This window comes from Canis lupus, chromosome 15, assembly GCF_048164855.1.
Source record: "Canis lupus baileyi chromosome 15, mCanLup2.hap1, whole genome shotgun sequence".
Lineage (NCBI taxonomy): Eukaryota > Metazoa > Chordata > Mammalia > Carnivora > Canidae > Canis > Canis lupus.
Window position 1 is genome coordinate 54035442 of NC_132852.1, and position 273965 is coordinate 54309406.

At 42.6% G+C, this 273965-nt stretch overlaps 7 protein-coding genes, 2 long non-coding RNA genes and 2 pseudogenes across 32 annotated transcripts; 7 read left to right on the plus strand and 4 right to left on the minus strand.

Annotated features, from left to right (window-relative positions):
* The first annotated feature begins 32082 nt into the window (after nucleotides 1-32082).
* Nucleotides 32083-112800, plus strand: AGK (acylglycerol kinase). 7 transcript variants are annotated; one of them, XR_012007955.1, is made up of 18 exons: nucleotides 32083-32199; nucleotides 34970-35087; nucleotides 57620-57659; nucleotides 60732-60811; nucleotides 65967-66042; nucleotides 71462-71554; nucleotides 73240-73272; nucleotides 74388-74482; nucleotides 82789-82858; nucleotides 89618-89697; nucleotides 92458-92515; nucleotides 96848-96995; nucleotides 97437-97534; nucleotides 103957-104027; nucleotides 106000-106084; nucleotides 107179-107414; nucleotides 108741-108848; nucleotides 109676-112800. XR_012007955.1 is itself a non-coding variant. In XM_072777464.1 (17 exons), exons 3-17 carry the CDS (start codon nucleotides 34987-34989, stop codon nucleotides 107314-107316), a joined length of 1266 nt encoding a protein of 421 aa, XP_072633565.1. In that variant the 5' UTR covers nucleotides 32093-32199; nucleotides 32684-32872; nucleotides 34970-34986; the 3' UTR covers nucleotides 107317-108147. The 7 variants fall into 7 exon arrangements, 4 of the variants coding, with proteins under 4 accessions (XP_072633564.1, XP_072633565.1, XP_072633566.1 ...); XR_012007954.1 differs by lacking the exons at nucleotides 108741-108848; nucleotides 109676-112800 and adding an exon at nucleotides 107502-108147 and having other exon boundaries at nucleotides 107179-107418; XR_012007956.1 differs by lacking the exons at nucleotides 108741-108848; nucleotides 109676-112800 and adding an exon at nucleotides 107502-108147.
* Nucleotides 63376-63539, plus strand: LOC140605553 (U4 spliceosomal RNA; annotated as a pseudogene).
* On the minus strand, nucleotides 110066-156487 carry DENND11 (DENN domain containing 11). 3 transcript variants are annotated; one of them, XM_072777460.1, is made up of 10 exons: nucleotides 156220-156487; nucleotides 137911-138010; nucleotides 136792-136950; nucleotides 127672-127825; nucleotides 120449-120587; nucleotides 119176-119307; nucleotides 118932-119082; nucleotides 117642-117710; nucleotides 115818-116032; nucleotides 110066-115680 (listed from the first exon to the last, which is right to left on the minus strand). In XM_072777460.1, exons 1-9 carry the CDS (start codon nucleotides 156485-156487, stop codon nucleotides 115837-115839), a joined length of 1368 nt encoding a protein of 455 aa, XP_072633561.1. In that variant the 3' UTR covers nucleotides 110066-115680; nucleotides 115818-115836. The 3 variants fall into 3 exon arrangements, with proteins under 3 accessions (XP_072633561.1, XP_072633560.1, XP_072633563.1); XM_072777459.1 differs by having other exon boundaries at nucleotides 110066-116032; XM_072777462.1 differs by lacking the exon at nucleotides 156220-156487 and adding an exon at nucleotides 149465-149653 and having other exon boundaries at nucleotides 110066-116032.
* Nucleotides 156488-163635: 7148 nt separating this feature from the next.
* On the minus strand, nucleotides 163636-166269 carry LOC140604437 (uncharacterized). Its single transcript, XR_012007327.1, has 2 exons — nucleotides 166165-166269; nucleotides 163636-165698 (listed from the first exon to the last, which is right to left on the minus strand). It is a non-coding gene; the product is annotated as an uncharacterized lncRNA (long non-coding RNA).
* Nucleotides 166270-169759: 3490 nt separating this feature from the next.
* Nucleotides 169760-202142, plus strand: WEE2 (WEE2 oocyte meiosis inhibiting kinase). The gene is made up of 11 exons (XM_072777468.1): nucleotides 169760-170104; nucleotides 183731-183927; nucleotides 185683-185734; nucleotides 187682-187854; nucleotides 189210-189331; nucleotides 194329-194475; nucleotides 195126-195233; nucleotides 195362-195447; nucleotides 196577-196747; nucleotides 198421-198563; nucleotides 201123-202142. The coding sequence occupies exons 1-11, from the start codon at nucleotides 169760-169762 to the stop codon at nucleotides 201277-201279; spliced, it is 1701 nt and encodes a 566-aa protein (XP_072633569.1). The 3' UTR covers nucleotides 201280-202142.
* Nucleotides 202143-207332: 5190 nt separating this feature from the next.
* Nucleotides 207333-223464, plus strand: SSBP1 (single stranded DNA binding protein 1). 14 transcript variants are annotated; one of them, XR_012007957.1, is made up of 9 exons: nucleotides 207343-207501; nucleotides 208121-208187; nucleotides 210372-210432; nucleotides 211041-211181; nucleotides 211378-211465; nucleotides 213399-213487; nucleotides 216757-216830; nucleotides 217214-217357; nucleotides 223156-223464. XR_012007957.1 is itself a non-coding variant. In XM_072777480.1 (8 exons), exons 2-7 carry the CDS (start codon nucleotides 208164-208166, stop codon nucleotides 216798-216800), a joined length of 447 nt encoding a protein of 148 aa, XP_072633581.1. In that variant the 5' UTR covers nucleotides 207343-207501; nucleotides 208121-208163; the 3' UTR covers nucleotides 216801-216830; nucleotides 223156-223464. The 14 variants fall into 14 exon arrangements, 12 of the variants coding, with proteins under 12 accessions (XP_072633585.1, XP_072633581.1, XP_072633578.1 ...); XR_012007958.1 differs by having other exon boundaries at nucleotides 207353-207437; XM_072777480.1 differs by lacking the exon at nucleotides 217214-217357.
* On the minus strand, nucleotides 214632-224134 carry LOC140605251 (uncharacterized). 3 transcript variants are annotated; one of them, XR_012007961.1, is made up of 5 exons: nucleotides 223996-224134; nucleotides 223271-223424; nucleotides 221535-221686; nucleotides 220864-220938; nucleotides 214632-214908 (listed from the first exon to the last, which is right to left on the minus strand). It is a non-coding gene; the product is annotated as an uncharacterized lncRNA (long non-coding RNA). The 3 variants fall into 3 exon arrangements; XR_012007960.1 differs by lacking the exon at nucleotides 214632-214908 and adding an exon at nucleotides 217213-220780; XR_012007959.1 differs by lacking the exon at nucleotides 214632-214908 and having other exon boundaries at nucleotides 217213-220938.
* A 5064-nt stretch (nucleotides 224135-229198) lies between these two features.
* Nucleotides 229199-235484, plus strand: TAS2R3 (taste 2 receptor member 3). Its single transcript, XM_072777467.1, has one exon. It carries the CDS (start codon nucleotides 232661-232663, stop codon nucleotides 233609-233611), a length of 951 nt encoding a protein of 316 aa, XP_072633568.1. The 5' UTR covers nucleotides 229199-232660; the 3' UTR covers nucleotides 233612-235484.
* An 8171-nt stretch (nucleotides 235485-243655) lies between these two features.
* Nucleotides 243656-244685, plus strand: TAS2R4 (taste 2 receptor member 4). Its single transcript, XM_072775709.1, has one exon. The coding sequence runs from the start codon at nucleotides 243656-243658 to the stop codon at nucleotides 244553-244555; it is 900 nt and encodes a 299-aa protein (XP_072631810.1). The 3' UTR covers nucleotides 244556-244685.
* Nucleotides 244686-260964: 16279 nt separating this feature from the next.
* On the plus strand, nucleotides 260965-261852 carry TAS2R5 (taste 2 receptor member 5). The gene has a single exon (XM_072775710.1). It carries the CDS (start codon nucleotides 260965-260967, stop codon nucleotides 261850-261852), a length of 888 nt encoding a protein of 295 aa, XP_072631811.1.
* Nucleotides 261853-266216: 4364 nt separating this feature from the next.
* Nucleotides 266217-266301, minus strand: LOC140605571 (U6 spliceosomal RNA; annotated as a pseudogene).
* Nucleotides 266302-273965: the final 7664 nt, after the last annotated feature.

The following is a 273965-nucleotide window of genomic DNA, read 5'->3' on the forward strand; positions in this document are numbered from 1 at the left end:
TCTGGGATGGCCTCGGGGATATCCTATTAGGGTGCCCTGCAGACTCAGTCGCTTCCGGAGAAGTCTCAGGTGCGGCCCAGAGTGAGGAAGAACAGGGGAGAAGAAACGCAAAAGACACAACCAGAGGAAGAGAGGCGGACAAAGTGGAGGCTGCCTTGATGGAGTTGAAGGGTGAAGGCCCTGGAGGCTGGAGGCCATCAGGATGCTGGGGGGGGGGGCGGCTGCACCAAGGGAGTTACTGTGAGCACTGCCCGCCCCACCTGTGCCAGGACTCGTCCACGCACCCCCCCCAGAGGCTTCCCCTGAGTGCTTCTATCCCCCCCACCTGCTCCGCCTGCTAAGGGCCGCCAACCTGAGAGGCGCTGCCGAGCACTCAGAGGAAAGCGGGAAGAGGGTTTGGTCTTTTGTGGCTGATTCTGTGCCCCGTGCTGCTCCCCAGCAGCCCTCCCCGCGCCCCAATCACAGCCCTGCGCCCTCCGCCCCACCGCGCGCCCCTTGGTCTCCTCCTTCCCAGTGCAGGGATGTTCTGGGCCAGCGAGACCCTGCGGGGGAGGGAAGGGCTGTGGCCAGGTAAGCTCAGGTGTGTGTGTGGGGGGGGGCTGTGGCCAGGTAAACCCAGGTGTGCTCAGGTGCACCTCCTCTCAGGTCTCTGCCTCCTGGGTTTGGGGGCAGGGAGGGGGGTTGCAGTCAGGTAAGCCCAGGTGTGCTCAGGTGCACCTCCTCTCAGGTCTCCACATCCTGGGTTTGGGAGCATGAGGGCAGGGAAGGGGTGCAGTCAGGTAAGCCCAGGTGTGCTCAGGTGCACCTTGTCTCAGGTCTCTGCCGGCACAGTGGGGGCTGCTGCAGCCAGGTAAGCCCAAGTAGGCTCAAGTGCACCTCCTTTCAGGTCTCTGCCTCCTGGGTTTGGGGCAGAGCAGCTGCCCGGGAAGGGGGACCAGGGGGCAAGTGTGCCTCTCATGAAGGGAGACTGAAAAGTGGGAGCTCGGTTCAGGGGACCAAAGCCTCACGTGCCAAGGGGCTCACCTGTTCTTTCCCCGGCAGTTGGCTCTGCCCTATAGGGGTCTCCGCTTTCCCTCCTTCTGCTCCCATCACCTCCCTTCTCTGTCCCCACTCCCCGTGGGAGACCATGGGGGGGGTCCTGCTCCCCCAGGGGGTGAGCTCGGGCTCCCGGTGCCCAAGGAGGGCTCCTTTCCCCAGGCTGCTGCCCAGATGGGGTGGGGGGCTCTTAAAGGCACCCTGCCCCCTTTCTGCACAGCCCTCCCCCCCCCCTTGTCAGCTCTCACCCTCTGCTATTTGGCTCCCCCACCCCTTTCCTCCTCCGTGATTTTCACCTTTAGTTTCTCTTCTCTCTCACATTCACAGGCTTTGCTTGCTTTTCCCTCTCCTTATTTTCCTTCTTTCCTCTTTATTTATTCATGAGAGACAGAGACACAGGCAGAGGGAGAAGCGGGCTCCATGCAGGGAGCCTGACATGGGACTCGATCCCGGGTCCCCAGGATCACACCCTGGGCCGAAGGCGGCGCTAAACCGCTGAGCCACCGAGGCCGCCCTCCTTTCTCGAATCACTTCCTCGGCTACCTCCCATGCCAAGGGTAAGCGTGTGAGAGCAGTGAAACCGGGCTTAGCTGGGGAGTTAGGATGAGATCCTAGAAATAAGTAAATTTAGGACACACTTCATTGGCATATTAAACAGAGCACAGTAATGGGCCTGGGCCCTTCCTGATGCCTCAGGTGAGCAGCGTTCCAAACGCAGGAGGTGTGGTTGGAGGAATTTCCAGGGTTGACCGCACTTTGCCATCAGCATGGTTTGGTCCTGCGCTTTGCAGATTCAGAAACTTCTAGGTTCGCTGGGAGCAGCCTCTCATTGCAGGGCGGGCTTACACTACACCGTTCACAAGAGGAGGAGGAGGATGTATTAATTTATGGGCAGGGATATGCCTTTTGTGTCAGGAGTGGGCTAGATGCTGGCCAATCCTGAAACTTCTCCCTGGGCAGGTAGGGACAGGTGGAAGCGTCTGACGGAGGTCTAGGCAACGGAACGCGGGCGGAAGGGATATATATGTCGCTTCCAGACCTGGCCATAAAAATGTCCTGACTGCTGGGAGTGAAGGGCTGTGCAACTGAGGACTCACAATGGAAGGACCGCCAGGAGGGATGCCTGACCCAGCTGCATGGTCTGTGATGTGGGCAAGGAAACTTTTACCATGTTAAGACACTGAGGTTTAAAGATTGTGTATTTCTTAAAAAAAAAAAAAAAAAAAAGTGTGTATTTCTTATGATAGTATCAGTGGATCTTTCTGGGGGAAAATAACTTGTTTCCAGTGTTCAAAACACTCCCTACCCCTACAAGGTACTGGTATAGAAACATATACGTGAGAAACCTTGTTCTCAGAGCCTTACTGGGTGGGTCAGAAGTGGACCAAAGCCCTGAGAGGTATTGATTTAATTTATAATATAATAAATTTATTTATTTATAAACACAAGCTATGGTGCGTTTTTGCCTCAGCTCAGAAGATACTAGAAACTAGTGGAAGGATGGTGGATGAAGGCACTGAAATGGTCATTCTTCAAGCATAAGCTATTTCCTAGTCACCTGTTCAGCTTTTGATTCAGGAGGTGGGACAGGAGTATGAGAACCAAGAAGAAAAAAATGGTACTAACTCGGAAGTGTGGGGAGAGGATGGAAGTGCCCAGATTTAAGGACATCATGCAGTTTCAGGCCAACATAGAGAAGACTCTGGGCTGGCCAGGAGGGAATTGGCCCACATTGTGGGTCAGGGAGGCGTGAGTTAAGTTCCAGGTACACGTGTCCCACTGCCTAACCCACATCTCCACTTGGATGTCTTCCACTTGGAGGCATTCCAAATAGAGCATGTCCAAATTCCCTAAGCCCACCCCCATCTCAGTCAGCGTCTGTTCTGTTTTCCTCATTTCTCAGGCCAGAAACCAGTCTTAACTCTTCTCTCTCTCTCATGCTCCACTTTTAATCCATTAGCAAGTTCTCTTTGCTCTACCTTCAAGATTCATGGAGAAATGAGCAGCTGCCTCTTACCAGCAGGCTGTACCACCCTGTATCCAGCTGCCGTCATGTCTTACCTGCATTATTGCAAAGGCCTTCCAGCTGTCCTTACTCCCCTCGTGTCTGTTCTTCCTACAGTATTCATAGTTTTTATTTAAAAATGGAAATCAGATCATGCTGCTTGAACTCTCCAAATGCTTGCCATACTTGCTGCAGATAAAATGGAAAGTCCTTATGGTGGTCTCCCAGACTGACATGATTTGGGCTCCCACCTCCTCTCTGGTCTCATCTTGGCCATTCCCTCGGGCAGTGACTGCCTGTGCTCCGGCCATCTCCCCACGGGTGCCCAGAGGCTACTGCAGACACTGCCCTATGCTCCGGTGGCCTTCCTGCATCTGCCTGGAGGTATTCTATGGCTGCAGAGCAGGTTCCAGAAGCTATCTTCATCAGTGAGATGGGAACTGGATACGTACCCAGCTTCCTGTCTGCTCACAGGGTGATTCTTTTTTTTTTTTTTTTTTTTAAAGATTTTATTTATTTATTCATGAGAGCCACAGAGAGAGAGAGTCAGAGACACAGGCAGAGGGAGAAGCAGGCTCCATGCAGGGAGCCTGACATGGGACTCGATCCTGGGACTCCAGGATCATGCCCTGGGCCGAAGGCAGGCGCTCAACCGCTGAGCCACCCAGGCGTCTCACAGGGTGATTCTGAGGCCTATTCCATATGATCTCAGAGGTCTCTAGCAGGGGTGAACCTCAGGAGCCCACAGTGGTAACCCACTCATCCATGTCCCACTTTTTCAATTACCTTCCTTCCCTCATGCACTTCCCTCATTTCCTCTTAGTGCTTCGTAAGATCACCCCCAGGATAAACCACTTGCATCCAGATTTTTGTCTCAGGGAGTTGGCAAACTAAGGTACCGCTCAGTCTGCTCCAGCAGCCCCAGCATCCTATTTCTAGAACACGTCAAACACCGCACCACCTCAGACCCTTTGCATCGTCTGTTCCCTCTGCCTGAAACACTCCTCCCCTCCTGTCCTTCAAGTCTCTGCCCGAATATCCCCTTCACCTATGTATAATGTAGGAACCCTGATCCCCAGGAATGACTCTGGCCCCTTTCTCTGCTTTATTTCTCCTCTTTGTCACCTAAGGCCAGCAAACCCATTGTGTGCTGATTTGTTTATTGACTGTCTCACCCAGGCAAAAGATAAGCTTCATAAGAGGGACTCAGGCTGTTTTGCTTTGTTCCGTTCTGTTCCCTGACAGGGTCAGGAGTGGTGTCTGGCATAAAACAGACATTCAGTAAATATTTGCTGCATGAATAGGCATAGAGACAGAGAATAAGGAGAAAGGAAAGAACGTTTGTGACATGCCACGTGGCTTTAGTGACCTTTGTTGGTAAAAGTTACAGACCTGCAGCGTGGCTTTAATTACCTTTGTTGGTAAAAAGCTCAAAGTCTACAAGATGGGAAGCTTACCACCCTATAAGAAAGAGGGCATACCCTTTTCCTATTTTCTATAAAAGAATTTAAGGCTTTCTCCCAATGCAAATGAAGAAAAGAGTTAATTTCCCAAGTATCTCTGCTTTCTGACTTTTGTTATAAGAAATCTTTTAGATCCTAATTATAGCGTCGTTCACAAATTTTTTTTAATTTAGAGAAGTTCACTTTTTTTTTTTTTTTTTTTTTTTTACGAAAAATAGCAGACTTAAACAGATTGATGCTAATGAGTACGCATGACAGAAAATGTGCGAGGTGGCTCCCAAATCTGTTCTGTCGGGTTTGAGGAGCCGACCTGAGCTCTTTTCCTCCTCATCTCTTGTTTTCCTTGGCACACTGTTCCTGTGGGTGTGATCTGGGTCTCGCCTCCATGTCATCCTTCAGGTTCCCCCCTTAAATGTCACCTCCCACAGAAACCTTCCCTGACTCTATAGTTAGAAGCCACCTGCCGGGTGATTCTCTCTCCTGGTGTGCTTTTCCTTTGTGGCCCTTTGCATCATCTGTTTTCCCATCATATTTATTTCTTGCCACTTCCTTAATTATTGCCTTCCTAGAGTGCAAGCTCTCTGAGGCCAGGCCCGTGGCCGCTTTGTCACAACCGCATACAGAGCGCCTGGCACACAGTAGACTCTCTAAAGATTCAATGGCTGCAGGAAAGAAAGAGCACACAAAGGCAGGTTGGGACCCAGGACCTGGGCAGCGACATGCTCAGGTGGGACCCCAGCCCAGTGCAGGACCCAGGCCTCCCAACTCCCCCTCGGAGCCCTCCCTCCAGTCCCTACTTCTCTGTGATTTCCCAAAGCTGTTCATCACCTTGCTGACAGGCAGGGTCCTCTAAGAAAGTAGAAAGAGGAAAAGAAAAATGAGGCATGGGAGGGTAGAGCGGAGAATCTAGGCTCTTTTCGCAGCCACTATTCCTTATTTCTTGCTAGAGTATTGGCACCTTTAAAAGCCTTGGCTGTCCTCCCCAACCTCCCCACTCAATCACAAACCACAGGGCCTAGAGAAAATAAAGGGGGAAAAAATCAATGTGCTAAATCTTCACTGGGCTCAGTAGCATCTCCCCCTGTGGCTTCCCTCTGCTGGCCATACAGCTAAACTCCCAAGTTCAGACATGTGCGGGGAAGGGGGAAACTTGCATGTTAAAAATGTGTAAAAATCGTTATCTGAGTTGCAGGTGGTTGAGTTGAGAACAGAATCACACTTTGAGAACACTAAAAATGACTTCTTTTCATTTCTCCGTTAAGTCTAATTACTCTCAGCTCTACCCCCAGCCCCAAGTCTGAGGGAGTTTACTGCCCCAGGGAGGGAGACGGTGGGTAGAAAGAAGGGGTGACTAACCTTTGGGTATCAAATCTCTCTTAATCAAGAGCTTGGACTGGAAAGTTAGGTGTTGCGGAAAGAGAGCAGGGATTTCTAAATTCCCAGACTCCTCCACGGACATATCGAGAGCCCTGCCTAGTTGGTAGATGAGTGGGTTTTAGAAAAGGGAGTTTCACATCTGAGAGAAGACCTACCCCACTGGGTGCTAGAAAGGCAGGTATGAAGGGCAAAGGGAGACTGAGCTAGGACCTGAGGTCATATAGGTTCCTGTCACCTCTCCTGGGGTCAGACCCTGATGTGCACGTGTGTGTGTGTGTGTGTGTGTGTGTGTGTGTGTGTAGGTGGAGGACAGGGGAGAGAAACACTAGAGGAAACAGGTAGTGATGGGGGAAACCGAGAATATTGAAGTGGAGGGCTTCGTCACCCTGGGCTTCTGGCCCGTGTATCTGAACACATCTCAGAAGAGCTGCCAGTTCCCAGCTGAAGTCCCACCTGTGCAGGATGACAAAGGAGCAGGTGCCAGGTGGCTGCTGAGGCCGCGGCTGGATGAAGGGGCCAGATGGCCAGCTCAGGGAGCAGAGCATCCAGAGTTCTCTCCCACCTGGCCCAAAGAGAAAATGGAGAGTGCTGGCGGGAGACAGGAGCTTGGGGTTGGTTGGCCAAAGACACAGCCATGGGCAGGACATTGAGACCAGGCAAGTGGCTCAACCTGGACTCTTTCTCAGTCCCCTTACAGATTCCTCTTGACCTCTACACTCTGGAATTCTTTCCGTTCTCAGCTCCCACAGTGATACCACCTGGGGTCACGGCCCTAAGCATTCTGTACACTCTAGACCTCAATGGTGTGTGTCCAGTCCTAGCTCTTCCTTGAGCCTTGGGGAAATCTTGCCACTGTCACCATCCTGCACCCCAGCGCCTCATTTCTCACCAGGGGTCCTGTAGTCACCTCCTAACTCACCCCCTTCAACCCACTCTTGCTTTCCCGTCTTCTGTTTTGTACATGGCAGCTGCGGGCACGACTCTAAACATGTAAGCTGCTTCTCTGTTCCAAATCCTCCAGAGGCTTCTCATCTCACTCAGGATAAGAGAAAACTTACTACCATCCACCAGACACACCATGATCTGGCTACACACGCATCCAGTCCAGACATCCGGGACACCCTGCGCCCCTCCAACACATCACGCCCCCTCTTCCCTCCCCAGATCAGTCCCTCACTTTCTCCAGGACTCAGCTTCAAAGGTTGCCTTTGTCTTATTAATAAGGCCTTCCCTGTGTGGAATAACCCCGGGCCCACCTGCATGGTTTCCCTCCGCCTGCCTCTCCATCCCCTGCATCCCTCATCTCCTCCGACATAGCACATACTATGTCCATTTATTATCTGCCCAACGTCCAGCAGAACGTAAGATCCACAAGGCCAGTGGGCAAAGGCTTTCTTTTGCCCATTACTATATATATCCAGCACCAGGAGCACTACCTGATACATAGTAGGTGCTTGATCAATATTTTCTGAGTTAAATGATTCAATGAAGGTTCTAGGTTCCCCCCCCAACCCCCATCTCTGCTACCATAAGGCCTTGAATACTGTCTACCTTCCCACATGTGGAAGTTCCCGAACATCTGAGCTTTGTGCTACAAAGAGGCTGGGTGATCTATTTTAAAACAACATTTATAGCAAAGCAGTTTGTTAAATACACACTGATTAAGTTTTAATTTTGTTTCTCTTAGTAGGTACCCACTGGGATGAGGGGCTGGTAACATAGAGCAGATCAGTTATGGGGGAAAAAAGCACATCTGAGTGAATTGTAGAAACAAACAGTGCTTCCATACATATGTTCCGCTATGGCTCCTCATGAGTTCAAGGGTGTGTGTGACCAACCTGCCATGGTGTGTGATGCTACAGAGGATGCATGAGGCAAAATGCCCATCTAAAAGCTAGCCAACCAGTTGAGGTGCAATAGTCTGTACTAGGTAGCTGGAGACATCCTTGTGAAAGCATGTGGCTGGATCCAATGGCACATATCCACAAAATCTTTGAACAAGTTGGCCTGGAGGTTGTTGCCCATCCCTCCATGATGGGTTGTAGGGGGTGTGGCTAAGAAGACATGGCAGCCAATGGCAGATCTCAGTTGCTCGACCAAGTCAGCCAGGCCTGGAGCAGGCGAGGGGAAGGTAACTTCCCAGAACTCACTTGTGTCCCTCACTTAGGAGGCATTCCTCAAGACAACTGCTCCAAGGAAGGATTCAGTGACGGTCGTAGGGGTTGCATAGGGAAACATTGGTTGTTGTAGGAAAAGAAGAGTTCATTTGAAGTTTCACAGGAAAGGAATCCATGCCCTGGCAGGCATATCTGGATTCTGTAGGAATCTTAGCCAATCGAAGCTTTATCTCTGCTACCCGTGTTCATGACATGATGTCCAGATATGGCTGTTGTGACACACTGTGACTGTTTTGTCTTCTTTTGTAACTAGGGTATTGTTGCTCTTTGACTGACAAATGTGGATCACACCCTAAACATGTCCCTAACGCCCCGTGACAGGGAACTCCCTTCAAGGAGCTGACTTTCCAATCAGCACAGCCCTTGCTTCCATGAAGGTATGTGAACTATACAAGCCCAACCTCTCCCACGGATCTCTGCTAATGGGGAGCACTTCTGCATGGCTCCTGTATTGATGATCTATTGCTGAGTAACCAATTATCCTGAAAATTTGGTGATTGAAAAGAGCAAACATTTAGTATTTCACAATACCTGCAGGTGGGGAATCTGGGAGTGGTTTAGCTGGTGCCTCTGGCAAATGTCTCCTGCAGGCTGTAGTCTTGCTTAGAAGTTTAGAGGGCCATTTTGCAACTCACTGGTGTGGCTATTTCTAGGCATTATAGATCACACGCTTCTAAACTCCACCATATGGGCCTCTCCACAGGGCTGCCCCACAACAGGTGAGAGCAGTGGGTAAAAAAATGTTTAATAAGGAGTGGAACCACAAGCATGTCATTTTGTTAAACCATCTTACTAAAGCATACACAGATGTGAAAAGCATACAAATCTTGCCTGTACAGCTCAATAAATATTCATAAAGTAGACACACTCACGTAACCGCCCAGGGCAAGAATTAGAGCATGACCTACAAGCATCCAGAAGTATCCAGAAGCATCCAGAAGGCCTAGCCTTTCTCTTGGTCATTGCCTTTCTTTTTCTTCCCTAAATCTAGCCACTTCCTGGACTCCTAGCGCCATGTTTGTCTATGGTTGTTGGGGTTTTTTTTCCAGCTCTATTGAGATATAATTGGTAGGTTTGCCTGTTTTTAAACTTTACATAAATGGAATCCTGCCATATGTTTTATTTTGTGCTGGCCCCTTGTTTAACATTATGTGAGGTCCATTTACGCTGTAGCGTGAAGTTGTGATTTAAAAGATGCTGTTTTATAAACATACCACTATATATATATATATATATATATATATATATATATATATATATATATATATATATAAATCTATTCTATCATTGATGTACAATTGGGTTATTTCCAGCTTTTGGGCAATAAAGACAATACTTCTCTAAACATTCTTATACATGTCTTTTGGTGCATACGTGCTTACATTGCCATTGGCCATTGTGGTAGGCTGAATAACAGTCCCCCAAAGATGTCTACATCCTAATCTCCAGAACTTATGAATGTGTTACATTTCATGGCAAAGGGGAATTAAGGTAGCAAATGAAAGTAAACTTGCTAATCAGCTAACTGTAAGATAGGAAGATTAGCCTAGAAGATCTGGCTGGGCCCAACGTAATCACAAGAGTTTACATGTGGAAGAAGGGACGGAAGAGAAGGTCAGAGTGATGCACTGTGAGAATTCATCCACCGTTGCCGGATTTGGGACCATTAACCAAGGTCTGTGAGCAGATTTTAGAAGCTGAAATGACAGGATTTTCCCCTCAATCTAGAGGGAAGAAACTAGAGTCTCCAGAAGAAGAAACATAGCCTTGCTAACACCTTGATTTTAGCCCAAGAGAACCATCTGAACTCCTGAACTGTAGAACTGTATGATAATAAAAAATGTTTAAAGTACTTAGAGATTTAACTCTTTAAAAATAATACAACATAAGAATTCAAAGCCTTAGTTAGGGATAGCAATAAAGACCACTCCTCTCCTCCACCACCCCACCCCCGGGTAGGGGAAATAGAGACCTAGAAAGGACACCACATATCTGGAAATTTGCACCTGATCCTTCAGAGAGATGTCAGATGTGATCCACAGGAAAATGTCTTTCTGAATATCATTTTCTTAAGTTCCCCTTTGAGACCCATTTTTTGTGGCCTTTGTCATGGCCAGTGGCAGATATAGGCGTAATAGTAATTTTTGATGTACTTATTCACTCAGGAGATTTTCTATGACAGCGAAATTTTCTTTGAAGTTCGTAAGATGGTAAATTTGTTGTTTTAAGCCACTGAGTTCATGGTAATTTGTCATGGCAGCAAAGAAAATTAATATAATGATTTTCCTACCAGTAGAAACACTGGGTATGCCTGTGTTCTTCTTTTATAGATATTTCAAACTGTGTTCTAATGTGGTTGTACCAGGTATGTGGGAGTGTTCCCTTTGCTTCTGGTCTTCATCATGGCCTGGGATCATCAGTCTTTTTAACTACAGCCATTCTGTCATGGTATCTCGTTTTTATTTCAATATGTGCATGTCTCTGATTACTAAGGAGGTCAAGTAACTTTTCATATGATCATTGGCCATTTGCTCTCCTCTTTGTAAAGTTCCTGATCAACTCTCTAGCCACGTGATTCCTTTTTGCTGTTGTGAAAGGAGAAGTGGAATTTAGAACATAACCTTCTAGTTGTATTCATAAAACCATTTTGCATTCTCAAGTCACAAAATTGAGATTTTCTTTAATGTTCTATAGGACTTTTTTTTCCTTTTTGCATTCTTCTATAAAAATAAGAAAGAGGGGCACCTGTGGGGCTCAATCCGTTAAGCATTAGACTCTTGATTTTGGCTCAGGTCATGAGCTCAGGATCCTGGGGTGGAGCCCTGCATCAGGCTCCGCACTAAACTCTCTCCCTCTGCCCCGCCCCCTGCTCATCCTCACTCTCTTTCTCAAATAAATAAATAGAATCTTTTAAAAAAATTAAAAAGAAGCAGCTTCTAGCCTGCGTATCACAGCATGGTGGTTTTACTAAGCTTGCAACGCCACACGCACACAGAGTTATGAACACGTATAGGTATCGGGCAGCGCAAAGAAATAGGCGGCAAGTATGAAAGTCCTCAGCAAGTATTTTTAAAAATGGTAGTCGTAAACACCAACAGATTATTGGGATGTTATTTATAGGTTAATAATCTCTGCATGAGGCTATTTCACTCAGAGGCTCTGTGATGAGTGTATTAGGCCTGGTTGTTGAATGTTAAGATCAAAATATGTTTTTCTTGAGCTGATATAACTTCCCAAATAAATCATTCATACAGTCGGTGACTCATACAATCCATTCCAGTGTGCTCTGCTAGTTGTTAGGAGATTTTTATTTAATTTAAGTGTTTTCATTATTGCGGATTTTTATTGTGCACTGTTCAGTTCTGAGTCTTGGGCAATTGTTATAATAAGGTTACTAGTCGGAGGCTGCAGATAAAGAGCAGCAATTCGATAATTAAAAGGCAACCAAGAGTACAATCTGTCAAATAGAAAAAGAAAAAAAGAGTAGATCTGAAAGTGCATGAAGATGAGCTGAAAGCCAAAACTATTAATGCAAAATATGATTATTTCCAGTGGTGAACCAATATGTGTTGCGGCTCCTGTGTTACAGAGGGGATTTTGTAAGATGATCAAACCAGTAGTGTTGGCAGGATGGTCCCGATTTCCATCTTCTTCCAAATCTTAGATGATCTCCTCGCAGAATCCCCCCCCCTTTTTTGACATTTCCAGCGTTTTATTAGATCAGGTTCTACTTCTTCCTCGTCCTATTTATTCCTGTTCTTACCTACCACCACTCCTATCCTTCCCCTTGGCTTTCCATGCTCAGCAAGAGTGAGGTTTTTGAGAGTAAGGATCCAGTTGTTTTCTTTTTTGCTCCTCTTTCTAAATATCTTTTGGAATTACCTGCTTACCTCGGGTCCCATCACCCTAGTTCAAGCCGTAACATCCTACTTTGCCTCCTGTGGACTTCTGGTCTCTCCACATCCATCCTTGCCCCACCCCACCCCACCCCACACTCTCCATACAGCAGCCAGAGGAATCTTGTTGGCACAAAAGATGTTCTCATCATTCCTGCACTTAAAATGGATTGCCCTTACTTCAAACTCCTCGACAAGTGGCCTGAAAGGCTCCACGTATTAAGGCTCTGGCCCACCTCATCTAGAACCACTCTCCCTCTTCTCTCTGTGCTGCGTTTCAAATCCAAAACCACACTGTGCTTCTTACCACCTCAGGGCCTTTGCACATGCTATTCCTTCCGAGTGTGGAAAGCTTTCTACAGGCTTCTAACCCCTTCTGCCTGGTCAATGGCCACCATTCCTTCAGGCCTCAACCTATCACTTCTTCAGACCAGCCCTCCACGTTGTCCCAGGGTAGGTCAGGTCATGTTACTGTTTGTTCTCAGCAACCTTTATTTACCCTCCCTGGGACTTAGCACAATTGTGTATGTTTAATTGCATAATTCATTTCTCCCTTCAAGTTTATTGAGTGCCCACTATCTGCCTATGTGAGATTATCAGGGCTGCCGTAACAAAATATCACAGACTGGGAGCTTCTACAACAGAAATGATCTTCTCACAGTTCTGGAAGCTGGGAGTCAGAAAGTAAGGTGCTGGCAGCTTTGATTACTTCTGAGGCCTCTCTCCTTGGTTTGTAGATAACCACCTTCTCTCTCTGTCCCTACGTGGTCTTTCCTCTTTTGTTTTTCTAATGTATTGCTCAAGTGTCTAAATGCTTACCTAGCTGAAAGCAGATGCCTCTTTTGGCAATTTTAACTCCCCTCTTCCATCACACCAAGGACTTCTGGAGGAGGTTTGCACAGTCTCCAGAGGAATCAGTATGGTCTCCATACCCAAGGGAGCAAATGAGGGTCTCATCTGTCTTCTGCTAGTAATTCTCACTACCATAAGGTATCACTGTTGAAAACTTGCTCTCTGCAGTCTGACCATTGCTATTGATTTGCTCTGGGATCATGATGCCTCCCAGAAGGCTCACCTCCCATCCCAAGCAGCTGTGGCTCTTTCAGGAGACCGATCCCATATCGTCAGTGTTATATTGTATAAGAATACCCTCAGCTTCTTTTAGCTCGTCTCTGCTTTTATTCTTGTTCTAATGGATTATCCCAAAAGTGGTGAGGAAGCAAAGACTTCAAAAGACACTGGAGGAAAGGATTGGTAGGAAAGAAGTTAAAGATGCTGTTTTACACATGAAATCCTTGTATTACATCGTGTCAGATAGCCAGAGACTGAAATCTGGAACTGTAATTTACAGTGTGTATCTCTACTGAATCGAATTCCAAAACCCTGGGAGAAGGAAGAATAATCACTCAAGAGTGCAGAGGAGTGATAACAGTTCCATGCTTGTAAGTACTTAGAGAAAAGCACTCTGGATCTGGAACAAGATGACATGGGTTCACGTCCTTTCCTGGCTGTTTCATTAGCTGCGTGAACTTGAGAAGACACTTGATTCCCTTGCCCTTCATCCATATCCGTAAACGTGGGACAATACCGGTCCTTTATATCTTACAATGTTCTCCTGAGAATCAAGTGGATTGATCTGAAAACTGTAAAGCCCTATATAAATATGAGGGCTTTCCAAACAGACTGTAAAAAAATAATAGACTGGGGTTTTTTTGAGCAGTTTTAGGCTGACAGCAAAATTGCACAGAAAGTACAAGGATCCCCTATAATCCCCTCTGCCGTTTCCCCCACTGCTAACAGTTAGTTGCAATTGATAGGTCAATACTGATGTATTACTAGTAACTAAAGGCTGTAGCTTACATTAAGGTTTATTCTTTGTGTTGTAATATGGGTTTTGACAAATGTGTTATGGCACATACCCACTGTTAGGGTATCATACAGAGTAGTTCCACGGCCCTAAAAATGCCCTCTGCTCCACCTGTGCATCTCTTACTCCTCCTCCTCCAACCTCTGATAACCACTGAGTTTTGTACTGTCTTTTCCAGATGTCATATGGTTGGAATCCTATAATATGTAACCTTTTCAGATTGTCTTGTTTCCCTTATAATATGCATGTAAAATTCTTTCATGTCTTTTCATTGATCGCTTGACAGCTCATTTCTATTTATTGCTGAATACTATTCCATTATAAGTGAATTCCCCATAGACTTTTAAAAAAGGACTTTAGTTTTTTAGAGAAGTTTTATTAGGTTTGCAACAAAACTGAGAGGAAGGTACAGAGATTTTCAATATACTCCCTGCCCCTACACATGCAGAGCCTCCACTGTTATCAATACCACTCACTGGAATGGTACCTTTGTTACAATGGATAGACCTACATTGATACATTATAATCACCCTAAGTCATAGTTTACATTAGGATTCACATATGGCGTATATCCTATGGGTTTGCATAAATGTATAATGACGTATTTCCACCATTCATCTATCATATGGAGTATTTTAACTTCCCTAGACTTTTTACTTTAAAAAAAGACTGCATTGTAATAGAGTTAAAATAAATATCAATAGCTCCATTAAAAGGAAAAAGAAGATGCTTAAGGTCCGCTTCAATGGGGGTAGATTGGCAGAGAAGCTACTTTGGCTTCCTGCAGATAGTGTGTGCTGGAGGAGGGAGGTGTTAGGGGCTGGTTGTAAATACAAGCACCACAATATTTCCCCCTCTGCTCCCTCCTGGAAACACAGCACAGCTGCCAGCAACTAGGTCCCCTCGGGCACCTGGGCCATCACCCCAATGCACGATACCTGGGTTTGGTGCTGATGGCAGACTAAGAAAAAAAATGCTAATGTCCTGGATCTCTCAAACCACATCACTCCTGGCTGTATGCCTGACACATAAGAGCATGCAATAAATGCTTGAATGGATGAGTGGCTGAAGAAACAGGATAGGCCTCATCTCTGGGAACTGAGGGAAGGTTCTGGGAGGAGACAGAAAGATCTGGTCATTAATGGTTTTGTGATAAACTCTTGGAGATACTATTGCCAAGCCCAAGAACCCCTTTACCGACTGCTGAGCGCTGCAGAGGGACTGTTTGCATTAGGTTCAAGCCAAGGCATCCCCAGGATCCCTGACAATAAAGGAAATAGCAGCCTGGTGCCAGCCAGGAGATCCAGAGGAAATGAACGCTGGTGTGGATTTATCCCTACCACCTTCTGCAGCCGGATCTTCAGTGCCACCTTGTGGTGCTCCCTCCAGGCTCGCTGCACGGCCCAAGAGCCCAACAGGGCTTCGTGCCCTGGTTTAAAGCTGGGAGGATTAAAGCCTTCCTCTTAAGGTTTAAGATAAGAGACTATGTGGAAATAAGGAATACATTGAGAGCTTTAGAATTAATGTCAGAGAATTTTAAGTCACAGAACTTAATCTCAGCAATTACATACACAATTAGTAGCAAGATTTTGTATTCGTGCTTATCATTTTACAGTTTTGGGAGACTGAGCAATTTTTGGACAATGAGGCCAAGATCAAAGGTTAAAGTTGTGCAAAGGAAATGCAGAACTGAGAAATGGAAAAGAGAATCTGATCCAGCCCCTGACTCCAGACAGGAGACGTGTCATTGCCATTTCACAATTAAGGCAGAAAGGCTTCGTTAAATGCCCAAGGTCAAATACCCAATAAATGCGGCAAGAGCCCTGATTGGGTGGAGTGTCCTTTCTTCTTTTGCTCGGCTGCTTCAAAGTGCCCTCTTTCTTTTGATATTTTCCTGTTTTGCTACAATTGCTCTGATAATCTCCTACAAACAGGTCAGTCTTTATTCTATTTTATACTCGCAAACTGTTCTCCTAAAGGCTGGGGTTACTCTGTCCCCATGCAGGAACTAGAATGCCTGACAATTTTTATAATGTGGATGGCAGTTTATTACATCTGTCATGTACATTAAATATCTGATGTATAATGTCAACCCATATCCTCTTTATCAGTTATAAAATCTTAGGTTCATCACGATACGTAACATTTTAAATTTAATTAATGCAATTCACAATGGATTTTAAAATTTGCATTTTCTTTAAGAGCATGTGGCTTGGAATTGAAAGAACACACATATATTTGGCACGAATACTGAGTGGGTGATAGCACATTCAGTAACCATTTGATCTTCATGACTAGCCCTCCAGATGAGTTAGAGAATTACCTTTGTGTTGACAAAGAAACAGAAATGCAGACATTTTAAGTAAGCACCACCATGATACAACAACTGGACAGAAGGGCGGGACCTTGAACCTGAATTTCCTGTCTTGAAGTCTAGTAATATTTCTGCCACACCACTTCACTCTACCAGAAGAAACCAAGAAGTGAAGTTTTATTCCCAACTTAAATAACACATAAAGCACCATCTACTCACCCTTGGGAAATTTGCATGCTCATCTGTATGTCAGAGGTTCTATCGAATTCTTTTTTTTTTTTTTTTTTTTATCGAATTCTTAATATAAAGACACATGGTTAGCCTAAATGATTCCCAAGCTCATGGCATTATTGTTTTGTTGTTGTTTGGTACATGTGATTAACTGTTAACTTCCTTCTGAAATAGTACTCTACCAGCTTAAAGCATAATTGTATTTTAAAATTCTTGTTTGTGGGATCCCTGGGTGGCTCAGCGGTTTGGGGCCTGCCTTGGGCCCAGGGCGTGATCCTGGAGTCCCGGGATAGAGTCCCACGTCGGGCTCCCTGCATGGAGCCTGCTTCTCCCTCTGCCTGTGTCTCTGCCTCTCTCTCTTTGTGTGTCTCTCATGAATAAATAAATAAAATCTTTAAAAAAAAATTCTTGTTTGTGACTCCCTCGTTCAAGAAAGAATGTAGGAAAGCAGGACTTTGGTGGCATGGTGATGATCTCTATGGTTCTCTATGAAAATGTAAAAGTATCTATGCTGTGGTATCACCTCAGTTCCTTTCTGTGGCATCTATGACATCTCTTCCCTTTTCTTGGAGCACCCCTCCAGTGGCCTCTCTTAACCTGCCCACCTCCATGTCCACCAGGCTTCAAAGTTATCTCTGATACCCATTCTCCTTTCCTCAGTATTTTGCCAGTTTAACGTTAGGGGAAAAATCTAATCAAATTCGTGTTGATTATATTCTGTCCTTAGCGCTTCTGGAGTATTTGCAACTGGAATAAATAAATCTCTAACTGGAAAATTTTAATTAGCTTTGGAGAGATTTAGGGAAAAGAGTTTTAAAGATTATCTGTCTCTCTAACCCTAAACTTTCCTATTCTATTTTTCCATGTCATTCAGCACCTGCCAGGGGATTCAGGGCTGTCCAAACTAGGACTCTCATCCCAGTCCTAAATCTAGGACAGGAGGCACAGATAAATAGATGCAGAAAAAGCATTTGAAAAAAATAATGCAACAACTATTCATGATGAAAATTCTCATAAAACTGGGAAGTTCAGGGAATGCCTTAAGACTGATGAAGGGCATCTATGGTCAACTTATAGCTATGATATTTCTTTTTTTTTAACTTTAAAAAATTTTTTAAGTAAGGTCTACTCACAACATGAGGCTCAAACTTAATGGCCCCAAGATCAAGAGTCATATGCTCTACTGACTGAGCCAGCCAGGCCACCCTATGATCATTCTTAATGTTGAAATTCTGAATAATTTTCTCCTTAGATCAAGAATTAGATGAGAATGCCCATTCTTACAAATCCTATCTTTTAATATTGCTTTATTAAGTAGTAAAATAAGGAAATAAAAAAGAAAATACATTCCGATAAAAAGGAAGTAAAACTGCCTTTATTCACAGCTGACATGATTGTACACATAGAAAACCCTAAGGCCTCTACAAAAAAGAGAAAAAGAATACCATAATTAATAATGGAGTTTAGTAAAGTTGGAGGATCCAAACTGTATTTTTACATTCTAGAAACAAACCATTGGATATTGAAAGTTAAATAGTACCATTTACAATAATACTAAAAACATGAAAAACATCGGGATATATTAAACAAAATGTATGCAAGACACATACACAAAATTTAAGAAACATTACTGATATAAAGACACCTGAGTAAATGGAGAGAGATACTGTGTTCATCGATTGAAATATTCAGTATTGTAAAAAGGTTGTTTCCTCCCCATCAAAATCACGGTAGCCTTTTTTTTTGGTAGAAATTGACAACCTGACTTTAAACTCCATATAGAAATTCAAAGAACATAGAATAGCCAAAGTATTTTGAAAAAGAAAAACAAAATTGGAAGATGTACACTACCTAATTTCAAGGCTTCTTACAAAGCCTTATTAGTCAAGATTGTATTGGCATAAGGATAGACACATAGACCAACAGAACAGAGTCCATAAATAGATCCACGGATCTGTGGTCAAGTGATTTGCAGAAGTATTTCAGTGGGAGAAAAGATAATCATAAAGAAAAAAAAAAAACCTCAACCCTTACATCATGCCATGCACAAAAATTAACTTAAAATAGATCATAGACCTAAATATAAAAGTGAAAACTATAGAACTTCTAAAAGGAAACACAGGAGAAAATCTTAATGATCTTTGGTTAAGCAAAAATTTCTTAAAAAGGCCACATAAAAATGAAGCATAATAGAAAAAAATCAATAAATGGTACTTTACCAAAATCTAAATCCTTTGTTCATCAAAGACACTTATGAAAATGAAAAGGCAAAGCATATATCATGAGAAAATATTTGCAAAACATACCTGAAAAAGGAGTTGTATCTAAAATATATAAAGAACTCTTAAAATTCAATAAGACTAATCACCTAATTTTTCAAAATCTGCAAAATATTTAAATAGATGCCTTGCCAAAGAAGATATATAATAAACAATTAGATCCATTAGGATGTCTACAATTTAAAAACTGACATACTAAGTGTTGGTAAGGACGTGGAATCACAAGATCTCTCATAGACTGCTGGTGGGAATGTGAAATGTACAACCGCTCTGGAAAATAGTTTGATAGGTTTTTGTTTTTTTTTTTTTTTTTAAGATTTTATTTATCTGTTTGGGCAGTCCCGGTGGCTCAGCGGTTTAGTGCCGCCTTCAGCCCAGGGCGTGATCCTGGAGACCCGGGATCGAGTCCCATGTCAGGCTCCCTGCATGGGGCCTGCTTCTCCCTCTGCCTGTGTCTCTGCCTCTCTCTCTCTCTCTCTCTCTCTCTCTCTCTTTCTGTCTGTCTGTCTGTCTTCATGATTAAATAAATAAAATCTTACAAAAAAAGATTTTCTTTATCTATTCATGAGAAGAGAGGCAGAGACATAGGCAGAGGGAGAAGCAGGCTCTCTGCGGAAAGCCTGATGCAGGACTCAATTCCGGGACTCCAGGATCACGACCTGAGCCAAAGGCAGACACGCATCCACTGAACCACCCAGGACCCCCAGTTTGATAGTTTCTTAAAAAGCCAAATATATACTTATCATATAACTCAGCCATTACATTTCTATGCATTCACCCTTAAGAAATGAAAACATAAACAATAGCACAGAGACTTGAATACAAATATTAAATGCAGCTTTATTTATAATAGCCCAAACTTTAAAATGACCTAAACATCTGTCAGTGGGTGAGGGGATAAACAAATTGCAATAGACTCTGAGTGTAGTCTACTACTGGCAGAAAGAAGAACAAACTGCTCATACACCCAACAATGTGGATGACTCTTACAGACAGTATGTTGAGAGAAAGAAACCAGGGACAAAAGGCAACTACTGGGTAAATCCATTTATATGAAACTCTAAAAGAGAGAGATGTAATTTAGAGTGGAAGAAAGTAGAGTCGTGGCCACTTGCTGCGGGGGCACACCGGGGTCATGAGAAAGTTGGCTAGGAAGAGAGAGAAGACACCAGGCCAGTGATGGAAATGTTCTGTATCTCCACTGTGGCCATTATAGGAATATGTACATCCATCAAAAGTCACCAATCTGTACACTTAAAAAGGTGCATTTTGTCATAGGTAAATTATATGTAGCAGGGAATTGCAAGATCAGAAGTGGTAGGTTTTGGTATATTTTTATGTTGAAGTAGATGGGTTTTGAGTAGGTTTATATACTAAGAGGGAAGGACAGTGGAGATGGAGGGAAAAAATACTGTGGGGAGATTACTGATGAGACAGTTTTCTCAGGAAGAAGGGGTGCTGTGCAAAGCACAGGTGGGTGCATGAGCCTTGGGTAGGAGGAGGGAACATTCTCTCCCAGAGCTTATGGTGGAGGAAGGTGATATGTGGTATTGAGTAAATATGCATGTAATTTAGTATGTGGGAGGTCAGAAAGTGGAGGAAGTTCATGGTTCATTCAATCCTTAATATTTATTTTATGCCAGGTACTATATATATCTATATCTGTATCTGTATCTATATCTGTATCTGTATACGGATGTGGGTACTCTGCAGGAAAAAAAGAACGTTGTCACTGCCCTTACAGAATTTAGAACAGTTCGGTGGGAAGAGGGAACAGGCATTAAATAGCCACACAACTGAATATATAATCGCAGATTATTATGAATTCCATAAAGGACATAGGAGCTATGGAAGAGTGTAGCAGGAGAAACCTGATTTAGACAGAGGATGCAGGGGAGGTCCTTTGGGTGGAATAACCATTAGGCTGGGGGGAGGAGAATGAGTCAGAGCAGGGTGATGAGGGGCTGCAGTAGAGGCTTAAAGTTGGAAAGATTTTGGTACATTTTGGTACAGAAACATAGTTATGGGTGAATTTCTTTCATTTTATAAGAAAATGAAACCATGGAATATAAATGTGTATGTAAATTTCTAATCATTAGAGAGCTCTTTATGGCTAAGATTCATTCCACATAAAATTCAAGGTTTTTTGTTTTGTTTTTCACGTAAGACATACCATAAACCAAGTAAAAGGCAAATAATCCAAGAAGATGTTTGCAGCAAACAAATCACAGGATTATCATCCTAAATCTGTAAAGAGCATGTATCAAATTGATGAGAAAAGCATTAAAATTTCAGTAGAATCCAGTTACTATAATCTTTCTAAAATGTGGTATTTTGATAATTTAGATGCACTTAGAAAATTTTAAAATAAGCATAGAAGGCATGTTGGGAAAATATAAAAATATAAGTTAAAGACAGAGCAAATATTTTTTAGAAGAGAAAATTAAAATGCTTTGATGGATTAAAAAGTATTTTTACTCATAAACAAAGAAATGTACATTGAAAAAAATGAAATGCCATTTTCCTGACAAATAAGTAGAAATTGGGGAAAAACATTAATGGTGTTGGTTGGTGGTGAAGGTGCTATCCCAAACAGATAATGGGAATATAAATTGGTTATAAGTTTTTATTTTATTTTAAAGATTTTGTCTACTTATTTGTTTTAGAGAGAGAGCAAGCGAGCAAGCTCAGTGAGGGGAAGGACGGGGGGTGAGGGAAAGAGAGAATCTCAAGCAGACTCACCACTGAGTGTGGAGCCTGATGCAGGGTTCAATCTCACACCCTGAGATCATGACCTGAACTGAAATCGAGTCAGACACTTAACTGACTAAGCCATCCAGGCACCCTGGTTATAAGTTTTGGGAATATGCATCTGGATCCTCCAATATATTTCCTCTGATTCCAGCTGTAAAAATTAACCCTAGGAATGCAATCATAAATGACTCAGAAGATCTTCATTTGTTTTTTAGTTAAAACCTTAAAGCCCTATCTTTTAACAATGAAGGGATGTTAAACAGTGATATATCCAAATGTTGCAATATCATACATTAATTAAAAAAGGATTTTAAAAATATTGTGATCTGGGGCACCTGGGTGGCTCAGTGGTTGAGCGTCTGCCTTTGGCTCAGGTCGTGATCCCGGGGTCCTGGGATTGAGTCCTGAATCAGGCTCCCTGTAGGGAGCCTGCTTCTCCCTCTGCCTGTGTCTCTGCCTCTCTCTGTCTCTCATGAATAAATAAATAAAATCTTTCAAAATTTTGTGACCTATGGCCACCTAGAACTATGCTATGCCACCACTGAGGGCAAGAGACATTGCCTACTACTCTACCCCAAAGACCTCAAATTGGCTGGTGCACTCCATTAATCCCATCACAGTGAAGGAAGGGCACTGGGCACTGTACCCTCCACCACAAGAAGGCACATATTTTTGAGACAATAAATAAGAGATTTGTGTGTGCTGGCAGGGGATCACTTTACGGGTGAATGAAAAGTTTGAATGTATTCAGAGCGTGAGAAGCCTCCTTTGCTGCTGATCAACAGCAGCAACTGTGTCCTTCAGCTCTTAAGACCTAGCAGATCTAGTGCTCCTGGTGCCTGGGGCAGATCAGGATGTTGAATGGAGCTCACAGCAAGACCCCTGTGAAGGATTCACAGATTTGCTTTTCTTTTCCCCTGCCTGTCATGCCTTGCCAGAACCACTGTCTGGGGACATATCAGAGGCCTTAAAAATGGTCATGGTATCTTGCACAACATTGCTTCTAACCAAGGAATCCAAGTTAGATAATGGGTTATAGCCCATGAGAATCACTGGTCTTATCATGCACCCAATACCCAGAAGCAGCTGGTCTTATAGAATAGTGGAATGCTCTATTAAAATGCACTCGTGCCTCCAGCTGGTTAAATAAGCACCTTCAATAAGAAGTGCTGCCTGCAAGATTGAGAATATTCTTTGAAGCAGCACCATATACAATGCTCTTCTTCCTTTAGCCAGAATACATGAGTCAGGGAATCAAGTAGTAGAATTGGGAGTAGCACAACTCACAAATACCCAGTGACCTCCTTCTAAAATGTTTACTTCATGTCCTCATGGTATAAAAAACTTAATATCCAAAATAGAAATGCTGGTACCAAGAGGGTAATATTTTTATGGGACTTGAAGCTTAGACTACAGACTGGGTATTATATCTCATGAGGTCACTGGATAAACAGGCAAAAATCAGGGTTATGCTGTAAGCCAGTGTATCTGACACATCTTATCCACCAGTTCATGTCTTTTGATCCCATCTGTCTACTGTTCCAGCTGCCACTGTGGCAACCAGCTTTGTGTGTGCTCTGACCGACTTTGGAGAGGCACAGCCAGACTGCACCCATCTTGAGTGCACGTGCTTGAGCGATGGAAATATCCCTGGCTTCCTTGTTGATACTGCTGTGAGAGCCTGCTCACCACCCATACCTGCACTTTTCCACACCCTGTGGGAAGTTAACAGCCTGACCGTGCAAGGCCAGAGCTGACGGATAGATCCTTCCCCTACTTCTCCTTCACAGGCTGACTCTGAGACTTAGTTGATGTGGATTTTTGGAGGACAGTCCTATTGGGTGAAGCAACTGGTCACATTTAAAAGTGGCCAGCGTTTGCTGCCTCACCCCTTGTTCCTCCTCATCTTCCTCCTCCCTAGGAGTGCATATTTTAAAGGGTAACAGCACATTAGCTCTCAGCCTCAGCCTCTGCTTTTGTAGAACCCAGCCTAAGATAACTAGCAACGCGCAAGGGGGCATGGATGAGCACGTACATGCATGTACACACACGGGCAAACACACACTGCCTCATACAAATACCATTGAATGTGTAGAGGAAGGTTTTTGGAGAAAAACTTACAGCAGCAGCAAAAGAAGAAGGGAAGAGAAGGAAAAGAGTATTCATGATATGATTCCACAAACTCTCATTATTCCATTTTGAGATGTGCTTAGATGAGGCACAGCTGGACATACCATGGGAAGTCCTCCAATACTGAAATACTATCCCTCTACTTTCCATATTTCTAGGGAAATTGGGAGAGGGACAGGAACATCTGGTCTACTATGTGACAAAGGGAACATCTTACTAGGGAAATAACTAGGATCTGGAGCTCAGCTGGGAGAGTCTACACCTGATGCCGGATCCAGCATTCTTTGTTGAGCTGGCTGAGTCCCACTGACTCAGCTTGTAGCCAAGCCTGCATAAAGTAGAGATGGGAAAGAGTCACCAGGGACCTTAAGCAAGAGATCTGTCTCTCCTGGTGAGGGACTTTTGCCCAGTTTTCAAGGACAAAGTTTGTCACTATACAATGAGAGCGGGGAGTTATATGCATGAGTCCCGGGGGATCCCCAAGCATCCCCAAGCACTCCTTTATATTGCCATGCCTAAGGACAAATATAATGAGGGACTACTGACTCTCTATCCAGGCAGGACCTTGAACTCAATGCCCCCGGAATGAAGATTTGATCTCTCTCCTCAAATTTTAATCAGCTTGTCCTAAGGTAAGAAAGTGTGGAATTGGTAGCAGAGGGGCAGGTTATAGTCACTGCTGCAGGTCAGACGCTAGTGGCAGAACAAAGACTGCAACCTCCACCCATGTTTATAGATTTTCATTTAATTTCCTTCGCTTTCCTCTTCCTTTGGGTGTTTTAGGATTTTGCCTTTAGTGTTCTGCAGTTTCAGTCTGTCTGCTATATCTGCCAGTAATTTGAATACTGCTTTTTCCTATTCTCTATTCTCTCCTTCTAGAGATACCACTAGATGGTTATGGGATCTTCTCATGGTCTCTTGCATACCTGTTAACTCTCTTTTATATTTTGCCTCTCTGGTGAATGAAATAAAAGGAGAGATGTTCCATGTTCATGGATAGAAAGATTGAATATTCTCAAGATATTGGTTCCTCCGAATTTTATCCATAGGTTCATTATAATCCCAATCAGAGTCTCAACAAGTTGATTTGTGGATATTGGCAAAATGATTCTAAAGTTTAAATAGAGAGGCAAATGACCCCAAAATAGCCAATATGATATTAAAGGAGAAGAACAAAGTTGGGGGACAGATGCTACCCAACTTCAAGACTTACTATAAAGCTACAGTAATCGGGATCCCTGGGTGGCGCAGCGGTTTGGTGCCTGCCTTTGGCCCAGGTCGCGATCCTGGAGACCCGGGATCGAATCCCACGTCGGGCTCCCGGTGCATGGAGCCTGCCTCTCCCTCTGCCTGTGTCTCTCTCTCTCTCTCTCTCTCTCCTCTCTCTCTCTGTGACTATCATAAATAAATAAAAATTAAAAAAAAAAAGCTACAGTAATCAAGACATTGTGGTATTGGGGAAAATAGATCAATGGAACAAATTAGTCCAGAAATAGAGCCACATGAATAAAATGAACTGATTGGAAAAGGAACAAAGGAAGTATAGTGAAGAACAGTTGTCTCTTCAACAACTGGGCACGCACATGCAAAAAATAAAAAATAAAAAAAGACTCTAGACACAGACCTTATACTTTTCACAGAGATTACCTTAAAATGCATCATAGGCCTAAATGTAAGATACAAAACTATAAAACTTCTAGAAGGTAACACAGGAGAACACCTAGATGACCATGGGTTTGGTGATGCCTTTTCAGATGGAACACTAAACATGATCCCTGAAGGGAGAAGTTAATAAGCTGGTCTTTATTAAAATGAAAAAAGTATTTTGTGCAAGAGGCAGTGTCCAGAGAATTAGAACACAAACCACAAACCGGGAGAAGACATCTGCAAAAGACACATCTGGTAATGGACAGCTATTCAAAATACACAATGCACTGTTAAAACTCAACATTAAGAAAACAACTTGATTTTAAAAATCGGCCAGAACCTTTACAGACACCTCATCAAAAAAATATATAGATGGCAAACAAGTCCATGAGAGATGCTCCACATCACGTGTCAGCAGGGAAATGCAAAATAAAACAACAGTGAGATACCACTACACACCTATTGCAATGGCCCAGCTCTGGAGCACTGGATACACCAAGTGTGGAGCAACAGCAGCACGCACATTGCCGACAGGAATGCAAAATAGTATGTCCACTTTGGAAGACCGCTTGGTAGTTTCTAAACTTATTCTTACCATACAAGCCAGCAATCACACTTCTTGATATTTACTCAAAGAAGTTGAAGACTTATATCCACACAAAACCCTGCACACAAATGTTTATAGCAGATTCATTCATAGCTGCCCCAACTTGGAAGCAAACAAGATGTCCTTTAGGAGGTGAATAGATAAAGAAACTGTGGTCCATGCAGACAATGGAGTATTATTTGGTGCTAAAAAGGAATGAGCTCTCAAGCCATGAAAAGACATGGAGGAACTTTCAATGCATATTGCAAGGTGAAAGAAGCCTATTTGAAAAGGCTACATAATGTATGACTCCAATTATATGCCATTCTGGAAAAAGTAAAACTATGAATACAAAACAGTCAGTGGTTGCCAGGGTGGGAGTGGGGCGAGATAAAGGGGCACAACACAAAGGATTTTTTAGGGCAGTGGAATTACTCTGTACAATATTATAATGATGGAAATATGTCATCATACTTTCTTTAAACTCACAAGATGTACAGCACCAGGAGTGAACTGTAGGGTAAACTGTGACTTCAGGTGATTATGATGTGTCAAAATAGGTTCATCAATTGTAACAAATTATAACTACCACTCTGGTGAGAGATGTTGATATTGTAGGAGGCTGGGCAAGTGTAGGGGCAGGGACAGAGATGGAGAATCTAACTTCCTCCCAGTTTAAACTTAAAACTGCTCTCAAAAGAAAAAAGTCAAAAAAATTGACTCAAAACTCATTATGGATACAATTACGCCCTTTTTGCTCCAGAATACTTAGAATGGAGTTATCCTGGGAGACTGGGTTTTGCAAAATAAAATTAGAGACCTCGTTTGATACAATCAGTGGGGACCCCACCTTTGTTGCTTTTTCACTCCTGTATTAAACACACAGCCAGAAAGTGCCAGCTAGGGCCAGATGTCACCAGGAGGAGTAGGTGGGAAAGGATGACAAAGAGATACATTAATAAGAGAAGTCCCATTCAGAAAAAGGCAGGGCCCATACAGATCACAGGCGAGAATGGGCATTACAGAGAAGGTCTTATGAAATCTTGTATTACATTGTGGAAGATATCCTCTCTCCTAGGAACCTGCTGGTTCCTTAAAAGGCCTCATTTACATGTCTCCAATCTGGCTGTAGTAATTGCAATGGATAGTAAAGGTCACAAAAAGGAAGAGATTTTAAGCATAAATACCACAAGAACATCATTTTACACTTTTTCTTAGGGGAAATGAAGTAGTCTAAAGAGGAATTTGTATGCATAGAATAAGTAAACAGACCAAAAATGAATGTTGAAAGAATTCATACAAAATTTTCTATGAGAGAAGTTCTGACTGGGGACCACTTAGTCCCACAGGCAGGTTTCATCTGAGATGCTACATATAAGGCTTTTGTGGTGATGAGCATTATCACCTTTAACTCTTTTAGTGAGTCTATGGACAGCAAGCATGGCACAGGTCCAGGGGAATGGCTGAAGAGTGATTTTAGGAATAAAAGGTTAGGCATACCGTTGATATCAGTAGTCTCTGCCATTTACTTTCACTTGTATTCCTCATAAAAACCTAGCATCTTTTTAGAAACACTGTCCTGGGGCACCTGAGTGGCTCAGTTGGTTAAGCATCTGCCTTCAGCTCAGGTCATGATCCCAGTGTCCTGGGATCGAGCCCCATATCTGGCTCTCCACACAGTGGGAAGCCTCCTTCTCCGTCTCTCTGCCTGTCTCTCCCCCTGCTTGTGTCTCTTTCTCTCTGTCAAATAAATAAATAAAATCTTTGAAAAAACCCAAAATGAAACAATGTCCTTACTATGTCTTCTACCCACCAATAACCTGTGGCTTGTAGTTTATCAGTTTAGTGCTCTTGGCTTCAAGAAACAGAAAACCCTGACTCTAACAGGCTTATACAATAAGAGAATTTATTATTTCATGTAATAGGATGTCCAGAGTTTGAGCAAGCTCCAGGCACGGTACAACCATGTCGCTCAATGATGTCATCGAGGATCCAGGTTCTTTCTGTTTTTTTCCCTTCCATCCTCTGTGAGTTGGCATGGGCCCAAACTGGTTCCCTTCACGGCTGACCGGGAGTTGTGGCGGTGATGCAGGTAGGCTGGGTCCGAGCACTCAGAAGAGGGTCCCGCAGGACCAGCCAAGGTAGGCCTTGGCTCATGCAGGACAGAAATCAAATGCAAGCCAGAGAAAGTGAAAACTGAGATTATTGAGTAGTGTGAGTGACCGGTAAAGAATAACAGACGTAGTGTCTGGGAGACTCAGAAAGCAAAGGACAATGAGTCTTGTCATCGCTTGGGGTTAGGGGTTTATATTGCAAAAGGCATCTAGTGTACATGTTCCTTTAGAAATCCAGGGTAGAGTCTGATCAAAGGCAGGTGACAGGTGAATAATAGGTGTTATAAATTCCTGAAGGTAGGGGTATTGATGCCAGCGCCAGTCAAGGTTTGACTGAATTTAATGTCCTAGAACACGTTCCAGATCTGGCTCTTCTTAGGTGCTATTAGGTGTTTGGGGCTTAGGGCATAACTTGAGAATGGTTAACTTTCTTGTTTCCTCCTTGAAGTGGGAACATAGTTTCTTTGGCTTATTCAGAGGCAAAATATAGAACATGAGTAAATGGGGCTTAGCAGAAAAATAGCAGAGATGGAGCCTTTCTGTCTTTTCTTTTTTTCTTTTTTACAAGAGGGAGAGAGTGTGCAAGTGGGGGGAGGGGCCGAGGGGGAGAGAAAGAGAGAATCTTAAGCGAGCTCCACATCCAGCACCGAGCCCAATGTGGGGCTCAGTCCCACAACCCCTGAGATCAAGACCTGAGCTGAAATCAAGAGTCAGACACCAACTGAGCCACCCAGGTGCCCCTGGACAGAGCCTTTCTAAGACGGAGTCCCTTCAGCTTCTCCACTTCAGCAATTTCAGGTATTATGTACATGTACGGTCTTACCTGAGGGAAAAAGTAAGACCTTCTCTTTAATTCTCATTGCAGCTGTATCGAGATAGAGATCCTACACCACGCAATGGTCCCCTTATTGTACTCCTAGAGTCGTGCAGCCACCACTACAACCAACCCTAGCACACTTCATCACCCCAAAAAGAAGTCTTTCCATTGGCATTTTCCACTTCTTTCCAACCACCCGGACCCCAGCCCTGGGCAACCTCCACTCTCCATGTCTAAGTACGTGCTAATTCTGGATGTTTCGTGCAAACAGAATCCCATGGTATGTGGTCTTTTGTGACTGGTTTATTTCACCAATCATAGAGCATAACCTTTGTAGGGCTCATCACCATCACTTTCTTGAATTCCCCACCCCCTTCAACAAGATTGAAACCTTTCCTGAGATCTTTCAGCAGATTGGCCCTTAAGACTCTGGTCTACGTAGAGCTACATGCTCAATTTTTCATCCAAGCACTGGCAGTGGAGGAGGAATTACTTTCTGTATCTTAAACTGATATAAACCCCCTCCTTGCAGTATACTCTTCACCCAGATTTCCCAAACATTATCCATAACTTATAAATTATTTACCATTTTCACATCTACTGCTTGCTTCTCTGATTTCTGGTCTCTTTCTTATAAAGACCTTTGTGATTACATTGGACCCACCTGGATAATCCAAGATAATCTTCCCATCTCAAGAGCCTTAACTTAATCACCCCTGCAAAGTATTACTAGATTCTAGGGGTTAAGGATATCTTTAGGAGGTCATTGGTCTCTCTACCCCAGTGTTTAGTGTTCAGTGCCAACACTCTGAAGACGGGAGAGGAGGACACAAGATTGGGCCGAGGGAGAAGCTGAACTGGGTTGTGTCCGACAGCCTCGGTTGACCCTGTGAGGAGCTGTGGGGCTCTCAGAGGTGATTTGCTTTAGCCCAAATGACCAAGCGTTTGAACTCCCTTCTAGATCAGTCACTGGATGTGGGCCACCTCCAGAAGGGTGTGACATTGGTGAAGATGGCTCACTGCATTGGGTGCTGTCCCCAAGGGGGCTGACAGCTGAAGGTCTGACCACCCCCAGCAGCTGGGACAACAGGTGGTGCATCACCATGTCCAACACTCAGCGCTGGTAAGGATGTCTGAAAAGAGCATTTGAAAAGTTTCTGTGTTTTAGCGTCATTTGTGTCCTTACACATTTATAAACTACATGTTTAAGATTTGGCTTTCACTATAATCCCACATAGAGTGGGAGTGAGGGGGTGGGAGATTAAGTTCTACAAAGCATGGACAATCCTTAGTTAACTTGTTTATCACTGTGTCCCTCTGGAAATGATTCAAGGGGACAGTTGTTAGCTTAACCAAAGGGCCAACAATAGCCTTACTACAGGGAAAATATTAATGGCATGAGTCATAAAACTAAATGGGATACTAGGGCAACACATTAAAATGTCAGTAAATACGTGTCATGTAATGGGTACAGTTAACTCCTTGAAGATGAATTTATGACTAATTTATGACTTAGTCCTATTTTGATGCAGATATTTCCCATTTGCAGGTGACATATCTGAGTCATAGTTCCCCCGTTTCTATCTATACAAGCATGCGATTTAAGGAGAGAACACAAGGTCTCTTTCAGAGACCTGCCATGCCCTCCCCGCCTTTTGCACATGTAATTCTGAAGTTTTTATTCTGTGGAGATGTCTCATCTTTTCTAGTTTCATAGTCCAGGTAGAAACTTGGGAGTTGTTTCCAGATTTTTCTCCTGGGAACACAACAGGCTGACATCAACGTCCCCATTCACCACAGTGAATTAAAGGCTTCATGATAAAGAAAGAATGTAAGCTAATGGATATTCCCATGGCCCCCTGAGCACTTTTCAATGAGGGATGGTCCTGAGTGAGGCCTGCTATGCTATGCAGCTCTGTGTTCTCCCTCCCATGGAGGGGCTGCCTCTCTCCTGGGGTGTCGTTTTCTCCCAGGTGGATTGACCTGCTGCCCTTCTTCACAGGCCTTCTGGGCACCTGCTTTGTGATGCCTGATGTTTCCAACTGTCCATGGCTCCAACTCAAATAAAATCAAGTTCTCCTCTCCTAAGTTTTAAGAGAAAACTTTTGGGCAGCCTGGGCGGCTCAGTGGTTTAGCGCCTGCCTTCAGCCCAGGGCCTGATCCTGGAGACCCGGGATGGAGTCCACGTCAGGCCCCCTGCATGGAGCCTGCTTCCCCCTCTGCCTGTGTCTGTGTCTCTGCCTCTCTCTGTCTCTCATGAATAAATAAATAAAATAAAATAAAATAAAAAGAGAGAGAGAGAGAGAAAATTTCTCTTTAGATTTTCTGGTTGGGAAGTTATGGTACGTTCGTTCATCCGAAGAGAACGTTTCTCATTTTTGGAAACCACTGTTTTGCGGAAGCCCTAAAGCTTAGTCTGCCCATTGGGCCATCCGGCGCGAAGTCTTCAGATTTTTCTAGCCTTACAGGGATGCAGTTCGGCAACTCATTTTCAAGAGCACATGTCCTAAATAGCTGGGAGAAGAGAAGTGGCAAGAACTGTCTCCCATACCTTTAGTATCACAACATTTTATAGCTAGAAGATGTGTTTTACGATGATCTTCTTAGCGCCTACTTTACAGACAGAGGAGAGAGGGCTGCAAGTTCCCATGACCTAGGGTGGCGCAGTGAGGATTGGAACCTGGTAGGGTAGGGTGGGCCCTACCGCACTATACCCGCTGGATGTTGCGGTGCTTCCTAAGACAAGCATGTAGGGGAAGCCAGGGAGGACGCACGTTTACCTGGAGCAAACGGGGAAGGCAGGAACCACGCGGGGTTCCACGCGGCAGCGCCCCGCACTCATCAAAGTTGTTTGGAGGAATGATGGGGAAGGAGGGAGGTAGGAAGGAGGTAGGAGGGCAGCCTGGACGGGCTGGCGTGGTGCCAACGCTAACGCGGGGGTGCGGGACTCGAACTGCCGTCGGCCCCGGCTCCTCCGCGCGGCGGGAGAGCGATGCTGGCAAGTACGGCAGGTGCCGTCACCCCCGGGCTCCCCCCGCACGCGCCCCGGGCCGCTCGGTGTCCCGTGCAGGCCGCCCTCCGCCCTCCGCCGCCCGGGGCGCACCTGCCCGCGCGGCACCTGCTCCCCCTCCCATCAGCCCCCCCCCCCCCCCCCCCGGCGGGGCCAACGCGGGCGCCCGCTGTCCGACAGCTCGGGGCGGGGGGCGGGGGGCGGGTTGTGTTTTGTTCTGTCGTTTCCTCCTGCACGTGCCCGGCTCCTTGGTTTTCCGACACCGCCGGGTCCCGAGACACCGCCCTCCCCGAAACTCCGCGGGCGCCGGGCGGGGCGGCGGGCGGCGGGCGCCGGAGAAGGGGCGGCCCCCGGCGGGCTCCCGCGCAGCACGGTCCGCGGGCGGGCGGGCGGGCGCAGCGGAACCCGAGGGCGGCGGCGCCGCGGTTTCCCTTAAAGGCGCGGGGGAAGCGTGAGGGAGCACACAGGAAGCCGGGGCGGCGAGCGGGAGCGGCCGGGTGAGCGGCGCGGGGCCGGGGCCGGGGCCGGGGCGGGGGCCGGGGCGGGCAGCGGGGCCCGCGGGAGGCCTCTGGGGGGTGGGGCGGAGCGGCGGGGGCGCCCCCGGGGCCGGAGGATGGGGGCGGGGCGGCGGGGGGCCTCCCCCGGGGCCGGGGGTGCGGCCGGGGCTGCCTCAGAGCGGGGGGCGGGGCGGAGCGGAGCGGCGGGAGCCGCCCCTGGGGTCGGGGTGGGGGCGGGGCCGGGGTCCCGGGGGTCCCCCTGGGAGTCAGCTGGCCTGGGAGCTGGGCCCCGAGCCGTCGCTGCCCTGGGCGACTCCCCCGCCCCCTGTCCCCTCTGGGCCTTTCCGGGCGGTTTGGTGGATGGGTCGGTTCATTCATTCCTGGTGCTTTACCTGGTTGTGTTTGCTGGAGGCGCCTGCCCACCAGAAATTGGGAGGGTTTTTTTTTTTTTTAAATATTTTGTTTATTTATTCATGAGAGGCAGAGAGGCAGAGACCCAGGCAGAGGGCGAAGCAGGCTCCACGCAAGGAGCCCGACGCGGGACTCGATCCCGGGTCCCCAGGGTCACGCCCTGGGCCGAAGGCACGTGCTCGACCCCTGAGCCACCCGGAGGCCCCAGACGCGAGATGTTCATTTGAACGCATCACATTCAGATCTTACCCGAGATTGAGGAGTAAGAATACTGCTGGGTACTTAGAGGAAGTATGCACCGCTGGTTAATAGAGTGCACATTGCCGTGACAACTTAGATACAGATGAGATCTTTTTATCCAGATCACTTAATCAGAGCAGGTGTTGCATCCTCATTTTACTAACGAGTAACGTGGGTTCACAGCCCCAGCAGGTGTGATTTTTGCAGCCAGCTGAGTTGATCAGAGCAGATGCCGTCTTCCCATTTTACGAACAGGGAAAGGGAGGTGGAGGCCGAATGACTTACCCAGGTTCTCACCGCCTGGAAGTGAGAGAGCTGCCCTGGCATCTAGGCCTCAGGATCCTCGCACCGCTGCTCATTCCGCTATACTCGCTTGCCTGCGAAAAAAGTGTTTCCACATTTTTGTGAATGAAGCACTGTTCTGTAACAAAAAAGGAGTTCCATTGGCTCGTGGATGGCCTGTAAACAGACTTTTTTTTTTTTTTATCAACTCTCAGGTTGTTCTCTAACAGTATTGGCATACCCCCCCCCCCCCCATCCTTGCCTCCGGTGGTTTTTGGACCTCCTCCACACGGACAAGGCCCAGATCTCTATCTCCCACCCAATTTCTCCTAGCTTCAAACTGCTAAATCCAGACTGGTCATTTGGATAGCCACTTGGGTATCCTGCAGGCATCTCAAATCCACCATCTTCTCAACTGCACACACTACCCTTCTCCACAAACCCGCGGTCCAAATCTAATGATTGAAATCCTCGCCCAAGTGCAAACCTGGCTGGTTTCCCCTCTCACCTCCTACAAGTGAGGAAGTGAGGTTTATAGTCAAGGAACAGGGTAGTGATCAGTGGATAGAAAATTAAGTTTGATGAAGAGTGGACAGTCATGGAGGAATATGCTAGGTTGAGTATGAGGAAAACGGGAAACCTAGCAAGGCCTGTTAGGATTCTTCTTGGCATCCCCGTGTCTCCAGAGATGATGATCCCTTCTGGGTTTAAGGAGGGCAACCTCATAAGTGAGGGTTTTAGGACTTATTTCAGGAAAGAAGGGTCAGGTGGGGAGGTCAGAGTGACCTTTCATTGGTCACTCTGACCATTGTCACTCATTGACAATGAGTCAATGATTGGTGGTCACTCATTGTCTCAGACTCCTTTAGCTTAAAATATTCAATATGCAAAAAAAATTAAATTAAAAAAATAAAATATTCAGTATGCTAAGTTGCCATATTTTGGGGTGGTGTGTCCTGAACCCCATGACATTCAGCAGTTAGCACTGAATGGGTTGTGGGAGCTAGATCTTATTTTAGGAATGGGGATACAGCAGTGACCAGAACAAAGTCCTTACTCTTGTGGAGTTTACAGTCCTAGTGGGATAAGCTAATAAATGAGCAAATAAGGATCATCAAATGGTAAAAGCTGTGAAGAAAACAAACAGAATAAGGATATATATTGTCACTTGGTTTTTTAATAAAGTTGTGTGAACTTCCTTTGCTTACAGCAGTGCATGAGTGTGTCTATCTCATTTTGTCATCAGTGAATATGATCATTTAAAAAATTTTGGTTTTAGAGGTGAACAGTGCTAATTCTTTGTGATTTGCATGTCTTTGATTACCTAGAAAGTTGAACATTTTCACACAGTTGTATTCGCCCTTTGAATTTCCTGTGCGTGTTCTCCGCTTATTTTCCTATTTTGGGGCTAGTGTCTTCCTCTATTTTGAATAAGCCTTCTATGGTACTTATTTATTGTTGAGGCCTTTGTATATAGTAGACAAATACTCTTAAAACAGTGGTAGAGTGACTAGGGAGGGAGAAAATGCAGGAAGCCTGGAATTCCCTTCTCTGCTCTTCTCCGCTTGCTTCTGATACAGTGAGACACAGGTGAGCAGAGAGGCAAGAAGTGAGTTTAGGTAGAAAGAAGTGAAGAAAGAAGAAAGGCAGGTGGGCAGTGAGAAGATGAAGTTGATGAGCCTACAAGGGAGCAGACGGGAAGAGGCCGGAGGTGTGGTAAGGAGGAACAGACGTGAGGGAAGGAGAGCAGAGAGGATGGGCGGATGGAAGGCACTCGGCGCTCTACACGGTGAGCTTAGGTACTTACCTTTTTCTTTTTCTGCCTCTGTGAACCTAGCAAATCTTTAGGAGAAGATGACGGTGTTCTTTAAAACACTTAGAAATCACTGGAAGAAAACGACAGCTGGGATCTGCCTGCTGACATGGGGAGGCCATTGGCTGTATGGAAAACACTGGTAAATACATAATATTCCCCACCCCGCCTTCACCTCCAACACCAAAACCACCTAAAGGGGCCTGAGGTCAAATCTTGCTCGACTGAGCTCTTTCTTCTCTGTAAAACATCATGGCGTAAAAGATAAATATATGTTAAAAGCACAAAGACAAAGGCTTCTTGTTGTAACCAGTCCTGGAAAATTGTACTAGCAGAGCCATCAACTCTGGATGATAGTAGTGAGATCGGAAGCTGAAGAAAGGGAGAGAAGTCAACTCCCAAGTTTTGAGTAGAAGGGTTTGAACTCCCCTGTCTCCTTGGGATTTTATAAAATTCCTTCAGTTTCTTAACTATGATCTGTTATCACTGTTGTGTTAGACCCTGACTGATTCTGCTAGCTCCAGCCCCTGTGACTTTCCACATTTATCCCATTAGCCTGGGTGAATTTAAATGAGACTAAGACATTCACACCTTTTGTTTGAATACGGAATTCAGCAGTCCTGGGTTTTATTAGTCTCCAGGCCTGAGAGCAGAAGAAAGTGCCCGAGCTCCCCTCTGGTTTAACATGGTAATAAGATTTAAAGAAAATTTTTGTATAAAAAATTATATAAATAATAGAGCCAATTAAATTGTCGTCTTTTGGGGATTAAGGGTTACAGCTTAAGTATTTAAGGACACTGCAGTCCAGGTGCCTTAAATGACTGCTTTGTTAAGCAGAAGACAGCTTTTGTAAAGGTAGTCAGTAGAAAGGAAATTCATATTGATATTTTTGTAAACTGTCTCCATTTGCCTTTGCCTCAGTCAGGATAATCTTAGGATGCAACATGGTGTCTAGTTTTTTGTAGCTGTAGATTAAAGGTAACATATCCCTCCTTTCCCCCTAAGTATTCTCAAGGCTCAGTGCTTGAATTCCATTAGCTGGCATGTAAAGAACAGACCTGAGAAGCTTAAAATTTGTATTATATTAAAAAAAAAAAGATGGAGGAAATGTTTTGACAAATGCAATATGAAACATATAACGTGTGCCCTTTGTCCCTCTTCTAACTACCCTAGAGTCCTTACACCTCCTGCCACGATGGGAACTAGGATTCCCTCTGCAGGAACACCCAGTCCAGGCCCCCGCTAATGCAAGCAGGAGGACCCTCCCACACCCTGAGAGTCAGTGCTGTTTCTGCTACTAGGCGAAGATTTGAGGAAATAACCATGTACCCTGTTCAGGATGTCTCGTGCATACCCTCATAATTTCTTGCCAGTGTCGTCTTGAGACTTGAAAAACAGCCCACTCGTTCTGAATTAGATCTGAGAGATCTTGAACAGAAATGCAGTAAGCCTGGAGGCCTCATTTTGCTCTCTCTCCACCCTTAATGTTCAAGGGTGCATTCACAATGCAAACTCTTATTGTCCTGTTGCTCTTCCTTTTCTCAAACTTTTCTCCTGTATTCTGTAGTACCGTATGGCCTTTTTGTTTTAAAATCATAGTGGAAAACACATAACATAAAATTTGTCACCTTAGCCATTTTTAAGTGTACAGCCAGTATGTTAAGCGTATTCACGTTGTTGTGCAGCAGAGCTCTAGGATTTTTTCATCTTACAAAACTGAAACTCTATACCCATTAAACATAACTCCCCATTTCCTCTCCCCGCCCCCAGCCACCACCATTCTACTTTTTGTTTCTGTTGGTTTCACTACGTTGGGTACCTCGGATAAGTGGCATCATGCAGTATTTTGTCTTCTGTGACTGGCTTATTTCATTTAGCATGATCTTAAAGATCATTAATGGTGTAGCACATGGCAGGATTTCCTTCTTTTTAAAGGCTGAATACTAATCTGATATATGCATGTATATAACCACATTTTCTCTATCCATTCATTGTCAATGAACATTTGGGTTGCTTCCACCTCTTGGCTCTTGTGAATAATGCTACTACAGTGAATTTAGGTGTGCGGATATATCTTCTAGATCCTGTTTTCAGTTCTTTTGGGTATATATCCAGAAGTGGGATTATCTGGGTCTAGGGTAGTTCTAATTTTCTGAGGAAGCACTATACTGTTTTCCATAGCAGCTGCATCATTTTACAATCCCACCAACTGCGTGAGGCTTCCCATTTCTCCACATCCTCACCAATGCTTGTTATTTTGTTTTTGTTTCATTTTGACCATGGCCATCCTAATGGGTATGATACAGCATCTTCTGGTTTTGATTTGTATGTCCCTACTGATTAGTGACGTTGAGCATCTTTTCAAATGCTGTTCGGTCATTTGTTTATCTTTGGAGAAAGATCTGTTCAAATCCTTTGCCCATTTTAAAAATCAAGTTCCTTGGTTCTTTTGTTGAGTGGTAGGTTTTCTTTTATGAGATACATAATTTGCAAATATTTTCTCCCATTCCACAGGTTGCTTTTTCACTCTGTTGATGGTGTCCTTTGATGCTGAGAAGCTTTAAGTTTGATATAATCCTGTTTGTCTATTTCTATTTTTGTTGCTTCTGTTTTCGGTGTCCTATCTAAAATAACACGGCCAAGTTCAGTGTTCTGAAGCTTTCCCTCTGTGTTTTCATCTAGGAGTTTTATAGTTTTAGATCTTATATTTAGATCTTTAATCCATTTTGAGCCCTTTCCACATTATATGATCTTGGCGTCTTTGTTTAACATTAGCTGGTCATATATGTAGGGTTTTTTTTTTTTTTTTTTTATTTCTGGGCTCTCTGTTCTGTTCTATTGATCTGCATGTTCATGCCAACACCACCAGCTTTAGTAGCTTTATAATAGGTTTTGAAATTAGGAAGTGTGAGGCCTCCAGCTTTGTTCTTTTTCAAGATTCTTTTGTCTATCTGGGGTCCATTGTGTTCTGTGTGAATTTAGGATTTTTTTTTTCTATTTTTGCAAAAAATGCCCCTGAAATTTTGAGAGGGATTGGATTGAACCTATAACGCATTTGGGGTAGTATGGACATTTTTACGATACTAAGTCTTCCAGTCCATGAGCATGGGTTTATTGGTGTGTCTCATTTCTTTTTTTTTTTTTTTTTTTATTTATGATAGTCATACAGAGAGAGAGAGAGAGAGGCAGAGACATAGGCAGAGGGAGAAGCAGGCTCCATGCACCGGGAGCCTGACGTGGGATTCGATCCTGGGTCTCCAGGATCGCGCCCTGGGCCAAAGGCAGGCGCCAAACCTCTGTGCCACCCAGGGATCCCGGTGTGTCTCATTTCTTTCAGCAGTATTTTGTAGTTAGTGTACAAGTCTTTCACCATCTTGGGTTAAGTTTATTTCAAAATATTTTGTTCTTTTTCGGTGCTATTGTAAATGGGATTATTTTCTTAATTTCCTTTTTGGATTGTTCATTGTTAGTGTATAAAAACAGTGGATTTTTATGTGCTGATTTTGTGTTCAACTTTGCTAAATTTGTTCTAACAGTTTGTTTTTGTATGGAATCTTTAGGGTTTTCTACATGTCCTCTGCAAACAGATAATTTTTCTTCCTCTCCTGTTTGGATGCCTTTTATTTCTTTTTCTTGCTCATTTGCTCTGGCTAAGACTTCCAATACCATGTCGAATAGAAGTGGCAGGATCTTTGCATTGTTATTGATTTGTGAGGAAAAGCTTTCAGTTTCTCGCTGTTGAGTATGGTGTCGGCTCAGCTGTGGGCTTTCCATATGTAGCTGTTGGTAATGTTCAAATGATTTCTTTTTATTGTCTTCTTTTCTTTTATCTATATACTCCCACCTTTTCACAGAGTAGTCTTCACATTCTTTCTTTATATTGATCTAGTTTCTTCGCTGAGAAAATCTAACTGTGGCTCTCTTGAATAGGAGCTGCCTTGCCCCTTCAAATGGTTTGTAAGGTGGGGCTGATGTTCTCTTAGCACCTCAGTACTTACTCCAAACCATTAATCTTCTGTCGTCTTATAAAAATCTCTTTTCCAAGGCACCTGGGGGGCTCAGTGGTGAGCACCTGCCTTTGGCTGAGGTCGTGATCCTGGGGTCCTGGAATCGAGTCCCACATCGGGCTCCCTACAGGGAGCCTGTTTCTCCCTCTGTCTCTCTCTGTCTCTGTGTTTCTCATGAATAAATAAAATCTTTTTTAAAAATCTCTTTTCCTTTGAGGCTCGTACCTGGGTGTATGATAAAACTGTGAACCTCCCAGCTTTCTGGGATCTTATCTACTTTAGGCTTAGGCTTCGGTGCCTGGCCTACCAGTTTTTTCCCTCTCTTGCAGCTCCATCCACTCTTGGGGGGCTGAGAACCTTATCATCACTTGCCCCTGTTCCACTGGAAATCTGGAGCCCTGGTGTCCCAGCCTCTCATTTCCGTCTGCCATTATTCCAGTTTCCTAACCTTATTTCTATCCAAGACTTCTTATCCCCTGGGCCCTCCAGTTTCTTCCAAATCCATCACTCTTTCCTGCTTTCTTGACTTTTCTCCTCTCCTAGATTTCTCGATCCAATACCTCACACACTTCTCAGCTGCACCTTCACACGTCCTCCCTGTCTTTTCCATCTCTCACTCCTCCTCCTCTGCACAGTTAAGTCATTTGAATAGGTTTTGTCTGCTTCCCGACCTCCTACTCATTCTCTAGCCTATCCAATCTTTGTTAGAATTATTCTCACCAGATTTATTTCTCATTCTTTCTGACAGCTCGGCTTTAGACACAGTAGACTGTCCTTGAAATGCTTTTTTTCACTGGCTCCTGTCTTTCTTCCTCTGAGTTTGGCTGTTGGTCCCTCTCATCATTGGCTCTTCCCCTCCACTCAGGCCTGAGGAAAGCAGTTCTTTAGGACTCTGCCACAGGTCCTCTTCTCACATAGTATCCTCTCCCTGTGTAATGTCTTCTACTCATAGTGCCTGCAATTTCCACCTGTTCATAGACAAATCCCAGGTTTGTTTCCATGAAGACCTCTCTGGGGCTCCAGACCTATATATGCATGCAACTGCTTACTTAACGTGTCTACTTGCCTGCCTCCCCAATGCCTCAAGCTTAGCGACTGAAAATCACAAGCTTTCTTGCCACACCTGCCCTTCTCAGCGGTTGGTACCATTCACCATCAATCTGACTTCCCCCACTAGAAATGTGAACGTCATCCCTCGTTTGTCGTTCATCCTTTCCTGCATTCAGATTATGCATTCTAAGTGAATTTTGCTTCTTCTAAATCTCTGAATGTGTTTGATTTCTTTTGCCTGCTCCTCTGTCACCACCACAGTTCCGTCATCTCTTGCCTAGATTCTTATTCAGTGTATCCTAACTGTTCTCTCCTTGCCAAACTCTTGTCTTACTTCCCCACGACTGCCAGAGTGATCTTTTAAAAAGTACAGGTTGGTATTGCTTTTATTTTTTATTAAACAATTTTTTAAAAAAGATTTATTTATTCATGAGAGACACGGAGAGGCAAAGACATAGGCAGAGGGAGAAGCAGGCTTCCTTTGGGGAGCCCGGTATAGGACTTGATCCCAGGACCCTGGGATCGATCACACCCTGAGCCAAAGGCAGACACGCTCAACCACTGAGCAACCCAGGCATTTCTACTATTGTTTTCAGACCCAACTCTATGAGTTGTGTATACATCTTCAGCATCGCCACATCTGCACTTTAGCCTATAGAATTTTCAAGTCCCTTTGGAAGAAGTTCACTTTCCATGAAGTTCTGTTTCGGGATTCCTTGGAGGGCTTTTGCCCTCCTGGAACACTCTTCCTTTCTCTTCTTCCCCAGCCAACTACCTTTCCTCCAGGTCTCAAACATTATTCCTTCCCCACCCTCTGCACACATATTTATATTCTTCCTTTCTGCCTCATTGGGTGAAGTCACTCTCCTCCTGCCCAAGGCCAGTCACTCCAATGCTGATCTAAGTCCTATTTCTCATTGCTTATCCTCTCCCTCACTTCATCTTTAATCTCACTCTTCCTACTTTTCCTTCCTACGTGTCAAACTCCTTGTGGCTTGAACATGTTCTCTTTCAACTTTGTATTTCCATTTATTTACTGCCCTGTCTCTCTTCTTCCATTTATGCTATTCTTGAAAGCATATCCCACATCTGCAGTCTCTGCCTTCACTTAAGAAAAAAACTTAGTAAAATTTGATTTCTATTTCATCATTTGATTGAACCTGCTCTTGACAAGGACATTAATAGTCTCTTAGTTGTCAAGTTTAGTGGATACTTTTCAATCCATATCTGTCACATCTGATTCTCTTTATATCTTTTTTCATTACCTCTGGGGTGTCTTCTTGCTCTGCTCATCCCTTTGATAGTGGACTCTCCTAGGTTCCTTTCCATACACTACTTAGGTGATCATAACCATACTACTGTTTTCAAGTATGGTATATCGATTTTGGAGTCATAATATTCTACTCCTTATCTCCCTTCTCTTGACATTGTCTGCGAATAGTGGTCCTGGAGTAATATCATGCAATCAGAAATCAGAATATTATTTCCAAAAGAGAACTTAGATCATCTCCTTCCTCTGTAGTCGACCTGTAAATGGCTCTCCAGTGCCCAGGGGACAAAGGCCCAATTCTTCAGTTTGGCACAGAAGGCCTTTGTGATTCTGCCCTCGTCTTCCTCTCTAGTTTTCTTCTGGTCTCTTCCCGTCCCATCTCCATTGCCTGTCAACTTGACCTGTGTTCCAGAGGGACATGTGTCCTTTCAGCCCCCACACAAACACTTTTACTCTTCTTCTTCACCTGGCCAGTAACTCAAAAAAATGTGTCACAGGGGGTTGGTATTATTAAATGAAGAGGAAAGAAAAACAACAGTTATTCAACAATGTGTTGAATGATTACTCTTTGCTTAGTGCTGGTTAGTTCTTTCCATGTGTATGGTCTCATTGAATCCTCAGTATCACCCTGTGAGAGAAATAATAGGATTTCCATATCCTAGATTAGGAAATTGAGGCTCAGAGAAATTAGTGACATGTGGCAGTTAGACACAAGTAAATCATACTCGAAACCTCACATCTTGTCTTTGCTGGTGACAGCTCTGGAGAGCAGCGCTCCCTTCAGTGTGTAAGTTCTGCTGTATTTGTTAATGACACACACTGCCTTTCGTAAAACTTTCTCAGAACTCTGCTCTTCGGTTTCTGTTGCAGTTTTAACTGCTCCAGTGGAATAAAGCCCTTAAAACACACTTAGTAGCATTTACCGTACATTAGTGGGGAAAGTTGAATGCGCTGCCCAGGGACCAAGATGCTTATTTCACAACTTCCTGAGTGTTGTTGATTGTTGCTCCGTGGATGTCTTTGTTTATAACTTTGTCTCATTCCCTTTTTGCTTATGGTTCTCTCCCTTTCACCCTGCCTTTCCCTTTGCCTCCTTACCTCTTTGTAATACATAGATTAGTATAGTATGTTTTTTCCTAAATTCTCTGAAAACATTCAAATATGTGGCAAAATTGAAAGAATGTTACAATAAACACCTTACTTGGGTTCTAGATTTTGCTGTATTTTCTTTATCACATGTTCTGTCCGTCTTTCCTTGTCTTTTTGATGCATTTCAAAGTAGTTTGTAGGTGTCTGTGTACTTCCACCTAAATACTCAAAGATGCATATCAGTAATTTGAGTTCATTGTTTGCTTATAGTGGTTTTTTTCCCCATTGTTATACAGTTAACATACAATGAAATATACAGGTCTTAAGCGTATATTGGTTGACTTTTGTCAGATGTGTACATCTGTGTCACCAAGATTCCTAGCGAGATACAGAATGTTGCCATCATTCAAGGTTTTTTTTGTGGGTTTTTTTTTTTTTTTTTTTTTTTTTTAAGATTTTATTTGAGAGAGAGAGAGCATAAGCAGAGAAGGAGAAGCAGAGAGGGAGAAGCAGAGGGAGAAGTGGGCTGAGCAGGGAGCCTGATGCCAGGCTTGATCCCTCGGTCCCTGGGATCATGACCTGAGCCAAAGGCAGAGGCTTAACTGAGAGATCCCCTCAGGTGCCCCACTCCAGGTGGTTTCTTCATGTCCCTTCACACTCAGTCCCTGTTCCCTGCCTCCTCAGGTAACCATTGTGCTGATTTTTCCCTCCATCATATTCTTTTTCCAGTTCCAGAACTTCATATACATGGAATAATACGTATTTTTTTTAAAAGATTTTATTTATTTATTTATTAGGGATTAAGCAAGAGAGCATGAGTAGGGCGGGGAGAGGGAGAAGGAGAAGCAGACTCCTCACTGGGCAGGGGGCCCACGTGGGACTCGATCCCAGGACCCCAGGACCATGACCTGAGCCGAAGACAGACACTTAACTGACTGAGCCACCCAGGTGTCCTTATGCATTCTTTTTTGAAAGGCTTCTTCCTCAGCACAATGACTTTGAGATTCACCTGTGCTGTTGGATTTATCTGTAGTTTATTCTTTTATATTGCTCAGTAGTATTCTAGAAGATAAGCATATAATCGTTAATATCTTAGAGAATTTGAAGTTATTTGATTTTAGTTTCTAAGACTGGTGAACCTGATGTCTTAAATTACTCATTTGAAAAAAACAAATTGTTTTATTACATGTAATTGACTTTTTTTCTTCCCTTTGAAAGGAAAACAGTATTTCCTGATATAGGATTCACATGACAATAATAACAATTGCCTGTATTTTAACCTTGATTTTAAGTTTTTAATAATAGGATTTCATGTTTTTTTTTTTTTTTTTTAAGATTTTATTTATTAATGAGAGAAAGAGAGAGGTAGAGACATAGGCAGAGGGAGAAGCAGGCTCCACGCAGGGAGCCTGATGTGATATTTGATCCCGGGACTCCAGGATCACACCCTGGGCTGAAGGTGGTGCTAAACCACTGAGCCACCCAGGCTGCCCTTCATGGTTTTTCTAAGGAAAACTTTTTTTCTGCAACAGAATTGGAAAAAGTTGCACATATTTATTTTTATCTGCCCCATTTTTGGCTGCTTCCTTGAATTTGTCTTTTGACCTAGGTATTTATTTGCAGGCTCTTTTCCATTGTTACTATACTTGTAAGTTTTCTTCTCCCTTGAGAATTCCTTTCCTCTCTTTTCTCCCTTCCCCTCAGTTTTGAGGAAAAAAAAAAAAAACCTGTGATACTTTCCCCCCTGTGTAATCTCCCCACAGCTGGTTGCAGGAGTCAATAGGAGCAGCAGGGACTACTCTGAGGACTCTGTGAGAGCAATTGAAGAGGAGGAAATGACCCTGTTTGCTGAAAGTAAAGAGAATTTAAGTGTTGCTCATTCCTCTTCAGCTGCTCTTCCCAAGCTTTCTGGGCTCCCTGGGGGAGATTATGCTCCAGGTTCTTCAATCCATCATGCCAGCAGTTACCTGCAGTCCTCTCTCACTTGTTCCTCACCCTTTTTGTAGCAAACAATCTGTTAATAGCACAGGAGAAAGGAGGCAGTGTGGTATTCAAGGTGTCTCAAGTCAGACAGAGCTGGCACTTGCTGGCAGTGTGCCCTTGGTTTCTCCAAGCCTTAGGCCCACCCATACTGAGGGGTGACAGCAAGACCTCACTGGATGATTGAAGGATCAAGTGGGTAGCTGTAGAGCTCCTAGTGTAGTGCCCAATATACCTAAGGGTTCAACAAATGCTGGTAATTGTAAGTAAATTTGAGATACTATATGTTCGGTGCTTGCAGAGCTAAAATGAATTACTTCTGGCAACTAGGCAGTGAATGATTCAAAAGGCAGCTAGTGGGAAGGAAGACAGATCTGCCAGCTGGTCTAATAACATCTCAGTCTTATTTATTTCACCTTACATGTGTAACTAGACAGCTTGGGGCATGTAGCTTTAAGACTGAACAGAACCACAAAAGAGGCAAGGCATAAGCAGTTACAACTAGCTTGGTCTGAACCATCATGCATTTGATTTAAGGCTCAGATTGTTCCTTTCATCATCGGGGATCTTGTCCTTGCTTATCCTGGCTCTGGTTTCTCTTCTGGCAACTTTGGTTGGTGAACCTTAGCACAACATCTCCACAAGAACTCTTGTCTCAGCAGTTACCAGGAGCCCTGCTCTTGCTCACTTCTGGCTTCTGGGGTTCAGCTTTCGTTCTCTGGCTCAGCACCAATTCTCTCTGCTCCGTGGCCTATGACCCAAGGCTCCCTCCTGTTTTTGCTGTGGGGCATCTAGCCTCTCAGCCAGAGTTCCTGATATTTTCTTGGAGATTTTAAAATCCCATAAACATGATAATTCCCTCAATATGAAACTTTAAAAATAATAATCGTATTATAGTGACAGTCCTGGGTCATGTGTCCCTAGGTTTTTAATAGTGGAGTTTTTTTCCGTCTGAATATAGAAACATTAATCTTGATTATTATATATTGACTTTCATAAGCCGGGTGGGAGCCTACCTTTCAAGGTCTGTGGCCAAAAGTAATTACTTAGAAGAGATAAAAATAAATGGTATAAGTTGGCCCATGTGTGTGCACACGCACGTGTATGTTCAGTGTCATTCAGTTTTATTGAGAACTTAGCAATAGTAATAATCACACTTAATCAGTGCTTGTCACGTTCCAGACACGATTCTAAGCACTTTACGTTTATTAACTCATTTTATCTTCCGAACAACTTTGAGATGGTTATTAATCTCGTACTAGCATGAGATTAATAGCTTTATACAGATGAAAAAACTGAGGGACAGCAAGATTAAGTAATTTGTCCAAGGTCACACAGCTAATAAGTATTAGAGCTGTGATTCCAAACCAGGTGGTCCTCATGTTAACCTCTGGAAATGGCTTCTGTGTCTAAGGGAGCATGAGAACGGTGGATAACTGTGAGCCCAGGTTGTCTTCTGCCAATAGCCCCATGAGGCATAGACCGAAATTACAATGTGGTGCTTCAAATCTAGGCTGAGTGGGTCTGGGTCCAAGCTTTCTGTTTGTCACTTGCTGGATATGTGACTTTGGGCAGATTATACCAGGTTGTGAAACTCCACTTTATTCATCCATATAGTATCTGACAACATTATTGCCACACTTAGGACTTATAATCACAGCTCCTGGCACAGATTTTAAAAAGCAGTTACTTTTATTAGAGACGTCTGAAGCACTCTGTGCTATGTCCTATTGGAGGGTATAAAGTAAATGTTAGGGATGCCTAAGAAAAGAAAGTATTACTTTAAAGTTTTTTTTTATGATGGAAATCTTAATCATATAAAAATTAGAATAGGATAATTAATCCCCAGGTGTCATCACCCATCCTCATTAAACATCAACATTTTAGTAATCTTATTTCTCTACTTTTTTTTTTCCTGGAATATTTTAAGGCAGATTCCAGAAATTCTAGCTTCTATCATTTATACTTTAATACTTTAATAAGTAAGAGCTTAAAAATCACCATGCTGTTATGATGAACCTAACAAAATTATAAAATTATTTTATGTTCCCTGATATACAGTCTTTATATTTTACCTATCCTCCTCAAATTTTGTTTTATGGTTTTATTCAATATCAAAACAAGTTTTCACACATTGCATTTAGTGCCTGTTTCTGAAGCCTCACAAACTCTAACCCCCTCCTCGTTTTGTAGTGTATATCTATTTTCAAAACCAGACAGGTCTGCATTTGCTCTGGAGAATTTTTCATACTCGAGGTTTGGCGGATAACTTATGCTGTTCATTCCATGCCTCTGGAGCCCTGTGGGAGCCTGAGGCAAGGAGAAACATCGGTGTCCTGGTTCTGTCTTCAGTTTAGACTGGGTTACTGTGTTCATCATGGGTCTTTCGGATTCATTTTGATTTTAAAAATTATTGTATTAAAATATTTGTCTCCTTTGTGTTTTTTGGCCTAAATTTTACCCCTTAGGCAAGTACCTCACTTTCCTCATTGTAGCCGCAGCCCTGAGTTGTTTAATCTGTTCCTGTGACTTGTAAAATGGTGATTAGACCCAGATGCTTGTTAGATTTTCGTTATCTAAAGCACAGTTACTCCTGGGAACAGATTAGAAACACAGATCCCAGGCCCCCAACTACCCCCCCCCCCCGACCTACTGAGTCCAAATGTTCATTTAACTGTGTCCCCAGGGGATTTGTGTGTCTACTGAAGGTTAGATTCAGGTTTAATTTTTTGGTGCAAGAATGCTTCATACATATGTTGCAGTTTTAATTTTTAAACATTATTTATTTTAGAGGGAGAGATGGAGACAGAGTGTGCTAGCAAGCTGGGGGAGGGGAAAGGCAGAGGGAGAGAGAGAATCTCAAACAGACTAGACTCCATGATGTGCGCAGAGCCCAATTCGGGGCTTGATCCCATGACCCTGAAACCATAAGCTGAGCCGAAAGCAATGGACTCTTAACCAACTGCTCCACCCAGGCACCCCCTGGGTTGTGGACTTCTTACCGTATCACGTCAGAAGGTACATGGTGTTGGGTTGTCCTGTTTTGGGGGATATTGGATTCAGAGGCAATCGGTTTAGTCCACCCATTAGGAAGGGAAAACATTCACTTCTGAGAGTTACCAGAGCCACATGGTTAACAGAAGGAGTGACCATATAAGTTAGAATGTCGACTTCACACCTACCAGCTATGCAACATCGCTATGCTTGAATTCCCTGTAATTTGGAGATGGTAGTAGAACTCAGGTTGTCATGCCGATTTCTCTTAGGATGGGGCCAGGCACGGATGGAGACAAAGCTCTCCATCAGAAATAGCACTTCTTTTCTTCTTCTGGTTTTTCCATCCTTATGGGAGAAAGCATAACAACAAAGATGTATTTTGAGTTGGGCCTTGAAGTGAGTGGGACAGTGTACTAGGTGAGATTAATGACTGGAGCATAGTCAGAAAATGGAAACTCACAGTGTATTTTTGGAGATTGGCAAAGAGTTTGACTTTGCTATAGATTACAGTTAGATTTTTTCAGTAGGATGGGGGAGAAAGCCCAATTATGGAGGTCTTTGTAGGCAGTTTGTAGTATTTGGTGAGCAGTGGAGACTCGGTGAAGATGTTTAAGGGAGAGGAGTGTGCCATGAACAAAGTGGCGCTCAGGAAGCTTAGTCTGGCACCCCTGGGCAAGAGACACTGGAGTGGAGGGTGTGTGAAGGCTGGGGGTGGGGGTGCATTTCGGTAGTGTACATAGAAGCTAAGAGAGCCAAACCAGAGTGGGGGCATTGGGAGTGGAAAACTAAATGGGCAGAATGAGGCTTGGCAATGTAATACCCGGGCAGAGAGACTTCTGTTTGGTTTGCATTTTGCTCCTTACTCATTCTGTGACCTTTATCAAGCTACTTAATGCACTTAACCTCTGCACCTCAGTCTCCTTCTGGGGTAATGGGATAATGGGATCTGCCTAGAGGTTAGGTGTAAGGATTAAGTGAGCTGGTGTGTGTCCTAGCAGTACCTGGTACTGTGCCCGGCTCATGGCTTCCCCTTGATAAATGCTAGCCGTTATTATCATTAGATGATGGGCTGGCTGTTTGGTTGAAGGAGGGGAGGAGAAGTCATTTTTTGGTTTCAAGACTAGGATAATTGGTGATACAGAAAGAGGCAAGCCGCCAGGGAGAATTGGTTTACGGAGGAGGTATATTTCTAGAGCCTTTTAGCTATGTTGGGTTTGAGACCCTGACAGCATATCTAGGGGGAAATGTGTTAGATTCCAGGGGTAAATTATGCATGAGCCACACTTGACTAGACCCGTATTATTTCTTTTGGTACAGATTATGGTTTCAGTAATGTCTTGGGCTTCATCTTTTGCTCTCGCGGGGGTTCTGACAAAGCAGATGTTTTACCTTGACATCAGTTCAGATTAGCCTCTGACTTTGCAGTTGGTGGTCCAGGGCCTAGGTGGTTCAGCATGGGAAGAAGGTAGCAGGGCTTTTCTCTTCACGGCTTCTCCTCATTTCACATTCTGTTGCAGTTTTAAGAAAGCAGTTCGTATTGCTTTTCAGCCATTTCAAGGTACTCTCTCTCTCTCTGCACAAGCTGATGCTAAAGTTTGGGGTATTAATAGGTGCTATTTAAAGAAGCTCATTTATGGGCAATTAAATAACACGCCTGTCAGCTCAGATTTGATAGGGAATAGGGGAACTTTTTTGTAAGCATGATGAAGTTTAATTAAACTCCCTTTCCTTTTAGCTCTTTTGTCATTTTATTTAGAAAACAGATTTCTTCTTTTTAAAAAGAGCTGCACTGCTTCTTTCCCATACGTTTCTTGGTGGTGGTTGGGGTGCGGTAGGGGGGACCGAGATGGAAGGGCAGGAGGTGTATTTAAGTTTTGTTGATTTCACATAATTTTTAGGGCTGTTTCTGTCAGTGGCATTAGCTGCTCCAAGACTGCCGAGACAACAGTCGTAGCTGCTGCTGACACTAACCCCTCTCTAGGTAGTCACTGATAGCTCCATCAGTGCGTGTCATGGAGCAGCAGAGACGCTGACCATAGAGGTTGACTAGTTTATGCATCGCTAAGTCAGAAGGTTTGGCCTGTATCCTCGAGCCCAGAGCAAATGCTTCCTTATGCATGTGGTTTATAGAGAACAGCTTGTAACAGCTCTGCCTATGCTTTTCCTCTCGAACAGCTGACCTAACCTCCATGCAATGTTTTCTGCGTTTCCTTTTCCTACATAAGTAGATGAAAGTACCTTGTAACTTTTCATTTCCATTTAAAAATTTTTTTAAAGATTTTATTTATTCATGAGAGACAGAGAGACAGACAAAGGCAGAGAGAGAAGTAGGCTCCATGCAGGGAGCCTGATGTGGGACTCGATCCCGGGAAACCGGGATCACAACCTGAGTCAAAGGCAGATGCTCAACTGCTGAGCCACCAGGGATCCCCACCTTGTGTGTAACTTAAAGGAGTAGCTATTTTCACTAGATTTTTAATTTCAGCGCTGAGTTACCCATTGTTGTTCCCTGTGGACTTGAGTGACGGACACCTCTTCCTTTTCCTGTATTAGTAAATACAGTCTGGGGATTATGCCCTTGGCTTGCTTTATATTGTTATTGAAAGTGTTAAAAGAAAAAAAAGGAAGAAAAAATGTTGATCCTTGTATATTGTTAAATATACCACCAAGTAAAGCAGTCCATCCAGAGGTACCGTTAGACCTCAAAATTCCTGAATGCAAGTGTGGTGTACTTTTCACTAGCCTGGATGGAAGTGGCGCCCTGCACTTGTCCTTTACATTTGGTGGTATACTTAGCTTTGTTTTTCCTTTGCTAAACTTCACCATCCGCAACAGGGATGACAGAATTTTGATGTTTGCGATTGCTTGCCTGACTTCTTATTTTCTCTCTCCTTTTATGCACTCTAAGGGGCACTGAAATGAAGACAGTCACCACTTAATGTATGGTTATAAGACTTCTTCTTGACCCTTGATACTTTCCTGACATTAGGGAACTTTTTTATCGCATTGTAGTTGGGAGAGGTGAGAAGATACAAATTTCTAAAGTAGCAGATAGCACATCATGGAGAGGCCTGGTGAACAAGAAGGCACATCATCCTCTGGTTCAGTGGAAGGACCAGACCAGAAGGCCCTAAAATCCTTTCCAAAAGCCATTAACGTCTTTATTGTTCTCCTAGAGTGTGTAGCCTATCACACTATCCATTTACTTCTCTCGACTGAGCATTCTTCAGGCCCAGGAGATCCAGCACGCTTCTGCAGTAGGCTGCATGTCTTCCTGCTTGGTGACAAGGCTTTCTCTTGGGCAGAGATGAGCAGTATTTCCCCATGTGTGACGTTCCTCACTGTGACAGTCTTTATGTATTTGGATCAGGAGTTGGGGTGTGGGTGACGCATACTTGACAAAGCTCCCCTGCTCTGCACACAAGAGAATCTCTTCTCTAAGGTTCTTTTCTGCCTGTGCTTTCATTTCCACTTCATCCGGGCTGTTAGGTGGACAACCCGTGGGCCCTGCCACTGGTGATATCATGATTAATTATTCTAGGAAGCTCAGATAAGTTGAAGTAGTTGTTATAACCATCTAAACTTGAAATCCATTTTGCGCGAAGCGGAAACTGGGTTTGCGTGCACCAAGGGAAAAGCCGGTGGTAGAAATTGCTGTACAATTTGCCTCTAGACTGTAGTGGGAAATATCTTTTTTGGGAAATAAGATGGATCAATATGATTTTTTTTCTTTCCATGTAAAGTTGTTATTGAAATAACAACTTATCTTATTTTGCAGTCCCAAAGTAATAAATAAAACCCATATGGCTCTGAATAAATTGTGAGCATCCCATTTCCTGTGGTAGCAGGCATGTTCGTATTCTTTTAAAGCCTCAGGCAGAGTGACATCAGCAGATTTTTTTCATTTTCTAATCCAGAAGCTTCTGGTTTCTGTCAAAGAACTTGCATTTTAGTACTGAGCAGATAGATCTTCAGGGACCCTTTTTGATGTGACTGTGTTTTATTTTTATTTTATTACTTTTTAAAGATTTTATTTATTCATGAGAGACACACAGAGGCAGAGACACAGGCAGAGGGAGAAGCAAGCTCCCTGCACGGAGCCCAGTGTGGGACTCAATCCCAGGACCCCAGGATCACAACCTGAGCCAAAGGCAGATGCTCAACTACTGAGCCATGCAGGTACCCCAGTGCAACTACCTTTTATTTTATTTTTATTTATTTTTATTTTTAATTTTTTTTGCAACTACCTTTTAAATTGTGTTAAACTTCAATTCTCTTGGGAGGCAGCATGATGTAGTAGAAAGAGCACGGGCTCAGAATTTATATACAGTACTTCTTTTTTTTGGTAACAGGGTCTTGGGTTCACCTTCACGTTCTTGACCGATTAACAGTCTAGAATTTCTGTGATACCAGACTCAGCCACTGGGGCAGTTCTGGTGGTGCTCCCTGGTATACCAAAAGGGGTTCCTCACTGAGCTTTTTACATGGTACTGATTCTATTACCCTGTTCCCAGAACACACATACATACCCGTGGGTCTTAATCCGGTCAGGTTTTCATGACTGCTCTAGGTCTTCCTTCATCCTCTGCTGCACCACAGCCATTTCTTCTCTTGCCCTTTGGTGGCAGTCACAATTAAAAACTATCCCAAGTGATCCGTTGGTTCGAGAATGCCAGATACTCCTACAAAGAATCACCTTCAATTTTTTCCTGCAGGACAAAGTCTGCCCATGAGCACCGTGAGTCAATCTCTCCTGTTCAAACATTTGCCACTTACTTATTAAATAGTTATTTATTGAGAACCTTTTATCTACAAGACTCTGTGCTGTGTACTGTGGAAGAGAAAATGGTGAATTATCCATGAATTCCAGGCAGTTATAATGAAGGAAAAAAGAGAAGACAAGCAGTTCTGTGGGGGGGGGGGGGGTAGGTAAGGGGGTGGGTGGTATTGTGTTTGGCCTTCTAGTTTTTAAAAGGGAGAGAGGTTAGAACAATCAGATCCCTGCAGGGGTGAAACTCATTGTGTGTTCTAGGAAGAGCAAAACGTGCAGCCTGCCGAGAGGGAGGGAGGCAGCATCGAGGGCAAGGTGGGGGATAAGGAAGTGATTTTTAATCTCTTTCTTCAGTTATCCACCACATTTTTCTTTTTCTTTCCTTTTCCTTTTTTCTTTTTTCTTTTTCTTTTTCTTTTCTTTTCTTTTCTTTTTTTTTTTTTTTTTTTTGCACCCAACTCGAGGCTCAAATTCATGACCCCAAGATCAAGCGTCACACGCTCCACTGACTGAGACAGCCAGGAGCCCCTCAGCACATTTTTCTTTGGTTTTCAGGTGAGGTGCAGTATCAGTGTACTTAAGATTCATCTGGTGTTCTGTCGTCTATCCCAGGACTCAGAGCATCTCTTCCTGCTGCTTCCTGTCTCTTCATGTAGATAATCCGCTCCGCTCTCAGCCCACTATTACCACATGTATCTTTAGTCAGGATCACTGTCTGGAATTCCAGACATGTCTTTCCAGTTGTCTCCTGGACACCTCCACCTGGACTCACCGTTGTCTCAGATCTACAGATCCAGAACAAACCCTGGCTTCCTCCCTCCTGGACCTGTACTTCGTACTGTCTTCTGTCTCTGAGTGTTACCACCTTCTGCCAAGGGCTCAGCAGAAGAATGTGGACACTGCCTTTGACCCCTCCCTTCCTTTCAGTCCCCACAGGTCAGCCCTTAAGTTTGCCTCCTAAATACCAGTTGCCTCTGTCCTCTCCTCGATCCTGGTTCCAGGGGTCATTATGTCAGCATCCCTCACCTGCGTTCCCGAAGAACCCACCCTGGTCTCCCTAGATCGTCTTGCCTTGACCATGGCCAACCTCACACTGCAACCAGAGTAGTCCTTCTAACATCACAGATCTTTCTAAAACCCTCTGGTGGTTTCTTACGGCCCTTGGGGTAAAATCCCAATTCCTTAAATAGCTTAAAAGGCCACTGATGGCCTGGCTGGGTCCCTGCCCTCCTCTTGTATGGTTTCTTCCGTGGCAGGCTGCCTCTGGCTGTCTTGAGCTACTTTCAATTTCCTGTATGGGCCTGTCCTCTCAGCTTCCTACAGTCTATTCCTTTGCCCATGTTCTCCTCCCTGTTTTTGCCCTGCCACTTCTAATTTCTCCCCTGGATTTACATTTCACTGTCCTTTCCTATAAAATGCCTTCTCGGGATCCCTGGGTGGCGCAGTGGTTTGGCGCCTGCCTTTGGCCCAGGGTGCGATCCTGGAGACCCGGGATCGAGTCCCACGTCAGGCTCCCGGTGCATGGAGCCTGCTTCTCCTTCTGCCTGTGTCTCTGCCTCTCTCTCTCTCTGTGTGTGACTGTCATAAATAAATTAAAAAAATATTAAAAAAAAAAAAAGATAAAATGCCTTCTCTAATTCCCCCAAGACTAGGTTAGCTATTCCTAAGTGGGCCCCCATTATGGAACACATAAAAGTCACATCACATTATGACTGCCTGTTGGATTGTCTTTTTTCCCTTCTAAACTGTAAACTTCATGAGGATGGGGAATCTTGGGTTTATTCATCAGTATATCCTCGATGCCCAGCAGAGTGCCTGGCACTTCATTTGTCAAGAAACACATCTTTTATTTTATCACTGATACTTGCTGTTCTTGCCACTAGATCCTAAGCTGCTTTGGGTCAGGACCAAATCTGGGTAGTTGCACTTGAACTTATTAAAAAAATTGTATGAATGTAAATTTTAAAAATTAGATGAGATTAAGAAGTAATGTGATTAATGAATGTGCTATAAAGTGTATATGCTAACGAGCGTTGTACAATCAGTATTGTCTGAAGTTAAGAAAAAACATTAGAGCATGTATTTCAGGGTCAAGTAAGCATGGGTTTGAATTCTAGTCTACTATTGAGTAATATGGTGAATTTGGGCAAGTCTTTTCCTTCTCTGAGCCTTAACTTCTTCATACATAAAATGAGAATGCCCGTCTTGCAAGGCTGTTACAAAGGTTAAAGGTATTTGAGAAAAACTGTCCTAGTATCTGACACCTAGGAGTTGCTCTTTGAATTTCAACTTATTTTCTCTTTTATTCCAAAAGAAAGCTGCCTTTCTTGAAACATTTTTGGAATTTCTTTTTTGAAATAGTTTTCAGAACTGGCTATAGACCATCAGACTATATCAATGGGAGAGATCTTTTTTTCTTTGAGGATATGTTTGATTTTTAGAAACACCTTGGTTTAGAGAGCAAGATCAAGATGGCTAATACCATTTTTGATATTTAAAAAAATTAAGTATGATTATAATGAGATTTTCTTTTGTAGAATTTAAATTGGTACATAGTTTAGCTTTCTCACAGGTGGCACTGACAGCCTATTCCATCTGGCACATTAAAATCCAGGGAATTAATTTTAAAGGAATCTTTTGATTTTTGAATAGCACTCTGATAAATCAAGGAGTATTAGCAAGCTCAAGAGAACTGAAGTCTTTAATTACATACTTAATCACAAGTTAACATTCAAAATTTTACTTCTATCCGGAAAGAATTTAGGAAAAAGTGATCCAAGGTGCTCTATTGTGTGTATTTGGGGCCATTCTCTTTTCATCTAGGCCCACAGGAATCTGTGTGGCTGAAATGCAGTAAGGAAGGTGGTGTGTTACTAAAGACCCAGAGGAGCCTGGCACTTTCAGAGGCCTGCCCCTAGTTGGAGGGGAGGAGCCAGCTGGGGGAAATGGACAGGAATGAACAGGCAGGTATGTAGCTTTCGTAGCAGTATGGAGGGCTTGTATGGAATAATCTTTAGGATATGTTCATCGTAGAAGAGAACTGGAGGCACAGGTTGTTTATCTATAGGAAAAATACAGGCATTGTTTGGAGGAGCACAGTTCTGTGTGGTTCCTTGTGGTGGTAGTGGTACCTCCAGGGCCAGTGTGGAAGCTGGATTGAGGATTAGTTTAGTATAAGAGGATCTGGTGACAATGCTCAGGTTACTACTAGGAGACTAGTTTTATTTGGTGATCTAGTGGTTACTAAGAATTTAGTATTTTACCTTATTGTATAGAGGTCATGAATGTGAGGGGTCAAAGTCACCTATAAAGGGTTGTTGACATGTTAATTATCTTTAAATATTTTATTGCTCTGTACTTTGAATTAATTAGCCTCATCTTGTCTGTGCGTGTGTAAAATCTATGTAATTGTTGATGATTCCCTGAGAGCAGTTGACAGAGAGCATTTGGATAGAAATGCAAAACATGCATATTTGTGAATCTCAGGTGGCGGAAGAGAGAAAAGCTTATGTACCTCTCCTTTGCCTCCAGGGTAGTAGTGGGGCAACATCACTCAGTCAGGTGGGGAGCCTGGCAGTTAAAGTGGCTTGTGGACTTGTCTTCACAAGGGATTAGTCTCCCTAAAATGTCTATTATAGAACAGCATGCACTTTTGAGGTATGGTGTCATTATAATTTTAATAGAACGTTGTTCTTAGGTTTCAGACGGGCAGTATTTTTTAAATTAAATTTTAATTCCAGTATAGTTAATGTAGTGTTCTTTCTATTAGTTTCAGGTGTACAGTAGAGTGATTCAATAGTTCCATGCATCACCCAGTGGCTCCTCACAAGTGCCCTCCTTCATCCCCAACACCTATTACCCCATCCCCCAACCCAACTCCCTTCTGGTAACCATCAATTTGTTCTCTGTAGTTAAGAGTCTGTTTCTTGATTTCTCTCTCTTTTCTTTCCCTTTTCTAGTTTTGATTCTTAAATCCCACAGATGAGTGAAATCCTATGGTATCTGTCTTGCTCTGACTGGCTTATCTCAGCATTATACTCTCTAGCTCCATCCATGTCCTTGCAAATGGCAAGATTTCACCCTTTTTAATGGCTGAATAATATTCCATTGTGTGTGTGTGTATATATATATAATATATATACAGCATCCTCTTTGTTCATCAATTGATTGGCACTTAGGCTATTTCCATAATTCGGCTATTGTTGATAATGCTGCTGTATAAACCTAGGGGGTCTATGTATCCCCTTCGAATTAAGTGTTTTCCTATTCTTTGAGTAAATGCCCACAGATGGGCAGCAGTGATCCTTCCCCACACTTGATGCTTTCTTGTTAAAACTGACTGCTCTGTGCCATAATTTAAAAAAGAACCCTTTTCTCCTTTTAATTCTTTCCTATAAATTGTTTATTGGCTTATTGTTTTAACCATCATTAACCAGGTCGAAGTTACTATCTTAGCAATGCCAGCAACATGCCTTAGAGTTGACTCTTTTGAGGAGAAGATTCTGGCACCTGGTGGGCAATCAGTCATTTAAGGTGTTCTTACAGTATAAATGGCATAAACACACTTTAGGAACCTTTATGTTACATAGACGAACATTTTTCTGATCAAATGTTTTCATTTTGCAAGCAAAATTTCACCCCATACCAAAATTTCTCACTTGTGCTATAATTGAGTGTCTATCAGTGATATAAAAAAATAAGAGATTTAGATAACACAGTAGCAGTAGCAACTAAACATCAAATTTATTTCTGGCAAATGACCTGAGAAATTTCCACTGGATAAGAAAAATGCAGTATATGTGCATCAGTCTTCTGTTGCTTCACTAACAAATTCCCTCAAGCCTCGTGATTTCACACGACACGCATCTATTAACTTATGGTTCTGTGGGTTCCAAGTCCAACACAGGTCTTACTGGGCTAAAATCAAGGTGTTGACAAGGACTGCATTCCTTCTGGAGGCTCTAGAGGAGAAACATTTCCTTCTTTTCCAGCTTCTAGAGAGTACTCCCATTCCATGACTTGAGGCCTCCTTCCGTCCTTAGCACCAGCAGGCTTGCACCATTCTGGCACTTTTTCCACGGTCACATTTGCTGCTGATCTCAGCCAGGAAAGTTTTCTGTGCTTTAAAGGCATAAGGCATAAGGACCCTTATGATGAGGTTAGGCTCCCCTACATAATCCAGGATTATCTTCCTATCTCCAGATCCTAAAGTTAATCACGTCTGTAAACCCCCTTTGCATGTGAGGTAACATATTTTCAGGTTCTGGGGATGGGGATGTCGACATCTTGGAGGGAGGGTATTTTGCCTACCATTCTATAGGGATACCTAACATGGATATCACTCAGTACTTTTCACGTGTATCCGTGATTTGTCACAGGTCTTTAACAAATTTTCATTTGGATATTTCATAGAGAAGAGTTGTGCCTATTTAAAAAAGAAAAGTTTTATTTTTTTGGATCTTAACCTGCTTATTAAAGCTAATATTCATTCTCTTTGTTTACTTTGATAGTGACAACCTGCTAAGGAGAGCGGCCTGTCAAGAAGCTCAGGTAATGTCGTTTAGCATGCTAAAATTAAAACCCGCTTTATCTCCATTGTGCAGAAAACTCCAGCTATTCTGGGGGACCTGCATGGTGCCTTGTATCAGTGCAGTTTCGGATTTTTTTTTTTCCCCTACTATCAGGGGATGAGTCAGGCGGAGAGCCAGCTCTGAACAGAACGTGAGGAAGTTAACCATCTGGTGAAGAGCAGTTCTAACGCCCACCCCTTTAGACTTGTTTACTTCTGGATTAGTCCTAAGAACACATACACGGGCTGGTTGGAGCTCTGGGAATTTGTTCATGTCGGTGGTTGTCCTTAAAGATCGGGCCGAGCCTTGAGTCTTCCCTGATCCCAATAACCCCCAAGGATTTCCGTTCGGAACAGGTGTTACCTCTTAAAGTCAAATCTTCTTAAAGCTGTTGATTCATATTTTTAAAGCCTGTCTGTTCAGCACAGTCGATTCATACCACGTGTGCATTGTTCTCCCAGGCCCATGATACTGTGCTTAAATATTCATGTATCTGGCTGTATTAATTATAGCTGAATTATAAATCCTTCTGAGTTTAAGACCACATTTTTGTTCTTTCTCTCCAAGTTTATATGTTATGCCTTGCAGGTGAATTTCCACAACCGAGTTGCTTTTTTGTTGTATGTCATTTAAGCTTATAATATCAGAACTACCAAAAAAGAAACCTGAAGTAAAAAACGACAAAGGTCTGATGTATTTAGTGAAAGGAGGTGGGTGACAGACCTCAGGTTTGTTACCAAAATGCTTCCATGGATGATGATGACAATAGATGCTATTAATACATTCTTCACTTTGGTGGCAATTTGACTCTTCTAAATCTGTGTTTTAAGAATTCGATTACTTTTCCATTTGTTTATCTCCTATGTCTCTGCTGTTGTGAAAATGAATGATCCTGGGATCCTGAGCCTGGGTGTCTCAGTGGTTGAGCATCTGCCTTTGGCTCAGGGTGTGATCCTGGAGACCTGGGATCGAGTCCCACATCGGGCTCCCTGCATGGAGCCTGCTTCTCCCTCTGCCTGTGTCTCTGCCTCTCTCTCTCTCTCTGTCTCTCATGAATAAATAAATAAAATCCTTATTTTTAAAAAAGAAAATGAATGATCCCCACCCCAAGGAGCAGTGATCCCCACTGGCAAAGCTTGGGAGGGGAACCTTTTCTTGGTCTCCCTAAGGAAGAGTGTCGCAGGGTCCTCTCCTTGTGAAGGAAATGCCTCCTCCCTCTGCTCTGAGTGCCATCTTGTCCTTTCTCAGAGACTCTTCCTCTTCTTGCTGCTCGCTCTTGTATATTTACCTCTTCCCCTGCCTCTAGTTCTTTCCTTCTCAGCACCCATGGAGCCCCTTCCATCTGGCAAATGGAAGTAAATTCATCCTTGGAGCCTACTCTACTTACTTTTCCTGTTTATGGCTTCCGTTTACAGACTAAATTCTTAAAAGAATGATTTTTTTTAATCTCACATAAACTCAACTCATTGTAGTCTTATGTAAGCTCCTTAACGCACCATAAACCTGAGCTGAGAGTTGCGGGTAAATAAGAACTGTAGAGACTAGGAAACCAGGACAAAGGAGAATAATCTGGAACTGTAGATCTGGACTCTGGTAGGTCAGAGAAACTGGCTAACTGAATAATTTCTGGCTACATTCCAGAAGTACGGATAACAAAAGAACACATTACAGTGTTTGGAGATTTGGCAGCAAAATATTAAGGTTGAATTCAGTAAAAGTGACAACAGAGTAGAAATTATAATGTACCAGAAATCTTCACAAAGAAACAGGATATCTTCCTGAAGCATTCAGAAAAAGTGTATTTTTTTAAAGCAAGAAATAGACCGTGGTGAGAACGGCTCTCCGGTGGACTGTCAGGGAGGTGGTGGTCACTTAATAAAAGGGCCACTTCATAAAAATCATGGTAGAGCTCATTTTTTTCTCCTGTCTTTACTTTGTGCTTCCATACCGGAGTCCTGCCTCCTTGGCCGTGACCTGCTCCCCACCATCAAAGACTCCACATTTTGACTCTGGTGCTTTCCTACTTCTTTCTGTTTGGTGGCCTTCCCCAGTCCAGGTGGATTAGCAGTGCTCACGTTCGTTCCTATTTTGACTCTGCACCTCTGTTTCTGTGCACCTCCTTTAACTGATTCTCAGAGCTGACAAAGTAGAAGTTGGGGTTTTGGAATTAGATATAAATACTAGGCTGATAATTTATTAACTATGTGACTTTGAGGGACTTAATCTTTCTGAATCTTGGTTTTCTAAACTTTTGAAATGAGGACATTTAATTACCTCCTAAGTTTCTGAGAGCTAAGAATAATGTGCAGGAGAGCGGCAAATACTAGGTGCTTAGTAAATATTAATTATATTTCCTTCCCTTGCCAGTTGATGTTGTTTATTATTATTATTTATTTATTTCAAGTCTCTAAAGTCTAGTTAGTTAACATATATGGTAAAATTGGTTTCAAGAGTAGAATGTAGTGATTCATCACTTCCGTACAATACCCAGTGCTCATCACAAGTGCCCTCCTTAATCCCCTAGTTGATGCTATTTACTTATCAAGTTATATAAGGCTGTAAAGAGGAGGAGGCAAATAGATTATTAGGTTTATTTTTTATATGTGTGAAGATTAATTGGTAACACAAAGGTTCTTTATGAATAAGCTTTAGTAATAAATTGAAGGAGAAAAAGGTTATATTATTCTGAAGACTAAGGACAGTTGGATTAAACTTCCCTTTTGATAGACTGTGGCCTTGCTGGTTATGTGTTTATAATAGGCATAGCCATGTCTTGTAGAGAAAAGAAAAGCTACCTATCTCTAGTAGATGAAGCAGGTTTTTAAAAAATTATTATTATTATAAAAATTTTAGCTGATTATCATTAAATAATGGTAGACTTGGTGATGGTTCATGGTATTTTTGTCAATATGAAATTATGAAAGGATATTTTAACCCCCAGGGTACATACCATGTCTTCTGGAAGTAGATTTCTTTGTAATGAAAGAATATATGTAATCACTAACTGAATATAAAAGACATTTGCTGAAAACTTTCCTTTCTTCCTTCCTAGGTGTTTGGCAATCAACTCATTCCTCCCAATGCACAAGTGAAGAAGGCAACGGTGTTTCTCAATCCTGCAGCTTGCAGAGGGTAGTTCAGTTTGTGGTTTGTCACATAAAGTTTTCCTGAGGGGGGAGAAAGTCACAGAATATCAGGCAGCTAGTTGGATTGCATGGAATTGGAAAAAGTAGGTTCAGTACTCGTTTAGCAATGAGATTAATTTGTAATGGAGAAAGAGCGGTTAATGAGCTATAACTGTAAAGTTAACTGATGCTTAGCAAACTTGTCTAATTGAAGTTTAATAAAAATTCCAGAATTAGGGGCGCTTGGATGGCTCATTTGGTTGGGTGGCCAGCTCTTGGTTTCGGCTCAGGTCATGATCTCAGGGTCCTGGGTTGGAGCCCTAGTGTTGGGCTGCATGGGGTGGGGTGCTGGGGGGGTGGTTTGCTTTAGGATTCTCTCACTCATTTCCTCTGCCCCACCCCCCAAATAAGTAAATAAATAAATCTTAAAAAAATTCCCAGAATTAATACTCTCAAGTGAATCTTACCTGCTTGTGACAGCTCCTGCTGTTGTGATCTACATAATTGAGCCTTGGGGGTGCCTGGATGGCTCTGTGGTTGAGCATCTGTCTTTGGCTCAGGTCATGATCCCCAGGTAGTGAGATGGAGTCCCTGTATCGGGCTCCCTGCAGGGAACCTGCTTCTCCTTCTGCCTATGTCTCTGCCTCTTTCTGTGTCTTTCATGAATAAACAAACAAAATATATTTAAAAAAAAAAATTGGGCCTTCTCTGTCCAGGATGTTCCATGGTAACCTAGAGCATTGATAGGCTTGTGAAGTCAGAAACATTCTTTCCAAAAGGAATGAGTCTTGATCTAGATCTTAGAGGTCAGCAGAGGGAGAACACTTAGTCTTCCTGACTGAGGAAATGGCCCAGGGGGGCGGGGGCCTAGCCTTAGGAGTAACTAGTGATGTTCCTTGCTGTGTCACCGGCCAGTCTGTGACCTGCTCTAGCTGGCCTGGAAAAGTTGTGTGAAGGAATTGTGGGAATTTAGGTGTAAAGAAGAGTTGGGACTTTGGTGGATAATCATGTGTTTATGTTCATTGTATCAAGGTCCCACCCTGGTGCAGAATGTTGAAAGTGGGGGAGGCTGTATGTGTGTGTAGCAGGGCAGAGGGTCCGTGGAAATTCTCTGTAATTTCTGCTCATTTTTACTCTGAACTTAAAAACTGCTCTAAAAAATAAAGTCTATAAATTTTTAAAAAGTACCATAAGCAAAAAAAAAAAAGTTTCAATATTAGTTACTATTCTCATTCAGTTGGAGAAGTGAATAAAAGAGACCTTGAAGGCTTTTAGAGGAAATCATTTAAAACTTAAAATTATTTTCTAAAAAGCGTAAGAATGAAAAGTTTGTATGTGAGGTGGGGAGGTGAGTAATAGCTTTTATTATCCCTAGTGACCAGAACAATTCTTTTTGTCTTTGCTGAGGATCGGAAAATTAATAAATATGTATTAGGTTGGATTCTAGAGATCAAAGTCAAATGATGTCAAGATATTAAGAACAACAAAGACTAGTTGGGACCAGCTTTTAAGTGGTCTTTTGTAAGATGCAGGGTTTCTGAAATAAGTTTCTCTAGTAATTTTAGAGTATGGATTTACAAATATAAACACAAATCATACTTTTTTTCGGGGGGGGAGTGGGGGGTGTTGAGTGAAAGCCTGAGCAGGAAGGGGCAGAGTGGGGAGAGGGAGGGAGAGACAGAGAATCCTAAGCAGGCTTCATACCCAGCATGGGGCCTGATACAGGGCTGTCTCACAACCCCCAAGATCATGATCTGAGCTGAAGTTGAGAGCCACCCAGGCGCCGCATGCCTTATTTTAAATTCTGCAGTTTAAGGTATTTGTCTATAGATTGTCTAAACTGGCTCTGGGACACTGCCTAATTCTACTGGACTGGCTTTGTTAGAGCCACCTCCCTCCCCCATAAACACACCAATCTTAATGCCTATTGATCATTCTTGTTTAATAACCAACACATGAACAGGTTGTCACAGTATCTAAGATAATTAAACAGTGGGGGTCTGTGGCAGGAGCTAGCACAGTGTTTGAGGGATCGGACTTGTATACTCTTTGTGATATGGGAATTACTGGACTTAAATCCTCAGTATGCTCATCTGTAAAGTGGGAAAAGTAATAGTTCATACCTTTTAAATTTGCCATATAGAATAGGTGCCTTTGTAGTTAAGCGAGATAATGCCTATGACATGTTCAGCATTTCTACTTCATGGTAAGCACTGGATGAAAGGAACATAAGCGACTGTGATTATTATTAACACGTTAGCTAGGTTCAAAGCATTCTCTCCTTTCCTCCCCCATTCTTCCCAAAAGTGCTTGTGCCTCTGGCTACTTTAATATAACTGTTCTAGCTATTTCTTTAGAGACCTGTTAGTTAGGAACTTGCTAATTCTGATAGAGAAAAATTTATGACCGTTGGTTTGTTATAATCTGTCATTTTAAGTTCCTACTTACAAGGGATAATTACGTTAAAAAATAAACTTTTTCAGAACAGTTTTAGGTTCTGTTTACATTTTTACATATAAATGTGTTGGCATTTTTAAAGGTGAATTACTGTTTAAAAGTATAGCATTTTTTAGCTTTGTGCAGTGGCAGTATCGTAGCCAATGAGGTTTATCCGAGGCACGATTGTTGCTAATTAAAAGTATAGCATTTTTATCTTTTAAAGTGAGGCTATGGGGAAAAAAAAAAAAAGTGAGGCTATGGAAAGTCTTCTAAAATTATTGTCCCCTTTCGCAAGGTGAATCCTTGCATGCTTCTAGGTATCAGCCACTCTGAAACTCTCCAGCATGTTTTTTTTCCTAAAGCTTTCACTATTTAATTGCACTATTTTTGTCATCTTGGCTCTACTCTAACATATAATATATAATTCATCATGTAGCTATTTCATTATGTAGTACTGGTTTAAAGCTACATAGGCGCTTTAAGAAATAAGATAACTGTGTGTTTAGCGTTAATAAATAATACATTAAGAAGTAATTATTTTTGCGTGTGTATGTGGACCTGGAAATTGCAGTAGGTATATAAACTTTGTATTTAGCCTTAGTGCTATCTCACCATTAATTATATAATAAATAATGCATTTCTTACTGGTAACACTTGTTTTTCAATCTTTTATATGGAACATTGGAATTTTAGACATTTTCCATAGCCGTGGCATCACACAAAGATGTGAATAAAAGCCTTAAATGTTCAAATCATTATTTCTTTAACTTGGAGGAGGTTATAGATTTGTTGTAAATAATTAATATAGCCGATTGAAACTTGTCCAGAGTTTTGCTTCTTAGCGAGAGCTCATCTATCTCCACTGATCTTTTCTTATCAACCCAGTAAGGAAAACAACCCTGGAAGTAGAAACATTCGTAGTATCAGCCCTTTGTTGTTGGGTTAAGCCCCAGAAGTAGTGAGCTGGAGAGGGGGAATTTTCATTTAGTCTTTCCTGTTCATTCTGATAAGCATTCAGAGCAGGAGAAAGGGCAGGGGATATTTGTGTGATTTGCTTACAACATGCTCAAGTAGGCCCTTGATTTGAGATACCTTTTTTAAATGTTTCTTGTGAAAATTTGTCCAATTTTTCTATTTCTGTTTTAATTCATAAGAAGTATTACATGTTTCTGTCTGCCCTTTGGTGGTTATTTTTTAAAGAATGTTGAATTTGGTTTGTGCTTGACTCTACATGCTCTTCATTAGTTGCCATGGCACCTCTTGCTAGTATAAAATACTCTTGAGAAAGTCAAAGCATGTTTTTTTTTTTTAAAAAGGTTTTTTAAAAAAAATGACTAAACGTGGATGTGGAAGTTACATGTTCGTTGTTTTATAAGTTCTAGTTTTTGTTTTTTTTCTGATGCAGTAGTTGAAAATACTTAGGTGAATAACAGGTTCACTGATTGGTATGTTCAACTTTGAAACTATGCCATTGGGACTTTCTGCAACTTTTGGATTCTTTGATTCCTGGGCTGTTTTTCTGACTCCTGACCTTAATTGGACAAGAATCACTGTCAAAGATGTGGCTTTTAAAACACACACACACACACACACACACACACACACACACATGCTCTCTCTCTCTCTCTCTCTCTCTCTCTCTCTCTGTCTTCAAAGGGCTCTTTAACTGTTTCTGTTCTCACAAGGCTTCACAATCGTGTTGTTTCCTTTCCTGCAGAACTTACATATCTACATGGGGGGCAGGTTCGTTTATTCATACCTTAGTGTATTAATTGATCAGATGCTTATTAAGTATCTTGTAAGTGTGCCAGACATAATCCTAGAGGCTGAGGGACTCAGGATTATAGGATTTGGTGTCTTTTTTGCAAGGCTTCCAGTCTTGTCCCAAAGACTGTCTTGCAAATCACTGGTTGTCAGTGCCCTATGAAAATTCCTAATAGAGGTATGTACAAAGTGATAGGGCAACCAAGAGAAGGATGTGATTCAGACAAGCTACTGATTATCCTAAAGTTGCGTTAGATAATTTCAGACTTTTCCTTTCTTAGTGGAAATTTTGCCTTCATGGAAAAGCATTTTGCTCCTTCCTCTGGGATGTCACTACAGGTTTGAAACTCAAGAAATAGAGATACCTTAGTATTTCAAATTGTTCAAAATGATATATTTTTTCCCTCAAAAGTTGTATCCACTGAGCTAGAATCTATATTCTGTGGGGTTCAAATTATTCCCTTGGGAATGTATATGTTAAATATATTCTCTTCCCTCTACCACTGGAATATAAATAAGTTCTATGAGGACTGACAACATCACCCTTAAGTTGGAAGTGTTTGTCTCCTTTGTCATGTTGTATCCCTAGCTCTTACACCTGTGGCTAGCACATAGTGGGTGCTCAAGAAATGCTTGCTGAATGCATCAAACATTGTGTCCTGAGTAGGGCCATATGTAGTGTACATTCTTCTTCTAGAGAAACTAGATTGGAACTGCAAGCATCCCAAGTAGGTAAGAGCTGTTTGTATTCAAAGGTAAACTGGAGGCCCCAGAGTAGTGACATCTCCATTTCTACCCATAGAACCTGATAACTTGTTTGACTTCCTATACTTGCACAAATGAAGGAAACCTGTGTTCTTAGGCTGTTTCTTGTTCTACTCTAGTGAAGGTGGTTGGGCTTTTTATTCTTCCTCTTGAGAACTTGGTCAAAATTTTTGTATTTTTTCCTTTGTCTACAGCAAAGCCAGGACTCTATTTGAAAAAAATGCTGCCCCGATTTTACACTTATCTGGCATGGATGTGACTGTTGTTAAGGTAAGAACACTCCAGAGTGTTGATTTTATCCAAGCTACCACTCCTTACAACTTATCCTCTTCTCTTGACTTTGTAGCAGAAATCACTTATCACGTAAGAGGCTGGGAACAGAGAAATCAATGTTGTGTCTTTGTTCTGATCATTAATAAAAGTGGTTTTGTTTTTTTCAAAGCATTGTCAGCTTTTCATTTTCAGAATAAGATTAGATGGAGGCATGAACTGGATTTCTTTCATCTGAAAGCTAGGATGTGGAATTATTGTCTCTTGAAAGATGAAAGTGGTTCTAGCTATAACAATTTCTTTCCTGAAAATAAAAAAATTTCCAGTTTGAGTAGTTAATTTAATTTCTTGGTAGTTCCACAGACAGGTAAACATTTTCTCTGGCGAGGAATTTTAAATGTTAAAGCTTTAGAATTTGCAGTATTCAGCTAAAAAAAGGGGACAAAGATAAGTTAGCAGGAACTGTGCTAGATAGAAGACACCCCAAAACTCTGTTGACTTTTAAGTGATATGTGTGTATGCATTTGGTGAAAATCACTCTTGTTATGTTTGTAAATCTGTGGTTTATTTTTAATATTACACAGTTTCATGAAATCAGAGATTAAAAGGTAATTTAGTCCACTTTACCATGAAATGTTGACCTCTTTTGTCCAAGTGGTCTGTGATGTGGTCTTCCAGTTGTCTGTCTCCAGGGATGAGAGAAAGGGGAAGAGAATTAACATCAATGTGAGTGTTTGTAATGCATGTTACGACCCAGTGTATGAGAGATCCTAGCATGGTTACATGAAAGCGCTCCCTTGAATGTTCATATGAACTCAAATCAAATGATCTGGACCTAGAGCTGTCTTTTAGGGGAAACTGTTTTATATATTAAAGGTCTTTAGTGGTTCTAGAAATAGTCAAGTTCTATTCTTGAATGAATTTTGATGAGCCAACATTTTCAGGGAATTTGTTCTTTTCGTCTAGGTTTCAAATTAATTGGTATCAAGTTCCTAATTTCCTCTTCTTGCAAGTTATGTAACATTTGTGATATCTTGGGCAGCCTGGGGGGCTCAGTGGTTTAGCGCTGCCTTTGGCCTGGGGTGTGATCCCGGAGACCCAGGATCCAGTCCCATGACGGGCTCCCTGCATAGAGCCTGCTTCTCCCTCTGCCTGTGTCTCTGCCTCTCTCTCTGTGCCTCTAATGAATAAATGAATAAAATCTTAAAAAAAAAAAAAACAAAAAACCAAAACATTTGTGATATCTCATTTTAATCATAATATTTATTTGTGCCATTTTTTTCTCTCAGTAGTCTTGTGAGAGGTGTGTCAATGAATCCTTGCCAAGAATCATTTTTTGGCTCGTTGATCTTCTTGTTTATGTTTCTTTCATGAATTTCTAGTGTTTTTTACTGTTTCCTTCATTCAACTTCCTTTAGATTTTTTCCTGCTGTTCTGTTCTGACATTTTAACTTGGATGCTTACTTACTTTTTACCCTTTTCTAATTTATGGAAAGCTATAAATTTCTCTCTATTGCTTCAACTGCATCTTCTAAGTTTTGGGTCTAATATTTTCATTACCATTCATTTAAAAATATTTTCTAATTAACGTCATGATTTTTGCCTGACCTACAAGTTATTTAGACATGTTTTAAAATTTCCCAAAATAAAGTTTTTCTAGTTAATCTTTTTATTAATGGTTTCTTATCTAATTGCATTATGGTCAACAAATATAGTCAATACACTTCCAGCATTTGAAAGTTTGGGTTCTGTTTTATGGCCTACTGTGTGTTTTGTTTTCATAAATGTTCCCCGTATGCCTAAAAGGAATATGTACCACTTACTGGGTACCATGATCTACACATGCCCAGTAAATCAAGTCTGATCATTGTGTGGTTCTAGTCTTCTGTGTCCTTACTGACTTTTTTCTTCTGCTTTAACTATAAATTATGAAGGGGGGGGGGGGCGCGGGTTAGTTTAGAACTCTTCCACTGCTATTGGGGATTTTCTGTTTATGTAGTTTTGTTCATTTTTGCTGTTTATATTTTGAGATGATGTCAATAGATGCTTACAGGTTTCAAATCACTTCATTTTTCTGGCATTTTGACCCTGTCTTAGAGCAATTCTCTTCAGCCCCAGCACTGCCTTGGCCACGGTCTGTGTATCTTACTTAGATTTCTTAGTGACTCTAGTAACTTACTTTGGTTAGTTTTTGCTTGATGTGATATTTTTATTCCTTTACTCTCAGCCTTTGTGTGTCTTTATATTTTAGATGCTTTATTGGTAAGGCATGACAGGGTATTTAAAAGATCCAATCATTTTTTCCCTCTTTTTACTGGATAACTGAACCCATTAATGTTTATTGTAATTATTGCTATATTTATTTCTATACTAGTGATATACTGCTAGTATAACACACTACCTTGACAGCTGCTTCTCTGCTTAAGGTTCTGTTGCTCAGCGGTCTGTTCAGAGCTGCCCTTGTGGTGGTCTCACCTTGTGCTGGGCTCCTTTGTGTCAAGGCTGAGGAGGGATGGCCTAACTCATGAATCTGTAGGTGGGCTCTGCTTTTGTCTGGCTCAGAGGGTCCCCAGCAGGCATCTTCACATGGTAGATGGGTTCTCTGAAGTAAATTATAGACATCATGTTATTTTTACCCCTAGATACTTCAGTATGCACTTTTTTTTTTTTTAAAGATTTTATTTATTTATTCATGATAGTCAAAGAGAGAGAGAGAGGCAGAGACACAGGCAGAGGGAGAAGCAGGCTCCATGCACCGGGAGCCCAATGTGGGATTCGATCCCGGGTCTCCAGGATTGCGCCCTGGGCCAAAGGCAGGCGCCAAACCGCTGCGCCACCCAGGGATCCCCAGTATGCACTTTTTATTAAAAAAAAATAAGGCTACTTTTCTGCATAACTGCAGTGTCATTATCATACCCAGCAGAAGTAGCAGTCCTCCAGTCAAGACCTATTGACTTGATTCACTTTTCTTTATTTAATATCACTAGGCCACTTTATATTTTTTATCCTTCCTTTGTGCATTTGGAATTTTCTTCTTAACACCAGAGCCTCAAATATGTTAGCCCTACAAAAGTGATCTTTTAAATTATAGTCTATTAAGTCTGTTGAAATATTTTTGAAGTTTGGTTCTTTCATTCATGTACTTATATTAACTTTTTTGCAAGTATTGACTGCCTACTGTGAGCTAAGCCCTGTTCTAGGTTTTGGGGATATAGTCTGAACAAAATAAACTTTTCCATGTCTGTTGCCAAAGAGCTTCCATTGAAAGTGGGAAAGGGAGAGATGCAGATAAGAAACAGATGCAAAAACTTTAAAATAAAAATGTAAAATACTGAAACAAAACAAAACAAAACAAAAACCAAAAACATAAGGTTTGTCAGCAACAACTCATGGTGATGAGTGCCAAGAAGAAAAGTCAAGCAGAGTAAGGGGACTAGGAGTAATGGGGGTATTAGTTTATTTCAGAAGGTCAAAGACGACTGGTTTGAGGAGATGACCATTTGGACACCTGCTGCAAAGGAGTGAGGCCTGCAGATGCAGGAGGGAAAGAATCTGGGCTGAGGATATTGCATTTCTAGGACTCTGAAGCAGGAGTGTATTTGACATGTTTGAGGAATAGTAAGGAGGCCAGTGTCTGTTTTGTAAAAGATTGCAATTTACATATTCAGTAAGATGCCTTTCATCTCTGTTGTTGATAGCATCATATAAAAAAAGGCTTGGGCTGCCTGTATGGCTGAGTCAGTTAAGTGTCTGACTTGATTTCAGCATAGGTCTTGATTTCACAGTTGTGGTTTCAAGCCTTGAGTTGGGTTCCACTATGGAGTCAACTTGAAAAAAGGTTCAAGGGAGAGCCCCAAAGAAATGTCACTAGCAATCTACCTTCAGTTGGATGTCACTCCACTGAACTGCTCACTTGGAGTACAGACCTTCAGTTGGTAACTAACCTACTTGTATTTTAGTATATTGTTTCCACATTTCTCCATCTTGTCCCCAAGGATATCATCACTTAGCTTGCCAGGTGCCTGCTGAAGAGTAGATACAGCGTCCGTCTGGTTTCCTGTATCTGCTGATCTAGTAATGTCAAAAAAGATGAGAATAGTCTGAAAAGCCTCATTCTTAGCAAACCCATACTGATTCCCAAGGATTATTTATTTGGGGGTACTCACAAACTGTCATTTTAATCAGGATTGACATCTATCCTTTTAAAAAAAATTTAGTATTTGCAAATGTGTAACTATAAAGCCAGCCATTTCATTTTTAGAATAAAAGGGGGATAATTCATCATAAAATTCATGGTGTTAGTTTAGGGACTTTCTTTTTCCTCTGTGTTAACTGTGCTTACATGCTTTAAGCCTATTTGAGATTCAAATCTTTAATTTTTGCCTGTTAGTGTGTCTAGTACAGTATCAATAGGAAGCGATGTTTTCTATGTTAATATTAGCTGCATTATGTCTTTTAAAATTTAATGTTTGCTTTTAGAGGCAGCAGCTTAGATGATTCATTGAAGTCTGCATATGTATCTGAGAGGAAATAATCTCAATAAAAATGGTGAGGTTTGGGTACTGTTTCGTTGCTACTCTGAATCACACCTGTGCCTTACTGTCTAGTCCTAACAAAGCCTAACCTTTCATTTAGATAGCGTACCAGTCATGAGCAGTTACCTTGCTAGTTGCTTTATATGCTGCTTTATAACAGTACTATGGGGAAGCTATTATTACCGCAACTCCAATACACATAATTTCATTGATAAGGAAATTAAGATCCTGAAAGTTTAAGGCCACTCAGCTTGAAAGTAGCAGAGTTGGGGTTTAATCTGGGTCTCTTGGGCTCCCAAATCTGTACTTTTTTCATTACATCTGCTTCTCTCTATTTGCATATAGACCTGACTTCCTGCTTTCAGATGAAAGATGTCGGGTAAATAGTGTAATAGAATCTGCACTGGACTGGAAATGAGTCCTTTGAATAGACAACTGTATAACCAGAGACAAATCACTGGGTTTGGGTTTTGTTTTTAAAGGAAGGTTAGGGGCGCATGGCTGGCTCAGTTGGTTAAGTGTCGGCTCAGGTCATGATCTCGGGGTCCTGGGATTGAGTCCCACATCGGGCTCCCTGCTCAGCAAGGTGTCTGCTGCTTCTCACTCTCCCTATGTGTGCTCTCTGACTCAAATAAATAAATAAGATCTTTTAAAAAAAATAAAGGAAGGTTGAAGATGGTTTCTGAGTTCCCTTTCAGCTCTAAACAGTATAAAACTGTATATATGATTGCTTTGATAACTGTTGTTTTTCATGTCTATTAATTATGTAGAATTTAAGGAAAGACTCTGTGTAAAACTTTAAAGAAAATGTCCCATGTTTTTACATCTTTGATCTTATGCCCCTGGGATGATAGATTTACCAAAGACTTCTTTTTGTATTTCAGACTGATTATGAGGGCCAAGCCAAGAAACTCCTGGAACTGATGGAAAACACAGATGTGATCATTGTTGCAGGAGGAGATGGGACATTGCAGGAGGTATGGCTGTTTTTCTGTTTGAAACCATTTTGAAGGTGAGGACAATGGAAATTAGATCTTAGAGCAATGGTATAAGTGGTTATAATTTAAGGAAATGATTTCTTTGTATTTTTTAGAACCCTCACTCTCTGAAACAGGCTTAGCATTACATTTTTGTCATGCACTTTTATTTCATTGTTTTGTATAAACTTTATACCCAGCATATAAGGGGAGTTTTGTTTTATCAAATTTAAGTTGGATAAAATTGCATAAATAAGAAATGGTGGTGGGTATGATGTAACTTTTTATATTTTGGAGACTAATGGAGTAGCCCTGTTTGGGAGCTAGGGAATCAGTTTTAATTATGAGGGATGGTTCTTATAAAATAAACCTAGATCCCCTCCAAAAAAAATGTGTTCTCACATTTTTTCTATTGCATGGAATGTTACCTGGTAAGAGTATAGTTAGAGGCTGCAGTCTACAGGTTCAGGTATACGATCTACTTTTGTTTTAAAATCTCATGTCCTTATGCTAACTCTGGTCCAATAAGGACAGTAAGTACATTGTCCTAGAAGTGCTTTTCCTTTTGAGGGCAATAGACTGGAACCTTCATTACATATTGGAAACCGCTGAAGAGCCCAGTGCAGGCGCCCCTCTAACTGCTCAGTGCTCCTATCCTGAGGGCCATAATTCACATCTGGGCCTCCCTTCTGATGGGCTCTCGCCTCCATTGGGTAGTTTCATCAGTGTCAAGGGATCTGGAGCTAACAGCAGACAGAACAGTGTCCTACGTTTGACTTAGCAGTTATGTGAGCCTTAGTAAGCTTCTTTTAGAAAGGCTGTGCTAATGATCCAGTAATTGTTTTTATAGCTTTTTAATGAAGTGTGAAGAATACTGATAGCATGCCAACAAAGAAGGAAGTAGACCTCATGACAGCCCCATTTAATCCTGCAATGCAGTGAGGCAGGAGGTGAAGGGAGAAGATTGACCAGTCTTTACTTTACAAAATGTTTTTAAGAAATATACCAAATCATTTGTGTATTTGGTGTAATCTCAGTCATCCAAAAATAGGCAGTGAATAAAAAAAGTATTGGAGGGAAATATGCCAAAACATAAGCAAATGATGGTTATGTCATGGTGGGATAATGAGAGAGTAGTTTCTTCTTCACGTATTTTTTTTACCACTTCTACAAGGCACATGTATTACATTTAAAATTAAAAAACAATGATGTACACATTCAAATTAAAAATATCTTTTAAAAGAGGAGCTGCTGTTCCCCTGGCCTTCATATTCCTGGATAAGAAATCTTTATTGAGCACAGACTTCTCTGTGTGCATCAAAGTGTTATTTTTGTTCCTGTGTGAGCACTTGTAATGGAAAGTAGGTTCCTCTGTATGATTGATGTGTGCCTCACATTTGTATCCATTTTATAGAACTCAAAACAATATTGCTAATGTAATATGGAGGTTTCATAATTATTTCATCTTAGCCTTTATTGGACTATTGATCTTAAGTCAAGAATCAAATCTAATTTTACTCTGATCCCTTTGCAGAACACTGTATGTTTTAAGAGCCAGTACATCTTTTGACATGGTTTCTAGGAACAAAACAGGAACAAGTTTGTGATCCATGAAAATTGAATCCAATTTTTGTTTGAGAGGGGAAATACAGGTTGTTTATAATAATTTTTTTTAATGTTTGTAGGTTATTACTGGAGTTCTTCGAAGAGCAGATGAGGTGAGCTTTCAAGAAAGAGTAATTGCATTTTAGCTTTTTACATTTCTGTGCTTTTTATCTTCTCTTACCTTTTTTCACCATTTTATATTTTAAGGTGGGCACAAATTGTGCTTCCTTGGGTTTTAGCAAATAAAGTACTGTTGCCCGTGTCCTAGAACACTTTGATTAATCTGTAGGGGACTCCTCTGCTTTAGTATTCCAGAGCACCCGAGAGCTTTTACCAGAAAAGCTATTGTTTGAAATATAAATTTTTCCCATGGAACCTTCTCTTCACAGAATTCCTTCATAAATAAATGATGGTATATTCATATACTGGAAGCCATGTAGCAGTAAAAACGAATGAATTAGATCTATAAATATCTATAAATATTTGTAGATATATATGCCTATAAATCTATAAATATTTATAGATTTATAGACATATATACATATAAATATCTATAAAATTATTAAATCTAAAAAATATTGAGTAAAAAAGGCTCGTTGCCAAAGTATGTTATGCATTTCTACAGAGTTTTGCATTCAGAAAGCAATATTATTAATGGATATGTAAATATGTCGTAAAAGAGTAATAATGTGACAAGAAAGGCATCACAGCATCCAGGGTACTGGTTTCCTCTGGGAAGGGAGAAGAGGGCTAGGGATGAAGGACTGCTACTTGAACTTGCTTATTGTCTTTGCCTTTTTTACACTTGAGATAGTTTATAAAGAGCTGTCATTAGTTACTGTACAAATGTTAGATATTTCTAGTTGAATTTTATCCACAACTTTTTCAACTAGTGTGACAACATAATATAGTCTCTGTCACAGTAGCACATTTATCTAATATCTTTAAGACCTTCATTTTCATAACCAAATTTCTTTCAATCAGTTGCCGCTAATGAGTACCCAGATATTGCTTCCGGATTCAGAGTCCTGGTGATTTCAAGGCCTGCCTTATTTTCTAGAAACCCCTCAACTTAGCATTATCCGATTGCTGGTCTAAGGAAGGGAGAGACAGGGTGTTGGACTTTGGGTCAGTTACTTTGACATGGTGAACACATCTGTGTCTCTCTGTTCAGCCTGATTTTCTGACCATAACCATAACAACTTTACTTTTCTTTTTTTTCCCTTAGGCTTCCTTCAGTAAAATTCCCATTGGATTTATCCCACTGGGACAGACCAGTAGTTTGAGTCATACCCTCTTTGCTGAAAGTGGAAACAAAGTCCAGTAGGTTGTCAATGTGGGGTCTTAGCGTTTGTGGCTGCGTGAGTCTGGAAGGGACAATTCACATGTGGGGGATATGAATTCTTTGTTTTTAGTTTTGATAGCATGGAACTTCAGATCATTAAGAGGAGGACCTGGATCAAAGGACAATTGTTCAGTTTATTGGGAGCTTTCCCTGTTGGATCTAGGACCCTGGTGATCTGATAACAGGTGTAGAGATGAATATTGACGTCCTTCTGTCAGTTTTGAAGGTAGCACCCTTGATCCAAAACTATCTTTATGCCTTTATGTCGTGAGATTCTCTAGTGAAGGCAGATTTGCATTGATCATTTGTTTGCTTTAAAAATACATGATGACAAATAGCAAGTCCCCTGAGAAAACTGAACTGGAAGCCTTAGCTTCATTATCTTGATAATATAAGTAGCTAGAACAGCTAAATAATAGTCACATCCTTTGGGAAATGCCTCAAGTGAAAAGTAGTAAGGATAAAGCAGTCGGGAAAGCACCATAGCCCTGGCATCTAAATTAAATTGCTGTGAGTCTAGCTGTCTTCAGGAGTCAAGCAGATTGTAGTTATCGTTCTTTTCTCTCAATAGCATTATGTAAACAAGAAGATAGGAATCTTGAATTTGCGTCCTGGCTTTGACAGTGAGGAATAGTATAATCGAGCAAATTTTTGCAGGCTCTTATTGTCAGTTGCCTGATCTTCTTTGTGACAAGCTTTGTGACAGAATTGGGGGAGGTCAATAAATAAAAGCTTGTTGAATGGATTAACAACATTTCTAGTTATATAACCTTCTAGAATCATAACAATAATAATACTCAGGTGATTTTCTGTTTAGGTTTTTTTTGTGCTTTGGGATTTTGATTAGATTGGTTTTTGCGGATTTATTTTTGCTGTTAGAATTTTAGGAGCCATTTTATATCTTTTAACAATTCTCTTTCCCTATATATGTCATAAAAGTTTTGGTCCGTATGTCATACACAAGGCATAACCATAGACCTGTCTATCAAGCCTTCGTCAAAATGTTTCCTGCTTCAAGCCTTAATCTGATGGGAATATTCAGCTCTTCACCAGTTATCCTGAAGCCTGACATGGCATTTTAGTTTGCCAGACTTTTTATTCATAGTTTAGAATTTCTGAGGGGCAATGGATATAACAGGTAATGAATTATCCAAACATTTTTGCTTATCTGAGATGAATTCTATCTGGTTTTGGTCTTGGTTACCTTAGAGAATTAGTCTTTTGTTTTATGTCAACATAGATGATTTGAACTGCTCAGCCAAAGTCCCCAGATATGTCAGTGATCCAGAGGGAGACCATGTTCCTTGGAGAACACCTTTCCTGTCCCAAAGCCAGATTATGTGCAGTATGGCCACCCTCTAGGTCTTAGTTTCTTGAAGGTCTTCAGTTTTTTGGGAGCTGATTTTCCCTGGCTTAAACTAATGTTGTTGCTGCTTCTATTTATAATTTAAAGATTTATAAAACTTAATTTATAAGCATGCCCCAGGGCTCTGAGGTAATTAAGTAAATCTACCCTGGGTTCAGAATTTTGTAGACCTCTCAACATGGCAGATGCCTAAGGCCATTTAAAAGAACAAGGCTTTGCTTTTTGCACGGCTGTCAAGATTTGTTGTACCATAATTACTACAGGAGAAAAAGGAATCTTGCATTTGGAATGTTGCAGGTAAATAATTCTAAAAAATAGCTGGTGCGACAGTGCAGCTTTAGCTAGAACTTTCAATTACTGCTGGAAAATGATAAATTCGCGGTTGTATTTTAGCTGTGTGCTGCCAATAATTTTGGAAAAAACCTGATCTTATAAGGCTTCTTCAGTTGCAACATTTTCTTTAAGGTCAGTCTCAAAAGCACTTCCTAAACCTCTCCATGTGCTCAGTACTACACAGAGTAAGTAGAGAGCTTTTGGATCCTTTCTAATAGCTTCCTTCAGAATTAATATATTCATATCAGATTCATCTAAACTTGTGAACATACCTCTTGCTTTATCCTAGATTGAATCTCATTTTCTAAACTGCTTCCTACTTTCCTGGATAGCATCTGTATTAGAGGGAAAAAATGGGATAAAGGTGTATTGATAGAGAAATATGGGAAAGAAAAATAGGCTGTTTCTTAACTTTGATTTTGCTTACTAGGGAGCCCAGAATGTAATCTAAGTATTTGAGTTAATGTGTATATTTTGGGGATTTTAAAGTGTCGTAAATTGTACCTAAGTGCTAGAAATGCTGATTCAAGTGGATGTGATTCCTGACTTAGATGTTAACATTTTAAGCCTGGTCACACTGGTGGGGAGGCCTGTTAGATGTGGGGTTGCCCTTTGGGAACCTATAGATATTCCTTTGGTGCATCCACAGCAGCTTCACCAAGTGAGGGAGTGTGCCCTTGGAATCAGAAATTCAACCTGAAGTTGAATTTCATTTTGCAGTGAACTTGCTCTGTCATCTTGAGAATTTTATTGAATCTCTCTGAGTGTTGGTTTCTTTACCTGCATTTATCAAATGCCCAACAGTAGTACTTACTTCAGAAGGTTGTTAACAAGTTAAAAATAAAGACTAGTTAGGTAAGCAGGTAATTATGCTTGGTAAATTATTGGATATGTTGAAGACTTTATGCATCTTTATTGATAATTTAGGATGGAAAACCGTGAATAACAAATAGGATGACTGTATAGTTATTGAGTCCAGATTCTATAATTAAAATAATAGAAGCAAATCAAAGAAGAGAACACTCCATTGTCTTGCTGTTTCACCCGAGGAAAAACATTTTTTTTTAAAGATTTTATTTATTTATTCATGAGAGACACAGAGAGAGGCAGAGACCCAGGCAGAGGGAGAAGCAGGCTCCATGCAGGGAGCCCGACATGTAACTCGATCCTGGGTCTCCAGGATCACACCCCGGGCTGAAGGTGGCGCTAAACCGCTGAACTACCAGGGCTGCCCAAGGAAAAACATTTTTAAAGGAGAAAGCATTTTATAGATATTCCAGTCAGTTACTATGGAATGGTGACTTTTCTACCAAATTGACATTATTAACCAGAAATATACAGAATAGATTAGCAGAAGCTATATTTGAAGAGAAACTACCGGGATCCCTGAGTGGCGCAGCGGTTTAGCGCCTGCCTTTGGCCCAGGGCACGATCCTGGAGACCCGGGATCGAATCCCACGTCGGGCTCCTGGTGCATGGAGCCTGCTTCTCCCTCTGCCTTTGTCTCTGCCTCTCTCTCTCTCTCTGTGACTATCATAAATAAATAAAAATTAAAAAAAAAAATGAAGAGAAACTACCCTCTTTTGAATGGAGATTATAATAATTTCTGAGTGACTCTTTTCTTATAGTTAAGTGCTAGACATAATAAATCTTTTACTTTATTAGTAATTACTATATAACAACAGTAAAATACTAACATTGGTAAGCCTTTACAAAAACATGGAATACTTAGGGATAAATCGAACAAGATATGTGTAGGATTTATTTGAAGAGAAATCAAGAAAACAAATAAATGGAGAGATATCTGCTCCTTAAAAATTCAACACAATCAGAATTTCAGAAGACATTTTATAGATATTAACATGTACATTCTAAAATTTATCTGGAAAAATAAAGGAACTAGAATACCAGAATAACTTTGAAAAAGCATAACAAAGTTTGAGGACTTACCCTATCTGATTCTAAGACTTACTCTCTAAAGCTACAGTAATCGGGATCCCTGGGTGGCGCAGCGGTTTGGCGCCTGCCTTTGGCCCAGGGCGCGATCCTGGAGACCCGGGATCGAATCCCACATCGGGCTCCTGGAGCATGGAGCCTGCTTCTCCCTCTGCCTGTGTCTCTGCCTCTCTCTCTCTCTCTCTCTCTCTCTCTCTCCCTGTGTGACTATCATAAATAAATAAAAATTAAAAAAAAAAAGAAATATTAAAAAAAAAAATAAAGCTACAGTAATCAAGACAGTATGGTGTTAGCAAAAGAAGAAATGGATAGATCAGTAGAAGAAAGTGTCCAGAATTAGGCCCACACATATCTGGATACTTGATTTTTTTTTTACAAAGGGGCCAGGACAATTCAATGGAGAAAGGTCAGTTTTTTCAACAATTGGTGCTGCAATAGTTAGCTAAGCACATGCACAAAAATGAACCATAACCCATACCTCATATATATAAAAATTGACATGGAATCGATCATAGACTTAGATATAAAACCTAAAACTGTAAAACTCCTAGAGGAAAATCTTTGTGACTTTCAGCTAGGCAAGGATTTCTTAGGACACAAAAAACGGAAACCATAAAAACAACAAAAAAGGTAATTTTGGCTTCAGCAAAATTTAAAACATTTGGTCTTTGAAAAGCATTGTTTTTTTTAAAGGATTTTATTTATTTGAGAGAGAGCATGAGTGAGAAAAAAAATACAAGCAAAGTGGAGGGGCAGAGGGAGAGGGAGAGGGAGAAGCAGGTTCCCTCCTGACAACATGAGGCTCAATCCCAGGACCGTAGGATTATGACCTGAGCCGAAGGCAGACACTTACCCCACTGAGCCACCCAGGCACCCTTGAAAGCATTGTTAAAGAAATGAAAAGACAAACTGCACACTGGGAAAAAATATTTGCAAGGCACATGTCTGATAAAGGACCAATATCCAGAGTATACAAATAACTCTCACAACTCAATAATAAGAAAACAAACAGCCTAATAGGAGGGCAAAAAATATTTGAACAGACCCTTCACCAAGGACATGGATGGCAAATAAGTCTATGAAAAAATATTCATCATTAGTCATTAGGGAAGTGTAAATTAAATCCACTCTGAGATATGTCTATTAGAATGGCTTAAACCAGTCAGAAACCTGACATCATCAAGTGCTGACAAATACACAGAGCAGCTGAAAATATTATGTTGGTGGTGGAAATGCAAAATGGTACAGCCACTATGGAAAATAGTTTGGCAGTTTCTTTTAAAATTAAACCTATGAGCAGCAATCATACTGCTAGGTATTTCTCCAAAAGAAATGAAGACATAGGTCCATACAAAAACCTATACATGAATGTTTATAGTAGCTTCATTTGTAACTGCCAAAAACTGGTAATGGTGCCAATGTCTATCAGCTGGTGAATGGAAAAACAGTGGTATATCCATACAATGGAATACAACTCTGCAATAAAAAGAAACAATCTTTAAATCCATTCAGCAACATAAATGAATCTCATACTCATGTGAGGAGTTTTTAAAAGCTCAACTACAAAGGTTTCATACTTTTTGTTTCAGTTTATATGACATTCTGGAAAACAGTAGTTGCCAGCAGCTGATGGTGAGAGTGGGTTGGGCACAAAGGGCCATGAAAGAACTTTCTGAGATGTCATAAGTGTTCTTTTTCTTTTCTTTTTTTTTTTTTTAATATTTTATTTATTTGTTCATGAGAGACAGAGAGATACAGGCAGAGGGAGAAGCAGGCTCCATGCAGGGAGCTTGATGATATGTTCGTTTTCTTGGTCATGGTCATGGTTACGTGACTGAAGGCATTTGTCAAAATTTGTAGAACAGTGTACCTAAAAGGATGAAATTTCCTATTTATAAATTATATCTTGGCATGCCTGAGTGGCTCAGTGGTTGAGTGTCTGCCTTTGGCTCAGGTCATGATCCCAGGGTCCTGGGATTACGCCTTGTGTTGTCAGGAGGGAGCCTGCTTCTCCCTCTGCCTCTGTCTTTCTGTCTGTGTGTCGCATGAATAAATACATAAAATCTTTAAAAATTATATCTCAAACTAACTTTGAAAAAGAAGTTAAAATATTAAGCTAATTTTTTCAAACATAGATAATTCTACTTGTGTGAATAAGTACTAGGGAGGAACTGTTCTTCAATTTGGTTGACATTGAGATGGACCTTTGTTGGCTACTCTTTCTCATCATTCATTCTGATTATCTACTGACCGTCGTCTTCCACCCTTGCAGTTCATTTATTTGGGACAATTTGAATATCAGTAAGGCTAATAACTATAATGCATTGAAACCTAGCAAATATTTTTAAAGCTATTTGTGAGTTCGTAATGATCTTCAGAAATAAAGGTGAAAAACTCAATGGTCCTTTTCAGAGGTTACTGAGATATCAGCTTATGATTTTGAAAATTGATGAAGTTAAAAAATCATTATTAATAAATCATTTATTCTGATTTTTCTTGTACCACCTCTATTTTATGGTACCCAAATCGTTGATGAGGGAATGTTTCTCTTTGTGGACCAGATAATAAATTAGAAGGAGCAATAGAATTAAAAGATCATCATTTTGCAACTTTGTTAACTTATAAATCTAGCTATTGATTATCAATGGTTGATACTATCACAAAAAGAGACAAACAGATTTTATGTACTCACTGATAGAAGTGCATACCACTGCCTCTGGAATATTTTTGCCAAACACATCAAACTGAACCAGATAGAGGTTTTTAGGAAATGCAGGAATGGAGACATATGTTAATACCATGGGAATGCGATCAGTAAAATCCAGACCTTCAGCAACACAGTAAGACAACACGTTTCTTTAACAAGTAGGGAAAAGAAAAGGGAAAGGGAATCCGTAGGTCAGAAAAGACTTGACATATAAGCCCATTGCAACAAGTAGATCTTATTTAAATCCAGATTTGAATAGAGGAATTGAAAAAATATGAGTTAATTGGGGAAATTTCAACACTGACTAAATGTATGTTGATATAAAGAATTATTAAAATGTTTTAGATATGATAATGACATGTTTTTTTAAAAAAGTGTCATTTTGTCTTTTAGGAATATGTTTTTTAGGAATAAAGGATTGTGTCTTTTAGAGATACATAAAGGAATATCTATGGATAAAGTGTTAAGATATCTGGGATTTGTTTCACTACAGTTTGGGAGAAGTGAGTGAGAGTATATAAAAAGCAGTAAGATCACCTATGCATTGATACTTGTTGGTACTGGATGAGGAATACACAAGAATTCATGATACTGTTCTCTAGGTTTTTTTTTTTTTTTTAAGATTGTAGTTATTTATTCATGAGAGAAACAGAGAGGCAGAGACCTAGGCAGAGGGAGAAGCAGGCCCCTTGCAGGGAGCCCGATGCGGAACCCGATCCCAGGACCGCAAAGTCAAACCCTGAGCCAAAGGCAGACGCTCAACCACTGAGCTACCCAGGCATCCCTCTCTGGGTATTTTTATATGCTTGGAATTTTATAGAATAAAATCATTAATTCATCAAATATTGATTGCCTGTTACATAGCATGCTCTGTGCTAGGTGTTAGGTTTTCTGTTGGTCAATAGTAGATGTACATTATTACTAACCTTGTGGAGCTTTCAGTCTAGGTGGAGGCAGATGATAAAGATGTAAATTAAAAAACGTGTATTATAAATTGTGATCTTTGCTGAAGTAAAATGAACACAGATTGGTAATAGGGAAGGCCTATAGGCTGGTTCGGGTGAATGGTGACATTTCAGCCAAGATCTGAAGGGTGAGAATAGCCAGCCATGCAAAGAGACTACTGTGACAGGAGAGATAGACAGGCTGGGCAAGGAAAGTGTTTGATGTGGGTTGACTCATTCTTTCTGCGGCAGGAGCAAATATTGTCTGGCCACTTGTTGATTTAATATTTCTTTGGCTGACTCTCTGTTGTATATTAATGTATGTCTGATCTGGGATCTAATTAGACTATGAACCCTAGAACGGCTTTTAAGCCTAGCATAGTTTCCCTTGCTCTGAATGGTTGTCAGTGGTACAAACCTTTTTTTACCTGTAGACTTTTCAACTGATGATTAGAATGTAGATAGGAATAGTCTTGTGTCTGTGCACAAAAGAATCGGCAATTAAAATTACATCCTTGTCATCCTTGGGTTCTAGATTATATATTGCTGAGATAGCTCAAATCCTATCCTTTAGTTACCCTTTAGGTTATAGAGTAAAAAGAAACAATTTTTTTCAAATGGTTGAATTTCTTGGAATGAAAAGATGGTGTGTGTGTGTGTGTGTGTGTGTGTGTGTATATATACCAAGTATCATATTTTCCAGTAATAAGAGCCAGACACATAGTAGAGTTTCAATAATTGTGAAGTAAACAAATGATGGGCACCTTATATAAATTTATCTTTGCCAAAGCCTTCCACTATATTTGTTTTGGTAATTCTTTTATATTCATTTGTCTTGGAGTATTTTGAAGGAATATATCTTTTTCCTTCACCTGACTGTTAGTACTCTGGGCAGGAGAGAGAGATTGAGAGAGAATGTGTTGGGGGAGAGATCGCTTGTTTTTCCACACATGATCATTTCTTCCCTTTGTCTTTTAGACATATTACAGATGCCACACTTGCCATTGTGAAAGGAGAGACCATTCCACTTGATGTCTTGCAGATCAAGGTAAAGTCTTTTTTTCAGAGTTTGACAAAATTCACAAAGTAATGTACACATGAGTTAAAATAAGATGTAGCAGTTCAAATGGGGTTACAATGGGGATCCCTGGGTGGCACAGCGGTTTGGCGCCTGCCTTTGGCCCGGGGCGCGATCCTGGAGACCCGGGATCGAGTTCCCACGTCGGGCTCCCTGCCTGGAGCCTGCTTCTCCCTCTGCCTGTGTCTCTGCCTCTCTGTCTCTCTCTGTGTAACTATCATGAATAAATAAATAAAATCTTTAAAAAAAAAAAAAAGAAAGTAATATCCTTTCCTATCAATATAACTCCCAGAGAAAAATCATTTTACCTGTTTATTTTAGTTTTTATCACTAGTTAATATGCTTCTGATGCTCCTTTTTATTTTTTTATTTTTTTTAAAGATTTATTTATTTATTCATTCAGAGAGAGCGAGAGAGAGGCAGAGACACAGGCAGAGGGAGAAGCAGACTCCATGCAGGAAGCCCGATGTGGGACTTGATCCCGGGGCTCCAGGATCACACCCCGGGCTGCAGGCGGCGCTAAACCACTGCGCCACCGGGGCTGCCCCTGATGCTCCTTTTTAAAACTGTGTTCAACGCCCCCCCCCGCCAAAACCTAAAGGTTACCATCATAACCATTTTCAGGTGTACAGTTGATCAATAGTCTATGAAATTGCTTTTTGATTTATCAGTTTTAGGCTTTATCTCTTGACTTCTTTGTTATAAATAAGAATTCTCCGTGTCTCCTCTCAGTATAGTTGTGTCACTATTTTTAGTTCTTCCATTGATTACTTTTGGACTACATCATTTCTCTATCTCATATAGTGGTTTGGAATATTAAAAAAGCTAATAATACAAAGCTGCCTGGTACAGTGATGGGTTTCACTTTAACCTGTTTGCATGGTGGCCATCTCTTGCTCTTATGCTCTGCTAAAGGTGAAACCTTTCTCATGTCCCATCTGTCCTTTGGAAGATGGGTCTTTAGAATTCAGGTTATGTGGCTGTCTTACAGCTCTCTGATGGGCTCAAGAAAAATGTTGATTTTGTAGGTTATCTGGCTTTTTCTCATTTTTCAAGTGGGAACAGTATTCTTTGTAAGTTCCTACATCCTAAATGAGAGCAGAACTTCCATTTTTCTATTGGATAGTCTAATATTTTATTGATTTGTAGATGAACTCATGTATTGTTTTAAAAAAGAATTTGCTGGCTATACCCACTAAAAGGGCTTTAAAGCAATGACACCCTATAGCAATGAGCATACCTGGCACTCAGATTTTGGTTTCTAAATACTGTTCCCTAATAAAAGTTACTAGGGAAAAAATAAATAAATAAATAAATAAATAAGCAAATAAATAAATAAATAAATAAGTAAGTTACTAGGACTCGGTGAAGAGATGACTTTCAGAGGCAAGGCAAGGACAAATCCAAGAGCTACTCAAAAACTAGTGGCAACATGAAAAGACATAGGAGTTAGCCTGATGGTATCCATCTGGCCAATTTTGGGACAGTTTGAACATCAAAAAGAATAATAATGCTAATGGATTATAATGTAGGAAATAAAAATGAAGAATTTATGAGCCTACAGCTTAATATTAGAGAATTTACAACTTGTCAATACTGAAGGAATGATAGTTATTATTTTGTAATCACTGATGAAATAATTGATTCAGATAGAGATCATCAGTGGATGCTAAAGCCATTGAATAGGGAAGGTTGTTGGGGAATATATATTGACATAATATTAAAGCATCACCAATTACCGAATGATTACAGAGGAAAATGTACCTGTGTGATAGAGAGGACCAGCATACACCACCTTAACCAAGTGCTCAAACCTAGCATCACCAATAGTGGGACAGACAGACACTATCTGCCTCCTGATGTGATCTATTGAGAAGGATACACCATCACCTATGTGGTTCCTTGCCCCAAACATTCACTTCTCTGAATCTAACGGAAACTAGTAATGAGAAAAAAGTCTAGCAAATCCAAATTGCGGGACATTCTAAAAACAACAGTTGGTCTGGCCTCTTCAAAAATGTCAGTGTCCTGAAATCCAAGAGAAGATAGTCTGTTCAAGATTAGGGAAACCATAGCAATATAGTTAAATCCAGTACAAAATCCTGGGTTAGAAAAATAAAAAACAAGACCATAAAAGATATTATGGGAATAATCAGATATTTAATATGGACTGTATGTTAGATATATGTCAATGTTAGATTTCTTGTGAGTCTCCACGGTATTATGTTTATGTCTGTCATTGTTCTTAGGAGATGCATGTTGAAATACTTAAGGGTGAGGACCGTGAAGTCTTCAATTTATTTGCAAATGATTTAACAAAACTACAAAATGCGGACACAGATAAAGCCAATAGGCGAACGTGTTTGTAGCTGGTGAATATAGTTGAGAGATATAAATGGTGTTCGTTGTACATTAAAGAATTTCTTGGTTGGGCATTTTTCCAAAGGGAAAATTTTGGAGGGAAGAAGACCCAGTAGCCATTCCTGATTCCTGATTGGAACCCTCTCTTTAAAAAGAATTTAATTCTAAGAAAAAAAATTATCACTGGGCAGTAGTTAAGTACCTGTTCCTCCTCCATCACTTCTCCCCCTTTCCCCACCACAAAAGAGCAGATTCCTCAGAAGGCTAAACCATAACGCCAAACAGTTCTATGAATGTGAGCCCCATGTCATTTGCTCAGATTTGGTCTTAAAATGTATCAGCTACATTCACGTGGTCCTTTAGAGGCTCTGAATGCTTTATATTCTCTAAAGTTTCAAGTTTCCTGACACCTATGAAAGAAGGTTTCACATTATGTCACAATTCCAAACCTGAGTCCTAAAATATTGCTGTTAGCTATATAGCATTGGCCAGGTGCATATTTATGATTGGCAAACCCATGTGCCTACAGCCAGTTTTCCTTTGTTCTTTACGCGGTGATGTCTGAACTCTCCACCGTGACATCACTGGTCATGATAAAAGTGATTTCAGTTGCATTTAATTCTTTAGTGAATAATAAGTCTAAGTCCTTCTTACAAAATAGAAGGGCTGGGGGAAAGAAATTCTACCCCAGGAAGGCAGCACAGATTGGCATCTATGGAAATATTATATTAAAATGTTATTACCAAAGAAGGTGTCAGGCTAGATCTCCTAATAACTAGGTGATTTACTGCTGCTTATAAGTGTGCGAGAAGTAATACATTCCAGAGTAATTAGGATTTAATTGGGAATTGTTGGCTCTGCTTATATTTAAAAGCCTTGTCTCCTCTTTTTCTTTTCTTTTGAATGTACTGATTTTGTGAATTGATGAAACCAGTATCAAATTTGCCACAGGCCCTGTGTATTGATGACACAGCCCAGGAAGCACAAAACTTTTAAAATTAATTCCTAGAAAACATAGTACAGCGACCTCCACTGTGGTTTCTGAGGCACCCAGCTAAGCTGAATTTGTCTTCTCTTTCTTCCTTATTTCTGGAAATTGTTTCAGAATATGGGAGTGGGGCGAGGAGGATTATAGTTAAGCCTGATACTTGATTCCACTTCTTTTAAAAAACAAGCCCAAACCCAATTAAACATATATAACTGAAGAGTCTCCAAAGAAATAGTCCTTGGGGACTATAATATTGCTTTATATTTAGATTTTTTACAGTGTCCGTGTGTGTTCATATCTCACTTGGAGTTCCAGCTTAAGAGGACAAGATGTGTATTAGTATCTTCATTTGACAGAGTAAAAAAAAAAAAAAAAGGAATGCGCTGGTTATCTGACTCATCATGCTGGAGACAGAAGTAGAATCTAGATTTCCTGTCTTCTGGTCCATTGCTTTTTGACTTGACTGCTTTGTCCAGGTGGCATCACTTGGCACTATCCCATGATTTCTAAAGGGCCTTTTCCTATATAGGCATCTACAAAGCCTAGTACTTGACTTTAAAGTAACTACTGGAAAGACTTATCAAAGTCTTTCTAGTTCTTTCTTTTTGCTCCTGCAGTTGGACTCTTAAAACCTGCCAACCCAGAACCTGAAGAGGAGGATAGGGTTGCTGGTGGAAGTTAGAATCTCTCCTTTCTTCTGTATTCCTAGCTTCCTTCTGTTCAAACCCTGACTGATTGTTGTCTCAGGATGATGCTGAGAGCTGCTTCAGAACTTCTGAATTCCTCTTTGTTTCTGAGTCTTCACCTAGAATTCCTAAAATTCCTAGGTTAGGTACTTGTCTAGTTGACCAGAATTGTTTTAACTGCCCCTTAAGCTTTTATTCTGACCAGCTCTCTGAATTTTTTTTTCTTTAGCAAACCATTAGGCCATTTTCTCTTTCCAGGGGGCCTTTGATTTGGGACAAAGTATATCCTTTGCTGTTAAGATCTGGTTGTGTGCCTGTCTTTCTGTATCTGTATCTGTATCTGTATCCGTCCATCTGATACTCTATCACCCAGGCCTTTATCACCTTAACATCCACTGGTGTTTTGTCTGTCAGCTTCCACTATACCCATCTGCCTTTGTTTATTTCTCTTGTGCACCCCAACAAAGACCAGTCTCTTTGTTACCAACCCTCAGGCCTCTCCTGAATCCCGAGGGCTCTACACCCATCTGACTGTTAGCTGGGCTTCTCTAGATCTTTGTACACTCATTTCCTATTGTCCAGAGTCCTTCCTACCCCTTGCTAGGAACTGCACCTCAAATCAGTGGCACCTAGACATTTCAAGGCTTTTCAGCTAATCTTAACAAAATCTTCTTAAAATCTTCCAAAGAAAAGTGAGAAAACATTCTTAGAACACCAGTTGGGACGTCTTGAGTTCTAAAACCAAGACTTACATGTGACACTATCTGCTTTTGATTGCCTTTCCTGAGGAATATTAGTTATGCAGAATGCCTCCCAGAGAAGGGTTGGGTTGCACAGTTAACAATTCAGGGAAACTGTATTTCTCCTTTTGGAAGTATATCATGTACAGTAGCCTATTAAAGACTCTTAGAAGAACCACAGTAAGCTTAACTTGTTTCAAACCAAGGCATTTTGGTATTTCTCAGCTTTGATCATGGGACCCTCTACCATCATCATTGTTCTTATTAGTTGTGACACCTACTAACCCCTATGGAGCCTTTGGGGAAATCCTCCTGTAGGTACTGCATACTCAGTGTTGCTTCTCTCCCAGAGGGTAGACTAGCACTTCTCTCTTTTCTATCACTCCATGCTTCTCCCCAGTCTCCCTCAATCTAGGCAACTTGTTCTTTAAAATTTAATGTAGGTGTTGCTTTATGTTGTATTTCCGTTGCCATTCATTTCCTTTACTCCCGCCACACCTCATGCAGTCACACCTGCTTTGTGCTTTCCTAATACTTGGTGCCTCTCTCTATTATGGAAACCTACTGCATTGTATTGTCATTGTCAGTGTCTGCACACCCATGTCGCACCCAGAGCTGTTTGAGGGCAGATCTTTTTTTTTTTTTTTTAAATCACTATATAGGTGATTTTTTTTTAAATCACCCTAATACAGGATATGTATTTGTCGATGATCATTCCATGACAAAAAATGATAAGCTTTCTACCATCAGGGTGGCTCAGAGCCCTGCTATGTTCCACAATGTCCCCTTGGTTCCCAGGAGCCTAATGTATCCTTGCTGTGCGAGGCTGAGGTATGTCAGTGTCACCTCTGGGCCTGACCATCTGTGGCTGTAGCTCCCTTTCCCATGTGTAAGCTGGTACAGAGGGCAGAAGAGCCCACCTACTGCTTGGACAGATAGACACCAAAGAATGAGAGGCCAGAAGCTTTATAAGCTGCCCCTCCTAGTGTGTGATTCTCCTAGAAATCCCTCACTTGGTTTTGGTGTAGTAGGGTTGAAGTGGGATTGAGGGGAAACACTCCCTCCCTGAGAAGACCTCACATACTTTCTCTAGACCGACAGTTTACAGCATCAAGGATTCTCTTCTACTTCCTTATCTTCTGCTGATACTGGCTGTACTGATGGCATCATGGAAATGGAGCTGATTCTTTCCCCTTATAGCAAGTTTTGTGGAGTTGTGTCTAGCATGCAGGAGCTCTGTTTAGAATGTGGGCAAAGCCTTGGGCTTTGGCTATAATTCTGAGCTCTGGGTAAAGGGCCTTTTTACAGTCTTGATATACGTATTTATACTTTAAGGAAGGTCCATCATGAAGGGTACAAACTCTTAAAGACCATATTGTGTATGTTTTCTATATATTGTTTAACTCATGGATTTATTAGTAATTCACTGATTGTAATATGCAATATTTTGCCATAAAGGGTTGGATTAAACCTGAATTGCTTTTTATTCTGACTTGCTACATCAGATATCTGGCTGTATTTTTTAGATATTCAGGTGAAACATTCTAGAGTACCAGGATTCTCCTCTTTACTTGAGAGCACTTGGACCTCTAAAGAGAATGCAGGCTTAAATTATCTTTGCCTTGGGCAAGTCTGTGAGAGAGAAGAAATTCTGGCTGACTTGGTTGAAGAGCCAGCATAGTTAGGTACTTCATAATTTACAGTCTGAAGTATAATAATATGTTCCCTTGCCAGCAAATTCATGAGGCCTAGTATATAAAAATTAATTTCATTTTACAATATGGTTTATTCAAGTCCTTTTTCTGACTACTCAGTTAATTTCTGAGATTTTGAACATCCTTTTTAGAATTTGGTTTGATGAAAAGTAGGCCATGAACATTTGCTCGGTGTTCACTTGTAGAGAGTTCCAAATTACTGTAATCATTAATTTAAAATGAATGTATTTAACTTCCAGGGAGAAAAGGAACAGCCCGTGTTTGCAATGACTGGCCTTCGATGGGGATCCTTCAGAGATGCTGGCGTCAAAGTTAGCAAGTAAAGGATTATTGTACTGATGTGGGATGATTTTTTAAAAACTCTTCTGCTCCTGTCTTTGAGGTTTCAATATACAGTGATCATCTAGGAAGAAATCTGGTGGGCCTGGAGGTTGAATTACTTACAAATAATAAATGTGTAGATGGTTAGATCTGACACAGAAAGGTTGGAGAAGGTTCTGGTTTCCTCCTTGCTTGTTTGGTAGTGAAGCGGTATAGACTGCATCTCTGTCTCTGGACATTGCGTCTGAGCACAGGTGAGGCTCATGCTAGGCTGAAATTGCCTGGGTCCAGCAGCCTGTTGGGGTGGCACTGATGGGGGTGCCTCCAGCCCTTGTGGAGCTTTTACAGTTCTGGTCAGAAGACTGTCCTGAGAGGCATTCTTGTTGCAAGCCTAGCGGATCGAAAGACCCTGAGGCTGGCTTCCACGGGAATGGACTTCTTTTTTGAAGAGCTCATTGTGCCGAATGAAACTATTGTCTTGGAATTTGGGTGTGCTGTGTTCTGCTCCAAGGTGGTGCAGACACAGGCTTCCTGAGGTGGGATTGGTGGAGACGCTGCGTGAGGTTCACTCCATATCAGTTCGGTTGTGCTCTCTCTTTACCTTTTCTTAACATGGGACTTATAATTTTAGTATGGTTTGAATGAATTATCAATCTCACCACTTTTTATCAAGAAAAACCTCTTCCCCCTCCTGGGCTTCCCTACCATGCTTCCTTTATAGAAATTTCTCTTGCACTTGATGGGATAAGCACTGGGTGTTATTCTATATGTTGGCATATTGAACACCAATAAAAGATAAATTTATATAAAAAAAAAAAAGAAATTTCTCTTACTTGTATTACTTTGTTATTCCTGCCGGTGGAGTTTTCTGGAGAGTGAAATGTCAAAGAGAAATGTTGCTGTATTGTATTACATTGTTGAGCATTTCACATTGTTGTTATTTGTAAATTGGCCATGATTACCTTGATTCCACTAATCACTAATCTGTTTTATCTGTGATCTCCGATACCAGCACCTCACCAAGAGGAATTGCTTAGTTTGCCCTGAAAAAGTCTGGTGCAAACAAATTGTTTTCTGAAATGTGTTAATCAACAGTGAGCATTAGCATAAATCAGCCCCTTTGTACTATCTCACACACCTGCTCCTGTTTTGATTGATTTTTGAACAATGAATTTAAAAATTTTGGTGGTGGTTATGCAACACCTCGGCTGGGACCCTCCACCGAGTCACCCTCTGTACCTTGGGAGAAACAATAGGCATGCACGGAATGATCTGGCTGGCCTTCGGGCTACAAGCATAGTTTCAAGCTGTGCTGTTGGTAGACATGAGTGGAACTACGGCCAGTTAGGAATAAACGGCCTTTCTCTCTGGCTAGCTGGGAAATGAAGCAAATTATTACATAAGCTTAGAAAAAAAATCAGATGATCAAGGTCCTCATTAGTAGCATCACAGTATGGACCTAGTAATAATGAGGATGGCTCCACATTGCTCATTGAATTCTATCTAACCTCTGTGTTCTGGCATTTAAGGCCCAACTTTATCTGTCATCCGTCAACCCTAATTCCATAGTTCTGTGTCTTTACTTTCAAGTCTTTGCTGTGACTGCTGTTCTGAGTGTTTCTTGTACCTTTGCTACTCCTCTTGCCTAGAATGACTTCTTTTCCGTCTTTCACATGTCTAAATCAAAACCATCTTTCTAAATTCCACACCCTTACTTTGCCCTTGTGCCATTCATTATGCAGGCATGGCTGCTGCCATGATTTCCAGCCCTTAGTGATTTCTTGTCCCTCCTCGACTCTCCTTACCAACAAATAGTGATCGGTTTACACCAATACATATGGTCGTGTATTGTTTTCTATTACTTTTTTTGGCTTTATTTTCTCAAATTAGAAGCCTTCAAAGGCAGGAACTTTATACTCTTTCTTCTCTTTCCTTCATATACATAGTAAGTGCTAAATAAATGCATATTGATCAGAATCAAATAGAGAACACTTAAGATGGCCTGGTAAGGGACAGATAAATTTTGATAGAGGAATCTATTTTATGCCACTTTTCTAATTCCTAGTAGGCATCGTTCTCTCTCTGCTAGCTTTTAGGTATTAAGCAATATGCAGCAGACTCTCTTCATTCCCAGATTGAACATTTCCATTTTAAAGCTGCATAAAATGTGTAATGTGAAGTTACGCTGATTTACAAATTTTAATTATTTGTATGTGTGAGAGAGAACATAATATATAAGGTATGTGTGTGTCAGAGAGAGAAAGAGAGAGAACACATATATAGGGTCTGGTCACTTAGCATGTGAGTCACACACCAGATCACCTGGCATCTGCATCTCATTGTGGCTTCATCATCTTCTACTCATTGCTCTTTTGAATGTAGTCTCTACTACATCCTGTGGTTGAAAGTGTGTATTACAGTGGTACCTGTAAATTGAGAGAGAGAGAGGCTGATTATGTATTTCTTATAAATTGCAAGGATCTATCCACTGTGTACCTAATTGCACATTATTCGACACAACATTGAAATGCATATTCAAAATTTAACTGCACTTTTTTCTGCTAAAGTATAATCCCCAGGCCTCCAGAGCTGTGAGTAGAGTGTAATTCATAGTACACATCTCACGCTAAAGGTGATTGTGAAGAGTACCCACAGTCGAGGTGTGGTTCGAACGTACTGTTGTCCTACATGAACCGTGTCTATCACGTGGATAGTTCTCTTAAGATTCTAATTAGATTTTTGTCTTGATCTTTCTCAGGTACTGGTATCTTGGGCCTCTTAAAACCAAAGCAGCTCACTTCTTCAGCACCCTTAAGGTAAATGCAATTTACAATGTAGAAATTTGCCCTGTGTTATTTTGTTGTTACTCTGTGATGTGTGTATTTGGATTTTTTAAAAATTCCCTGCTACAGATACATAAGACATGCTCCAATACTAAAATATGGGATACTTAGATACGAATGCAGAAAGCATTCCTATTAGATAAGCCATTGCCTCTCATCTACTAGCTTATTCCCTCCATTACCAAACTCGTACTTAATTTCTCTTTGGCATCCCACTTCCTTTTGCTTATCTATTCACTCACTCTTGCCAGACAAACCTGGAGTAAAATGACCTATATCTCATCAATTATTTGTAAGGGTGTCTACATTCATATCTGGAAATGAATTAAAGATTTGCATCCGAATGTATGTAATTGTGCAGGCTTGTGTATAATGGAGTAGGTTTCAAACTGTCCTAGCAAAATATGGGTAGTGGTTACTGTCTTGAACAGTATAAAGAGAGGATATTTCCGACATTGGAGAATGTTCCATCCGGCACTGCTCCTATAGCCTGTTCACTGAAAAATGTTGCCATAGAGAAAAGCTGAACCGTGTATATTAATGAAAATGCTAATAGAAAAGTCATCCTTATCTGTGGATGACATCCTGTGTTCGGCTTTTATGCAAATCAAAGCAGTATATTCAAAAGTTGGCAGGTCAATCTGAAAATTGGCAGATGAAGTTTGTAGTGAAAATATTGGTTTTAATGTTAATATTCAGAGTGTCAAGGGATTTTCTAATTATAAAAGTGATGTATGTCCATTGCAAAACATTTGGAAAACATAGCTCCCCGTATCTTCTAAATAAATTCTTGTATGTTAAAGAAATGTAAAAAAAAAAACAAAAAAAAAAAAACAAAAAACCCAAAAAAACAAAACCCTAAAGTACTAGGGTGACCAATTTATATGATTATGAAAATGAACTTGGAGGGCAAAGCCTCTCTACACTGAAGGCAGACTGTTTCAGTAAAATGCATCTTTACTCTTGCTTAAGGGAATAATTTCAGTGGTGGAGTAGTGGGTGCATTTAAGAAGAGTAGCAAAGCTCTACTACGTTAAGTTGTAGAGTCAGGGAGAACATAAACTGTTTCCAGCATTTCTTCAATAAACAGTTATTAAATATCTAGTGGGGCCAGCCCTGCTGTCTGCTTGGAGTGTTCAAAGTCAAATAAGACAGGTTTCCTCCCCTCCAGGAGGATCCACGTGCAGGGAGTGTGAGGGGCAAGTAAGCCCCGTGGTCTGGCAAGTGCAAGGACAGCGTATGGAAAGATAAGGTGGGGGCAGACAGGAGGCAGCAGCCCTCCCAGGGCAGAGAACACTTATACTGGAGTTTGAATCTGTACAGGACTAGAGCAAAGGCATTCCGGGTGGAGGAGCCAGGCTGTGTGAAATGGCCGTGATGTCACACAGCTGCCAGGGCAGCCGAGCAGCAGGGAGGGGGTGTCGAGGGAGGGCTAGGCATGGCAGGTTTGGATGTGGCGTCTGACTTTTACCATGAAAGCGTTGGGGAGTTGCTGAGTCTTAAGCAGGGGAGAGATAGGACCAGGTCTGCATTTTAGAAAAGTTATTTGTCAGGAGTGTAGACAAGAGATTGCCTGCCGGTAGTTGAAGGCAAGGGCACCAGACCAAAGATTGTTCAAGGCAGGTGAGAAGTGATGAGGTCCAGCCAGGATGCCAACTGTGTGTGCTGACAGCAGAGGGTGGGTGAAAGGGGTCGTGAGGTGGCCCCTTTGAAAATGGGGGATGAGAGGAGTTCCTGGTTTCTGATCGGGGCCTAGTTCACTAACTAGTTTTCTGTTAACACTGACAATATTAGAGTAGGATCAAATTTGTGGAGAAAGGGGATGTTTTCAGTTTGGCACATACGGAGGTCAGCCTCCCTGTGGAGACAGGCGGAGATTCAGTTGTGACTTAGGTCTGAAGACACAGGTGTAGACGTCCTGAGTGCTGGAGTGGTGTTGCAACTCGGGGTTTGACGAGGTTGCCGTGTAGAGCAAACGAGCCCATGGTTAGCCCCGAGGACTGTAGGCATTTAGGGAACCACGGAGCTGCCCGTGGAGCACTGAGGGGAAGGGGGTCCCCATGAGGGTCACACACACGCCAGCCCCGGGAGTGGGAGTGTTGGGACAGGAGGGCACCCACTGAACGGGGCAGCCTCAGCCTCGGAAGCTCTGCTCACCTCCGAGGGGGCAGCTGAGCCACATTGAAATGCCAAGACAGTGGAGGGGGACCGCTCCTTCAGGAGGCCTGACTTGGAGAGGAGAGAGCTAGGAAAGGCCAGAGCTAGTGAGAAAGACAGGCCATGGACTGTTTAATTGCGTAGAGAGAGCGCAGTGCCTTTCTGCCCTGAAACAAAAGACAGGAAGAAAGGGAAGAGGTTGGGGCACCTGGGTGGCTCAGTGGTTGAGCGTCTGCCTTTGGCTCAGGCCATGATCCCAAGGTCCTAGGATCGAGTCCCGCATTGGTCTACCTGCAGGGAGCCTGCTTCTCCCTCTGCCTGTGTCTCTGCCTCTCTCTCTCTCTCTCTGTCTCTCATGAATAAATAAATAAAATCTAAAAAAAAAATTTTTTTAAAAAAAGGGGGGGAACAGGTGAGAGACAAGAGACAGACGCAGAGCCTGACTGAACCTGCAAAACTCAAACACAGGTCGGAGGGCATGGGGCCCTTGGTACTGGGCCAGCCTGGGATGGAGGAAGGGATGGGAGAGAACTAGAGCCAAGGTCCAGATGCAAACAAATGAAGAGAGGGTTAAGGCAGTTCCCACTGTCGTCCTGACTCGCTGAAGCATGGGGAGCCAGGGAATATGTTGAAAATGAGGTGGGCGCTAGGGGTTGGGGGGATCTTAAAGAGAGATGAAAATAGGGAGGCTTGGAAGGATCAACAAGTAGTATTGAGGACCTGAGACCAAAGATTTGTTGTGGCACAGGTGCGCCCTGTTCCCTGAGTCAGTACCAACCTGGAGTATTGTTTGCCCATCTAGTAACACTGAGCCACAGAGTGCAAGTACAGAAACCTAGTGACAAGCTCGATCCAGAATAGGGGCTTCTCAGGGCACATATTATGTAACACCCAAAGACACATGAGGACCAACAGTGATGGGAAAAGGGTGATTTAAAGTAATCAACTTCATTAAGCACTGAGAGAAAATGGTGTATCCGGGCCTGGAATTCTCAAAGTGATTAGAAATTTGGTGTGGGGTTGGAGCTTCATGGGCCAAAAATCACACCCATCTCTTCCTCTTCTGAGTTTGAACCAAGTTATGAAAGCCAATGCAGGAGCTAGGCAGATGGAGATCAAAACACCAGCTTTATAAATGTCAGCAGGAGAAAAGGACACAGCTTAGATAATGCGGTCACAATCCGATTTCCAGATACTCCAAATTGAATTCATCCCCTTAAAATGTCTCCTTTAGGGCAGACACTGCTATAGGAAGACAACTGTATGAGGAAGCAGTGAGTCCCCAGGACAGCCACATTCAGATGGAGAGGGAGAAGGGGAGGGAGGGAAAAGCCAGTTACTCCTTTATAATTTATTGCATGAGAACCTGAGACCAAGGCAGTGGGTCACCCCAAGAGACCTGTTCAGTACAAAGGAAGCAGTCAAAAGAACAGAAGAATATGGGGTGTGGCTACAGAGTAAGATGTCAAGGTTTTAGGTTTCTAAGGTGGAATAGTTCTGGGTAACGAGAAGGACCAGGATGTGGCCATGGAAATAGGTGGCTGGGGACTTAGGGATGACATCAAGGGTTGAGTGGCTAGGGTGTTGTTTTAATTACTCCTGTGGACACTAATGAGACTGGACTGGGGTGTCAGGAAGTAGAAGACAAAAATCTAGTCTGAGAATGATGGTCTTTGAAGCCTTGGCTGGATGGCAAAGCTAGCCTAAACCATTCTGGGCTCCGTGTGGAATAGGATTCCAGAAGGGAAGAAGATATTTGATGCTTCGATGCATTTCATTTTTGTGTCACCATCTGTAAACCAAAGATAAATTTATTATGGAATGATTCTATGCTCATTCATACTGAATTTTTTTTTTTTTTTTTTTGAAAAAGTATAAGCAGTGGTGGTTAGTCTGCTTGGACTTTTCTGCTCTGTGATTGTGAGAGCAGTGGAGGCAGCACTCACCGAGTTCATGGTTTTCAAGATCAGCCTTCAGTAGAAAAAGAAAGCTTGAGGATCCCATGTTCCAAAGCAGAGATAATTCCATTCAGTGAGATTATTATTAATTTGCTTTCAGGCAGGTGTAGGTAGATTAACCTTTGCAGAGACCCTCCTAGAGTTTGGACATGGGTGTGCATGACAAGGTTTTCTCTCTTCACGTTAAAAGGAGTGGCCTCAGACACATCAAGCCTCAATCTCGTACATGGGACCTACAGAGAGACCTCCCAGTGGAGCAGAAGAGACCCCTCCACGGCCATCTTTGTACAGGAGAATATTACGAAGGCTCGCATCGTACTGGGCACAGCCGCAGGATGGTGAGCCACATTCTGGTTGCAGAGCCCTGGTCAGTTCGGGATGTCCGAAAGCAGACCCCCAAATCAGTGTGAGACATGTGGTACAGGAGAGGCCTTTCAAGAATCATTGAATTTTCCTTCTGTATGCCACAGAGTGGGACCCAAACCAACACTGTGCCATGAATGGAAATAGCCTGGGTCATTGGTGACAAACCATGGCTCCCTCTGTCACTGACCTTTATGTTACTGTGGCTGCTTTAATAGATGTTTTGTGTATAGATGTTCCATTTGAGCCTGGCTCTTCATCCTGTGTGTAAGAAACTATGAAATAAATAAAACTGAGGTGGAGAATCAGGGGGTAGGTTTGAGTGGCCAAGCCAAGCAGCCGGCAGTTCGCCATTGGTGGGAGAGTGGTGAGATGTTAGCAGAAGAAATTGACCTAAATCTAATGCCCCCACACAGCCCTTTCACAAGAGGTGAGCCCCAAGGTCTGGAAGGAAGTGCAGCTGTCCACCATTGAACTGTCCATCACAACGCGGAACAGTCAGCTTGACCTGACGGTACGTGTGCCATTTTACTAGCAAAACATTTGGTATCTGGGAAAAGTGACAAAGACTACATGGCCTTCCGCTAATCGGGTATTTTTTTTTAATCGGGTATTTTTTATTTTTACCCTTTTGGGGGAGAGAGGAAAAGATTGGGGAAAAGAGGATGTAGTGTGGTTTTAAGGAATAATAGCAATGAGAAGAAACAGAGTGAAGCAGTAGCTTCAAGATTTGCAGGGTCTGAGACAGTATTCTGGGCGCTGCTTAGTAGCCACCAAGCTTTCAGCCTTTAGAAATGGAAAGTCAGCCTGCTCCCTTTTGTCTCTGGAATAAAAAATTGAAGAACTTTTACTTGAGCGAGTACCCATTATTCTTGTGACTATATTAAGTATGAGGATTTAGGTCCCCAGAAGAAAAAATATATATATACACATATATAGACAGTCTACTCTGTTGACATGCACTGTCCAGTACGGTAGCTGCTAGACCCGTGGCTATTTGTTTTTATTGTATTTATTTATTTTTATTTTTAAAATTTATTTATTTTTATTTATGTATTTATTTATTAAAATATTTTATTTATTTTTTCATGAGAGACACACAGAGGCAGAGGGAGAAGCAGGCTCCATGCAGGAAGCCCGATGTGGGACTCGATCCTGGGACGCTGGGATCATGCCCTGAGCTGAAGGTAGACGCTCAACTGCTGAGCCACCAGGCGTCCCAGCTATTTGAATTACATAAAATGGAGCACTCATTTCAAGTGCCCATTAGCTGTATGTGGCGAGTAGCTGCCACATTGGAGAGCAGATACAAAACATTTCTGTTAGTGCAGAAAGTTCTGGATGGCACTCCTATTGACAAGGCACCAAAAAAATTCTTGAAATAAAGCAGAGGTTGGCAAACTGGTCTGCCACCTATTTTTGTGTAGGTGGCACACAAACTAAGAACTGATGTTACATTTTTAAATGGTTGTGAGAAAAATCAAAGAATAATTTGTGATACACAGAATATGAAATCCAGGTCTCATTCACATAAGTAAAGCTGTGTTGGAACAGCCACATGCATTCACATACATGCTGTCTGTGGCTGCTTTTGTGCCGTGACTGCAGAGTCAAGTAGTTGCCACAGACTCTCTGGCCCAAAAGCCTAAAACACTGACTCTTTGGCCAGAAAGTCCAGAGTTTTCTGACCCCTGCTGTAGGAAAAAACCTTAGAAGTTTGTATTAGCGAGCATGCAAATAGAAAAGTCACCCTGCCCTGTGGGCCAAATCCTATGATGAGGTTTTATGCAGATCCAGGTAGTATGTTTACAGGTGACCAGGTCAGTCTGGAAACTGCATGTGGACTTGAACATGGTGATTGATGAATGTACGCAGGCAGCAGGGAGGTTGACTCTGACATTAATGGAGTATCGAGTTGTTTTCTAATTAGAAAATGTAAGACATGTCTATTGTTTAACATTTGGATAACACAAATTAATTCCAGTTGGATTGAAGGATTGAATTAGGAAAATAAAACCATGAAAGCACTAGAGTGAAATCAAAGTGTTTATCAATATAAGCTCGGGGAGGACCAGGCCTTTCTAAGCATGGTGTCTAAGGCAAAATTCATATTGATGCATTTGTCTACTTAAAACTGAAGAAACTATAAACAACATTTTTAATGACACATTGGGAAAAAGAATGTGATAGAGCAGGAGTTAAAGCTTTCCTTTATAACAAACTATTAAGAAATAGGCAAAGGACTAATATAAATAACAGGCACAGGACAAGAATAGAAATTCACACAGGAAATAAACATGGAAAAATATCTTATATTTGCTCAATATGTACTATATGCTAGGTACTGCCCTGAGAATTTTGCATACTGTCAACTCATGTAATCCTTATAACTGCATCATCAGGGAGATATAACTTTTATATGCATGTAATAGGTAAGGAAACCAAAAAAGTGCCCATATCAAAGAAATGCAAATTAAAATAACAACAGAAGTCCTAAATTAAGCATGCTTGTGTTTGCCATGTGGGTGGGGAAGTGGGCACTCATGCATTTCTGCTGGAACTGCAAATTGCAACACCCTTTCTTGATGGTGTCTTGGGGTCTCTGTGAAGCATCCAAAATAGACTTAATAGGGTCCAAGGGCATGCTTATATTTCTAGGAATTTCTCCTCCAGGAATAATCAGATGCATATACATATGTAGTGTAGCCATTCCCTTCTTTCTTACATAATGGAATTCTGGAAACACTGGTGAACATAAAGGTATTAAGGTCAGAAAAAAATAGATTCTGTTCTAGAGGAATTTCAAAAAGAAAGATAAAATTTCTAATTCTACATTGCTTTTATACCCAATCTCTGATTATAATTATTTCTAGTATTTTGTTCTTGTTCTTTAACATTGTTCTTTTCTCTGATGACGGAACACCAATGAATGGATGAAGTTCAGTGGAGAAGGTGATGGTGGCTCCAGATTAGGCACATGCAGAATGCCGAGCGCTTTTTATCTTGGTGCCAATTATGAGAGTGTAAGATTCTGTGCTGCTTATCACAAGGAGCAGACCATTCATTTTCTGTTTCCACACGTCTTTGTAAAAATAAAAGCAAATGCAATAAAATATTCAAAGACAATGAAGCTGCCATGTGATAGCTCAAAACTCATTTATCATTTAAAAAAGTACATTCAGAATCAAAGAGCCTTTACAGGGTGTGGAATGTGTGGAAATTAGGATCTCTTGTACAGTCTGTTCACTGTATTTATAATAGCAACATATGTAAAACAAATGGACCGGGGGACTGATTAAATCCATTCTGGTACATTTATTTAAAATGTTCTCTATTTACTGACACGGAACGATATTCATCATATATTGTTAAATGAAAAAACCAGGCTAGTATGATATGCATCACATGATTCTATTTTTATTTTAAAAAGAAACACTTTCACCTATAATTGAGTTTTTGTGAATGATGGAGGTAAGGCTCTAATTTTGTAATCTTTGGCCATAGAAAGCCTATTGTCCAAGCACCATGTATTTACCAAACATCTTCCACCCCCCCATCTGCTGTAAAGCCTTTTATACTGCGGGAGCAGATGTGCATGGATGTATTTGTAGGTTCTCGATTCAGTTGCTCTGTTTTTCTAAACCTGTATTAGTATGGTGCTTTTTTTTTTTTTAATTATCATTTTATAATCCCTCTATGTTTTTCTTCTTAAAGAGTCTCTTGGCTATTCTTGACTCTTTGACCTCAATAAATCCCTTAAAAGTTTTATTTTATTAAGTCCCACATAAAAATCTGTTATATTGATCAGAATTACATTGAACCCGTAGATCAATTTGAAGAGAAATGACACTTCTATAATATTGACTCTTCTGTGGTATGAACATAGCAGAGCTCTTAGGCTTGTAATGCCTTTCAATGAAGTTTATAGTCCTAACATTTTGTCTTTTGCTGGATATATTCCTGGTCATCTTAATTTTACTGTTTTAGACAGTATCCCTTAAATTTTCTTTTTTAAATATTAGATTTAGATGGACATGTAATTGACTTTTTAAATATTGATACCAAATCAACAGCTTTATAACTAAATTCTAAGTTTGGATGGATTCCTTTGGGTTTTGTATAGATTGAGTCCTAACAAATGCAAATGGCGCAAGTTTTGTTTTTCCTTTCAAATACTGGGACTGCTAATCGTTTCTCTTACCTTCCTGCTGTGGCTAGGACCTCAGTACAGTGCTCAATAGAAGTAGTGGTAGTCAGTGTCATCTGAAGCCTGATGTAGACAGAAAGGTTTCATTGCTACGTTCTTGAGATTGATGGGATTTTTTTTTTTATAGATACTCTTTATAAGATTAAGGAAGTTGCCTTTTATTCCTAATTTTGCTAAGAGATTTTATCATGACTGCATATTTAATTTTATCAAGTCCCTTTCCAGCATCTATCAAGATAGTCTTCTCATGTGAATCTGTCAGGGTCGTCTAACATATTGATTTTTGCATGTGCACTATTCGCAAAAAACAAATCCTAGACATATATTATAACTCACATGTATAACTACTTAACTTCCCCTCTTAGCTGGCTAGTATACCTTGGAATCTTTGCGGGTCCAGAACTGAGCTTCTGTTCTTCCCTTGCCTGCCTTGATGGCAGTGGTAGTACTCCATCTAGGCTCCCCACTGCTGCTGAGTGGAATTCCAGGCTTTCAGTCCCTCAGGCCAAACCTCTCGGAGCCACCCTCTTTCCCCTCACATCTGATCTTGGTGGAAGTGCTGGTTGGTGGCTTCACCTTCTAAATAATGCCAGCACTTAACACCACCTCCCCTGCTAACTGCTCCAAGCCACCATTGCCTTTTGCTTGGGTGATTCCAGTGGGTTCCTGAGTGGCTCCCTTACCCCCCACCCCTTCATTCTCCTCTAAGTACAGCATCCAGAAAGGTCCTATTGAGATGAAGCCAGATCCTGTTCCTCTGCTTAGAAGGTTCCAAATGGCTCCTCCTTCCACTCAGCCTAAGAGCCTTATAATGGCCATCAGACCTTAGGGCCCTGGCCTCCCCTCTTCTGTGACTTCAGCTCCTGTTGTCCCTTTTTCTCGCTCTGCTCCAGTCACACTGGTTTCCTGACTGTACTTTCACATGTCAGGCATGTTTCCAATGTAAGGTCCCTGCCCTGGCAGTTCCCTTGTGTGGATCGCTCTTCCCTACACTGGTGGTTCTCAAAGGATAGTCTTGGGGAACTTGTTAGAACTGGATGTCCTTGGGCCTCACCCTAGATCTCCTGAACCATGAGTTGAGAATGGGGCCAGGGTCTGAGTTTTAACAAGCCCTCCAGGTGACACTTGCTAAAGTTTGGGAACCGCAGCCCTGGACATGCACATTGCTAATTCCCTTACCTCCTTCAGGTGTCTGCTCAGAGCTTAGTTTCTCAATGAGGTTCCCTTGGACCCCTCTTTAAAATAATCACCCCTACCACCCATACCATCTCGTGTTTCTTGTGTTCTTTTCTCTCGTTTTTCTAATAAATTCTAATATATTTCTAATATACTTCTAATATACTTTTTTATATACTTCTAATATACTTCTAGTATAATCTATAATTTATCGTTTTTGTACTGATACACTCTAACATGCTTCTAATATATTTTATAACTTATTATTTTATTATGGTTAGATTTTAATTTTTTTTTGTATTCCCTCCACTTTCCCCAGTAGATAAATTTTTTATAAGCAGAAATACTTTTTTTCGCTCGTTGATGTAACGTAAGCACCTAGGAGAGTTGATGTAGTTGACACTCAGTTGTTGAATAAAAGGTGAACTTAGAGCAAAATCATTCCCTCTGTGTTCTGTAATTCCTGGTTGAAAGAGAAAGTTGTGCTTTGGTAGTGCTCTTTAATCTTAGGCAAAGGCTGTCTGCTTTCAGCAGCTCATGGATTATCCTGGGGCTACAGATTTTGAACCTGTCCAGAAAGAAACAAAACCTGTATTTGAAGTAGACACAGAAGTATTGGTTCGGATTTATAGAGGGCCGGCTTTGTATTGCTAGCCACTGACTGGCAGGAAACTGGTCCAAGAACCCAGTCTGGTTTTATAGCCACTTCCTCATAGCTTGGTTCATCTAGAGCTTTTGGTGGTCAGTAATGAAAAAATTTAAAATACTACCATGGCAGAAACGGATTGTTGCTCTTCAACTCTGGTTGCATATCAAAACTGCGTGTAGAACATTTGAAAACAAAACAAAAAAACAAAGCAAAAAAAAAAAAAAAGAACATTTGAAAACACATACTTGGCGGGTACCTGGGGGACTCCGTCGGTTAAGTGTCCGACTCTTAGTTTTGGCTCAGGTCTTGATCTTGCGAGTCGTGAGATCGAGCCCCATGTCAGGCTCTGAGCTCAGGGAGGAGTCTGCTTGAAGATTCTCCTCTGCCCCTCCCTTTGCTTGTGATCACTCTCTCTCTCAAATCAATCTTTAAAAATACAAAAAACCCAGCACATCCTTGGGCTCTGCATGTCAAGAAGCTGCTCCATCAGGTGTGCTGTAATGCTGATGGATAGTGAGGATGGAGGCTCGCTGGGGTAGGCAGACTGAGGCCTGACCTCAGGGAGGGAACCTTAGAGACCACAACAGCTGTGATGATTAGTGGTAGAATGGCACAGACCTCTTACTCTGAGTTCTGACAAACATGAGTTTTTGTTTAGCTTATCTGGGTAGCAAAAACCAACCAACCAAACAAGCAGTGATGCATTTCATGGCATGTAAATGAGGCTCAATAAGGCTCTTCATGTATTTAAAATAAAAAAGGAAATATATTCAGGATTAAGTTATTAAAAGTGAAAGCCTCTGTATAATAAACAGCTTCAAAATATGAACCCCTGAGGCTAACGGACAACAGGCTGCATTAGCAAAAATGTAGAGTATTAATGTTAGTCTTCCTGACCTTCTAGAGCAAAGAAGACTTTATGAACATCTGCATTGAACCCGACACTGTCAGCAAAGGAGACTTCATAACTATAGGGTAAGTGGGCTGGGGCTTTAGGAAATGCTGGTTAAGTAGTTGGTATTCCAGCACATACTATTCAGGGTCCTCATGAAGTCTAAGATGGAGACCCAACTTAGGACTTACGTGATTTGAGGACAGTATAGCCTCTTTCTTTCAAGTATTTGGGTTGACACAGAGAACGCACCTCTCCTACTCTGGACTTCCCTGTTCATTTTTGGAAAGTCAGAGTGTGGGGACAGCCTGCCATTCCAATGAGATGAAGGATTCAGTGTAGCATGGCACAGTGTCCAGAACTTTCTTCAGGGTCAAAGTTGCTGGCTACAGATCTTGATTCTGCTACGTCCTGGCCTCATGACTTGGACAAACCCTTTAACTTCTGTGGGCCCTTCTCTGTGTATGGAAGCGAATATATAATCACATCTAACTACTTCAGGATTGTTTTTGAGTCTCAAACAAGAGGCTGTATGGGAAAGTCTTTTTCACGGTGGTGAAGCATTTCACTATATCAGTTACAATTCATGCCAGTCCACCTTGTCCTGCTTCCAGGGAAGTAATGGAAAACCTGAAAAGGTATTGAGTACCTTGGACAATCTCCAGGCTTTTCTCCTTTTTCACTAGAAAATATCCTCCAGTCCTGTCTGATTTGTTAAGCCTGACCTCTGCCAGAGTTTCATTGGTTACGAATGCTCTGAACCCTCCCAGCCAGCTTCAGCACATCCTAGGAGCCCACGTGTTGCCATGCCAACTGGTAATCTGCTAGGAGATTTTTTGTGTTTTTCTTTTTTGGTGCTTTGTCTCAGAGCTCCCTCTTGTGCTCATCTAAGGAGTAGACATTGCTGCTAGAGCAGCCCGGTCTCCATGGCTACCCCATTATCTGCGCCAGAACCCGGCAGTGAAATGTCTTTCATTGGTTTGTGGTATTTTTGCCTTTGGTATAAATTCTTCAGATGCTGACTAGCCCATTCTGCAGGCTTTGCTTCCCTTATTGTATCTGTCGTAGAATGAAGAAAGGAAAAGCCTGTCTCCTAGAGTGTCCAGAAGCCACACACAATCTCAATTGAGAGTGTGCCTCCCCCCTCCCCCCGGGCCAGTGTACTCAAATCTCCTTCATAGTACTGACAGCTGAAAATAGAAAGAAAAACCGATTATATTGCTTAATGTAGGTGAAGTCATTATGTTCCGCATCATTGCAATCATCATCTTCAGCAGCAGGAACATGGTTTCCTTTGGTCTCAAATAGGAAGTGAGATTAGGTAACGCCTGTTTCCTCTGGGTATTGGAATAGAACATTGTGAGGTTGCTCTAGAAAACTCTGAAGCTTCATATACTAAAGACTAATGTTATCATTTAATGGTAAAGAATGGACTAACTGACTTGGATTAACTTTTACTCTTTCCACTGACCACAACCAGCTCTCATTGGTATATGTGCGTGAGGTGGAGGGAGTATGTGTGTGAGTGTGTGTGTGTCTGTGTGTGTGGACAGTCTGTTAGTTTTCACTCCAAGGGAAAGATAGTACTATGCTAAGCAGACTGTTAATAGGAATAGAATCATCAGGAATTGGTTATTCATATACATACATAAAAGAAATGTGTAGAATAAAAAAATGTTTTCTCCTTCAAGTAATGATACACTTACAAGTGCCAAATAAGACAAGTTTAGTACTTTTTCTAAAACTACTAAAAGTACTTTTCATTTCATTCTAATGTTTAAATTTCAGGTTTTTTAATAGCCCGAGGATTAGGTACAGAATCACTCTGTCTTCACTTCATCCACAGTTCTCTACAGCAAGTTAACCTTCCTTCTCAATCTAAAATATGTCACACTGCTAAGCAAGCATCATTGTGGGAAAATTAGTCACAGAACGCCATGGTTCAGCATAGCATGAGCTCGTCTATTTAATCTCAACAAAAGAACTTGCTATGCTCTTGCAATTGAATGAGTTGCCAGCCTTGGTGTCCAAATATGCTTTTTCCTGTACCCACAGAAGCAAAAAGGTGAGGGACCCCGAGCTGCGTGCGGCCGGCACCGAGTGTCTCCAGGCCAGCCAGTGCACTTTGCTGCTTCCTGAGGTGAGCAGGGGTTCCCGTCCCGCAGCTTCAGGTTCTTTCTTGGTCCATCTTCCTTTCGAGGAACAGACCCTCATTTGGTTGCCCGGTATGGGCCGCGCCCTCGGCCAGGCTCTGGGTGATGGTGAGGAATACTTGAAAAGATGAGAGGACCCCCTTCTGAGTCAGGGGCTAAGCAGGGGACTCCTGAAGATTTCAAGTGTTTTTAAGCCACGATTCTCTAAAGTGATCTTTACATCTCCTGAGCCTCTATTTTTCTGAATGTACATTACATAGAGGTTGCTATGTTATGACACAGGGAATTCTCTAGTTGGCAGGTACTCAGTGGATCCTACATTCACTTTTTCCTTTTTTATAAAGGATCTGGAAAATCTTGGGGATGGCATTGAGTTTTCTGTATTATGAAATGCCATGCTTAGAATAACCTATATAAGTGGGGAAAATGTTAGGAGTATAATCTAAATTATATAGTTATTCTGTGCGCCCTGCCTCAGGAAAGAGCTGCCACAGATGGCTTCTGCAGACTTGGGCCCATTATCCAAGGTATTCAGAAAGGATTGTAGGTAAAACGGAAGCTCTCCCCCACAGTGGGTGGCACCGTAGTTTCAACATAGCGAATGTTGAACTAAATGCATGAATTACGGAAGGTTTTATAGAGTCTGTACCATTAATGTTGCCATATTTGAGGTATCAAGCTACTATGCAAGTCCTAAAGAAGAACCATGAAAATAAGTGAGTGGACATCATGGCTTTCCTAAGAGGAGGGCTCAGAAGGTCCTAGAACATCGTATGTTCCTGAAAGACATGGGAGGACCCCTGTCGTTTAGTAAATATTTTTAAATTATAGTCTTTCTCAAATCCCAAAATATTCTGGGAGGTGATAGAAGCGCCCCTGCCCCCCGCAAAAAAAAAAAAAAAAAAAAAAAAAAAAAGATGGATGGGAGAATTGGGATTAGTTGCAGAAGCAGCACCAGACTTTAAAAAAAAAAAAAAAAAAACAGCAGCGGGATCAGGCCTGAGGAGGAGGGGGTTGTCCAGGGGCAGGACCCCGGCAGCCCATGGCTGGAGTGAGCGGTCCACTCCCCTCTCCTCCACAGGGAACAGGGGGCTCTTTCAGCATCGACAGCGAGGAGTATGAGGCAATGCCGGTGGAGGTGAAGCTGCTCCCCCGGAAGCTGCAGTTCTTCTGCGACCCAAGGAAGAGGGAACAGGTGCTGCCCGGCGCAGCCCAGTGAGCTGGCCGCCCCCACCCTGCACTTTAGGCCTCGGTGGGACCAGCAGGCACAGCCTGCCCTGTCTGCCCGTTGTCGCAGGATCCCAGGGCACCTCCGTGGCAAGTACTCCCCCACGGCCCCCCCCAGAGCATGTGCAGCCTCCGCCGTCACCCTCGCCCCCTCATCCACCGTGGTTTTCCAGGCAGGTCTGGGAGAGGCCCCCACGCCCCGGCTGCAAGAGGGCCTCCCCGGCCTCACCCCGGTTCTGTTCCTGCGCCCTCCTGGGACTTCAGCGCCTTGCCCACCCTCCGCACCTCCATCCTCTTTCCAGGCTTCCCCATTGGTGCTGTGACTTTCTGGGCTCAGATGCAAATTTAGCTTGTTGGCAGTTCACCCTCCATCCTAAAGACACGCACAGTGTTTCCATCTTCAGCCCGGGCTGAAAAACTATAAAAGGCCAGTTTGTATTATTTTTTAAAGTAGCGCTTAAGTATTGGTTTGCATGAGAAGCACCTGGGTGCATGTTGACAATGGACTTGGGGTCCACCCCAAACCTAGTCACTCGGCCTGGGGATGGGGCCCAGGAATCTCCATTTCTAAAAGAAAAAATAAAAGCAGGCACCCTCCCCCAGGTGCTTCTACTCCAGGAGGTGCCCCCAGCCTCACCTGCCAGTGTTGTACAGCATACCACTCCCTTTTCTGCTCATGCACCACCCCACCCCGAAAAGGATTTTGAAAGATCATGTATCCCCTCACTTTCTAGATATCAACTTAAGATGTTGCCAAAGTATGTCTTTCCTGGTGTCATGTAAATATTATTTTAAAATAAAACTGTTATATCACTCTTTTAAACATATTTGGTTCAATTTAAATGTATAGAAATTTGACACTTTATCCTCCATTTACAAAAATAAACAAATAGGTTCTTTGGTATTTCCATTCCACTTTCAGCAAAGAATGCTATCACATTGTGATCTATTTTCATGCCTGAAATTTTATCACTTGCCTTATTTTCTTGCCAACAAAAAAATATAAATGGAAATAATTTTTTAGTGTTATAAGTTAATCCTGTACTGAGGTAATTACTGAAATACAACTGATAAAGAATACTGCCAATTTTTGATAATTAAAAATTAACATTTATTAGAATGCTCTTTAATGAGTTCAAGAACACGTTGTTTACAGCTGAGAACAGGACTCAATGTCATTTATATTCCTTGTTGCGTTTCTGATAGTTCTAAGCCCCTAAATTAGACGACAAAGGATTCTAATGTCTTCTTTGAATTCCTTTGGAATTCCAGATCAAAGGTTAGTAATCTACCACAGTAACAGCTTAATTAGATCTTCTTTTAGTTTGTTGAAAGCAAGAGAGCCAGAAACTACCTGATTCGCTAATGATTTATAAGCCGGGCTTTATAACCATTCACTTTTACTACTACCGTCAGGATTTTCCAGGGTTTGGTGCCCCTGAGGGTTCTGTTCTCCAGCAGCAATGCCTGGAAGCGAGGAGATGTGCACCTTTTCGTAAAGAGGAAGCATGGGGGATAAAGGGGGTAAGTAGGAAGCGATGCCTTGGCCACAGGCTCATCCCCAGGCAGATGGGTTTTAGGACAGTCCGTCTCCCTGTGCCCGTGAATCCCTTGGAGAGTGAAGACCAATGCTTGAAAGCATTATGAAGCAGCTACAAAAGGCCAATGAAGGAAGATCACAAAAAACAAGGCTTACCTGTTAGGCTCTATATTCTTCAGAGTGGGGTCAAAAGCTGTGCTTTGCCCACCAAAAGTAGGTGGGTTCCAACCTGCAGTAGAAGGAGCACCCACAGAGGGGAGGAGGGAAAGTTTCTGTAGGAGCCAGGAGGGTCCTAAACCATCTTGGGTTTTGGATAGAATGTAAAGGACCAGTGTGGAAGCTGGCTCTCTTCCTCGGTGATCGGCTGGCTACCAGCATGTGGGTTTACTTAGCGATTCTGAGCCGTCCAGTGATGTTTAATAGATTAATATTTTTAATTCCTTTTGAAATCTGTGATCCCCGGTGGGAATCCTTTCTTGATTCAAGCTATTTCCTGCAAGAACACGGTTTCCGTATTGTTTATGGCCTTGTCCTTGGCACAGTCCTGGCGCACACCATCCGCATGAAGGACACCCAGCAGTGCAGCTCTGAGAGCACCTTGTCGGCCAGGCTGGGACTGCGGAGGGGTCGAGGACACCCTGAGTCCCCCACCTCCTGGACGCACAAGACTTTAGGAAGGCTTTACTCAAAAGCTAAGATTATTTCTAATAAAACCCAGCAGATGTTTTCTAGCATGAGAGCTGTTTGCTTAGCACCAGGACTGGCCTGTGCACACAGCTGTAGTCACCATGTGCCAGTGCTTTCTTTACAGAAGCAAGACTTCAGCTCTCACCCCAGCCCTAGGAAGGTGATATCATATGGTCAGTCACGTACCTGGGAAAGGAGGAACCTGGATTTGAACACAAGAGCCCATGACGGTAGGAATTTACCCCTGTACTGCCTTAAAAGAACTCCCCAAAAAGTTAAAAATGAAATGAAACTTCCATGTGTGGCTGTGTGCACAGTCCTGGCCATCCTGGAGGGCACGGTTACTCCGAGCTCTGGTTCCCGTTACCTCGAGGTGGTTTATGCAGACAGACCATGGCCTGTAGGAGGGCAGGTCCCAGACTCACTGGGTCACTCTGTTGTTGGAGAGGCCACCCTCTCCTTCCTCCCATAAAGCACACTTCTCAGACTGGTGAAAGACCACTGCACACACATGTTCATGTTAAAATGTGAATTTTAATTGTAAAAATTGTATTCTGTAAATATAGTTATATCCACCTCTGCACACAGCTTGGTTCAGATATATACAGATATGATATACACGATGTTATTTGTACCACAGAACAAAATCCATTAAACATTTACTCCTAGCTCCAGGATTAACCCCAGCTTTCTTTAGGCCATTAAAATCATTACCATTCACAACGGAACAACATACCTATATGCACTAGTATTCAGGGTAAAATTTATCAACTGTCAATTTAATTAATTTCATACTATGAGGTAAAGAATTTAAACAAAAATAGATTCAGTGTCTCTTATTGCTGTAACTCTTATGCTGGGGTGTTAATCAAAATAGGGATTTGACACTTAAGGCGACAGGGGGGGGCTATGCTGATCCTAACAGGAGAAAAATAGGAAAACCATTTTTCCAAGACTACAAACTATTCCTTTTTCAGAAAAGGTTTATTTCCCAGACCTATAAAAAAAAAAAAATTTAGCCAACAAGCTTGGGTAAATAAGAGGTTAATTTTGCTTTCCTCTACTCTGTACCCCTAGAGTCTCCTACCCAGTCTGTCCAAAAGCACAGAATTGACACCCTCTGTAAGTCTGGTCTTCGTGGGCACTCTACACAAACTATTCCTAATGCTGCCTTAAATATTTTTGTCGACTTTTATCTTCTCTTGATTTGGCCAAAGGAAGTTTTCACTCCAACGTCAATGAACTATATTTGCTACCAGCTAATTCAGTGACCACCGTTGTGGATCATCCCAGGCTAATTTCTAAGGCCCTAACCTACCCGTGTTCCCCAACTGTCCTCAGAAAGCAGAGTAAATGTATTGTTAGCCTAAACCGGCATTCTACAACAAACGTAATTCACACCCATCCTTCTACCATGGTAAGTAAATAAATTTTCTGAATTTAGGCTATGTTAACACTAACAGCCCATGGGATGCTGAGCTTCTAGAATAAAGAGGGCTTTATTTCTCTATTATCATTTATAAGCACTAGAAAAACTCTTACTTCCTTTCTAAATGTGCAGTTTCATCCAACTGCCCCTGTATTCCAGCTCCAGAAAAGAATTAAAGTGCCAGGTTATAAAATCACACCGCTCCAGTAAGCAGCTCACTAATCAGCATTATCACGTTTACACGCTTTGTACGGGAATTTTCCCTAAGGTCGGGGACTGTGTCATCCACCCCAGGACCGTCACGGTTCATCTCCTAGAGAGTGCGGTTAAGACCGCAGCACCGTCTCCTTATTCACACTCGAAAACAAAACTTTTCTATGGAGTCTCGGTTGCTTCCAGATTACACAACTTGGCATTTCTTCAAGGATTATAGTTTTGAAATGTCCTTCCATCTCAACATCTGCACACTCCATCACACAGTAGTATCGATAGAAAAATAAACTCCCATTTCTTATAAGAAAAACATTAACTTAATTCACAGTTGGCCTTTCTCCCAACACTCTTAGCAGCTCCTGGGAACAGAGGTATATTCATCTCACAACGGAATACTAAAAAATCCACGGCTCAGGAGTAAGAGGAGCCCCGGACTCCTCGCCGTCCCCTACCTGAATCAGAAAAGGGTTTTCCTGGAATGAGAAGGGACAGGTCGCATTTGCAGGAGCCTCACCACAGGGCCTGAAGCAGGGCTGAGAAGGGCGGTGGGAAGATCCTCGGGCTGGACCTCACAGGTTCCCGGCCTGCTGGCGAGGAACCAGACGGTGAGGCGGAAGCCCCTGCGTGATGTGTTGGTCCCGGGTTGCCTTTCTTGCCTATTTCAGAACCAATATCCTACGGAGCAAAGTTCACTATCAAGCTGACCGTGGCCTTTTAATTTTTTCAGCTCCTCCTCCCTCATCTCTGCAAGTGTGATCCATATGGGGACTTGGAGAAAGCGTCTCAACCATTCCCTGGGCTATACAGTTTTAGAAAAAGAAGGGGGGGGGAAAGTTCCCTGAGGTCCCTGCCTCTTCCCAGAAGGTTTTTGTCCTCCCATTAAAAGTTTAATTCATGACTGCCCTTTACAGAAGGTTCCCAAAAGGCCTCAGTTTAAAGGTGAATCATCTCATCTTTTTATTGCGTTGGAAGGGCTTTCAGTGTATCAAGACAAATAGCAAGTTTATCCTCCTAGCCACCAGAATGAAAAACACCCGACTCAGCTAGGATTTAATTTATCTTTACCTTTGTCTTCTAGCTAAAATGCCAGGTGGTTACGCGGATACATCAGTCCACACGGGTGGCATTTAGAACGGCCTGTGCCCTGTGCTACACTTAAAATTCTCATCTTGATTTTCACATGGAACAAAACAAGGTACATTACAGATGCAAGTTCTGGGCTAATTTATTTCTATTATTATCAATGAATTCGGCACCCATTCCCTGGCCAAACGGAGGAAGCTGCCATGCTGGACAGCCAGTGCCTTCCAATCCATGGCAGTCCTGAGGACGGTGCGTGGCCCCAGGGGGCACACCGGAACGGATCCACCCCAGGCCTAGGGCCTGCTCCATGCCTCATTAAAGCCCTAGCTAATTCTAAACAAATTGGCCCATATTTTTGGCTCTCATAGGAGATAAATCCTACCATTTCTGACTCTTCCTGAAGAAAGAATCCTAAGCCTGAGCACAGTTGGACATTTTCTCCAAGGCTGAATATTAGCGTCTGCCAAGCCTGCAGAATTGAAAAAAAAAAAAAAAACCACTTTAATAGGCCTTAGTCGCAATTTGCTGGACTTCAATAAACCTCAGGCCTGGATTCTTGCTTGGCCCCATTGGGAATCCTGCCACCTGGCTTTTCTCTGAGGACTTGATTCAGGAATGAGAGCAGCCCAGGTGTCTCAGGTCAGCAGTGTTTCCAGAGGAGCACGTGGCTCACAGCTTGGCATCAGATCAGGCTTCAAATTCTTGGAAGGGCCAAGCCAGCTGAGGCAGGGGAGGGGATGAGGTTCAACAGTCCAGGGGGGTCGCTCCCCGGCCCCAGGCTCCCAGCCCCACTTCAGGAATCCATGGTAATCATCCCTGCTGCTCCAGACCTGATGGACCCTACGAGGCAGGAACGAAGATGCTGGCCCAGGTCTTCTGAACAGAAGCAGAAAGGTTTTAAGGAAATCTTTCAACAAGGACTCGAAAGCAGGTGTGGCTTCTAGCTTCTGCTGTTACTACAGGGAGTCCTTCCAGGTATACCTTGCACCAGTTCCCCTCTTAGCGAAGGGGCAGCAAATGATGCCGGGTGCAGCTGCAACCTGGACATACTGTGGGGGGAGGAGGGGGATGGGAGCAGAGTCAGGTCCAAAGTCAGTCTTCGAAAGGTGAGCTCAGAAACTGGAGGCTTCATATCACAATCCAGGCAAGAAATACTCAGGGGAGGGTGGACAGTGACAAAGGGGAATACAGAGCCGGGGGGCATGCTGGACTTCCGGCCCCTAAGGAAGCTGGCAGGGGAAGGACTGAGTCCTTGGGTTCTCTCTGAAAAGGGCTACAGGGTGGCTGGGGGAGTTCTGTGTGGGGGTCGGCAGAGCCCAGGCTCACCTGCACACTCCCCTCCACACGCCCCCTGCTCTGCACGAGTGCGAGGGGACCACACAGGAGGCCTCGTGGCCGCCAGCCTGTTAGAGCCACGAGCTGAAAGGAGCCTGGAGCCCCACCCAGCATTCAAAGGAAAATACTGGAACCTCACTTTCACCTTATGACCTTTACATGAGCACCTGTGAACTTGGAGTTGCAATTCCACACACACACGAGCATTCGCGTGCAGAAGGGCACGGGCGCAGAAGTCCCCTTCCAACAACCAACAATGCCCTCAAGTCCTGAGGAAGAGGACCTATGTCCACCGAGAGAACGTGACCCTTCCCACCAGCCCTACCCCTGCTTCGGGCAGACCAGCCCCTAACTACGCAAACCTTGAGCCTTCAGACAGCACTGCCATGACCCAGGTCAGAAAGGCCGCTCCTTCCCCAGAGACCAGACATCGTTGCTCTTCAAGGAAAGAGGTGGTGAAGCTTCTTATGTAAACACATGTATTACCGACACGATGGTAAACCCACACTGCAGAGGAGAGAAGTGTAGTAGTTGTACAGTTTATGTGTCAATGCCCGAACTTCTCTATATATTTACATAAAAGAGGTTACTTTGATGAACCAATATGCGTTTGCATTTTTATATGTGAATTTCTTTAGTCTTGAATCCCGCATCAAGGAGCTACAGTGAAATATTTCTGAATAAAGCAGTGAGCCCTAAAAAGCTAGTCTTGAGATAGGACATGTGATCCATCCGTCCGAAAGTTATTTCTTTGTGTGGCTGGAACCCAGTCACACACATGGATACGTGGCGAGGCCAACGACACAGCCAGGCAAGAAGGTCGAAAGGGAACAAATCGTCACCAGTAACCCAGGAGCCCGAGTCAAAATTGGAAACTCTGTCCCAAAAGACCTAAGCTCTGCGTGCGAGAGCCGGCTTCAAACAACTACCGTCTCCTCTAAGTTGGCACCCCTGGAATGCCCAGAAGAGAAGCAGCAGCAGGGCCCCACGGGAGTCGTCCCAGACCAAAACGTGTGAGGGGAATACGGGCAGACTCCCCCCTGACCTCAGGGGTTCCAACCACTTCCCTAGGTGAAGGCACTGTCAAATTCGCTGACAAATGTGTTAGTCTCTGGCCCCAATTACTGAGCTCAGGGAATGTCATCTCTGCCCAAGAGAAACTTGTGAAGCCTCCAAATTGGTAGAGTCTTGCTCTAAACTCTTGAGTAACCAGCTCAGATCCTTGCTCGATTACGGAATCCACTGAATCTCTTTTGATCCAGAAGCCCTGCTAGCAACGTGTCCGGAGGACACATTCTCGGGTGGAGAAACATCTTTTCCATCCTGTTTGAACCCCAACTGCTCTACACCTTTGGTGGCAACCAACGTTACTCTTTAAAAATACCTAAATTACTTCCAAGAGAATAGTTAGCCCTTAAAGGAAACTAAACGGTAAAGTGAATTTGCTTGCAAGGTCCGGGGCCATCCCTAGAGGAGGGGGATTCGGAGAGAGGAGGAGTATCACACTGAGTGGCCGCTAATCTACTCTGAGGAAAGTCTCAAGGCTTCATTCTACAATTTTAGTTTCCAGCTGGCTGGTAAGAGAAGCCTCTTCCTGTCATTCTGTGCCGAGAGAGGTTCACACTTAGTGAGAGAAACATCCTTTTGTTCCTCTTCGAGGGCTCTACTCACATGAACAGAGAAGACGCAGATCTGCCCTACTGAACAGGAGAAAGGATCTGACCTCAACACTGGACTCCCAGAACAGATAAAAACCCTGAAGGGTCAGGAGGTCTAGCTTCCACCTTCAGGAGGTGCACATCCAAGGCCACTCCGGACAGTTCTCTCAGTCTCGAGTACCTCAAGGGATGGAAAATCATAGAGACTTTCTCAACAGTCCACCCAGTATTTCCAGAGCTCGGCCCGCTCCTAGTGATATATGGCCTCCACCACATTCCCTCAAGTCACTCAATATGGAGAGGAAAGACTCAGCTCTGACAACCAAACCAGGCAGCAGTTCTGGGAGAAAGTGGTAGATTCCAACATCGTACCAAAGCAGGACGCAAAACCAAGGTGGTCTCGTCTCACCACTAGGGAGGAAGGGAAGAAAGGAGATTGCAAAAATCACATTTGTTGGAAAGTATAAACCATAATCCTTTGCATCAACTTAATAAAAAATGAGGTCTTCTGGGGCCCAGTGTGAAATCCCCAGGTGAGAGCGGCTCACCAGCCTCGGCTCACTCTTCCTACGGGCAACAGGGGTTGTCAATGACCAACATGACGTCGATGCCATAGGCCTCCAGCAGGTCCATCAGAAAGCTCCGGTCTCCTTGGGGGTCTAGACCCATGCCGCGGGCATGCTCAGCGGTCAGAGTTTTATCTTGACTGGCAGACACCTCCAACAAAGTCTGAAATATCCGGTTGTTTTGCTCTAGGAAAAACCTGCATTCACAAGACACAGGGAAGGGGGAGGGGGGTGGGGTGCCAGAGGGCAGAAAAAAAAAAAGTCACCAAATAATCCACACACAAAAAACCAAAACTACGTCCCTTTAATATGCTTTCAAATGGTTTCAAAACCAGAAACCTTTCTGAAAATAAGGAAATAGGATCAAAGTTCAAGGGTTATTAAACTAATACCCAGTTTAGCAAAACTATGGACATTAATCAAGCATGATTAGCAAAGTCTCTGAACGAGCAACGGCCTGCCTGCCAAAGACCAGCCTTCCTGCGTTAAGGTTACTATACATACCATGTTCCCATTCGTGGTGTTCCTCCGTTTCTCAGTCATAAGGGGAAGAGAAAGAAAAAACAAAACCAAGAAACCCCCCCCCAAACCCAACCCTGATAATGTAGTTCTCTGACATCAAGACTTAATATGAGAAACTAAAATTCACCTTCAGAGTCCCGGCCAGGCCACTGGAGCCAGCAGCAGGGGCAAGCTTTTGTGGGGACAGAGCAGGGCCCTGAAGCCAACTGCCCCCAGCCTGAGCCACCGCAGTGGAACCCAGGGAGCAGGGGCAGGCACGTCCCCCAGCCAGCGGGGCTAGGAGGGAGGGGTCAACGAGGACACAGAAGCCTAAGCCTAGCTGTGGCCACCAATACTACCAAAGATCCCCATTATCCTTGGGTATTTGTTTTCCTTTGATTAGCCTTTTTTTTTTTTTTTTTTTTGGGTGGTGGTTGGGGGACAGATGATACACAGAACATGATTTAATTTACAGTAGGTACTACAGAAGAGTCATATTGAGGAAAGGCATGAACTGTCTCTCAACTTTTTAGCCATACTCCACAGGGCTCAGTCGCAGCAAAGGCACCCGGTGCCCGAAGCAGCTCTAAATGCCCAGGAATTTCAGAGACAGTGGGGGGTGTCAGACCTTGCCCAGGCCGCGGGCTCTCTGTTCCCCGTCAACACCGGGTAGGCACGGGCGAGTGCGCTTGGGGAGTGCCACGCTTTTGTCAAAATGTCAACCTTTAGTTTTCGACCCCTGAGTCCCCCGCAGTTGGAGCTGCAGATGCCCTTCCCGGCCCCCACCCAGGACACAGCGACGGAGCACCCCCCAGGAAGCTGGTGGACCCCAGAAGCTGGCAGACCCATTTCTGCTTCGAGTCCGGCCCTGCCCTCCCCGCTGGCGCCGCTTCACACGGCTGCTCCTGCTCGGAAAGGAGAGCGACACCCCGAGGTGTCGGGACCACGGCTCCTGCCCCGACCTCCGCCTCTCACTAGGTTCAAAAGTGAAAATGTCTGATTTATCCCGTAACACTGGATGCAAGGAAGGGCTTGACTTGCACGGGGCGATGGAGGCCGAGCCCCCGAGGCCTGAAGGACACACATCCACGCAGCGGACGTCGGAGGTAACGCTCAACGGGAAGAAACAGGGCTCCTGGTGCTCTTAACCTCTGCTGCTTCCCTCAACTCCTCTGGGGGCCCCCGGCGGACTCCGTACAGGCCCCGCTCTCTGTGTCCCCGGCAGCAGTGAAGGACGTCCCTGGGCTGCCGCGGGTGACGGGGGAGGGCTGGAGGCCCGAGGGGCTGGGGCCCGGGCTGACTTACAGCACAAAGAGGTCCTCCTCGCACGGGTTGTAGTCTTCTTCCACCTCCTGGGAGTACAGCAGCATCTGCCTGTGGTGGAGGAGGCCCCATCACGCTCTGGTGCTGCTGCAGGACCCCCCCCTGGGCCGGGCACCTGCTGGGCCCCCTGCCGGGAGGAGCAGCCCCAGCACCCCCCTAGCCCCGCCCCCCTCCCGCAGGGAGAGGCGGACAGGAAAGGAATGCACAGGGCCCGGAGGCCCTCCCGCGGGCCGGGCCCTGTGTGACCCCAGGCAAGTGGCCATCGTGCTTAACTGCCCAGCAATCAGGTGATGATGTTACTTTTTTCGCTGCTGATGGCAAATGATATCATTTATTCCACAGCACAGCCACATTATTGAGAGTTAGGGGAGCAGGCCCGGGGAGGAAGCCCATGGAGCAAGGCCTGGAGCAAGCCTGGGGAGCAGGCCCAGGGAGGAAGCCCGGGGAGCAAGGCCTGGAGCAGGACCGGGGAGCAGGGCAAGGGAGCAAGCCCGAGGAGCAGGACCGGGGAGGGAGCCCGGGAAGCAAGCCCGAGGAGCAAGGCCTGGAGCAAGCCCGAGGAGCAGGACCGGGGAGTAGGACCAGGGAGCAAGCCCGAGGAGCAGGACCGGGGAGTAGGACCAGGGAGCAAGCCCGGGGAGTAGCCTGGGGAGCAGCCCATGGAGCAAGGCCTGGAGCAAGCCCGAGGAGCAGGACCGGGGAGCAAGGCCTGGAGCAGGACCTGGGAGCAGGACCAGGGAGCAAGCCCGGGGAGTAGCCTGGGGAGCAGCCCATGGAGCAAGGCCTGGAGCAAGCCCGAGGAGCAGGACCGGGGAGCAAGGCCTGGAGCAGGACCTGGGAGCAGGACCAGGGAGCAAGCCCGGGGAGTAGCCTGGGGAGCAGCCCATGGAGCAAGGCCTGGAGCAAGCCCGAGGAGCAGGACCGGGGAGCAAGCCCGGGGAGTAGCCTGGGGAGCAGCCCATGGAGCAAGGCCTGGAGCAAGCCCGAGGAGCAGGACCGGCGAGCAAGCCCGGGGAGCAAGGCCTGGAGCAGGACCCGGGAGCAGGACCAGGGAGCAAGCCCGGGGAGTAGCCTGGGGAGCAGCCCCTGGAGCAGCCTGCGGTCAAGGCCGTGCTCGCGGTGCTCTGCCTTGGGCCTCAGAGGCCCCAGAGAGCCTGGCAGGAAGGCAGCCCCCACGCCCCGGTAGGCAGGACAAGCCCCCAGGAGCCCGGCCCGTCACCTGCAGGCCCCCCTGGCTCCCGGGGCCACCGCGCCCCACACCCCGGCTCCCACCTCTGCTCGTTGAGCCGCCGGTACTTCTCGCGGTCGGCGCTGTTGATCTTCAGCAGGGGCTGCAGGTGGTCGTGGTGCGTCCTCACGTTCTGGTTGTCCACGTACACGTCATACAGTTCCCGCTTCTCCTCGAAAATCTTCTCGGTGGTGCCTGGGACACCCGAGTTCAGGGCATGGGAACCTAGAAGCCGGCCCCGGAGGCACCAGCCCGACCCCCGGGGGAAGCGGGGGGCCCTGTACTCACAGGCCACGTAGGACACCTCTACCTCCAGGCTCTCGATGTCGGCCACGTTCACGTAGAAGAAGGGCTTGGACTCGGGAATGGTGCCCCCGATGCCAGGCAGGGACACGTTGGCCAGACAGCAGCAGCAGTACACTGGGGACGGGAGGGCGGGCCGGCCTCTGTCCTCCCTTGTCGCCCGCTGCCCGCCCCGCCCGGACAGTCCCCTCCAGGGTCCCCTCCAGGGACGCCGTGGAGCCTCTGCGCTCGGCCGGCCCACCCTGAGTCCCCAGCGGGCTCTGGCCCAGGGGACAGGCGCGAGCCTCTCGGGCCCCGCGCAGCGCCCGATCCCAGGGGCCTCCCACGGTCCCCGTCCCACGTCCCCCGTCCTAGGCCTTGCTCATAGCTCCCGCCTCGCCCGGTTCCCCCCCTCCTCCCCGCTGCCCCAGGTCCCCCAGGTCCGCATCTGTCCTCCCCGTTTGCTGCTTCCCGTCCTGGGGCTGCATCACCTCCCCTCCCTGGCACTCTCCCCGAGGGACGCCACCCCCCCCCCAGGTCACCGCCAGGCCGCGCTCAAGTCTACCTCCAGGCAGCTTTCCCCCAAGGCCCCGACCCCACCGCACCAGAGCCTGGTGTTCACCCCGCACAACATCAAGGCTGTCACTCCCCGCTGGCTCCTCTGCGACCCCCACCTGGTGGCCCCACCATCCTCGTCATCCTGGACCCTGCGTCCACTACCTCGCACACATCAGAACCTCACAACCTGGGGACACCTGGGTGTCTCAGTGGCTGAGCGCCTGCCTTGGGCCCAGGGCGTGATCATGGGGTCCTGGGATCGAGTCCCGCATCAGGCTCCCTCCCCTGTGTCTGCCTCTCTCTTTGTCTCTCTCATGAATAAATAAAATCTTTAAAAAAAAAAAAAAAAAACCCTTACAACTATATGTTGGCAAATTGAACTCCAATAAAAAATTTTTTTTAAAAATTAAAAAAAAAAAAACCCTTATGACCCAATCACACGCCAACGTTTGCCAGATGTACCTCCTCAATGTATCAGAATCCATCCTCCCTCCCCATCTACGCGCTCTCACCAGCCTCTGGCCGCACCCCGAGCCACCCTGTGCCCCGCCGGGGCCCACATTCTAGAATCCACGTCCACCCCTGGCACTCCCAGGCTGAAAACGCAGGTTCCTCCTGGGACGGCCCAAAGTCTTCTGAACTTGGTCAACAATGCAAAGACTTGGGCAGTTTCTGCTCCAGGAGACTTAGGAAAGAAACCCCGGCTTTGGCTGCTACCTACCTCTATAGCACACGACACCCACAGGAGGGGGAGAAAATATCAAAATGCGCTTTCGAAGTAAGGCAAATTTCCAAAGGATGAGGATCTGTTCTCCAAAGAACTTGATAAACTGAGACATGCAGCCAGCCGGGTGTGTGATCTGGAAAAAAGGGGAAGATGACACGAGCCTGTTAAAAACTGTGAAAAAACAAAACAACACTAAAAATAGATAAATAAAATTAAATAAATAAATAAATAATAAATAAATAAAAAACAAACAAACAAACAAACAAATAAATAAATAAATAAAAATAATAAAATTTAAAAGATTAAAAAATAAAAAATGTGAAAAACTCTTCAGTACCGCTGTGGGCTAAACCCGCCACCCCAACCCCCTGCCCCCCAAGCTCCAGAGATCAACCAACAGATGCATTAAGGGATGGCTGCTTCCACAACAAAATGGTATTTTTCACTTTAAAGTCTCCCCTTCAGGGACGCCTGGGTGGCTCAGTGGTTGAGCGCCCGCCTTCGGCTCAGGGCGTGACCCCGGGGTCCAGGGATCGAGTCCCGCGTCGGGCTCCCCGCATGGAGCCTGCCTCTCTCTCTGGGTCTCTCATGAATCAATGAATCAATCTTAAAAAGTAAAAATAAAGTCTCCCCTTTAAACCAGATTTCCATACTCCACACAGCTCCCCTGGTGCAATGAAATGAAGTCTGACTTTGGGGATCCTTAGGTGCTCCAGGGCCCCGGTACCAAAGCAGAACAACTTTTGAAAAGTCCTAAAGAAAAGTTTCTGTAGTGACCCTACACCTGGACGAGAACGTTCAACCCGAGGCATCACTGAGCCCTGGAGGGACACAGTGTGGGCTCCCCCGTACACGGGGCCCGCGTGTCCGCGCAGGTTATGGGCAGGAGGACCCCCCGGGCCCCACAACCGCTGCTCGTGGGCCTCAGCTCTTCCCTCCTGCCAAGGCCATGGAGCCTGTCACCCCCAAGGGCTGCGTCTGGGAGCTGGACCCCCAGAAAAGCTGGATTCCCATGGGCTCTGCCACTCACTAACGGGAGGCCTCGGGAGAGCGGCCAACACCTCGGGTCCACTCCCCTGACCTGCGAAAGGGGGACCATCCCGTTCCTCACGCGGCTCTAGGACCAGCTGAGGACACATGACCTGCTCAGCGCTCAGGAGCTGCTGGAACGGGGCCCCCTGGCCCTGGGGAGTGCTCGGGGAGGGCCCGTCCACACTCGCGTGTCAGAAGCACTAGTGCACACCCCCCCCCCCCGGGGGCGCTGGCGAGAGCCCCAGAGGAGCGGCGCCCACCCCAAGCTGCGCTGGGCTTGCTGGCTGGGAGCCCTGGGTCCTCCCGCAGGGTGCCTCCCCCTTGCCCCCCGTCAGCAGAAAGGGGAGATCCCTCCCAGATCTCCGGGGGAGGCGCGGAGCCACCAGCCATCGTCGGGCTCCTCCAATCCCAATCTTGCACCCGAGTCTGGAGGCCAAGAGACAGGAAGGGGAGCCCGGCCCCCCCGCCCCCCACCCCCCGCCTCCCTCCAGCGTTGCTCTACTGCATGCAGGCCTGGCAGGGTTTTGTCCAGATCGCCTGCGCCCTGGGATCCCAGAATACAGGATTAACCCTTAATTCTAGTCCTACTCATTCATTCATTCACGGATGCCCAGATGCGCTCAGACAAGAAATACTTCTTATGTGCCAACTGTGCACCAAGCACCATGCTAGCAGCCTCCATCCAACTGTGCACCAAACACCGTGCTAGCAGCCTCCATCCAACTGTGCACCAAGCACCGTGCTAGCAGCCTCCATCCAACTGTGCACCAAGCACCGTGCTAGCAGCCTCCATCCAACTGTGCACCAAGCACCGTGCTAGCAGCCTCCATCCAACTGTGCACCAAGCACCGTGCTAGCAGCCTCCATCCAACTGTGCACCAAGCACCCTGCTAGCAGCCTCCATCCAACTGTGCACCAAGCACCCTGCTAGCAGCCTCCATCCAACTGTGCACCAAGCACCGTGCTAGCAGCCTCCATCCAACTGTGCACCAAGCACCGTGCTAGCAGCCTCCATCCAACTGTGCACCAAGCACCGTGCTAGCAGCCTCCATCCAACTGTGCACCAAGCACCGTGCTAGCAGTCTCCATCCACAACGAACGGAAGGGCCCAGCGCCCGCCCCCCATACAGCATAGAGCCTCCTGGGAGAAGCAGGTGCACAAGTGACCACATCTCAGCCTGAGGCCATGATGGGAGAGAACGGAGGCTGCAGGAGCGCCCAGGAGGTGCCCCACTCAATTCTCGGAGAGACAAGGAGGCCTTCCTGGAGGCAGCGTGTCTCAGCTTGGACATGAAGGATGAACTGGAGCGACGGTGTTCTTGGTAGAGCACCAGCATGTGCAAAGGCCCGGTGTCAAGAGACAACTCGTCATTTCCTGGGAACTGCCACTAGCTGAGGGCGATGTGGGAAGCGGCCACATGACAGACGGTTCTCCTGCTTCTACCTAAATCCATTTCCTCCATCTGGGCCTTGTTTTGTTGTAGCTTTCATAGGACACTCTCCTCCCTACTCGTGCAGCTCCTGCCTTCGCATTTCCCCTCCCACAGCAGGTACTCCAGGCTCTCTGGACTCCCTCGGATCCTCTCCATCCCTCGCCTCCCCTCCATCCCTTGCCCTCCAGCCTTGGGGCCTCCACGCTCCTGGGGCTCAGTCCCTACTCTCTCCCCCATGTCCTCACTTCCTGAGGAGGCGGGCATGTACCAGCCACTGTCAGAGCCCCTCAGAGAGGCCTCGAGCCTTCCTTCCTCCCCTGGCAGTGATTTTGGTCTCTGCAACCATCTCAGATCTAACCCTGACTTTAAAATTTTATTTTAAACCTCCCTTCATACGTTGTGTTGACTCTGTAAAAATTCATTGAGCTATATATGCATTTTTTTAAAACTTGTGTTTACAAAATATTATGTTTCAAGAGAAAGTTTCCACTGAACTTTCTTTATATGTACATACATGTGACATTCCATAAACCACCAGCGGAATCGTGTCACACATACCACGGTTTCGAGTGCTGTCCTTTTCTCCTGGTCCTTCCCTTCTTTTGTACGTATAAGCACCATCCCTCCATTCCTTACCTCACCCCCAGGTAATACATGGATTAGCAGCCTAACGTATACCCACACACTGTCCCACGTCGATGTATACATGTGTGTATCTATACCTACACCTGAGGCTGTAATTATTTTACAAAAGTGCCTGATCATATCACATACAGTTTTCCGCACTTTGCTATTCTCACGCAGACACTTCCTGGTAGACCTTCCATGTCAACGACGTGTGCCCTAATTCATTATTTATAATGACTGTATAATATATAATGACTATAAAATATTTATAAAAAATAAAAATATTTATATTTATAATGACTGTATAATATATGACTGTATAAAAATATTTATAATATTTATAATGACTGTATAATATATAATGACTGTATACAGATATTTATAATTTTTATAATGATTGTATAATATATGGGGCGTTCCTATTCCCTACCACTCTATACAAGGCTGTCTTAAATATTCTTAAATAGACACCATTATATTCTGGGGGTTAATGAATATAGAGCAGACCCTAAGGAGTGGGACTGCTACCGCAGAGAGCGCGGGTAATTTTGATAAGTACTAACAAATTGTTTTTTTTAAAAAGAAAGACCATTCACATTTCCATCTGCAACCCGTCAAAGTACCCTTCCCCTTGCATCAACCAGAGGTCGACATGTAAGTTAATGAGCTGCCCTCGATGGAGCAAAGGCAGAAGGCAATTTTGCTTTCTCTCCCTCTGTCCCTCCCTCACTGGAGAGAGGATCCGGGGACACCCAGGTCAGATGCTGGTCACCTCCCTGTGGGTTTGAGACAGCCCAGCAGCAATCTGATTCAGAAGGAAGGAAAAAATGGGTCAGAGTTAGGAGTGGTGAGAGAAAGAGCAGGTTCAGTCAATACAGACCCAGAAGAGCCCTAATGACCCTCTGACCATTTCTTAATTATTGCCTCTCCGGGCATGCCACGGCGCGGGGAAACCTTTACGCTGCGTCCTGGACTCCTGTGCCAGCTGGCTTCCTGGTATGTTCCTCCTTGGGGATGCAATGACTGGTGATTAGAAGGCAGAAGGAAGGGAGGAGCTCACTCCTGCTGGTATTTTGCCAGCAGCAGAGGACACCTCTGATTCCAGCCTCCAGCTTCACCCAGCAGCCCCAGCTCCAGCTGAGCCACGCCCCCCGCCCCCCAGAGGGGCCAGCATCAGCAGGTGCACGGGGCCTGAGACATGGGAGCAGGGCTGTGCAGGGCCCCTCCTCAAGCTCCCGTAGTTTTGATAGAGTCATCTCTCCCTGTGTTATCCCAGCCCTGGGAGGGTGCACACAGCAGGCAGCCTCTAAGAGGGCCCTCAGCGGTGCCCCCTCCTTGGTATTTACAGCCTTATGGAATATCCCTTCCCTGGAATAATTCACTTTAACCAACAGAACATGGCAACACTGCAGGACTGTCACTTCCCATTAGGTTACAGAGGATTTTGATTTCCATCTTGCTAGGAGACTTTTTCACTTGCTGACTTCGATGAAGCAAGTCACCATGTCGGAGAGACCGACCTGGCCATGGACTGGGGACCACCAAGAGGCAGCGGAACTGAAGGCCTTAGTCCACTAGCCCTCAAGGAAACCAGCCCCCTCACAACTGCATAAGCTTGGAAGTGGCTACTTCCCCAGTCAAGCCTTCCGACAAGACCTCACCCCTGGTTGATGCCTTGACTATGAACTCATAGGAGACCATGAAGCAGAGGACTAGCCCAAGCATGCCTGAATTCCCAGCTCACAGGAACTGTGAGATAATAAATATGAACTACTGTAGACCACTGATTTGGGGGTAATTTGTGACATGTACTAAATAACTAATAGAAGGTGGTAACCGTCTAGAATTACAAGTATCTAGATTCCTTGCTCCCTTTTTGCTCCTTCAGCCTTCCAATGCCTAGATTAGGGATCTCCTGTATCAAAGTATCTTGGGAATATCTAACATAGTTTGTGTTTTCCTGGCAAGACCCCCACTGGTGCTTCTTGGGTTCAAATTCCATGGTCTAGTATTTACGATTCTCTACGATTTGGTTCCAACCTATTTTCCCAATCTTTTCTCTCTTGGTCAGTTGACATAGAAATTCAATCCCAGTCAACCTACAGGCAGACCTTGTTTTACTGCACTGCACTTGCCTGGGCTGTGCAGATACTGCATTTTTTATAAGTTGAAAGTCTGTGGCAACCTTGCACCGAGCAAGTATGTTGGTGCCATTTTTCCAACGGCACTTGCTCACTTTGCACCTAGGCATCACATTTTAGTAACTCTTACAGTATTTCAAATTTTTCATTGTTCCTGGGGTGCCTGGGTGGTGCAGTCGGTGGAGCATCTGACTCTTGGCTTCAGCTCAGGTCGTGATCTCAGAGCGGGGGAGATAAGCCCCGTGTTGGGCTCCACACTCAGGGCGGAGTTGGCTTGAGATTCCCTCTCCCTCCACCCCTCCCATTCGTGTTCTCTCTAAATAAATTAATCTTTAAATTTTTTTTTTCATTATTATATTTGTTATGGTCATCTGTGATCAGTGATTACGACTCATTGAAAACACAGATGACAGCTTTTTTTTTTTTTTTTTAGCAATAAAGCAGGGTTTCATTAAGGTATGTACATTGGGTTTTTTTTAGACATAGTGTTATTGCACACTCACTAAACTACAGCATTGTGAAAACATAACTTTTGTAGGCACCGGGAAACCAAAAACTTCACCGAACTCACTTTACTGCAATATTCATTCTACGGCGGAGGTCTGGAGCTGAACCCGCAAACTCGAGCTGTGCCTGTTGCCTGCTCCCGTGCCATGAGCCTGCTTTGTGCTTTCTCACATCTACATCTCCATGGGGGGGTGGGGGGGCAAGCACCGGCTTTGGCACGGGTCCTATGTTTAAATCCTGGCCCTATCTCCTACTAGCTGTAAGGCCTTACGTAAGTCACCGAACCTTTACAGACCTCCGTTGGTTCATGTGGAAAACAGGGATGAGACAATCGTTCACTTTAAAAAGTGCTGCAACGGGTACAGATAACTAGCTAGCAGGATGGGGTGCAGGGTCACGGACCGTGGTCCCACGAGCCCTGCCTCAGTCTGGAATTAGGATCCCTCACCTCTCGCCCAGCCAAATACTTCAGGGACTCAGGACCCCTGGGTGGCTCAGCCGTTGAGCATCTGCCTTTGGCTCAGGTCATGATCCCGGGGTCCTGGGATCAAGTCCTGCATCAGTCTCCCCGCAGGGAGCCTGCTTCTCCCTCTGCCTGTGTCTCTGCCTCTCATGAACAAATAAAATCTTTAATAAAATTAAAACAGGGCAGCCCCGGTGGCACAGCGGTTTGGCACTGCCTGCAGCCTGGGGTGTGATCCTGGAGACCTGGGATCAAGTCCCACGTCGGGTTCCCTGCATGGAGCCTGCTTCTCCCTCTGCCTGTGTCTCTGCCTCTCTCTCTGTGTGTGTCTATGAATAAATAAATAAAATCTTAAAAAAATAAATAAAAATAAAAAAATAAAACAAATACTTTAGGGACCCAACTCTTCTTCCAAGATGCCTTTCCAGAGTTTTCCCTTAAAGCCCTGGCATGATTTCTCCACCAGGGAGCCCTGTATCCCCTGAAGTATCTTGTGACCACCTCCAGGGGAGGGAGGAGGAGGAGCTTCCCATTCATACTCCTCTCTGTACCCTCCCGACACCTAACGCTTGTGAACTGTCAACGAACACATCCAGGTTCACAGGCAAAGTACTTCAGAAAAAACACATAGTAAAGGAATATCAGGAATACAAAAACTATGAACTATTGTATCTATTCATCAAATTCTTCATCTTTTCAGTTCTGGTGTCTGGTTTTAAAATATCGAAGCCAACAACAGAATCAAATCCACCTTTTCCCTGCTAGGGACCCACCACGCCTGGCCTGCCTCACATCACCATACATGGCTTTGCACCATGGTCAGAGCAGAGTCTAGAAAGCACATCGTTGCCTTGTGTTTTAAAAGGATCCAAATGTTTGGGTCAGAAACCTATCAAAGTCAGACTCTGGGCATGAGCCCAAGACATAAATTCCTTATGAATTAAAAAAATAATAATCAACAGCCACCGTAGCACACACGAGCCCAGGACCATGTGTGCGTGTGGCCAGCCCTACCTTCATCTCAGGGTACATGTATCGGTGGATGGAAGGCAACCAGTAGACGGGGGGCAGGCTCCCACCTCTCCCCGGACCGGCATGGAGCACCCCTTTCTTGTCCTCATAGAATGCAGCCAGGTGGGAGTAATGTCCTGGCGTCTCCAGCTGGTGTCTGCAAAACACACACACACACACACACACAGTGAGAAGAGCTCAGGCCCAGTCTGCCACTCACGTCCCCCACCACAAGGGCTTCTAGAACCCTCAGGGACGAAGTGATCAACTGAAAAGACCTCCATCCTATACTGGTGTTAGGCAGGTCCTTAGGGAAAGCTCACATGTGGGGTCTGACTCTCCCTGACACCACGGAACACACCGCCCTCTTCGTGGGAAACGCACAGAATGGACACGCTTGGACTGATGTCTAATGTTCTCGAGCAAGGCGTGCTCAAGAGTGTGTGCCCCTTCCCAGAGCACGCTGAGACCGGGGCAGTTGGCAAGACCACAAACCCCCGGCTTTATTAAAGCTGCTCTCGGGATCCCTGGGTGGCTCAGTGGTTTAGCCCCTGCCTTCAGCCCAGGGCGTGATCCTGGAGTCCCAGGATCAAATCCCAGGATCGAGTCCCATTTTCGGGCTCCCTGCATGGACTCCAGCAGATCTTTCTTCTTGAGGAGAGTGGCAGGGGACAGGTCAACCCATAGCACCCCCATTAAACATAATGCCACACATGGTACCCCAGCACTCTTGTACTTGACTTGAAGGCGGGATGCTCCATTGTCCAAATGGTTTGGGGCTTCAACCCGGCTTTCTTGGTTTTAGGGACAGTTGACAGGGTTCCCCACAGCCCAGTCTCTGCAAGCCCAAGCACTTGGGGTGGGAAGGTAAGAGGTCCTGAGTTTTTTATCACATTATTACCCAACGCAGAAAGTCGGGCTCCCTGTTCAGCAGCAAGCCTGCTCCTCCTTCTCCTCCCTGCTTGTGCTTTCTCTGTCATTATCTGTCTCTCTCTCTCTCAAATAAATAAAATCTTAAAAAAAATAAAAAGAAACAACCTAAAAGCCTAATAGCAGTGATATAGTTAAATGAATCATGATACATCTATACACCAAAATGCTTTGAAACCACCATGATGTTGAGAACCATTATGCATGATATTCATGGAAAGGTTATCATACCAGCTTAGACATTTTAGATGCTGAATGACCTCCATATTCTTTTTTGTTTTGTTTTTAAGATTTTATTTATTCATTCATGAGAGAGACAGAGAGAGGGAGGCAGACACACAGGCAGAGGGAGAAGCAAGCTCCATGCAGGGAGCCTGACACGGGACTCGATCCTGGGACTCCAGGATCAAGCCCTAGGCCGAAGGCACGCACTAAACCGCTGACCCACCCAGGGATCCCCCATATTCTTTTTTAAAAATTGTATATGTATATATTTATACATGGGAAAAGGACTAGAAGGATATAGATGTTAATAGCAGATACGTCTGGATGGTGGAATCACGTTCTTTTTATTTTCTTGAGCTTTTGTCTCTTTTTCAGTCTTCTACACTAATTATATGATAATTTTACATTTAGTCTTTTACACTTTTCATTATGGAAAATTAAAACTTATACAAAGAGTAGAAAAAAGAATATTAAGCTCCATCATCCATCACTTAGCTTCAACAATGATCAATATTTTGTCAATACGGTTACATCTACATCCTGTCCCCCCACTGCCATTCTTCTTCCTGGAATGTTTTAAAGTAAATCCCTTATCATAACATTTTACCCATCAACACTTTGGTATACATCTTTAACTGATAAAGTCTATTTAAAAAAGAGCATAAACAGCATGCCATTATCTCGCCTAACAAAATAATGAAGCCCAAACACAAAATAATACCCAGTCCACACTCAAATTATACCAACTGTCCCCAAAATGTTTTAAACTTGGCTGTCTGAATCATGATCTAAGCAAGGTCCAGAGATGTGGCTACGTGTCATAAGTCCCTTTTATTTCATAACACTCCCTCCTTCTTTTTCTATTTTTTTTTAAATTATAAGATAGTTCTCCAGCTTCTGACTAATGAGAACCAGTCACAGAAAGGACTAACTGGAGAAATACTGAAGCCAAGAGTCATGGAGGCAATCTAATAAGTTTGGGATATGAGAAATAAGAATGGATAGAAAACACAGATTCAGTGTTTTCAGAAATCAAGTCTGGTTAATTTAAATATAAGTCACCAAAAATCTTTAAAATATATATATATGTCACTGCTGCTGTCAAATACAGCCCTGGCCTGGACCTGGGCTCACCTCACATGCTTCTCTCCCCCTCTACTCTCACGGGAGTCCTTCCTCTCAAGCCCTCTGTAATCCAAGCTAGAAAGCCTTTCTAGCTGTGACTCAAATTCTAGAAGCCATGAAAATATTAACGAATTCAGTGAAGAAAAACATCCGCATGACAAAAAGTCATGTGAAAAGATGAATGACAGGGGCACCTGGGTGGCTCAATGAGCTGAGCGTCCAACTCTTGATTTTGGCTTGGGTCATGATCTCAGGGTGGTGGGATCGAGACTTGTGTCAGGCTCTGTGCTCAGTGCAGAGTTTGCTTGGGTTTCTCTCTCTCCCTCTCCTTCTGCCCCTCCCCCAAAATAAATAAATGAAATCTTAAAATAACTAAAAGATGAATGACAAAGTGGAAAAAGATTTTCAATTTATTCTGCAAAGCACAAATCTCCCTACTACACAAAGAACTCCTAGAAATTAATAAGGCCAACAACAGAAGGAAGGAAGGAAGGAAGGAAGGAAGGAAGGAAGGAAGGAAGGAAGGAAGGAAGGAAGGAAAGAAAGAAAGAAAGAAAGAAAGAAAGAAAGAAAGAAAGAAAGAAAGAAAGAAAGAGAAAGAAAGAAAGAAAGAAAGAAAGAAAGAAAGAAAGAAAGAAAGAAAGAAAGAAAGAAAGAAAGAAAATTGGAACCAAGGCTAGAAATGGTTCACAGAAGAGGAAAAGCGAATGACTCAAATAAAAAGATGCTCAATCTCACTCATAAGAAAAATGCAAATCAAAACTATACTCATGTACCATGTTTTACCCATCCAAATGCCAAAAAATCTCAAGAGTTTTATTTTTGTGTTGGCAATGTTGTAAGGAAACTGCATTCTCCTGCATTACAGCCGGGAATGCAAAATGGCACAATCTTTATGGAAAACAATTTGACAATTGTCTATTAAAATTACAAATACCTCTTCCTTTTGAACCACCAATTTCATTTCTGGAAATTTAATGTACACATATTCTGTTCATATGTGAGATGATACTTGAACATAGGTATTCAGGGCAGCATTAGTTGTAATAGCAAAAGACCGGAAATGCCCAAATGTCCATCAATAAGAGACTTGATAAAATGTGATTCTTCTACATAGGGCACATATATAAGAAATTATAAACTCTCTGTACTGATGTGAGAGCATGATCTCCTAGATATATAGCCCATTGAAAAAGGCAAGGTGTAAAAAATGACATGTATAATCTGATACCTTTTGCATGAAAAGGGGGGAATAAGAATATACATTTGTGTTTCCATACACACATTTTGGAAAGATAGATGGAAAATTAATGGTAATTACTGGGAGTATTGGATGGATATAGGAACTGAATGAAGTCTTTTTTTTTTTTTTTTTAAGGTTTTATTTGAGAGAGCAGGAGAGAGAGCATGAGCAGGGGGAGAGGCAGAGAGAGAGGCAGAAGCAGCCTGCCCACCGAACAGGGAACCCGACTTGGGGCCCGATCCCAGGACCCCACGATCACGATCTGAGCCTAAGGCAGACGCTTAACCAACTAAGCCACCCAGGGGTCCCTAGACTTTTCATTTTATGCCAGTGGTAGAGACTGCCACTCTCTTCTTCTCTGAGTAACAGAACTTTCTGATTGTTTCTCGTCACACAGTCACCTAGTTAAGGACCACAACTGCCAGACCTTGCTGCTTGGCATGGCTAGTGACAAAGAACTGGCCAATGGCATGTAAGTAGAAGTGATGTGTTTAACTTGGGGTGTTCCTGTGTTTTTCCTCTTCCTGCAGGCCGGAACATGACCTGGTAATGGTGAGTCTGCTTCTACCATGAGGATGAGGACAATACTCTAGGAGATAGGAGCATATAAGACTCAGGTCCCAGGATGACCCAGCAGAACAGAGGCATCTACAGCACTGGACTGCTTCTCCAGTGACTGTGACTCCTCTGAGTCACTATATCTTGAGTTTCTTTGTTGTAGCAACTTAGCCTGTACAGCCAAAGCAGAAGATGGTGCAGAGAAATGAGTTATGTCTATCAGGAAAGACACTGTGGGGACGCCTGGGTGGCTCAGTAGTTGAGCATCTGCCTTTGGCTCAGGTCATGATCCCTGCTTCTCCCTCTGCCTATGACTCTGCCTCTCTCCCTGTGTCTCTCATGAATAAACAAAATCTTAAAAAGAAAAAAAAAGACAAGACACTGTGGCCTTTGGCTTAGCATCTGGCAAGGGACAGTGGTGAGAGAAGAGGCGTTACAGACCAGAAAGCTGGTAGCCCTTGTTACACTTCTGCAAACACTTGCTAGAACTTCAGTACCTTGGAAGATAGGTCCTGTGTCACCTGAACTTGTAACTTCAGGGGGGGCACATAGAAGTAGAATGTTGACTGCTGCTTATTTTCAGTGACATCCTACCAGAAAAAGATGAAAACAGGGAAGAGCTGGCCAGTCCACAAGCTGAAATGGAAGGAAATGCAGCCTAGGGCAGCGTGTTCTGAGTTCTGCAATGTAATTAAATGGAGACTCCAGTGGTTTGGGGATCCCATGGGACTGGAAAAGTCAACTGCTTTTGTACCCAAAAGCAGGAGGTAAGAATTTCTTTCAAAGCTTCTATGAAACTCTCCAGTTAAGAGTGGAGTCACATATTTGCAAAGATCAGATTTAGGGCACAGCCTTGAGGCAGCTGCCATTAAAATGAGGAAAAGACGGATAGGCCCAAGAACAGACACCAGTAACTATTCTGTAATCCACTGATTTAAAAACTAAGACCCCAAAGGAATCTTTGGCAGTGGAACTGGAACCGATTGGAAGCAAACAGACCAGAAGCCTAGTTAGTTTTAGAGGGATCTATATTGTCACGCGCCTAGTCTATAAAAGTCTGTGACTTCTCAACCCTTAAAGAAACCACTACACCCCCAAACCTACACCAGCAGGAAATGTGTTCTCCAGCGATGCAGCCTCAAGAAGATCATGTTTTGGGAACGCCTGGGTGGCTCAGCGGTTGAGTGTCTGCCTTTGGCTCAGGGCATGATCCCGGGGTCCTGGGATGGAGCCCCACATCGGGGTCCCTGCAGGGAGCCTGCTTCTCCCTCTGCCTGTGTCTCTCATGAATAAATAAATAAAATCCTTTTTTAAAAAGAGATCATGTTCTCCAGTGTCTGCTTTGGAAGTGGTTATGATGGAAAATGGACAAAGAACCTCCTCGAGGGCAAAGTCAGGAGCGGTGAAGGAAAACGGGCAAGGGGATTGTCAATAATAGAACCACGCTTTCAATAAGGAACACACTGCTCTGCCAGGACAAGAAGCCTCCGCAGTCCCTGCTCAACAGAATTTCATCATCATTAGAGACTAATGGCTGTTTGGGTTTCTCACCCTTCCTCTTTTCCAAACAGGAGTTTGCACTGTGGTTCTTATTCCACCTTTCTTTTTTTTCTTTTTTTTTTTTTTAAAGATTTGGGAGAGTAAGAGTACACGTGCCCATGTGAGCAGGAACAGGGGAAAAAGGCAGCGGGAGAAGGAGAGAGTCCCAAGCAGATTCCATGCTGAGTGCAGAGCCTGACTCGGGGCTCGATCTCACGACCTTGAGATCACAACCGGAGCAGAAACCAAGAGTCGAAAAAATAAAAAAAATAAAAAAATAAAAAAAAGAAACCAAGAGTCGGATGCTTAACCAACTGTGCTCCCCAGGCACCCCCACTTACTCCGCCGTTTATATTGTGTTTGGAAGGTGCGGAGTGAATGGATTTGTCTATTGTTTCGTAGGATTTTAGGATACGAAGAACCCTGTGTTGATCTGATGAAAGGACCTTGCATCACCCAGAAATCCTGGATTTTAGACTAGAAGCATTAAATGGATGAGCCTCTATGAGGTTTCTCTTGGGGTGAGCGGGATGTCCTTTACATGTGGGAGGAAGAGGAAAAGTGCACATAGATATCTGACTAGTGAGAGGGGCAATTTGACGCTGGGGCTGCTAATTTTGCCCCCAAATCCATCTGTCCCCGTTTTCCTGTTTGCAACAGAACCACCAGATTTTTCAACTGAGTACAGGGTCGCTGACCTAGAGACTACCTCCTCCATCCTCCAGTCTCCTTGGCTGTTAGGTGTGTCTTTGTGATGGAGAACTTGACAATAGCATACGAGAAGTGATGACGCAATTTCACAGGCTTTCTCTCCTCCCTCTGGGCTAGATGTAAACAGTGGTCAACAGCTCTGAACACTGGAGAAGAATATCTTAGAACACAAACATCACTCTTAGGGTATGGTAGATTGATCCAAGAGAAGAAGTGAGGGTCCCTAAACACTCGTAGGGAACAGCAGGCACCTGCCACCACCAGACCATTACATGAGAAAGAATCTTCTGTTTCCTTTGAACCATTGTATTTTGGGGCCTCTGTTACTGCCAGTTAGGTAGGACTCTAACTAATAGAATACCACCTTAAAATTTTTAACATTTGAGCCACAAGAAAATATCATCTGCTTGGGAAAACTGGTTTTTTCAAAAGGGACAGTAATTTTTTAAGAAGTGTCAGCCTCCCCAAAAATGTTTTTTTTTTTTTCTTAAACTCCATAATATTACTTCGGAGACCCATCACTGAGGAAATATTTCAAAAACAGAAAAAGAGATCTACATGAAGGGGTTCACCACAGTTCCAAAATATAAAGGAGCAATTAAAAAAAAAAAAAAAAAAAGAAGAAGAAGCATGTAAGTGCTCAACCATCGGGACCAATCAGGAAAACTTATGGGACGACTCTAACATTACAGAGTTATTAAAATAATCATCAAAATGATAAATAGGATGAGGCAGAGAAAACACATGCATAACCAGCGCATAAAAGGAGGGGGGGGAAATGGAATGGAAAAGTTGAGTATTTTTTTACATGTGGAAAGGTTCCTGAAATTAAAAACAAAAGACGTATCTCTAGATCAAAAGGGACAAACGATCCCTGGAAAGAAAGTTAAAAAAAAAAAAAAAAAAAAGAAAGAAAGTTCAGAAACTTCACGGATAAAGAATCTACAGGGATCTAGACATCAGAGACTTCCCCAGACAACCAGTATCAGAAGATAGCACAGCAATACTTACAGCATCTTGAGAGGAAGAAGGAAAGATTCCAGAATCTTCTACCCACCCAGAGGAAAGGGATTAAATGCACAAGACCTCAGAGAAGGCAGGTCCCACGAAACTTTCACGGGGAAAAGAATAAAGCGCTTGATGGCAAAACCCAACCAGCCAAGAAACAAATCCAATCAGGGGCTGGGCAACACGGCAAGTCACAGCCACACCCTGGCCGTGGTCGTTCACACAGAATCAAGACTGAAGAATGGTGGGAAACAGGATTATAGAAATAAACATAGAATAAATCCACAATATATAAGAATTGAGATGTGAACTAGGGTGGAGGACTGAGGGGTTTTAGATGACAGACTGTTCACAACGGAAACATTTAAGACCACCAGTGATGCTTATGCTGAGAAAATGTTATTTATCGATAAAAATAAAAATGAAACTCTCCAATAAAAAAATAAATAAAAATTAAAAAATGAAACTCTATCTTTGTGGTTTTCATAATCTTTTTCCTTAACTTTGAAGGAATATTTCAAGAAATAATGTACCTCTTTGTAAAAACAAAACAAAACAAAAAAACCAACCAAACAAAACCATTTACTTGAAGTTTGACAATTCCTTCGGTTTCATTATTCTTTCCCTCTGATCCATAAGGAAGATTAAATTCAATGTATTTCAAACTAGCCTGCTATATGATAAAATTAAATCCTCGTAAAGTATTAATCCGATTTTTGTAAAACCATTTCTATTTTAGAATGGCATTCACTGAATATTAACAATGGATATCTTGGTGTTAAAATTCGGGAAGATTTTTTTTTAAATCCATTTGTGCTTTTATATACATTTTAAAAGCTTTTTTTCTCATAAAAAACAAATTTCATGTACTTTCAAAGATGATCAAGAAGATATAAAAATATATTAAAAATTATAAAAAATAAAAAAATAAAAAAATAAAAAAAAAAATAAAAAAATATATAAATTAAAATTTAAAGCTATAGGGTATAAAAACATATGCAGAGAAAGATACCAAGTATATATTTTTTATATACACATGTATACCAGAAAAGCAGCAAATGTGCTAAAATTTTAATAATGCTTCAGGGATCAGGGATAGATTTCTCTCTCAAAATCTGAAATGAGGGCAGCCTGGGTGGCTCAGCGGTTTAGCACCGCCTTCGGCCCAGGGCGTGATCCTGCAGACCCGGGATCGAGTCCCACGTCGGGCTCCCTGCATGGAGCCTGCCTCTCCCTCTGCCTCTCTGCCTCTCTCTGTGTGTGTCTCTCATGAATAAATAAATAAAATCTTTAAAAAAAAATCTGAAATGAAATTAGAGTGATGAAAAAATTTAGAAAATCATGCCTAGTTTTGCTGCTTCTGTTAAAAATCCCCTTCCTATTACCACAAGCAGGAATAACCACCCCAAGTAATACAGGGTTAGGCTTAAGAAGAGTTCAGAGTCTGTTTGCCTACGTGGGGCGAGGAGGTATTTACTGTGGCTTCGGGTAAACAAAGATCACGTAATGGTCAACAGATCGTGTAATTCAACAAAACTGATGACACCAGAAGCAAACACGGAAGGCAAATCCACCCCGCTCTCCCTGCAGCGTGAAGAATCTTCGGGATTCTTCCAAAGCAGGACTTTGGCTGAAACACCGGAGGTGTGACCATGGATGTGTGTGGCAGGGCATGTGCTGGCACACAGCCTTCATCACTGAGGGCCCTACACACACACACACACACACACACAACAGCTGGCCAGTCCCTGTAGCCTCCCCCCGCACGTATGCAAGCCACGTACCGAACCTGGTTCTCCAAGAAGTGCATGTAGCGGTAGAGCAGGGTGTAGGATGGCGACAGGATGCCCACGGACTTCATACGTGCCCCACGCTCCAGCTCGCTCTCCACGGGCATGTTGGCGAAGCAGGCCAGGCCAAAGAAAGGCCCCTTTCGGAAGTAGCTAGAAAGATCCAAGTGCATGGTGTGGCTCACCATCCGAGAGAGAGAAATCGTTTGGCTTTGTTTCTTAATTTGAGATGCAGTCCCGAGGAAAACAAGTAACCTTGTCCAGGGCTCTAACATGAGGAAGCTCAGCCTGAAGATGAATTTTTTTAGACCCCCAGGGGAACACTGGTCAAGCCACACACACACACCCCCCACCAGACGGGACGACCGAGGCGCCAGAAGATGCTGGAAAGCACCAAGGGTCATCCACCAAGAGCCAGGACTTGGCCTCTGGCAAGCCTGCTGCTCAACTGCCCATGACCATGGACAGATCCCTTCTCTCCTGCAACATGACGTGACTCAAACCAAGACTCGACTTGAGGCCCTTCTGGAATGGTACTGTCTTGCTAGCATGAGCCACGTTGATTCTTTCCCCCACTTCCTGAGTCTCCGATACTCTCACTAGGGCGGAGGACCAGGGCTGTCCCTCCTTTTCCCTCCCCTTTCTCACACCTGTCACAGCTGCGGCCCAGAAGTTCAAGCAACCTCCTGCTCCGTTACCTTGACGTTCTCCCCGTTGGCTCCTCCTCACCCGGATCTTAGTTACACGGGACTATACACCGGCCTTACTTAAAGCCGGGATTTTGGGTTCAGTTAAAAGTCTTAAGCCAACCCAAACTGAACTGAAAGTCCACTCTTCCAATAAAGCCAGACCTCTAGTGAGGTCTAGTATTTTCTTAAAAGGGACAGAACCTCTGATAGTTCTTAATTTGGGGGGAGGGGGATCATGAAACCCACTAAGAACCAAACAAAAGCTGGGGACCTCCTCGGGAGAAAACGGATACAAACACGAAACCACACATCTATCTTTGGGGCATCTCCACACAGCTTCGGGAGCCTCCCTGATGAGCCCTCGCGCTCCGGGGAAAGGATGGGCGAGGAAAGGGTACCGACGGGGGCATCCTGCCATACTTACATGAAGTCGGACTGAATTTTATGGGACCCACTGGCCATAGACTTGAACTCAACACCTTCAAGGTCAATATCCTGAGGTAAGCACCACTCCACCATGTTCCCTGTGGGAAAGGGGGGATACAAGTTAAAAGAAACAAAGTCATTCAGAGAAGAGGTCCTTGTCCAAGAGCTGAGGGTCTATGGCTACCCGATAAACGCGCTGTTGACCTGGCCACCAAGACGCTCCGGCGGGTCATCTCATCTACCAGCCACCCGCCGGCACTCCTCCCCAGTCACTGCAGGGCCAGGAGACGGGCCTTCAAGGAGCCTTCCAGCTCTGCCTTGAGCTGAGCAGTCTCCTGTCCAGCAAGGATACGGTCTCTGGTGGGTCCATTCTGTGAAGTCATTTCCAAACCTCCTTCCTTTCACAGCCTCACTCCCAAGGGTGTGTTTTTACCCTCTTTTCTCCATTTCCTTTCCCTGACCCCCTGAGATCACGCTCCATCTTGTCCTCCTAGAGCTACCGACTCTGGCAAACCCCAAACTCCTTTTATTTTTGATTCACATTTTCATTGACCTTTTTGCAGCAGTTGAGAATTCCTCAAAAATTTCTTCTTTTTCCTTGATTCCCATGATAGAATACTATCTTGGTTCTTTTCCTACTTCTCTGATCTAGGTAGCTGTTTCCTTCCCGAATTTTTTCTCCTCTCTCCCTAGGTGAGGCCCACATCCAAAGTTCAGCCATCCATTCTTTACTTCCAGAACTTTGGCGCTCACTCAGTCATTCAGTCAGCATTAATTACTGTGCTCAGGGCACCTGGGTGGCTCAGTGGTTGAGCATCTGCCTTCAGCTCAGGTCCTGATCCCAGGATCCTGGGATCAGGTCCCGCCTAAAGCTCCCCACAGGGAGCCTGCTTCTCTCTCTGCCTATGTCTCTGCATCTCTCATGAACAAATAAATGAAGTCTTTAAAAAAAAAAAAAACAATGAGGGGATCCCTGGGTGGCTCAGCGATTTAGGGCCACCTTCAGCCCAGGGCGTGATCCTAGAGACCCAAGATCGTGTCCCACACTGGGCTCCCTGCATGGAGCCTGCTTCTCCATCTGCCTGTGTCTCTGCCTCTCTCTCTCTGTGTGCCTCTCATGAATAAATAAGTTTTTTTTTTTTTAATCTTAAAAATAATTTAAAAAAATAAAAAAAAAATAATGACGATCTTCCCACTGAGCTGGATGTTGGAGCTACAAAGTCAAATAAGACATAGCTCCTGACCTCAAAGAGATTAAAGTCCAGAGATAAACAAGGAGACCAAATGGTCATAGTTCCAGGGGATAAAAGCCATGATAGAGGAGAACATGGATTTTAGAACGAAGCAGTGATGAGCATCCATCAGACCGAGGGAATCAGAGAGAGGCACAATAACAGTGTTACCCAGACACTTGACAAAACGGTATGGAATATTCCCTACCGTTTTCTTGCATAATTCAAAATATTTCGAAATAAAAATACTAAGCTACATGTGAGATTTCACCTTTATCTTTTCTAAGAGCTTTAATGAGCTACAACTCACAGACCGTACAGTTTATTCACGTACAGCAAACAATTCAAGGGAGAGTTATGTAATCATCACATTTTTTACTTTCTCTCATTCTTACATATGAGGAAACGATGAGACATTAAGGAAACTTGCTTAGTCACCCCCAGCCAGCGGAGCTGGTGCCCGGCAGGAGCTGAGGGTCCAGGCCTGGACTCCCAGCAGGAAGCCAGACCAGTCACCCGGGGGCCGATGGTGTGGCAGGTACACACGCACTCGGGCCGGGTTAGACTTGGCTTCAAGGCTTGGCTTTGCCATGAGCCGTGTGACCTTTGGTACAACCTCTTGAGTCTTGGTTTCCTGATTGTAAGATGAGGGCGATTCAGTAAGTGAGGAGGCTGACTCACTTTTACCCTCTTTTCCCCATTTCCTTTCCCTAACCCCCTGAGATCACGCTCCCAGCTACTTACTACCCAACTTCAATGAAGGGAAAAAAATAATTAAGAATAAATTCCCTGGGGCAGCCCCGGTGGCACAGCGGTTTAGCACCACCTTCAGCCCAGGGCCTGACCCTGGAGAACCAAGATTGAGTCCCACGTCGGGCTCCCTGCAAGGAGCCTGCTTCTCCCTCTGCCTGTGTCTCTGCTTCTCTCTCTCTCTCTCTCATGAATAAATAAATAAAATCTTAAAAAAAATAAATTCCCTGGGATCCAGCACAAGATACTAATTTCCTGAAGACAAATGCTCTAGTACTTCCCTCCTGCTCTGAGCACCTGGCATGGGTCTCAATGTTCCTCACTGATGGGCCTCGGCCAGGTGGGAAAGAAATGCATGAAATGCCCCTTCCCAAGGCAGAGAAGGGTGGGAAGAGTTGGGGGACTGGGGACAGCGGAAGCAGCAGGCCTCGGGATGGTCTGCCCAGGAGTGGGCGGTGGCCCTGTGAGGGTAGACAGGGTGGGAAGGATTGTGGGGTTTAATTACAGGACTTTCCTAGGCCTGAGAAATGCCATCAGTAATCCAGCCAGCAGCGCTTGCGGATCATTGCTCGGGGCGTCAGAGAGGTTGCGTATCCAGTCTCCCAATACACGATCCAGTCTCCAAACACGGAACCCATCCCAGAGGGTCACCCAGTCCCGTGTTCACAGCCTGAGAGCTTTCAAATAGTTTGCTTTCAAGAGAGGAATCATGAATCTGACTAACAATGAACTAAAACAAAAAAGCATGGGAAGGGGAATTAGTATTTTCACTTTTTTTTCTTAAAGAGTTTTTATGTATTTGACAGAGAGAGAGAGAGAAGCAGGCTCACCGCTGAGCAGGGAGCCTGACGTGGGGCTCGATCCCAGAACCCCGGCATCATGACCTGAGCCAAAGGCAGATGCTTAACCAACCAAGCCACTCGGGCACCCCTGGAATTAGTATTTTATAAAACAGGCTAGAACGATGCTGTGTGTGGCCTGGTTAAAGACAAGGGGGGTGGATCCCTGGGTGGCTGAACGGTTTGGTGCCTGCCTTCGGCTCACAGCGTGATCCTGGGGTCCCGGGATCTAGTTCCACATCGGGCTCCCTGCATGGAGCCTGCTTCTCCCTCTGCCTGTGTCTCTCATTAATAAGTGAAATCTTAAAAAAAAAAAAGACAAGAGGGGGCACACTGTACTTTGAAATGGGGGTGAACTTGGGGATAAAGGGATTCCCATCTTTCCCCCTTACCATCCGGAGCTCCTGTCTCCAGAGTTCAAGGGCCCTTCTGCCTGCGGAGTGCATCAGGACCTCCAGGGGACTGAAAAGGGTGCCAGGGCCCCCCCCAGACATGCAGGATCATGGTCCCCACCTCGTGCCACATGGGTGAGTCGCCGGCGAGCTCCTGTGCCCTTGCGCCTCTGCATACGCAGCCCTAACCCCGCACCATGGCAGCAGGTGGCCGGCCTAGGGGGGCACGAGGGGACGGAGCAGCGATGCCCCGCAGGTGGGCCCCGGCCTCCGCTCACCGAAGCCGCCTCCTCTCCCCTCTGCCACTTCGCACTGGGTTCAAAGAGCTCGAACTTCACTTCTTCCCTCCAACCCGGCCGGTCCGGGACAGCTCAGTAGTAACTCCTTAAAACTTTAATTTCCCTACACTTTGTCACTGAAAGCGAAGTACAGAAGAGCACACGAATCCCAAACTGCCCAGCTCAGGGAGTTTTTCACAGAGCTGGGTCACCAGCACCCAGATCAAGGCGCAGAACAGCAGGTGCCCCTCACTAACCCTCTGTCCCTGGCGGCTGCTGGCGCCACCTGTCACACCGCAAACCTAGCTCGGCTGTTTTGAAATTTACGCGGACACGATCATGGTTTGCATTCTTGTGTGTCTCCTTTAACTCCATGATTTAGTAAGATTCACTCGTGGGTGTTTTTTTTTTTTTTTAAAGATTCTATTTATTTATGAGACTCAGAGAGACAGAGAGAGAGAGAGGCAGAGACACAGGCAGAGGGAGAAGCAGGCTCCATGCAGGGAGCCGGATGTGGGACTCGATCCCGGGTCTCCAGGATCACGCCCTGGGCCAAAGGCAAACACCCAACCGCTGAGCCACCCGGGCCACCCCTCATTCATGTTGACACACAGAGCAATAGTCTGTCCCTGTACTACTTCCATCCTGTGCATGTAACACAGCAGCTGTTGAACTGATGATGCACATTTAGCTTATTTCCAATTTGAAGCTATTGCCACTAGACCAGCTGGAAAAATCCCTACACCTGTCATCTGGTGGACACGTGTGGTGGCTCCGTAATGCTTGAACCCGGCTGGGCCGAACTCCGGTGCTCAGAACTCCCTTCCTCTTATGAGGTGAGATGGGGAACGTGGGAGGGAAGCCGCAGGTACCCTGCATTCCCATCAGAAGGCTGGTACGGGGGCACCTGGTGGCTCAGTGGTTGAGCATCTGACTTCAGTTCAGGGGATGATTTTGGGGTCCTGGGATCGAATCCCACATCGGGCTCCCACAGGGAGCCTGCTTCTCCCTCTGCCTGTGTCTCTGCCTCTCTGTCTCTCTCATGAATAAATAAATAAAATCTTTAAAAAAAAAAAAAAAAAGCAGCATTGGGCAGCTCATGTGCATCGTTGCTCATCTGCAGGCCACCTCGATCGGGGGCCAGGTGGTGGCAGCCAGGCCTGTGAATGCTGGACCCAGTCTCCCTGGGATCCTCTTTCAGCTTCTCAGACTCCTAAGCCAGGTGTGTGTTTAGTTCCATAACAAAGGGCATCGGCTTCATCAGGACACCCGCATCATTAAAGTCAGAGGCAGCCTGACCCTCTGACTTTCGGTACATTCTTAAGTGTCCCAGCTTCTCTCCGTCTTCCCAACCATACTCTCCTCTTCCATCACTGCCCGCCCAACAGAGTTCAAGCTCCATCATCAGGCAGCAGGACAGCAGCCTCACACAGACCGTCTACCCAGCTCCCCCAACTGTGTGAGACTGAATTCTTGCAATAAATCCCTTCAGACATCTCCTAGTGGTTCTGTTCCTTTGATTAATTTTTGACACAACATGCACACATTTCTGTTGACAACATCCCTGGGAGCAAAACTCCTGCAAAAATGTCTACATCACTACAAACTAAGAAATCTTTAACAATTCCCAAGGCAGTGTTTCCCAAAGCTTACGGTAATAGGGCTTCTGTGAAAAATAAATTTTTAAAATGGACTTTGGCCACATTATCTCAGGTTAAAGGACAGACACACTTTAATGCAGAACTTCGCAGAGGCTTTAGGATGTTACTCTGCACTGTGAATTTCTATGAGACCTCAATGTTTCCAAATTTTCTGGGCCAATAGACTTATTTTTAAGAAGTATCTTAAGGGACTAGTTTTATAGAAGTTTTTTTTTTTTTTCAAATATGCTAGTATACAAGGAGCTGCAAGTTAACCTCAGTGTCCACTCTTCCTTTCTTATAGGGGCTAGAATATCCTATATTTAGCCTGGCATGTAGCCTTCCAACGGACAACTATGTTTCTCAGCATCTTCTTGCATATAGGTGTGTCCACGAGTCCATTCTGGCCAGTGGGATGCAGACAGAGTGAGGTGTGGAGTTGCCAAGGAGCACCTTACAGGGAAGAGAACACTGCCCCTTCCTCCATCCTGCTGCCTGGAATGTGGATGTGGTGACAGCTGTCACGAATCTAGGTCCCCGGATGACCCCATGGATCTGAGCCAGCATTCCAGCTCTACACCAGCTATCTCCTGTTGCAGGAAAGAGAAACAAACCCCTATCTTGATGAAGCCACTGTTCATTTGGGTCCCTGGTATTCCCGGCCAAATCCGTGTGTTACTTAATACCATTGACCTATAGAATCAAGCCCCCATTCCTCAGCCTAGTTCTCAAAGCCGTTATCCTTGCTCCCCTGTGCCCCTGTCCAATCCTCACTGTACAGAAACTGAAAGACTGAGATGGAAGGAATGACATCCTGGTAGTGACATGATTAACTTCGAGATGGATGCAAGTCCCTTAGGGGAAAGTTCCATTGGGGTCAGGCTGGCAGATCATGGAATGAGCACAAGCTCCAAACACAGCTCTGGGAATAGTCCTCTTTATGTCGCAGGAAGGACATCTCTGCTTACACACCCCTTGAACTCAAGGAAAGTAAATGAAGCTCTGTAGTCCTCACCCCAGTCTATACAGTCACGGTCTAAGATGTCTATCTCCGCAGGGACTCCATAAAAACTTTGTCTCATATCCCAACACAGCACACTGCTTAGCACAGGACAGGAGGGGTATTAAAGAGTAATAAAAGAAAGAAAAACACCTTTATTGCAGACTGGAATTTTTTAAAGAAAACTAATTGATGAATTAATGTTAATTACTCTAGGGGTAATTGTGGTTATGTAAGAAAATGTATTTTGTGGGATCCCTGGGTGGCGCAGCGGTTTGGCGCCTGCCTTTGGCCCAGGGCATGATCCTGGAGACCCGGGATCGAATCCCACATCAGGCTCCCAGTGCATGGAGCCTGCTTCTCCCTCTGCCTGTGTCTCTGCCTCTCTCTCTCTCTCTCTCTCTCTCTCTCTGTGACTATTATAAATAAATAAAATTAAAAAAAAAAAGAAAAGGTATTTTGTGGGACGCCTGGGTGGTTCAGTGGCTGAGTGTCTCCCTTTGGCTCAGGTTGACCCTGGTGTCCTGGGATTGAGTCCCACATCGGGCTCCCCGCAGGGAGCCTGCTTCTCCCTCTGCCTGTGTCTCTGCCTCTCTCTGTGTGTCTCTCATGAATAAATAAAATCTTTTAAAAAAATGTCCTTTTTCTTAGGAGGTTTATACTCATGAATTTAGCAGTAAAGTGTCATCAGACATGATGATGTGATTACTTTCAAATGGCTCAGAAAAAAAAAATCTCTGTATATAGTCAGTTCTGATGGAATGCTTGCTGAATTAGTGTCAACACGACTGAAACATTAGAGAACAATCTGAGCATGGGGAACTTCACATTTCTTTATGCTGTAGATCCAGTGCAATCTCAATCAAAATCCCAAGTTATTTGTGGATATTGAAAAATTAATTCTAAAGTCTATATGGAAAGGCAAAGGCCCCAAGAGTCAACACAAACTGAAAAAAAGTTGAAGTGAGACTACCCAATTCCAAGACTTAACTATAAAAACCACAGTAATCAAGACAGTGATTAGACAAAATTAGACAAACAGATCAACAGAATACAGAGCCCAGAAATAGACCCATGCAAATACAGTCAGCTGATCTTTGCCAAAGGAGCAAAGGCAATACAATGGAGAAAGGATAATCTTTTCAACAATGGATGTCCACAGGCAAAAAAAAAGAAAAAAAAAATGAATCTAGACACAGCCTTACATCTTTCACAAAAAGTAATTCAATATGAATAGTATACCTAATTACCAAATACAAAATTATAAAACTTCTGGAAGGTAACATAGGAGAAAATCTAGGTGACCCTCAGCAATGAGTTTTTAGATACAACATTAGGAGCACAATCCATGAAGAAAAAAACTCATACATTGCACTTCATTAAAATTAAAAACTTCTGATCTGTGGAAGACATTATTAAGAGAACAAAGACAAGCCATAGACTCAAAGAAAATATTTGTAAAAAGGTATGTGATAAAGGCTTAAATCCAAAATACACACAAATATATAAAGAACTTCTAAGATACAACATTAATATAAACACCCAATTTAAAAAATGGACAAAAACCAAATCTTAATATAGACACACATATATATACACACACACACACACACACACATAGGGGCACCTGGCTGGTTCAGTTGGTAGAGCATGTGACTCCTGATCTCTGGGTTGTGAGTTCAAATCCCATATTGGGGGTAGAGATTATATTTAAGAAAAACAAAAAAAATACATGAATACATATATACATATTTATATATATGAAATACATATATATAAAAATAAACATAGCAATGCCTGGGTGGCTCAGTGGTTGAGCGTCTGCCTTAGCCTCAGGTCGTGATCCCGGTGTCCCAGGATTGAGTCCCACATTAGGCTCCCCACAGGAGCATGCTTCTCCCTCTATGTCTCTGCCTCACTCTGTGTCTCACGAGTAACAAAATCTTTAAAAATAAATAAAAATTAAAAATGGACAAAAGATTGGAACAGTCCTCACACCAAAGAAGCTATCCAGATGGCAAATGAGCATTTGAAAAACATGCTCAAAATGTCATATCATCAGGGAATTCCAAATCAAAACAACAAGATTCTACTACACACCTATGAGAATAGTCAAAATCCAAAACACGGAAAACACCAAATGCTAACAAGGATGTGTAGCCATGGGAAATCTCATTCACTGCTGGTGGGAATACAAAATGGTATCACCACTTAGGAGGACAGTTTGGCAGGTTCTTAAAAAAAAAAAAAAAAAAAGAATATGTTTAGTTTTGTAAGATTTTATTTATTTATTCATGAGAGACACAGAGAGAGGGAGAGAGAGGCAGAGACACAGGCAGAGGGAGAAGCAGGCTCCACGCAGGGAGCCCGATGTGGGACTCGATCCCGGGTCTCCAGGATCACGCCCTAGGCCAAAGGCAGATGCTCAACCACTGAGCCACCCAGGGATCTCAACTAAACATATTCTTACCACACAATCAGGCACTCCTGCTCCTTCATATTTATCCAATGAGCGAAAGCTCACGTCCACACAAAAGCCTGCACATGAATGTTTATAGCAGCTTTATTTGTAATTGCCCCAAACTGGAAGCAACCAAGGTATCCTTCAACAGGTAAATGGAAAAACAGACTGTGCAACATCCAGACAATAAAATCCTACTCAGAAATGAGCTATCAAGCCACAAAAACATGAAGGAAACTTAAACACATACTGCTAAGTGAAAGAAACCCGTCTGAAAAGGCTACATTCTGTGTAATTCCAGTTCTGTGACACTCTGGAAAACAACAAATTAGATAGCAAATAGATCAGTGGCTAAGGACGGATGAATAAGTAGAGCACCGTGAATTTTCGGGGCAGTAAAACTGTTTCTGTAGGATACCATTACTGTGGACACATAACACTGTGCATTTTTCAAACCCACAGAAGGTACAACACAGAGAGTAAACCCTGATGCAGACCATGGGCTTCAGCCAATTTATCAGTATTGGTTCATCAGTTGTAACAAATAAGCCACGCGAATGCTAGATGTTAATACTACAGGGAAACTGGGTGGGAAGGTGGTAGATAGGAACGCTCTGGGCTTTCTGCTCAGTTTTTCTGTAAACCTGAAACCGGTCTAAAAAAAAAAGCTAAATTTATTAATTAAGAATAAATAAACCAACGGATGAATTGACCTTGGTTAGTTACCCTAGGATTGATAATGATATGGTGGTTATGTAGGAAAATGGCCTTATTCTTAAATTTTATTTATTTTTTTTTTTTTATGATAGACATAGAGAGAGAGAGAGAGAGGGAGAGGCAGAGACACAGGCAGAGGGACAAGCAGGCTCCATGCAGGGAGCCCCATGCGGGGCGGGACTCGATCCCAGGGCTCCAGGATCACGCCCTGGACCAAAGGCAGGCGCCAAACCGCTGAGCCACCGAGGGATCCCCTTATTCTTAGATTTAAAATGAGGTATTCAGAAATGTAATGATATGATGTCTGGAACTTATTGTCCAATAGTTCGGCAGAAAAAGAGCCGCACACCAGTCGATAGTCAGTTCGGCTAGAATGTGGGCTGATTTTGTTCCAAAGCATTTGATACGATTAAGGAACAATCTGATCGTAGGGGATTTCCTGTTTGCTGATAGACAATTTTGGTCACAAGGGTAGCAACTTGAATGCTGAAAACTGCACCCGAGCAGGAATGAGCCACACAGAAATGCACAGAATGCAGTCCCCGCTATAACTCAAACACCCGTGCGTTACCTTCGTTCACTGGGTTAGAAGCTGGCCCAGCGGTTTGGCGCCACCTTTGGCCTGGGGTGTGATCCTGGAGGCCCAGGATGGAGTCCCACGTCGGGCTCCCTGCATGGGGCCTGCTTCTCCCTTTGCCTGTGTCTCTGCCTCTCTCTCGCTCTGTGTCTCTCATGAATAAATAAATAAAATCTTTAAAAGAAAGCTGTGCCTGTCACTTCTAGGGCCACCACTGTCCATCCAATGTCACATAGCCCTCCTTCCACTTCACCATAAATCACAAGCTCCACACTTCTGACATCCACCTTCCTATGCAAAGTCAGCTCTTTCTTAAGGTGAAATGCCACACTTTGAGTATTTATGTCTCTCTTAATTCATTACCGTATGTATAATCATCCTACCATTCGTATATTCGGTTCCCATCTTTGCTTAAACAAGTCACTGACAGTTTCTGAGTGCTATGCCCTGACCCCATCTTCTCCATACACCTTGTGACTTTTTACTCCAAGTCTTTCACAGCCCAGTGATTTTTAGGAATGCAGGTTAAGGATACGGCTAAAGATAAAGCAAATATGGCAAAATGTCCAAGAAATGGGGGCAGACTCTAAGTTTGCACTATACTATTCCTCTAACTTTTCTGAGGTCTTAAAAAAATGTCAACATACAAATTGGGGAACATAATGTAAATAAAGGCGATGTGGAAAAACATAAGGTAAGCAGAAAGGACTCTGCAAAAGCAAAATGTAATTGAGGCAGTGTGCAATAAATAGGGTAATAAAGAGGCATCGTTGGCTAAAGGTCATGCTTAACAGAAATATTACACTATTCACAAAAACTGGAAATGCCTGGGCTGCTCAGTGGTGGAGCATCAGCCTTCAGCTCAGGTCGTGATCCTGGGGTCACGGGATCGAATCCCACATCGGGCTCCCCGCAAGGAGCCTGCTTCTCCCTCTGCCTGTGTCTCTGCCTCTCTGGGTCTCCTATGAATACATAAAATCTTAAAAAAAATAAAAATGAAAAAAATTAGAAACCAGTTTACATATAAAACTTGTAGAGGCTTCGAGGAAAGCGATTCTGCAAAAATGAAATCATTGCGGTGAGTAATTAAATGCCAGAAAAACCCCCCACTGAATGTAGCCACCCCAGGCCCGGTCTCCCCACTGCAAGCCCTCTAGCCTCCCAAATACCCTCACTGCCCCGTAGGAACTGCGCCAGGAAGCTGGGGCCCCGACGGATTCAACAAAAGGCTCATCTGAGGGGTAACCAGAGAAAGAGGGTTTTTTGTTTTTTTGTTTTTTGTTTCTCTCATTTCAAGTTTATTAAAACTTTAGCAGTACAAATTACCCAGGTTGCAGATTATCAAAAGATCAACTCAATTAAGTCCACATTAAAAAAAGCGGCGGGGGCAACCCAGGTGGCTCAGCGCCACCTTCAGCCCAGGGCCTGATCCTGGAGACTCGGGATCGAGTCCCAAGTCGGGCTCCCTGCGTGGAGCCTGCTTCTCCCTCTGCCTGTGTTTCTGCTTCTCTCTCATGAATAAATCAATAAAATCTTTTTTTTTAAAAAAAGACAAACATAAAACCCAGAAACAATGAAAAGAGGAAAAAAACATAAAGGAGATTCATCAGCAAGTCTCTAAAAGTTAAAATTTGAGACAGAATGGAAAGGAGTTTACACAACTCACTCATCCACTTTTGTCTTCATCTGTTCCAGGGCTTGATTCATGATCACATTTTTTATTTTTATCATGTACGTGGTCATTTTCTTGACCCTTTGATTTTGGACGGACAAGGGCCTCTCCCCCTCTCTCTCTCCTGCCTCCGGCCTCCGCCACCCGTGGGCCCGCCTCAAGGCCCCACCTTGCCTCCAGCTTCAAAGACAACTTAGAGGGAAGGGCCACAGGTGGCCATCTGCGTTAGGGACATCCAACCAGCCGGTCAATAAATATTGGCAGAACATGACTTGGCAGCAAGTGCCAGGGGCTGGGCTCCTGCAAAGGCAAACATGTCCCTGTTGAAAGGAACGGGGGCTCCCAGCTCCCTGGGCCGGTGGCTCAGCCACCCAGGGGAAGCCAGAGGGCAAGGCCGAGCCTGGCTGTGGATGGACAGACGGTGTGCACCTGCCACCTGCCGTTCTGAAGGTCAGCCTGGCAGCTGCGTACATGCCAGAGCCTCCCAGGGCTGGTGTTTGGGGAGCTCCGGCCCCAGGTGAGTCACCCTCCATCCTGTGAACGACAACCAGGACCGCCTCTGCCTCCTTTGCTGCTTCCCCGTGAGGTGGCCTCGGCAACCAGCACTTCTCCGGGAGAACAGACACCAGTGCTAACCGCTGCTGCCTCTTAGAAAGTTCATCTCGAAATAGTCCAAGTAGACAGAACAAGGATCCCAACCAAAATAATCTCTAAGGGGAAATACGTGACTTTCCTTCCTCCTCCTCCTCCCCATTCCCGTTGGGTGGTTCCCAATCAAGAATTTCCTCTTGAACACAGGGGAAGGGAAGGAAAAAGAAGATGAAAACAGGGAGGGAGGCAAACCGTGAGAGGCTCCTAACTCTGGGAAACAAGCTGGGGGTTGCTGGAGGGGGTGGGGGAGCTGGGGTGACAGGGTGACGGGCAGGAAGGAGGGCACGTGATGGAATCAGCAGCGGGTGTCACATGCCACTGATGAATCACTAAATTCTACCTCTGAAACTAATAACATACTATGTTAATTAAGTTGAATTTAAATAAAAAAAAAAATCTCTTCGAGGGCTTCGCATCAGGACAATCCTGTTACAGCTCCTTCTGACCTCAAGAGTGGAACTTTGCACCCCTTTGCTCTCCCCCAACAGATTCCTTGATTCTTTTTTTTTTTTTTTCTTTTTTTCTTACCAGGCATCAGCTTCTTTCTAGCAGCATATACATCTGCTAATTCCAGTCGGGAAGTAAGAAGGAATCCTGTCTCCAGAAGGAAGGCAAGAATCCGGGAACACTTGTAGTCCCAGCACCACATTCCCTCATCTGCTTAGAGAGCCACCAGATGCCACAGGAGGGAGAAACCTCAAAAGATTATTTGGTTCAGACTCCGAACACCAGAGAAGGAAACAGCCTCTACTGACTCTTGGTTGTAAATGGTTCTGGAACAGTTTTTAAACCACCGGGGATGAGGGCAGCCCGGGTGGCTCAGCAGTTGAGCATCTGCCTTCGGCCTAGGCCGTGACCCTGGAGACCTGGGATCGAGTCCCGCGTCGGGCTCCCTGCATGGAGTCTGCTCCTCCCTCTGCCTGTGTCTCTGCCTCTCTCTCTCTCTCTGTGTCTCATGAATAAATAAATAAAATCTTTAAAAAAAAAATAAAAATAAACCACCTGGGATGAGAGCATGTGCACAGCAAAGGAAGCATCGGTATAAAGACACCTGAGGCAGGAAGCAATGCATCCTGGGGATCTCAAGTCCGCCCCAGGCCAGTCCAAGACTGAATTCCAGCGCATTAATTCTAGGAGGAGGAACCCTTCCATTTCCCGGGCCCTGTGTCATGTCACCCTGGGCAGCCGTGTGCAGAGGGAGGGCAGGCCCCGGGACCTGGCTCGCCCCTGGGCCGGTGCAGGTGACTGCAGGGTATCTGCTGTGCTCACCGGTACAGTGATGAGAGGGGGATGAAGGATCAGAGGCCAGCTCCCCCACAGCGGGCACCCCGTAACCACCCCGTAACCGTGGGGGTGCCTCCCACCTCTGCCTCACTCGCTGAGTGAGGTGAAGGAAGGGAACCCACAGCAGGTGGCCCCAAACTGGCTTCTCCCTGGAAGCCGCAAGCAGGTGAATCCCCAGCACCCAGGGAAGACTCTGCCCACGTGGGATTAATGAAATTAACCGCACTCGTGCTTCCCCGCCCTCTGAGGGACCTTCCAAGGGACCTTCCGAGGGAGGATGTGGCCCCCAGGCCATCATTCTGAGGACCTCCTGGCTGACCGACAGGCCACCCTCTCTTTGCCCTTGGAGCTGCCCATTCTTAGGACTGCTCTTTGCATCTCAAAATGATGTTCCAGATCTTCCATTCTCATTCCCCCCAGCCCGAATCCCGCTGTGCCCGCCTCGTCTCCACCGCGTAAAAGAAAATGCTGGTGTCGTGTGGACTTTATGGAGACTGCACGGAGGTTAAGGTTAGTGTGATCTCAAACACACTCACCTGATACAAACTGAGGAGCATGTAGAGGAAATGAAACAGGTGTTCAGGGGCAATTTGGGCCGTGGCTAGTTGAGGGAGGAAGAGGCAGTAATTCATCTCATCAAGAACAATAGGAAGAACGATAGGAAAAGAGCTTATCTTTCAAAACCTCAGCTCTGGGACGCCTGGGTGGCTCAGTGGTTGAGCGTCTGCCTTCAGCTCAGGTCATGATCATGGGGTCCTGGGATCGAGTCCCGCATCGGGCTCCCTGCAGGGAGCCTGCTTCTCCCTCCGCCTAGGTCTCTGCCTCTCTCTGTGTGTCTCATTAATAAATAAATAAACAAAATCTTAAAAAAAAAAAAAAAACCTCAGCCCTCCTCCCCTCAACCCTCCAGGGCAAACACACAATGGATAGGAATTCCCCCCAAGTCCCCACGAAATAACTCGGTGAGGGGGTGGACACAGCATTTTAAAGTGAATCTCTTATAAAAGAAACAGTCCAGTGATTCACTGGCGTCAGACACCGGGTCCAAAGCCTCCTCTGCCACAGGCCCACACACAAGCAGGCAGAAAAAAGTAGGAAAATTTTACTAAAAATTCAACAAAATTAAAAATTAAAAATCGGGGCTTGGGAACCCTGGGTGGCGCAGCGGTTTGGCGCCTGCCTTTGGCCCAGGGCGCGATCCTGGAGACCCGGGATCGAATCCCACATCGGGCTCCCGGTGCATGGAGCCTGCTTCTCCCTCTGCCTGTGTCTCTGTCTCTCTCTCTCTCTCTCTGTGTGACTATCATAAATAAATAAAAATTTAAAAAAAAAAAAATCGGGGCTTGACTCATGGGCTAAACACAATGAAAAAACAAGATTCTGGCTGCCAACCTCTCCCACCTGGCCTTCGGAGTTAGCATCTGGGCCTGGTTTCAATAGCAGCTTTGTAGCCCAGATGGCCAGCACCGCCACTCTAGGGGCTCCCTGCTCCAGGGAGACACTGCACGAGGACAGAGCCTCTGCTCCACTTGAACCCCAAGTCCCTAGTCCGCACGTCATTTGTGGATCTGACCAGCATATTCTTCAGGCCGTGAATCCAAAGCAAATCCCATTCTTCACACCTCTCCCCTCTTCTCCGATTCTTCCTATAGATGCCCAACCGAAAACTTGTCTCCAGAAGCAGAAAAGGACTCGTTCCCTGCCAGACACCAGTCTGCAAATCGCTGAGCCTTCTCCTGCCAGAGGTGCGTCTACCTGTGCGCACACCTGCCCACACACACCCTGACAAGGACCCACTCCTCCCTTCTACCTTTTTTTTTTTTTTTTAAGATTTTATTTATTTGTGAGAGACCCAGAGACACAGGCAGGGGAGAAACAGGCTCCATGCAGGGAGCCTGACGTGGGACTCAATCCCCGGTCTCCAGGATCATGCCCTGGGCTGAAGGCGGGCTGGGCCACCCGGGCTGCCCCTACCCTCTTACATCCCCTCTCTCCACACAGACTCCTCATGCCCCACTGATGCACCGCAGCTGGGGACCCTCTTTTCCTACATCTCTCTCGCCCTCCTGTGTGCACAGGTGCCCACAGTTCCTCAGATGGGGTGGGAAGCTGAATGAAACGGCTGTGGGCCTGGCAGTAAATGACTCGGTAGGTCTGGGGAGGAGGAAGAAGGGGAGGAAATGATGCAGGTGGAAGAAACAGGAAAGTGGAGAGGAAGAAAGAGGTAAACAAGAGAAAGAAAAGTCTAGACTATCTGCCACCTGAGAAGATCTGTGATATGTTCTGATTTTTGTAAAGAAGCCAGTCTGCGCTCTACTGTTTGTGGTATCCGAGACTAAGGAAGGGCCAAAGTCTTGGTGGACAAGGTCACGGGCACTAGGCTCTAACCAGCTGAGCTACCCGGCCCCTCTTGGCAAAGCTGGATTAAATAGTTACATGTGATCTGCCTCCACAGCAGAGTCAGGAGGATACTGAACTCAAACCAGGAGACCTGGCCCAGTCCCCAGAGGTCTCCAGCTCACCGGGCAACTGAGGACCGGCCTCTCACGTCGCCAGACGATGACTTCCTCGCCTGTCACACAAGGGGACACCACAGGAGCTCTGCTACCCTTGGAAGATCCAAAATCTCAGGAGCATTCATTCCAACTTCCACGTTAGGAGATGGACCATAGCATTATCACTTTCTAGAGGTACTATCAGAGGTTTTTTCTTTTTAACATGTCACAAAGTGCCATCTTGGACTGTGATAGATGACAAGAGAGAGGTAAGTTAATGGGCAGGGAACAGTTTTAAAAAAAAAAAAAAAAACGCCTATAACCAAAACCACCAACCAAAGTGAAACACATTCTCCTCCCGGTCCTCTCCACTCCCTGGGTACAGTAATGATAAAAAGTTGGGGGACAGAGTTTCAGGCAACGCAGTACACTAGAAAGACGGGACTTAGAGTCAAGTGTCATTGGCTACTTAGTATTTCCAAATCACTCACTCAGCCTTGGTCTGTTTTGCTCACGGAGAAAACTGGGTGGAAACGACGCTCCAGTTAGTGAGGACCACGATTACATGAAACACCATTGAGAGTAAAGACCTGCCCGGTGTCTGGGTATCACTTACAATCCCATCTGTCCACACTAACCTTAATTTGAAAACTGTTCTGTCTACACACACACACACACACACACACACCTGGCCAAATGATGGTCGCAGCTGGGACTGACGCGAAGAAGGATCCCAGGCCTGCCGTGCTCTCCAGGTTTATCAACTCCATCTGGGGTTCTGTAGGATCTCCTTTCCCCCTCCCTCTCCCTACCCTCTACTGTCCGAGCTAGCCCTGCAGAACCAGACCCTGTTAACGTCCCCTTGCTGTTTCTTCTGTCCTTCAGCCTTTCCCAGAATGGCTCATGCCAGCATCTCTTTACCTGTAGGTGATGGGGTATAGGGCCTAAGTTACAAAGTTTCTGCTTTTGTCTAGCGATAAGGATTGACCAGTTTGGCCCAAAGAGCGGTATCCAATTGGATCCACAGACTCCATCTGGGAGTCCCAACCGCGCGAGTCAACCAACGTGTTAGAGAAAGAGAAAATACCAGTATACACCACGTGTGGACGGGGTTAGTACTAGCTCGTGACACTTCTGCCAGTGACACACGCGAGAGCACTGTGATGTAAAATTACCTTCCAACACTGGGTTGGACACACAGCCAAAGAAAAAGTTTGAAGGCCGAGGGACACACAGGAGTCAGAAGGGCCGAGTCCCTCCACCTGTTGGCACTGGTTTCCTTCCGCGTCTCGCTGCTTTATCATCCCTGGCCAGGTCACCCGGCCTGGACACTTGGACCGCCCGCCACTTGGAGAGTCCAGCCCTTTCTCCTCCCACCGCGTGGCAACCCTTGGGGTCCACCAGAACCCATCCAGGGAGGACCAGGAGGAAGCGGGTCTCTCCCTTCACCGACGGGCAGGCACTCCACACTCCGGGGCTCGGCTGGGGTGTCCGGCTCAGAGGGAAACACCTGGGCTTCCTAGGAGCCCCGACCCGGGAGGACCAGGCCTGCGCCTTCACTGCCAGGGCAGCCCAGGCAGCCCGCTCTGGCTGGAGGCCGCTAGCGAGCACCCGAGCACCCGAGCACCCGAGCACCCGAGGCCCGCCCCGAGCGCACAGGCGCCCACTTTTGAACCGCCGTGAAGTTCTGGCCGCTCGCTCGGACCCTTCCTCCCTGGGCGGCTAAGCTGAAGACTATTTTCGGGGACCCTTTAATCCTCCCAAGCCACCATCAGGAGTCTCCCTGCGGCCGCCGCTCCTCCACCAGTCTCGAGCTCCATCTCCCCCCGAGGCTCCCCGCACGACCCCCCGGACGGCGCTGGCGGAGGCGGAGGCGGAGTCGGAGCGAACTTGGCCGCGCGCAAAGTTACCGCGCGGGTTGGGGCGGGGCGGGGCCGCGGGACCCCGGAGCTCGGTGCCGTCCCTTGCAGCGTTCACCTGGGGGGCGTCCCTCCTCTCCGGGGGGTGGGGGGCCGCTCAGCCAAGCCACAAAACAAAAGCCCGCGCGCCCGGGGCTGCAAACAGGATTCCCCGGCGCCGGCCAAGTGCGAACGAGGCTGCGGGAGGGCGCGCGGGCTGCGGCTCCGCGGGGACCCGGGCGCGGGGGGGCGGGGGGGGGCGGCGCCGGGAACAAAGCCCCGCGTCCTCGCGGGGGCCCCGCGGCGGGGCTGGGGGTGCAGGTGCGCGCGCAGCGAGCCCCTCCCCGCCGCCCCCCAAGCCCCGGGGGCGACCCTCTCCCGCGCGCGCCCTCCCCCCGCCCCCTCCCGGAGCGGCCCTCACCCGAGCGGGGATCGAAGGTGACCACGAACACGGCCACCACCTGGTCCTCCTCCACGTCGCCCGGCTCCAGGCGCCCGGGCTGCAGCAGCACCTCGGAGGCGCCCGGCTCCCCGGGCCCCCGCCTCCCCCGCGGCCCCGCGGCCCCGCGGCCGCCCCCGCCCGCGCCGCAGCCCCGGCCTCCGGCCTGCAGCTCCGGGGCCCGCGGCGGGGAGACGGCGGGGCCCTCGGCCCAGCGCAGCAGCGGCGCCGCGGCTCCCCGCTCCACCATGGCGAGGCGAGGAGGAGCCGCGGGCGGCGGGGGGCGGGCGCAGGGGCGGGCTGCGGGCACTCCCCTCGCCGCGCCCGGCCCAGGCCGCACCTGCCCCGCCGCCCCGCCCGCCGCCCGCCGCCCGCGCCCCCGGGGCCTCGCCGGGCCGCGTGCCCCGGTGCATGGGCGCGCGCAGGTGTGAGCCCCCGCCCCCGCCCCCGCCCCCGGCTCCGTCCGCCCGCCCGGGCCCGTCGGGGAGCTGGGCCGCCCGAATTGGCAAGCGCCGTCATTATTTTTTGCAACCCCCTGGGCGCGGGGACCGGGGCAGAAATGTGTTCCATCATCCTGGAAGCGCGGCCGGGGCTGGCGCTGGGCCGGGAAGGCAGCCGCAGAGGCGGCCCCGCTGCCCCGCTGCGCTCCGCGCTGGGCCCGGCCCCCCGCAGCTGCGGGCCCTGGCGTCGGGCCTCGGGGCGCCGTGTCTCCGGCTGCGCCCTTGAACCCGCTGCACAGTGGCCCCCCCCGGACCCTGCCCGGGGCCCCCATCCGTTTAGGTGACCAAGCCCCCACAGAGCCTGGGGGATGGCCTCTTGCTTGCCCTTGGGGTGAGGAGCCGGGAGGTCGCGCTAAACATATAAATAACGAAAGGAGTCCCCCTCCTTTAGGCAAAATGCGGCATAAACAGATTATTGTTTTGTCGTGGATTTTGGCCTGAAACCTGCAGTCCTGGGCAGTCCCGGACCATCTCCCTTGGGAAGATGGGGTTAAACTGTATCACCACTGTGTCTCGGGCACATGGGGTATGGATCTTTATCAACACCCCCTGGGCGACACCTGCTGCATAAATCATAAATCCACTGGGTCCTTCTGAGAGCAGACTGCTGAGATAAATTTGGTGTCTGAACAAGTTTCTCTCCTTGAATCGTGCTTTCTTACGATTTTAACGGCTATTCCTATTATTCCCACCTCCTCCGATTAGTCTCCGGGTGCACTCAAGGGTTGAGGCATTCAAAATAGTATTTCTAAATATAAAAGTGGGGGTTCATAGACAATCCTTAGTCGATTTTGAAAGCCATCAGCTTCAGTTCTGACTTTTCTCTTTCTCCGCTGAGGGACCGCTTTTTCCCTGATCTTTTGTGTGAACCCCACCCTGAACCCCCAGTATAATACTATCAAGTTGTGTATGTACCGAGAAATAAACTCATAGTCTCCATCCTATATATATTCACCCTATCTGTAATCTGCTAGATAAACAGAAGACCAAAATGTCCAAACTTTAAACCCAGAGCCTTTCCCAGTCTCCATTTATGTATATGTTCTAGCTCACCAGCCTCTATGTCTATCTTCAGATTCCTGGAGCCTTGCGTAACAGGTGCAACACGGACATTCGTCAACTAGGCAGGTGAATAGAGACTCACGTCTGTACCACCGGCTCCTTCTGCAGGCTTAACCTAGTATCTTGCACATAACAGGTGCTCAAAAAGGTTAATGATGGTGATGACAGGCCTCTTAACACACATTCACGGCCTGAAACTGGCTCTATACCTGACTATCAGATTTATCTTCTATCTACTGAATTTCATAAAATGATAGAAACTAAAATTAGCTATTAGAACAGCTCTCCTGGGAAAGGAGTGTGAAGGGCAAGAGGAAGTGCAGAGCAGTCACATTCAAAGACCCTAAGATGGGGATCCCTGGGTGGCTCAGCGGTTTAGCACCTGCCTTCTGCCCAGGGTGTGATCCTGGAGTCCCAGGATCGAGTCCCATATCGGGCTCCCTGCATGGAGCCTGCTTCTCCCTCTGCCCGTGTGTCTGCCTCTCTCTCTCTCTCTCTCTCTCTCTCTGTGTCTCTCATGAATAAATAATTAAAATCTTAAAAAAAAAAAAGTCCCTAAGATGTTATATTTCAAAATGAGTTCCCTAGAACCCCATCTATCTTTTATTTATTTTTTCTAAGTTTTAAAATAAAATTATCTTCCCAAATAGTGAATATATCTACATTATATAAAGTACATTATATAAAGCATATCTACATTATATAAATATATTTATAATATATAAACATGTATATAAAAGACATTATATAAAAGTAATTTTGATCTATAATCTCACCATTGAGTTGGCCACTGTTAAGATTTTGCTTATCCTGCTTTACCAATTCTGGGGTGCAGCTTTTCACTGGGTAACATTGCTACCGTGACTCATAATTGCTGCCAGCCCTGCTGAGGTCGAGTTCTCACAGAGGAGATTTGTGTTTGCTTTTGTCAGCTATCTGGAGGCACCACCAACCTGACACTACTTTGAGTGAAATTCTCTGCTTGAGGTTCTTTGGTAGTGGGAATTCAAAATGCAGACTATCGCAAAGACTGGCTTATAGTTCAAATTCTTGGGGGCGATGCTTTTCTTCCCTCTAGCCGATGACAAAGTGGAGATGAGCAAGTTGCCCTGCCTGGCTCTTTCCTGTGGGAGATACATTTGCCGCAGCTGCATATGGGTTATGCTGGACTCCTCATCTTGGGGGTATTTTAAAATTCTTGGTGGCATGGAAAAATAATGCTATATCTTAAATGATATAATTGTTTTCTCTGTTTATGTTGAAATATACCATATATCAATTTTATTATTTTTTTTCTTAGCATCAGACCATGAACATTTTCCCATCCTATCAGGAAGTTTTTATTTGCATCATTTTAATGGTTCCTGTTGTATGTATGTTCGAAAATTTACCTAACCATTCTCTCCTTGTTGGACAATCAAGCCCTTCCTCTTTTTGCTGGGCCTAAAGTGTTGGCAAGGGATCCCTGGGTGGCGCAGCGGTTTGGCGCCTGCCTTTGGCCCAGGGTGTGATCCTGGAGACCCAGGATCGAATCCCACGTCGGGCTCCCGGTGCATGGAGCCTGCTTCTCCCTCTGCCTGTGTCTCTGCCTCTCTCTCTCTCTCCCTGTGTGACTATCATAAATAAATAAAAATTTAAAAAAAAATAAAGTGTTGGCAAAATTTCACCCTGAATTAATAGTACCAATTATATGTCATGCCCTGCACACAGTGCTGGGGCAGCCAGGAAGAAGACAGACATCCCTTCTCATCAGGCCTAGAGCCCATCAAGGAGGGCAGCTATCAGGCAAGGAATGAAATCTAGAAGGAGGGGTGACCAGCAGGAACAATCAGCTATTTGGGTTGTTGGTTTATGCCACAGTGCCAAAGGGGCAATACTGGGTCAAAATGTATTGGTGTTTTTGTTTAAGTGTGTTTTTATTTTTTACTTTTTTAAAGATTTTATTTATTTATTCATGAGAGACACAGAGCGAGCGAGCGAGAGGCAGAGCCACAGGCAGAGGGAGAAGCAGGCTCCATGCAGGGAACCCGACACGGGACTCGATCCCAGGTCTCCAGGATCACAACCTGGGCCAAAGGCGGCACTAAACCACTGAGCCACCTGGGCTGCCCTTTTTTTTTTTTTTTTTAATTTTTTATTTGTTTATGATAGTCACAGAGAGAGAGAGAGAGGCAGAGACACAGGCAGAGGGAGAAGCAGGCTCCATGCCAGGAGCCTGACGCGGGACTCAATCCCGGGACTCCAGGATCGTGCCCTGGGCCAAAGGCAGGCGCCAAACCGCTGAGCCACCCAGGGATCCCTGGGCTGCCCTTAAGTGTGTTTTTAAAGGTTTTTGATAATCTTGCCAAAGTGTTGAGTCAGTGGTGGATAAGGGTGTCAATTTCATTTCGCTCTTGTCCTAATTAGATTTAATTTAGTTTAGATTAATATTAATAATATATATATTATATATATTTTTTATATTATATTATATTATATATAGATAATAATTAATAGTAAGATTTAATTTAATTTAGATTTAATTGCTGTTTAAATTTAGATTTAATTGCTGTTTAAAACTTTTTTTGCCAATCTGTCAGATGAACATGACATTTTGTTGTTTTTGTTTGTTTTTTATTTAAGTTCAATTAGCCAACATAAAGTAATACGTACTTAGTTTCAGGTGTAGTGTTTAATAATTTATCAGTTGCATATAATGCCCAGTGCTCATCACATCAGGTGCCATGTGATGTGGCATTTTGTTTCTAAGTTAACGTTTTGTGACTGACTCTAACCTGGTTTCAAAATTTATGTTGGTGATTTGTGGCTGCTCTGCAGGGCACCGCTTGTGATGCCTTTTGCTTGCTTAACTTCAAGGGTCTTCATGTTCTTGTTATCAATTTACATGAGTTCTTTATATAATGAGAATATTTGTATTTTCTCTAACATAATTTTTACTAATCTTATTTCCAGTTTATTGTGTGGTTTCAATGCTGCTTAATTGCTTTGTGAAATTTAGAAGTTCTAAACCTTATGTCGTCAAACTTACCAATTCTTTTCGTGATTTCTAATGTTGGCTTGACATCAGGAAGTTGGTTCCACACCCCGAAATTGGATCAACATTCACTTTTATTCTTTAAGGTATTTATACATTGGTTTTGCACATTTAATTTCTTAATCTAATCAGTGTCTATATTGATAATGTGTTATGAAGTGAGACTCTAAAATTTTTATTGAATAGTTAACCAATAATTGCTATACCACTATTGAGTAATTCTTTCAATTCCTATGATTTATAATTCCCCTTTAAATGATAATATTGAATTATTGGTATTTACTAATTTATGTATTCTTCACCATTGATATGTCTATTCCTCAAAGTTTTGTAAGTTTTTATTTCTAGCAGAGGTAGTCTTCTCTTTTCACTCTTTAAAAAAATTCTTCAGCTATTTCTTTGACAATTATTTCTCCATGTGAAAATTATTTAAAATGATTCTATCCAGTTTAAAAAAAAAAAACCTGTGAGCTTTTTCACTCAAACTGCACGAGTTTTACATATTTACTAGGGAAAAACCAGTATCTGTATGTGACTAAGCCATTTAATTCTCTCTTTGAGGATTAGTCTTCCATCCAGCTAAGGAATAGGTTACACTGCCTCCATGATCAAGCTGCATAGTTAGTTGACCGGAGTCAATATTGAGTGGTCCAGACAGGAGTCCAGACTGTGGGACAAACTGAAGTGTAACAGGATGAAATTAAGAATGTGCATAAAGGGATAAAAAAATAGTCTTCCTAATGGTGTAAGGAGAATCTCTATATGCTTATCTCTCCTGTGAACTTAAGTCCCACATATCCTGAGGACCCAAAGCTCTGAGCATCCAGAGACATCCTGGGAAATCTGATCTGTTTCAGATTCCTGCCTTCCTCGCGTCTACTGTATGCATTAGACCATAATAGCTATAACTGCAGCCCCACCTGTTCTATTTCCTTTCACTCCTCCCAGATTGTCTGTGCTACAGGAATTTGTTGGCTTGGCCCAAGCTGAAAACACGTTAAATCATACACCACAGAGGCTGAGCTCAGGTTGAGGCAGAAATGCTTAGGGGTTAACAGAATGAATAGTTAAAATTACTGAGTTATCTAAAATCAGGGCGCTTGAGTGGCTCAGTTGGTTGAGTGCCCGACCCTTGGTTTCGGCTCAGGTTGTGATCTCAGGGTCATGAGATTGAGCCCCACATCGGGCCCCTGTTTGGGATTCTCTCTCTCTCCCTCTGCCTCTTCTCTGGCTCTCTCTCAAATCAATCAATCAATGTTTTTAAAAATAAAAAATAAAATGAAATAAACACATTCCTCTGGAATTTGTGCTGGAGTTGAAAACTTAAAATTTGAAACCTCATGAAAGATATTCATTGTATTCATTGTGCAAGCAAACACCTTGACTCCCAGCACCTATTGTGCACCACACCCTGTTCCCTGTTCCAGGTCATGGAAATAGAGCCCCAAACAAGAGTTAAAATCCTGTCCTCATAGAATTTGGATTCTTTTTTTTATTTTTAAAGATTTTATTTATTTATTCATGAGAGAGACACACACACACAGAGAGAGAGAGAGAGAGAGAGAGAGGCAGAGACACAGGCAGAGGGAGAAGCAGGCTCCATGCAGAGTGCCTGATGTGGGACTCGATCCTAGGACCCTGGGAGCTGAAGGCTGATGCTCAATCACTGAGTCACCCAGATGTCCCATGGAATTTAGATTCTACTGGGGGGTGGGATGGGGAGACACAGTGTTTAAAATGAAACATTAAAAAAATAAAAACAAAATGCACCCACTAAACGTGATGCAATGATAAGTTCTGTGAAGAGACTTGAAAGGGATAAGAAGTCAGAGAAATAGTGATGGGCACTCTAGGGGTTGTCCAGGAAGCCTCTCTGATAAATGGCTTTGAGCAGATGCCCGGAGGAAGTGAGGGACTAGGGCGAGGCAGGTATGGAAAGATTTTGGCATCTGGAGGAACAGTGAGGAGCCTGGAACCAGCTAGGTTGTGGGGTGGGTCTTCTGGCTCATGGGTCTCAGAACAGGGGCTGGCTCCATATTTGGAGGGAAATGGGAAGCCCTGGAGGATGGGGGGGTGCTTTCAGAAGGACCCCATGCCTACTGTGTGCAGAACAGACTGCCCGGAGGCCAGCTCAGGGAAGCAGGAGATGCCGTTAGGAGGAGGTCAGGGGAACTGAAAGGGTTTCTCCTAGACTGGATGCAGGGTCACAGAGAGAGCAGTCAGTGATGACTTACAGATGTTTGGCATGTTTCTGTTTATAGAGAAATGAGGAAACTGCGGGAGGAGCAGGTTTGGTAGGAGAGGTTGGGAGCTTGGGTTCAGCCACGTTAAGACCGAGATGCCTGTTGCACATCCAGGGGGAGGCTGGGTCAGGGAGCTGCAGACCTGAAGTTCAGGAGTGGGGTCTGGACACCATGCAGATGTCCCTCCAGGGCGCACCCGGTTACAGAGGGTTTACAACTGTGGGCTGCGTGCTACTGCAGGAAGTGAATGCCCCCAGGGAGAAGCTGGGGAGACTGAGCCCAGGGAGACCCTCGTGAGCTTAGAGGTCGGCAGATGCAGAGCAGTGAGTGGAGGCATTCAAGCACTTTATGGACCAGTAAAAAAATATACATTTATTGGGATGCCTGGGTGGCTCAGCAGTTAAGCGTCTGCATTAGGCTCAGGGTGTGATCCCAGGGTCCTGGGATCGAGTCCCACATCGAGTCCCCTGCAGGGTGCCTGTGTCTCTCTTGAATAAATAAATAAAATCTTTTTTTTTAAAATGCATTTATTTATAATTTTCATTTAAATTCTTGGAAATTATTTTGACATTTTAATTAGATCTCCATGGCAAAGATGAAACAATCACATTACACACAGGACATACAGTGAGCAGCAATCTCCTTCTCCCCAGACCCTCCCCCAGGCCCTCTCCCTCCCTGGGGACAGTCACTTTTGACAGTTTCTCTCTTTGGAGCTTCTGGTGGTTACCCTTTACTTTCTTCCTTATCACACTTCCCCAAAATCATTAAGCGTTTGCTTCTTTTTGTTTGAGGAAGATAAACCTTCAGTGTGGGGATCTTGTAATTGGGTCAGAAGCATAAAGCAATGGCTGGCAACGTTTGACCAAGTAACTAGTGACTTCTTGAGCCCCGGCCCTGGGAGCAGAGAGACAGTCAAGATCAAGGCACGCCAGATCCAGCTCTTTGCCATTCCTATGAATTCCTTCCTGTGAGAGTAATGAGTGTGTGTGTGCGTGAGAGAGAGGAACAGGGAGACACAGAGATCTCATCTCTGTGGAATGGCATTGGACCAGGTCACACGGGCGACCCATCTGCTCTAATTCTGGAGAATCTGGGAATGGCCAAGCGCCACATAAATTCTGTTACCCACATAAATAAATTCTGTTACCCACATAAATGTGGGTAACAGAAAACAGATCAGTGGACTAAGGAGTCTAGACCATTGTTTCAAAATAACTGCTCCTTAAAATATGGGCAGTACATCAATGGTCTCTGAATTAGTGGGATGTCAGGTTAGCAATCTGTTCTTATTCTAAGAAGAACAGTGTGTTTTGTGAGGGGACAGGCAGTGTGTCTCTATTATAACAGCTATTTTTTTTTTTTAAGATTTTGTTCATTTATTCGTGAGACACAGAGAGAGGGAGAGAGGCAGAGACACAGGCCGAGGGAGAAGCAGGCTCCATGCAGGGAGCCCGACGCAGGACTCGATCCTGGGTCTCCAGGATCACCCCTGGGCTGAAGGCGGCGCTAAACTGCTGAGCCATCGGGGCTGCCCTGTAACAGCTATTTTTGACAGACATCCTGTAATTTTAGCAAATGTGACACCGTGGCAAGAGAAGCAATTTGTCAGAATCTCATGTATTCATCAGGTAGATGTTTAGCAGATCTGAAGAGAATAGATTAATCTGAGGAGTTTCACTAATGGCGCTGAAGTCTTCATGAATGAAAGGATGTGTTACCAGTGATTTGCTTTAAAAAACCTCCAGTACCCAACCGCCCCCAGCGAAATTGCAGATTTAAATGAAACAAGATTGTACAGCTGCCCATAATTTTTGAAGCTACATCGCTGATACATGGAGACTCATTATACTGTATTTTCTCTACTTTTGGTGTGTTTGAACACTTCCACGAGAAAAAGCAAAATAAGAAGAAAAGGATTAACGAGACGTTAAAACGGTCTCCAGGCTTTATCTTGCTCAGCCCACAATCTTTCCTTGGAATTCCGTTCTGCTGTCAGTGCTACTTAGCAGATACAGCTGTGTAAGCACTTGCACATGAGAAACGTGGCGGCCAAATACGAACTAGTGTCAGTAAATTATGTACTTAGCACTAGAGTCACTGCAAGGACGGGGGTCTGCTGCTGTGCACTCTCTCAGGGTGGAAGGAGGAGGTCAAGAGAAGGTCTTCGTCAGGCCTCCTGGCCTTGCTGAGCACCCTGAGCTGTTAGAGGGGTCAGGAGCGGGGTGCCTGGGTGGCCCGGCGGTTGAGTGTCTGCCTTTGGCTCAGGTTGTGATCCTGCGATCCTGGGATCGAGTCCCGCATCAGGCTCCCTGCATGGTGCCTGCTTCTCCCTCTGCCTGTGTCTCTGCCTCTCTCTCTCTCTGTATGTCTTTCATGAATAAATAAAATCTTTAAAAATATATATAGATACAATTAAAAAAAAAGAGGAGTCAGGAGCACCTGAAGCTCTGTGCTGCAATGGGCCACCACATTGCACCTGCTGTCACTGCTGCTGGTGGATGTGTCCCCGGAGCTGGCGAACGTATGCTGCTGCTGAACGTAGTCTGCTTTTCTCGAAGTCACTGCAAACTTCCCTCTGTGGGGCTGAAGCAACACTTCCGGTTGTGATGAGAGACGGAGCTAGAGGAGGATGAGGGGGGACATGGGGCTGGAGTGGGCAGGGACCCCAGAGACCCGAGACCCTGCCTAGTCCTCTGGTTTCCTCAGTGAGCTGGAGAGGACTCCTCCCTGCGTCCGCAAGGCCCCGGGCCCTGGTGGGAGAACGCTGACTGCTGCCCTGCTGCCTCGCGAGGGCACGTCCTGGGGACCAGGGCCAACGGTCCCCTCCACCAGCCTGCACCTCCCTCAGGCTGGCCTCTAGCCTTCACAGCCCAGGCCCAACAGACTGAGGCCCAGAAAGTGGCTGGCAGCCCCAGCCCTCTTCCAGTCTCCGCTTCCTGTCCTGGAGCCACCCAGCTTCCCAGAAAGCCTCGGAGAAGTGTCCCTTTCTTGCTTGGGGAACCAGACCTCCACCTCCCAATGGGTCCCAGGGGGTAGGGGGTGGGGGGTGGCGGGGCGGCTCATCAAATATACTCTAATCCAATACCTGTATGTTTCGGAGTCTGGAATGACTCCGTCTGAATTCAGTCTTCAATAAATAATGTGCTACAGCTTCCCTTTGGCTTCTTCAGATATATATATATATATATATATATATATATATATATATATATATATATATATATATTTTTTTTTTTTTTTTTTTTTTTTTTTTACAATTCTCCCTCCTGAGGGAACTATAAGGCCAGCATGTCCTTCCTTGGAGCCATAGACTCTCAAACAAATGGCTCATTTTCCGTGGCCTTAGCTTTACTTTTGCAAACAGTCTACCCTAAAGGTGAAAATGAGTTTCCACCTCTTCTAAACTGATTTGAATGGACAGACTTTCTTGCTTCTGTTTTTCCCACTGGTGTTTCAGAGGCCTCAGCACCAAGGTTGCGTCGGAGCAGGGCTCTGAGCCTAGCTTTCTGGCTCCTCAGCAGCGGGAGAGAGCTTCTCCCAAGCACAGGGTGTAGGGATCTTAGCCCTGAGATGCAAAGCTGGCTTCCTCCATCGACATCCTGGGAACATTGCTTTGCCTCACTGCAGCAACCCCTGAAACAATAAGAAAAATATTCAAACTTTCAAAAAGTCAAATTTTGAGTATTTAAAACAAAACTTAGATGAATTTATTTTGCTTTCCCAAGTCCACTCAAAAACGACTTGTGGAGGGACGCCTGGGTAGCTCAGTGGTTGAGCGTCTGTCTTTAGCCCAGGGCATGATCCCGGGGTCCTGAGATCAAGTCCCACATCCATCTGCTTCTCCCTCTGCCTATGTCTCTTCCTCTCTCTGTGTGTCTCTCATGAATAAATAAATAAAATCTTTTTTTTTTTTTAAAAAGCATTTTAGGGACCCCTGGGTGGCTCAGGGGTTTAGTGCCACCTTCAGCTCAGGGCATGATCCTGGAGACCCAGGATCGAGTCCCACGTCGGGCTCCCGGCATGGAGCCTGCTTCTCCCTCTGCCTGTGTCTCTGCCTCTATCTCTCTCTGTGCCTGTCATGAATAAATAAATAAAATCTTTTTAAAAAATAAAAAACCAAGTCAACAACAACAAAAACAATTTATGGAACCCTCACTACGTGTCAGGTACTAAGGGAAAAATTCTCCCTTTTCCCTTACTGCCACAGATTACCTGTGTTCCCCCTTGGACCCCTCATCTCATGATGAGGAGCTGTTTGCCTGGGACGGATGCCTAGGGTATTAGCTGAAGCAAAGAGGAAAATTTTTCATCATGTGCAGACGCTGAGAGCAAAGAACAAGAGTGAGGCAAGACGCCTCAAAGAGTGGGGCTGTGGGCCAGAGGCAAAATGCAGGCTTCTGGGGCTTCCCTTAGGCCGTCAAGGTCAGGACCTGCCCAATTCCCATTATTCGCTTTCCAACTTGGGAGCATCTTCTTTGTACTTGTTATTATGCCTTTCTTGTTCTGAAGCCTTAGCACAATTGTCCTTCGAGTGACAATACGCGAAAAGGTGAATGGTGCACGTTTCTAACCGAAGCACCACTGGTGATGCTGGTGACCTGGGACCCAAACCATAACAATGGCACAGCTGCCTCCCTAGGTAGGTGGTGTGGTCGTAAGTGAGGGTGACTGAGAACTCTAGCAAGGCCGAGAGGAAAGGGGGAGTATGTGTGTGTGTGTGTGGGGGGTGGTGATGGTAAAAAACTGGTGTCTCTAGTTAACGCCCCATGAACTGGGCCCCGTGCCCTGCCTGCATGCCTGGGATTCGCTCAGAGTGTTTCCAATGAGTCCCGTCCTGCCTGAGAGTGGACCCAGGCTTGGCTAGCCTAGGGCTCCAAGAATGACGGACGACCCATGGCCTAAGAGGAGAACACTGGTCAACACCAAGGCTACGGCAAGGAATATCACCTGGCCTGCCGTGATAGTTGCAAATAAGGATCTCACTCCCAAAGCCTGGATCTCAGCTCACAGCAATTTCTTTACTTATAACCAGAGTCCTCCTTTTCCTGTTGATGACTTAATCGTCTCTAGCCCCTGCGGGATGGGGGAACCCTGCCAGAGGTGGGCAGTGAGTGAGTTTGTGCCTGCCATGAGCAACGTGATGTCCCTGTGGAATGATTTGGGAAGGTCGGCACTGGCGGGATGGGCTAGGGAAGGTCAAGAGAAGGATCCAGTGGTGTGCACACCTGTAAAAAGCAGGAGCATGAGAAGCCTTTTAGCTGAAAAAGTTACTTTTACATCCTCCCGGTTAGTTTTCACGTGGATTAACGTCCTCATGAGCTCAGGTCAGAGATGGGAAAGATTGAGAAAGGAGAAAGGACTGAAGGGATTGAAGGGGGAGGAAATGGAAGACTGGTGATGGGCAACGAGTAACCAAAGACTGTAAGAGAAGAGAAATTAACTTTGTTTCAGCCAAGATCAAACCATCCTCAGCACCTCTCTTCAGCCCACGTCTATCAGGTACATAATTTCACGTGTCCAGTACCTCTAGGGTCTCCCCTGAAGGTACAAGAAGGCTCATGTATATCATTTTCCTATTCCATGGATGACCTTTCACATGGTTTCTCCTACAAAGTGGTATCGGTGACTTTTTTTTTTTATTCAAAGAGTTTTTTACTCTTCTCAAGGGGCCCCTCTAAGAAAGAAATTTAATGATGTAGGTTAACAGTAAAAAAAAAAAAAAAAAAAAAAAAAAAGACGCCTGGGTGGCTCAGGTCATGATCCCGGGGTCTTGGGATCGAGTCCCACATCGGGCTCAATGCATGGAGTGTGCTTCTCCCTCTGCCTGTGTCTCTGCTTCTCCCTTTCTGTGTCTCTCATGAATCAATAAATTATTTTTTAAAAATTTAAAGATTACAAAATAAGGCATTTGGGGGCAAAGTAATTGCTGTTTTCAAATGATACATACCGGCTTCTATGTGTCACTCAGCTTTTTTTTGTCAGTTTAGACATTTGTCCTATTCCCTAAAAGTTTTAACTGCTGATACCTGGGGCGGGGGGGAGGGTGGAGGGTGTGAGATGCCTGAATTATAGCAGGTGTGTCTGGCGGAAATCTCAGGTGTCTCCCTGCTGGGGAAAGGGACTCCAGCCAAGAGAAGTTAGCAGCTGTTTAAGGATGATTATAATACCCTGGTGATGCTGAGTTCTAGTTAACCGCTGTTAGCCACGGGTGGGTGGGGGAGACAGGAGAGCGTGGTATTTCTTAATGGTAGGTAGAAAAGACTGGAAAGAATATCTTCCCAATAATGAGCTTGTTTCCGAAATGGCTAATGGGTATTTTTAAAGCCATATAGAATTAAAGGAATCCAACTATCTCACCCGGATTTTTGCAGCACGTGGGTTCAGGGAGACTATGTGGGATATCCAGAAGAGTTCTATACATGAATTGAATTTAATTGCTCCGAGAGTCGCTGGAGCTTTCTTCAATCAGGCTGGAAATGAGGATAAGCTGAGGTCTTACAGATATGGGGTACTTAAGGGAGCAAACTAATGCCGTGCCTCTGCATAACTATTAGTGGGCAGAGGGAGAGGCAGGCTAACACTGGGGGATTTGCCAGCTTACAGTGTCCTCTCCTCTGGAGCTCTACAGGGCTCCCCTCCGATAGGCCTTCTCACTGGTACTGTCAAGCTCTCTGGCTGAGATGGATGACAGCAGTATTAACAAAGAACTAAAGCAGAAGTTGAATGTTTCCTACTGTGAAGAAGAGAGCGAGAGTGAGGGGCAGAAGGAGGCACCAGAAAGCAGGGAGACCCAGAGTCAAACCCCAGACTGGGCTGAAGGCCAGGAGTCAGAGGCAAAGTTCACACCTCCCAGGACTCCCTCCAGTAGCATCCATGGAGTGGGCACATTTGAGGAAAAAGACAAGATGAGTCCAGATCAGGCTTTGAGGACTCCAGGGCCAGGCTTTCACAAATGTCCTGGGACACCAGCCCAGCCAGACAGCAGGAGCGAGGTGGTGCATTGCGAGAGCCCCTACACTCCCAAAGTAAGTAAGTCGTGGGGCAAGGGGACCCAGGTTGCCAAGATCTGGGTTCTAGTTCAGCTGATGGAGAAGCAGGACACGGTCGTTTATGTGTATCTGACCCATTTGCCTCATGGGCTATGCATGTCCTTAATTATGTATTTGTTGGTGAAAATGAAGAAAAGTTTTAAGTTATCAGAAAGTAGAACTACGTGCCTTGCTAGCTGTCTTCTCAAAATTGTTGATGTCAGCAACTGTTTGGTGTAGGCCACAAATAAATCTTGGTGGGGGAAAAATCCTAGTTAAAGAATATTGGAACTGGAAGGATGATTGAGATCTGGAGCCCTGTTATGCATTCTGCATGTGAGAAAATCGAGGTTCAAAGAGATACACTGGCTTTTGGCTCAGCCAATGGCAGAGGCAGGACTAGAAACCTGATCTTTTGGTCTCAGTCTGCTGTTCTCTCCATTACGCCAACTGGCTCTACTCTTACGTAATTATCTACTAATATTTCCTAATATAAGAATGTTCACCTTCACTGTTTGAACATATTCACATACCTTTGCCACTGCTCTTCTCAGAAGGAAGTCCTCCCCATTCCTCAGTCTGGTGAGGGATAGGCTCTTCCGTTATAGGTGATCAAAAAGTTAACTTGGTGATACTTCTTTATAAGCTGAGGATGACAAATAGGCTAAGGTCCCAAGTAGTTAGCTTAGTCCTTTATTCTTGCCGTGATTATTCTTATATTGTATCTACACATTATTAAGGCCATGGAAGGCCATCGTTACCTCTGACAACCTCATGCCATGGTATGTGAGCTCCAGGACTGGCATTAGCTCTGCTTTTTGCTGGCTCAGCTTGAGGTACTCATGCCGTCATAACAACATCTGTGCTTCTGATTGCAGACACAGTCACTGTCAGCAGGCCGCTTTAGTTCCTGCTGAGCATGCACACCACATCCACTAGGAAGTACCAAGCTTCTTGTCTGTATTGTAGACAAACTACTTTACAATGCCTGTGTGTCCATCCGTGGATTTTCCAATCGTCCCAACACCAACCAATCAATCATCCATTTATTTTTTGAGAACCCAATGTGGGCAAGGAACACAAGACATGGTCTCTGCCCTCAAAGTGCTTATAATCAGCAGAAAGACAGGGGATGTATCTATAGACACTATGTGATAGGTGTTTCGAGAATGGTTTTGGTGTATGTAGATTAGTGAGAGAGTGGGCTGAAAGAGTGTGTCTCTGAGCAAGGGTACGCAGACGAGGAAGCATGTCACGGTATGTCTATTTCATTCATTCATTTAAAATGGAGCACCTTGATATCAGACCTTCTGCTGGCAAATGATTCACTGTGTCAAAAAGTGTCCTTAAAATGAATGAAGATGAACAACTGAGACAATAAAGTTCAGATTAGGGGTGTGGGGGAAGTGGTGTGGCATGATGAGAAAGAATTAGGAATTAAGTCCCAAGATCAGGGATGCCTTTCCAAAGAAAGTCAAGTCTGAGAGCGGTCTTCAAGGATGAGCTAGCGTGAGCCAGGTAAGGAAGCGAATGAGAACTTGAGGCCAAGGAAAAAGTGTCTAACAGGTTAGGAGGAGGAAAGATCATGTCACACCTAGAAACTGCACGGTGCTAGAGATACGGGGCCTGTATACGAGAAGTTGCAGGCAGCGAGGTCAGAGGAGGTAGGCAGGAGCTAGATTGAGATTTTATTCTGAAAGCTTTGAGACCTTCATTAAATAGTTTTGATCAGAGGCCTTTTGGAACAATTGACCTTCATGTGCAGGCTGCGTGGAGTGGGAGAGACCCTGAAAGCAGAGCAGTATTCATAGCAGATCTGTTGACAAAGGAGAAAGGTCTAAACTACATTGGTGGTACACAGTGATAAATTGAGGGATGGTTAGGATTTGCAAAGTGACTTTGATGCAGGATTGTCAAGCCCAATGGGCAAGAAAGAATTCTTGAGACGTTTTAAGGTGCAAAAAGGTATTTTTATTCTAGCAGGGGGACAGGACCTGTGGGCAGAAAGAGCTGTGCTGTGATTGTGAGGAGTGTCTGATTATATAGGGTTTTATAGCCAGGCGATGGCGACTTTAGGGCTCCAGGAAATTGAGTCTATAGGTTCCCATAGGTCTATTATGGTGTTTTTCTTGTAAATCATTAAGACAGTTACAAAGCATAGTGAGTTTCATGTCCTACATGACTGGATCTTTATCAATTGACCATTTGTTTTCCCCCTGACTTTGTTCTTAGGCAGTTACTAGTGCCTGGGAAATGTTCTATGTATATATCCCACCTTAAGGAGAGGAGGGTTTGGTGGGGTGTCAGCACATGTTTTGCCTCATCTTGCCTTTCGTTCTCTCATCATTTTCCCCCTTGAACAAATCTGATCCTTAAGTCTTTAAGATTGTTGAAGCCAGCAGATCTCATCTTCTTTTTTTTTAAATTTTTTATTTATTTATGATAGTCATACAGAGAGAGAGAGAGAGGCAGAGACACAGGCAGAGGGAGAAGCAGGCTCCATGCACCGGGAGCCCGATGTGGGACTCGATCCCGGGTCTCCGGGATCGCGCCCTGGGCCAAAGGCAGGCGCCAAACCGCTGCGCCACCCAGGGATCCCAGATCTCATCTTCTGTAGCTTCTTCCTGCTGAATAGGGGCATGGAGATGTACCTTCCGATGGGTCAACATTGTTCAACAGGGAAACATGGGGGAGTAATGAAAGGTGGAGGCAGCTGAGGTCATTGTGAACAGAAAGAGGTAATCTGTGGGTGGTATGAACCATCTTCATCCTCATTTAAAGAGGAGTTTGAGATCTTCTCCAGGTTCATAGGAGTAAGAAGGCACATTAGTTTGTTCATGGGTTTCCTGTGAAGGAGGTACATGAGTCCAGGAGGAGTGGCTCTCTAATTTTGCTACGGTGGGAGTACATAACACAACCTGATATGGACCTTTCCATTTTGGATTTAAGTCCCCTGATGTATTTGACTTCCAATCTTTTAAATAAACCATGTCTCTGAGGCTTACATGGGATGGACTTTCAGTTATAAGTAAGTCAGGTTTTGGGAACACATGATCAGTATATCCATTAAGTAACTTATGAATTAAACCAGCCTGAGTGAATAGTTTAACAAAGGTTTATAATCTTCATCTAATCACAAGTCCACTGTAAGAAATGGTTTTCCATATAATAACTCAAAAGGGCTCAGTCCTGGAGGTTATTTTGGAGTGGTTCTTATTCTAAGAAGTCCTATTAGTAAGAGAGTAACCCAATTTTTCTGGGTCTCTAGACTAAGTAAGTGTCCTTTTAAAGTATGATCAGCTTTCTCTACCATGCTAAAGGATTGTGGATGCCAGGCTGAATGTAAAAAACATTTAATTTTTAAAGCATGTGCTATTTGTTGAGTTACTTGAACAGTAAAAGACAGGCCACTGTCCCTTTGAAGGATCATGGAAGGCAAAAACCTAGGAATATTTTCACTCAACAAAACTTTGATTACTTCTGTGGCTCTTTTAGTTTTACATGGAAAGGCCTCCATCCATTCAGTGAAAGTATCAACAAACACTAGTAGGAACTCACAGCCTTTTCAAGGAGGTATTTGTGTGAAATCAAGCTGCCAGTCCTCTCCTGGATATATACCATGGCTTTGGACTGGTTTCAAAACAGGTGGAGGGTGGTGCATGGACTGCACCTTCTGGATTTACTTGTGCCCAAACATATGGGATTGGCAAACCTGTTTTATTATAACTCTTAAATTCACTCCATCAAATATATTTTTAACTAAATGCTTTAAAGTATTTTTGCCCAAATGAGTAGTTTGGTGTAAATTCTGTATTACCTTCCATTAGTTATTTTTGGATGTAAAGATTTTCCCTCATTATTAATAAGCCAGTTCTGTCCTTTTTTGGAATTTCCTTGTTCCTGGGCTATGTGAATTTCTTGGTCTGAATAGACTGGAGTTATTGACTTGCCTGGAGTTAAGATTGGTATGAGACTTAATATTTGTTTTGTGCTGCCTGCTTGGCTACATGGTCCAGCAAATTGTTTCCGTTAGATTCCAAGATCATATCCTTTGACATCCTCTGAGATGAATTACAGTTACCTTCTTAGGTAGGTGTACAGTCTCAAGAAGGGGAATTATTTCAGGCCCATATTTGATCAGGGAATTATGGCTTGATAATAATGGTAACCCTCTTTCTTTCCAAATTTCCCCCGTGGGCATGTAGCACCAGGCAAGCATATTTGGAGTCAGTATAAAAATTTTTCGGCCTTTTGCTAAGTGAAGAGCACGGGTAAGTGCTATTCATTTAGTCTTTTGAACAGAAGTAGTTATTGGAAGGGCTTTTGTCTCAATGGTCTTAGCTAAGCTAACTATAGCATATCTGGCTTTTCTTTTTCCTTTATCCATGCTGCTGTCATCAGTAAACCAATTGTCCTCTGCATTTTCAGTAGGGGAATCTTTTAAATCTGGTCCGCTAGAATGAACAAGATCAATAATCTCTGAGCAGTCATGTTGTAGCATAGATGTATGATGGTCAGGTACAGGCCTAAGGATAGCTGGGTTTAAAGTATAACAGGCTTTCGATATTATTTCAGGTGTGTCTAAAAGCATAGCCTGGTATTTAGTAAGTCAGCCTCCCATTATCCATTGGTGGCCTTTGGTCTCTAGGACATTTTGGACCTGATACGGAGTTATCACCATCAAGAATTTTCCCAGAGTAAAGTTTGAAGCTTCTTCTACCCAGGAGGGCTGTTGCAGCCACTGCTTGAAGACAAGCTGGCCACCCTTGTGGGGTATAAATGACTGAAAAATAGCCCACCAGTTTTGTTTCATTTCCTAATTTCTGGGTAAGAACTCCTAAAGCTTGTCCTTGTTTTTCCTGCTACATATAAAGTGAAAGGTTTTTCTAAACTTGGGAAAGCCAAAGCCTGGGCTGATGAAAGCTTAGCGGTTAATGTTTGAATGGCTGTCTGTTGGCCCTTCCACAAAGAATAAAGGGTCTTCATCAGGGCCTTTAATTGAATCATATGATGGTTTGGCTAAGAGCCCCAAACCAGGAATCCATAGGGGGTAAAAACCTGCCATATCTTGTAAAGTACAGAGTTGGGTTTTTTGGTAGCTGGGGGTCCAGGATTCAATATAGCCTTTTTTTCTGTCATTAGATATGGTACAATGACCTGGTGTTAGCTCATATCCTAAATATTGCACTTCTTGTTTTGATATTTGTGCCTTTTGAGAGAAGATGCAATACCCTCTGCCTGCCGAGAAATTATGTTATAGAATTACTATCAGACATTTCTTTTGTGGGACTACAGATTAAAATATCATCCACATATTGAACTATATGTAGTCCCTTGAGGCAAGGAGATAACACAGAGGTCTGTGCTAAGTGCAGCTCCAATCAGTGAGGACTGCCTCTTAATCCCTGTGACAAAAGACTATCCAAATTAATTGAGCAGCCTGTAGGCTTGAAGGTGAGCCCATTCAAAAGCAAATTAATGGCTGTATTTCTTCATTTAGAGGGATGCAAAAGAAGGTGTCTTTTAAATCAAGTACTATAAACCAGTGGGCATCACCAGGGACCTGGATGAGAACAGTATATGGATTTGGCACTATGGGATGAATAGGTATAACTGCTTCATTTATAGCTCTTAAATCCTGTGCCATCTGATAGTCTCCATTTGGCTTCTTTGCTGGTAAAATTGGAGTGTTAAAAAGGAGATTGACAAGGTTTTAAAATACCATGTTTGAGAAATTTACCATTAAGTGGTTGTAACCCAACCTTTGCCTCAGGTTTTAAGGGACAGTTTTTTTTTGTTTTTATTTTTTTTAAATGAAGTATAGTGGTTGGGTCCTTTTAAGGTCACTTTACCTGGTTGGGCTTTAAGAGCCCTTCCTGGGACATTACAATCCCAAACCTGTGGATTTGCTTCCAGATTTTAGAAGGGATATCAGGGCAAAGAGAACAAGCTGTCCTCTTCTTTAGTAAGAGCAAGCCTGCTTCCTAACTTATACATTAAGTCTCATCCAAGTGACGGAGTGGGGCAAGATGGAAAGACTAGGAAAAGCATGAGTAACCAACTGATTTTTGTACTTGTAGATTAAAGGCATTGTCGGGTAGCATGTTTTAGTTTCCCCTTCTATGCTAACAATTTATAGTTAAAAGACCAGTAGGGCCACAGTGCTGAATAAGAACGGAGTAAGTGGCTCCTGTATCAGTAAGAAAATCAATAAACTTCCTTCCATATCCAGGGTAACCTGGGGCTGAGTCCTCTTGATTTCAAAGGGAGCCAGAACACTGACAAGGCCCCATCAGGCTGGATCCTCTGGTTCCTGCTCTCCAGCAGGGAAGTGAATTCCTGTCTTCCTCTCCCTGGAGATGAGGACAATCTTTCTTCCAATGTCCTTCTTTCTTATAGACAGGACATGGCCCTGGTAGAGAGCATTTGGGTGGACATTCTTTGTTCCAATGGCTGATTTGGCCACACCTGCAGCATGGGGTCTTATCTGGTCCTTTGTCTGACACCAGATTTTTCTTTGGCCCCTGGTTAGTCTGGTGTTGTGGGGAATCCACCCACAATAGTGCCAGCCAATATTGGAGCCTGAATTTTATTTTGCTGTTTAGCTCTCCAGTCCTTTTCTTGCCCTATGGCCATACTTCTATTATTAAAGACCCCAGCAGCTACCTCTAGTGGGCACTGGGCGGCAGGGGGTGGGGGGTTGGGTGTTTGAGGGCCTAAAGCCATTTTAGTTAATTTTCAGAAGATGTCAGGGGCCAGCTGACTTATAAAATGCATGTTTACGATAATTGTTCCCTCAGATTGGGTCCAGATTTGTATACTTAGGGACAGTGTCTATCAAACAACCCTGAAATAGAGTTGGATTTTTATCAGCTCCTTGAGTAACTTCCTGAATTTCATCAAAGTTCACAGTTTTAAATCTTTTTTTGTTCTGTTTTAATTTTTTTTTTTTATGAGAGAGAGAGAGAGAGAGAGAGAGAGAGAGGCAGAGACATAGGCAGAGGGAGAAGCAGGCTCCATGCACCGGGAGCCTGATGTGGGATTCGATCCCGGGTCTCCAGGATCGCGCCCTGGGCCAAAGGCAGGCGCCAAACCGCTGCGCCACCCAGGGATCCCAAAGTTTACAGTTTTAAAGAATCCTTTTCTCTTTCCTTCCATTAAACAAGTTATCACATGATCCTGTCTTTCCCTTCCCTATCATCTTGGTAACTCCAGTGAGGTTCAGTACTGGAACAGCACTTCCCCCTACTGGATAACAGTATCTATCTCTGACTGCTAGTTCATCAGCAAGTTCTTGAGCCCCTTGCCCAGGTATGGTTCTTTTCTTCAGGGGTAAAACCATGAATTCTTATGATGAATGTATCTTGCCAGGTCAAATCAACCATAATAGATAATTGTTGAAAGCCCTCAATGAATTGAAAACAGGGTTTCAGAATATTGTCCTAATTGATGTTTATCTGAGTCAGGTCTGCTATGGAGAATGGGATATGGACTCTAACTGTGCCCATTTCTCCATTAGCGCCCTCCCTAAGAGGATGCAATCCAGATTTAGGTGGAAGGCTTAGAAGATAGGGAATTCCCCTCCTGGTATGTTCAGAGGTGGGCTGGGAGCAGAGGGGTCTTGAGGTTCATAAGGAGGAGAGATAGTAACAGAGCCAGTATCCTCTTTGGATTGGCTGGTGATTTCTCCAGTGACCCAGGTTTGTTACAAGGAATGGGCCTATTTAAACAATCATCATTCAGTATGTTCAGAGGGGATTTATTAACCTGGTTGGTGATTAGACACATTATGCAAGAGGCCCTTAGATTGGGATCCGATTTAGGGCATTGAAGGCCTGGACATAGGTACCTCAGTCCATGTGCCCTGTTTCCTATTGAAGAGATCTGATAAATCATATTGAAGTTTAATGTTCCATTAAAGGGCTATTTTCCTTCATTTCCTAAGGAGTACTGAGGCCATTCAATGTTACAGAAGATCAGTCTTTCTTTTTTCTTCCTTAGATCTTGCAATGTGAATTGATTCCAGTGAGTTAAAAGGCATCCCAAGGGAGAATCCTTAAGAACCAAAGAAAATCCCATGCTCCCAGAAAAGTAGAGAAGGTCCATTACCAAAAATCCCCCCTGACTCCTAGGTGGCATCCTACACAGGACATGTCAGAGCTTCCTAGTGTCAAAGTGACCAGAGGCGACCTTCTAAGAACATGATATGAATACCACCTTGCCTTGTAGGAGGGATCCTGGTGTCCCTCAGCTTCTGCATTGCGCTCTAGACTACCAATGGGTGCCAGTGAATGAACCAAAATGCCATGGAGAACTTGTCATTCTTAACTCATGGAAAATACCAGAAAAGTTTTACAGGGGAAATTATATACTATTGTAATTTAAGTAGTCAGTAGGGGACATTGATGAAGAATAGTAAAGATAGAAATCCATCACGATCTAAGTAATATCCCAATACATGTAATCTTTTATAGCTGACTTCACTAGGAAAGGATCCTCAGTTGGGTTTTAATTCAGTTTGGTACTGGTTTCAGCCAGCTCTGAGTGGAGGACTGTCTCGTGGCCAGAAGTGGCTAGACTAGGAATTTGGAGGGGATCATATTAGACCAAAGAGAAAGAAAACCTTACATAAGATTCTTAAGATTGGAAGCTACCCTAGTGACTTAGGTGGCTGTCTTATGCCCAAGAAAGACAACTTTGTGTAAGAATAGGAATAAAGAAAGGGCATCAAGTTTCTGGGTCTTCTAATCATTCCCGCCAGGGTACTAGCTTCCAGTCAAATGATAGTCTTTCTCCTACCTATAAGTATTGCAGCCTGAGCAATGGACATGAAAATGTTCCAATAAGCCCATAGTCCTTTTTTTCCCCTTAAAAAAATTTTTTTTTATTGGAGTTCAATTTGCCAACACATAGTATAACACCCAGTGCTCATCCCATCAAGTGATGGGCACTGGTGACCTCAGTGCCCGTCACCCAGTCACGCCATCCCCTGGCCCACCTCCCCTTCCACTACCCCTTGTTCATTTCCCAGAGTTAGGAGTCTCTCATGCTCTGTCACCATCTCTAATTTTTCCCACTCATTTGCTCTCCTTTCCCCTATAATCCCTTTCACTATTTTTTATATTTCCTGTATGAGTGAAACCATATAATTGTCCTTCTCTGATTGACTTATTTCACTCAGCATAATACCCTCCAGTTCCATCCATGTCGAAGCAAATGGTGGGTATTTGTCGTTTCTAATGGCTGAGGAATATTCCATTGTATACAGAGACAACATCTTCTTTATCCATTCATCTTTCAATGGACACCGAAGGCCATTTCTTTTCCTTGTTTGTTTCCTACCGTAGGACTTCCAGGGCTAAGAGGGGACTTCCTTGTCTTGTTCCTGCTCTTAGGGGAGATGATTTCAGGTCTTCATCATAAAGTACGATGTCAGCTACAGGCCCTCCTACACAGCCTTTATTCTGTGGATGGACATTTCCTCAAAACCCACTATGCTTTTTATGTTGTGTTTTGTGAAATGCTTTTTCTGCCACTATTGAGATTACCGTATGGTTTTTGTCCTTTCTCTTGTTAATGTGATGGATCACGTTGACTGATTGCCAGAGAGGAAGTGGGTGGGAGATGGGCAAAATAGATAAATATTAGGAGCTATAAGCATCTGGTTCTCAAATATAGAAGCCACAGAAATTGAGAAAGTACAGCCTAGGCAATGGAGTCAGTACTATTGTAACTTTGTACGGGAACAGATGGTGACTACACTTCTCATGGGGAGAGCTGAATAATGTACAGCATAGTCATTAAATTGTAGCCCTGAAACTAGTTTAACATTGCATGTTGACTATACTTCAATAAATATTAATAGGGTTTTCCGATAGAAATCACGGTGGGTCCCTGAAAGGCATTTACACAGCCGTTACACATATGAAGGCACCTCTGCAGAGATGATAAAGATTTCTCAAATATCTTCAATATTGATTATTAAAAGATTTGACAGAGCTTGCATTGGGAGGGGCAGAGGGAAAGGGAGACTCTCAAGCACACTTCCCACCCAGCTGGCCCAGGCCCCACTTGAGGCTCCACACCACAACCTCGAGATCCTGACCTGAGCCAAAATCAAGAGTCGACGTTTAACTGACTGAACCACCCAGGAGCCCCTCAAATGTTCTTAAGCAAAATTCATGCTGAACCCTTGAGGGTGAGAGGACAGCAGGGACACCAGTCTACCTAGAAGGGTGGGAGGCCTGGAGGACCTGAGGGTGGAAACTAAGATGTGGGAGGGTGCCTTCATCCCATTCCCACCCAGCGTGGTGACAGGACCTCCCCCTGCATGCTTGGCTTTCAAGGGATCCCGATGTGGGACTCGATCCTGGAACTCAGGGATCATGCCTCAAGCTGAAGGCAGATGCCCACTGAGCCACCCAGGTGTCCCATGACTGCGATCTTTATCAATTGATCATTTATTTTTCAACTTTGCCTGTGTTCTTAGGCAGTTACTAGTGCCCAAGGAATGCTAGCATTATATATTGCTATTGGGCATAGCATTATATATTATTACATATAGCATCATTATATACATATAATAATATACATATAATAATGATGCTATCTATCCATCTCACCTTAAGGGGGTGGGGCTTGGCAGGGTGTCAGCTCATGTTTTACACTCAGCTTGCTTTTTGTTCTCTCATCAACTTGATGGAGGGGTTGAGGGAAAAGGAGGGATCTAGGGTGCTGTGAAGTTTCTGCCTTGTTTGATTGAGTAGAGGGTACCTTGGATCAAGACAGTTGATGCTAGAGGCATTTATAGGTTTGGAGAATACAGAGGTGTCCTATAAATCATTGAATAAATGTTTCTGGGGTGCAGGAAAACCAAACTACATTGGAGATCTATCCTTGGATATCATTAGCATTTTGGAAGTTGTTGAAGCTTTGGGTGCAGATAAGCTCAAGTAGCCTGAGTGCCAGAGTAAGAAGAGAAGTGGTCCAAATTAGGAATCCTGGAAGTGCCAAGATTTGAGGGGCAGGAAAAGAACAGAGCTTGGGAGGGAAACTGGAAATGCAAATGAAAAAGTGCACACTTTATGAGGAATATAGTTTGGATCAGAAGAGAGAGAGAGAGAGAGAGAGAGAGAGGGGGCAATGATCCAGTGGCGATGTTATGCTAAAGACAAGGATGCAGAGTAATGGAGGATTGACTCTGTTCAGCCTTACCATAGGGAGAGGACTAGAAATCATGTGAAGTGACTTGAGGTCACTGTAAAGACTTCCTAGCAGAACAACCTAGAATAGAAGAGTTTCCCGAGGAAGTCATGGGTCCCTGTGGCTAAATGCATTGAACACTAGTTGATGACCACTTGGCAGGAATGTTGTAGAAAGTATTCAAGCACCAGGGGACTAATTGTACCAAACAGGTCTTTAAAGTCTTTGCAAGTCCTGAGATACTATGATGTTGTATCTTGAAGGTAGGAGGTTGCCTTCTCCTCTTGCCATCTTCAGAAGCGAGGGAGCTATTCCGTAATCTTCCCTTCCCTCTATCATCTGTAACAGAACTGTTACTTACAGAATTAGCTACACTCCCTGGAACATATTTATACTCTAAACCTGGACATCTTTCCAGAAATTTTCAATCTGCTTTACTTTTAGGCAGAACTTCCTTTCATAAACCTTGTTCCAAACAAGAACTTTCATAAATACAAGTTCTTTTGGATTTCCAAAAAGATTACTTACAATTACTTACCATTATGGCAATAAAATCCAAATTAGTATAATTAATATATTTCTCTGTATCCTAAGTGGAACTCACAAAATCTATCTGCCTTCATATTTCCAGACTAGGAATTCTGGTCTTGTCTGCCCTGATGTGAATGCTTTTCCTTCCTTTTATCTGAAACATTTCTAGGCCTTTTTGTTGTCCTTAAAGTGTGGCAACCAGAGTGTGCAGCATTCCGGGTGTAGATGCCCCACTGTTTCAGATGTGACAGACACATTTTAATTCCCATATAATCATCAGCATCACAAAAAAACTGTTTCTCGGGGAATGGTTTAGTGTAATTCTAAGTTCATTTCCTCAGTCACACAGACAACTGAGAAATATTATATGGTATAGTTGTACTTACTTGAGCAAACACTGAGCCCTATACTACACTTACAGGAAAATTGTGAGTTTATCTTTGGCTTTGTCTGACAATAGCCCCAGGGTTGTTCATCCTGTAAACTCTAAGACCTGTAAAACCTTTGTAAAAACTGGACTCTAGCAATGACTTTTCTTCACTTAAAAAAAAAAAAGGTTAGGTTACTAGTTATACTCTATAGTTTCCTTCATTTCTGCTTTTATCATTTAGGGTTTATAATTTCAATATTCATTCCTTGTATCTTCACATTCTTTTTTTTTTTTTTTTTAATTCATAAGAGACACAGACAGAGGCAGAGAGAGAAGCAGACTACATGCAGGGAGCCCGACGTGGGACTCGATCCCAGGTCCCCAGGATCACACCTTGGGCTGAAGGCAGGTGCTAAACCGCTGACCTACCCAGGATGCCCTTATCTTCATTCTTGAATCACATTTTTATATCATGTCATAGTCTAGCTTCTGCTTCTATGCTGAAAAGCCATGGGCAGATATTATCAAATAGTGGAATTCTTTTAGAAAGAGCCTCACAGTACAATGATTATACTATGTGGTTATATCATGGCCCTGCGTCTACTGCTGTACACCATAACACAGCTCTCTGGCCCCTGACTTAGGTTATAATGGCATTCTGCTGTCTCATCAGAATTCTTTGTCTTCTACCTATCCCCTCTGTCCTTTGGTTTAGTTCTGGTTAGGTTGTAGGCATATGTTCTCTTACTGTACCCCACTTGGAGTGGTAAGTCCTGTACATTTTCCTACTTATTGGTATGCTGGTTATAGCCACTGCAAAGCCCTGAATCTTAAGGGCTCAGAGGATTATTTTTCAATTTCCTTACTCTACTTTATGGAGCTCTTTTCATTTGGTGCTGTATTTTAAGTGGAACTGGAAACTTCTTTTCATGTTTAGATAGATAGTCTTTCTTGTACAAAGTGATTATTTCTGAAAGGTTGATGAACTGTTGACTAATGGACTGTGCATCCCTTAAGAGTTGGAATTCACCTCTGTCCACCTCAGCATCCAGCCCGGCATCTGCTACTTAGTAGGCACCAAACAAATATTTGGGTGAATACTTGAAGGGGGAGTCAAAGTACATACTGAGACTATAAGGACCAGGTCTTCTAGAGTCCTTTTCATTTGTCTAAGCTGGAGTATAGTCTTTAAAAAGCCAGAGGTAGAACTAGAGTTGACATTTTTCATAGCTGGCCTCAAAATTGCCCAGGGGAAGGAGGTGGAGCTTAACCAAAGTACAGATTCCTGTGTTGATCCTCTAATCAGAATATCTAGAGGAAGACTAGGAATCTGTATTTTTCATAAGAGGACCAGTTATAATGCAACTAGTTTGTGCTGAACCAGATAACCTCTAATTCCTTTTCAGCAATAACATTCTTTGGTTCAAATATTAACTAGCTGATATGGAACTCTTTTTTTTTTTTTTTTTTTTTTTTTACTAACCTCATTCTATTTTCCCTTTTTTGTCATTCTCATTCAGAGTCTGCTAAGCCAGTCAGTGATTTCTTCAACAGAGAAGCTCCCCTCCAGAGGCTCTAAGCATTTGAGGTTCACACCTGTTCCCTTTGTGGATGAGATGACCTCGTCAGCTCTGGTCAATATTAATCCCTTTACCCCAGAGTCCTATAGAAAACAATTCCTTCGATCCAATGGCAAGAGGAAAACTCGAGGAGATCTGTAAGTGTACTGTCGCCTCTAACTTTTGGGAACTGGTCTTACTAATGTCAAGTAGAGGGGAGAGCATGAAAGTAAGATTAGGAACAAGAACTCAACTTGAATGCAACTGATATCATGTTCACACATCCCCTCCTTCCTAAATGTTAATGTTGGTTGTAACCTTCTTTGTCATGGAGATTCTAGTGTCTCCCCATTCTGATATGTACTGTAAGGTATCTTCTCTATAAAAGAATAGGGCAGAGTAAGCAATAGACTTTTGACTTCCATTAGCAAAGTGGGCGAGCTATGGAATTGCATTCATGTGGTCTCTGGATAACAAAAGGCTAGCCATTGGGGCAGGTGTAGCTCACAGTTCAAGGAGAATCCTGCTGTTTCGAGTCTAGACTGTGTGACTGAGAGATATAGAGCAAGGATTTGAACCTCTCTGCAGGTGATGGCAGATTGGCTAAAGAGAAAAACATAGTGTTGCTTTTAGAGGTGCTAAGAATGGAAAGCCAAACTGCACAACTCCCCAAGGCCACTGAATATTAGGAATTGTCCAAATGAGGATTGTGCATATAACTGAGGGACACTTCTTTACTACGTCTCTTCATTGCTTCTTTATTACATGATGAAAGCCTCTCTGAAATGGGCCAGTCATTTTTGCTCACATATAGTCAGCAAAATAAATGCACAGCTAACAATCTGAAGTACAAAGAACATTTAATATGTTAGGTTGAGTTGTTTTGTTTGGAATCAATGACTCCGTATCAATCAGCTTTGTGGCCAGAATAGGTTTTCTCAATGCTATCTCCTGCATCTTAAGTAAACAGAACTTTAGTACAAGTATACAGGTCCACTTTTGTTAACAAGAATTCTATTGGTTTTAGCTCTTGAGGATTCTTTGCAAATCATCAGAATTGATTCACCTCTCACTGAAGCTAGTCAGAAGAGACCATTAATTTTAAATCCCTGCAATGAAAGTGATGGCACTTTTGTAACAGCTCTTAGTGCTTCTGAGTACTTTTTCTCCCTTACTTAGTGTACTGTTATTTTTGATGTGGTGTTATAAAGTATTAGAATGTATTATTAAACTTAAGTCACGAATGTCCAGTGTCAATCTGTCCCCATGAGTGTAAAGTCTTCCTCTGTTTACATTTTCTATCCTCTGCTTCTCCAGAAGAAAAATCTATAGCTGGCTGCTCTAGAGATTGAAATATGGCTTAGAGATCCAGAGTGCAACTGCTCATGCCAAAGAGGATGTTTGTCAGAGACTTCAGCTCATTGGAAAGTAACTGAAAATATCTTAGCCAGCGTTAGAGTTTATTCTGCTGTACTGTTGGTTTGCCTGAGAATCTAGTGCAGAGCAGGGGAGGTGGGTGTGGGAGGGGCAGGTCGCAGTGAGGCCAGGAAGAGGGCTCTGTTTCCAATCCTCTGTGTACTCTCACCCCCACTGTTCAGGGTTGCTCTGTTTGCCCAGAACTCCACTACCAACCTTAGCTGATTCCTACTCGTTCTTGGAAACTAAGTTTGCATATCTTCTCTTTTGGGAAAGACTTCATGATTTGGGTGCTGCCTGTAATGTCCTATGATATCTTGTTCTTATTCTTTCAGTTTCTTATGTTGAAATGTTCTATTTATCCCTGTCTTAAAATATAAACTGAAGGAGGGAAGGAATTGTCTTATTTACTCTTACAGTCCCAGAACCTAGTATAGTATCAAGCTTAGTGGTGCTAATCATACATTGATATCACTTCTTCTCCCTCTTTTTTTAAGTGAGGAAGCTGACCCAGGGGAAGGCAAGGTAGAACAAGGGCTGCCTGCCAAGGTGAGCACAGTTCTTTGTTGTAGCTGTCCTAACTTAGTCACTTCTTCCTGTTGCTTCCCTCCCCTCTCTTTCTTTTTTTCTCTCTCTCCCTCCTTACCAACCCCACAACTCACTTTGTAGATTTACAAATGTGCTTTGCAGCTGAATTGATCTGGACTCTCATCAGGGTCTATATTCTTAGCTAGTTATTACTGTATCAGACAGGCCTGATAAGCGTATTGCTGAATCATTACCTTGGAGTGTTGTAAAATTAATGGCTACTGCTTCTATCTTGGATTTAGGGAAAAATTCTATATTCATGGGGTAGAAGGGTGAAGGGAAAATTCAAGATATTTAAGGTCCAAAAATGGAAAGGCAGAAGAGAGAAAAAATGGCATAAAGCTGTAAATTTAGATGTAAAATTTTGGCTCTTAAATGTGTCAGTATCTACTGATTTTTAAATAATGTTCACAATCTTTGAGATAGCATCCCTCATTTGATAACCTAGTCTAAGAAAAAATACTGTAAATATTAGCACCATTATTGCAGCCTTAACTGTAATGGCAAAAAAAAAAAAAGAGTACTAAATGTCCAATTATAAAAGAATGGCTAAATAAACTATAATTTATAGTAGAATATTAAATTGCCATTAAGAAGTTTATAATACCATGAAAGCATGCTTGTGTTCAACACTCAGTTTATGAAAGTGGAGGGGGAGGGCTTGATGGATGAGTGATGTGGATGGTAAGCTGGCTTATTTGGTGTCTGAGATGAGGATGGGAAGGTAGTGGCTGAGCAACTGGTAGAAGGCCTTGAGGTCTCTGACCAGAAGTTTGGTTTCCTTATAGGAGACAATTAGGTATGTTGGATTCTATCATTTTGCAAAAATAATTTTCACTATTAGAAGAGATGGAAAGAGGGCTGGTAGCTATGGCAGCTCCAGACACGGGGGAAACAGAATTGGAGATTGGCTAAGGGCAATGAAAATTCTAGATCTTGCTAATGAAGACTGATTGGTATTGGATGTTGAAACGAGGAACTAGTAAGGGTCAGGATTGTTTAAACTCAAAGTTAGATGAAAAAATTCTTGCTAACGGGGACATTAGGAAAGGATGACTTCACAGATAAATTAATTTGGATTGAGATTCATATAAATTCATGGAGATTTTTGTCATCTTAGCTACCATTTCCTGATAATTTACTGTGTGCTTGGCATTGAGCTAAGTTACACACACACCCAACCCACTCCTCCCCCCACACGTTTTCTCATGTAATATTCAAAAGCACCCCAAGGAGTGGTTGCTAAGATGCTCACTACTTTAGATCAGGAAACTAATAAGAGTTCAGTGACTTTTGCCTAGGGTTACCTACTAGCTGAGTAATGAGAGATGTTGCTGGTCAGCCAGTAGGTGGAGGGCTTGTTATACCTAAGCACATAAACTAAAATAATCAATTTGACAATTTAGTTCTCTAGACTAAGATTTTTTAGGAAGCAAAGTGAACACAAATAAGTTTATTCAATTTGAGATGGAAACACTAGCAGCCAGAGTGTGATCTAAGTAGACCAGAGTCAAAGGGAGGTGCCCTTTTTTTTTTTTTTCTTAATATATTCTACCTGGATCTCAGCCATTCCTTTAGGAGAGGACAGTAGCTGTTGCAGTGAGCAAGTGCGTCCCCTCTAAAAACCTATTGAGAAGAAGAATATCCCAGACAGAAGAAATAACATAGAAAAAGACTTAATATATGAAAACAATGACAGTGCAGAGTTGTTTAGACAGTTATGAAGAATACAGAGAAGGTAGTCAGCAATTGGGGTGGTTCTTGCTACCATGAATACTGACACAAACAGAATCCAATAGATTGGCCTCAAAAGTCTTTTTGAAAACATACAGAAATTTTTGAATATGCCTTAAGTTTATTGCTCACAATATGTTAGAATTATTTTAATATTTTAATAAAATATTTCAGAGATGTGTTCTACGAGAAACCAATATGGCTTCCCGCTATGAAAAAGAATTCTTGGAGGTAGAAAAAATTGGAGTTGGGGAATTTGGTACAGTCTACAAGTGTATTAAGAGGCTGGATGGATGTGTTTATGCAATAAAACGGTCCATGAAACCTGTTGCAGGATTATCAAATGAGTAAGTACCTTTGAAATGTACTAGAAGTGCACACTTGGATTTGGAAAGTTGTTTCTTGTCAAAACATTTTAAATAATAGTACTGATGTCACCAAAAATATACCTGTTGCTACCCTCTCTATTATATGTGGTCTCACATTCATAAACTTTCTGAATTTTTCTAATCAGAGATCAGTTACTTCCCAAAACATACCATGACCATTTGGGTGCAATCATGTTGTGTTTTTTCATGGCTCCTAAGACTTTTCCTACTGGTCTTACTGCTTTTGCTTTAATGAATAGATTTATGGAATGATCTTCAGCCTGTTAGTTCATTAGAAATATTGCCAAGTAGGAAGTTACTGTTAACTCACTGGTTATCTTGACTTTGTTTTAGTAACGAATTCAATAATGAATTCGGTGTTTTGAAGACTACAAGCGAGGACAAATTAACAATAATTTAAGTTTCATTCCCAGAACTAATTGTCTAGAAGTTCTTCCTTTTACAAAGAAGACAATTATTTTCAGATTCAACCAGTGCTTTTTGTGAACTGTGGGAATGTATTATTAGTTTGCTGAATCTGAAATTATGGACCTTAGAATTCATTTTTTTTATACCGAAATTCATCAAGTACTACACTTTACTTTGTGTGTGTGTGTGTTGGATTTTCTATTCCATAATGACTATCTCTGCCCGAGACTGTCCCTGTGACTACATCATCTTGGTGGAAAAAACATTGATTCTAAGGACTGTCTAGCCTTTACAGAGAAGATAGAGAACCTATCACAATATCCATTACCAAGGCCTTTTTGTTAAGCCTGTCGAGGTTTTTAAAAATTGTGATACGGTAAAATTAAGACTCAAAGCCTGTCTGCCATCAAGATAGTAACAACTGAAGATTGCTCTTTACATATGCCGTCTAATCAAAAACCATGGATTTTGGTTCCAGGATGACCAAGGTTCTTGGGTCTATCATCACTGGCTTGACATTGGGTCGGTCACTGAGCTTTCTAAAGCCTTCATCCCTGCCACTATGTCTTACTGAGTAGTTATGGAAATTAAGTGAGATAAAATAGTAAGCAGTGAGTAGTCAGTGTTCTGCCACTGTGAATAATGCCTCATATCTTGTCTTTTTTTTTTTTTAGATTTTATTTATTTATTCATGAGACACAGAGAGAGAGGCAGAGACACAGGCAGAGGGAGAAGCAGGCTCTGCCTGGGGAGTCTGATGTGGGACTCGATCCCGGACTCTGGGATCATGACCTGAGTCGAAGACAGATGCCCAACCAGGCATCCCTCATATCTTGTCTTTTAAAAAAAAAATTTGTATGTATATCATCTTGACTCATTTTTCTTGATGCTTCTCTGTCTTTTAGGAATTTGGCTCTGCATGAAGTTTATGCTCATGCAGTGCTTGGGCATCACCCTCATGTGGTCCGTTACTACTCTGCATGGGCAGAAGATGACCACATGATCATTCAGAATGAATACTGTAATGGTAAGTATGTAGAGTAGTATCTGTGGAGAGGGAGATGAATTTTAAATCAATAGGAAAAAAAATCTTTGCCTCTCCTTCATAGTTTAGGTCAGGATAGCAATACCTAAAAAAAGTCTGTACTACTACAGTTTTGCTTGGAAGCAGTGAGCTGGGGACACTGAGTTGTATTCAAAATGAATTTCTGTTTTATGCTATTTCATATTTCTTTCAGAGCTGATGTGTGGCTGACACATAGAAGCTATCAATCCCTTCACATTTTACTCCATACTTAGAAAACTTTTACTCTAGTGGTTTGAATAGTAGGTAAATCCTCCTCCTCTTACATTTGCAAGGTATTCTAAAAGATGCATGCAAGCCATAAACCCTACTATTTGGGGGGAAGGGAGTGGTAAACTTACACAGCCAACTTTTGATTAATTTTCAAGTGGGTTCCTGAATTGGGGGATAGTTCATGCATCTAGATGCTTCTTATCTTTGAACTTTAGTGTTCTCACTACAATGTGTGGGGTGGGTGCTGGAATGAAATGCAGTGGCTTCAGATATATTCTTGTAGGTCCTTCAGAACCAGACATACACAAGAAACTGGTAAAAAAAAAATTTTCTGGGCTACTTAAATCCAAAAAGTAGTCTTTTGGTTTAACATATTTCTAATCTGTGATTAAGGGGTTGATAAAATCATAGAGTTACACGTGATTATTCTCAGAAATATTTTTTACCAAAATGTTCACTGGTAAAATATGAAAGTGCTACCAAATTAAGTAGAAGCTTGCCAGCTTTTTAGGAGTAGCAACCCATATTCTGGCTATGGTAATATGGGAAAATGGCAAGCCTCCCAAACCTGCTCCCCAACAACATGTACACCCACCCTTAAGTTTCTCTAATAGTACAGTCTTCGAGTAATTTTAGTAACCACCAGATAGCCCCAAGTATGTATGTGCAGCCTGACTTTTGAGGGACAGTGATAAAGTTTCATCATTTTACATACAAATAGGTTAAATGATAATATTATGAAATGCTAGAAACATAGAAAATAGTACACACATGCTGCAAAATAATGATTTGGTATTTCCCTTATTGTTTCCTTAGGGCCTGATTTCCTTGGAGTCTTAACTGTGAACTTTGTTGTGTTTTTTTTCCCCAAGTTCACCTGAATCCTTTTTTTTCCTAATAATCTCCTTAGGATAAAAAAAAAATAGACCCTTTCCTTGTGATTCAGAGGCTGAGATTTTTCTTAATCTTCTCTTCCTAATTTCTTCTTATCATAACCAGGGATTCCCTATTCTCCTCTACCAGTCCCAAAATTGGTTTTATCTTCATGAATTTCAGCTACTAACAAAGATAATATCAAATAACAAAAATTAACCAAGAAAGCCAAACAAAACAAAAGTAATCTTATTCAAAAAGAATAAGATGGAGTGATCTTATTACAAATCATCTTCTGATTCTTTTCAACATTTGAATACCTTCTCAAAGTGTGATGCTATACTAAGTTCTAGGGTGAGATATACTATAGAGTGAGCTAAGGTAAGTCCTTCAAGGAGCTTTACTCCTCTTGCTCTGTTACAATGAATACATAAGAGACCATTTGCTGCAAAGTCAGGTGGATAAAAAGCATTCAGAGAAGATGGATGTGAGCAAGTGACAGCATAGTGTGGTGTTGTGGGCCTAGTCAGAGCTGGATCTAAGACTAGTGCTGCACGCTTGCTGTAGGATCTCTGGGATGTCAATCCCATTGATTAAAGAAATCATAATATTTATTTATGGGAGTAGTTTGAGAAATAGCAACAATCTATGCCAAATGCTAGCAGTGACAATACCTGATACATAGTAAAAACTCAATAATAGTTGCTATTAGAGCAGTCCAAGAAAAATCTCATAATGGAGGTAAGACTTGAAGGAAACCTTGCAGGATTACCAGAGTTTAAGAAGTAGAGGGAAGACTTCCATTAGAGGAAGAGCATGCAGACAAAGGGCAGGGTACTGGGAATGGGTCTGTACCAGTGGACAGTAAGGACACTGAGAGGATGGAGGTGATCCCTATAAAAGGAAATAAGAGCAACAAGGTAAAGTGTGGGAAGACTTGGCTTTTGGATGTCGGGCAGTCAATTTTGAAGTTGATGTGATAGATTATGAGGAATCCTTGTCTGTTTACCATGGCATCCACTAACTTCACTGTGTACTTGTCAATTAAAATGTAATTCTGATTTTTCAAATTGTAATTCACATACATTGCTTTCAAATATGAACTGATCATCGACAATAAAGCACACCCTTATATTTGTCCTGTTTGTGGTTATGGATAATTCATGTTGAGACTTAGCCCTATGGCTCTAAATGAAGGAGAGTTAAGTCCTAAGTATTTGTAAAATAGCAAAGTACCAGCATCCTATTCCTTCTACTCCTTCTCCCACTCCATCCTCTCCTTCTCCCTCTTGCTCATCTCTTCCTCCTCATGCCTGCCACTCTTTCCCCTATACCCCCAGCCTGTCATAGCAGTCAGGCTAGAACATGTATGGTTATGGTTTTACTAAGATTATAAATTAGATGATTTAGATAATTTACATCATAACTAGTAGAGACCAGCAGTTATCTGATTTTTTTCCCCCTACTGTGTGTCTTGAGCCCTGAACCAATCAAATGTTCCTTCCTCCACCCTCACCCTTGTCAAGACTCCCTACGTGTCACCTGTGGGCCAGCCTCTGAAGTCTGAAGGTCTTCCACCTAGTAGATCAATTGTGTAACCACCAGGATTCCAAACAATTCAGGTTGGGATGATTAATCTCTCCCCCACACAGTATTTTCTTGTGATAACTTCTGTCACTGAAGTTTTACAGAGCGTGCTCTCCTAGGATGGTGGTTCTTGCATTTGGTCTAGTGATGTGACATCCAGAAGTCCCCATGTCCTCTGTGGTTATATTTTTCTACCAAACAAGGAATCCTGGTTATATTTTTCTACCAAACAAGGAATAACTTTACCAACAGAAAAACAGGATTGTGCTATAGATAGCAACATAAAATCAAGATTTTGAGAATACAAGTGTATGAGCAAAATATCCTGTTTAATTGTTCTGTTTACCTTTCATTGTTGGAAGGCATTTGCTATTTATTTTAGTATCTGTCAGATCTCATAAGCAGATGGAAAAATGTAGCTATGTTTTTACGTTTTTTTTCCCCCCTGCCAAGTAGGGAAAGCACTTTTATCTAAAGGAAATAACTCAGTCACCCATTTCATAAACATGATTTGATAAGAGCTGAGAGCTGGTTGTTTCCTCTTAGGGCACAATGCTGGCAATTATGGTACCATCTTTGGGTGGTACCCTGGGGTATGGAGTTAAGGCTCCAGTGTAGCTGAGATTAGTAAGGATGAAGTTTTTAGTTCATTTGGTATTGCTCTGTCTATAAACACATACTTCCTTAGTACTATTTAGCAAAGAACAGTTAATAACACTCTCTGATAAGAGGGAGACAATAAGCTTCAGCTGTGGCAAAATAAAGACATTCTCCTGACTTTGCACAAATGCTTTTCAGTGAGTTTTACTGTTGATTATCACTTGGATAACTTTTAATATTACCTACAGAGCTTCTAAGTAATTAAAAGTGCTGCTAGCACTGGTGTAGTTACCCTTAATAAATCCCTGTAGCTCTTCAGGGAATTGGCAATACATCTCTGCTTATAATCTAAAGGACCATCTTGAAGGGTTCCTATCTACCCCCAGGATGCTTCCCTCTTTCCACACATTTTATGGGGGCCCTGTCTCATCTTTCCTTTCCCTCTGTTGCCAGGATAGACCTTCAGTTCAGAATATATAGATGACATGCAAGACCTTGAGAAAGTGAAAATGAATGGGTTGGGGCCCTGTCTTGAAGGAGCACCTAGCCTACTAGGGAGGGAGATGGACTCCAGTGGACATGAGATCCTTGGATGTAGGCTTCCTTCTTCTTGCCATATCTCACAGCTTCATCTGCAAACTCAGACTTCAGGTGACTTTGTTTCAACACACTCTTACTTTCTATCTAATGTCCTTTCCACACATAAGTTTTAAGAAGATTCCCAGGAAAAAGACACACCATTTACTTTAGGCCTCTTGGTGTTTCTGAAAAGGGCTGAAATTCTCCTTTCTGAATATAATTATTTTAACATGACAGGTCAATATTTATACTGAATTTTACATAGGATACATGAAAGTATGGATTTCCTAAAAAAAAAAAAAAATGCCATTATCACCTCTGATCCTATTGTTCTGGACAGATACTTGAAGGCTGGAGCCCTAACTGCCAGGGAGACCCCAGACTCTAGAATTTGACTGAAGAAGCTGCCAGTAAATGAAAACTAATAAATAAAGGGTTCAGAAGCATTCTAATACCTTAGGAAAGGGGCAAACAAGATCCAGATGGTCAGATGAGTCCAGGCCTTTTTTTTTTTTTTTTTTTTAACTTATAACAATGATAAATCAGGAGCCTATCTATAGTTGATAAGCAAATACTATGGCTCAAATAGGATTTAGGTATATATTGAAATTTCATATTTTCCTTGGGTCAGCAATCATTAAATATCCTGATTTTGTTAGATATTTTTAATGGAATTAAACTCAGAATCAATTTCATTAAAGTTACAAGTAGCCTATAATTACTAGCTTGACGCTGAATTAATCATCAATGCCAGCAGTAGTTATTTGTCTAGGCCTGATTGAGCTTCTGGTTAATCATTAGATAACAATTTTAAAATGTTAGCTGGGGCAGACTCAAGGCAATAGAACCATATATTGGATACCTGCAGTATGGCATTTTATTTTCTTTAAAAGTCCTGTAGTTCTTCTCCAACACATCTGTGGAATAGGTGGGGCCAAAATTATGTTTTACACTAAAACTGAATAATCTAGACTTGTTGGATTAAACCCCTTCATAAGAATTTTCTTAAATGTTTATTATGCTTTTATCTATTCAGATTCATACCTTTTCTCCATTCTGCGGGGCTGCTCTCTGTTGTTCCTTCCTAGGTGGGAGCTTGCAGACTGCTATATCTGAAAATACAAAGTCTGGCAATCATTTCCCAGAGCTGAAACTCAAGGACATCCTTCTGCAGATTTCCCTTGGGCTTAAGTACATCCACAACTCTGGCATGGTGCATCTGGACATCAAACCTAGTCAGTATGGCTCCCTCTGCTCCTCTCAACAGATTTATTTCTCTCTCCGCTATGTCAGAGTTGGTGCCTGCGTGTCTACTAAGCATTGAAGATGCTGTTTGCTGGCAAAATCTGTTTCCTTCTTTTGTTTCCCTAAAAAATTTAAACGGCTTTATCTATTTTTGCCCTGGGCCCAGGGGACAGAGAGACAGAAGGCTCTTTCCCAGACAGCGAAGCCAAAGTATGAAAATAGGTCTCTAACTTACTGCATAGCTAAGTGACAGCATATTGGCTGCATCTGGAATGTATTGACAACTAGTGCTGTATATACTCTTTCTAATTCAGCACTGACTAAAGTGAACAGAAATGAATGGTTTTGGCACTCAATGTGAAACTCCAGGAAATGATGTTACCATTTTTTTTTCAGGCTTATTTTTTTTGTTCTGAGGCTACTAGCCTCTTCAGAGGATGGAATGTGTCTGAGGTCAGTTTCACTCAAAATAGGTATCCTCAATCACTGAGCTGTTCAGAAGTAGTGTGAGGAAAAGAAATCTTGATAGTCTTGTTACAAATACACAGAAAGGAGGGTGGCTAAAATGTCAAACAGAAAAGAATCTTTGGGGTGAAAAAGCTAAGGGATCATTACTTAGGTCAATTGTGTATTTTGTTAGGTAACATCTTCATTTGTCATAAAATGCAATGCGACTCTCCTGTAGTCCCAGAGGAGATTGAAAATGAAGCTGATTGGTTTCTCTCTGCCAATGTGATGTATAAAATTGGTGAGTTGGCCTTAAGCCCTGAGCTGTATATTATCCTGTAAAATTTATAGTGATGACTTCACCTATTTCAGTTTTAAAGACATGCTTTTAGAGAGCTCTATTTCTTTCCTTCTTTTTTTTTTTTTCAGGTGACTTGGGTCATGTGACATCAATAAGCAAACCAAAAGTGGAGGAGGGAGATAGTCGCTTCTTGGCCAATGAGATTTTACAAGAGGTAAAGACTAGGGAAACAGTGTATTTTTTTTTTTAATTTATTCATGAGAGACACAGAGACATAGGCAGAGGGAGAAGCAGGCTCCCTCTGGGGAGCCTGATGCGGAACTCGATCCCAGAACCCCAGGATCATGACCTGAGCTGAAGGCAGATGCTCAACCACCAAATCACCCAGGTGCCCCAAACAGAGTATTTTATAATTCCTTGAACCTTTTGACTCTCAAATGAGTGTTCACAGTGCAAAAAATGAAAAATATATATTTATAATTAAAAAAAGGATTTTATTTATTTTACAGTGCAAGAAATGAAAAGTGTATGTTTACAATTCTTAAAAAAGATTTTCAGAGAAAGAATTAGCATGTGAGTGGGGGGAGGGGTAGAGGGCAAGAGAGAAAGAGAATCTCAAGCAGACTCTGCTGAGTGCAGAGCCCAATGAGGGAGGGGTTTGATCTCATGACTCTGAGATCATGACCTGAGCTGAAATCAAGAGTTGGACATTTAACTGAATGACACACCCAGGCCACCCAAAAAGTATGTATTTAAATTTATATTATCCCTTATCCTATTCAGGATTGAGATCAAAGATGATAAACTTCTCCAAAAAATAGCATGAGGAAAGCTGGCTCAATTGTAGATTAATCAATATTTTTACTGTTCTTTATAAAGGTCCTCCTTTACTGTTTCTAGTATTTCTTAGAATTCCTAAACTCATGGATTCCTAAGCAAAAAGGAAGCTTTTATTGCTTCAGCCCATCTTTATCATGCTGTCATCCTTTTGATAGTACAACCAGCTCCAGTGAAATGACTTTCAGTTATTGCACACCTTCTAGGATGTCTGTGGAGTCAGGGCTAGGAAGATTTAATACCATCCGGAAGGATAATATCTGTGACCAATCTATGCTTGCTTCTGCCCTACACTCTTCAGGGCACAGTAGTGTGAATCAGGTGGATTTGTGCCGTATCCTCTGTCTTCTCTAGAAGTAAACCACTAGCCATGTCAGATGTGACCTGGCCCATTGTGTCTGTTTAGGCTCATATGCACTCAAATGAACCTCTCTTTAACAGTTGTCTTTAGTCTAGACTCACTTCACTTGGCAAACTAACTGGCATTCCTGTCTTCTGTTTTGAAGGATTATCAGCACCTTCCCAAAGCAGACATATTTGCCTTGGGATTAACAATTGCAGTAGCTGCAGGAGCAGAATCTTTACCCGCAAATGGTGCCAAATGGCATCATATCCGTGAGGGGAACCTTCCAGACATTCCTCAGAAGCTCTCAGAAGAATTTCACAATCTACTCAAGGTGGTATCTCTTAGGAGATGAAGAGAAGATAGAAATGTCTATTTTTTAAAAAAACATAATTGCAAGTAGGTAGGGAAAGGGAAAAGAAGATGTTGGTAGTGCCACTGACAGAGAAAGGGATCCTGATGCCCAGAAAAGACACAGGAGAGATTGAAAGTTTCTCAAAGAAACTTAGGATATTATAACACCTGTTTGTTCTAGTTTAAAATCCTGTTAATTTTTTTTCTCTGCCATTCCCAACAACCCTGTTAAGATGGGTAGTCAGGAAACCTAGGCTTAGAGCATTTCCTGGACTTGTATTCTCACCTTTTGATGATTGCTTAACTTTAAAAGCAAACCTGGTCTATTTGCTTTTTATTTAACTATTGTCATTGGTAATGGCGATATTATGAAAAAATCTGATTTCTGAGTGTATAGAAGAAAGTAAAAGCCACTTTATTGATGAATTACTGGCAATACCACCCAACGTCTGGACTATTGGAAAAAGGCATAATGTCAGGAACCTATGTGTTACTGGTACTCAGTAGCATCTGAGCATGTGTGGGACAAGGAAAGGAGGCTCTTATGTTGAAACAGAGGTACAAGGAAACAACGTTGAGAAGCTTAAGATCATACTAAGAAGACAAAATGTATACATAAGACTTAAGTCATGATTAAAGGAACAGGATTAGTTACGATCCCTACAATAGCCTTAGAAGCATCTACTCTTGGGGATTAAACTTGAGTTTCACAGTTTACCTGAAAACTTCAATTTTAGCTACAGATTTGTCCCTCTTCCATGCTGCTGCTTTCCTGAAAAAACAAGGCAAACCCTTGCTCACAGTGGAGTTTCATGAATAGCATAATTACCCATTTCTATGTGTAAACTGCTCCTAGATTTAGTTAATACATACTGAGTTCTTCAGTGCTGGCCCAGTGCACTTGTTATACATATATGCTAATTCATTTAATTCTTGCAGTAATCCAAAAGGTGAATATTGTTATCCCAGATATCGGGAAAGAGAAAGTGAGTTTCAGCATAGTCAAGCCACTTTCTCAAGCTAGTTAGTGAATGGTGGATCTGGCTCTGAACATTGGTCCCCAAATAGAAGGTTCATATTATATGAACCATTATATGATATTGCTAATTACTATAAATAGTTAAGCTATTTTCTACTGTATTTATGTCGTTTTAGGTTAAGACACTCTCTACCTGAAGATGAATGCTTTTAGGAATACTGTCATGGTGGGGTATACTTAGTTTTAGCTGAAAAGGAGCATGTTGTAGTTGAAAGTAAATGGAACTAGGAGTTGGGTAACTTGAGTTTTAGTCTTGGTCAAGTCACTTTTTATCTTGGACCTCAGTTTGAAAGCAAGTCACTTGGACAAGTCACTTTTAATCTCAGGACCTCTGTTTCTTCCCATTTAAAATGAACACACTCGACTAGCTAATCACCCACTAGCTCTAAAATATGATAAGGACAAGTCAGAGGTACGGATGACGGATGCCACTGTGTAGGGATGATGGTTCCATCCCCGGTGGAACTAAGTTTTTATTTATTTCTTCCCCCATAAAGTTAAAAGCAGAGTTTCACAAAACTCACCAGCAGAAGCTGGGTTGGAGTTGGATTGGGTGGGCAGATTTTTCCAGCAGTGAAGTTTCTATTGCCTTCGTTTTGGTCCGACATCAACAGAACATGATCCACCCTGACCCAAGTGAGAGACCTTCTGCAGCAGGTCTGGCCAGAAGTCGAGTTCTCCGGCCCTCCCTCAGGAAAGCGGAAGAGCTCCAGCAGCAACTTAACTTGGAAAAGTCCAAGACAGCCACACTAGAAAGGTAGTTTTTGTTGTTTGTTTGTTTTAAAGTAAGCTATTGGCCCAATGTGGGGCTTGAACTCACAATCCTGAGATTAAGAGTCACTTATTTAACCCATCCCCCCATGCACCTCCTTTCTGGTAACCATCAGGTTGCTTTTTGTAGTTAAGAGTCTGTTTCTTGATTTATCTCTCTTAGCTCTTCCCTTTGCTTGTTTGTTTTGTTCTTAAATTCTACATATGTTTGAAATCATATGTCTTCCTCTGACCACACTCTCTAGTTCCATTCATATCCTTGCAAATGGCAGGATTTCATTCTTTTTTATGGCCACATAATCCATTAAATATATATAGCACCTCTTCGCTAGCCATTCATGAATTGATGGACATTCAGGTTGCTTTCAAAATTTGGTTATTGCAGATAATGCTGCTTATAAACATAAGGGTGCATCTATCTCTTTGAAAATGTTCTTGTATTTTTGGGGTAAATACTCAGTAGTACAATTGCTGGATTGTAAGGTAGTTCTATTTTTAGCTTTTGAGGAACCTCCACACTGTTTCTCATAGTGGCTGCACCAGTTTGCATTCCCACCAACAGTGCATGAAGGTTTCTTTTTCTCCATATCCTCAGCAACACCTGTTGTTTCTTGTGTTGTTGGTTTTAGCCATTCTGTCAAGTGTGAGGTAATGTCTCATTGTAGTTTCGATTTTCATTTCCCTGATAAGTGATGATGACCAAAATTTCATGTGTCTGTTGGCCATCTGGATGTCTTCTTTGGAGAAATCTCTGTCCACGTCTTCTGCCCATTTTTAATTGGATTTACTTTTTGGGTGTTGAGTTCTATTCTTTGTATGTTTTGGAAACTAATTCTTTTATCAGACATGTCATTTGTCTTATATCTTCTCCCAGTTGCCTGTGTTCTCCACTAGGATTTTGATGGTTTTGATGGATTTTGATGGTTTCAGGTCTTACACCTAGGTCTTTAATCTATTTTGAGTTTATTTTTGTGTATGGTGTAAGAAAGTGGTCCAGTTTCATTCTTTTGCATGTCCTGTCTAGTTTTCCAAACACCATTTGTTGAAGAGACTTTTTTCCATTGGATATACTTTCCTGTTTTATTGGAGATTAATTCACCATATAATTGTGGGTTTATTTCTGGATGTCCATTGATCACATTGATCAGTGTCTATTTTTGTGCCAGGACCATACTGTTTGAATTACTACAGCTTTGTCCTATAACTTGAGCTCTGGAATTCTGATGCCTCCAGCTTTGCTTTTGTTTTTCAAGATTGCTTTGGCTATTCAGGGTCTTTTGTGGTTCCATATAAATCTTTGGATTCCCTGTTCTAGTTCTGTGAAAAATGCTGTTGGTATTTGATAAGGATTGCATTAAATGTGTAGATTGTTTTGGGTAGTATAGACATGTTACTAATACTTGTTCTTCCAACCCATGAGTGTGGATTTTCTTTCCATTTCTTTGTGTCATCTTCAATTTCTTTTATCAGTGTTTTTACAGTTTTCAGAGTATAGGTCTTTCACCTCTTTGATTAGGTTTACTCCCAGGTGTTTTATGGGGTTTGGTGCAGCTGTCAATGGGATTTATTCCTTAATTTCACTTTCTGCTGCTTCATTATTAGTGTATAGAAATGCAACAGATTACTGCATATTGATTTTGTATCCTGAAACTCTACTGAATTTGTTCATCAGTTCTAACAGTTTTTTGGTAGAGTGTTTAGGGTTTTACATATAGTATCATGTCATCTGCAAATAATGAAAGTTTTGCTTTTTTCTTACTGGTTTGCATTCTTTTTCTTTTTGCTTTTCTGTTTGCTGTGGCTAGGACTTTCACTGCTATACTGAGTAAAAATGGTAAGAGTTGACATCCTGGTTTGGTCCCTGACCTTGGGGGAAAGTTCTCAGTTTTTCCCTATTAAGGTGGTTGTTAGCTGTGGGTTTTCACAGATGGCCTTTATTGTGTTGAGGTATGTTTCCTCTAAACCTACTTTGTTGAGGGTTTTTTATCATGAATGGATAATTTACTTTGTCAAATGCTTTTTCTGCATCTATTGAACTGATCATATGTTTTTTATCCTTTCTCTTATTGATGTGATGTATCTTATTGATTGATTTGGGAATATTGAACCACCCTTGCAACCTAGGAATAAATTCCACTTGGTTGTGGTGTATGATTTTTTTAATGTATTGTTGAATTCAGTTTTCTAGTATTTTATTGAAATTTTTGCGTCTGTGTTAATCAGAAGTATTGACCTGTAGTCCTTTTTTAGTGGTATCTTTATCTAGTTTTTATTTTTAAAAATTCTTTTATTTTTAAAAATTCTTAACATAATTTATGCCCCAATCAGTAGGAATTAGGAAATCTAATCTGCCATGTGTTGTGGCATGTGTGTGCCAGCCATTTTTAAAGAAAATCACAGGAGCTAATTTCTTATTCTGTGTATAGCTGAGGGTTGTTTCTATAAATACTGAAATAAAAAAGAAAAATCTATGTTAGTTTAGATCATAAATATCATCTTTAGTTTAGGATCAAGTAATATATATTTTTTTCCCTTTAATTGCCAGGGAACTGAGAGAAGCTCAGCAGGCCTGGTCCCCCCAGGAAGAGCATAGTGACCCTGGGGTCTCTGGGACCCCCACAGGATCAAGATGTACCAAACGCCTGGTAGGAGGAAAAAGTGCAAAGTCTTCAAGCTTCACCTGTGGGAAGTCTTCCCCATAAGAACTCCCTTCACACCAACCCATCTTTTGCCTTAGTGCTTCCAGAAATAGTTATTGACCATGTCAACCTTCTTGTAAATGGGAAGATTAACCAACTTGAATGCCCAAAGATTTCAATAACCACTCCTAATTTAGCATTTACAGCCAAGGTCCTCAAGCTAGTAAGGCCCTGTATTAGCAACGTCCCAGATACAATAACTGGAAGCATTTATCTTCTCTATTGATATATTCCTAAGGCTACCTATCAACAGTTTGTTCACTTGTCACGCTCACTGATGCACAGTGGGAAAGCACGCATCTCTGAACTGAAAGAGAAGGCAGTGGCCCTAGGCACGCCATATGGAATAAGAGGCTGCTGTAGTTGGTTGCCTACTGAGGAACAGGGACTCTCCCTGCACGTAGAAAGGAATATAATTTTGTTTTGAATTGAGGTAACTGCTTTCAAGAAATGTGCATGTATTTCAGTAATGCTTCTTAGGGGTAAATGATGGTATTCCTAAAATAATTCTCAGCCACTTTGAGCAAGTGGTTTTCCTACTGTATTCTTTCAGTGAAGACAATCCTTTCCTCTGATAGTATATTTATTAAATAAATGGCTTCAACATTATGTGAGGTGGGTAGAGATAGACTATCTATAACTTGTAATTTCTGAACTGGCTATTAACTTATGGAACAAGACCCTGGGTATGGGGTTCAGGGAACATTTAATGTGGTGGTTCTTCAAAATATTTGCCCTAACCCTCTTGTAATTGTTAGGATTGGTTTTGATTTTCTGGGTGTCACCAAATTCTCCTTGACTTTTATCAGAATTTGGCTTTGTTTCCTGTGATTTTATCATATTTTAATCCTGATTATTTTCTCTGTATATATATTTTAAGGGAATAGAACATTTGTAAATAAAGGTTTTTATCTTGTCCAAAGTCAGATATGGGTAAAGTACTCTTCTTTATAATATGTAACCATCAAAGAGTGAGAAATTTCTGTTGGAAACTATTTCATGAGTAGATAGGGAGTAGATAGATGAGAACATTTGGTAGATTGGTAGTAACAGGTCTTGGCTGCAAAGCCCAGCTTTGTGGGCCTAAAAGCTAATAATGGTCAGGCTCTAATATATAAAATACTTCTGTCATAAAGGCATTTGACAACTTCTAGTGCATCATGTTAATTAAGGTAGCCTGTTAATGGTCTGTAGGCTTTTTTGCTGCCTTATATTCTTCTTTACCCTCCATTAAAAAAACAAACAAACAAACAAAACAACAACAACAACAAAAAAAAACAAGTGTTTTTAAATTGAATAGACCATCATAGCATTCTTTGTTCTGTCTTGGAGTAGCAATTATTTCCATGCAGTTAAGTGGGGGTAAAGTGCTCTATATTGCTCATTGTCATTTAAAAAAGTCTAGTCTCAATTCACATTTCTAAAATGGAGTTAATTTATCTCTTGCCTCCCAGGCATATCCATTGCAGTGCAAGATCAACCACAATTTGCAATTTAGAAACAGGTATATTGTTAAACATATGCAATGTACAGACCAGAATTCTTTAATTATACTTGTCTTCTCAGACATTGACCACTCGTACTTTTAAGGTCTATGACCTCTTCTTGACCCTGCTCCTCAGAGCCCATGTCAGCACTTGAGTGGATCTGGTGCCAGACTATTGCTTTCTCTCCCTCTCTCTCTGGGGGACTCCAGAGTACCACAAAGTTACTAAACCAGCAGGTGGCTACATAGACACTGTTGAGTGTGAGAGGGACTGAGTCTTCACTGGGCTGAGGATTTCATCCCTTTCAGTTCAGCTGGAAGCTGAAGTTGACCCCTTGCCTCTGTAAGATGCTCCATCCTCAGTCCTAAAGTTCTGTTTTTGCACAGAGATCATAAGGTAACCTAGGAACTAGTTATCAAATGTCATACTATCAAATATTAACATCATTGGACTTACAATATTAAACAAGTTGAACTTAAATATTTTAGGATATAAATGTGCTACTTTTTTTTAAATAATAAATTTGTGCTACTTTTCTATAGATCTTAAACATACACTGATGTTAAGTTGCCAACAGATAATCTTGAGACTTAAAGGAATGATATTGTGCTTTATTAAACTCTTACATATGTATCAGTTTATAGATGCCATTATCTAAAGCTGTATAATGATGAACATTAAAAGATAAAGGTCAACATTTCAGCCTGAAAAATTAAGCTTTTTTATCTCTGTATGAACCATAATTTCAATCCTGAATTACATAAAAATGTCAAGTTGATTTTTAAAAAAAATTTAACAAAAAATAGCTCTAATAACTAATAACTATGAAGTGCTGCTAAAATTGCTTTTGAGCCATTTTAAAGTAGTTGCTGTAATCCATTTAGATCGTAAGTGCTATAATTTTCCACCCGTTATTATGAGGCTTGAGAAAAACTGATTTAGAAACAAAGTGAAAATTGCATTGAAATTTCCAAAAAATGTTTTTATATAGCAATGACATAGGAAGATTTGGACAATCTGTGATAAAGCATTGCCAACACTGGTCTCTACCACTTAATGCCTATATAGCTAAGACTTTTTCTAATTTAGAGGGGAAAAAAGGCAAGGCCAAAGATAACTTTGTGGCCCTGGGCATCTATGACAGATACTTCTCTTTCTCAACTACCTTTGCAAAGGATGAAAGCCCTGAATTATTCCACTACTGCCAGGAGTAATGGTAGCTGATTAAAGTCATATTGCTGTCTGTCAGTACTTCTCAGCATCAAGAAGGCCCTTTCTGGGTCCATGAATGAACTACAGAGAGTCTACAATTATGCAAATTGGAGATTCTTGAAAGAGGCATCTCTATTACAAAAATCCATTTCAGCCACTCTTCCATGTCTCTGATTCTTTTGTTGTTTGTTTTTAGTCTTCTAATTTCAGGCTTATTTGAGTATCCTTCTGGGTTCTTCCTACTTTATCTTCCTATTTCTTTGTTCTGGCCTGTGACCTACAACTGTTCTAAAGCCTCTCCTTGCTTTAAAGCATAATTTTTGGTTGGATATTCACAAGGTCCCCGTCCTCTAAGAGCTCACAGTCAATGCGGAGGATGAGCTACCTTCATGGTCATCTAAATTATAATACAAGACTAAGTGTGTAAGAAAGTGAAATGGAAGAACAAAGTAAGGACTTTGAGTAGAGGGTTTTGAAAGTATGGAGAAGGGCATTGCAGATAACAGAACAGTGAGAACATTCTCAGATACTGAGAATGCCTGGCTGGAGCATTTGTTGAGGGGAAGGAGGATGTAGTTGATAAGAAAATGTTTTAGCTCCATTCTTCCATGACGTCTTTTATTTATATATATATAAATATATATATTATATATATAATATATATAAAAGATTTATTTATATATAATATATATATTTTATTATATATATATTTTTATTTTATATATAATATATATAAATAAAATATTTTATTCATTTATTCATGAGAATACACAGGAGAGCGAGAGAGAGGCAGAGACACAGGCAGGGGGAGAAGCAGGCTCCATGCAGGGAGCCCGACGTGGGACTCGATCCCGGGTCTCCAGGATCAGGCCCTGGGCTGAAAGCGGTGCTAAACCACTGAGCCACCTGGGCTGCCCACATTTATATATTTTGTATATTTTAATGTTTTTCTTGTTAAGAGTTAAAAAGAAAGCAGCACATACAATTTGGTCCAATAGTCTAAGAACATGTGTATTGGTAATTCCTGTCTGAGAATTGAGATTAGTTTAAGATGCTATTTAGATTAAGATGTTATGTATAAAGTTATGAGTTTCCTCAAGGCTGTTTTCAATTGGCATGCTTTCTGCTTTTTTAATTCTAAACAACCCTTTCCGCGCTCCTCAGAAGTATGGGCAAATACAAAGAGGGAGAGGTCATGGTATAATGAAATAAATTTAGGGCTGAGCAGATATGAATAAACTGGATGTAGGTGATTAGGAAGAGGTTTTAAAGATGATTCCAAAGTTCAACTCAGGGATAATGTTGGTACCATTAAAGTAAACAGAGTTTAGAAGGGGGAAATTGGTTTTGGAGGAAAGGATGAATTTTGCTTATTTTGCTTTCGTTCATCTGAACAGCTCAAGTAGAAGGAAGATTTTTCTTTTAAAGGATTTTTTTCAACATTTTCTAAAAAAAAATATTTTATGTATTTATTCATGAGAGAGAGAGAGAGGCGGGGGCGGCAGAGACACAGGCAGGGGGAGAAGCAGGCTCCATGCAGGGAGCCCGATGCGGGACTTGATCCCGGGACCCCAGGATCATGCCCTGAGCCAAAGGCAGATGGTCAACCACTGAGCCACCCAGGGGTCCCAAGATTTTATTTATTTTAGAGGTAGGGGAGGAAGGGGCAGAGGGAGAGATAGTCTCCAGCCAGCTTGGGCTGAGCATGAGCCTGAGGTGAGGCTGGATCTCAGGACCCCGAGCCTGAACCAAGAGTTAGACTTGCACTGAGCCCCTAGAAGTGAGATTTTTAAACAGGAGATGACTGCAGGGCACTGACAGCAGCACCACGGCCGGTGGGTGTGGGACCATTAATAACTGCGCGAGGCCTGAAGGCAGTACAACATGCTGTTTCAGGAGCTGAACATTGTGAAGGTAGAGGTTAAACGGGAGGTAAGCGTCTAGCATGTACCAGCTCGTCAGCCAGGCTTTTAGGAGCAGGTTAAAATGTCCATTGGAAGCCATGTTAAGTAGTCTGTGTTTTCTCCTTTTGAGACAAAAATGGGCCAGTAAAGACCTCTCTAGGTATAGGGTCCCCAGATGGCAATTTGCTTGTTAGACTGGTCTGGCGGGGAACCCAGGACAGGCCCCCGGGGCCAGCAGAGGAGAGGCCTGGGGAGGCCGCCTCTTGCCCAGGTCCTGCAACCTGGACCACCCCAGTACCCTCCCACTGAGCAGGACCCAGGCTGACGGTGCCAAGAAACACAGCAACCAAGCTCAAGGACACTTTAATGCAATATTTTAAAGATATTAAAATTAGGGCAGCCTGGGTGGCTCAGCGGTTTAGCTCCACCTTCAGCCCAGGGCCTGACCCCGGGGGCCAGGGGTTGAGTCCCATGTGGGGCTCCCTGCATGGAGCCTGCTTCTCCCTCTGCCTGTGTCTCTGCCTCTCTCTGTGTGTCTCATGAATAAATAAATAAAATCTTAAAAAAGAAAAAAAAAACAAAGATTGCAACTTGGTTAAGAGACATGGTCGCACATGCAAGGCCCACGGCTGGAAAGAAGGAAAGCATAATAAGTAGATTGCTGTAAATATTATGCATCAATTTACTTCCAGGCAAGCCAGGAAAGTAGAACTACACTGACTTCTGGTTTTGGCATAAATAATATAAACTTAATGGGGTGCGTTTTAATAAACCTTCTCTTCGAATTTTCGATATTCAAGTATTTTAATATCATGGAATTTTTTTTTTTTTTTGGTGGGGGAGGTATATGTAAAAACGAACGTTTTTTTTCCCCCCTCTTGTGCCTCAGGATTCAATATGGCTCAGAATTTAATTAAAATTTTGCTTTTTTTTTTAAAAAAAATTATTTTTATTTTTATTTTTTGTTCATCACAGATTTCTTTTTTGAACTAACATTCTTAAAAATCTCACCCTGACTCTTCCTGAAATATTATTTTGATCGCCAATTTTTTTTTTTTTTTTTTTGCATCCCCTTAATTTTTCCTTTCTCAGCTCGACTTCCTCCCCCGGGTTTCCCCGCTGCAGGCCTGCCTGGACCTGCGCAGGCTCCCCCCGCAGGCGGAGCATCCTTTGCCCTCGCCCACCTCGGCCCCTCCTGGGCCACAGGGGAAGCTCGTCCAATCATTTCATTTTATTAGAAACTTGAAATCACTTCCGCTACTCACCGCTCGGCGGCGTTGCCTCATCCGCTTCCGCCCGGAGGTGGAAAAAAAAAAAAAAAAAAAAAAAAAAAGAAGCTGGCGGAACTACCGCGTCGCTTCCGGAAGCGCTGCCCGGAGCGTTTCTACGACGCACGCCGCAGCCGTTCCGCGTTCTCATTCCTCTCGCGAGGCGTGCGTTCTCCCTGTCCCCGGAAGTGCTTGTGGCGGTGACGCTGAACCCGCGAGAGCTTCCGGTGCGGGAGGGGGCGAGCGGGAGCTCGTCGCTGCTGATGGCGAGGAGGTGCTGCGGCTGCTGTGTGTGTGTCTCGGCTCTTCTTCTCCCCCGTGCGGAGGACTTCAGGGTTTTCTGTCACTTCCCAGGTCTTTTTACGGGGTGGGTTAGGAGCGCCACCTTTGGGAAGGGGACCCGCCCGTCCCTGCGGGGAGGCCGGGGCCGGGGGGTGGGGGGGAGTCCCGGGGTCTCCGTGGGCTTTGCCACCGGCATGGAGGGCGGTGATTTTAGCAGCTCCAGGTTTCAGATTTACATCCCTTGGTGACGTTGTCATACTTGGTGGGCCTCCACTATGGGTCAGGAACAAACTTAGGAGCGTTGGATGTGGCAGTCAATATAAATCAGCCCTGGGAAGGGGGGGGGGCTTGCATTTTTATTTTCTTACATATATATATTTTTTAATTGGGAGCTCAAGGGGGCTTGCATTTTGCTGGAATTTGAGAAGACCGTGGAATGCGAGTGGGGAAAAAAAAATCAGTTTTTTTTTTTTGGTAGGAGTTAGAGGAAGAAGCAAGGGGAGTAAAAACGACTTCAACTTCTTTTTTTTTTTTTTTTTTCATTTGAGAGGAAGAGCCCTGGTAAAATGTGCAGGGATGTTTATGGTCGCGAGGGGGACTGCGTAAAATTAGGAATGTAGTCGGGACGTTAGGATTAGTGGGTTTGTGCTCTTGCTCTAAGTAACATCTCTCTTTCTCTCTTTTTTTCCAGGGGAAGACCACACACTACACTGTAGGAAAAGCAAATAGAAGCCATGTTTCGAAGACCCGTATTACAGGTAATCAGTCGCTTCTCCGTGATGGTGTTGAGATGCGTTCTCGTCCAGCACAGGTGATGAGGCTTCTTCAGGGTTTTGACCTCAGTAGGCGAAGGACCTACGAGAGGGAGATGTGTACTCCTTTGCTAGGATCAGGGGCAGATTTCACCTGAGTAAATGCTGTTCTCAAAGACAACAAAGGTTTTCCAGCTTGCCTATATAACGGGAGTCAATTTTTTATTTTTATTTTTTATTTATTTTTTTGGGGGGGGGGAGTCAATTTTTTAAAACACGTAACTTGCGTTTACATCAGTTACAGAGCCTTTACTGTCTTGCGTGAGCTAAAGACTAGGAGAGTCATTTCCAGCATTCTTCTCTGAGGCATGCGGTTCCTTTTTTTTTTTTTTTTTTTTTTTCTTTTAAAGATTTTTTTTATTTATTCATGGGAGACACAGGCAGAGGGAGAAGCAGGCTCCGTGCAGGGAGCCCGATGCGGGACTTGATCCCGGGTCTCCAGGATCACACCCTGGGCTGAAGGCTGGTGCTCAACTGCTGAGCCACCCGGGCTGCCCATGGGGTTCCTTTTTTGACCACCGGCCTCCCCCGCCCTCATCTTTCCACCCCATCTCCCTGTGCTAAGGGCTGCAGCGGAAGTCAGCCGTCAGCGCAGATGTGCTCCCTCCCACCAGTCTGACTCCTTAGTTCTCCAAGCCCTCCACCAGCCCAAACCACTTGTTTCCCTCACTTAAGTCTGGGCACCAAGTTTATAGGTTCTGGTTTGTAACACCTCTCTTAGTCCCCATCCTGTTAAGACTGGTGAAGAATCAATTCCTCTCTGAAACCTGTTCTCATGTCTCCCCCAGTCTGCTGTAGAATTGACTCTGTATTTGGATCTTCACTTTAACCTACACATCTGTTTAGCAGCTTTTTTTTTTTTTTTTTTTAAGATTTATTTATTCATGAGAGACAGAGGCAGACATATAGGCAGAGGGAGAAGCAGGATCCATGCAGGGAAACCGACATGGGACTTGATCCAGGACCTCAGGATCACGTCCTGAGCCAAAGGCAGAGGCTCAACTGCTGAGCCACCCAGGCATCACATGATGACTTTTAAAACCAAAGACAAGGATGTGAGATATTTACTCTTCCACTTGGACTATGAAAAACACAGACTTTGGGCAACAGAAGGCTACTTCTTTAAAAAGTTGAAATCAGAGCAGGTGATGTTTCTTACTGGGGAATGAACTCGGGTGAGGTAGTCTTATAAAAATTTACTCCCCATTCAGGAAAGAATAAACCAGTACAGAAGGGAGCTTTTAGGCCTTGGGGGCATAAGTGAATGTATCAGTTGTTTGTCATATTAAAGAATGAGTTTAGTGACTGACCTATAGTAACCCCATGTGAGTTTGATGAACAGGAGAGCTGGGCAGCAGGGAATGGTAATGCTGGGGAGTCTTTTTTTTTTTTTTAAGATTTTATTTATTTATTCATGAGAGACACAGAGAGAGAGAGGCAGAGACACAGGCAGAAGGAGAAGCAGGCTTCTCGCAGGGAGCCCGATGTGGGGCTTGATCCCAGGACCCCGGGATCACGCCCTGGGCAGAAGGCAGATGCTCAACCGCTGAGCCATCCAGGGGTCCCAGTTTTGCATAGTTCATAGATTTATTCCAAGGACTGGTTTGTAAGAGGTAAAGCACTTAGCTGGTGTTCAGTAGTGATGGCTTATGTCACTGAATGTTGCTACTTTGTGTCAGGTACTACCTTCCTCTGACAGACTGACTTGACTAGTCCCATTTTTGTATTTTATCAGTGAATCGGATTTGTCTCTATCTTAGACTTTTTTCTTTGCTCCGTCAAAAGCATGATTTTTTTTCCAACACATATATGACTTTAACCCTTTGTGTGGACCACGGAAGCACCACAGTCCGGAGGGTTGCCACAAAAGAAAGAGGATTCCAGGTTAACTCTCCTGTGCATGCCATCTAGGAGTCTACCCCTGGGCTTCTGTGGCAGTCGGCCCACCAGCGTTTGCTTGCTCCTTCTGGTGCTGTGATGGGGGAACACATGAAGTGCATCGCTTGTCTTCTGGGCATATGTGTGCTGTAGGAGCCGCTGACCCCATGGTGACTGAGTGTGAGCAGGTTTTCTGTTTGCGTTTCCCTTTCCTCCAAATTAAAGTCATTCTACTTGTTTGTTCCACTTTAGGTATTTCATCAGTTTGTGAGACGCGAGTCTGAAATAGCCAGCAGCTTGGTTCTTGAAAGATGTAAGTAATAGCTAATTTCCAAGTTCAAAGTATGTTGTTTATGGCAATGTGCAAATATTGTAGACGAGGTGCACTAACTAGTTAGGGTGTAATCTGCTGATCCCCAGGCTCTTGGCTCCTGTTTGCCTCTCCCCTCTTGGCCTTGCCCCATTGGGCTGCAGGGGCCTCGTAGAATTTCCTTGAGTCCTGTTTGGTGACCTCAGTCTCCCAGGGTCATGTGCTGTTTGCCTGAGGGAGTGGAAGTTTGTGCAAGCTATTCTTTCACAGAAATATATATACTTAGATATATTTATGTATAAAGATTTTCAGAGCTCAGATTTGTTCTTTTAACCATATAGTTTTTTTCAAAAAAAGATAGTCTAAGATTTTAAGATAAAATAAAGAGCATAATGTGTGTTTTGTGAGATACTTTCTCTAAGAATATTTTCTTTCTTCTCGACAGCTCTTCTTTCCCCTCCCAACCTCTTGTTATTCACCCCAAGTTACACCCGATCTTCTAGAACGTGGGTTTTGCTTAATGCTGAGATTGGAGTTAAAGTACTATTTGTAGCTGTTCCCCTTCTGGACCTTTTCTCTGAATCTCATTTTATTTACATGCTGCATTTCAGCTCTGAACCGTGTGCAGCTGCTTGGGCGAGTGGGTCAGGACCCTGTCATGAGGCAGGTAGAAGGGAAAAACCCAGTCACGATATTTTCTCTAGCGACAAATGAGATGTGGCGGTCAGGGGAGAGTGAAACATACCAAATGGGTGAGTATAAAACACTGGGGTTTTAATTGTATCAGCAATAAAGAGACGTTTATTCTCAGCTGATTAGAGACTCTTTCGTCTCTAGTTCTGTTCCTTTCTCTTACAAATTGTGGTTTGGTTTTGCTGGGCATGTTGTCTTTTGGCATTTATTTTGTGTGCTGGCGTTTGAACTGCATTTCCTATTCTTATGATTTAGGTGATGTCAGTCAAAAGACAACGTGGCACAGAATATCAGTATTCCGACCAGGTCTCAGAGATGTGGCATATCAGTATGTGAAAAAGGGGTAAGTTGAGGAAGGAAGGATCTTACAGATTGGTTTAAAAAACTGGTAATAGGTGTTCTCAGGGAATGCCTACCTCCTTTATTTTACTATTACTCTGTTAAGTCAGGATATTTATTCAGAGCTTAGTACTATATGCATGGCGTGTTGCTATGTGTGACTAATTCAGAGGTGTATAAAACATGGTTTAGTTTTCTGAGAACTTACAGCTTAGGACAAATAAGGATTGTTCGTGAATAGAAGCAGGTGAGACAAGAGAGAATGCAGAGCGTACTGAATGCCGTGTGAGCAAGGGCAACCCATGCTTTTAGGGATTCCCTTGTCACCTCTTGGCATCCACGCAGAGTCCTTAACCCAGGATCTGGGACATCTGAAGCCTGACACACGGATGGCAGTGTTCACAGCAGTTATTTTATATTTGATAATTCTGTATCAGCTTAATAGTCCCCTTTTGGAATGCTTGGATTGATTACAAATAAAAAATATCTTTTCCAAACCTGTAGAAGGACAAAAAGTTGTGTTGAACAGCAGTTGTATTCATAGTTAACATTTTAGAAATGTATTTGTCTTATAGAAATGAACTATATTCTCCAAAATACGATTTTAGGAATAAATAAAATTTATTTCTTTTTAATAACTGCGTGACTTTTTTTATATGTACTTCCATAGTCTTTTATGTATGTGTGAATTTGCACATTTACACCCACATATAAATACAGGAAATTATCTGTATGCAATTTCAGCCACAATTGATGAATCTGTGTGTGTTCCCTTTGGTACCCAGTCATTTTACCAGTTTTGTCCACTTTCTATATTTTACTTTTTTTTTTTTTTTTTGGACTCTGAAAATTGATGCCAGCATGCATTTTCTGCCCTTTAAAATCAGTTACGGTTGTCTTGGGGTTCAGCCTTCTAAACAGTGCAGAAGGGGCTTAGTAATTAACTCCAAGTGAAATGCTAAGCTGAAAACCTGTTTTGATTTTATTAATCTAAGTCCCTTGAGGATGTTAGTAAAAATATTACCTGACTTTGTCAAAGTTAAGTTACAGTTGAAAGTCCCTTATGTTTTTATGGCATATCCTTTTCAGTTTGGACTCCCAAGACACAAGGCCTGCTGTGTATTCTATGTTAAACCCTTGCTAATCGTGCCAGTTCTTCCTGAAGTAGGTTCATGAACTTGATTGTGGAAAGGAATTGAAAAATAAGCGAAAATAGGCAAATCCTTTAGGGAGTCCAAAATGAAAAGTGGGAGACAATGACATGTTGGAAATCAGTCCTAGAGATTTAAAGGATGCCACGTGTTACTCTTCCATTTCATGGTCTTAAAGTCACTTTCAAATTAAAATTCTGGGATGCCCAGGTGGCTCAGCGGTTGAGCATCTGCCTTCAACTCAGGGTGTGATCCTGGGGTCTGGGATTGAGTCCCACATGAAACTCCTTGTGGGGAGCCTGCTTCTCCCTCTGCCTGTGTCTCTGCCTCTCTGTATGTTTCTCATGAATAAATAAATCTTAAAAAAAAAATTTCAATAAGGACTGCTGTCAGCTGAAGGCTGAGAACATTGTCTTTTTTACCTGGATGTGTCGAGTCTGTGTGTCTGAAACCTTGTGTTTCAGTACTCTCAGTACTCCTAATGTTGAACTTTGAGATGTGATAGCAAAAATGAGGTTATGCATGATTCTGTGTTTCTTTTTAAGATTTTATTTATTTATTCATGAGACACAGCAGCAGAGGCACAGGTAGAGGGAGAAGCAGGCTCCCCACAAGGAGCCTGATGTGGGACTCGAACCCGGGAATCTGGGATCACGACCTGAGCCAAAGGCAGAGGCTCAACTGCTGAGCCACCCAGGCATCCCTGATTCTGTGTTTCATCCTCCTCTCTCTTATAAAACAGATTGGAATCTCCAGACTGAAAACTGTAAATTTTATTTTTACTAGGTCCCGAATTTATGTAGAAGGGAAAGTAGACTATGGTGAATACACAGACAAAAATAATGTGAGGCGACAAGCAACAACAATCATAGCTGGTAAGAAGCTTGTGATAATACTATTCCCTCCTCCCATCCCCCTTGTTTTAAACCCTTGGCTTGTAAGCGACTTTCATGGGGGCTTTGAGTGCTGCTGCTGAGATTGTCAGGCAGCTCACCATGAGAAGCGGGAGTCTGGTTTGTGAGTTTGCTATGAGTTTCTGCATTTGCCTGACCCTTCAGAAAATTATCTCTATACACAGTTTCATTTCACAGGTAACTTTGGAGTAAAGCGTTTGTGTCAGTACTTAACTGTTTGAAGTGAGAGAAACTAATGTCTTTGAGGACATGGCCTACATAGGCAGAAGCCTGTGCCGAGATAGAGTTGCGCTGGCTGCTGTTAGTGGCTTTAGACGTTTATGCAGGCTTATTCACAGCCTGCTTGGTCTTGACATGATGATTTTAAGTTCCTGTTGTTTTTGTTAGACAAAATGCAAAACAATGTAGAAAATAAGGACACAAAGCTTAAAGAAGACTAAGATCTCTCCTAGAGCAGGGTTTTCAAACTTTTAAAAAAACTGTACAAGAATTTTGAAACAAACGTAGCCCTTTGTACATGTCTAAGTCAACATGAACATTTTTTTCAATATGAAATTGTTACTCTGAAATGTGTTAATGGGTGTAAAAACCATAGCAATTTGATCCCGTCATCCTTCAATTTTTTGAATTGAATGTACAAATTGAATTTATACATGAACGAGCTCTTCAACATTTGGAAATTTTATGTTCTTTCTTTTTCTCTGAACTTGTTTTTCCATTTTCTCCTAAGAAATACATCTTGATATATATTGTATGGATAAAAATATTTTATTACTCATCCTATTATAGTCTTAACAAAAACTCATACATAACAGAAATTTAAAAATACTTAAATTCTGTGATACGAAGGCTATAAATGTTATATTTCTTCTTGATTGGGTTATCATTATAGTGGCTTTTAGGACATAAGCTACTAACGTAATTTTAATACATAAATTTGAAAACTGAAATCTTACTGGAAATGCACCTTTTAATAAGAGAGATGGTTTTTTTTTTACCTAATCAGTAAATTATTAAAAAATAAGACAGTTAAACATTGATTTTATTCTTTTGTTTTCTTTTTATGGATGTAAATAAACAATGAGAAACTTTTTATAAGTAAATACAGAGAAATGAAAGAAAGTAATGTCTTAGTGTTTATGAACTTCTGAGATAGTCAAAACTGGGGATCTTAAAAATTTTTTTAATTATGGAAAATGTCAGACGTACACAAACATAGAAGTAAAAAAAAGATCTTCTGTCATTTAGCTTCAACAATTATCGACTGATGGCCAATATTATTTCTTCTATTTCCTCAGCCCGCTTTTCCTCCACTTGAATTATTTTCTAGTGAATTCCAGACATTATATTATTTCATCCATAAATATTTTCAGTAGGTATTTCTGAAAGATACGGATTCCTATTTGAAGCATAACTATGGTGCTATTATCACACCTAATCTTAAGAAATCATTAAAAAAGTTTTACTAGGCATCACAGTGTTTTAGGTTTCTTTGATAGCTTTATAAGTACAAGTCCATATGTTATATTACATTGTTTATATGTATCTTAAGTCTCTTATTTTGTTTTAAATAGCAAACATTTATTTTTCTCATAGTTCTGGAGGCTAGACCTCTGAGAACTTAAGTCTCTTTTAATTGACAGATTTTCCTTTATCTTTCCTTTTTACTTCGCTCTGGAGTTCATGTCTTAACCACTCTACCATTGCTAAATTATAACTTGTCATAAATAATAATTAAAAAATATATTTTCTTACTGGTTTCTTTGAGGCATATTGATCTTTGAAGCCAACATAGTTCTCTGCCCTCATTATCAGACCTTAGATGAGGTCCCAGCTATTTTGATTTCATGATTTTTGGATGTCTTGACAGTGTTTCACTTCTGCATGCTTTTCCTTGGGCCATGTCTCCAGAGATACCTACCTGTTCAAAAATTTATTTATAGATCTCTATAGGACATACATCTACACCTGTGATTTTAGCAGTGGAAACCTGACTTTCTAATAAAATAGCTGACATTTCTAAATCTTTATCAAATAGGTATTTATGAAGCATTTAACACTTTGACATTCGACTATAAACCAAAAGTGTGGGTAAACTGCATTGTATAGATTGTTCTGAACCAAGCCAACTGGTAAATAGAAATGGTTCAGATTATCTGCCATTTTGTTCTCTTCTTGTCACTTGTATTCACAGCATGGGTGAGTTAATTAATTGATTAGTTAACATAGATTTATGGCTAGTAGTAAAGGTGAGTAGATCTTTAGTGACATTTGAATTGAAAGAAACCGTTTGTTTATTTATTTATTTATTTATTTATTGAAAGAAACAGTTTAAACTTGACTGCTTTTTTTTTTTTTTTCTTGTAGGGATCCATGTCTTTAATATAAAAGTAACTACCAGTGGATGGCACTGTTGCCTTTTTACACTGTGGTGTCGCAATAATCTCCTGCAATAACTATTCTGTATCAAGATACTATGTACTTAGAAGACTATAGTTATAAATATTGTGATACCCACTTTGAATAATTCTAAAGTTATAAGAATCTGGATTTTTTCAAGTTAGGCAGGAAGTACTACTCCTTTTCCTTTGCTCGTCCTAAACTGACTCCATCTGGGACAACATTTTAAGTGCAGTGTCTGATGTCCTTGTATGAAAATACTCTGTGATACTGATTCGTAAAAATTTTCCCAAGAATGAGTATATAAAACTCAATCTCTTTTAAAATGTAAAAATAGAATGTCTTCTGTGTGAGTGTTACAGCCTATTTAGACATGAATCTGTCTCTGTTAATAGTGCCATATACTGGACCCCGTCCTTTCTCTGTACCTCCAGTAAGTGGAATGCTATGCCTGGATCCTCTTCTGTGTGAGGGTGTGCTGCCTGGTTTCATGGCATCTATCAGAGTCTGGCAGGCATTGAAATCTATGACTAGTTCTTTTGTAGGAAGTTATTGCTGAGCAATTAGAATTATCTTCAGGGAAGGCAAGAAATACCACACTTCTAACAAGGTCTGAGTTGTTGACACATAGCTGAAGCCCAACTTTTAGCTCCTTTGGTGCCTGTCATTTATGCCTCTCATGATGAACATAGCAGGAGTTATTTCACAATTTAGGAATTTTTCTAAAATCCTGTTAACAGCACTAACATATGGGTGCATTGTAGGCGAGCAATTAAAGGAGATGGAGAAAGAGTTCTGAAAATAATATTTATGATTTGGTTTCTTTACAGATAACATTATATTTCTGAGTGACCAGACCAAAGAGAAGGCATAGAGTGGACGATTCTCCTTTGGCCATTGTTTGGTACAGTCTCATTTCCAAATCGTGTATAGTCTTTATAGTTCCTAAGGTCAAGAATTAAAATATTCTTTTATATAAAATGAGTGATAATACTTCTCTTGACTATTACTGCCCCTCCCCTTTCGGTCTCATAGACCTGTGCAGCTAATTGTTTAATCTTTTAGGGATGGTTTTTGTGTACAAGTGTGTGAAATAGTGGACTGCTAGGTTCATCTGTCTTATGACAAAGGGATAAATGTCCTTTGGGAGACTTCCTTGTTTTTTGTGCTCACTTCTATTTATAGTATTGGTTCAGCCACTGAGTAGTGGTTGAGCTTCACTGTGAGTCAGGCATTTATCCCGTGGTTGTGAATAATGGTTTTCTTACTTTCTGCTCTGTAAACTAGACAGCAAGGACTGTGTCTTCTCTGTGTGCCTGCACCTTCCCAAATGTGTGGTACGGAAGAGATACTGGATCACCGGTGACAGATGAATGATCCCAGTGGGATATTAAGCTTTAGGCCCCAACTGGAAGGGGTTGCTGAACAGTGGTTGGTATCTGACCTAAACTGCTTCAAGACTAACCTATCTTCTTCCCCTCTTTTGTTTTTGGACAAATTTCACTTGTAGCTTTTATTAATCAGCAATAAAGATCTAAAACTACATGGAAGGATGAAATAGTTCATGCCCCAGGGGGTCTGGTTCCACCATTTTCTATCTTTCTGAGCCCCATTCTCTATCGTTTTAGTCTTATCCAGAACTTGGGCGGGGGGAGGTCCTCTAAACAACCTTTGACATTACCTCCATAGGTTAGAGGCTTGGCTGTGACATTTTCCTTTTATTTTTCCACACGGTCCCTGAATGCACATATACAGAGCATTGTGAACACACAGTTACTTTCAACACAGTAACTTTCATAAGATTCTGGAAGTTACCAAGTACTATTAATTTCCTAATAAATATTACAGAAAATAAACTCCGGTTTTTCAGTGCGTCTTGTCCTTTTTCAGTCTGTGTTGGACCTGCACAGGTCTGCCTGCTAGCTGGCTGCAGTTGCTCATAGTTGGTTGCTGCTAAGCTTGGTGCCCAGTTCTGATAGAAATCCCTCATTCTGCCTGGGCCACCTGGCCTCTAGCTTTGGCTTACGTGAGCCCCAGGCTGCATGTCTTGACCCCTCCCTCTGAGGGCTGGACCGGCGTGGCTTCGCTGACCCACAGTTGAGCAGCATTTTGTATTTACAGTGCAGTGTGGTCAAGGAAAGATGGAGTTCCTTAGCTCTAGGTTTTACGTTCAAACTGTCTGGTGACATAGTCCTCACTCCTTTATGCCACTATTTTTTTTTTTTTTAAAGACTTTTATTTATTTATTAGAGAATGAGCATGCATAGAGTGAGAGGGAGAAGCAGACTCCTGCTGAGCAGGAAGCCTCATGTGGGGCTTGATCCCAGAACTTTGGGATCATGAACTGAGCCAAAGGCAGACGCTTAACTGACTGAAACCACCCAGGTGCCCCTATGCCACATTCCTTAAACAAAATGAAACATCAAATTTAACTTTGGGCCACTCTTGGCAGAGCTACTTTTATACTCTTTAAAAGTTGTGAGGAGTGATACAGATTCGTATTCCTGTTATATTAGTGCTGTGGGAAGGTAATAAGGTGAACAAAATGATTTAATGAGCAGCCCACAGCAGCTCTGAGTCTAGGGCACAGGGGCAGAAAGGTACACCCAGCAGGATCCATGTGAACTGAAGGCTTCTGCACGTTCCTGCTGGCAGTTACATGAAAGGCTCTGAGGTTGGGCAGCAGAGCTTTCAGAGTCGGGTATGCAGTGCAGAGGCTGCAGCATGTGCAAGGTGCTGCAGATCCGAGGTCCACAACCAGGCAGGCTCCCTGAGCAAAACCTCTGCCCTTCCCACTTGGGCAGCCACCTGTGCTGAGATACTGTACTTGTCCAAGCTGGAGTGGGTATGTGGAATCTGGTCTCCTAGGCCAAGTTTTATGTCTTGCATTCCCATTTTCATGTTGTTACGGTGTCAGGGAGTATACCTGTGGAGAACTGCCCTATGACTTTGATTTTCAGGTTCCATGTTGGGTGGAAAGATGAGTATGATACATAGAAGCATGGGAGAAAGAGGATCAAACAGCATGTGTGTTATTACTCCATTTTTGAAAAAGAGGTAATTGATGCAAGTATATGTTTAGAAAAGTCTGCAAGGAGAAACATATAAAGGTTTGATCTCTGGATGGGGAGATTCATGTGTGATTTTCTTTATTTTTTGCACTTTTATATATGTTAATATTTATATTTTTAGCATTGAACCTATATTTACTTTATAATAAGAAAAAGCAAAACTATTTTCACTTTGGAAAAAATCTTTCCATTATTTTCAAGCCAGGCTTGCACTTCTGATTTGACCTTCCCCTAATACTGCTTGACAGAGGTGAACGAGATAGTCTCTCATGTATTTATCCCTATCTTCTGCATGTTAGTATCGCATGCTTAGATACTTCATTTACCTTTTTTTCCTTTTCCTTTTGTTTTCATCCTAATGCATGAAATGACTGGCTTGACCCAGTCGTATGACCCAGAATGACTGGCTTTAAAGACCAGGCCATATGAGATCCACTGCTTGTTGCCAGTACAATCCTCAGTCAGTCAATTTCTTAAAGATTACTGGACAGTTAATCCAAAGACATCCTCAAACACCAAAGACATGTTTTTGTAGCTCTTTTGGGGATTACTTGTCATTGCCAACTGGTTTGCAACCTAACCTCTACAACTCATGAGAAATTACTGGTAGTGTGTTTTTGGAAGAGACCATGCAGTTTTTGAAGGCAGAGTTACCTTATACTCAAACCACCTCTTGGGCCCCATCCAGCCTAGCCTAGCACAGTGACATTCTAGGGCTTTCTAAATGTCGTTTGGTTGGATTGCCCTGAAACATTGATATGAAAATGAGGGCAGGATCACTTTACTTACTTTTCTGTCCGGGTTTGCATTATATGCCCTGAAGCTTGGTGTGGGAGTAACAATAAGCAAATCATTGTAGAAAAGTTGATGAGTTACAGAGAAATCTCTTACAGGGTAATAATTACCATATTAACACCTGGCGTTTATTGGCTACTCCCTGGGTGCCAGGCCCTGAGCTCAGTGCTTTTTATCGTTGTCTCATTTCACTGTTACCCTAAGAAGGTGGTACTATTCTGACTTTACAGGTGAGGAAATGTGAAACTGAGAGGTTAAGTAACATGTTAAAGTCATGCAGCTTATGAGAGGGACACCTGGAGTGTGAGTTTAGGTGTGTGGAGTTGGCATTTTGCTTCCTGCCTGCTGTGTGCTTCCTACTGCCTCCCACTTCCATTGGCCCTGCTCTCCAGAACCCCTGTGGCTAACTCTTGGCCTTTCAGGGTGCATCTAAGTCACATTGGGAGTTGTAGTACGTGATAGGTTCTGGTTGGGATAGAATCAGGAGTGAGGGAGAAATACCTCTGCTTCTTTATTCTTTCTCATTCTCAGTCTGATGATCCTACAGGAAAATAAGTCGCAGTTCATCTCTCTGCCAGGTCATCTTTACATATTCCTCTTGGTTCAAGCAATGTTTCTTTACTTATTATTCATAGTATCTGCTCCTCTTACTATTTCCACCAGTTGTTTCCTGGCTAGTGAGAGTTGAAGTTGTCAGCAAAGTTGCTCAGGTATTTGACAGGCTCACTTTTTAGAGGATGAGACTTTTGGCAGTCGTTGACAGCATTGCAGCTCGCTCTCACTACTATGTTTGCCTCTGCTGTTCCCACAGCCTGTGATAGGATGGTGTTTAGCTTTTTTGGCTGTCCAAATCATGCAGCCACAATAATGAAATTTCTCTTCCTTGTCTCTTTTTACTTCATTCATTTGCTCTCCGCCATGCTCTGGGACCTCGGGGTGTTGTTTGTGTAGTGCTACACCATGACATTTTGTAGCCTTCCTGCTATACCTGCCCATTTGGGGAAAAGGTGGTTTATTGTGATAGTTCAGTTAAGGCGGTGTAGTCAGACCGCCTGCATCTGCTGTACTTACCAGCTGAGTGACCTTTGCTCAGCTTCATTAACTTGCCCTGCCTTGTTTTGTTTGTTTTTTTGTCGCTTTGCTCTTCTGTGGATAAAAGAGGGAAAATGGTAGTCCTAGTTTATAGGCCTGCTGTGACCAACACAATAGATAATGCATATAATTTACTTAGCATATGTTAATTTTTTAAAAAAGATTTATTTATTTATTCATTTATGATAGAGAGAGAGAGAGAGAGGCAGAGACACAGGAGGAGGGAGAAGTAGGCTCCCTGCCAGGAGCCCAACGTGGGACTTGATCCCGGGACTCCAGGATCGTGCCCTGGGCCAAAGGCAGGCGCCAAACCGCTGAGCCACCCAGGGATCCCAGCATATATTAATTGAATCAAGTGCTCGATACATACTGGTCATTATTATTCTTGTTGTAGTTATTTTAAGCAAGGCATATCTCTTTCAGTCACCATGGCCATCTCCTCAAGTCTCATAGGATACTTACTAACTTTAGGTAATTGTACTTGGTCTTTGTTTTTGTTATTAATGTTCAAGGATTATCGAGAACATAGTCTGCTTTAGTGTTTTTTGGTTTGCTTTTAATCTTCCATGGCTATTTACAGTTAATATGGGCATCTTTTAAAACCCAAAAGTCAGTTGGGTGCCTGCTTTGTACCATGTAGGAATACAAACCTGGATATAGGGGTAAATAGAACAGGACTCCTGCATTGAAGGAACTCATAGTCTAGGATGATGGCAGCTGGGTGGGGAGGACAGAAGCAGGAGCCCATGCATGAAGTGTGCTACGGTGTGAGGAGCACTCTAGTAATGGTAGAAGTAAAGTCCTGTGGGCACAGATTTGAATAGTTAGGTTAGTTTTCAGCAGAGGAAACAGCATGAACAGAGGTCCAGAAACATAGAAGTATATGGATTGGTCAAAGATAAAACATGAAAAGGGGGTTGGGGCTGGATTATAAAGGGCCTTGAAAGGTAACAGAGGACTCTGGCAGTGGGGAGCTACATGTCTTAGATATATCAGAAGTGTGCTGTAGAAAGAACAGTGAAGATCTGTAAAAGATTAGATGGGGGAGAGCCTGCAGGCAGTTAGGAAGCTACTGAAGGAGCCTAGCAAGCTTAGCAGAGTGGGGATTACAGGTGACACGAGGGGAATTTGGTATTCATGGTGATTCATTCACTGTGCAACAGTTACGTGCCAGGTCCTGTGCTGGGCTCTGGGTAAGGGATACTGAGTTGAAGAAGAACACGGAACATATAGCTCCTGCCCAGGATGCACTGGGGACCAAGTAGGTGCTGGTGGTAAGAGAAAAGGACATTAAGTGAGAATTCTAAAACTGGGCAGCCATATGGATAGTGACATTTTGTTTCTGAGACTAAAGAACACGAATGTAGGAGCCAATTTGAGAAGAGGAAAGATCAGGAGTAGTTTTGAACATAGTTTAATCACAGATTTCCTAGCTTATAATTGGTGATTAATGAATGGAACTCAGAAGTTGAGACAGGAGTGACATTTTTTTTCTTCTGTCAAACACTTTTTAAGCACATTTTCTGAGACAACATAACGAATGTTGCCAGAATTCTAGCTTTCTGTTGTGGAAAACCATATTGTGGGACAGATTCCAGTTGCTTACCTGTTTTACAGTGTGGCAGGGATTTGTGTTAATCAGGTATGGTAAGATGACAGACATGAAAAAAACTGTCTTGAAAGAAGAGTTTATTATAGTTTTCAAGAGGAGGTCTCATGCCACACCATTAGAGCCACTTAGGGAAGCACCAAGGTAGGGCAGAAGGCAGAAGGAATGAAGGAAAGTATGGACCAGAGCTTTTATTGTGTGTGTGTGTGTGTGTGTGTGTGTGTGTGTGTGTGTGTGTGTTTAATGGGATAAGAATAATTTTCACTGGGCTTTGGGCAATAAGGGTGAGCCCTAGTTATCAGGTACCTGGTGATTTTGGGCAGAGAATAGTGTTCTGGACTGCAAGAGCCTGATAAAAGGAGGCTAATGGAGAATACGGAATCAGGATTGGTTGGTTTGCATGTTACAGACATGCTCATGGGCCAGTGTTTGCTATTTCTAGGAACCAGCTAATGTTGGGAGAGGTTAGTTCCTCAGGGTCTGCCAGGGCCGAAGATGTCAAGCATCGTAAAATATGGAAAATAAGAAAGGTAATTAATAAGAAAGGTAGTTAATTCACTACACAATATCCATTATCCTTTCTACAGAACCCATTAATTTACAGAGCCCATATTCTGTTGGGAGTGACAGCTGAAATACTGCATTCCTGTTCTCCTTTGCAGTTGATGGTTGCTAAGGGGGTACAAGCAGAAGTCATCCGGTGGTGCTTCCAGGGAAGCTCCTTAAATGCCTAACTTTGTTGGGAGGCTCATCCTTTGTGCTTCTCCAGACCCTCACCTGGCTTTCCCTTGTCCGAAATGTGGACATGATGGCTGAATCTCCATTAGCCATCTCGGACCATGAGAAGATCTTCAGGATGGAAGACGGAAGCTGGGATCTGTGATGACTGTGGAACCACCACACCAGACCTGGATGCTCAACCCGTGGACTTCTTTGGGAGACACAAATAAATCTCTACCTTGTTTAAGCCACTTACTTGTGCTTTGCAGTTAAACCTCATTCTTACTAATTCACACATTCTTTATCTCCTATACACAATGAATTTATTACTCTAATTCTTTCTCTTTTAAGACCTTTCACTGCTAGTAGTAGTAAAATCTTACCTCTACTCTCACAATCCTTCAAACATTTAACCTATCTCTCAGTCTCAATTTGAGGAGGGACTGTACATACAATGTACACAAAACCTTAGCAATTAGCCTTAAAAAGAATAAATATAAGCATAGTTTTTCAAATGAACGTTACTTAATTTTGCTTAGAGTCTCTAATGAGGAGCCTTAATTAACAGTCCCTTGTTAAATAAAGGGTGCTTAAGTTAACGAAAATACCACCCTTATGCCTCCTAGCAGTATGTCAGACTCAATCTGGAGTGAGGAGGTTTCCCACTGTGAAATAACCAGATGCTAAGTATGACCTAGTTTTTATCACATCCTTGGGTATCTTAGCTTGGGCTTACCAAAATACCAACGACTGGGTGATTTAAACAGCAGACATTTTCTTACAGTTCTGGAGGCTAGAAGTCCAAGCTCAGGGTGCTGGCATGGTTGGTGAGGCCTGTGTTCCTGCCTTGTAGGTGGTCCCCATCTCACTGTGCTCACATGACCTATTTTTGCTGGCAGAGAGTGAGTTCTCTGGTGTCTCATAAAGATGCTAATCCTGTTGTGTTGGCTCCACCATTATGACCTCATTTCACTTTGTTGTTGAAGGTCCTATCTCAAAATACAGTCACAGTGGGGATTAGGGTTTCTATATCTGAATTTTGAGTGGACACAGTTCAATCTGTAGTATTGGGCTTGTAGGAATAAAGGAACTTCCCTGAGTGACAAGTTCTAAACTAAGCTGGAACTAGAGCAGTAAGGTAACACTGATGAAAGGGAGTTCCCTGAGGACATGCTAATCTTGACGTTGTGGTTTGGACATAAAAACAAAGGGTATGTGTCAAAGGTTTGGTTCCAACAGTTTTTGAGGCCAGCCCTGGTGGCGCAGCGGTTTAGGGCCGCCTGCAGCCCAGGGTGTCATCCTGGAGATCCGGGATCGAGCCCTACTTCCGGCTCCCTGAATGGAGCCTGCTTTTCCCTCTCTCTGCCTGTGTCTCTGCCTCTCTCTCTCTCTTTGCCTTTCATGAGTAAATAAATAAAATCTTAAAAAAAAAAACAAAACAGTTTTGAGATTAGAAGAGCATTTCTCTTAAAATGAACAGGAAGGTTGTCTTACCACCACTTCTCGTTGGCAACTTATGCTGAGACTTTAGCAAGCATAGTCGGAAGGAAAGAAAAAGTATTAGGATGAAAAGGAAGGAAGTTACACATGGCTGTGATTATATAGAAACCAGAAAAGAATTTGTAGATGGTTGATTAAAAGTTGCTGCAAATAAGATCGGTGTACAAAAGTCAATTACAGACAACAGCAAAGATGCCGTATACAAGAGTATCAGAAAATGAGTCTTCCAAGTATGTGTTCTCTGTGGGAGAACATTATAAAACTTTAGTGAAATACATTAAAAGAAGACTAAACAAATTGGAAAACCATGTTTATCATAAGCATTGGTAAAAATATCAACCCTCCCCAAATTGATGTTACAGAGCAAATAAAAATTCCCAGAGGTGTTTTGGAGCAACTGGACGAGTTGATTCTAAAAGTACATTAATAAGCAAAGGTCCAAGATAAATCAACATACACCTGAAGAGGAAGAATGAGATGGAGTGCTTACTTTGCCAGTTGGCAAGACTTTATTTTTTATTTTTATTAAAGGTATAGTGATAAAAGAACCATACTATGGATGCAGGAATAAACAACAGTGGTATAGAATAGAGAACCCAGAAACAGACCATGTATATGTGGACATGATAAATGATAAAAGTGACATAGATCAGTGGGTGTAGATTTTTTTCAATAACTTATGCTAGTTTTTATTCATTCAGAATAATACCAAATCAGATCTCTACCTTACACTTCACACAAAGATCAGTTCTGGTTATTGAAAGACTTCCTTGTGAAAGGCAAAACTTTAAAAATTCTGGAAGAAAATGTAAGTGTCTTTATGATTTAGTGGTGTAGAAGTTTCTTTTAAACAAAAATGTAAATATAGATAGGAAAGGGATACCTTTAACTTAAACATAGTTTTTATCAAAAGTCACTATAAAGAAAGCAAAAGTGACAAGTCATAAACTGGGAGAGAAGATATTTGCAATAGTATGCCTGAAATACAATCTAGAACGTATAAAGGATTACAAAGCAATAAAAATCCAATCTAGAATATATGAAGGCCTATGAAGCAAAAGGAAACAACAGCTTGGTAGAAAAATGGGCAGACACAGGGACTGTGAAATATAAATGATCTATTGATAAAAAGGGGTTTAGTTCGTTAATAATCAGGAAATGCAAACCAGAAACTGCAATGAGACTTCATTAAGCCCTTCATACTAACAAGTTTCAAAACATTTGATAGATGTGTACCAGAGGAAACTTATGCACTGGTGGGGAGAGTGTAAATTGGCACCTCCTTTTGAGAAAACATTTTGGCATTGACTTGTGATGTTAGAATTTTATCTAGTTATTCCATCTTCCTGTACACCCTACAGGAAGCTCTAGCCCATGTGGGCAAGAAACATTTCCAAGAGGGTTCTTAGCAATAATGTACATAATAATACAACCAACAACCTAAAGGGAACTACCCAGAGGTTTGTCCATAGAGAATGGTAAATAAATGTTCACACAGGGACATACGACTGTGTAAATGGATTACAGCTATTCCAGAAACAATAATTTTTAGAAACAATACTGAGTCAATATCAGTTAAAAAATGAATCTGAAACTTGAGCTAAAAACAAAAGTCAAGCTTCCTTTAGAATATTTGTTTATTTGGGGATTCTGGGTGGCTCAGTCCACTAAGCATCTGACTCCATTTTGGCTCAGGTCTTGATCTCAGGGTTGTGAGGTGGACCCCTGCCTCCCCTCAGGTTCCATACTCAGTGGGGAGTGTGCTTGAGATTCTCTCCCTCTCCTTCCATCCTTTACCCCCATCCATGTGCATGTTCTCTCTCAAATCTTCTTAAAAAATTGTTTATACAGTATATATTTATTGAGATTCTGCTATGTGCCAAGGTCTGAACCTAGGGTCTGAGTGTTTAGTGAATAAAATACTGAAATGGAGCATTATTAATAATTACTTGGCATGACAGACACATACCATGATTGTTCTGGACAAACTGAAATTTTTTTTTTTTTTAAGATTTTGTTTATTTATTTGACAGAGCCAAAGAACACAATGGCAGAGGGAGAGGGGGAAACAGGCTTCCGGAGAAGAGGGGAGCCCCATGCAGGGCTGAATTCCAGGATCCTGGGATCATGACCTGAGCCGAAGGCAAATGCTTAACTGACTGAGCCACCCAGGCACCCTGATCATTCTTTTTGTAGGAGATTTATATTGCAATGAGAAAAATTGTCTGAAAATAACCCTAGTTCAAACTAGGTTGTCTGGAGGACAAGCTAGCTGGGAAAAAAGAGTTTCTTTCACTTTCTCTCATCAGAAAGTGCTTCACATAAGCTCAGTTAGCACAGAACTGTTGACTCTAATACCAGTAGGAACTCTAATATCCTGTGGCTTCAAGGTGTTGGTCATCTGGTCTTCTCAGACACTCCTGTAATGGCTGGCTTCCCAAATCCAGATTTTCTGGCACCTAAAACTGTTTTGCTACTGATGAGTGCTCGCTTTGGCAGCACATATGTTTTGCTACTCATGAAGTTGCCTTCACACTTTTATTACAAAAAGTGAGAGCAATAGGGAGGGTGGGGCACTTCCGTTGGCATACAGAGTGCACTGCTAACAGAAGAGTGCTCTGGTCCTTTGTGTGTGTAATCATAGGAGGATGAAAAGGAGCCATGCTCTTATTTCTGTTGTTGATAAGAGTTTTCTCTTACTCCAATAAAGCCTGTTCCTTTACTCAGACCATACATACAATATGGTAAGATTTATCTTGAAGCCTGGTACATGCAAGAGGACATGAGGAAGAGATTCTTAGTATATAGTATAAGGAGTTCACATTTTGTTGTAGTTGCACTGGAAAGCCCTTGGAGTGTTTTAAGTAGTGGAGTAAAATGATCTAGTACATATTTTAGGATCATTCTTGTGGCTCTATGGAGAATCTGTTACAGAGGAAGAGATTGGAAGTGGAGAATGAGTTAGGGGACCATTGAGTAGTTCAGATGAGAAGGCATGGTGACTTCGACCAGGATGGAGGCAGTGAAAATGGAAAGTTCAGGGTATGTTTTGTGATTAAAATGGAGAAGGCGTTGATAAATTGATGTGGGATTATAGGAAAGGGAGAATCAAATTCTTAGGTGGTGCTTGATTTAAGCAACTGGATTGATGATGTTACTATTTGCTGAAATAGGGAAGATTGAGGGTAAGAGATAGTGCTTTTAAAATGAAAAGAAGAAAAAAAATAAAATGAAAATAAGTTAAGAGTTTTGTTTTGGACACGTTACATTTGAGATGGCCGTGATAGAGCCAAGTAAAGAAGTTAGAAAACTTCTGGCAGTATGAAAATGGCATAGGTTAGATGAATTTCTTTTTCTTCTTGTGAAAAAACCTCAGAACCCCAAGGAGAATGTGAAAGAGAGAGATGTGTGTTATATCTTTTTTGAAATTAGGAGACAACTAAAATTTCAAGCCAAGAGTAGGTGGAAGGGCTGTATTGTTCAGAGTCCAGGCAGGAAAGTGGAATCCAGTATAGGTATTTCAGACAGAGGGAATTTAATGTAAGAGATTGTTTATAGAAGAGTGGGAAGAGGAAAAGGGAGGAGGGAGGGCACTGCCAGAGCGCAAAAGGAAGGGGTTATATACCCAGAGAACAGAAACTGCTGATATCCCTGGACTGGAGCCTATGAGCTTGCACCTGTGGCTGCATTGCTGGGGAAGTGATTATGGTTTTTCTGTTGTGTTGAAGAGCCATTGCCTTGGCCAGGCTGGTAACAGTGTTCCTGGAGTCTGCATCCATCCATCTTTCCTCAATCAAAGGAACTGCCACCAAGTGACACCCTGTTGGAGTGAGAGGCAGGATTTTCTTCCTTTTCATCTGCCAGTTTTCCTACTGGCAGATACTAACAGCAAGACATCTGGAAAGGGCATCTGGGAAATGGTTTATAAAATCCCAGGCTCCACAGTATAGACTGGACTATAGGTGGGGCTTATGGGTTTGAGGGAGAAAATAGGAAACTAACTAGAATAGGCTATTGAAAACAGTGGTGACCAAACTGAGGTTGTTGGTAGTGGATTTGAGATTTGATTCTACCCAGTTGACAAGCTAGTAAGTTAGCCTGACAACTACTTCCTGGAAGCTAGCAGAAGACATGAAACCTCTGGATCAGAGACAAATGATCATATTACCGGCAGCACAACAAGCAGCATGAACACCAGCATGTTTGGATGAGTTCCCTTTGTCCTGTGAGTCCCCAGGGGTAATGCACAGGGCCCAGATGGATTTCATTATGGAGAGATACACTGATCCTGGAGAACTCACTGCTTTGATGGCAAGCAGTAAACAAGCCTGGAAGGCACATGACTTCTTTCCGGTTGCTTGCTGCACAAAATAGCCCCGGGACCAAGGGTGGTCAGGACCTTGAATACTTAGCACACTCAGCACAGGGGTGGGGGGTTGGGGGGGAGGGGGCTGTAGAGCAAAGACATTCTGGAGGACTGTCCCTGTCCCCAGTGTCTGGTAGGAAAAGACTGGAGGAACATTTTTTGGGGTAACATTATGACAGGATAGTGCCTACACAGCCTGCAGCTGGTATGTCAGCATGATATTGAAAACATCTGGATAGTAGACTCTTTTTTTTGTAAAACAAAGTTTTATCAGTTTAGGGGATGGAACAGAAGGTGATGAATGAAACCTGTGCTCATTTGGAGTGGGCCGTACGCTCCGTGTTCCGTAGTGGGGTTGTATGCAGCCCAAGACCAAGGTTGGTAAGATGCGCTTGTACAGATCAGCCACATAGAGGATGTAAACATGCGTATATGGTTTAAGAGTGGGCCTTCAGGACTCGATGAGATGCGCACTTCCTCAGACTTACAGCTTGCCCTTGTGTACTCTCCTGGCCAGGATTTTAAGGGACCAGAAGCCTGCACTCCACTCGATTGATCTCTGCCCTATATACCCAACTGTGCTGATTTCCTTCTGCATTCTTCAGATTAGTGGACCGCAGTTGATATAAAGAGATGTTATTTGTGACTTGCCTTGCTGTCAATCTGAGTGTACTGCTGATGCTTGTCAACACAGTTGTCTTGCTAACATCAGAGCAGGAATGATGCAGAGACCTGGACCATGAGGCCTAAGTCCCTGTGGAGAAAGCGCCTGAATAATGAAGGGGAGGAAGATGACAGTGCAGCATCTTGTTAGTCTGCTGGCCTGTGTTTTGAGGTTCATTCTCTCAGCATACTTTCTTTGGGGTCTCCTAAACTGGAATATCTCTGGAGGTCCCCTCCACATAGCCATCTGTTTCTCAGAGTGGTATGGCGGTGTGGTGCCCCACGGTTCCTAGCCCTGGGACACTGCACTAGCTGTTTATGGTTTCCTGATTCTCTGTGCTCACTTTTGTAAATAATTTCTCTTTAACACCATTCTGGAGTTACCAGTTTGTGCCAATTGTTTCCTATGGACTCCCTGACCGATACACTTCCTTTGGTCTTTTACTCAGAAGACTGGTTGAGAGCAAGAGTGTGATCTTTCAGTAGTCTTTCTAGATGTCTGCAGCCAGGGATGAAAGATCCAAAGATTCAGTACGTCGGCTATGACATTGATCCCTAACAAACCATGTTTAAAGATGCACATTTTATAGAGTTGGACTTGAATATGTGTGGCTGTTTCAGTGGAGGATGATGAATGTACATTTTAGAAGCAGCCGTTGTTAATGCTATGATATTATAGTACGATAGTTGTAGTATTTATGCTAAGAGGTGGGAATGGTACCAGTATGGGCTCATAATTCATATTACTGGTACCTGATGGAATAATAGCAATGATAATGCTATTATCCAAAAATGCCTTTTTTTTCTTTTTTTTTTTTTTCCAACAATGTCTTTTAGACTCTGAAATGAACTCTAACCACCAGCTAATGTGGTATGCATGGGAACACACCATCCTGGGAAAGAATAAAAACTAAGAAACAAAAATTATAGTTAATCCTGAAATTATAGTTAACCCTCCTCCACAACGACTTATAAAAAGGTAAACATTCTAATTTTGGAAGGAGTGGAAATAATAGAATTAGTAAAACAGTATGATCAGGGGCACCTGGGTGGCTCAGTGGTTGAGTGTCTGCCTTCTGCTCAGGTCGTGATCCTGGGGTCCTGGGATTGAGTCCTGCATCAGGCTTCCCACAGAGAGCCTGCTTCTCCCTCAACTTATGTCTCTGCCTCTCATGAATAAATAAATAAAATCTTAAAAAAGAAACCCAGTATGATCAAACATAAGTGGCATGTGAAATAAAGTCTGATATGCTATATATCCTAAAGTTTCTTCTCATTGGATAATTCTGGTATCTGGGTAAAGGAATCTTACTGGCGTATTTCTTCTCATGAGGGGATATAAAAGGTGTTATGAGAAAAAAAAAATTGTGCATCTAGAGAACCGAAGCCATGAAAAAGACCTGAACAATGTCAGTGGTAGGTGGTGGAATCAGCCCTACAACTGGGGCCAAGGTTCTGTTAAAGGACTCCCAGAGACAGCTGGAACCTGCCTTATTCTAATTCTGTAGCACAGAGTCCAGGAGCATTTGGCCAGGTTGTTAAGTTAGCTCAAGAAAGCTGAGAGTGATTAAGGAGGACTGTTTATGCCCGAGTATTCTCTGTAGTGCTCTGTAATCATATTGAACACCACCTAATGCCAAGACTGATGAGGTTCACCTGGCTCCTTGGCATGTCTCCAGAAGAGACTCTGTAGTGTTTATGCAGATTTATCACCTGCTACTGTGGGGTCCTTTTGAGGGGACCTGAAGGCACATCCCTCTGTTATTTGGATGGTGTCACTAAACCATCTGCTCTGTATCTTGATGGCGTCGATTCTCTCTCCATCCTTCAGATTAGTGTTTTCAAATGGTATTTATCACAACTCATTCATAGGTTGTAAATTCAAGTTTGTGATATGCAGGCAGTACTGAAAGAAATAGAACAGGATGGAAAATATCAGACTGCCACACATCTAGAAAGGGGAAATACTGTTTTGTGACCCCTATGTATGTGTTCCCAGGATAATATGTCTATACACTATGCAAATATATAGTGATATATAAAAAAACATATGAAAGGTATTACTGTTGGCTGTAGTCAAAATTTGTAAAGCACTGTTTTACATAAATAAGGCTTTTTTGGTTGGAGAGGTGGTCTGTATGTGATTGCTGTGAGTCCGCCTGAACTACTGATACGGTGGTCATGCACTCTGAAGATTGACATTTCGAATAGCTTATATAATCTGTTATCATTATCATTCAGATACTCAGCTAGTTAAATATTTCTGATGATATGGCCCACTAGGGAAGGACGTGGAGCCCCCTCATGTAAGCCATACCCTAAGGGGCACACCTTTTAATTCTAACCCAGGACCAGCGGCCCTGGACATTTTCTGTTTCATGCACTTAAACCTCCCTCCAGGGGTGACTCTGACAGTGCCTTCTGCTGGAATTCTCATCTCCCCGCTTGTGTGTGTGTGTCCCCGAGTCCTCCTCCCCAGGAATAAGACTTAATAATCACTCTTCAGAGTGATTCTGTAGGCCTCTCCGGGTGATGCACCCTTCTGTCCTGGGTGGCTCAGAACCCTCTTCCCTTTGGAATCGAGTGCAAATCCTCACCTTCTTTGTGAGTCAGATCTCTTCCTTCTCCGTGTGACATTGGATACTGTTCCATTTGCATTTTGGCACAGAGCCGCCGAGTTTAGGTCAGAGATGGCATGTGACAGTCCATGTCATCTGTGAAGAGGACAGACTAATCAGAAAGCTCCTGAGAGAGTTCACTAAACTGTGCTCGACAACAGACTAAATTGGGCCGAGACAAGAGGCAGGTACAGTGAAGCAGCAGGTAGAGGTGACAGATTTGCAGGGAAAAATTTCAAGTCAGCAAGGAGATTGTACAGGAATAGAAAGAGCAAGGTCAAGGTCTGCCTAGCAGCAGACATGTCAGGGCTGGGGAAATCCGTGTTCCTGGTTCTGTCTGTCACTCAGTTCATTCTGGGGATGCTGGGGAATGGTTTCATAGTGTTGGTCAATGGCAGCAGCTGGTTCAAGAACAAGACAGTCTCTTTGTCTGACGTTATCATCACTAACCTGGCTCTCTCCAGGATTGTTCTGCTGTGGATTCTCTTGGTTGATGGTGTTTTAATGGTCTTCTTTTCCAAAGTACATGATGAAGGGACAGTAATGGAAATTATTGATATTTTCTGGACATTTACGAACCACCTGAGCATTTGGCTTGCCACCTGTCTCAGTGTCCTCTACTGCCTGAAAATTGCCAGTTTCTCCCATCCGACGTTCCTCTGGCTCAAGTGGAGAGTTTCCAGAGTGGTCGTACAGATGATTTTGGGTGCACTGCTCTTATCGTGTGCCAGTGCCATGTCTCTGGTCCATGAATTTAAGATCTATTCTATTCTCAGTGGAATTGCTGGTACAGGGAATGTGACCGAGCACTTTAGAAAGAAGAGAAATGACTATAAAGTGGCCCATGTTCTTGGGACTCTGTGGAACCTCCCTCCCCTAATTGTTTCTCTGGCCTCCTACTTTCTGCTCATCTTCTCCCTGGGAAGGCACACACAGCAGATGAAGCACAGTGGCACCAGCTCCAGAGATCTGAGCACGGAGGCCCACCAGAGAGCCATCAAAATCATCGTCTCTTTCCTCTTTCTCTTCCTGCTTTACTTTCTTGCCTTTTTAATTACATCATCCAGTTATTTCATACCAGAAACTGAGATGGTTAAGAGAGTTGGAGAAGTAGTTACAATGTTTTACCCTGCCAGCCACTCATTCGTTATCATTCTGGGAAACAATAAGCTGAAGCAGATGTTTACGGAGATGCTGTGCTGTGAGCCTGGTTATCTGAAGCCTGGATTCAAAAGACCTTTTGCCCCATAAAGTGACAGAGGGCACCGGCAGGAGCTTGGGAGTCCTTCTGCCTGGCTTAAGACTACATGGCTCTTCCTGACCCTTCTGGGGCACTCGTCCTGTGACACTAGTAGCAGAGAGACCCTTACTGCATTGCCTTGTTCCACTGGGGTCATGTCTCATGGCTTCTCTTTGCATGGTGGTTTTGGAGAGAGTTAAACAGTCCCTGAAAAATGTCAGTATAGTAAGAACACTCACTGTATAGATGTGGGGTTGTATTTTAATAGCTGTCAATGTCATGAGCTGATTACTAGCTTTAACTTAAAGTTTATACTGGCAGTGACGAGTTGATGTAAATAAAACAGTGTAATAGGCCTGAGGGAAAGAGCAAAAACATTGCAGTTCCACAGACTTGGGTTTGAATTCTGGTTCTGTCCATTTCCAACACTTTTGGTCTTTGGTGAGTTACTTCCATTTTCTCTCTGATCCTCCTTCCCTTATTTTAAGATGTGGACTGTGACACAGGCTTCATAGGGTATTAGAGACTCAGGAGGCATAGTGTATGGTGTTGAGCCCTCACTAGATGTGGCTGGTATTGTGGCTCACAGTGAATTGTGCAGTAAGAGCAGTTCCCACAGGAGACTGGTTTTCACATATCCACTGTGTGAGGACAGAAGCAGTGGAATGAGAATCAAGACCCTTGGCTTAGGCTCCTGTCCAGTCTGGTGGTAGTCATTTTGTTCAGTTGTCCTGGCATTCCTTTGTCATTTGGCTCAAGTAAATCGCCAAGTAATTTTTTATTCTTTAGATTGGGCAAAAGTCCAAGCAGTTTTTTTTTTAAAGATTTTATTTATTCATGAGAGACAGAGAGAGAGAGAGAGAGAGAGAGAGAGGGTCCATGCAGGGAGCCTGATGTGGGACTTGGTCCTGGGACTCCAGGATTATGCCCCAGGCTGAAGGCAGGTGCTAAACCACTGAGCCACCCAGGGATCCCCAGTTTTTTTTTTTTTTTAAACTAACCAAGATGCATATGAACTTTAAAACTTGAGAGTTTTTTTTTAAATAATATAAGCAGTTTTTTTTATAAATTCAGTACATCTTCTTTTAATACAGTTACATAGGCATTAATTTATTTCCTATCATTAAACAATGTACAGAAGTCAATGAGAATATTATTACTTATGATCGTGAAGAATTCTCAAACTCATGAATGTATGTTAAGTAGGATCCATGGAAAATCTGAATCTAGATTTCTGTCACTAATGGGGCTGTCAGGTATAGAGCATCATGGCTGTGAATCTGGGGCCTAAAGACAGGTAGCCTGGGTTCTGGCCCCTGTCCTGGCCCCTGTGAACTGGTTAACTTTATTAATTTAAAAAAATTTTAAAAAATATTTTATTTATTCATGAGGGACACAGAGTGAGAGAGAGAGAGAGAGAAAGGCAGAGACACAGGCAGAGGGAGAAGCAGGCACCATGCAGGGGAGCCTGACGTGGGACTCAATCCCAGGTCTCCAGTATCACAACCTGGGCCTAAGGTGGCGCCAAACCGCTGAGCCACCTGGGCTGCCCAAACTGGGCGACTTTAGGGCAATTTCTTCACTTTTCTCTATTTCATTGTTCTTCATTTGTAAAGTGGGAATATTAATAGGATGTTGTTGATAGGGTTGCTGGAAGCAGTGAGTGAGTTACCAGATGAAAAGTGCTTAGAGTCCCAGGTGGAGTAAACAATAACTATTACTATTATTATTGTGATTGTGTAGAATGAGTGGTATTTTGACATAGCACTAAGGATCACCATACTTCTTGGCATTTGGTCATATGTAACCAGAAATTAATTTGGGGATTGTTCTGGGATTTATGTATTCTTTTTTAAAGTTACAGGAATAAATGTATTTTGGTCTGCACTGTTTGTTTTTGAATTGATACTTATCTCTTGAAGCTACTAGGAAAATTCCTAATTCTGACATAAAATTCTCTTTCAGAAAGATATCTGTTGAAACAATTATTCAATAGTCATTCATAATTCACTAAAATATAAGGGTTCTGAATGGATGCTTTTGTAATTATTACAGATCTATGCTGCTTTCCAGCTCAGGGAAGCTTAACTATGGAAATCCATGTTGTCTTGATTAACATCTGCTTTGTTAACCCTCATCCCTGATCCCTACTCTTGAATTCATTGTCACCCACTCTTGAACACTTGCTCCTACTTTGTGTCACTTTGACTTCTCCGCTTAACTCTCACCTTCTGGATTCCTGATTCTGTCTTCCAGCTTAGGTGTGGGGCTTTTTCTCTCTTAAAATTGAATGTAACATTTTACTGAAGATTTTGGCTTGGCTGTTTTTGTTTCTTGGTGCCCTTGGCTAACTTTTGAAGAATCCTTCCCATCTGTTCCCACCGTGGCTCCATTAAATCCTACCCTAACCTACAGATTCAGATATGGTGCAGTGAACATGCTGAACGTATGACTATTGGTCATTTCATTGGAGCCTGGAATGTGGGTTGGAAACAGAGACTTCTGAGTGGGAGCATATTGTGGTAGTCCAACTGGTGAGTAAATGAAATCAGATTCATATGTGTGGCATCCCCAACTCCTCCTGTCTCTTCTTCCAGAGAAATTTGGGAGATAGCTCCTGGAAAATATGGGACTTTATTCTATGACATTAGTCATATATGGGCTCCCAGTAATCAAAGTTAGGGGTGAGTTTGCCTCAACGTGGATGGACCTGGCCGGTATTAGGCTGAGTGAAATAAGTTAATCGGAAAAGGACAAACATTATATGGTCTCATTCATTTGGGGAATATAAAAATTAGTGAAAGGGAATAAAGGGAAAGGAGTAAAAATGAGTGAAAATATCAGTGAGGGTGACCAAACATGAGAGACACCTAACTCTGGGAAATGAACAAGGGGTAGTGGAAGGGGAGGTGGGTGGGGGGTGGGGGCCTGGGTGATGGGCACTGAGGGGGGCACTTGGCGGGATGAGCACTGGGTGTTATGCTATATGTTGGCAACTTGAACTCCAATAAAAAAGAACCCCAAAAAACAACAACAACAAAAAAACAAAGTTAGGGGTGAGAGTGGGAACATGAGTCTGGGTAATGGGTGAGTTGCTGAGGAAGGGAGTCTCATCTGTTGCTAGAGGCATGATGCTGGGAAATTTGGCTATTTTGGAGAGGATCTGGTCTTCTAAATAGAAGGGGGAATACTTACCTAATCTTCTAGCTCTTCAGTGAGTCCCAGTACATGAGGAAGAATTACCTAGTACCTCAGGCCCCGTTTTGAGAAACCCTAAGAGGCCATTTTGTTTTGTTTTACTTTCAATGAATTAGTTTTCGTTACTAAAATCTCTTAAGACTCTTACATCTAGTTGTTTCATGAGCAAAGGACCAGAGCATGGTTTTCCCCCCACTGTGAGCAAGTTCCATGGGTCAAAGTTTGGGGATGAGCCTTGTCCCTGCATTTGGAGTATAGTTCCATGTCAGGGTTTCCTGTGTTCCCAAGGTTGCCTTTCTCAAACACATGTGTTCTTCAGTGCATCGCTGGTGTATTGCTTTTGGTGTATTAACACATGAATCAGCAGCAGCTTATGATAATAGCTCATGAGACCTTCCAATTTTCCATCAGAGGGCCCTGCTTCTCATTTTTAGTATTTTCTGACCTCTTGAGCCAATTTCTTAGATCCTGATCCTTAATGAGATTGAGCTGTAGTTTGGGTCTTGAAGGATCAGAAATGAAAATAAATGAACAAACAACAAAAACTCCCCCCAAAAATACATTCCAACATTTTTCAGGCAGTTTCAATGTCTATCAATGAAATGTCCTTTGCTTTAAACAATGTCCCTGATGTTTTCCAACAGTTGATGAACAGTCCCATCTAGATCTTAAAGTTGTGTTTGTGATTTTCTTGTCTTTGGAGAAGTGGAGAGGAAAGTCTGACATTCTGCAAAAAGTTCTGTTTTAAGAAGGCAAAAATGACCTCAAAAACTCCAATAACTTGCAGATGACAACTATATGTTATTTTCAGGTATTTTTATATTTTGCTGGGGTAGAAAAATATGTAGTGTGGGGGCTAATAGTGTTATTTCTGGAGCCTAACACATTGGATTCAAATTCTGACCTCATCACTTAGATTGTGTACTCTTTGGCAAGTTACTGAATCTTGACTTCAGTTCCCTTTACTATGACATAGAATTTTATAAAATACCTCATAGGACTGGTGTGACGGTTAAGTAAGACAATGTAGTTGTAAATTATTTTAGCAACTAAAGCATAGTAACTATGCAACAAATATCAGCCTATCGGGGTTGAGCCCAAAAAATGTGCTTCATGGAGTTCTAGTCTTCTGACAATGAATCCATGGAGTGTGTTGTTGCTGGCGGAATCGGAGGATATGATCTAAGTGAAAGCCTGCTCCTTCCTGTCCTCAGGGGATGGTGGGAAGGAGAAAAGAGAGAGCAAGGAGGGCAGGTGAGTGTCCTCATTTCCCGTCTCTTTGAGGACTGCTTAAAAGCTCCCAGGTTGCCCTTAGTGGGAGCAAAACACAGGCACCAACTCAGCCCTGAATGCAGGTGGGGGCAGGCAGCCACCAGGGGACAAGGACCTCTCCCTGGAAGCCTGAGGATACAAGGACACTGAGAGAGAGAGTGGACATGACACTTCTCTAACACCATGAGGTAGCATTAATCTCCACCTCCTTTCCCATACACCTGGACCCTAATTAAAGGGGAGAAGGATGGTATGAGATGGTGCCTCAGATTTTAATTTTTTTTGTTCTTAATTTAACTTATTTAAATTTAATTTGCCGGGATCCCTGGGTGGCGCAGCGGTTTGGCGCCTGCCTTTGGCCCAGGGCGCGATCCTGGAGACCCGGGATCGAATCCCACATCGGGCTCTCGGTGCATGGAGCCTGCTTCTCCCTCTGCCTGTGTCTCTGCCTCTCTCTCTCTCTCTCTGTGTGACTATCATAAATAAATAAAAATTAAAAAAAATTTTTTTAAATTTAATTTGCCAACATATAGTATAACAGCCAGTGATCATCTTATCATGTGCCTTCCCTAATGCCTGCCACCCAGTTACCTCATCCCTTCACCCACCTCCACTTCCGCAACCCCCTGGTTGTTTCCCAGAGTTAGGGGTCTCTCATGGTTTGTCTTCCTTTCTAATTTTTCACCACTCAGTTTCCCCCTCTCCCCCAGGGTCCCTTTCACTAAGGGATGTAAAATGTAAAAATGTAAAATGTAAAATGTAAAATATAAAATGTAAAAATGTTCCACATGACTTGTTATCAGGGAAATACAAATCAAAACCACAATGAGATACCACTTTACACCAGTGAGAATGGCTAAAATGAACAAGACAGGAAACAACAAATGCTGGCGAGGATGTGGAGAAAGGGAAACCCTCTTGCACTGTTGGTGGGAATGCAGGCTGGTGCAGCCACTCTGGAAAACCGTGTGGAGGTTCCTCACGAAGTTAAAAATGGAGCTACCCTATGACCAGCAATTGCACTACTGGGTATTTATCCTAAAGATACAAATGTAGTGAGATGATGGAACATCTGCACCCCAATGTTTATAGCAGCAATGTCCACAACAGCCAACTACGGAAAGAGCCATTGATGGATGGATAAAGAAGAGGTGGTCTATATATACAATGGAATATTACCCAGCCATCAGAAAGGACGGATACCTACCATTACATTGATGTGGATGGAACTGGAGGGTATTATGCTGACTGAAGTAAATCAATTGGAGAAGACAAGAATCATGGTTTCACTCATATGTAGAATATCAGATTTTAATTTTTAAATCTAAAAGAGACTAAACATTTTTCTGAGGATATTTATCTCATTGGATTAAACACTTACCACCAACCAGTAGATGGGGGCTCAGGAGAAAGATGATATAACTTTTAGACTAAATTAAGAACTTTATTTTTTCTCTGCACATAGGAGTTTGCCAAGTGAATGCATTTTGTTGATCTCACTATAATGAAATTGTCATCACGACTTAGTGGAGCTGACTAGATGACCAGACCAGTATTTCCAGGTTAACTCTGAAAAATATTTTTTCAGAAGCTCATGAGTGGAGTTCCTCTGTGTGTTTTGTCTAGCCTCAGCACCCATCTGTTGGTAAATAGGGTACTCACAGCCAAAGAGAGGTGATTTGTGAACTTTTTTTTTGGTTGCTTAGCAGGTTTGTACCCTTACTGCCCATCTAGCAGATCTCTTCAAGAAGGGGAGGGGTTCCTGCTAAGCTGCCAGATGCTGCTGTAATATTCTAGGAATAAATAAAGTTCTCACACCTTTGTGATTCTGGTTCATCTTGATTCTGGTTCATTTGTTTATACCTCAGACATTTATCTGACAGTCACTTAACACCAAGTGCTATACTAGATGCCAGTTGCTGTTCTCAAAAATATCACACCTGGTGGGCACTAAAGACACACAAACAAATATTTCATCTCTGTGTCACTGAAAAAAATGCTTCATATATGCTGAGGGATTCTGGCCCAGATGATCTATGTCTCTAGTCTCCTTTTGTGCCAGCCACAAACATGTACTGCTTTGTTCTGTTGCTGAGATCCACCACTGCGTGACCAGTGCACTCAGCCAGAGATAGAGCCTCGTGGAGTGCGAAGACAAGTCTAGTCCTCTGAGACGGAAGGCTCAAGTGCCTCAGCACACCCCTTACACGCTTTGTTTTCCCTTCACATAGCACCAGAAACACTGAACTTTGACTTTTTGTCTGTCTCTCCACTATTCTGTGTGATTTTTTTCTTTAAGATTTTTTTATTTATTAGAGAGAGAGAGAGAGAGAGAGAGAATGAGCAAGAGGGGCAAAGAGAGAGGGAGAGAGAACCCCAAGTATACTCTGCAATGAGGTCAGAGTTGGATGCGGTGCTCAATCTCATAACCCTGAGATCAGGACCTGGGCCGAAACCAAGAGTTGGACCCTTAACTGACACCACCACCCAGGCACCCTGTTCCTGTGTGTTTTTTGAAGGCAAGATGTGCTGTGGGTGATTCTTCTATTTTCCCAGCACCTGACACAGTGCCTGGCCGATGATAACAGTTTATTGAATGAATGAATCAATGAGGGTAACAAGTGGAAAGAGCTCGGCCTCAGAAAGACCTTACACCTTAGCTGCTGATTTTCTTTTTTTTTTTTTTTAATTTTTATGAGAGAGAGAGAGAGAGAGAGAGAGAAAGAAACAGGCAGAGGGAGAAGCAGGCTCCATGCAGGGAGCCTGACGTGGGACTCGATCCCGGGTCTCCAGGATCACGCCCCGGGCGGAAGGCGGCGCTAAACCGCTAAGCCACCGGGGTTGCCCAGCTGCTGATTTTCTATGCAATTTGTCAGCCACCTACTTTGTCTCATCTTCATTGTCCTCACCTAGAAATAAGGACAACCATATCTTCCTTCTAGAACTGTGTAAGGATTAATTGAGTTTTAAGATGCCTGGTGCCCTATTGGGAATAGAATGATAATTGCACTGAAAATAGCCCAAGAAGTGGAATTTTCCTTCTTTATTCCTCCTAAGCAACATCAGTACTCTTGAAAACAGCTCAGAGTTTGTTATTCCCACTTATTCATGACTGACCTCATTCTTCAAAGCCTCATCAAATAAGCTAAGTTATCCTTTTGCTTTGACTATTTGCCCTAAAGTTTTCCTGACGGATCTGCCAGATGAATCTAGAGTTGGGACTCATGACGGCAGTGCACCCACCAGTGGGTCTTCTTGGGCTCCAGTAAATAGTAAGACTTACAAGACTGTCCCAGGTCTCTGGCACCAGTCTACTCAGGTAGATATAGTTCAGGGACACCTAGCTTATGAGCAGGGCAGTGTCAGACCTTCCTCTTTTGCAGAGTCCTTGCTGCAGTCAGAGAGCTGAGGTAAAAGAGGAAGAGATCTACAGTTGCGTAGGGGTGGGACTGCCTTAAAAAGCTTCATATCCCAAGGGTGTCAGTTTCTCTTGTAATAATTTCATAGACATAACTGCCAAGATTGAGTCAAAGGGCACACATATCAGGGTGGTGGGTAGCTCAGTTGGTTAAGCATCTATCTTCCACTCAGGTCATGATCTCAGGATCCTAGGATGGAGCCCCATGTCAGGCTCTCTGCTCAGCGGGGAGTCTGCTTTTCCCTCTCTCGTTGTCCCTGCCCCCATTTGTATTCTCTCAATCTCTCTAATAAATAAATAAAAATCATTAAAAATACTTAAAAAAAAAAAGGACGCACACATCAGAAGAGTCACTACACTCAAGGAAGCTCAAAGCAGTATCCATAAGATTTACATTTAACTGAAGGTAAAATTCTCATGCAGAGGGAGAAAGGGTTTTGTTAATGCTTTTCCATATTGACCTTTTCAGAAATAAATTCTGGCAGAACCAGCATCCTCACTGGTGATTCTAGCCAACAGGGTCACATCTTAATTATAGAGTCTCCTGCTACTAAGAACCCAACAACCTTGTATATCACATTCTGAATAGGGTTTCTTGCTGCTCAGTACTGGGTTCCCCCACCCCTTTTGGTACATTTAATTCTTTTTTTTTAGTATATGTGCTGCCAAAGCGATCATTAGGACATTTAATTTTTATATCTTACTCCTTATTATTTATTCTATTTAAATGTGATATTTCTAGTATTTCAATTAATTACTTTAACAGTTATTTTATAAATAATTAAGTGGAATTATGTGCTGTGATATAATCTTCCCTTCCATTGCCTTGCTTATTCCCTCTGTGTTTGCTTGGTTGACTGATCTGGGCATGCTTCTGTCATGTGCCCCTTAGTTTTATACAAATGCTTTTGTAAGCCACTGGGCTCTAGCTCAGGGAATCCCTTCAGGCTTGCTTTCCTGTCACCTGTCTTAAAGGGCCTCATAAATTTACTCCCCCTCTTGGACCTGGTGGGATTCATACCTTACCTTCTGTTTTATTATTTGTATTTCTGTTCCCATACAAAGTAACAGGACTATGTGTGCTTTATTTTGATGCTTATTTGGTATCCTCTATGTGGCTGCATAGAGGTTTGTACCTTGGGTTCCCCCAATTGCTGGAGTAGTTAAGAGATGCCATATTCTCTCATTCACTCATAGTCTTTGATAATATAATATGCCAAGCATATTGTGCCCTTTCCTGTGTGAGAAATTACAGAGGAATCAAGCGACGAGATGCAAAACTATAGCTAAAGCATTACTATGTATTTGGTACCAGAGTACTTTGATTGGCAGTTAAATACCTAAGAAGAAATAGCCCCATGTGATCTAAGCATAAACCCACATCTAAAAGGAAACACGTGAAGTGGCTGACATTTTTTTCTACACAAAAGCATATCACAGCAAATGATTATGGCACAAATGTATATGGGACTGGAGAGGGAATGCAAAGTAAGGGAATCATCGTGATAGATGGCATTCATTGAGAAAAGGCTTTCTTGAGGAAGTGAGACGTCCTCGAACTTGGTCTGTTTGTAACTGTGAATCACAGTAGGTGCTCAGGCATGAAAGAGTAATGTTGGCATAGCCAGAAGGACAGATGGAGAAAACAGAGCTGCAGCATCGCCAGCTTACAAGGGGAGAGAGACGCTGGACTTCAGTATTCCATGGATGTGTGGATGAGGGTGAGTGGGTAGGAATGAAGCCTGGGAATTCCCACTGTCTTCTGGGGTTGTTCTTGAGAAAAGCTTCGTTTACTGTGAAGCAGGGACAGAGACATTGCTGGACTGAAGTTCTGTCACTTGAACTTGAAGTCCTTGGAGCCTTCTGTATCTCCTCCCTCCAGCTGTCCTTCTCTTGGCGGAGTGGACTCCCAGGTTCACTGGGGCTGTTTTAACTAGGCATTTCTAAGGAAAATAGGATATGAATGAAGAACTAGTAATGCAATCCTGGGAAGATTTGCATCTCAGGAAAAGCAGCTGGCTCTTATACCATTAATGGCTCATTTGTCACCCTGGAGACAATTAGAAAAGGAATGTCCTTCCTGGCTGGGTCCTGGTGCCTACTTGCATGTTGCAGTATTTCTCCTCTTCGGTCTGCACTGCAGCTGCTAAGTTCTCGATGAGGAAAGATGCTTCAGATATTCTTTTTATCTGCCATTATTTTCTCAGCAATTTTGAATTTTGTGGGACTCATTGTAAATCTGTTTATTGCAGTGGTCGGTTATAGGACTTGGCTCAAAAGCCATAGAATTTCCTCTTCTAATTGGATCCTCTTCAGCTTGGGCATCACCAGATTTCTTATGCTGGGACTGTTTCTACTCAACATCATCTACTTCTTCATCTCTCCAAAAATGGAAAGGTCGGTGCACCTATCCACTTTTTTCCTGTCGTGTTGGATGTTTTTGGACTCTAATAGTCTCTGGTTTGTAACCTTGCTCAATGCCTTGTACTGCGTGAAGATTACGGACTTCCAACTTGGAGTATTTCTCCTGCTGAAGCGAAATCTCTCCCCAAAGATCCCCAGGCTGTTGCTAGCCTGTGTACTGATTTCTGCCTTCACCACTCTCCTGTATGTTGTGCTCAAACAGACATCATCCCTTCCTGAATTTGTGACTCAGAGAAATGGTACAGGATGTGGCATCCATGGGAGTGTCTTGTCTTTGGTGACCTCTTTGGTCTTGCGCTCAGTTCTCCAGTTTATCATTAATGTGACTTCTGCTTCCTTGTTGATACATTCCTTGAGGAGACATATACAGAAGATGCAGAAAAACACCACTATTTTTTGGAATCCTCAGACTGAAGCTCATGTGGGCGCTATGAAGCTGATGATCTGTTTCCTCATCCTGTACATTCCTTACTCAGTTGCTACCTTGCTACATTATTTCCCTTATGGTGGGATGGATTTGAGAACCAGATCCATCTGTTTGGTTATTTCCAGCTTTTACCCTCCAGGACATTCTATTCTCATTATCCTCACACATCCTAAACTGAAAACAAAAGCAAAGAAGATTCTTTGTTTCAACAAATAGTGGAATTTCAGTAGTAAATAGTGGCCTGGAGTCCCCTCATTGTTTGGGGGCAAGATTTTCTCCATTAGCAGTTATCCTAGAGGTCTGAGGAATTCATTTTTGTAATTCTTGAACTGACCTCCTAGGCCTTTAAGTGGCTGTATTTCAGTTTATTCTGCAATTAAAAAAATTTAAAATATTAGACATTTTTTTCTAAAGAACTTGTTTGAGACATTACATATCTTGTAGTTTTCATGGGTATTGCATCCCTGGCTAGTAGAAGTCACCACACTGTTCCATGGGCTACTGAAGTATAAGGGGGAGTTCCCCCAAATAAAATAATACATTACAGTTCACTTGATTAGTTAAATTTTTGAGGTTTAGCTGAGGGTAAAGGCTTAGCAATGGGTGAATCATCATCAGCAGGCACTAGACTGTCTTAAAACATAGGAAGAGGATGCAGATAGAAATGGAAAAAAAGAGTTTTAGAGAGAAAAGAGAAGAAAGAGAAAGATGAAAGCTAACAGGTATATATTGTGGCAGATGTACAGAAAAAAGAGCCCTTGGTGGGTCGCAGTCACTGAACTATTATTACCAAGAAACTTTAGGACTGAATTTCTAGGTTGTTCTGGAGAGAAGGGAAGGGTCAGAGTTGATGGGTGGAAGAAAGTGATTAGAATGAAAGAAGCCCAATCCTGGATAGTTCCAAGGATCTTAAATTCCAAGGAGCTAGCCTGAGGTCAAAAGCAAGTGCCAAATAGTGAAATTAACACAATCTGAGTGGAACTTTACAAAAGTTTGTCCCCTGTCCTGTGATATGGAATTCAGGGGAAAGCCAGGAGTTTACCAGTCCAATGGCTTGGTAGTGGGAGCATCAGACTTTTGGTGAATGTATGTCATCTGCTTATGAATTTATGTACTGGGTTGTATGGGCACTGCATACTTCTTCAGTAACACTGGGTTTTTTGGGGGGAGGAGAGTTGAGACAGCAGTACTGGCTACAGAGGAACAGAAATCTGAAGATGGAATATTGATCAGTTTTAATGGGAATTGAGAATAATAATTTACATTTATACAATTATTTTGTATTTATAAAATATTTATGCAATATTTACACATCTCAGTAAATAATCTTATTAAAATAACAATCTCTTTATTAAATAATGAAAAATCTCTAAATTTTACAAATTACCTGATTTTTCCCATTCTGGACACCAGAATCTTGACTGCATTATTCAGTAAGGACTACCCAAACCAACATTTTGTGCTAAAAATAAAGGTTTCCATCATCTTAGAATCATAAGATTAGGAGATAAAAGGATTACTGAGGATGATTAAATATACATCATGATATAAGAACTCTAAATGAGTAGTAGAAAGCCTTGTGGATCCCTCCGGATGCATTCTCTTTCCTTTCTCTTCCATAGTAACAGAATTTTTAGCTACTCAGAATTTTGGCAGCAAAGTACATTTTGCAGCTTTCTCTTGTAAGTAGGTATTATGTGTGATCAAGTTTGGCCAATGGAATATGAGGAGAAGTGGTGTGTATAATTTCTAGGTGGTGCCCCTGGAACAGGTGTGCCCTACCGTCCCCTTTTCCCTTTCTTCTTCCTGTGGTCTGGAATGATGGATGTAAGGATTGGCCATGTAGGACCAACACATGAAGTGACTGCCTGGGGATAGTGGAAGAATCATCCATCCTAGTTGGCTTCACAGTTCCTGACACTGTGGAGTGCTACACCAGCTCTGGACTGTTTATACCTTAACTCCAGGACTGTTTATGGGAAATAAACATCTCTATTCTTTCAGACTGTAGTTTTGGGTCTCTATTGCCTTACTGAACAAACTTATACTATACCATATGTCTTTGTTTGGGTGCTTGCCCATAGTCCTCTTTGGGCAGAGTTTTTAGCAATGTTGTGGATTTGGAGTTTTGCTGGTTCCAGTATGCTCTGCCACTAAATACTGACTAACCAGGAATTTAAAAAAAAATTGAGTTCATTTCTTCAATATATGATAATTCATAGTCTCTCTTTAAGCAATACCCTGCACCTCTCTATATTCTCTGCCTATTCATTAAAGGGAAGGATGTTTAAAACTCCTTGTTAAGAAGAGTTACTCTCTGGCATGAAGGGTGGGTGCCAGGGCAGTGTCTGTATAACATCATGAAATACACACTGTGGTAGCTATAGCTTGGGCACATTGCCATTTAACTTTGAATTGCTAAAACCCAATATTGTCTGAGCTACATTTTCACATGCAATTTCATTGGTTCTTCACAACTTCTTAGAGAATGTTGGTATTACCCATCATACAGATGAAAAAATTGAGGCACAAACGGGTATTATAAATGGCTCATAAATTACGAAGTGGTAGATCCAAGCCTCCAGTTTGTCTTCTGATTCTAAAATCCATTTCTTTTTAACTATATCACAAGATGTGTGGAAAGACTGGAACAATGTGGGATCATGCCCAGTTATAAAGCTTTATCTTCTAGGACAAGAAGAAAATAATCAAAAGTGTCAGAAGCACAATATGCCCAGCCTGAAAAACCCACCCAGGGCTGCTAATATATATATGTGTGTACACACCACACACACACACACACACACACACACAGAGGCACATGTGTGTATGTGTATGTATATGTATATAATTAATATTTTATAACATAATGTTGACTAATATACTAATACAGGGGGGAGAGGGAGGTATGAAGATCTTATGGGTGCTTAGTTTCCTTAGGTAAAACAAATGTCACGGTATCATGTAAATAGATAGTGGGCTTTTAAACCTGAAATTTAGGCTTAAATATACACACCTCACCTAAATATACACCATATATATATACACACACACCTCACCTAAATATACACACACACATACATATATATGTGTGTGCGCTCTCTTTATATATGTGTATATATACATATATATATTCTCTCTATCTCTATATATAAATTTAAAATTTTTTATTGTTTTATTTTTTTCATCATGGTAAATGTGCTCTTTAATTCTCATTACCCATTTCACCCATCCCCCCCACTCACCTCCCCTCTGGTAACCATCAGTTTGTTCTCTATAGTTAAGAGTCTGTTTCTTGGTTTGTCTCTCTTTTTTCTCCTTTTGCTCATTTGTTTTGTTTTTTTAAATACCACATATGAGTGAGATCATATGGCATTAGTTTTTCTCTGATTTATTTCACCTAGCAGTATACTCTCTAGATCCATTCATATTGTTGCAAATGTCAAGATTTTATGTTTTATGGCTGAATAACATTCCATTATGTATATGTATACCATATCTTCTTTATCCGTTCATCTATTGATGGACACTTGGGCTGTTTCCATCATTTGGCTCTTGTAAATAATGCTGCAGTAAACATGAGGTGCCTGTATACCTTTGAATTAGTGTTTTTGTATTTTTTTGGGTAATACCCAGTAGTTTGATTATTAGATTGTAGGGTAGTTGTATTTATACTTTTTTTTTTAAAGATTTTATTTATGTATTCATGAGAGACACACACACAGAATGAGAGAGAGAGAGAGAGAGAGAGAGAGAGAGAGGCAGAGACACAGGCAGAGGGAGAAGCAGGCTCCACGCAGGGAGCCTGACATGGGACTCGATTCTGGGTCTCCAGGATCACGTCCTGGACTGAAGGCGGCACTAAACCGGTGAGCCACCCGGGCTGCTGTATTTATATTTTTTTTTGAGAAACTTCCATACTGTTTTCCACAGGGGCTGTCCCAGTTTGCATTGCTACCCACAGTGCATAGGGGTTCTTTTTCTCCACATCCTTGCCAACATTTGTTTCCTGTGTTTTTGGTTTTAGCCATTCTGACAGGCATGAGGTGATATCTCATGGTAATTTTGATTTGCATTTCCCTGATGATGAGTGATGTTGAGCATCTTTTCTTTTCTTTTCTTTTTTCTTTTCTTTTCTTTTTTCTTTTCTTTTCTTTCTTTTCTTTCTTTCTTTCTTTCTTTCTTTCTTTCTTTCTTTTCTTTTCTTCTCTTTTTTTTTTTGAGCATCTTTTCATGTGTCTGTTGGCCATTTGGATGTCTTTGGAGAAATGTCTTTTCATGTCTGATGCCCATTTTTAGTGGATTATTCATTTTTTGGGTGTTGCATTATATCAGTTCTTTATATATTTTGGATACTAGTGCTTTATCAGATATGTCATTTGCAAATTTCTTCTCCCATTCTGTAGGTCGCCTTCCTTTTGTTTTAGGTGAGATATATTCTTAAACTAAAAATTTATCAACATTAAAGAAGAAAGCATTTTTAAGTTTATTTTGAATGTTGCAACATGGGAATGAATAGGCTAATAGGTGATGGGAAAGTGGCTACAATTCATGTATGAGCTAAATGGAATTCTTATGCATTCTAAGGATTTTTACCTTTTCATTTCAAAACCAGTTTAAAAGATTTTGAGTAGAGGTGACACATAATGTTACATTAGTTCAGGTGTACAAAATAATGATTCGACAAATTTATATATATATATATATGCTATAACGTTACAAATTTATGTTTACATGCTATGACATTACAGGGATAGCTACCACCTGTCTCTATACAAGCTATTATATCATTGTCTTCCCCGTGCTGTGCCTTTTATTCTTGTGACTCATTCACTCTGAAGCTGGAGCCTATACCTCCCACTCCCCTTCACCTATCCCCCTCCCACCCATCAGTTTGTTCTCAGTATTTTTGGGTCATTTCAAAGATTTTAAAAGTTTCTTTATATTGCCTAAATTTTACTTAAACATGTGTGACTTTGGGCTTCCACTCTTACTAGCATTCTGTTGATGAGCCATTTTTTTATAATAAATTTATTTTTTATTGGTGTTCAATTTGCCAACATACAGAACAACACCCAGTGCTCATCCCGTCAAGTGCCCCCCTCAGTGCCCGTCACCCACTCACCCCCACCCTCCCGCCCTCCTCCCCTTCCACCACCCCTAGTTCGTTTCCCAGAGTTAGGAGTCTTTATGCTCTGTCTCCCTTTCTGATATTTCCCACACATTTCTTCTCCCTTCCCTTATATTCCCTTTCACTATTATTTATATTCCCCAAATGAATGAGAACATATTATGTTTGTCCTTCTCCGATTGATGAGCCATTTTTAGTTGTTTGAAAAACAAACAAATGGTTTAGAGGAAGTAGGTTAGTTTTTTAAAGCATGAATTGAGTGTAACTTTTAAGATAGCCTTAAATGCTGGAAACTTCAGGTGAAACTGAAGCTTACTGAAGGCATTTAACATACATTTTTTTTTTCTTCTTCTTCTTCTTCTTTTTTTTTTTTTTTGTAAGTTAGAGCTGGAGCCTCTAGTTTCACCCACTGCTTCTCAAGGAAGGCTGGAGAGGTGAGAAGCATTTAGGATCTGTTGGGAATTCTTTTCAAATTTTGTATGCCCTGCCTCCCATTTCTCTTGGATATGGGAGTAGAGAGAGAGGTGGTAGCCTGGCAAAACTCTCCAGGGTTTTGGGTAATTGGCTGATGCCAGTTGTATCCCCTGAGAAAACAAGTGTGAAGGGAACTAGTTTGAGTATTTGCCCAGCAAGGAAGTGAACAAGGAGGAAGTGATTTGAGTTAATGGAGGTTGAGGTGGGGAGAGGAAGGGAGAGAGAATCCCTTGTAAGGATAACATCAGGGGAGGAACAGAGACTGCACAGCATCCTCCTTAGCTAAGTGGGGTGGGTGTGGGGTCATTCTTCTGGGGAAGCACCGGTATTAACCTGTCAGAACAGCTGGGTTGTTCTCTAGATGATGGTTGTGGGCTCTCTAGGGCCTGGGAAAGACATGACTGTAAGTCTGGCTCTGCAGGAAGGAGCAAGAGGCCCTGTGTAAATGGCTTGATGCACATATACTTTGCTTTACAAATAAGATGTCTATACACAGGCCCACATGCGATCTGCTTGATAATATTTCTGACCTTTTAAAATTAATTAATTAATTAATTAATTAATATTAAAAATTTTTTTATTGGAGTTCACTTTGCCAACATATAGCATAACACCCAGTGCTCATCCTGCCAAGTGCCCCCCTCAGTGCCTATCACCCAGTCACCCCAACCCCCCGCCCACCTTCCCTTCCACTACCCCTTGTTCATTTCCCAGAGTTAGGTGTCTCTCATGTTTTGTCACCCTCACTGATATTTTCACTCATTTTCTCTCCTTTCCCTTTATTCCCTTTCACTAATTTTTATATTCCCCAAATGAATGAGACCATATAATGTTTGTCCTTTCCTGATTGACTTATTTCACTCAGCATAATACCCTCCAGGTCCCTACACATCGAACAAATGGTGGGTATTTGTTGTTTCTAATGGCTGATTAATATTCCATTGTATACATAGACCACATCTTCTTTATCCACTCATCTTTTGATGGACACTGAGGCTCCTTCCACAGTGTGGCTATTGTGGACATTGCTGCTATAAACATCGGGGTGCAGGTGTCCCCTCGTTTCACTGCATCTGTATCTTTGAGGTAAATCTCCAGCAGTGCAATTGCTGGGTCCTAGGGTAGTTCTATTTTTTTTTTTTTTTAACATCCTTTAAAATCTGACTCTCGGTAATTTTTATTTATTTATTTATGATAGTCACAGAGAGAGAGAGAGAGGAGGGCAGAGACACAGGCAGAGGGAGAAGCAGGCTCCATGCACCGGGAGCCCGACGTGGGATTCGATCCCGGGTCTCCAGGATCGCGCCCTGGGCCAAAGGCAGGCGCCAAACCGCTGCGCCACCCAGGGATCCCCCTATTTTTAACTCTTTGAGGAACTTCCACACAGTTTTCCAGAGTGGCTGTACCAGTTCATGTTCCCACTAACAGTGCAAGAGGGTTCCCCTTTCTACACATCCTCTCCAACGTTTCTTGTTTCCTCCCATGTTAATTTTCCTCATTCTCACCGGTGGGATCTCATTGTGGTTTCGACCTGTATTTCCCTGATGGCCAGTGATGCAGAGCATTTTCTCATGTGCCATTGGCCATGTCTATGTCTTCCTCTGTGAGATTTCTGTTCATGTCTTTTGCCCCTTTCATGATTGGATTGTTTGTTTCTTTGCTGTTGAGTTGAATAAGTTCTTTAGAGATCTTGGGTACTAGCCCTTTATCTGATAGGTCATTTGCACATATCTTCTCCCATTCTGTAGGTTGTCTTTTCGTTTTGTTGACTGTTTCTTTTGCTCTGCAAAAGCTTCTTATCTTGATGAAGTCCCAATAGTTCATTTTTGCTTTTGTTTCTCTTGCCTTCATGGATGTATCTTGCAAGAAGTTACTATGGCCAAGTTCAAGAAGGGTGTTGCCTGTGTTCTCCTCTAGAATTTTGATGGAATCTTGTCTCACATTTAGATCTTTCATCCATTTTGAGTTTATCTTTGTATATGGTATAAGAGAATGGTCTAGTTTCATTCTTCTGCATGTGGCTGTCCAATGTTCTCAGCACCATTTATTGAGGAGACTGTCTTTTTTCCAGGGGACAGTCTTTCCTGCTTTGTCAAATATTAGTTGACCATAAAGTTGAGGGCCCACTTCTGGATTCTCTATTCTGTTCCATTGATCTATGTGTCTGTTTGTGTGCCAGTACCACATTGTCTTGATGACCACAGCTTTGTAGTACAACCTGAAATCTGGCATTGTGATGCCCCCAGCTATGGTTTTCTTTTTTAATATTCCCCTGGCTATTCGGGGTCTTTTCTGATTCCACACAAATCTTAAGATGATTTGTTCCAACTCTCTTAAGAAAGTCCATGGTATTTTGATAGGGATTGCATTGAACGTGTATATTGCCCTGGGTAACATGGACATTTTCACAATATTAATTCTTCCAGTCCATGAGCATGGGATATTTTTCCATCTCTTTGTGTCTTCCTCAATTTCTTTCAGAAGTGTTGTATAGGTTTTAGGGTATAGATCCTTTACCTCTTTGGTTAGGTTTATTCCTAGGTATCTTATGCTTTTGGGTGCAATTGTAAATGGGATTGACTCCTTAATTTCTCTTTCTTCAGTCTCATTGTTAGTGTATAGAAATGCCACTGATTTCTGGGCATTTATTTTGTATCCTGCCACACTGGTGAAGTGCTGTAGGAGTTCTAGCAACCTTGGAGTGGGTTTTCTAGGTACAGTATCATGTCATCTGTGAAGAGGGAGAGTTTGACTTCTTCTTTGCCAATTTGAATGCCCTTTATTTCTTTTTGTTGTCTGATTGCTGAGGCTAGGACTTCCAGTACTATGTTGAATAGCAGTGGTGAGAGTGGACATCCCTGTCTTGTTCCTGATCTTAGGGGAAAGGCTCCCAGTGTTTCCCCATTGAGAATATTTGCTGTGGGCTTTTTGTAGATGGCTTTTAAGATGCTGAGGAATGTTCCCCCTATCCCTACAGTCTGAAGAGTTTTGATCAGGAATGGATGCTGTATTTTGTCAAATGCTTTCTCTGCATCTATTGAGAGGATCATATAGTTCTTGTTTTTTCTCTTGCTGATTTGATCAATCACATTGATTGCTTTACGAGTGTTGAACCAGCCTTGCATCCCGGGGATAAATCCCACTTGGTCATGATGAATAATCTTCTTAATGTATTGTTGGATCCTACTGGCTAGTATCTTGTTGAGAATTTTTGCATCCATGTTCACCAGGGATATTGGTTTATAATTCTCCTTTTTGGTGGGGTCTTTGTCTGGTTTTGGAATTAAGGTGATGCTGGCCTCATAGAACGAGTTTGGAAGTATTCCATCTCTTTCTATCTTTCTGAACAGCTTTAGTAGAAGAGGTATGGTTTCTTCCTTAAACATTTGATAGAATTCCTCTGGGAAGCCATATGGTCCTGGACTTTTGTGTCTTGGGAGGTTTTTGGTGACTGCTTCAATTTCCTCCCTGGTTATCGGTCTGTTCAGGTTTTCAATTTCTTCCTGTTCCAGTTTTGGTAGTTTGTGGTTTTCCAGAAATGCATCCATTTCTTCTAGATTGCCTAATTTATTGGCATGTAGCTACTCATAGTAAGTTTTTTAAATTGTTTGTATTTCCTTGTATTGGTGGTGATCTCTCCTTTCTAATTTATGATTTTATTAATTTGAGTCTTCTGTCTCTTCTTTTTAATAAGGCTGGCTCATGGTTTATCTATCTTATTAATTCTTTCAAAGAACCAACTCCTGGTTTTGTTAATCTGTTCCAGAGTTCTTCTGGTCTCTATTTCATTGAGTTCTGCTTGAATCTTTATTAACTCTCTTCTTCTGCTGGGTGTAGGATCTATTTGCTGTTTTTTCTCCAGCTCCTTTAGGTGCAAGGTTAGCTTTTGTATTTGAGTTCTTTCCAGTTTTTGGATGGATGCTTGTATTGCGATGTATTTCCCCCTCAGGACTGCTTTTGCTGTATCTCAAAGATTTTGAATGGTTGTATCTTCATTCTCATTAGTTTCCATGAATCTTTTTAATTCTTCCCTAATTTCCTGGTTGACCCTTTCAGCTTTTAGCATGATGGTCCTTAACCTCCACGTGTTTTGAAATCCTTCCAAACTTCTTCTTGTGATTTAGTTCTGGTTTCAAAGCATTATTGACTTTTTTTAAATACAGGAAAATTATTTGTCTCAATTTTTCTGCTTTCATGGTTGAGACAATGATCTTATAATCTGAATCCAGTTATCTCAACAAAGGAAATAAAGATATTGATATTGATATTGCTCTCTAACTCCTATGTACCTCTCTATACTTTTGACTCCTGTCAAAGGCCTGGGCTAAGCAGCCTTTCATCTTTATTCTGCTTTCTAGAAATGCTGATCATCTTCATTTAGAGGCAGCAACTCAATCATCCTCTATTTACATACGTGAATAATAGCAGACTTCAGGCACTCTCCGACTTTATAGAAAGGAATGTTTGTGGAGAGAAGTCACCATGGAAGGAAAGAAAAGTAACATTAAAGCTAAAGTAACATTACTTAGGTAACACTATTTTCTAGGCACCAGGCTAAGTAATTTTATACGTCCTTTTATCATCATAATAGCCCTGTGAGGTGAATCGTATCAGATTCAGTATCAGAATTTGTATAAAGAATTTGGACCTGACGCTCTGAGAAGTTAATTGACTGCTGAAGGCCACGGCTACTAACTGGTTGAACTGGGATGCAGACTCGAATCTGTCTGACTTTGAAGCATGTTGCCTTTCTGTGAATGGCACCAAACACTCCATTCCTAAGTTTTCCCCACCAGGGAGCTAGTCTTGAGGTTTGTGCCCTGCTGAGGGCTGGCATTGACATGCACCTGCAAGCTCTTGCCTGTGGATGAGCAGAAATGTTTTGCCTCATTTCTTAGCATGATCCTACAATGTTATGGGAAAACCTTAGTCTCCTCTGGAGAAACACAATTCTCAAACTGTTAAAAACATAATTTTTATACAAATGGCTGCATGTAACGGAGTTGTCTATAACTTGGCAAAAATGAAGTTATAATTTTAAATTTTATTTTACAGAATAGTTACAATGGAGTGCAGAGAGTTCCCGGATTCCTTTCACTCAGTTTTCCTGATGTTGACATCTTCATGCTAGCACCAGCCCTCATTGGGATACAAACTAGCGCTAATACATTAACTGTGAACTAAACTACAGACTTCATTCAGATTTTACCAGTTGTCATACATGTTCTTTTTCTGTTCCAGAATCCAGTCCAGCATATCACCTTGCATTTAGTTGTCAGGTGTTCTTAGGTTCTGCTGGTCTGTAATGTTTCTCAATCATTCATTGTTTTCATGACCATGACAGTTTTGAAGATTACTGTTCAGTCATTTTGTAAAACGTTCTGTAATCTGGGTTTGTCTGATGGTTTTTTCATAGTTAGACTGGGGTTGTGGGCTTTTGGGGAGGAGTCCAACAGATATGAGGTGTTGGTAGATACCTGATATCATCATGACTTCTCACTGGTCATGTTACCCATGAGTGCTTGGTTAGGTGCAGTTACTCTGTTTCTGTTTCCAGAGTCTCCTGTTTAGAAGTCTTGAAGTCCAGCTCACTCTCAAGAGAAGGAGAATTAAGCCTTGCCTCTAGACTGTCTTCTAACTTTTATCTGCTGTATTTAACTTTCTCCCCAAATTTTCATGTTTATGGAATCAGACAAAAATAGCTCCTATTCTCTCATCTTCCAAGTTCCAAGTATACTCTATTACTTTCACTACCCCAGCCATGCTGATTATTCTTTTCTTAAACTTCCTCAAGGATTGTTTGTGATCCTTGCTCCCTGTGGGTCATGACTGTACCCCTTCTTGTCCCTCCAGACACCTCCTTCCAAGAGGTGGAACTGACCAGCAGAGTAAGAAGCCCACCTCTTTTTAAGGTGATGGGGAGGGAAACTGGAAAGACTATGAATATACACAAATTTATAATTTCTGTTCCTGTTACACATGCTTATTAACCACCTGCTTCATCTGCTCGATTTTTGAATTTCTGGACTCATGCAGCTTATTAAGAAAATGACCTTGCTCTGGTTAACAGATGCTGCAAAAGAGTTGCCTCAGCACCGTCTAGTGGCAAAGTAGGTGCAATTCTGGGAAGCACTGAAAATGGGTGCCTGTGAATAGGAGTACAAAATGTTCGAGTACTGGGAGGTATCAGATGGAGAATGGGGAAGGAATTATATACTTGGTCTGGCAACATGGTAGAGGAAGGGCACTTTTTGGGATGAAAGTGTCCTGAGTTTTTGAAAGCAGCTCTTGTTCTTTGTTTCTTTTTTGTCTATATCCATGTGAAACCATTTTATTTTTTTAGATAAAAATTGTATATATTTAAGGTCTACAATAAGATGAATTATTATACATATACATAGTAAAATGATAATGACAGTCAAACTAATTGACATATCATCTCCTCACATGGATGCCATATTTTGGTGTGTGATGAGAGCACCTGAAATCTACTCTCTAGGCACAGGTCCAGTATTCAATACAGGGTTACTAACTCTAGTCAAAATGCTGTCTGTTAGATCTCTGGACTTATCTATCCTACATAGCACCTCCTCATTTCCCCCACCTCCTCAGCCCTGATAACCATAATTCTATTCTCTGCTTTTCTCTATTTGACTTGTTTAGATTCCACATATATGTGAGATCACACGTTCTTTTTTTGTGTGTCTGGCTTATTTCACTTAGCATAATGCCTTTTAGGTTCATCCATGTTGTTGCAAATGTCAGGATCTCTTTTTTTAAGGCTGAATAACACACACACACACACACACACACACACACACGTATCTTCCTCAACTTACAGTGAACCCCATCACTTAAATTTTAAGTTGAAAATATTGTACTTTTGCCTAGGTGGCTCAGCGATTGAGCATCTGCCTTTGACTCAGGGTGTGATCCCGGGGTCTGGGATTGAGTCCCACATCAGGCTCCTGCAGAGAGCCTGATTCTCCCTCTGCCTATTTCTCTGCCTTTCTCTCTCTCCCTGTCTCTCATGAATAAATAAATAAAACCTTAAAAAAAATAAAATATCGTACTTTGAAAGTTTATTTAATATTTAGCTGCTGTACACCATAGCTTAGCCTACCCTACCTTAAGTATGATCAGAACACTTACATTAGCCTATAGTTAGTGGCAAAATCATCCAACACAAAGCCTATTATATATCATGTAATGAATTAGTGAAAAACTGAGTGGTTGTTAAGTTTTTTGGTTTACCTTTGTGATCATGTGGTTGGCTCGGGGCCAAGGCTCACTGCTGCTGCCTAGCATCACAACAGAGTGTCATACTGCATAGCTTAGGAAAAGATCAAAATTCATAATTTGAAGTATAGTTTCTACTGGATGTGTATCACTTTTGTGCCATCATGAAGTTGAGAAATTGTAAATTGAACCATTGTAAATTGGGAACTGTCTCTCTCTGTGTCTATCTAAAACAATTTCTTCATCTGTTGATAGGCACTTAGATTGTTTCCCTGTTTTGACTATTGTGATTAATGCAATGAATATGGGAGCACAGATACTTTTTTGGGATCCTGCAGAGGAATTGCTGGATCATATAATAGGTCTTTTAAAATTGTTTGTAAGGATCTCCATACTGATATCTATAATAGCTGCAGCAATTTACACTCCCAACAAAAATGTATAAAGTTTCTCTTTTCTCCGCATCCTTACCAGCACTTTTCATCATTTATTTATTTGTTTTTGATAATAGTCATTCTAATAGGTGTGAAGTGATATGTTATTCTGGTTTTGATTTGCATTTTCCTGATGATTAGTGATGTTGAGCACCTTTTCATGTACCTGTTGGCCATTTTGTGTCTTTTGGGAGAAATGACCATATTAGGTCCTTCACCCATTTCTTAATTGGGTTGTTTGCTTTTTGCTATTGAATTCCTCACATATTTTGGATGATAACCCCTTATCAGATATGTGGTTTTCAAGTATTTTCTCCCAATGTAGATTGTCTTTCATTTTGTTGTTTTTTTGTTGAGCAGAAGCTTATCAATATTGTTATGCTCTATAAGATAGACTGCTCTGTTGATGCTGAGTAGAAAGCCACAACTTGCCCATTTGCCTCTTCTTATGGTTATATTCCTCTTGGTCTCTCATGGCCTTCTTTTCCTTGATTCAGGTACTGTGAGAATGGTGAAGGGCTCAGAGTAGTGGAATAGTAGGAGTATGAATGGAAAGGATTTTGGTAGAAAGAGATGTGGTAGTGTTATGACCAACATGGTTAGGTTACATCAAAAGTAAACCCAAGTGGTTGATCTGGTAAACTAGAGAACACTGAGGCTGTCACTGTCCAGATATACTTCTTCATTACAGCCCTTTGTCTGGAGGCTGATAACAGTTCTGTATGGAAATGAACTAGCACTATGGTTCCCAGATCTCTCTCCACCTTGACCTCTTCTGCACGTAATATTCAGCAATAAATATTTATCCTGTCTCATAGTTGTTTTCACTCATTTTCTTATCCTGTTCTTTTTTTTGTTTTCCCTGCCATTGAAACAAACCTTCGTATGTGTATAAGTACAATGCTAGGTTTATATATTCAAGTTACAAATATGTTAGAACAGTATTAGTTATTTGCCTCTCCCACCAGAATGTCAGCTCTGTGACAGTAGGGACTTTGTTTTTGTGGTGATTGTATCTCCAAAGCCTGCCTTAGGGGCCTGGCACATGGTAGGCATTTGGTAAATATTTGCCAAATTATTCATAAATATTATACTTTCCCTGCTTTGTGTTTGCCACTGTTGAGATTCTCAGCATGTCTTATTTTGGTTTTGCAGAGTTATGGTGTGTGGGAGTAGGGTTCAAGAGTACTTCAGATTTTACTTGCTTCCTTTGGAAGGACAATCTGTAGCTGTGGGCTTGTTCTTCATCTTAGATTCTAGGCCAGCTTCATGCAGATGCAAATGGAAATGAAGCTCTTTGAGAACGTGACTGGTGTTCACAGCTGTGCCTTCTTTGTCAGAGAATGGATTTCAAAAGGACAGTGACAGAACGCAAACTCTGAGAAATGAAATGTTCTCCCCTAATACTGTATCACCCTCAGGATCTAAAGCTCAGCCAGGAGCCACATGCATTCATCACTGAAGCAGGGCACCTTCTGGGATGGCAGTGAGACCCCTTTCTGTAGCTATGCTGACTGCTACCCTTAGCACTGCTGATGGTGGTGGCAGTGGCTGAATTTCTCATTGGCCTTGTTGGAAATAGAGTCCTTGTGGTCTGGGATTTTGGAGAATAGATCAGAAAATGTAAAGGGATCCCCATACAAACTCATTGTCCTGTGCGTGCTGGCTATTCAGTGTCTACTACTGCGGGGACATCATGACTTCTGAACACTCTCTGCTTGTGGCTGAAGCAGAGGGCCTGGGGCTAGGTTTTTGGTTTCTTCTAGGATCTTTTAAGATTGCTTTGCTCTTTCCTCCCCAAGCATGTTGCCTTCCTCAGAAGCTAGCCTAGCCTTCCTCCTTCTTTCTAATTCAGTTCTTCCTTCTCCTCATTTCCTCAGAGTTCCTGGTCTGGTTTGACCACTGTCTTTGCTGTGTAGCAACACATACTTTAACACACTTTAAAACAACGCACACATTTATGTCACAGTTTCTGTGGGTAGAGTCCAGGCACAGCCTAAGTGGGCCCTCTGCGCAGAGTCTTAAAAGCTACAATCAAGATGTTGACTGGGATGTGTTTTTTTTTCTGGAGCTGAGGGTGCTTTTCCAAGCTTACTGGCTATTTGCAGAAATCAGTTCCTTGTGGTTGTTAGACAAATGTCCCAGTTTTCTGCTGCTGTCTTCTGGGGGCCAATCTCAATGCTATGGTTTCTTGCCATGTGTGTCTCTCACAACCAGGCAGCTGGATTGTTCAACGTCAGCAAGAAGGCACAGTTTCTCTTCCAAGACTTTAACTGATTAAGTTAGACTCACCCAGGGGGAATTTTTTTTGAGTAATTCAGATGCAACTGATTTAGTTACATTTGCAAAAGCTCTTTATCTTTGGCATATAATATAACCTAGTTACAGAAGTAACAACCCGTCTTATGTACTGTCCCACCTGCTCTAGGGTTATTCGGGGTATATACACTAAGGAGTGGAAATCTTAGAGGCAGTTTTAGAATTCAACCTTCCATAAACATTTGTGGTGGGCTGCTCCCAGGGAGGTTGGAATCTGGACATTTAAATGAAACACTTTTCCTATATTTCTTGATAACTGTGCTAGTCTTTTTTCACTTATTTGAGCTCATTTCCTTCCCCTAAGACCTTGGTGTGAGATGTGTATGGATAATTGATCATGAAAGATGGATGACCTCAAAGACCCTGATTAGCAGTAATGGCTCCTCTCTCTGACTTCCATTTTTTTTATTATTTGGCACTTAAACATACCGTTTTTCTTCTCTGCTTGTTTTCTTCCCTAGAACTTCCCTTATTTCTCTCTTTGATAGTGAAATATATTTTACTTTATTATTTTTTGATAATGAAATATATTTTAGATTTGAGTTTATTCAGCTTTCATGCTTTTATATTCAGAATACTTCTCATAAAAATAAAATTTGTTTTTTATAATATGAGCTCACGTTTGGCACTGATAAAACCTGAGAATGTTTTGATTTGGTCTTCTTGTTGAGAAATCTTGATATATTATGTGTTAGTGTCTAGATCCTAGCTCATGACCCTGGAGAAGGGAAGTTGGTGTCTGGGGTATTGTTTCAAATCTCTCAGTATAGGCTCAGAGTGCATTCATGTGGATGCAAATACGGAGAGGGGAATCATAACTTCTAAACTCTCTGTGCCTGGTCGCACCTGTTCAGTCTTGGAGGATAGGTTCCTGAAGGACAAGGCCAAATCCAGATTTTGTGGTGTGAAAACTTACCTTGAGTGTGATATCACCCCCAGATATCTGAAGCTCAGCCGCAGTCACACACATTCATCTGCTGAAGCAGGACACCTTCTGTGACAGAAGTGAGAGACTCCTATCTCCAGCCATGCTGACTGCTGCCCTACCACTGCTGATGATGGTGGCAGTGGTTGAATTTCTCATTGGCTTGGTGGGAAATGGAGTCCTTATGGTCTGGAGTTTTGGTGAATGGGTCAGAAAATTCAACGGGTCCTCATACAACCTCATTGTCCTGGGCCTGGCTGTCTGCCGATTTCTCCTGCAGTGTCTGATTATGATGGACTTAAGCCTGTTTCCATTTTTCCAGAGTAGCTGTTGGCTTCACTATCTCAGTATCTTCTGGATCCTGGTAAGCCAGGCCAGCCTGTGGTTTGCCACTTTCCTCAGCGTCTTCTACTGCAGGAAGATCATGACCCTTGAACATCCTGTCTGCTTGTGGCTGAAGCAGAGGGCCTATTGCCTGAGTCTCTGGTGCCTTCTGGTGTACCTCATGATCAGTTTGTTACTTGTAGCACACATTGGCTTAAAGCCCTATAATCCTTCTCAAGGCAACAGCAGCATTCTGTACCCCCTTAAAAGCTGGCACTACCTGTATATAGTAAAGCTCAACGCAGGAAGTGGATTGCCTCTCATGGTGTTTCTTGTTTCTTCTGGTATGCTGATTGTCTCTTTGTATAGACACCACAAGAAGATGGAGGTACATACAGCTGGTAGGAGAGATGCTCAGGCCAAGGCTCACATCACTGTACTGAAGTCCTTGGGCTGCTTCCTTATCCTTCATGTGATTTATATCCTGGCCAGCCCCTTTTCCATTACCTCCAAGTCTTCTGCTGATCTCCTCGTTGTCTTCATCTCTGAGACAGTCATGGCTGCCTATCCTTCTCTTCATTCTGTCATTCTGATCCTGGGGAATCCCAGGATGAAGCAGACTTGTCAGAGAATTCTGTGGAAGACAGTGTGTGCTTGGAAATCCTAGAGAGATGTGTGCTCAGACTACCCTTTTGAGACACTTGTTGGTAGCTCTCTGAAAGGAAGCTGACTTTTGTATCTTTTAAAACTTTTCTTCTCTGATACCAAATCAATAAATGAGCTATAGGAAGTACAGGATAAAAACTAATACTATTCTCTTTTGGCAGTGTGAAGTATAACTGTCTTATTGTGTTATAAAAATCAAGACTGGGGCTTTGTGTTTGGTAAAGTAGTTGTTATATTCTGTTTATATACTAAATAATTCATTTATTTTTATTTTTATTTTTATTTTTATTTTTTCTTTTTTTTCATTTCTTTTTAAATTACATATATAAGTTCACTTAATATAGAGATCATTAATTTTTTTAATATTTTATTTATTTATTCATGAGACACACACACAGAGACAGAGACATAAGCAGAGGGAGAAGCAGGCTCCCTCTGGGGAGCCTGATGTGGGACTCAATCCCAGGACCCTGGGATCATGACTTGAGCCAAAGGCAGATGCTCAACCACTAAGCCACCCATGTGCCCCAAGATCATTAATTTTTAATAAATTTCACCTATCCATTAATGATAGTCATTTTAGATAAGCTTTTTAAAAATGAAATATCAAATAATTTTCCCATTTCTCTATTATAGTAGGTCTAGTTATCTGACTGAAAAATAAAACAACACATCTTTATATTTCTAGAAGTTTCTTTGAACACTAGACTTGCCTTTTATGATAAAAGTCATTTGACTGTCATGTTCTGTATGAAGCTTCAAAGCCCAGGACCTAGATAGGTTATATTTTTAGTAGTTGGATGAATTTTCCATTACGCCCTGCTTATCTTTATACAGATGTCCCTCGTGACCAGTTGTAAGAATGATAATAACGATACCTCCCATTTGTTTTAGGCTTTACATTTTATCAGATATTCTTATATATTGCCCATTATCTCATTTGATTTTTTTTAAAATTTTAATTTAAATTCAGTTAGCCAACATATAGGAGATAACACGTTATCTCTTTTTATTTTAATAGCAACTCTATGTAGTTATATTTCGGTCTTCAATTTATAGATCACAAAACTCAGGCTGGAGCAGTGATTTGCTCAAGATCATCATCTCAAGATCAATGAGGCAGGAAAAAGAATCTCAGAGTTTTGGACTCCAGGTCTTGTGCATTTTCCAGTAGACCTTAAGTTTTTCTTGTTCATACTTAAAGACTTCATGCTGAGAGTTTCCTGTGGAATGCTCAAGTTTATGAATATTTTTCAGCAGATGAAATAAACAACTAATCTATCAGGTTTGTTGCAACTTGAAAGGTATCGGTGGGTTGCATGGGAGCCAGGATCCCAATCACAACTGAAGTTTCTATGACTTGCTCTTCTTAGGGACAAAACACTTGCATTTTCCCAGTCACTTTTTGGGATTAGATTTCCTTCATTTTCTAAACATGATTTAGCTCATGATGGGTGTGAGGCTGCTTTGTGTTTTATCCAAGAAAACAAATCTGGAGGCAAATCTGTGCTCTGGAACTGATTCCTTATGTAAATCTTTTCTAGTTTGCATTCTCAGAGCTGCAGCTGGATCCATGCACATGTGCATTTGTGCATATGTGTATAGATACCACTAGCCTTTCTTTCTGTTATGTAGTATGATGCAGCCTAAGGGTGGACTAAAAAGTTTTAAATAGTAACATGTTTTCATTCCACTCCCCATTATTAGTCCCACTGCCCAGATTTAGCTATATTTTGCCATTTGCCTTAATTCTTCTAGGGATGACTTTCACAACTCTAATTTTGCCTGTCTTATTTGGTTTATCAACTTTGAACTGTAACTTTTTAATCCTATTCATCAAAGTTTGGGAATTATCTCATTTAACCTCCAAACCATTCTCCTCTCCAAATTTGATTAGTTTTATTTATTATTAATTGTATAATTTAAGTAATATGTTTTTAACTTTACTGTTTTGAGCCATAACTTATGACAATATCTTCAGAATCTCAATTACATAGGAGGAAGAAATTAGTGCTTCATTTCTCCTGTACTTTTCCCATATCCCATTGCACGTTCAACTTCAAATGACTTAAGGAGAAAATACATTTATTGGAAGGAAATTGGCAATCTCACAGAATCATTGGGGAGACTGGAAAGTCTAGATCAGAATGAGAACCAGAGAGCTTAAACAACTGAGAACATAACCAAGTACCTCTATGAGGACTGATGCTGGCACCACCACTCACATTTCAATTGTGAGAATTGTGCCTCTGACACTGAAACTGCCTCTGTGAATGTGCCCAAGTCATCGCTCCCAGGTCCGAAGTCCTTCCTGTGAGCCTCTGGTTGGCTGATTCTAGGTCACACACCTGCTGTCTGATTTCTTTTTGGCTTCTGAAATATATATTTTTAAATGAAATAAAGTACTCAGTAATTAGATTAAGCAGCATAATTGATACAGGTGATGGTGAATTAATAAAGACTTAATGCCTTCCAGTTCCATCCATGTTGAAGGAAATGGTGGGTATTTGTCATTTCTAATGGCTGAGTAATAAAGGAAAAATATCATATGGTTTCACTCATATGGGTAGAAATAGTGAAATAGTGAAAAGGATTATAAGAGAAAGGAGGCATAATGAATGGGAAAAATTAGAGAGGGTGACAAAACATGAGAGACTCCTAACTCTGGGAAATGAACAAAGGGTATTAGAAGGGGAGGCAGGTGGGGGGTTGGGGAGACTAGGTGATGAGCGCTGAGGGGAGCACTTGATGGGATAAGCACTGGGTTTTTTTTTTTTTTAAGATTTTATTTATTTATTCATGAGAGACATAGAGAGAAAGAGAGGCAGAGACACAGACAGGCTCCATGCAGGCTCCATGCAGGGAACCCAATACGGGACTCGATCCCAGGACACTGGGATCATGTCCTGAGCTGAAGGCAGATGCTCAACTGCTGAGCCACCCAGGCATCCCAGCACTGGGTGTTATACTATATGTTGGCAAATCGAACTTCAATAAAATATATATATATATGGAATATATATATATATGCATATATATAAAATGAAAAAAATACTTAATGAACTGTAACTAAAGAACTGTGAGTTCAGCTCAGAGAACTCTTAAAAGGTAACAGGAAACTGTAAAAAAGATGGAAAATGTAAAAGAAAAAGAAAATAAAAGCTCTATGTTACATAGAAATAACAGAGTAGTTATTGTATGACTGGAATCCCAGAGGAGATGGGAAAAATGAATGGAAAGAATGAAATACTTGAAGAATTAATGACCAAGAGTTGCACCGAGTTCAAGAAACATAACAAACAAACCAGATTTAAAAAGTACAAAGAGTGCCAAACAAGACAGAAAAGGAAGGGGGAACACTTCACACTTTACAGAAGAATTTAAGAATATCAAAGAGGAAAGTTTATAAGGATATCATAAGACTATCAAGAGAAAGTTTACAGGACTTTAAGAGAGAAAGAGCAGATCATGAATATGAGTGATACTTCTCAGTAGAATGCAGAAGAAAAAAGTTTTGCCTTACATTTTATTTTATAAAATATCCCCCCCCCAAAAAAAATATTCCCTTCTATTTTCAAATAACACCAAGAAGAAAAGTTAAAGAGTATTTCTGGCTGGCAGAAAATTTTTGTATGGATTATATATAGGGAATGAATTATAAAAATTTTAGCAAAGACATAGTAGATTGATGGTCATGAAGTTAGTGAGCAGATTCTGAAATGTTATAACCATCAAGGAAAATCTTGAAATTCTAAAGGCTTTTGAAAAAACGTGAAATCACATTCGCAAGTCAACTAAAGGAGTTGATGTTGTATGTAATTGAGCATGATTCTAAGTATCTAAGCACAAATAATTGCCAGTGTTATAAAATTTGATATAATGAAGTAATGGAAATGGGGGGAAATAGATGCAAAAATAAATCATATAGATTGAAGACAAAAGAAACTATCAGGGGCAGCTTACTCTCAGGGAGAAAGCCTTAACAATATATGCATTTTAAGAAAAAAGCTGAAAACAGCTGAAGTGCTTTCTTTTAGTGGGACACTAAGTAGAGTGCCTTCAAGACCTCTACATTCTACACAATAATCAGTTACTGGCAAAATTATGAGTAAAGATTAGGTAGCTGTGAAAGCATTTATCCTGTGTTTGTTTAAAAAAATATATATATAGTTAGATGAGACTATTCTCTGGTTCAGATTTTTAAACTGTAATGAAACTCATCTCTAGAAATTACTGCACTCAAAGATTTGAAAGAAGAACAAGCTCCAGTTTAAAAGTTGTGAATGATTCACTGATGGTGAGTACAAAGGCTAGCAGAGATAAGAGATACATCTTTCTAGGATTTTTTTTTGGGGGGGCAGGATTTTTAGTGTGTCATCCTTGCATAGAGGTCATGCTAATCTTCTCTATATTGTTTCAGTTTTAGTATACATGCTGCCGAAGTGAGTACTCTTTCTAGGATTTTTATTAGGATTTTTAAAAAGATTTTATTTATTTATTCATGAGAGACACACAGAGAGAGGCAGAGACATGCAGAGGGAGAAGCAGGCTCCTTGCAGGGGGCCTGATTTGGGTCTCAATCCCAGGACCAGGATCATGCCCTGAACCAAAGGCAGATGCTCAACCACTGAGCCACCCAGGTATCCCTAGGATTTTCTTTCAGTTAGTGCTTTGGTTACAAAAATGTATAGGTTTTTAATAGTCTAATTCAACATTATTATCCTCATAAGGCTTTTAATTTTTTGTATATGATTTTACAAAGTTTGAAGTTTTATAAGAACAGCCTATATCACTTTATAGCATGAAGGCTAATTTGTTAGAGGTTTGTCATGAAGATTAAATGAATTAATATATTAAAGTGCTTAGAAGAGTGCCTGGTACATAGTGATAGCTATAAATATTTATCTTTTAAAAATACTTATCCTTAATATTGTTATCATACTAGTCTTTGGGAAAATTTACTTTAAATATTTGTACTAGAAAGGAATAATTAGAGATACAGAAAATAGAATAGAAATGCCAAATAAATATGGTTTGGCAGTGGTTTCCCTAAGTGTGTGGGTACTTCATCATCTCTTGTTATTTCCTTTAAATCTGCCTACACCTTTATAAATTTTTGGTTACATTCTCTTAAATTTATCTTTGTGTGTGTTGCTTCTTCTGATATATATGTTAAAAAGTCAAATTTGTTAAAAAGACCAAAAATCCACTGTCAAGATAAATAAAAGAGAAAAGCTGATGATATGATCTTGTATAGAGAAAATACTAAGGAATCTGTGATAAAATTATTAGAAGTAAAAAAAAAAAGTATTATAAGTAATAAACAAGATCAATATACAAAAATCAGTTGTATATCTGTACATTAGCAATGAATATTTAAAAAATGAAATTAAGAAAACTTTACAGTTGTATTAGAAAGGAATATTTTAACAGAAGAAGTATAAGACTTATGGACTGAAAACTATAAGACATTGTGAAAGAAAATAAAGAGATCTAAATAAATGGAAAGACATTCCATGTTCATGGTTTGACATACTTAATATTATTAAGATATTAGTGCTCCCCAAATTGATCTACAGATCAACAAAATGCTTGTCTGAATCTCAGTTGGCTTTCTCACCTCCCCCCTCCCCCATATTGACAAGCTAATCCTAACATTTATATGGTTTAGCAGGAGACCCATAGTAACCAAAACAGTTTTGGAAAAGAATAATATTGGGGGATTCAGACTTCTCAATTTCAAAATTTAATGCAAAGTTATAGTAATTAGGAAAGTGTAGTTTTGGTATAAGGATAGATATATGAATGAATAGGATAGAATTGAGTGTCCAGAAATAAACCATTACGGTGTGGTGAAATGATTTTAGTCAGAGGTGCCAAGACAAACAATAAAAGAAGCCTTCTCAACAAATGGTGCTGGGAGGACACCTGGGTGGCTCAGTAGTTGAGCGTTTGCCTTCAGCTCAGGGAGTGATCCCGGGATCTGGGATCGAGTCCTGCATAGGATTCCTGCTTCTCCCTATGCCTGTGTCTCTGCCTCCCTCTCTGTGTCTCTCATGAATAAATAAAGAAAATATTTTTAAAAACCAAAACAAATGGTGGACAACTGGAAATCCACATGGAAAAGAACAAAGTTGATCTTTACCTCACACTGTATACAACAGGTAACTAAAAATATATCATAGACCTAAGTGTAATATCTATAACTATATAACTCTCAGATAAAAACTTATGGGAATAAATCTTGGTGACCTTAGGTTAAGCAGTGGTTTCTTAGATATGACACCAAAAATACAAGAAACAACAACAAAATAGATAAACCAGACTTCAACAATTTAAAAAACATTTATGTCTCAAAGTCCCCATCAAGAAAGCAAAAAGGCCAACTATAGAATAGGAAAAAATATTTGCAAATACTCTTTCTGATAAGAGACTTGTACCGGAGATTTATAAATAGCTCTTATAGCTCTGCAATAAAAAGACCTTCCGACGGAAAACTGGACCAAGGCTTTGAATAGTTAGGTATACCAATGGTCAATAAGCACATGAAGATGGTCAACATCCTTAGTCATTAGGGGAGTGCAAAATCAAAACCACAGAGATACTACTTCATAACTACCAGGTGGCTAAAATAAAAAATACTACATATGAATTGGAGAAATTGGAATTTTCATTCATTATTGGTAGGAATATAACCAGGTGCAGCTACTTTGAGAAATAGTTTAGCAGTGCCTTAAAATATTAAACATGCAGTTATCACATAATCCAGCAGTTTCACTCATAGGTTATAGGCAAGAGAAATGAAAATTTATATCAACACAAAAGCTTGTACATGAATATTCATGGCAACAATTTAAAAAAAAAGATTTTATTTATTTGAGAGAGAGAGAGAGAGAGAGAGCACATGCGTGGGTGGGGTGGAGTGGGGAGAGGGAGAGGGAGAAGCAGACTCCCTGCCGAGCAGAGAGCCCAACATGGGGCTTGATCCCAGGACCCTGAAAACAGGACCTGAGCTGAAGGTAGACACTTAACTAGCTGAGCCACCCAGGCACCCCTGTTCATGGCAACACTGTTTCTAACAGTCAAGAAGTAGAAACAATTCAATTCTCCATCATCTGATGAATGGATAAGTAAAATATGAAGTGCATATGTGTCTAATATGTCCAAAGAAGAGCAAAAGGCTGGTGTGGCTGGAGTAGAGGGGGTGGTGGAAGATTAGGTCATAGGGGCAATGGGATTTTTAGGGTCCTTATAGATCATTGTGTGGACCTTGTCTTTTATTCTGAGTGAGTTGGGGAGCCATTGGATTGTTTTTAGCAGAGGCAAGTGGTAAAACTCGACTTTAAAACTTACATTTTAAAAGATCACTTTTTATTTTGGGTGTTGAGTTTGATAAGTTCTTTATAGATTTTGGATACTAGCTGTTTATAAGTTATTTGCAAATATCTTCTTCCATTCCATGGGCTGCCTTTTAGTTTTGTTGACTGTTTCCTTTGCTGTGCAAAAACTTTTTATCCTGATGAAGTCCCAATAGTTCATTTTTGCTTTTGTTTCCCTTGCCTTTGGAGATGTGTCAAGCAAGAAGTTGCTGCAGCACAGGTCAAAGAGGTTGCTGCCTGTGTTCTCTAGGATTTTTGTGGATTTCTGTCTCACGTTTAAGTCTTTCATCCATTTTGAGTTTATTTTTGTGTACAGTGTAAAAAAGTGGTCCAGTTTCATTCCTCTGCATGTTGCTGTTCAATTTTCCCAACAACATTTATTGAAAAGATTGTCTTTTTTTCCATTGGATATTTTTTCCTGCTTTGTTAAAGATTAGTTTATAGCAACTAATGTCCACAATACTCAAAATATGGAAAGAGCACAGATGTCCATTGACAGTTGAATGGATAAGGTTGTGGTGTGCACACACACACACACACACACAGGAATATTAGCCATCAATAAGAATGAAATCTTGCCATTTATAGCAATGTGGATGGAACTAGAGGGTATTATAGAGGAAATAAGTTGGTCAGAGAAAGACAAATACCATATGATTTCACTTATGTGGAGTTTAAGAAACAAAACAGATGAACATAGGGGAAGGGAAGGAAAAATAAAATGAAAACAGAGGGAGACAAACCATAAGAAACTCTAGGAAACAGTATTGCCAGAGGGGCAATGGGTGGGGAATGGGATAATTGGGTGATGTGCATGAAGGAGGGCACTTGATGTTATGAGCACTAAATTTTTTTTTTTAAAGGTGGATTTTTAAAAAAAAATTTTTTTAAATTTATTTATGATAGTCACAGAGAGAGAGAGAGAGGCGCAGAGACACAGGCAGAGGGAGAAGCAGGCTCCATGCACCGGGAGCCCGATATGGGATTCGATCCCGGGTCTCCAGGATGGGGCCCTGGGCCAAAGGTAGGCGCTAAACTGCTGCGCCACCCAGGGATCTCATGAGCACTAAATTCTACCCCTGAAATTAACAATACATTATATGTTAACTAAATTGAATATAAAAACAAAATGAAAAAAATTTTTTTAAAAAGATCACTGGTAGTTGTATTGAGAACAGGCTGAGTTTAATAAGGCAAAGTTGGAAGAAAAGAGCTGAATTAGGAGGATAGTGTAATAATCCAGGCTTACTAGGGTGGTAGCCCTGGAGGCAGGAAGAAGTGGTAAGATTGTCGAAATGTTTTGAAGTAGAACTGGCAGGATCTATAGATTGAATATGAGACAGCAGAGAGGAATCAAAAGTGACTCCAAAATTTTTGGCCTGAGTAAATTATAGAGTCATCAGATTGTCATCACTTTATATGGGGAAGACTAGGGATGGGGCAGATTGATCTTCAGGTAAGACTTGGAGTTCAGTTTGGACATGTTAAGTTTGAGATACAGATTAGATATCAAAGTGTAGCTGTTGAGTAGACAGTTGAATAAATGAGACTAGAAGTCAAGGTAAAAGTCCAAACCGGAGACATACAAATGGGAGTTTTTAGAGTATGTATGGTATTTAAAATCGTAAAACTGATATAGACACTAAGGAAGTGGGTGTATGTAGATAGAAGAAGTACAAGACTAAAACTTGGGGAGCTGTGATGGAGAGATGTGGTGGAGTCAATAAAGCAGACTGAGAAGAAGTAGCCAGTGAGGTCAGTGGGAAAAAGATCGTGTCCTGGAGGCCAAGTCAAGAAACCGTTTCTAGGAAGAGAGAATGACTGTCAGATGATACTGATAATGCCAAGAGAAATGAGAGCTGAGATTTGGCCTTATAGAAATATTCAAGTCATCAATGATTTTAGAAAGAGTAGTTTTAGAGGGAAAGTTTTGTAAAAGTCAGATTTTGAGTTGGAATAAGAGATTGGGTTGGAGAGCAATTGGAGAAAGTGTGAACCTTTTTAAAGTTTGCTGTAAATTGGAGAGAAAAATCAGCGGGGGGGCAAGAGACATGAGATATGGATACTTATTATTAATGGAAAAAATCAGCAGGGGGGCAAGAGACATGAGATATGGATACTTATTATTAATGGGAAAAGGATGATTGTATGTTGATGGGACTGATCCAGGAGAGAGATGGAGGGAGGGATAGGGAGAGAGACAGAAGGAGAGGGAGAGGGGAAAATCTGGAGTGATTTTCTTAAGAAGAGAGAGGATGAGATCTCATGAATAAGTGGAGGCCTGGCTTTAGATAAGAGCTATAAGAGCAGTTAAAATCCACACACAAATCATCAGAAAAGCCTATGTCAAAAGCCAAGTCATTTATTAGTAATTTTTTCCAGCAAGCAAACACTTTGTTAAGAACAGAACATCAGCTATGTCCACAGAAGGGAGGTTGTGGGTTTTTCAAGAGCTAACTCTCAGGTTTATAAATTGGGTGATCTTTTGAAAATGGCCCATGAATAGCACTGAGTTAATGGGCAGGAGGCAGTCACTTAATTGGCCTGGGAGTACAAAGTGGGGCAATCTGTGTTGCTTTTTTCTTTTTCAGTCTGAATCCTGAAACTGTTGTTGTCTTCTCTTTTCAGAGTAGATTGTAGTTTGCTTTTGGTCATTTTGCAGACTGCTAATTTTCTGGTAGGTAGAATTGTGAATTTGATTTTCTATTCTCAGACTTCCTTTTGGTCATCCTCTGGCTGAGGCTAAGGACAAATGATTTTGATGGTGATCAATCCAGATCTACACTGCGGTTTGAGTTATCTTTTATTGTATTGATTGTAATTTCTATTTAAACCAGCACTATTTTTTCTTGTTGCTTCTACAGAATAATTGTTTGTTGGGTCATTTGATGAGATAGCAGCTGCATGTCAGCATTTAAGATGATGTCACACATTTGAACGTAGCACAGTTTATAAGGCACTTCTAAGCCTGGAGTAAAAGCAAGCCTAAATTAAAACTAGAGAGCAGATCCCATTCTCAATTTGAATGGCCCACAGAAAGAGATATGGATATATTAGCCAAATTATCTCACCTTCTGATTTCTTTGTATTTCTTATAGTTAATATTAAAGATACTAAAATAGTTTGTAGAGATACATGTTTAAATTCTTTCATTAAAATGCTACATGTTCTGCCTTGAGAGGCATACTTGTGCAATAGTTTCAATTATTAAGCTGTAAAATACATTTTATTATTTGGTAGGACAGGGCAAGCCATCCCACTACTCATTTTTCTTCATTACCATTTTTTTGGGGGTAATATTATGATATTAAACTTTCCTATTTAAGAGGATGGTATTTCTTTCCAATGAGTTATAAAAGGAAATTATTTAAGTCTCATTTTATGCCTTCCAGGAAATTTTTGTGATTTTCTTCAGAGAGGCAGACCATAATTTGTATGTGTTTTTAGTTTTGGTTAATGTTCTCATTAAAATAATTTTCCTTATATTTTCTGATTTTTAAACAGCTTTATTGAAGTATAGCATGTCTTAGTTTGTGCTGCTATAACAAATTACCATTGACTGGATGGCCTACACAAGCATTTCTCACAGTTTTGGAGCCTGGGATGAGAGCCCATTTGTGTCTGATGAGAGCCCATTTCCTGGTTTGTAGATAGCCATATTCTCCTTATCTCCTCATAGGTCAGGAAGAGGGCTAGAAAGGGCTGGAGAACTCTCAGGGCTTCTCCGCTCTACGGTCATGACCTAATGACCTCCCAAAGGCCCCACCTCCCCACTAATACAATTGTATTGGTGTTTTGTGCTAATTTCAACCTATAGATAGAGATACTATCGAATGGTTGGGGGCACTCACTTGGGCCCACACTACTTGTGGCAGGCCTTATACATGTTTCCCCACTAGAAACAATGCTGTGGCTAGACTGGCCCTCAGTGGTTCTTATTATGCCTCAGCAACAAACATCAGGGCATTTTGAGAAAACAAGGTTTGTGACTCACAGTTTCTTTTTCTTTTTTTTTTTTTTTTTCCGACTCACAGTTTCTATAGTGTGTGCTCAAGGGCCATGCAGTGAGGTCTTTGGTAGCGATAGAGAGAAAGCTCAGACCTGAGATTCTACCTTTATTAGGGTCAGGAGTAGGGTACCTAGGGATTAGAAGTTCACTCTTTATTGGTGAATTTAAAACATGAAAGCTGGAATTAAAGCTCAGGGAGAAAAAAGCAAGATCACTTAAGTGGTCAGCCATCTAGGTCCCTCAGGGCTTTCTATTTTATTTTTAAAGATTTTATTTATTTATTCATGAGAGACAGAGAGAAGCAGAGACATAGGTGGAAGGAGAAGCAGGCTCCCTATGGGGGGCCTGATATGGGACTCAACCCCAGGACTCCATGATCCTGCCCTGAGCCAAAGGCAGATGCTCAACCACTGAGCCACCCAGAGGTCCCCCCTCAGGGCTTTCTAAAAAGGAAACTTCATGGGTGGAGTGCCCTGGCTCTTTAGCTATTTGCTTAGCTGGCCATAGATAGATGACTTTGAAATGGATGGCTCAACAATCATAAGTTTATATCAGTCATTTACATTTTAATAGAAAAAAAGCTAATTATCAGGCACTTATACAACAATTGGAAGTTAGGGTTTCAACATAAGAATTTTGGGAAAACACCAGCATTCAGCACATAACAAATTAATATACAGACTTTGCTTATTTAATGTGTATAGTTTGATGAGATTAGATTTATGC

What these genes read in the sequence shown, in the direction of transcription:
- AGK (XM_072777463.1), top strand. Translation starts at nt 34,987, where the DNA reads ATGACGGTGTTCTTTAAAACACTTAGAAATCACTGGAAGAAAACGACA. An exon ending in GAGATGGGACATTGCAGGAG is followed by an intron (nt 71,555 to 73,239) that starts GTATGGCTGTTT and finishes TAATGTTTGTAG; the next exon opens with GTTATTACTGGAGTTCTTCG. An exon ending in TTGATGTCTTGCAGATCAAG is followed by an intron (nt 82,859 to 89,617) that starts GTAAAGTCTTTT and finishes TTTAACTTCCAG; the next exon opens with GGAGAAAAGGAACAGCCCGT.
- DENND11 (XM_072777460.1), bottom strand. Translation starts at nt 156,487, where the DNA reads ATGGTGGAGCGGGGAGCCGCGGCGCCGCTGCTGCGCTGGGCCGAGGGC. An exon ending in TTCTTGGAGAACCAGGTTCG is followed by an intron (nt 127,826 to 136,791) that starts GTACGTGGCTTG and finishes TGTGTTTTGCAG; the next exon opens with ACACCAGCTGGAGACGCCAG. An exon ending in AGAGGTGTCCTACGTGGCCT is followed by an intron (nt 119,083 to 119,175) that starts GTGAGTACAGGG and finishes CGGGTGTCCCAG; the next exon opens with GCACCACCGAGAAGATTTTC.
- WEE2 (XM_072777468.1), top strand. Translation starts at nt 169,760, where the DNA reads ATGGATGACAGCAGTATTAACAAAGAACTAAAGCAGAAGTTGAATGTT. An exon ending in AGGAAAACTCGAGGAGATCT is followed by an intron (nt 183,928 to 185,682) that starts GTAAGTGTACTG and finishes TCTTTTTTTAAG; the next exon opens with TGAGGAAGCTGACCCAGGGG. An exon ending in AAGACAGCCACACTAGAAAG is followed by an intron (nt 198,564 to 201,122) that starts GTAGTTTTTGTT and finishes TTTAATTGCCAG; the next exon opens with GGAACTGAGAGAAGCTCAGC.
- SSBP1 (XM_072777474.1), top strand. Translation starts at nt 208,164, where the DNA reads ATGTTTCGAAGACCCGTATTACAG. An exon ending in GAGTGAAACATACCAAATGG is followed by an intron (nt 211,182 to 211,377) that starts GTGAGTATAAAA and finishes CTTATGATTTAG; the next exon opens with GTGATGTCAGTCAAAAGACA. An exon ending in AGCAACAACAATCATAGCTG is followed by an intron (nt 213,488 to 215,893) that starts GTAAGAAGCTTG and finishes TTTTTCTTGTAG; the next exon opens with GGATCCATGTCTTTAATATA.
- TAS2R3 (XM_072777467.1), top strand. Translation starts at nt 232,661, where the DNA reads ATGTCAGGGCTGGGGAAATCCGTGTTCCTGGTTCTGTCTGTCACTCAG.
- TAS2R4 (XM_072775709.1), top strand. Translation starts at nt 243,656, where the DNA reads ATGCTTCAGATATTCTTTTTATCTGCCATTATTTTCTCAGCAATTTTG.
- TAS2R5 (XM_072775710.1), top strand. Translation starts at nt 260,965, where the DNA reads ATGCTGACTGCTGCCCTACCACTGCTGATGATGGTGGCAGTGGTTGAA.